This window comes from Corythoichthys intestinalis, chromosome 17 (genome assembly GCF_030265065.1).
Source record: "Corythoichthys intestinalis isolate RoL2023-P3 chromosome 17, ASM3026506v1, whole genome shotgun sequence".
Classification (NCBI taxonomy): domain Eukaryota; kingdom Metazoa; phylum Chordata; class Actinopteri; order Syngnathiformes; family Syngnathidae; genus Corythoichthys; species Corythoichthys intestinalis.
The window spans coordinates 38,311,188-38,599,545 of NC_080411.1; the positions used below are offsets into that span (position 1 = coordinate 38,311,188).

Here is a 288,358-nt window from a genome sequence, read left to right on the forward strand (position 1 = left end):
AAAACGTCCAACAAAGAGGAAAAAAACATATATAAGTCGCACAGGAGTATTAAGTCGCATTTTTGGGGGAAATTTACTTGATAAAATCCAACACATAGAACAGATATGTCATCTTGAAAGGCAATTTAAAATAAAAAAATATTCAAAATACAATAGAGAACAACATGCTGAATCAGTGTACAGTATGATAATGTTACATGATGCATGAACAACTAAATGCGAACGTGGCCGGTATGTTAACGTAAAATAGCTATTAAGAGTTATTCAGATAACTATAGCATAAAGACCAAACCATAAGTGTCACTCAAAAACACCAAAATAACACGTGAAATTATAAAATAATGTGTTAATAATTTCACAGATAATTCGCTCCCGAGTATAAGTCGCACCCCCAGCCAAACTATGAAAAAAACTGCGACTTATAGTCCGAAAAATACGGTACTCACTTTTGTGATACACTGTATATTAAAGCGATAAGGCATCTTTGATTGAACATCAAGTAAAATTTAAGTAACATGAGACCCGGCCGAGTATCCCATTTTCTAGAAATCAAAATACGGCCACCCTACTATTGACCTCTCATTTTAATAGTAAATGGGCAATAACTAATCGTAGTGTAATAAACTTGGCCCTCTTTGAACCATTTACAAAACTGAATCGGTGCTTCTTTTTCCATCCAAACGATAGCAGGTAACTTGATGAGTTTGATGCTCCTTTGTGATAGAGACTGAGACCCTCAGAAAAAATGAAATGCATCCATCCATGAAAGTGATGCACAAACAAGTTCCGCCTTTCCTCCATCTTTATTAGTCACATATTCAAAACAAGAAGTTTACCACTACACATTAATTTGATGCACATTGAATTCAAAGTGTGTAACAGAGGTCACACACATGCACTACACACACAAGATAATATCCTTACAGCACATAAACACAATATACACTTAGAAACCACTTGACAGGGTATGGTACAGTAAATGCCACCAGTATGAATCCTCACTTTACACATCTTAACTAGAGCTTATGGTGAAAAATCTGCTATACAGAGAAAGAAGTTGCTAAAATGGACTTAAAATGATTATTTTTTTAAGGGGATGAAAATTTTCCATCACAATCTAGTTGAGTGGTAAAATGATGATGTTATATCACGTTGTAACCCTGAAGCTTTCCACGACATTGCATCATACCACTTAAGCTTCTTCGGTTCACTTCCTTCACCAGAGAATGTTTTCATTTTTTTGGATGACTGATCTCGCTCACTTGTTACTTACTCTTCAGCTCTTCCTCTTTGCCTCTGTTTTCTCACCTTCTCTCCCCCTGAGAGGCTGACAAAAACAGCTTTTTTCCAAACCCTTGAGCATGCGCGAGAGAAAATCTAAGATGAAGATCTCAATGCTCTCTGGAGCTACAGCGGATATAAAAAGTTGACACACCCCTGTTCAAATGCTGTATTTTTGGGATAGCAAAAAATGAGATGAAGATGAATATTTCAGAGGTATTTGTCACATGCACATAACGGCTAGTACTGGGCAGAAAATCTGCATCCTTTGCACCCTCTCTAAACTTTTATTTTTATCACTTTTGACTGGACTGTCCTTGTCCAGTTCTGGGAATTGACATAGTTGTGAAATATTTTTTCTATTTGAAGGTGTATTAAATTGTTAATTCTTGGTACTCTGCAGTTGGCACCTATGAACAATAAGATTCTTGACATGGTTGCTGTCTATTTACATTACAAAAAAGCCTAACATTTGAACAGGAGTGCAGACATTTTATTCACCGTACTGATCTCAAGGACAGTCTGATGAGCTCCCAGATGACTTTTTTCCCTCTCCTCTAAATTGAGAAGAATCTCGTGAAAAGCTTTGACACTTGTCTTTACAGGTGTGTATCACTGTTAGAAGCTTTCTGACAGCACCAATGAAACCAGCCAAGACATCGAGGGAGGAGCCAAGGACGCAAGGGAGACTGGAAGGGTACTTAAATGAGATTGCAATTTAAAACCTATTCACAAACACTTTAGTAATATCATGGTATTCACGAATATACTCATCTTAGTGCATAAAACGGTATGAAACAAAAAATGCTGAGACAAAATTTCCGTATTATGAGGATTATTTGCAAAAAGAAAAACCACCATAGTGCTGGGTTGATCTTGTAGCCAGAAATAGCAATGAAGTCATTGCATGTGATGCGAACGTGTCACAGGATTATGGCAAGCATTAATCAAAGGCCTTTTAGCTTCTTTTATGTGCTTCCTTATGCCAGAAAAGATGGGAAGGCCTAGAGTAGGAGCAATGTGTGTGGATAGCAGTCCTTCAAATCTATGTTATTCTCACTATCGATGCGTAACTAAAATGTACTTGTAATTATGGAGAGAAGTTAGTAAATTTGTTTTAACTCAGAAACTCAACACAACTCAGTACCAGGTAGGCATTCAGGCAGTCACATGCATCACAAGAGACAAGATAGGGCAAGATATTAGCCTTACACAAATGCATTGATATAAATACTGAACATCTCAGGATTTTTTTCTACCACTCAGACTAAAAGCAAGTGGAATGAAGTGAAGTGGTAACTAGGGAAGCATGATAAAACTGAGCATCTGAACATATATTTCCATGACAGGAACTTAAGCAGACTCCACTGCTCATAATTGCGTTTAAGTGAGGGCTGTTAATTTGAAGAGTACTCAAATCTATAGGTGGGAAGGGTTATGTATTCACTGATCTGTGCGTTCATCACATACAATGACAATGTCAATTCATGCTCGCAAGGACTCGAGAGTTATATTTTGTCTATAATTGGACACTGCCATGGAGGAAAATTTAACAACTCCTTTTTACATTAATGTGCCCTAATAAGTGCCACTAAGCTTTAATATTTTTCTTAAGGATTGATGACCTTTGTGATAAGGACTGACCAAGTTGTCCCATTCAACTCCATATCAGAAGGAGCAATAGGAGCCAAAGGAATGGCAGACGGCATGGAGTAAATATGTTTGGAAGAGGATCAGGGCCACTGAAGAAAGAAAAAAAGGTGAAAATTCTGACTTTAAAGTCAGAATTCTGCAATTAAATGTTGAATTTTCAAAATTCTGACTTTAAAGTGAGAATTCTGACTTTATTCTCAGAATTCTGACTTTATTCACAGAAGTCTCACTTATTATTCTGACTTTACAGTGAGAACACAGCACTCTTACTTAGACTTCTGTGAATAGTCAGTTCTTTATTCTCATAATACTGACTTTATTCACAGAATTCTCACTTTAAAGCAGAATACTAAGTCAGAATTCTGAGAATAAAGTCAGAATACATACTTTATTCTCATAATTCTTACTTTCTTCACAGAATTCTCACTTTGAAGTCAGAATTCTAAGTGAGAATTCTGTGAAGAAAGTCAGAATTCTGAGAATAAAGTCAGAATTCTCACTTTAAAGTCAGAATCTTGACCATCTTATTTTTTTCCTTCAGTGTCCCTAATCCCTTTTCGTAAATATGGAATTAAACGACAACTTTTTAACAGCAGTCGCTAACAAGTATATTCACAGATGTCAATCGAAATGATATAGCTAGAAATAAAAAGAAAAGTATCCTAAAATTTCAACACAATGAACAAAACCTAATTTGCCGGCATAATAAAGGCTAACATATAATAAACTGCATAAATAGCAATGCATGCTGGGACCACTAATGGCACCAACTCTGACAAAGGAGGTAAACAAACAATTAGGAATGACTAGAAGTTACAAATATCAAATTAAAATGACTACGAAGGAAATTAGAATGTAAACCTTGTGTTTCAGGCAATAAATATATAATCAAGCAAGTTCCTTCATAAGTATCACTGTGGGAGATAAAATAACATTTTATACACTTAGAAACTTAAATTTAAAGTTTGTTCTGTTGTAACATCTGATCGCTTCTAAAAATGATTTGGTTGCTTATAAGTCTTTAATCTAAGCCTCATTCTACATAATTTTTGAAATAAAACTTGCCCACAGTGATTGCTTCTTAACAGTGGATCCATACTAATCAAGTAGATGGACGTTAAAGTGATCTATGCAAAAAAATATAGGGCTTGGTAGTACTGATCCCATTCAAACCATAAAGCGGTGCTCCTTGCCATCATGCGCCATTAGGATAATATTCCGGTTGGAGGTCCAGATGAGGCGCGCAAGCTTCAAGTGGTTCTGGGAGCCAGGAGATGCTGGCTGGACTGGAGGCACCTGGTAGGTCTTAATGCAACGAAGCTGTGGGGCCGAGTTCAACATCCCGATACTGCCCAGCAGACTGGTGTTCATCTAAATAGGGCAATTTCACAAGATTATCTACTAAAATCTACCATTTTTCTGTCCACCTGCCTCAATAGTTGAAGGTTTGTGTATATTTTGTGTGCATTTTTATTACACTAGTAAAAGAAAGAAAGCCTTACAAAAAAAAAAAAAAAAAAATTAAAATAATCTTTTTGTATCCAATCTTGGCTATTTTAGCTGAATTATTGTTCATTTTAATTCTTATTTTAATCTAAAGTTGGTTAAAACTATTAAACCTATAGCCAGGCTAACTATATAATGTTTAAGTTGAAAACACATTTAGTAAAATATGCTATATAATAGGGATGTCCTGATCCGATCACGTGATCGGAAATAGGGCTGATCGTGCCATGTTTTAGAAGAACGGAATAAGGTGAAAAGGATCGAGTTTCCAATTAGAAAAATATATTTATGTTTTTCTGCTTCATGCTCGTACAGCCTCTCACTCTCCCTCCTGCTGCATTAATTGGTCAGCAGTGCCCTGGAGTTGGCTATTTAAAGTTAACGATGATGGACAGGGGTGTAGCTTTGATCTTGCCAGAGAAACTTGGTACCTTTACCATCAAAGGCGACATGTGTCAATCATCATTTAACTTGTTAAATACTAGCAGTAGTGTGCTGTGGCAACACATTGTGTTATTGAGAGGCAGCATGGATTTGAGTGGTCTCAATGAAGCATTTAATAAAGACAAGCATTTTTCTACGTTATTCTTGTTTAAAAATGATTCACATTATGAAGGTGGCAGTAACGTGTTTAAGGTACTTTTTTTTTTTAAACAACACTTTTGTCAGTATGAGATCAGGACTCGGTATCGGCAGATTCTCAAAATCAGGTGACTCGGACTCAGGTGCAAAAATATGCAATCGGGACATCCCTATTATATATACTGTGGTTTGAAAAAGTATCGGAACCTTTAAGATTTCTCACATTTCTGCATAAAATCTCCATCAAATGTGATCTGATCTAAATCACACAGATGAAAAAAAATGCTTTAACTAAAACCACCTAAACATTTATAGGTTTTCATATTTTAATGAGAATGGAATGCAAAAAATGACAGAAGGGGGAAAAATAAGTAAGTGAACAATCACATTTAATATTTTGTGGCTCCCCCTTTGGCAGCAATAACTTCACCCAGACGCTTCCTGTAGCTGCAGATCAGTCGGGCACATCGATCAGGACTAATCTTGGCCCATTCTTGTCTACAAAACTGCTGTAGTTCACTTAGATTACTGGGATGTCTGGCATGCATCGTTGTCTTTAGATCATGCCACAGCATCTCAATCGGGTTCAAGTCTGGACTTTGACTTGTCCACTTCAGAGCATGTATTTTTTTCTTCTGAAACCATTCTGAAGATGATTTACTTCTGTGTTTTGGATCATTGTCATGTTGCAGCATCCATCATCTTTTTAGCTTCAACTGTCTGACAGACGACTTCAGGTTTTCCTGCGAAACATCCCGATAAACCTTTTAATTCATTCTTCCATTAATGATTGCAAGTAGTCAGGGTACTGAGGCAGCAAAACAGCTCCAAATCATGATGCTCCCTCCACAATGCTTCACGGTGGGGATGAGGTGTCAATGTTGGTGAGCTGTTCCATTTTTCCTCCACACATGATGTTGTGTGTTACTCCCAAACAATTCAACTTCTGTTTCATCAGTCCACAAAATATTTTGCCAAAACTTCTGTGGAGTGTCCTAGTGCCTTTTTGCAAACACTAAACGAAGAACAATGTTTTTTTTTTTAGACAGCAGTGGCTTCCTCCGTGGAGTCCTCCCAAGAACAGCATTCTTGGTGATAATTTTACATATAGTTGATGTGTGCAAAGACATATTGGACTGTGCCAATGATTTCTGTGAGTCTTTAGCAGACACTCTTGGCTTCTCTTTTACACCTCTGAGTATTCTGCGCTGATCTCTTGGCGTCAACTTTGGTGGACGGCCACTCCTTGGGGGAGAAGCAACAGTGCCAACCTCTCTGCATTTGTAGACAACTTCTCTGACTGTCGATTGATGCACATCCAGACTTTTAGAGATGGTTTTATATCCTTTCCCAGCTTTATAGAAATCAACAATCCATGATCGCAGGTCTTCAGACAGCTATTTTGACCGAGCCATGATGCACATCAGATAATGCTTCTCATCAAGAAGATTCTTACAAGGTGTGTGTTTATAGTGGGCAGGGCAGCTTTAAACCTTTCATCAGTGATTGGGCACACACCTGACTTAAATTGTTTGGTAAAAATTGGTTTCAATTGCTCTTTAAGTCTCCTTAGGCGGAGGGTTCACTTACTTCTGTCATTGTTTACATGCTAGCCTCATCAAAATATAAAAAACCTATAAATGTTTGGGTGGTTTTAAGTTAAAGCAGACACTGTTTTTACATCTGTGTGGTTTTGACAAAGATCAGATCACATTTGATAGTGATTTAATGCAGAAATGTGAGAAATTCCAAAAGGTTCAGATACTTTTTCATACCACTGTAGATGTCAACTATATTGGAGGCTTTTATTAGTTGACTTTTTGTCACAACATAAAACTAAATTATTTTTACAGTGAATAACAGAAATATTCCTGTTTTTTGTCATATATATAAATTTATACAATACAAAATGTTTTATAAACAGCTTTCAGAGATCTAATTTTTGGGCATTCGTTCAATTATTTGACCTTTTTCTCTGCGGGTAGAGAATTAGAAAACTATGTGTGCACACTCTTTACCTGCCAAAAGGAGATATGACTGTCAGCATTCGAATACGTTGCCAGATACCGGCCATCAGGGGCAAATGAGACTGCTGTGATTGGGCCCTTATGACCATGAATGTTCTAGATTAAAAAAAAAAAAAATAGAGAACAAGTCACGGTTAGGAATGTTATGATAAAACAGATGTGTTAACCAAATTCTATCACATTCCCAAAAATACTCTTATATTAGGGCGGGACCTATTTGTTCCATAGTTCCACTGTTCCATAGTCAAAGTGTCAAATTGCCAAATTTCTACAATACTCTGAATTGTAACAAAAAATTCTCATTAATTTCTTTGGGTTTTGGATGCTGTCACACCATGTTAAGGTCACAGTTGAATAAATTCCATTTTGTGATAATAAAGATGAAACAGTGTTGGTCCTTGTTGAAATTTCATTGAAACGAAGCAGAAAATCTCAGGCATTTCTCTTGACAGTAAGTGTTTGGTTGAAGCAAGGTAATTCCATCAGGTGAGAGCTAGCTTCAGGTCCAACAGATGCTCCCGTCGCCACCAAAATTTACAGGAAAGAATAATAGAAAAGCTGCACTGTGTGTAACCAAATAAAGTGTGCCACCAGATGAAGGGTGCATAACACAATAAAAGGCCCCGCAGAAATCTCTATCCCCACCCTGCCTGTTACTGGGATTAGAAACGCTCACCACTAGATGAGATTAAGGCATGTCGCCTCTGGCGCCCAAAACCCTGAAATTATAGCCCATCTGTGGCTATTACAGAATAGAATATAATACCATGATGAAATGAAAATCTTATATTTTTACTTGGTTCTCCCCCTCATATTAGATCCCAGTCAAGTTGGCGGCATTATTTGATTCCTACCCCCCAACCTTCCAAACCAGTTTTGTTCATACCAAACACCCTTAACCACAGCCCCCCTATCTTTTCATGTTTCAGTCCTAGATTTCACAATAATTGTTAAAATAATGGTTTGGATAAATAAATCAGACAATCAAAAGAGTAGTCCAAAAAATGTCAAGCCATTTGCAGCACTTTGTACTTCAATGCACCTGACAAATGTGTGTGTGTCTCCAACCGTAGCTAGCGAGTCACTGCATTGCCATCTGCCACCACTTTGATGAGCTTCTGTGACCAGGCTTTTGTCAGCTCCGTTACTCTGCATTTTGTGTGCATGTTTGTGTCCGGCTGCTGCTTTAAAAGATTAATCCAAGTTTATTTCCTGTGCTTTCTCTCTTTCAGCATGTTTTTGCTGGGGAAAAAAAGCCTTCCTTATAGTTAGCCCCTCTGTGAGGTGTTTCAGGATAATTGCTAAGCATTGTCATTCACACTAAAATGACACCAGGTTCAATAGACGGATCGAAGAGGAACATTAGGTCCTTCAGAACAATGTTATTTTTTTAGCCTTTTTTAGAATGACAGTTTCGCCGGAATCCTTGATCTATCATTGGATGAGAATTATTACTATTTATAGGTCTTTAATGATTATTGTCATCGTCTTCAAATAATTGTGTGATGGACAAGCTTTTTTTTTTAAATACAGTGGTAACTCTACATACCAAGTTTATTCGTTCCAGGACCTTGTTTGTAAATTGAAATGGTTCTATGTCGAGCAGGATTTTCCCATAAGAATACATTATAATTCCATTGATTTGTTCCACAGCCCGAAAACCTACACTAAATCCTTAAAATATGTTGCTGGTACTATAGCAGATAGCAATTACACAGAGCAAAACAAATAAATTATGAATACAAATTGAAGTAATAATATAATAATACTTGTAATAATGTAGGAATCGGGTTCTTATGTGGCGAATGTGTTTTGCGTAGTATACCTGAGCGTGCAGCATGGCTGACTTGGCAAAGTGGAAAAGGACATTTTACTTTCACTTTGTTCAGCTGTGGCAGACTGTAGGCATGCTGTGTTGCACAAGTTCTGAAATGCTAAAAAACCTGACGTAGCTGGCGATTTTTTTGGCGATTTCTTGCTACAATAATAATTGTCATCTAAACTTATAATGACTGGCGAACGGAGGTCAGAGGAGGACCGTCGAGATCGTGGACATTCTACGGCCGTATTGTCGAGCCAGTTCATAAAGGTAATAAAAAAAAATAAGTATTTGGTCACCTACAAACAAGCAAGATTTCTGGCTGTCAAAGAGGTCTAACTTCTTCTAACGAGGTCTAACGAGGCTCCACTCGAGTGGCCTAGCCAGTCTCAAGATCTCAACTCCATAGAAAATCTTTGGAGGGAGTTGAAAGTCTGTGTTGCCCAACGACAGCCCCAAAACATCACTGCTCTAGAGGAGATCTGCATGGAGGAATGGGCCAAAATACCAGCAACAGTGTGTGAAAAGCTTGTGAAGAGTTACAGAAAACGTTTGGCCTCCGTTATTGCCAACAAAGGCTACATAACAAAGTATTGAGATGAACTTTTGGTATTGACCAACTACTTATTTTCCACCATGATTTGCAAATAAATTCTTTAAAAATTAAAAACAATGTGATTTTCTGTTTTTTTTCTCTCCCATATTCTGTCTCTCATGGTTGAGGTTTACCCATGTTGACAATTACAGGCCTCTCTAATATTTTCAAGTGGGAGAACTTGCACAATTACTGGTTGACTAAATACTTATTTGCCCCACTGTATACAGAGGTGGGTAGAGAAGCCAAAAATTGTACTCAAGAGTGGCGTCACTTCAAAATAATATTACTCAAGTACAAGTAAAAGTAGTTAAAAAAAAAAAAAAATGCACTCATGTACAAGTAAAATTATGAATCGATGAAAAAAACAACTCAAGTACGGAATAATTCTTCTCATCTTATTTACATCTTAATTTTAAAATGATAGCACTTTTCCCCCTCAGCATCACGTCATCTCAATAAACTGTTTTTATTATTATACTATAACCTATTAGATGACCATATTAGGCCAAAAATATGCCAGAATCATCAAAGTCCGACTGAAAAAATAGAAATGAAAATCACCCATCCCAAGCGCATGACAGTCCTCTGGTGGATAAAAACATGTCTCTCCATGAAACTAAAACTCGCTGTGCTTTTCCTTGGTCCATTGGTGCCAAATAAAAACTAGGTGAGAGTTTGAAATCTGCACTTTTATTTTTGACGGCAGCAGTGTTGTTTTCGTCAAAGATGACAACAACGAAAATATTTCGTCAACAACCACTTTTTTTCATGACGATGACGAGATGATAACAAGCGAAAAACGTGTTTTGGGAGACTAAAACATAACGAGACACATGCCAATTTTCGTCTGACGAGATGAAAATAAGCAGTAGTTTCCGTCACATGTTTGACACAATGTGTGACATTTTATATGTAGTTCGCCTGCATCTTAGCAGTATCTGGTTGTGTCACTCATGATGTGCTGTGCACCGCAACCCTTTCCCGACTCACCAGTGTGTTGTCTCCAGTTTCCATGAAGGCTTGCACACACGGTAAGATTTGTTTTCTTCGCGAGACAGAATGTGCAATATGGCTTTAACCTTTAAAGGTCTGTGCTGAGTAATCATCACATACTAAATGTAACTCGTAGCGTTAGCGTAGTATTTGCATTCATAATAGACTAACGCTAAAGGCGAGCATCTTCTTAAACTGAAATATTTTTTTTTTTACATACAGTTCGCGGCATCCAGGTAGGTATAATAAATTGAAAATACTGTAATGTAGTTTTTCCAGCTGAGAATGTTGTTCTTTTAGATAGACGTTACAATATGTGCTTGTCTGTCAGTGTTCATTCAAAATAGTTGGAACAACTTATTTTTGTGGTAAATGTTTTTAATTTTACAGAAACAAACATTTTTAATGAACGTCTGCTAAAACTAGACTTAACTATTCTTGAGTTGTCGTGATCAAAAACTAGACCAAGACACATTTTGAGAAGACTAAAATATGACTAAGACTAATAAGTATTATTATCCAAGAGACAAAAAATAAAAGGGCTTCCAAAAACAACACTGGATGGCAGCGCTCTATCTGAAATACTTTAATTTTACTTTTACGTTTTAATGACGCCATTTGTTGTGATATTAAAACACCGACGTGACCATAAGACTGGACAGAAAAGCTTGTCTTGTGCGTGGTGATGTATCTGTATTGTTACGTCTAATTGGTAAAACAGTCATGTGATTATTGTTGCTGCACCTGATTGGTGAGACTGGGGGAGCCACTGTGCTGGTAAAAATAAAGAGAGAAAAAAAAGTAGCGACTCTCGTGTCGCCCTAAGTAGCGGAACAAGTGTCGCGTTTCTTCTTCACAAATCCACTCGGGTAAAAGTAAAACGTATATCATAGAAACTTACCGTAATGTTCACACTATGAGGTGCACCTGACTATATGCCGCTACTCACCAAATTTGGCACGAAAACGGCATTTGTTCATAGATAACCCGCAGCTGTCCTCACTGTATTTCGGGATATTTACAACCAAATATATTAACCGGTAACACTTTATTTGACAGCGGCATCATACTACTGTCATAAGACCAAATGAACCACCATGAAGCGTTTAACCAACGGGCTGCAAAGCTTCATTGCTTCAAGAAGCTTCATTTGGCCATCAAAGCTCCCTTGGGGGAGACAGTCAACCTCTGCTGTCAACACCACTGTTGTCCAACATGCCTCCTAGCATGCATTGCAGCGCTACAGATGTAAATAACAATCAATATTCATGTTCTGTGCTCAGTATTTCTTCAGTTACTGTTCCAGTTGTTTTATCAATTGCTAGTTATGGTATTTGGTAACACTTGATTTGACAGTGGTGCCATATATCTGTCATTAGACAATCATAGTTATTGTTAGGAATCCTGCCTCCTGAGCCCTGCTCCTCCTTGTGTGTGTGTGTGGGTGCGTGTCTTGATTGCAGTTTTGGACAGATGGGTGAGCCTGGGACCAGGTGCAGGTGATCGTCGTTAACAGCCTACTTAAACCAGTGCCTGGCCTCACCTCATCGCCAGATCAACAACTCAGCTCAAAGAGTTGGTGACTCCAGCCTCAGTCAAAAGACCTGAAAAATACTATTAAGCAAATTTTTCTTTTATTCCCTAGATCCTGTGATACTTGCCTGCCTGAACACCTGCTTGCCCGTCTGCTCATCTATCGCAAAGACTCACCTGACTATTTCAACACCTTCTGCCAAACCTGCCAATAAAGTGTTGTCACTGCCAGTTTTGCCTGTCATCTCTGCGCTTGGGTCCCCTGCTCAATCAGAACCACAACAGTTATGACATGACACTGTCACGTGCATTTATGAATGCTTATAACAGATGTAATTTAGTGCTATCAAGCAAATTATCTCACTTTTGAATGGATGTAAAAGATCCATGCTGGACATACAGTGGGGCAAATAAGTATTTAGTCAACCACCATTTGTGCACGTTCTCCTACTTGAAAAGATTAAAAAGGCCTGTAATTGTCAACATGGGTAAACCTCAACTATGAGAGAATGTGGAAAAAAACAGAAAATCACATTATTTGATTGTTAAAGAATTTATGTCAAAATCAGAGTGGAAAATAAGTATTTGGTCACCTACAAACAAGCAAGATTTCTGGCTGTCAAAGAGGTCTAACTTCTTCTAATGAGTCTAACGAGGTCTAACGAGGCTCCACTCGTTACCTGTATTAATGGCACCTGTTTTAATTCTTTATCGGTATGAAAGACACCTGTCCACAACCTCAGTCAGTCACACTACAAATTACACTGTGGCCAAGACCAAAGAGCTGTCGAAGGATACCAGAGACAAAATTGTAGACCTGCACCAGGCTGGGAAGACTGAATCTGCAATAGGTAAAACGCTTGGTGTAAAGAAATCAACTGTGGGAGCAATTATTAGAAAATGGAAGAGATACAAGACCACTGATAATCTCCCTCGATCTGGGGCTGCATGCAAGATCTCACCCAGTGGCGTCAAAATGATTATGGTCAGATAAAACCAAAATAGAACTTTTTGGTAGAAACACAGGTTCTCGTGTTTGGAAGAGAAAGAATACTGAATTGCATCCGAAGAACACCATACCCACTGTGAAGCATGGGGGTGGAAACATCATGCTTTGGGGCTGTGTTTCTGCAAAGGGACAAGGACGACTGATCTGTGTAAAGGAAAGAATGAATGGGGCCATGTATCGAGAGATTTTGAGTGAAAATCTCCTTCCATCAGCAAGGGTATTGAAGATGAGACGTGGCTGGGTCTTTCAGCATGACAATGATCCCAAACACACAGCCAGGGCAACAAAGGAGTGGCCTTGTAAGAAGCATTTCAAGGTCCTGGAGTGGCCTACCCAGTCTCCAGATCTCAACCCCATAGAAAATCTGTGGAGGGAGTTGAAAGTCTGTGTTGCCCAACGACAGCCCCAAAACATCACTGATCTAGAGGAGATCTGCATGGAGGAATGGGCCAAAATACCAGCAACAGTGTGTGAAAAGCTTGTGAAGAGTTAGAGAAAATGTTTGGCCTCCGTTATTGCCAACAAAGGGTACATAACAAAGTATTGAGATGAACTTTTGGTATTGACCAAGTACTTATTTTCCACCATGATTTGCAAATAAATTCTTTAAAAATCAAACAATGTGATTTTCTGGGTTGTTTTTCCGCACTCTGTCTCTCATGGTTGAGGTTTACCCATGTTGACAATTACAGGCCTCTCTAATATTTTCAAGTGGGAGAACTTGCACAATTAGTGGTTAACTAAATACTTATATGCTCTACTGTAAATGGAGTTAGTGACATAATTTGCCGGATGACACTCAATGACATAAGCATTCAGTTATGCCCATGATAGTGTAATGTCATAATTATAACTGTCTTATTTCAGTTATGACGCCGCTGTCTAATAAAGTGTTACCTATTAATTCAAATAAATCAACAAATAAGCCGCACTGTACTACAAGCCGCAGGATTCACAATGAAGGAAAAAAGTAGCGACTTATAGTCTAAAAATTACAGTACTCTAATCAATGTAATGGAGTAAATGTAATGTGTTACTACCCAACTCTGAAAATATGTCACCATTTTATAAAGGAACTAACGGGGTTGGAACCAAAAATTTCCACCACACCAATCCACTAGAATAGTGTCTATGTTAATCCAATGGCTGCCATTGAGGACAGTCGACTTTCAATTCATTTTGACAGAGACAAGGTCCAATGAACATGTCAGAGTCAAAATGATCTGGACGTCTATCATTGTCAATGGCAGGCAATGATTTAAGAACGATACTTATTTGTTTAAAAGAATGTTACAATAAGATAGTGTCGCTGTATATCTTTAAAGAAATGTCACAGTCTGTGACAGTGCAGAAATTAACATTGTATATTATTCCTTTTAAAAATAGCTTGTTTTTCTCTTTAATAGTTGCATCATAGAATATTGTAATTGATTTCCTGACCCATGTATTGAGAATCACTATATTGTGAGATGATCGTTATCATAAGCGTAGTTTGCGTATCGTATCAAGAGGTTCCCACGGCTCCTTTCAAATGTACCTGACATTTTGCAGTGCGAACATCGTAGAGGGCCACTGAACCTTGACGAGCTCCGACAGCAATGCGATGACTACGGTCACAGTAACCCACCATGTAGAACCTGAAGACCAATAATATTACATGAACACTCTGGAAGTGACATTAAATTTCATATGTAGGAGTTAGTTTACTCCAATACCATCTTACTTGCAAATAGCAGGAAAACACTCTTGCAGTCCTTTCTTCTTTACCAGAGAACCTTCAATACAGTACATGATGATATCCATCACCTAGTGGTGAGAATACAATGTCAGGTATAATACTTTTTTTGGATGAGCTTTGTGCTTTTCTATAATAGAATATCTATAAAATTGGATATAGTCCTTAACCTTGAACTACAATCAAGTCATTTTAAGATGAATATCAAGGTTTAAAAATTGGAAACTTAACATGACTGACTGATTACCTCGACAAGCAAATCTACAACGTCTCCAGGCATCTTCTCAATTAAAATGTCAATCACTCTCAATATTTCAGTCTTTGCTCGGGCAAGAGTGGTTGTGTGAACGTTTTGTTGTGATTGAGAGTTAGCCTGGGCAGCATTGTATCGATGGACCTGCGAAGTTAATAAAATAAAAATAAAATGTCTTTGAACAGAATAACATATTATGACATTGCAGAAAGAGAAGCGATCTCTAATCCAAGGCTAATAATAAGTACTGATAATTTATAATTCTGTTATATATTTTTTTTTCAAAAATGAACATATTTCTGTGAAAATATTCAGCTATTTTGGAAACATTTGGTCTCACCTCTCTTGCAATGGTGGTGATGAACGCAGGTGGCCGGGCAGTTGCAATAAGCGAGAGGGCGTGTCGAGCTGAGCGAGCTGAATCAGCTGGTGGGTTGAGTGGCAATCCCATAGTAATACTGCAGATGGCACGCAAGAAGAACAGAAGTTTTGTTGAAAGTATTAGTACTGTAGTATTATCAGTAGTATCAGAATTCATTTTTATCGTTGAGATTCAGCAGACGAAAGGCAAACACACTAGTGTTGCACAGATCTTTTTTTTTTTTTTTTTTTTTTAGCTCCCAATACCGATTCAGACAACCAACCATGCTGATGCTGTATTAATCTTTTTATTATTTTTTTATTTTTTATTTTTTTTAATGTACAGTCGTTCTTTTTGTTTTTATTTTTCAACTAAATTACTGCAAACTCACTTAATACAGTACAGTAATTGCTATTATGGCTTGGTCAAACACTGCTTAACTCATTGTCTGCCAATAACGGCGCAACGCGTCCAATCAATTTGAAGTGTTCGCTGCCACACTCCCACTACGAATGTATTGGACATTTACTAGTGAAAAAATCATGGAAATCCCCAGCAGAAGGATGCTCGGATGCTACACGACTGGACATCTATTATCATCTTGGGAAGGTCGACAAGTGCACCTTCTTTTAATGCAATGTTCATAACTGGTGGCCATCTTGGGTAAAGCCACCAGTGGTTGGAAACTAGATCTATAAAAGTAAATATTGCACAACATCGGCATGTTATTTCTTAGTACTTTTTTTTAGTGCAAGGTCTTAAGACCACTCAACATTGTCCGTCTGAATAACTTATCAAATATACATAATTGAGAAAACGTCTTCGTCTGGGGAAAAACAAAAATAAAAAACGGAGCCTTCCTACAGGTAAAACATTACTGTTTTTGTCCACAAGCACAGCTAAAGTCAACAAAAAAAAAAAAATTTTTACCTGGACTATTATTAATGTATGATTATCAAAAAATATCTGCATAGGCTGCAAATAAAAGTATTTTTAAATAAATAACGTAGAAATAAAATCAATACATTTTAAATAAATGCAAGTCATCAACCAATCAAACATGCATTTGACTGGAAAAATGGACAAGCACATTCAGCAACAGGAAAGACACGATGAGACGAGACTTAAAAAAAAAAAAAACGGTGTTCTGCCAAAATGTGCTACACCAGTGAAACGTGGGGCAAATTTGACACCCAAAGTACCACCGTGCGCTTGCAGCGTGTTTTGTTTAGTAGCATACAGACAGAACACACTAAAGATGCCTGAAGAAGATACTTAAACGTAGTAATATCAAGTAAGGGTGGTTTAAATATGCTACGTGACTAATGTGTTCAACAGATCACCAATCTGCTTTAAAGCTACTACAAGAAAACACAATGCTTACAAGTATGAGAGGGAAACGCATGCAAAAAGTATTTTGAGGCAATGAAAAGGTAATAAGGACTCAATAAAAACACAAATAGTTAGTAGGACGTCTTGCTGCATAGAAGGAATTGGAGTAACCCGGTAGTGTTCGTCTAGTGACAGTGACAATCTACGCTGAGCTTCTATTGCGTGCATAAAACACGGCGCCCTTCGTAGGTCAAAACATGTACTAAATTATAAGGATTTTTAAATCAATGGCAATATTTTATGTGTTTCTAATAAATCATTTTAGTAAAAAGAGAACAATTGCTGCCTATAAGAGCCTATAAGTCCCTAAGTCAGAGGTTCCCTTTAAAAGCTGGTGGGGACAATTTGAGCATCCTGAAAAGTTAGATAGTTACGTCCCTGCCGTCCTTATGCAAACCTACACCCTTGCTTTATTGCCATATATAACCCTACCCCAAAATAGAGAATAAGAAATGACAAGAGAAGCTAAAGTGAGCGAGAGAGAGAGTGCAAGAGAGAGCGAGAGACTTACAAATATATGAAGTGAAGAGATTAGTGAACAGCTTATAATGTCAAGGCTGAGTCAATGGAAGCCATTCACCAGACAACAGCATAATGGACTCCCACAATGCAACAGGAGTTAGACACACACAACACATGCGGACACTCTTACAGCTGGCCCCTCACTCCTGCAAGTGTATATGTGTGACAGAGGGAGGGCGAGCAAGGCCACCTTGTTAACAAATGAGTAAGGGAGGAGAGAACGTGCGCCAGCGAAAGAAAGAGGGAGGAGGGGGTGACTTGCATGATTCATCTCCTCTGATTACAAATCACAGCCACAGATTAACACGGGTAATATATTAGCAATAAATCAGCAATCCTGAAATGTTTCATTTCATTTATAGTGTCGGCTGTAATTGGAAACAGTCACAACGTTGATATAAGGCAGCAGTTCAAGGAGCTAATTGCACTGAAAACCAATGAGGTTAATGACCAACATTAGGTACATGTAATTGAATAATCTGAATTATTGGCATTATTGGTAATCACCTCCCACATACACATACACACACTTAATGTCGATTTCATTATGACTTTAGTCTAAGCCATTTAATTCTTTAGTAATTTTCAAATGTCAGTGTGTTTCATATTTCTGTTTAGTCTGTTTTACACCTTTACCTTACACTTTCTCGAAAGTTTTTTATAAAAAAAAAAAAAAAAATTTAACAAACACATTGGGTAAAGTGGCAGTGTGTAGACCAGTGGCCTGGTATTGAAAATGTGTAAAATGTGCAAGTCTTTGACAACGGGGGCTTTTCCCATTCTGTAAGTATTGAAAAAAGGATTATCACTCTCACTCACACACTCACACAAGATGCTCTGTAAAGAGTGTATTGATGACTAGTAGTGTGCAACAGGGACAAAGAGCCTCACTGTGATTCAGCTGCATGGAAATACAAGCTTCGGTGCGCACGTGCACTTTCTTTCAGCCAGTTGTACATTCAACTCCTGATACATTGCCTTCTCCTTTCCCCAACTTAAACTGCAGGGATGGTGACAGTAATTAAAGCGGGTACACTCGGAACAGGTGGCAAGTGCCCACATGATTAGGGATGTCCCGATCGCATGTTTTTGCACCCGAGTCAGAGTCACCTGATTTTGAGAATCTGCCGATACAGTCCCGATCCAATACCGAAAAATGTTCCAAACCTGTTACTGTCCCACTGTGCCGTCTTCATAATGTGAATTATTTTTAAAGAAGGATAACGTAGAAAAATTCTTGTCTTTATTAAATGCCTCATTGAGCGAGTCTACTTGGATACACTTATGGCTTGACGTTCATGCTGCTGAGAACAGCTGCTCACTTACACAATGAGTTGCCACAGCACAATTATGCAAGTTTAACATAACATTTAACTTTGATTGTAGAGCCACCATGCTTCTCTGGCAAGATCAAAGCTACTAACCTGTCAATCATCGTGAATTTTAAGTACCAAACGCAAGCTGGACAGTTTGGCTGCACTGCTTAGCAGGAGGGAGCGTGAAAGGCTGTCGCGCTGTACGAGCATGAACCAGAGAAAACAAATATTAGGGCTGTCTTTTACTTTTTTTAAAAAAAAACTAATCTTGCTATCAAGGCCAGATAAATAAATTAAAAAAAAAGAACGGGATTAAAGTTGTAATATTGCTATGAGAAAAAAAAAAGGTGCATTATTAAATAGGGGTAAAGTAGCTGTGAGCCGCTACGCATTTTACATACATGTACCTTCGCTGGGAGCTATGACGAAGCATTAGTACAAATTCTTCTATTGATTATAATTTGTTGCAGATGAGGCACACTATTAAGGATTGTAATCGGTTATTTGGATAACCAATTCTAAAACACAAGATGCACTCAATATTTTTGATTTTAACGGAGGCGGCAATGCGCCAAGTAAAGTACGTAGCTGCTTATTCAGCTAAATTAGCCCCTAATACGCTGTCGTACGACCCACATAAGGGCAACTTCAATAAAAAAATGTTGTTTTATGGACTTAAGATCCGCCAGCTTATTGTCTCCTGTCGTCTTCCAAAATTATACTTGGGTGACGGCGCTTCAGGTGTTCATTCACGGCCGACGTGCTGCTGTGGTATGCAAGCTTGGTGTACAGTGTACCCTCCCTTGTTTCGTTGAAATAAATCCATGCTTTGGTCACTCTTGTGCCGCTTTCCCACTTGAATCCCGAGCATCCGCCATTCCCAACTTTCCACGCATATGCAATATTTTCTTTTAACTCTTTTTTAACCATCGACAGGATGGTGTGCCCTCCAATGCATCTATGTCATCGATGACGTCCACTACATCGACTAGTCAGGACAGCTCTAATAATTATGATTTTTTTTTTAAAATTAAAAACCTGATCCTTTTAACCCGATCCAGATCCTCTGAAAAATGGCGCGATTGGCCCAATTCCGATCACGTGATCAGCTCGGGAAATCCCTACACATGATCCTGTTTAAGGGATAAATACAGCATTCCACAGTTTTTTTTATGAAACACAAATAGTGGGAAGTGGATGCATCATTTTGTTTAATTGAACAAATACTTTTGACTCATTCTTAATCCATTTCCCTGAGAATGATGGTGTAGATTTCCTCCCAGGTTCTCTACAAGTATGAGTGTAAATGGTTGTTTGTCTCTGTGATCTCGCCCTGTCATTGATTGGCAACAGTTCGGGGTAAAACAGAACTCTCATCCAATGATAAATCCAGGATTCCAGCAAAACTGTCATCCTAACAAAGCTAAAAATTTGTTAGAAAATAAGCACCACTAAATGGACAAAGAATCATCTACAAATAGTATTGCAATGGTATAATTAAAAAAATGCATACCAACACACCTGTTTATTTGTTCACATCCTGACTTTTTAAGGTGTCATCACTTTGAAATGTGATCGATAAATTGAATTGTTTCTGCACACACACACAACCCTGCACACCCACACTAGCTCACACCCAACAGGCAGCAGACATATCCATACTCATTAAACCAGACAAGTGCGTCTCGGGTTTCCAGCCCTAACAAAATCAGTTCTTGAAGAACGACGCATTTTCTGACAAACTTAGTTTTTTCATGTATGATGCATAACACATAAAAGGACATCAGCCCTGCGAACAGTTTTTCTTCCCTAACTGAAAATGTCATTCATTTCACCATTTCTTATCATTTATCCTGTTTGGGGTTGATGTGAAGTGGAGCCCAGAAGGAGAAAACCAGAATACCTGGAGAAACCTGCTTTCTTTCAACCATTAATAAATTGACACCTCAACCCTACCTGTAAAAAAGGAATAGTTAAGTAAAAGTGTGCTAGGACTCACTTGGCCAGCTGCTTCTCTGCATCAGCACAAAGCTCCAGCAGTCCCATAAGCACTGCGGACACATCCATGTAGGGCTCCCACACGGTGAAACCTCGGCCGATCAGATCGATGGCAGTGCGGCGGATTGTACTGTGTGGTGGCAGCTTTGGGCTGGGGGGCTGCAGCAGCAGGAAGGTCAGAGCCTTACCTAAGATAATGGAATAAAATGTATTTTACTGTTATTTCACCACTGAATCTTGCAATAAAGGCAGCGACTAATTATACATGACTTCTGTAAAAACACGTCCGCCTCAAAGTAAGGAGGTTCTGGTGAGATTCTTGATTCCGGCTTCCCTGCGTAGTTCATATCATCTCCCCTGCTCGTGGGTTTTCTCCTCATAGTGGTTATATGCATATTGAGCTACTTGAACACAAGTGACGTGCATTCAGGGGAGGCAGAGCCTCACCTGTCAGTCATGAAAAAATAAAAATGTAATATATAGTACATTTTTAATTTTTGTCATCTTGTATGTATTAATAAACAGTACCGTATTTTTCGGACTACAAGTCGCACCGGAGTATAAGTCGCACCAGCCATAAAATGCCCAACGAAGAGAAAAAAAAAATATATAAGTCGCACCGGAGTATAAATCACATTTTTGGGGGAAATTTACTTAAATCCAATACATAGAACAGACATGTCATTTTGAAGGGCAATTTAATATAAAAATACAATAGAGAACAACATGCTGAATAAGTGTACAGTGCACAGTGCATGAACAACGAAATCCGAATATACTGTCCTCACCAGGACACTACGGCTCGGTCCTGGCTATTCAGCGGGCTAAACTCCCAAATGACGATGCTGGACGTCCGTATAATTTGATGAATCGATTTCGTCCTCGATACCAAACAGGTTCGCATCGACGTAAATTAATGATGATTAGGTGACATGACACAAACAGTTAGCATGCGTTCACTAGCATTAGCGCATCGTTCAAACAACCACACAACTGGCTCTAAGCGTCTGATCGCGGGTGGAAAACACACAACAACAACAGAAAAGATGATACACACAGGCGTTGCCTCTGTAGAGATATTTTACAAGCATAAACAATGAACGTAGGTTCGCAGCCGTGTTTTTCTCTCGCTAACTCGCCCACTCAGTCAGAGCTACGTAGCTGTCCATCTTCTTCTGGCGTGTGAGCGCTCCTCTTCACGTAAACAAGTGCAAGTGCGCCCTCACGTGGGCGTGAAAGCGCCACAAACTAAAAGCATGCATTTCAATATAAAAAAGTCTATAGTACCATTGAACACACATTGCCAAAGGCAGAACGCGAACGTGGCCATAGCTGTTAAGTTATTCAGATAACTATAGCATAAAGAACATGCTAACAAGTTTACCAAACCTTCAGTGTCACTCCAAAACACCAAAATAACATGTGAAATTATATCATAATGTGTTAATGATTTCACACATAATAAATAATAAATAGTGTGTTCCTGTCCCTCGATATACTGGACTGTCTCAGGAAATTAGAATACACAATATTCTAATTTCCTGAGACAGTCAGGAAATTAGAATATTGTGTATTCTAATTTCCTGAGACAGTCAGGAAATTAGAATATTGTGTATTCTAATTTCCTGAGACAGTCAGGAAATTAGAATATTGTGTATTCTAATTTCCTGAGACAGTCCTGTATATATACACAGGACTGTCTCAAAAAATTAGAATATTGTGTATTCTAATTTTCTGAGACAGTCCAGTATAACAAAACACTCTGACAATAGGCCTTGTATTTCCATAATCTGGTTAATGTATGAAATGTTTTTCTGAAATGTTTTTAAATCTTGTGGATTAATTATAAAACGGCTGTAAATAATTCACTCTGTGAGGCAAAAAATACGCCTGACTCACAGCAGAGGGCGCTTTTCATGGGCGTAATATGAGCCTGTGAACTAATGCACTCTTCTTCGATCTCTAACTTGCTTGTATTATATTTACAATCGTTCAAAGAGGAAGATTATATTTCCAACTCCAATATATTTGCCAATCTGGATTTTTAATCAAAGCAAGAGGTTATTATTAAAGGAACGGCAACACCGGAGCTGCGAGGTGTACTTCTCTCGCTCTTTTCATGTGTTACACGCGAAAAAACTGTAGGTGTTCTGCGGGAAACTTTTCTGCTTCCCCTGTCTTCTGTTTTCAACGAGTGGCAGTGTCTGGACACAAAAAAATTAAAACACACCGTTGGAAGAGGTCTACTCTAGGACAGTGTTTATCCTGGGCAATGATCTTTGTTGAGACAGACTTTTAACCCACTGTGAAGTATGGGGGTGGGTCAGTGATGCTGTGGGGCTGTTTCGCTTCCAAAGGCCCAGGGAACCTGGCATCATGAATGCTTTGAAATACAAGGACATTTTAAATCAAAATCTGTTGCCCTCTGCCCGAAAGCTGAAGATGGGTCGTCACTGGGTCATTCAGCAAGACAATGACCCTAAACATATGGCCAAATCTACACAGAAATGGTTCACCAGACACAAAATCAAGCTCCTCCCATGGCCATCTTAGTCCCCAGACCTCAACCCCATTGAAAACCTGTCGTGTGAGCTGAAGAGGAGACTACAGAGGAGCGGTCCCAGGTCTCTGGATGATTTAGAGATTCTGCAAAGCGGAATGGCTGAAGATCCCTCTTTCTGTCTTTTTATCTTTATTTATTTTTTGAGTAAAAGTGTTATTTTACAGATGAAAACATCTTTAGTAAACGTTGACTAAAGACGAAATTCATCTTGAGTATTCGTCAACAAAAACTACATGAAGACAAACACATTTTGAGATGACTAATAAGTTTTATGATCCAAAAGACAAAGACGAAAATTAACAGGGCTGCCAAAAAGAAAATGAAAAAAAAAAAGGGCGGGGGCTGCAAAAAACAACACTGGCTCCAGGTTAAATTGCGATTGCAACATTTTTTTCTGAAAACTGAGGTTGTTGTACAGAAAAAAAAAAAATCATCAGTCATTTTCAAACAACCATGTAATTTACCTAAAAAAGATGTAACATGGCAATTAGCAATAAAACAACAAAATCATTTTGGATTAAAATCATTCTCATCTCTCCTTCTTCTATTAAGGGTTAGCAAATGAGAGATACACAGGATTTGCATGTCTGTTTTTCCCCTGTATTCCCTTCATAAGACAACCATTTCATTAATCAAAGCTTGGAACGCTACATATCTTTGATGGTTTGATGATGGGTCACTACAGGCAACAGTATGTACTTTACGATTACACTGAATTCTGAAATGAACACTATTCATTTATAATTGAAAATGACAAATTTCTAAAGATTGAGACATAAGCAGAAATACAATAGGCTCACAAGGAATGAAACAACTGAGTAAGATAGGGGTTATTTCATAGCTGACCTGACATTTGAGCCTGCCTCTGAGGGGACACACTGACCATTAAGGTTCCAAAAAATATCCCCCAGCCCTCAATAACGTCCCCCTTCTCCAGTCACACACAACCCATCCCCTTGGCTATCTCCCATGTGACTGACTGTCAATTTTGCCCAATGGAGCCCCGAGACTCGGCCAAGTGATATAAGAGGGAATGCAGACAAAACGAGACTGCTCAAACACCAGAACCTGGTTTTATAGTGCTGGTAAATGTTAACAGAAAGCAGGAGTAAAATACCAATATAAAAAAACCTGTCCAACTTGAGATGGCAAGATAATTCCATAGGGAGCAAATGCCAAAGTAGCTATCATCTTTAAGATAGTAATTTGACAGCTGTTGAAGCAAACCTTATAACTTTACAATACACTATAAGTGTCTGAAAAGCTCTATCATCTTAGCAGATGATATTCTGCTCTACTCAGGGGCCTTGTACAAGTGAAAATGAGTTTCAGTGTATCTGCAGTTCATTTTTATATTTTTTTTACTGTTTTGACTAGAGATGGGAATTTTGAGCTATTTCCCTGCCCACTAGTCTCAGATTTTATTTGCGACTAGTCGTCTATAAGCGAGAAAACTTTTTAACAAACAATTTAACACTCATATTGAATAAAAAGGTTAAAATGCAAAAGGTTTGTGTAATTACGAGCTATTTTAGCCCAAACATTCAGGTTTCAGTTGGATTCAAGTTGTTTCTGTACATTCTATTGATGTAACAAAAATTGAATATAGGTAAACAATTGAAAGAGAAATACATCTGACATACATTTCTCTCCCTGGCTGCTCAGCCTGTTTACAAAGAGGCAGAGGCGCGAAGACCAAAGCCCCTTTCAGACTTACTATGTCCTGCTAAATTCCCGTGTAATGTGATGCGGCGTTTACCCGTGTCATGGCTTTCTGATATGGGGAGAAACCATAAAACCCGGGTTGGACACTTTCAGACTTTTCCGGTGTCGGCGGCTTGGACCTGGACATTACGTCATTTTTAATCTGCATTGGCTGTCACATTCTGTTGGTCAGATCATGTTTTGGTTTGTTGTCGGAGCGTTCCCGACGTTGTAACTGCAGCCAATTCAAGCTCATCAAGACTGTATAGAAGTCCAGGCGATCCAAGAGAGGGGGGCTGAGATATTAACTTGCTGGGCGCCATTCCATACATTGTACCCTCAAATTTTGTGGATTTGCTACCTTGTTCATCTGCCGCCCTTGTTATGAAATCCCCTACGTTGTGCTGGTACTTGAGTGAATTTTTATTGTTGTTTCTCTGCCTACCGTTTAGTTAGTATTATTGATCAACGTTGACCTACTGTCACAGACCCACTGTGTTATTCCCCCTATTTCCGCGAACGCGTGTATTTTTGTTTGTATTTAATAAACCCTTGAACACTTCCCCCCGTTGTTTTATGCTTTGAGGTACAACCTTGTTTCCGCAGTTGCGGACCCTAACATCAGCAACAAAATTAACCACACATTTCCAAAGATGGAAGATCGACTCTTTTCCCCGGCTCTATGATGCAGTAGCAATTAAATTTTATTTTCAGTTTAATTTAGCTATTTCCAGCTTGCTATGTTGATAATTGTGATGTTTGTTTACCGCTTTTTGTCTTACTGTGAAGAAAGAGGAAGTGACGATCGGCCCGCCATGATATTAACGTCATCAACCGTTGTGCCGTGACCCAGCAATTTAACACTTGCTTTCACGCACACCGCTTCCCGGGAAAGTCTAGGAAATTATACTAAGACATGACCCGTTAAATGTCTGCGTAATCTCCGTGTCAGTTGACCAGGGAAATTGCTTTCACATACAAGGGCTGCTCGTTTAAATCCCGTGATTTGAACCAGGTTCAGGTGTATGTGAAAGGGGCATAAGAGATTGTGAAATTGGGCTTTAATAATGCGTTGAAATTTCTAGATTGCTGACCAGATAGATGCAAAAGTATTTGTACATATCAACAAACAGATATTCCCGTAATTTTCGGACTATAAGACCCCATTTTTTCCTTCATTTTGAATCCTGCGGCTTATAGTCCAGAGCGGCTTATTTGTGAATTTATTCGGCTTAATAGGTAACACTTTATTTGACAGCGGCGTCATAAGACTGTCATAAGACATTATATATATGACATGAAACTATCATGAGCATTGCTGAATGCTTATGACAGATGTCATTAACTCATTCACTCCCAGCCATTTTCACTGGAGCAACCCCCTTTGCTCCCAGCCGTTTTATTGGATTTTGACTGATTTTGCAAGGCTCATAGAAAATCCTATTCTATTGCTATATAAACATGGGACCCACCAAAAGAAAGATTAGACTCTCTTCTTTCAGCAGGAAAAAAAAAGTTCATATCTTTTTCCATTCTTTAGATATCAGCATTAGAAAATAGCTTAGTTTGAGCAATTTTCCAATTTCTGATGAAAAAACTGAGAAATTGAGCTTTTTGTAAAAGCACACATTTCAAATCATAACTTTGACTTCAACACAGTTATTTTTAGCTTTTGTAACATCCCAAACATCTGACTGATGTTTTCCTTCTACAAAATAACAAACAACAAGACAAATAGAGCTTTTAATAGCAAAGTAACAATTTATTTACACATTTGAACTGAGAGATGACGCTGTTGTGGCCGCGGCAGCCGGGGTAAACTTTTCCCTCATCACTGTTTGTCTCATCAAGATGGATTTTTTTGAGTCTTTCTTGTGTGGTAACCACTGCCTCGTGGCGGAGTTCACCTGGGGAACCTGTGTTCCTGGGGGGGGACTGGTTTGGCCGTGCGCGTTTCCGGCTGAGTCGCGGGACACTGGAGGGTGCGGGGGACAGGAGTGGCCGAGCATGGCGGCGCGGGCTCTGCTCGGCGAGCAGCACGGACTCAACGGCATCGTCCGTTGCACTGGTGGTCCCGGTCGTTCTGCTCGGTCGTCCAGCGCCTGGCATCCCGAGCGTCCTTCCGGTTGTTCTGCTCGGTTGTCCACCACCTGGCATCCTGGACGTCCATTCGGTCGTCTTCCGCTGGTGCCCCAACCATGCGGCCAGGGTGTTCTTCAGGTTGCGGGTTTTACAAAATGCGCTACTGCCCTCCAGTGGCCAGTTTTATTGCTTTAAAATGGATTTTCAGCATTGTGCTTTGGAGCTAAGTTGCATCAGAATCTAGAGATTTCTCTTGTGAAAAAAAACGTAACCCTAACCTTAAGACGTATAAATACATCTTTGGTACACTGACAGTCTTGTGCTAAAGAGAGAAGCAATCCCAATGACAAAGATTTTAACATGTATTTTACAAATGAAATGCCTCAATGAAACATTTTTTTTCTTATGAACGGTTTTCAAAAGCTTTATTGGTGGATTTTCTCAAGTTAACGCGCCACACAGAAATTAATAAATTTAATTGTGTAAGCAGGATGTGTGTATTATTCTTATTATTTAATTACAGGTGTTTTAGCTAATTTCAATGTATTTTATTTAAATGGCCTATTATTTATTTTATTATGTGTTTATATTTTACAAATGTGATGTATTATTCATTTATATTGTATATTTTATGTTGTATAACTTTAGTTCCTATGTGAATATCAGTTCCTTCTTGTTTTGTTGTGGTAGGAGGGTTTTGTATTGAACACGGGGCCGTGTTGGTTATTATTATAGCAGAGAAGACAGCAGTAAATCAACAAAGACAAGTCAACTGTGCCCCGATCTACCACTCAAGAGATCTGATGGACTCAAAAAGTAGGTTACGATTGCATATTAGTTTGAAAATCGACCGGATCCACCGTATTTTTACACGAGTGACTTCTGGCCCGATCCTAACTACCGGTAGTAGTATTGACACAGGAGGGCCGCGTCTAGCGTCAAATAATAAACTCTGCCGTTCTTTTCACATGCGTGTCGCGTTGAGGCGCTTCTGGAACGCATCTAACATGCGGCAGCACTGTGACTGGTGTGCATTGGCTGATTGACTCTAACGCCCGCGTTTCACTGCGTTCTCGCGGCGGCCACGTTGTCGCGCCGTTGATGTTTCTGGGTTATACTGTCCTACTGTGTTGGTCTTATAGTAGAGAAGACGGAGTAAATATAATCTATACAAAGAAACTGTAACCCGATCGACTCACAGCCTCGAAAAGTAAGGGTTACATTACGTCAAACTCGTTCGGTACGCGTCCGTTCCGAACCGAGCACCACGTACCGAAACGGTTCAATAAATGTACGGTTACACCCTTACCGGTTAATATCTTTTAGTGTACATATCCCATAATACAGTGAGGACAGCTGCGGCTTATAGTCCAGTGCGGCTTATCTATGAACAATTGCCGGTTTTGTGTCTAATTTGGTGGGTGGCGGCTTATGTTGTCAGGTGCGCCTTATAGTCCGAAAATTAAAGTAATAAGTAAAAGACCCTAATCTATCAATTAATTATTAAATATACGAAACTACCAAACAAAACTAATAAGCTCTATTATAAAACATGCCATTTTGTTGAATTTCTTTGTGGTGTGCGTGTAAAATATGCAAACATTCATTTGCTAACTTAATTGTCCTCCTGCTTCTGACAGTAAATCAATGTGAGCTCCAGAGAGAGATTAGTTTCACATAAACTGATAACCAGTATATGAACTGGATGGGTGACTGTGTGGGAGGCCTTGGGGGAGGGGTGTGATGTGGAGGTCATGGGGCAAAAGATCACTGCTCAAAGTCAAATCCTTTACATGAATATGTATGCAGAAACTCGGAACACCACAACATGGCACCATAAACATAAAGGAGCCAGAGGTCATTATATGTCTGATGAAGGTCTATTTTTTATCTACCTGTGTAGACTTTGTGTGTACTTAACTTGTTAAAATTGCAATCTCTGTAGCGTTATTTTTTTGCTTTGAAACACAATTAAAGAAGACCACAGACTTCAGGAAAGGCAAGGCAAGTCCTGACAATAGTGAAGAAAAAGTGGGAAGTCTACACCGAGGTCCATTTCTCTCAGCAGACATCTTTATTTAAAGGGAAGCTCTAGATTCAAATGACTCAATATCTATTGACAAAGCATCAGTCGGCCATAATGGGCTGTTCGTTAAAGCAGTAAACATGTCACATTAACACGGAGAGGATAATTAGAGCCGGAATTTGGTAGGAGAAAATGGAAAAAGAGAGTGAGGAGGGAGCAAAAGAAAGGGTGTGAAATAGCAGCAAATTCCTACTTTAATTTACAGAGCCAACTCAAATACCTACATAACAGGGGTTTTACTTACTTTGCGCCGGCTGCCACCCTTTCTTCGTCTGTTTCACTTGAATGAAGGTAAATCAATATTAAAGACTTAGTGAATAAAGGCTTGATCAGAATGAGTGAAAAGAGTGAAGGTCTTGTCTTTTTATGTATACCGCATCATCTAATATGGAATACACCTAATGATAAAGTGACGAATACTCTTTGAAAATGTCTTTTCACCATGATCAAGTTTCAAATGACCACAATAACACTACATCAGCTGAAACAGAATTTCAGTTATGTTTTACAAAATTGTAAAATGATTAAATTTACATGCAAAACTGTATTGTGCACAGTTCAATAACCAAACAAAAAACTCAAATTCCAATCAGCTCTCATGAATTTTTCAAAATGCCACCATTCATGATGAATGGACCCCTGTAGGGACTTGCAGTATTTTGACATTTACGGCCAAGATAATTGTCCAGAGAAAGAACACGATGGACAGTTTGTCTCTTTTATACCATCCAACTATTCCTTTGTCATCATCTGTCCGTCATTCCCTCTGTCCTAGGCTCAATTTCCACCTCTATTCTCTACATTTCTTCTCTCACCATATGAAAACATAAATCTATAGACTATGTTGGAGACTCCTATACTTGCCTTCTCTCTGGGTAGACAGCTCTCATTTATCTCACACACACAGTTCTGTATGCCAACAACACCAATCCATCTTTCAATTTCATGACAGAGACAGGTGAAGTAGGAGATGGGGTGGACAGAGAGAAAAACAATATACTGAATGAGAATAAACTGAAGGACAGACCGCAAGAATGAGACCTGCAGGAAAATGTAGAGCCACCATTTCATATGATTGTACAGACTTCATACTATGTTTGAGGGGAATTTACTCAGATTTGATTGAAAACAGGGACATTCATAGTAGTATGTAGTTACTCAAGGTTGTACAGACTAGTCAACTTTACAGCTCTAAAATATGGCTGCACCATAGACTTCTTATTGATATTGACGGGACATGAGCCGCGGGGCCGAGTAGTAGGGGGCCTGCATTGTTGGCGTGGCCATCAAAGCTGACCGAGTGGAATTACAAAGAGCTTTTTTAGTTGAAAATTCTTTTGAATAAATGCTTAAATCCCTGAATTCTTGATAGATATGGACAGAAAACAGTCTCGATTCTTGGTTAAAAGCCAATAAAAAAAACAACAACTTGCAGTTAGCATTTATTTTACGTAAATACTGTATATCAAAGCACGATGCTAGTCTGTCAGTCAGTGTGGCGGCCGGCATATGTAAACAGAGCTTTTCCGGTAAAAATTCATATGAATAAATGCTTAAATCCCTGAATTATTTTCTAGAAATCGAGACTGTTTTACGCCTATTCTTGGTTAAAAGCAAAAATAACCGTGCAGTTAGCATTTATTTTACGTAAATATGTCGAACTACGATGCTATTCTGTCAGTCAATTTAGCGGCCGGCATATGTAAATAGAGCTTTTCCGGTGAAAATTCTTGCGATTAAATGCATAAATCCCTGAATTCTTTATAGATATGGACGTGAAACAGTCTTGATTTTTGATTAAAAGCAAAAAAAAAAAAAAAAAAAAAAAAAACCACAAAAAAAAAACCAAACGTGCAGTTAGCATTTATTTTACGTGAATATGTCAAAGTACGATGGTAGTCTGTCAGTCGATGTCCCGGCCGCCATACATAAACAAAGCTTTTTCGTTGAAAATTCTTGTGAATGCTAAATCCCTGAATTCTTTATAGATATGGACGTAAAACAGTCTTGATTCTTGGTTAAAAGCAAAAAAACAAAAACAAAAAAAAAAACCAAAAAAAAAAAACCGTGGAGTTAGCATTTATTTTAAATATGTTGAAGTACGATGCCATTCTATTAGTCTGTGTGGCGGCCGCCTTATGTAAACAAAGCTTTTCCGGTGAAATTTCACCAGAGCAATAAATGTATTCAACAATAAATCAGAAAACCATAGAAAATAATAATAAATGGGGATCGAAGTACAAAAAAAGAACATATGGCTAACTTTCATAGCAAAAGTCCGCTAGCTAGTATGCTAACTTCATTTTTTTTTTTTTTTTTTTTTTAAACAATGCTGTTAACAAATCATCCAATCACATATTCTCACAAAAGACTGCTAAATGTACCTCTAAACTAAATTACAAATGCAGAAACAATCATATTAGCTCAAACAAAAACTTGAAACCTTATGTTGGTCTTAACAGGGAGCAGCTGGATTCAGCCATGTTAGAGGAGTTATGTCATATTCGCTGTTGCCACCAGAGGGCATTGCATCCCCAAAAATTATTCAAACTAAATGCAAACAATCTAACCAAATCCTCGAAGCAGCAAACTTTGAGTTGAAGCTTTTTTTCCAATCGTATTACTCGAATTAATCAATTAATCATTGCAGCACTACTGTAAAATGACATATAGAGCGTGACATTGACTTGACTGGTGTTAAACACATCCTATTTTGGCTTGGGAAAGGCAGCTGGCTGGCAGCCATTGATGAGTGAACCAGGTGAAATTAGTCAATCACTATCACTAGGCAAACTTTTCATTTTTGCTGTAGATTCTCTGCATTGGTTTTGGGACACTTTGAAAAATCACATGACCTTCCACTTCCAAGAGTCCAAATCACCTATCTGTGCGTGTATGATGTGCACTGCCACTCACGGAGTACCAGAATTAACAACGGAATGACAAACAGATGGTAAACGTGGCTTCCATATTCACCTTTATTGATTTTAACTGACTGTTTTGTATGTGTGGCTTTCGTGAGAACCAGAGATAGGTGTGGAGAGGGATATGTTAAACACATGAGCATATTTGATGAACAATTAAAATTTGTGAGTTAAGTGTTTCCCGCACATTCAACAGACATCATTTGACAGCTGAGGGTGTGTCATCAAAGCCTTATTTTCTATACGTATATGACAGATTTTTCATTCATTAAAATTTGGCAGGCTTATTAGCAATGTTGTTTTTGGTGGCACTTGTCATTTTTGTTTTAGTCTTAGTCTTTTGGACGAAAATACTTAGTCTTAGTAATATTTTAGTCATTTCAAAAATCTGCTCGTCTTCATCTAGTTTTAGTCGACATAGTCTCATACAAATTTCATCTAGTTTTAGTTGATAGTTACTGAAAATGTTTTCTTTTGTAAAATTCAGGTTTTAATCCAAAAATAAAAAAGGTTTCCAACAATTTCAAATGAACATAGACAGACGCACATATACATTGGTGTGAAAAAGTGTCTGAACCTTTTGGAATTTCTCACATTTCTGCATAAAATCACCATCAAATGGGACCGGAATTTTATCAAAATCACACAGATATAAAAAAAAGTGTCTGCTTTAACTAAAACCACCCAAAAATGTATTGGTTTCCATATTTTCATGAGGATAGTATGCAAACAATGACAGAACGGGGAAAAATAAGTAAGTGAACCATCACATTTAAAATTTTGTGCTCCCAACCCCGTTTTTTGGCAGCAATAACTTCAACCAGACACTTCCTGTAACTGCAGATCAGTCTGGCACATCGATCAGGACTAATCTTGGCCCTTCTTCTCTACAAAACTGCTATAGTTCAATCAGATTCCTGGGATGTCTGGCATTAATCACAGCCTTTATGTCATGCCATAGCATTTCAAAGGGGTTCAAGTCTGGACTTTGACTTAGCCGCTCCAGAACGTGTATTTTTTTCTTCTGAAACCATTCAGAAAGTGATTTACTTCTGTGTTCTGTGGCAGCTTTAAACCACTCATCAGTGATTGGGCACAAACCTGACTTAAAATGTTCGGTAAAAATTGGTTTCAATTGCTCTTTAGGTCTCCTTAGGAAGAGGGTTTACTTACTTATTTTCCCCCTTCTGTCATTGTTTGCATGCTATCACTAAAATATTAAAAAACCTATAAATGTTTGGGTAGTTTTAGTTAAAGCAGACACTGTATTTTCATCTGTGTGGTTTTGACAAAGATCAGATCACATTTGATGGCGATTTTATGCTGAAATGTGAGAAATTCCGAAAGGTTCAGATACTTTTTCATACCACTGTACTGTAGCATCTACGAAGACAACGCCAACTTGGTGATGATAATACACTTTCAGCAGGAAAAGCAGTCATTTTCAATTAAACCTACCTGGAAGCCACGAACTGTACGTTAATAAAAAATGTCTGAGCGTTTGACACTGGGAAGTCTGGGAGTTTTGTTGTTGCTTTTTTTAAGAGTCTCGGCAGAAGTTGCAAGCAATCGGTATTTCCCAGTAATTGCTCATTTACCAAACAAAACAGCTCAAGGGGGCTATTAGCTAAATGCCATTTCGCCAACTGTCTATCCTCTAGATTTACTGACCAGAAAAGCCAAGTGGCTCTGCTTTAGACTGGCCAGTGTTTTAAGAGGACGTGTGCCATTCTGAAGCTAATGCTAACACAGAGAGTTACTGTACATTTAGTGTCTGATGATCACTCAGCATAGACCTTGAAAGGTTAAAGCAGCATTGCATATTCTCTCTTGCCAAAATAAGAAAACAAATCTTACAGTGTTTCCAAACAAGTGAAATGGAGCACAGCCTAGCTTTAGACACATCCTAAATTCCGGTGAAGAAAGTGAGGGAGAGGTGCAACACATCTCACATGAGTGAGACGACCTAAACACTGCAACGATGCAAACTGACGTACTCCACATCCAATATGAAAATGTCACACATTGTGAACATGACAGAAACTATGTTGCATTTTCGTCTCGTTGTAGTCTCGTCAGATGAAAACTGACATGTCTTTTTATGTTCTAATCTCCCAACTAACCACGTTTTTAGCTCGTCATCGTGACATCATCGTCATGAAAAAATTGTTCGTCAAAGACATATTTTTGTTATTGTCATTGTTAATGAAAACAGCGCTGCTTTCTAACGAGAACAGCGCCGCTTATTAACAATACTCAGGCACATTTACAGGACAATTTTATCTTCAGTTGGAATATGGAATTACAAAAACACAAAAAATCTGAAGTAACCAATGGTAAATGATGAATACTTATGTAGCACTTTAAAAACACAATCACAGTGCTTAAAGCGCTTTACAGTGGCTAACATTCATCCAATCAGGTGCTGCTCTCATGCAAGGCACTGCCATGCCCACCAGGAGCAAATTGAGATTCAGTGTCTTGCACGGTGGACAGTTAAGTCATTCATTCTTATTTTTAATTAATGAGCTACTATCATTTAATGGTTATTCTGTATTTTCCCAACATAAATGCCAGTTGTTTCGGAAAAACTGTCTTTCAAGAACCTAACGTAATTTTCGGACGATAAGGCCCACCTCACTATAAGCCGCCACCCTCCAAAATGGACACAAAAACTGCATTTGTTCATAGGTAAATCACACTGGACTATAAGCCACATGGGATATTTACACCAAAAGATATTAACCGGTAACACTTTATTTGACAGCGGCATGATAGGACTATCATAAGACCAAATGAACCACTATGAAGCTTAGAACCAATTGGTTGCAAAGCTTCATTGCTTCAAGAAGCTTCATTTGGCCATCACTGCTCCCATAGGGGAGACAGTCAACCTCTGCTGCCACCTGCTGTCAACACTGTTGTTGTCAAACATGCCTCCTAGCATGCATTGCACCGCTAGAGATGTAAATAATTAGAATTCATGTTCTGGGCTAATTATTTTTTCAGTTACTGTTTCGGTTGTTTCATTAATTGCTAGTTATGGTATTTGGTAACACTTAATTTGACAGCGGCACCATAAGACTGTCATAAGACCATCATAATTATGACATGACACTGCCATGTGCATTAATAAATGCTTATGACAGATGTTATTAAGTGCCATCCGGCAAATTATGTCACTAACTCCATTTATGTCCAGCTCGGATCTTTTAAATGCATTCAAAATTGTGATATTTTGTCGGATGACACAAAACGACATCTGTCATAAGCATTCATTAATGCTTATGATAGTGTCATGTCATAATTATGACAGTCTTATGACACCGCTGTCAAATAAAGTGCTACCTATTAACCCAAATAAATCTACAAATAAGCCGCACTGGACTATAAGCCGCAGGTTTCCAAATGAGTGAAAAAAGTAGAGGTGTATAGTCTGAAAATGATGGTATATGGTCTGGAAGACAAGTCAACAAAAACAAAGGAACAAGAATGCAACTGACAATAGACTGAACTTGGAATACACTGAACTATACTTAATATACTGTATATCAAATACAATTTCTAGGGCTTTAGGAAAGTATTGAGTCCATTGAGGTGAGCTAAACTAACCACTGTGTCCAGACGAAATTTATCATGGATCACAGTCTATCAGTAAGTAGACAGGCTCCATCTCTGGGTTGATGCCCCCAGAGACGACCAATCAGAGCTCAGAAGTAGTAGGATGGAAGAGCAGCTCTGCTTAGTGCAGGTTTGATGCCTGCTGAGGCCCAAGCGCTGTAGACACAGTGTGGCACAGTCTCAGATCAATCAGTGTGGGTATGTGCGTGTGTAAATTTGTGTAAAGGTGTGTGTGTGGGTGTGTGTGTGTGTGTGTGTGTGTGTGCGTGCGTATGTGTAAGTGTTGAGTGCCAAGATCTTTAAAGAGTCAAGCATGGCAGATTAAAATCAATCTTTTCTCTCCCCCTCACACTTAATCCATCTGTGAGTTTGTTGCATTAGTTCTCTGGTTCAAACAAAACATTATTGTATTCTATAAAAGCAGCTGTTCAAAGTTCGACCGGCATCGCAAAACGGATTAAGGGCAAATTTTGTGGTACGGCATTAATTAATGATCTACTAAGCCCAGGAAAGAGCAGTGTTTGACATACACGTGTCCCAAATGAGTTAAAATGTGAGATGAAGATGAGGTTTGAATTTGAACTACATTAAATTTTAACTGCTGTGGAACTGAATCTTTGCTCAATTTATCAAAGGAACAAGGTCCATTTTAGCCCATAATTCATGTTTGACGCACCAAGGTCCAATGTAATATACTGGACTGTCTCAGAAAATTAGAATACACAATATTCTAATTTTTTGAGACAGTCCTGTGTATATATACAGGACTGTCTCAGGAAATTAGAATACACAATATTCTAATTTCCTGACTGTCTCAGGAAATTAGAATATTGTGTATTCTAATTTCCTGAGACAGTCCTGTATATATACACAGGACTGTCTCAAAAAATTAGAATATTGTGTATTCTAATTTTCTGAGACAGTCCAGTAAACCCCTTAAAATTGTGTCTGAAATTATAATTCATGTATTAAACAGCTTTATAAGAACAGTAACTTTCAGGTAGAGAAACAGCAACATTTCGTCATTTCGGCAACATCTCAGTTACTTACATGTGTGTCTTGCCAGGGAATAATTTGAGGAACTGCCACTTGTTGGTCCAAAGCCTTCAGGGACCTGCCCGCCAAGTCGTGTACGTGCCGCACCTTTTGGAGGTTCAATTTCGGCCCCAAACTCAGCACCGATTACACCCAGCAACACAATGGCGGTGGCTTGTTTGCGGCGCTCCTCATACGAATTGGAAATCTTCTTGGCATTTGGTGGAAGATTCGAGAGGCAGCCTTGTACAAAGAGACAAAAAGAACTCCATTGTAGTCTTTGTTAAAATTTAATAGACCTCAAACGATCTTTTAGATGCTTTGACCTCACTTGATGCAAGGGGATAGTTTTTGCATTCAAACAAAATGATAAAATAAAAAAGTACTTTTATGATCTGAATAATTTTCATGGGGGTCAAAGTGGGGTGAATTTTGAGCGGTTTAGTTTTTGACACATGCAATATCAGACACTTTTGTGTTGACCAAACAACTACCAAATAACCTTGAATAATGTGTACGGCAAATGACTGATCCTGGACAGCCCACTAAAGAAAAATGTGTGCACGGTAGAAGCACAGTGGGAGATGAACTCTCCTGACACAAGTGGTGTAAATACTCAAAAGCCAATTATGGCAATTTTGGGGGGGGGGGGGGGGGGGGGGGTGCATGTACTGCAGATAGTGCGTGTGTATGCACTTGCTCATTATCACAAACACATCTGGTTTCCATTTAGATTTGGTTTCTCTTTAGAGGTAAGGATACCATTACTAGGAATTTGTATTGCAAGGAACAAAGCGCTTGCTAACCACACCCACACTCACCAATCCCCCCTCCCACACTGTCAGCAGGGGGTTGTAAAATGAATATAGTACATACAGAGAGGCAGCCAATCAATTTGTTAATGATGCATGATTATGGCAACTATCTATTACAGCTAGGGCTGCAACTAACGATTATTTCCAATTAACTCATTCACTCCCAGCCATTTTCACCAGAGCAGGGCCCTTCGCTTCCGGCCGTTTTTCTGGATTTTGACTGATTTTGCAAGGCCCACAAAAAATTCTGTTCTATTGCTATATAAACATGGAACCCACCAAAAGAAAGATTACACGCTTCTTTCAGCAGAAAAAAAAGTGTTCATATGTTTTTCCATTCCTTAGAAATCAGCATTACAAAATAGCTTAGTTTGAGCAATTTTCCAATTTCTGATGAAAAAACTGAGAAAATTAGCTTTTTGTAAACGCATACATTTCAAACATAACTGACTTTAACAAAGCTATTTTTGCATTAGTTACCTCCCAAACATCTGAATAATGTTTTCCTTTTACAAAATACCATGAACAACCAGACAAATGGAGCTTTTGATAGCAAAGTAACAATTTATTCACACATGACTACTGAGAGATGACGGTTTGTCGCCGAGATGACGCCGTTGTCGCCACGTCAGCCGTGTTAACTTTTCCCTCATCGTTGTCTGTCCCACAGAGATGGATTATTTTTGCGTTTCTGCGGGGTCTGCTCAGCGAGCCGCTGCACTCGGGGTCCTACTCGTTTTGCTCTGTCGTCCAGCGTCTGGCCTCCCAGGCGTCCTCTCGGCTGTTTTGTTCGGTCAGCGCGCCGCCTGGCATCATGCCGCCAGCGCTCCGACCATGCTGCCTGGCCGTTCATTGCTTTTGAATCGGGTTGCCTGGTCTTAAAAAATGTGCTACTGCCCTCCAGTGGCCAGTTTTATTGTTTTAAAATGGGTTTGGAGCTTTGTTCTTTGTTTCTCAGAGCGGAAGCTATAGACCCTACCCACGTGACGTCACAACTCCGCTCTCCTGAATGGTACCGCCCACTTGTCCGTCAAAACATAGTGTTAACCTGTTACGGCTACGTACATTTCTCCTATTTACGGCGTGTTTTTCTGCTCCTTAACATTAATAATCAAAATGGTGAAGGCGTGTGTGGCTGTTGGTTGCACTAACAGAGAAGATGGAAGGAGAGACTTGAAGTTTTACCGTATTCCGAGGGATCCAAAGAGGAGAGCGAAATGGACGGTTGCAATTCGACGTGAAAACTGGGCACCAAAAAATCACCACAGACTATGTAGTAGTCATTTTATATCCGGTAAGATGCATTTAAGATATACTTAGAGGGTTTTGGGCTGACAAATAACCACAATTAAGATCATTGCGAGGCTAATCGCCGACAACATACGACGTAGTACGACATAGTTTCAAATTCAAGATGTTTGTGACTTCCCTTTCTTCCACCATCGTTATTTTTTGAATAATATTTAGCTGGTACCAAGTGAAAGAAACTGGCCTCGTCTACGGGGCTGACAAATAACCACAATTAAGATCATTGCGAGGCTAATCGCCGACAACATACGACGTAGTACGACATAGTTTCAAATTCAAGATGTTTGTGACTTCCCTTTCTTCCACCATCGTTATTTTTTGAATAATATTTAGCTGGTACCAAGTGAAAGAAACTGGCCTCGTCTACGGGGCTGACAAATAACCACAATTAAGATCATTGCTAGGCTAATCGCCGACAACATACACGTATGTATGTAGTGAGAGTGCTATCGCTAAACCATATAAACATTAAAAGCCTTAACTCCATTGACAAATGACATGAAATACATTAGACTTGACAGTGGATGTTAGCAATAACAAAAGATTTTTAATTGAAAATTTCGTAACTCACCTTTCCAAGCACAAGATTCCTGCCGAATTTTCGTGGACGAGGACCTGTTTCACCCAACCAGCAACAAAGTATTTATAAGCCTCCAAGCTCTTGAAGTTTTTCAAATTTTCGTGAGAATAGGCTGATTTTGTGTGGACAAGATAATTGTAAATATCAGCGTAGCAGATGTCAGGCAGACAGGGCGAAGACAGTGGGTCGAAAAACATCGATTTGGGCATCAAATATGGATCTGGCGACTGTATAAAACGAAGCTTTTCCACATAACGCCTTTTATGCAACACATCCAGTGAGTTTACGGCATCAGAAAGCACCGGGTCTTCCATGAAGTGCATTTTAAATTCCTCGATCAATTGAAAACAATGCTAATACAGAGACAAAATGACGGACAAGTGGGCGGATCCACACAGCGAGCACGTGGTTTTGTGACGTCGGTGGGTAGGGTATATATATGCTTCTTAGAAAAACAGAAAAAAAACGCAAAAGACGTATAAATACATTTTTGGGACAATGAAGCATTTAAAAATAGAACGTATTCATACGTTTCTGGAAGCAAATTAGTTAATCAGACCATTAATTAAACGATTAATCGGACGAATGTCACTTTTTTAAAGTACTTTTAAAATTTTAACTTGAAGCTGTTTTGTTGGCATGTTGTAGGTAACAATGAAGACAAAATTGATGACTATTTCCTTCAAGAATAATATTTTATTACAGCTTCCTGACTTAACTGTGGTCTTCAGCTGTATTGTTTTAAGTACATAACACTTCTGAGGTTCTGGGTATGAAACATAAAATAATTTCTCAGTACACACATCAGACAAAAGTTCAGTTCATTCAAATAAAAAAAAAGTGATACTGAATGATATTTATTTCTTGTGCAATGATTGTGTCAATGACTCATTTGTTTTCTTGAAACAAACTAAACAACAAAATTGAATAAGGAGGATGTAGAATAAATCAGTTTTATTGATCAAACAGTTCATAAATACAATCCAAATCCAAATTTCAAATCCACTCTGTTGTATTATATTTTACAGTTAGTGTTAGAAGGAGACTGTTATGTGCAGGTTTATGTTTGTGGTTTCTTTATAAAAAGAACTGAGACAACTTTAATATCTAACAATAACTCAAGTGCTAATATGCTTCTTCAAAACACAATAACAACGGACACTTAAGACACTGATTCGCATAATTGCTAACTAGCTTAGCACTCCGCCCTAAGTAGTAATGTCTCATCAACAAAGAATACAAACAATACAATTGGCTTCATTTACTCAACTCTGACGGAGGCACGCTGTATTTAACAACACACACGACTCAAGACAATCTAACTCTCGAGAAAATATTTTTAATTTAGCAACTAAACCAGCTGTAGCAGTGAACTCACATTACACACAAACAGGGACCCAAACGGAACTACTCATAGCTGCCGATGCTGTCGATGGCAACTAATTTATTAATAGATTTTAATCGATTTAATCAATTAGTTGTTGCAGCTTTAATTACAGCTAATATACAGTATCAAAATAACCTGATTACTGGTATTTCCTAGTTTGTTTCGTCACATTGACATATAAAAACACTTTTGTTTCCAAAAAACTTGGGTTTGTGGTCTTGACTTTGAAATTCTATTTTCCACTTTTCGTTACTGTTTTACTTTTTTATGCTTTTATATATATATATATATATATATATATATATATATATATGTCTATATTTTCCTCCTTATTTTATAGACTTAATTTGAACTGAAACACCAAGAAATGACTGAAAAATATTTTCTGCATAATGAAAATTTGACTATAGCCTTCAATTTTAGCAAAACCAAACGTTTACCTTTTTCGTGGCACTTTTGATTTAGTTTGGACACAAGCAACACAAATAAAATGATTACGAGCTAGGAATATATATTTTTCTGTAACATGTTGTTTTTTAATCATAATTATGTAAAATAAAATAAATATAAATATATAATATATATAATATAAATACATATATATATATAAATATAAAAATACAAGCAAAACAGCACAACAAATTCAACACAGTGATCCCTCGTTTTTCGCCATTAATGGGGACCAGAACCCGCCACGATACGTGAAAAACCGCGAAGTAGAGCCCCCGCCCCCCAAAATATTGTTCAATGTATTTAATTACATTTAGCATAGAAAAGATATATATATATATACATATATATATATATATACATATATATATATATATATATATATATATATATAAGATATCAAAAAATGTGTACACACACACACACATATATATATATATATATATATATATAGGGCTGTCAAAATTATTGCGTTAACGGGCGTTAATTAATTTTTTAAATTAATCACGTCAAAATATTTAACGCAATTAACGCATGCGCGGAACGACCCACTCATGCATTGCCGCGAATAGACTAGAATGGCGCCATTTAATGTGTATTGAGAGCTCAGTTGCAGAGACAAACTGGCAAAGGCATTCATTGGAGCCTCGCTATCAATTGGTATAAGCTTTGTCGCCTCTTCCACAACAATCAAGAGTATTGTGGAGAGCAATGTGGGGAAGCATGACAGGAGATGATCATTTTCTTAACACCCTGTATTGAACACAACACAGGGAAGATATACCGTTGACAGCCACCACTCAAAGTCATGGTTGCACAACTTCGCATCATGCATTTGTGCAGTTAAGAACGGTTAAGTCGCTACAGTATCATTTAGTGAAATCACAACAAAAATAATATTCCTATCTCTCATTAAAAAAAAAAAAATAATGTTCACAAAAAGAAAAGCGCTCAATGCAAAGAGAACTGGCATTACCTATCAAAATAGTTGTGCAAAATAATAATCAAGAGTCATTCAATCCAAACATTTAGTTTCGCTCAACAAATACACTAGATGGCAATATTTAGTCACAATATACTGTACAAATTATCAAAATTACTATAACTTGTACTCACATTTATCTTTTAAGAATTACAAGTCTTTCTATCTGTGGACCTCTTTCACAGAAAGAATGTTTATAATGTTAATGCCATCTTGTGGCTTTATTGTTATAATAAACAAATACAGTACTTATGTGCAGTATGTTGAATGTATACATCCGTCTTATCTTTCCATTCCAACAATAATTTACAGAAAAATATGGCATATTTTGGAGATGGTTTGAATTGCGATTAAATACGATTAATTAATTTTTAAGCTGTGATTAACTCGATTAAAAATTTTAATCATTTGACAGCACATATATATGTATTATATATATACACATATACAGTGGGGCAAATAAGTATTTAGTCAACCATTAATTGTGCAAGTTCTCCCACTTGAAAATATTAGAGAGGCCTGTAATTGTCTAAATGGGTAAACCTCAACCATGAGAGACAGAATGTGGAAAAAAAAACAACAGAAAATCACATTGTTTGATTTTTAAAGAATTTTATTTGCAAATCATGGTGGAAAATAAGTATTTGGTCAATACCAAAAGTTCATCTCAATTAGGCCTGAACGATATATCGTTTAAACATCGCCATCGCGATGTGCGCATGCGCAATAGTCCCATCGCAAGGACGTGCGATAGTTTTTTCATTTCATTTTTTTAAATCCACAAACGTTTGTTTTGAGGAAGGAGCGCGAAGGAGAGCGCACAGCCTCTCATCTCATTCCCTCCAACTCGCAGTCATCGGCTCCTCCCCCTCCCCTGCTAGAGCGGAGTGGAGGGAGGAGGGGCCGAACAGCAGAGCGGAGGGAGGAGGGGCCGTTTTCAAAGTGAAAGCAAGCAACACGTTGAATAGGGAAGACTGTCTCCAAAAGGAGTTTTGGAAGTATTTTGGCTATCGACAAGAATATAAGGAACAAAAAACAGCCCTGTTGACAGTGCCTCGCCATGGTTGCCTCAACAAGAAGTAATCCGTCGAACATGTGGGACCATTTAAAACGCAGGTATCTATGCATTCCTGCTACGAGCTTCCCATCAGAGGCTTTTTAGTACAGGTGGGAACATTGTTACGTGCCAACGTTGTTGTCTCAAGCCTGCAATGGTGGATAAACTAGTAGTCTTGGCCAAAAACCTATGAGACCCAGTTGAGAATTGCTGAGCAAGGAAGGTGGACGATATGCAGACAAATACATAACACAGCTGCAGGAATGTCTTTTCTTCTTTTTATTCATGTGACAGCTATCAGGAAGGCAGGAAATTTGGGAGTTAAAATGGTTCTGTTATTCATCAGTTATTTGCTGTTATTCAGTTCAATTATTTACAAGTTCAATTGAGTTTCTGTTTCTTTTATATTTAAATTAATTGTAAATCGTATTTTTCAAATAACTATAGTACAGCTGCACATAAAGTTTTGATACTTAATATTTTTAAAATATTTTTACAACTTTGTTGCAGTTTTGCAGTTTTATATTGTTATATTTTGTGTAAACAACTCAGGGGACTAATGCACTTGCACTTTTATTTGACAGATTTAATATTTAAGTTCAAATATGTTGACAACTTTATTGTTTTACTGAGGTTTTTATTTATTGTTATAGTTTGTGAACAACTCTTTTTTGTCATATTTAATATTTTTGTTCAACTATGTTTACAACTTTGTTGTTATTTTACAGAAGTTTTTATTTATTGTTATATTTTGTCAAAAACTTAGGGGACGAATGCACCTGCTCTTTTATTTGTCATTTAATGTATTTGCTGCTGTTGAAGTGTCAAATATTGTGTTCAATAAATTATCTATTTTGTGCAGACATTGCTTCCTGGATCCCTTCATAATAATACAGCAATCTTAATCATTCACAAATGAAACGGTATTATATGAATACACTGTGGTCACGGTGTGTCATGCAAAGTATTTCCAAACAGCTATTCAAGTCATCTAGTGAAAATTTCTTTAAAAAAAAAAAAAAAAAAAAAAAAAATATATATATATATATATATATATATATATTTTTTTTTTTTACTATCGCAATATAATATCGCAATATATTGCACACCTCAAAAAAATCGCAACAATAGTTTTTTCCAATATCGTTCAGGCCTAATCTCAATACTTTGTTATGTACCCTTTGTTGGCAATAACGGAGGCCAAACATTTTCTGTAACTCTTCACAAGCTTTTCACACACTGTTGCTGGTATTTTGGCCCATTCCTCCATGCAGATCTCCTCTACAGCAGTGATGTTTTGGGGCTGTCGTTGGGCAACACAGACTTTTAACTCCCTCCACAGATTTTCTATGGGGTAGAGATCTGGAGACTGGCTAGGCCACTCCAGGACCTTGAAATGTTTTTTACGAAGCAACTCCTTTGTTGCCCTGGCTGTGTGTTTGGGATCACTGTCATGCTGAAAGACCCAGCCACGTCTCATCTTCAATGCCCTTGCTGATGGAAGGAGATTTTCACTCAAAATCTCTCGATACATGGCCCCATTCATTCTTTCCTTTACACAGATCAGTCGCCCTGGTCCCTTTGCAGAAAAACAGCCCCAAAGCATGATGTTTCCACCCCCATGCTTCACAGTGGGTATGGTGTTTTTCGGATGCAATTCAGTATTCATTCTCCTCCAAACACGAGAACCTGTGTTTCTACCTAAAAGTTCTATTTTGGTTTCATCTGACCATAACACATTCTCAGAGTCCTCTTCTGGATCATCCAAATGCTCTCTAGAGAACAGCAGACGGGCCTGGATGTGTACTTTCTTCAGCAGGGGGACACGTCTGGCAGTGCAGGATTTAAGTCCCTGGCGGCGCATTGTGTTACGGATAGTAGCCTTTGTTACTGGGGTCCCAGCTCTCTGTAGGTCATTCACTAGGTACCCCCATGTGGTTCTGGGATTTTTGCTCACAGTTCTTGTTATCATTCTGACGCCACGAGGTGAGATCTTGCATGGAGCCCCAGATCGTGGGAGATGACCAGTGGTCTTGTATGTCTTCCATTTTCTAATAATTGCTCCCACAGTTGATTTCTTTACACCAAGCGTTTTACCTATTGCAGATTCAGTCTTCCCAGCCTGGTGCAGGTATACAATTTTGTCTCTGGTGTCCTTCAACAGCTCTTTCGTCTTGGCCAGAGTGGAGTTTGGAGTGTGACTGACTGAACTTGTGGACAGGTGTCTTTTATACCGATAATGAGTTAAAACAGGTGCCATTAATGCAGGTAACGAGTGGAGCCTCGTTAGACCTCGTGAGAAGAAGTTAGACCTCTTTGAAAGCCAGAAATCTTGCTTGTTTTTAGGTGACCAAATACCTACTTTCCACTCTAATTTGGTAATATATATATTTTTTTAAATCTAACGATTTTCTTTTTTTTTTTCTTCCACATTCTGTCTCTCATGGTTGAGGTTTACCCATGTTGACAATTACAGGCCCCTCTAATCTTTTCAAGTAGGAAAACTTGCACAATTTGTGTTTGACTAAATACTTATTTTCCCCATTGTATACACTAGTTTATGTGTATGTGTATATTTTTTGACAAAAGGTTTTTAAGCACTTCAAATGTAATAATTATGATAAGTTTTAAACATGTTACTGTCCCACCGAATTATTTTTAAACAAGAATAAAGCAGAAAAATGCTTGGCTTTATTAAATGCTTCATTGAGTGAGTCCACTCAAATCTGATCAAGCTGCTCACTTATACACAATGAATTGCCACAGCAACTGTTTAACAAGTTAAATGATGATTGACGCATGCTGCGTTTTTGAAGTTCGCTTCTCTGGCAAGATCAAACATCATTGTCTGTCAATCATTGTTAACTTTAATACGGAACTCCAGTGCACTCACTGCCTGACCAACAAAGAGCAGGGAGAGGGAAGGAGGGAAGGAGAGTTGGACTGCGCGATCTGCTCGGGACATCTCATCTGTCTTTTACTTTTTTTCTTTTTTTTTTAATTGAAAAAAAAAATCCGCGATAGGCTGAGGGTGTGAAGTAGCAAGGAATCACTGTATTCAGAATTGTACAGAGGCCTATGTCCTATTTTCCTGAGAAAAACTAAAAAATCAGTTCAAATGACAAATGATGTAGAATATTAAACCAAAGCTATTTGTGTAGGCAAACTGAAGAACATAATAAAAAATATCCCGCAGTACCTACCTACAGAAAAGTGCTGCAATTCTTCTAAATGTTTTACTGTTTTTTCAGTTGCTCAATTTTCCTTAAAAAAAACCCATCCCCCATATTTTCATACTATATCCAAGTGCTCTTTATAATGAGATTGCTAAAGGCCAGCTGTCATTTGGAAGAAGGCCCAGCGGCTGGGTCTGATAAATGGATTACAGATGGCATCCATTCCTTGGGCCAGACTGGGCCAGTAGATAACAGAATTAGAGATGGACTTCCAACCAGAATCACAAAAAAGTTATGATTTACCCAGAGGAGAAAAGTTAAGGCAACATTAGGAATTAAAATCAGACAATATTGAATTAGAAGTATGGTGATAGAACAATATATTTTATTTTATTGTATTCTAAATTAAAAAAAAAATCTTCTGAAAATATCAGGCATTAGCTTGATTAGATATACCTCAGTTGTGGTCAGCTGAAAAAAAAATATATGGTAACTTGCACAATATTATCAATGACTTGATGTGACATCCATTCCTAATATGGCGGCGCAGATGAACATGACCATGAACATGAACCAGGAGAAAAAACTTGGCAAAGACAAGACCTGACACAAATATTCTAACACCAGATATTTATCAAACTCTACAATATTGGTACGGGCACCAATCATATTTTTTCAACAGAACACAGGAGGTACACGTTAAGTCAGTTTGTAATTCAATTAATAAAATATATTCGACCAAGTTGTTCCATTATGAATTGTTTAAACTCACTCATAAAAACGTCCTGTGGCTGAACAGTTGGAAAGCTGATTTCATCAAAGTTTTCTAATGCAATCCAAATAAAATTTGTAGTTGATGCCGCTTCATTGGTAGATTGTGGTTTCTATTTTTAAAACTTCTATGAGATTGACACTTTACAACCGTGCCAAACGTTACAGTAAGTTGTAAGACATTGAAAATAAAACTTTTTTTTTTTCTTATATTGTAATTGCTTTTTAAGACAATGAACGAATGCTCTGAACATTATTTATGAAAATGCTTTTTCTGCAGACAGTCATTGGAAGAAGCACATCCCTACCTGCGGCCTTTTGGTCTGTGTGGAAGGAATGATTGATTTTTGAAGCCCATCGATCTTCTTCCTTCATGACCAAAAGATCTATTATAATAACATTGTATATAAATCCTATTTGTTGGTCAACCTGCTCCCAAACATAACCCAATAAAGTAGAGAGGGGCACGAACAAGCTTTCCTCCCCACTAGCCCTACATTTGGCTAAATTGTTGACGAGAGATGGACTGGAATTTTTAAAAAAAAGCGCTCTCTCCAAATAACATTATGCTTAAGAGAAAGAAAATGATTTAATGCAACAATATTTTTTAAAGGTCAGACAGACAGATAATTTGAGGGAGACAAAGCAAGGAATGGTTTATTTGATGGATGGATGTGAATTCAGGACAGACGGTCATGGGAGGAGCAGCAGCTAAGATGTGGGAGATATTTTGTACGGTCAGTCTCTCCAGCATCCTATTGGTTTTCCTATGGTTCCTCTCCCTGTGGGATGTGCATTCAACATCTAACAAGGGAGTTTTCCAGGAGGAAGCAAATTTTGGCCCACTGCATCCATGACCTGAATCTGACCTTTTAGAGCCAGACCGCCAGAATCACGCCAGCCGAACCGCCGGACCTGCGCTGGCGCAGCTCCAACGACCCGGGCCGGCGAGACCCAACAATCCAGCCAGAAGGCCAAACTCCGCGCGTTGACCTTAGCCTTAACCCTTTGTACTGACTCCATTTTGAAAGGTTTAAAGAAGGCTCACCGAAAACAAGTTGACAATTTATTCAGGTCGACAGCGATCAAAAGGGCAAGGCGAAATAGGAACACTCAGGCAGGGAAGCAGGATCACCCTAACACACGTCAACAAAAGGTTCCCGAAAAAAATGACAATGCTTAGTTAAACATTTAGTTTTTTGAAGGCTCTCACGGGCCGGGCCATGGGGAGGAAGAAGGGTGTGTTTGGGATTATTGTCTGTTTGTGGATTGGACAAGAGGATTCGGGAGTTACTGTTGTCAGGGCACTGAGGGTGTGGATTTTGCCACCTCAGCGTCAAAGGGGCTCTTGGAGTCTTATCAGTCGTGTTTATCCATTGGATATCGGGAGTTCTCCGGTGTTCCTTGTGTTGGGACAGGGTGTCCTGCCATTTGTTCTGGACTGTCCGGGAGAACTGATAGCGAGAGTTGGTGGTGCAGGCGTGGGCTTGTCAGCATCAATCTTGCTCATGACGCACACGTTGGGCTTCAGTGATAAGAAGGCGTCGTGTATCTTTTATGCTCTATATTCTGCTTGTTTTCCTTAAACTATGGTATAAGTGCTCTTTATTTTATATGGGGTGTGTAATACAAACAGTCGAACAGTAAATATGAGAAACGATACTATTCCCTGATTGATTATATTAAGTGTGTTAAAATAATGCAAACCGTTAGACGGTGCCTACGAGAAAAGGTACCATCTCTTTCACTCTCCACATCAGTGGTCAATTCCCATAACATACACTAATGTTGATGTACTCCTTCCCTCTTTCCTAAAACTCTGGATTGTGGACAACAATGTCCTTAAAGCCCTCCTAAAGTCATTCTCTATTGCTGCACTTAACAACTCCCACACTTTTGAGTTTTTGTCTCAGCAACCAGCGATGTTTCATTCCAAATGGCGTATGGTCTGAGCACTAACAGGCTCACTCCCCACCTCTTCAATCTCTGCAGCAATGCTGACAGCACTCCTGTAACGAGTCACATGACATTTTGGAGGGAAAATGACAAGCAGTACTCAATTTGGACATTTAGGGATGTACGTTTTTTCAAAGGGGTGTACTCACTTTTGTTGGCAGGGGTTCAGAAATTAATGGCTATATTTTAAGTTATTTTGAGGGGAAAATAAATTAACTGTATTATATAAGCTGCACAAAGACTACTTTTCATTGCGTCAAAGTGTCATTTTATCAATGTTGTCCCATGAAAAGATATACTTAAATATCTGCAGAAATGTGAGGGGTGTACTCACTGTTGTGATACACTGTATATAAGAGCGTAAAAGTATACAAACTTGAACTTTCAAATGCTGAGAGAAAAAAAGCCTTTTTCTTGTTGTACTGAACCGTGACTTGTGTGTACCATAGCACCCCTAATATATATATATATATTTCCCAATATGCAGTTGATGCTTGAATCTCTTTCCTCTTCTATCTTTGCTCTAGTTGTTTTGATTAAATCACACACGGCTTATGGATACGTCATTCAAAAAAAGTTTAAGGCAAGTGACAATTTTGGGTAACAAAAAAAACAACAACAAATTATTATATTGCAGCATCTACAAGGACAACCCCCACTTGGTGATGAAAATGCACACTGAACAGGAAAACAGTCTATTACCGTATTGGCCCGAATATAAGACGGCCCAGATTACAAGACGACCCCCTCTTTTTCAAGACTCAAGTTTGAAAAAAGACTTTTTAAACAACAAATTAATTTTTACACAGAAAGTAATTACAGTACATCTGAAACAAATAATTATAACAATATATTTGAGAGAAAAAGCATGTTATTTTGCCTCATTCAAATCTTAATATCTGAACATTTAAATATGTAGACTAAAGTGCAATCACATTCGTATATGAATGGCTTCTGGTTTTTGAAATGTATATAAACCAATCTATTGTGATAAAACAACAAAATTGCAATTACTGCATTAAAGTGCTTGTGACACGAAAAAGCATGTTTATTTCATAATACACGCAGTATTTTATGCTCCTGAATGATATGGACCACTTGGATGTGTGTGGAAGCGATCGCTATATTTATTTAGTTTTTTGAATCCCGCGCCAGGAAAATGAGTGACTTCCGGCTTCGGTCTCGCATTGAGGAGGAGGGCGCTGTGACGTGTACGGTAGAAGACGTCCTCTTCACGCTACAGTGTACTGTTGTGTATGAGGACGAAGGATTCAGCTGATTTTGCGGATTAATACTTTTATTTTTTGCATCACGCCAGCCAAACGGCTGCAGAAAAATCATTCTGTATGCGGGAGAGGCGTATGCGCCTTTTTGGAGTTTCAAAAGGTTCCCATTCACCGTGGATATTTACTGTGGGACCATTGGACTTACAAGGAAGTGAGTAAACATCTTGTTTTGTATTATGTCAAATACGAATACAGTGATTACAAAGTAAACACTATAAAATTCCTTTAAATAAAGGACTACTTAACGTTTGATCATTGATAGGCATGTAAAAAGCTATCCTCACGCTCATTAGCAGTTAGCTGTTAGCACGTTAGCTACACAACAATTCCAGCCACCCTCCTCCAGGGAACGAACTGTAAATTGCTCTCCGCCGGGCGGTTTGCCGATCCACAAAGAAACTCGACAACCGGGTCGTCATGTCAAATAATCCAGGCTAGTTATGTGTGATTTTCCACTTCGAAGACTTTGAAACATCCCTCGGTTCGGGTTAGCATGTCGGCTAGCTGTCACTCCTTCTGGTCTGTTTACATTCTCCGAAGCCGGGGAAGGGAAATGACATATGTCCGATTTAGGTGTCATAAAATATCGTTCGGCAGGTGTGACAGTAAAGGTAAAGTCGACTGTTTTGACCATTATGGAGTAATTTTGCCATGTCGTCTTGAATAAATGGATTTTTATTATTTTATATTCCATTTAGCACAAGTTATTTGTCATGACCATGCCATTTATTTAGCAATTGGGGAAAGTACTTGGGTAAAAAGAACAGTGTTGTTAATAACGGCGTTACAATATAACGGCGTTACTAACGGCGTTATTTTTTTCAGTAGTGGGTAATCTAATTAATTACTTTTCTCATCTTGGCAACGCCGTTACCGTTACTGAGGATGGAAAGGCATGCGTTACTATGCGTTACTATATTGGTCGAAAAGTCTGAGGGAGACGGACTCACCGAGACGACAGAGCAGAGCAGTAGCGGGGAGAAGGCAAGAAAGTTGTGACGCCGAGCAAACGCGATGCTAGGTAGCTCCAATAATACATGTTGTAGCCGACAGCCGGACAAACTACGCCCGCATGTTATGGTAGATATGGTAGACATAGTAGATATCACATGTACTGTATATAGATATAACTAGATGCAAAATGACAGCCGCCATCTTAAAGCAGCTTTTTAGGACGGCTCTGTTGTAGAGAACCTTCCTCGCGAACCTAAGTATCTTTTTATCTAAAATACTTCTAAATCGGCAAAATCTTGACTTGAATCTATCTTTAAATGATGAAACAGTTTTAAAACTTTCATATGTCGAAAGTAGAGAGAAGGGAACTAATGCAATAATGGGAGCAATTTTAACAACTTTTAACAGTTGATTCAGGGTAAAGAAATGGGCTCGGGCCAATTGTACCAAAAACCTCCACAAAAAACTTCACATAGTGTGGCCAATGTTTTTTTTTTTTTGTTTTTGAGGGAAAAAAAAAAAAAAAGTAATTATCACCAATTACTTTGCCAAGTAACTGATTACTCTTACATTCAGGTAATTGAGTTAGTAACGCAATTACTTTTTGGGAGAAGTAATTTGTAACTATAATTAATTACTTTTTTTCAGTAAGATTAACAACACTGAAAAAGAATATCCTGTAAAAATATTGAAGTAAAGAGACAGAAACAATGACATTTTGCCGCTCTCTTCGTCGCGTTTTCCTCATTGTGAATAGTTCCCCCTCGACGGGCTGACTCGTCCTTCTCAAGCCATTTATATAGCTATTGGGGAAAATACTTGGATAAAAAGAATATCCTGTAAAAATATTGGGAGTAGAGAGACTGAAACAATGACATTTTGCAGCTCTCTTCGTCTCGTTTTCCTCGTTCTGAACAATTCCCCCTCAATGGGCTGAATAGTAAAACTGATGAGCCTAGTCTACCGCTGACGTCATCCACCTGTTGGGGACGCTAAAGCCCTATAATTGTAGGCGTGGCTAACCGGCAGATTAAAAGACTAATTTCTCGTCATCTGCGCTTTGCTAAATTGTTGTATATGGTCGAATCGTCTCAAAATATGATTGTAATTCACATAATAATGCCATTTAAGACTTTTTTTCTGGTGTCGTATGCTCTTTAACCATCAAAATGAAGTCTAACTGTAGTCTTGAAACAAAACTGAATAAGGAAAAACATTGCAGTAAAAAACTGCAAACTGGTTAAACTTAAGAGAAGCTGAGATCTGTCATGACAGAACATCGCTTCAATGATATCTAGCGTCATGAATGGGGAGAGTAGCTGAGATGTGTCATGACCAGGGGTCGCATTAACCGAATATTTTCCGTCGTTGACCGGTTTTTTAATACGGTGACGGAAAAAACTGAAGTCCGTCCGTCTTTTTGACAGGTTGCAATTCACACCCCAGACCACAGGGTAGCGAGTGAGCATATCGAGCTATTGTCTCTCTTAATGCATGACGTCGTTGGCTATTCTGTCAGAATATTGTAGCGTCACCGGGGTATGGCGGCAGCACCGTGATTGACACATCAACGCGAGGTTCTTATTGGTGCACCCGGTGTGCCAGCGCGTCATCCAATTGGTGGACTAGATTGCCGCCTGTGTATAGACAAGTTTTCGAGGTACTTCCGGTTTACTTCCTTATGTCTTCCTTCTCCTTCCGTTTCCTTCTGTTTACCATTGAAGTCAATGGCGGTGGAATCGAAGTTGGAAGGTCTTGATACAAGATCCCGGGAATGTTATTTTGATGTAGGCGGGTGGAGAACCAAGCCAAGGCCTCCATGCTTCGTACCATGTCGATTTCCAAACCATGGGTGCTCGTACTCGTCATACAGGAGGGAGGGAAGGAGATGTACAAAACTGACAGCTCCTGCAGTCATGCCCCCGCTGTTATGGAAGGTAATGTGCTCTAAAAATACGAAACCTAAAATCTGGCGCATGAAACGACTTGTTGCCTTTGCTATTGATATTACGATGATGATTGTAATTACGAAGTTTAATCATTTTTACAACAACTAGCTTCTGCTACTGCTGCTAGCCGCCTGTTGCTAATCGTGTTTGAATGCACCGCATAAATCCAAGTGTTACAAGTTTTTATTCGTTTGTTTACAGCTGGGAAACGCTGTTATAAAAGGGAAGACAACTTGACTTGTATGTTGATGGACATATATCGAACATATATCGTTTGAGTTCCACAATGATGATGACAGCTCGACTCCCGGGAGAGGCCGAGAGAGAGGCAGGAATTGTGAGGCGGTGGTTCGCCAAGATCGCCGTGATCCAACTACGAACTTGTGAACGGCAGCATCTTTAAATATATGCTATTGGAGCTGGAATTACCGAGGACGGGAAAAAAGCACATCTAAATGCCGCCGAGGGCCTCCGTGATGTCGCTATTTGTTCACGAGGCTCCGGAGCTCTGTGGTCTGATATCACATTCTCGTATGCTATTTTTGCAATACTTTTATAAATGTGATTTATTGACCTGTTTTGGAGTGCACCAATCGTTTAAAAAAAAAAACAAGACATGGAATCATGTCTAAATGTTTTATTGCGATCAATGCCTGCAATAAAAAAAAGAATGACATACTATTTGTGTTAACATCATATGTACATAACCTTGTAGCATTTCCTTGTAACAAAACAATCCATGTCAGCCCTTCTGCAGTCGGCAAATGTAATATGACTTGTAATTTCACCACATTTTGGTCACTAATGGCCGTAGTATCAATCCATTCCTCACGTTAACACAGGCTGACCGTTGTTAATAATTTTGTCCACGAATGATCAACGAAGTGACACGAACTGCCATCCAATCTCATTTACATGTCATCTAGGTCGTGCTGAATCAATTTTTGAAGATTCCATGGGTTGCTCTGGCTTGGTTTCGTAGTTTTATCGTCGTCAATACACTGCTAATACACTGCTACTCAACCGGACCGGAAGTGCGAAGCAGACATTTTCCAAGATGGCGGCGCCCATATTTTGCTCAGGAAACTTGTCTATAGACCCCAATCACATGACGTCACAACTCCGCCCCCTGACTGGAGCAGCCATATTGTCCGTCAGCTCGTCGTGTTTACACATTACCGCTACGTACATGCTTCCTATTACGGCGTGTTTTTCTGCTCGTTAACATTAATAATCAAAATGGCGAAGGCGTGTGTGGCGGTCGGTTGCAGTAACAGAGAAGATAGACGGAGAGACTTGAAGTTCTACCGTATTCTGAGAGACCCGAAGAGGAGAGCGAGATGGACTGCTGTAATTCGACAAGAAATCTGGGTACCAAACGATCACCACAGACTATGTAGTAGTCATTTTATATCTGGTAAGATGCATTTAATATACATTTAGAAGATTTTGGGCTGACAACCACAATTAAGATCATTGTGTGACGTTGGTGATTGGGGTCTATATAGTTGCCTCTTTTTCTTTGGGAGTGGAGTTGTTTTGTTGGTGTTGTTGGCGGTAAGCAGAGTAAAAAGAGGGAGAAAAATACAACTTCCGTGTCTAATTTTTTGCCGCCAAGCAAGCGTTACAAAATTAAAAATGAATGAAAACTGAATACTATTGAATATGTCATCATTATCATTTTAAAAATTTAAGTGACTGGTAAAAATGGATTATGACCGGATTTTTTTGACCCTGTCAGTCAGAATGACAGACAACGAAAAGGTCTAGCGCAACCTCTGGTCATGACAGAACACTGCTTCAATGATATCTGGCGCCATCTAGCGTCGTGAATGGGTATAATGTGTAGACCGCTAATGTAAGATGACCCCCTCTTTTTCAGTCTTATTTCAATGCTAAAAACACCGTCTTATATTTGGGCCAATACGGTATTTTCAATTAATTGTACCTACCTAAACGCCTACAACTGTACAACTGTAAAAAGTTTCCCGAGCGTTTAACATGACACGAGCCACGCTAAAAGTTAATGCTAGCAAGAATGCAAATGCTATGCTAATGCTCCGAGCCACCAAACATCGCGTTTGCAACGGCGTCACAGCCCCCTTCCCCTCCTCGCCTCTCCCACTCTTCTCTCTCCGAGTCTCTCAGACATCTCTCGTCATTCAACCAAAATATAGAAACGCATGCCTTCACGTCCTCAGTAACGGTAACGGCTTTGCACAGATGGAAAAAATAATTAATTAGAATACTCACTGCTGGAAAAAAAAAACGCTCTTGGTCACGCCATTATACTCTCACGCCGTTTTTAACAACACTGCTCACAGGTGATTTGTCGATCAATAATCCGTTGCTGTTGTAGTGCCAGGTGACAGCGACAGAAATAGAACAAAATTCCCATGATTACCTAATTTCTAAGCTGTATACTGGTTGATGTTAAAACTGATAGAGACTGAAATATAGATATACAATTTTGTAGTTTTATGCATTTATTATGAAAGTAGTTATCGGTTAACCTTGAAAATTGTCAATTTACAGGGTGCGTCCCTGAATCTTCTGCTTGCACGCATAACATTTTAAGTTAGGGGCCACTGTGCTCCTCATAAAAAATGTTAGTCTGGAGCAATGAATTGCCTCTATCTGTCTCAAAATATCATGAGTGTCCATCCTCAGGTTAAGGTTATACCACTATAACATGCAACCAAGCAAATTACAGCCAGAGCTTTAAATTGCTTCGACAATAGAGGCAAACTGTGGGTCACCTGCCTCAGCAATTGAGACACACTCAAGCTAAATGTCTCCTGAATTCCTCACAATGAGGTCCAAATTCTTCTAGATATAACTATTAAACTTCTAATATACCTAGCCAGAACCTCAAGCACACGAGCTCAGGCTCCCACCCTTCCAGATAAGTGATATTTCACATTCCTAGCCCTTTTATAGCCAGGGGTTAGCCAACAAAGTATATAAGTTCATCCACCACCCAGTTAGACTTGCACACAGCAGTGTTGTTTTCGTCAACGATGACGATAACGAAAATATTTCGTCAACGAACACTTTTTTCATGACGATGACGAGACGATAACGAGCTAAAAACGTGTTTTGGGAGACAAAACATAACAATCTTAATAGCAATTTTCGTCTGACGAATCGAGAACGAGACGAAAACACGCTATAATTTCCGTCACATATTAACATTGTGTGCCATTTTATGGGGAGTTAGCCTACATCGTAGCACTGTCTGGTTGTGTCACTCATGTGATGTGCTGCACCCCCCCACTCACCATTTCAGTGTCCTTTCTAGTCTCATGGCTTGCACACACAGGAAGATTTGTTTTATTAACATGGCCAGAGAGATTATGCAATGTTGCTTTAGCCTTTAAATGTCTGTGCGGAGTGATCATCACACACTAAATGTAACTCATAGCATAAGCATAGCATTCGGGTTCGCATTCGTCTAATGCTAACGCGGGAATCCTTTTAAACTCTCGGACAACTGTTTTTGCATACAGTTCGTAGGGTCCAGGTGGCTATAATTAATGGAAAATAAAGTACTTTTTTCCTCCTGAGTGTGTATTATCACCAAGTTGTGTTCATCTGTCAATGTCCATTCGAAATAGGTGGAAACCTTTATTAATTAATCCATTTTTGGATGAAATTTTATTTAAATTTACATGCCAAAACATTTTTAGTAAACGCGGATTGAAACTAGACTAAATTAGTCTTAGTCTTCGTCTACAAAAACTAGACGAAGACAAACACATTTTGAGATGACTAAAATATGACTAAGACTTATAGGTATTATCGTCCAAAAGATGAAGACTAAGACAAAAATTAAAAGAGCCACAAAAATCACACTGGCACACAGGTGGCATATCTATGGGAAGAGTTTCTGAGCTGTGCCCGACTGGGCCCGTTGGAGGCAAGGCAGAACATTAGCCACTTGACAGCAAGCCCCACCTCCAAGCCTTGCGCCAGATGGGGGTGAAAACAGTCCACTTTTGGATAGTCATCAAAGTGGGTTCTGAGATGTGCTTTGTTAAGCAACTTTTGCCCAGTAACATTGGGAGGGGCAAAGCTCCCTACAAGGGTAAGGTAAAAATATCCATGTAATGTTATGTATTCTAAATCTGGGGTAGAAAACAATATAGATAAATAATAAATGGACATGTTAAAAACTAAAATATCTTCCTTTTTGGGGAACCCTGAAGGTGAACCTGTGCTAACAAGCTTCCCAAACCCCACTTCAAAAGCAGTAACCCTATCAACCTCCAATCCTACACCACGGCTTTGCAGGTATTGATTATCAATAGAAGGCTGGTAAAACTTCATCACTCGAGATTCAGGGAAAGGGATCAATATAAGCAGAAACTGATGTGAGAACGAAAGCAGATAGAAGAAGAAAGTCAGGTGCAGACAGAAAAATACGTGGAAAATATGTAAAAGAAAATACGATCAAGAAAAAGAAATCCTTTAGTACAAGTGCACTTGCGCAATGGAATAAATGGGTGGTCAAGGATACACTCTGCCCTTAGATTGAATGTCATGGGACAGTAAAGCTTGGACAATAATTGAAAACACAATTAAGATGATGAAGAAATGAGCCACGGGAAAAACAAAAGGAAATTATGAAATGGCTACTGCCCTTCGAACCTGCCTAAGTCAGTCTAAAGGTTAAATGCATTGTATTGTCTTAGGACACACAGACAAGAATTTGTGCTTACAAGAAAGAAAGTACGATGGGAAGAGATGGGGTTCAATTGTCATGTAGGTCCATGGGGGCATTGAAATATACTGAACACACCAGTAATTATCTTGTTAATAAAGGAGACATATAAACCTTTAAACCTTCTAATCTAGTGTGGCTAGAATAAGGCGTTAATATTTGTTCCAACTGTAATAATTAAAAACATTACTGCGTTATTAGTAGTATAAGTAACATAATTATTGTTAAGTACCTGGAAAAGCCCATGCGTACAATCACACGCAGAGAAGCCTCTGTTTCAACTGAAAATTATGTAAACAATTCCTGCACTCGGTCCATCGCAGATTTTTTTCAATTTAAAACAAAAACTATTTTATTACAAAAAATATGTATGTGTATATATATATATATATATATATATATATATATATATATATATATATATATATATATATATATATATATATAAGCATGTATAGATGTACAAATCATTGTTTTCCTTTAAATCATAATTACATTTGCAGTGCCTAAAAAACATTTATCAAAATACACATTGATTTTTTTTCTTTTTCTTTTGTAATTATACTTTGGGGACAAAACATGTCTTATATGTATCTCGTTCCAATGCTGTTAAATCTGAATAAATATATTTAACACACACACATTTTTTTTTTAATGGACTTTATTTTCCACACTATAAGGCACACCTAAAAGCTTTCCATTTTCTCAAAAGCCGATAGTGCGCCTTATAATCAGATGCGCCTAATATATGGATCAATATTGGTTAATCATAACATGACATAGCTTTAACGTAGCTTCGTTTAGTAGATACATAACGTTACTACAACAACAACAGGGTGACCCAATAACAACTTTTTAACAATCCAGTAAAACCAAGAGATGGCAGAAAAATATTTAATTTATAGTAATTGGAACATTAAAACATGCCATCTAAGAAACAATTATGGAATTTTCATTTAAAAATCATGTCCTTTAAATGACTCCTCCTGCATGAATGCATTCTTGAAATCTGCTGTTGACCGCTTTAAAAAAAAAAAAAAAAAAAAAAAAAAAAAAAAGGGGGGGGGGGGGCGGGATTTTTGCTTATTGGCAGACATGAGCAGGTGGAAGCACTGCAAGACAGTGACCTTGAGCAAGTAAACAATGTGCCATTCTCGTGACTATGGTGAATTCAGAATGAAATTCTCAGTATTCCAGCTCAGATAAGGAATCAATGAGGAATCTCAACAGCAGATTTCAAGAATGCATTCATACAGGAGGACGCCATTTAAATAACGTCATTTGTTAAAAAGTGAAAATTCCATCAATGTTTCTAAATTGGCATATTTTAATATTTCATTTATTATAAATGAAATATGTTTTCCTCCATCACGCTTGGTTTTATTGGATTGTTAAAAAGTTCCCTTTTTGGGGGCGGGGGTCACCCTGTATATGGACCAATATTGGTTGCTCATGGCATGACATTCCCTTTAGCGCAGCTCCATCAAGTGGATGCATCACGCAACCCCAACCACTACTACGCCTTATAATGCTGTGCGCCCTATATAAGAAAAGTTTTAAAATAGGCCATTCATTGTGAGTGAGTCTTATACTCCGATGCGCCTTATAGTGATGAAAATACGGTAAATAAGCTCCGCCTCTATATTGCGGATTTTTTTTAAATTTTCGCGGGGGTGGGTGTCCCCATTAACCGCGAAAAACGAGGGATCACTATATACCAGTTATACGTCAGAAATAATATGCAACATACTGCACACCTAAATACTTCACTTATGTTACTGCATTTTGAATGTTAGTTTAAAAAAAAGCCCTACACACTGACAAATAACTTTTTAAGAACAATAATTCCAATACAAAATATAATAAGTTCCCCATAAAGCAGAGATGTCCATGAATGTGCAAAAACTATGCAAACCAAATCACCACAAACAATAACAGGGGTATAATATCACTACTCAGAACATTTGCCTCCCATACATTCAGTCTGTGCTGAAGAGAAATGTGAGCTGACCCAAATAGCCTTCAGGCTCTGATATTAGATTAGCAGGGAAGGTTAGCATTTCGACTAACCAAATCACAACTGGGCTAATGACACAGAGGTGAGGGTCAGTCTGACCTTTCACCTCTGACCTCTATCTGTGCTGCTACAAACCCTCTCAAGGGGTGAAAGGTGCAAAAAGGGAAAATGAAAGGATGAGTTGATAAAATAATTTTAAAATTTTTCCTTCCCTTGTTTTGATGGTTATGGCTTGATGTAGAATTAATGTGTTATTACCTCAATATAATCATATATTTTTAAGTATTCGTTCATATACAGTATTTAATATTGAATGGTTCTATATGTGTTAGGTTGACCAAAATATAAAAATCTGAATTATCTAAATAACATAGGCATCATTTAAGTAGAGGAAAATGAAGGTGTGTTTTTATTTTTTCCCATGTCCTAGTGATTAAGAGAAGGGGTGATGAGGGCTTGTGTATGGTGGAGACCTTTGACCTCCCTGTGGTAACACCCATCAAAGAGAAGACAATGCCCACTTGGTTTTTGGAAGCAGTGTTTTTACTAATGGGGATGCAATTGTGCTGATAATATGAGGTTATAAATTAGGCTAAAACGTTATATAAAAGAAATCAATTAAATCAAAGATAAAAAAAAAAAAAAATAACAATAATAATAATAAATCACAAAACAGTGACGTATCCCAGCTGGAAAGGCAGCATAAAGAGGTTGGTGTTTGACAGCTTGCTTAAGGGAAACCTGACAGTTATCAGAAAGCACGGCCATTTGACCAACAGCTCGTCTAATTTGTAATATGCACATAAATTTTTAATGCATGATTATGGTATGTACCGCGAAAAAGTTGATACTTAATGGCACTAAATGCATGCATCTGAAAGCCTGCAACGATGCAATGGCATCTAATTACATCCCTTGATACTGTGGGTGACAACTACGGCGCAAAGACAAGACAGCAGTGTCGGTGTGTCTGGGGGATGGCAACGGAGACTCCTTTACCTTGGTAACAGCCCCACGCCAAGTGATTCTGTAGCTGTCAATATCATTCTTCCTTTACCCTCTTCTCTTCCTGTTTCACTTGCTGCTGCATGTGCTTTTTGCTCTCCTTGTCCTTTTAAAAAGTCCTGCCCAGCTCATCTAGTCTTATCCTTTGCATCACTGCCTTTCTCGACTTTAAAGCTTTCTTACATGTATTGTTCCATTAAAAGTAACATTAGTATTATCAAAAGTGAATAGGACAGTTTTAATTTTCATAACTGTCCCCAACAAAAGATTTGGCTATGCTGGGTGTGTGAAGAATTTCAATTCTGCACCAAAAATGAAAAATCCTATTGTCAATACAAGACAAAAAAATAGGGCCGCATGAAATGACAAATTGTGTGCTGTGTATATAATATTGATTGGTTGTGGAGAAGGATGGGGAGAAATGGAAGAAGGAAGGAACCTGGCAGAGTTAAGGTATCAAATCATTTTTTTAAATAACTTAATAAGGGTATATATGAGGTTATTATTGTTCCAGTATTGCTAGAAAACTGGAAATGTGTGGAAAGTTACAACTGTGTGTGTGTCTAAAACTTATAAGTCAATAATCAAAAAGTGATATGGTTTAGAACAGTCGACAGTACAATGCATCATGCAGTTAGCACAACTGTCTCACATTCAGTCAGAGGTTTACCATTTATATCTAGAGATGTGGAATTAGCACAGTTTTAGGCTACGTCTACACTAGGACGGATAATGGCATTAAACGTGTAATTAGTTAGACTATATGGCATGTCGGCTACACTAACGTACCTCTTATCCAGATATGTTCTTACACAGAGAAGGTAGGAGGGTAATATTACCCACCACTCTCTTCGTATAACAATAGGATAATAAAGAAATGATGTCATGGAGCGTGCCATCGCCATTTTTAGTGCGGGCTGACAGCATGTAAACAATGGAGGCAGACAATCAAGACGTGGCATTCCTGCTCCTCTTTTCTTTTCCCCCAGTCATTGTTTACAGTTTATCATCTAGAGTGTAGAACACGTGTCAGGAACCTATGTCTCGCGAGTCATTTCTGACTCTTTTGATGAGTGCATCTGCCTCTCCGCCAACCCATAATTTTAAATGTGGTACCTGCCAGCTCTCTAGACTTTAATGAGCTGATAATGCATTCACACATTTGTCTTGAACCTTCAAACGTACGTTGCAATAATTTGCCTCAATTCAGTGCTCATTTGTGGTCCTTCCATCGCTGATTACATGGAAATGAGCGTTTTATTACAGAGCATCTCCCGTGTTAAGTCTCCGATCAGCCAGCGCAGGGCTGGACCCTCCCAGTTCAATGCTGACCGATCTGGAGTATATAAAAATGCGTAGAGTAAAATTAAACCCCGAAAAGTCAACTGCGTCACAGAGGCGCTAGATCAGTTTCATTTTGATGACATTTACGCCTGTCAAAACTGTCGGCACTTTCAGGAGCGCTACTGTTATGCACAAGCACTCCTGGTTGCGGTTTCCACTTCCAGGAAATAAATGCAGAACCATATGTTTCTATTTGTTATTTTCCAAGTGGTGAGTGTGCAACTGAGCATCGATTGTAACATCCCAAGTAACGATGTGAGGCTTCCGTTGTTTTCTAAAGATTTATTTCAATCACAACTCGGTGACTGCTTGTAAAAGCTGAGTGTGCCCTCCCTTCACTCTCGCTCCCACGTGACGCGTTCACTTGTGTTCACGAAAAAAATCAGTGATCACAAAGCGGAGTTCCTGACCCCTGGTCTAGAAGGTGTAGTATTTTGAAATTTCCCGCCAGCGAGTAACGAGTTTCCGGTTCAGAGGTAAACCGCGCGGACGTTGACGTAACAGACGAGGCTGCTCCTTTCTACGCATGAGTAGTTTGCGCAAATTCGGCGTACCTCGCAGAAGCCGGGGGCCCTTAAACGTAGTGCGGACAGGTATGAAAATAGTCAACAAAATACCCCAGAGAAAATTATCTGTCCTAGTGTAGACATAGCCTTAGCAAAGATATATTGACCATATGAAAAACTACGACCACTTTACGAAATTAAACTAAAATACTCTGGAGATAAAAACATGATAAATTGATAAGCCTTATGTTTAAATTATGGCGGGCAGCCTCAACCTTATGCAACATCGTTAAAAAAAATAGAAGCATTAAAAGATATGTATGCAGCATTTTTCAGGTGTAGCGGAAAATACCATTTTCAGGGTTTCTACAGAAATTAGCGAATCTCATTTAATGCTTTTTAATGCCCCTTTTATTGCCACTTAATACTAATTTAATGTCCATGCCCAAATGCAGATAGTTTCACACACACAAACTGTAAGTAGAGTTTTCCGATAATGACTTTTTAACCGATAACTGATATTGTCCTGAATGGTCGTACACTGAACATATTATGGCTAATTGTATTGCGATGCCCCAATGGATACTTTAATAATGATAAATGTAACAACTTCAAGTTTTTCCAATAAACAATCTGTGAAAAATAAGAGAACAACTTTAACTGAAGCTATTTATTGTTGTAATCAAAATGATGCAACATCAGTTTTTGGATTGCAAGGGCAAAGTTCCAATAAGGCACTGCCTTATCACATATGGCTCACACAGTGCTTCTGGGTGAAAATAACAACAAAGGCATACAGCTTCAGTACAGTGAATGAGGTATGTAATGAGTTTATAATTCATTATTTTTCAGTCATTTATTGTTAATTTAATTTTTGCACCATGAACGCAAATGATCTGCTCACATAACAAATCCCAAGCATCTTAGTTTGGAGACATCTAATGGTCAATAAGCATAACTGCTGTGTGAAGCTGTGACCAGCCCTTGTACAAAGGCAGAAGGCTTCCACATTCACTTTTAATGCAACATGCATATTGGCCGAAAACAAATATAGATATTATCCAATATCATTTTAAAATGCTTCTTTTAGCCGATATTATTGGCTACCTGATAAATATCAGACAATTCTAATAAATTTTGTAAAAAAAAAAAAAAGTTTTGGTTTTTTTTCACCATTAACTACATAATTTTTGATGCCTTGAACATTTGGTTAAATGCTTTTTAAGGCCTGAATTTTAGAATAATCCATTTAATGACTTTTAATGCTTTTTTACGGAACGGCAAAAACCCTGATTTAAAACAAAAAAAAGTTACATTGTTTATTACCTGCATATTATATTTATACAGTATGTTTAATCTATATAATTTGACTTACTTTCTAAGAGACTGAAAAATACCCCCAAAAATCAGCTATTTCTATCCACCTGCCCATGAGACTGAATCATGTGACAAAGAGGAAATGTGTGTACATTTTTAACCTGGGCTGCAGTTGTCTGAAGAATTGCCTATCAGTCGAGAAAAGGAGCTATTCTGGTCATGTGTACCCTGATAATGAGGATTCTCCATTCAAATACAGGTGCATCTCAATAAATGTGAGTACTGTATAAAAGTTCAAAACTGTATAAAAGCTCAGTAGTCTTAAGGCTCCAAAATGCCAGCGACCCATGTGAGGATGAGCAGTACAGATAATAGTCTATTCGAGTAGATTCTGAGACTATTTTAAAGCCAAACCTTTTTTGATTCAAGATCTTCCTTTTATTTTGATACAGAGTAATAGTAATGATGTAATGTATTAAGACAGTGTATATGAAATAAATTTTCTGAGAAAATAGAAATCTGGTCACAAAGCTTGTGTATGCCTCATGTGCTGTAAATAGGATCGCAATCAAATGTGTAAAACAGACATGTCAAAAGTCCGGCCCGGGGGCCAAATGCGGCCCGTGGTCAAATTTCATCCGGCCCCCAGCCTCTGTCATAAAATCAATAATGTCTGGCCCGCACACAGACCTAATAAATTGGTTAGCAGCACATATAGCAGCATATGAAGTAGCCTACACACTAAATGCTGCTCCTCATTTACCCACTAAAAGTCAGCAGCACTTTAAGCAACATTACCCTGTGTGACCTTTCCAATTTTCTAAAATGGTGACAATCAACAAAAAAAAAATGTTGACTGTGACAGCCGACGCTTCAAGGATAGGTGGAAATTGGACTATTTCTTCACTAAAATACACAACAACTGTGTCTGCCTTATTTGCAAAGAGACAGTTGCTGTTTTTAAAGAGTTCGATGTGAGGCGATATTACCCAACAAGACACTCTGACACGTACAAGATTACAGGGAAGATACGCAGTGAGAAATTGAAGCTTGTTTAGTTTCACACCTGCAGTATTTCGCAAGAGCCTGACAGTCAAAAGAGAATGCCACAAAGGCTAGTTATGAGATTGTTGACATTCTGAATTAAAAAAAAATAATAAAGCAAATGTGACTCACAGAATGGCTTGCTAAAATTTGCTTAAATATATTGTTCTACGTAAAGGACGTCAGCCAAGGTCGGCCCCCCACATTTTTACCACACCAAATCCTTTGCAAAAAGTTTGGACACCCCTGGTGTAAAGTAAAATTTAAAAAAAAAAAAAAAAAAAAAAGCGTGTGCACCGAGTATGTTACCAATGATGTTGTCTGGTAATTTTTGTAAATGCATCATTATTAGTACCTGCAGTGATATCATCGTCAGTGACGTCCATTTCTTCCTCAGGTGCCTTGACCTCAAGTGGTTGAGCTTCAGCAGGTGGCGGGAGTGGAACTGAGGGTTCTGCGGATGTGCCAGCTGTAAGAAAGAAACACACTCAATTAAAATCTATGGGTCTGTATTGTCAAGAGTTTGTGTCGCTGTTAGTATTCTCATCACAACAGGTTTTGCATTGATTCCTATTGTCCTGGTTAAGTAGCTAATAAAGGTTTATTGGACTGCCTTGTTATCAAGAGAATTAATAGAAACACACACCAACAAAAACACACGTGCTACACTTAGTGCCTTCATTAAATCCTTATCGCTCCATTGCCAATTAACATTGCTTTTCATTAGACTGGCTACTGAATGATTATTCCCTAATGAATGGAGTGACAAAAGGTAATGGAACCGATGCTGGGCTAATCTCTGGTTAAACAGATTAATTAATGAAACCCAGGCATTCATAACCAACTACGCAAGGAAACAATCGTCATTGCTGTATGTTAATTTGAGTAAAATGAGATCAACAAAACAGATAAGTAAGAATAATTTGAAAATTCAAAACAATCCTGTTATCTCACCTAACAGAAAACAACAATTATAATTAGAATTTGAGAAAATGCCAGCAATAATATGACTACAACACATCTCATTATACACGTTAATAGAAAAAAAAAATAATTAAACTTTTTAATTACAGTGATTTATCCGAGTAATCCGAGATTCTGCTTCATGTTCCTTTTAGGCTGAATATGCACCGTTTTCATTACGAATGCAAAGCTTTAAACTAGAAACATGGACACAGATTGACGGAAAACTGATACACGACCTTTGATGCTTACATTAAAGTAATAAAAATGTAATTGGACTTAATTAAAACAATTTCTTCAGTGTGATTATATGAAGGCAGTGCAATGTATTTGCATTCAGAGGGCGGTCGCTGAACCCAATTGCAATATTTTTGGCCTACATGCTAAACTCTACCTTTTGAACCCTGGGGCTTTAAATTGAGACTGCTAATCTATGGATTTTTATGGGCTAACAAGCATCATGCTTTGTTGGCACTAGCAGTGGTTTCATTCATTTTGACTGACGGCTAGAACTGTCAATGACATCGAGAGCTTCCATAAAATGCTTGTTACAAAGCTATATTGTATCCAATAATTTGGAAAAATACTCGCAAACCTTGAACTTTCCAACAGTTTGTCGCGTTACAAACAGAGATCAGAATTCTATTTGGGGGGGGGGGAGCAATTCAAGTGTACTAATACCAAGTAGCGTATTATTGTGAAGTCTAAGGAAACTGATTTTCAAAATGTGAGGATCCATTTAAAAAATTTCAACCATACCAAGGCACAAAACCATAACGGGTGGTCCATTGAACAACTTTGTCAAACAATGTTCTAAATACACATGCAGTCATGTGCAAAAATTAGGACACCCCATTATTCAGTTCTTTATTAAGAAATTTTCACATATCAATGCCTGATGTTGTTGTTCTCTCTGGAAAAGAAAGGGATTTAATTGCAGGTAAACATAAAAAGTTAACATTATTTGGTTTAATGAGTAGAACATATTAAAGGGTATGAAAACACTAAGGGGCTGTGAGATATCAATAGAACCGTTATGTGGCAAGATAAGAAATATTAATAAAGTTAACAAAAAAATAAATCGCTTTCAAGAGCAATTATCGAAAATAGATCGAAAATTACGAACATTTCCGAAAGTATTCCGGAAACAGCCGAATGGGGCGGAGACGTCATAACAAGGAAACAAAAGGTCGAGGCAGGTGCCATCGTTTTTTATTGACGAGAGAGTTGCGTTCGTGTTTTATCAAAAAATCGCTAAAATGGTTCAAACCTGTCATGCTATGTAGTTTACAAATAGCCATTTGTCACAATGTAGTACCCATGAGTTCCCGATCGCGAGAAAAAGAGCTGGACTACGCAGACAATGAGTAAAGTTCGTCAGTGCTAAGAGGGCTAATTTTGCAGACCCATCCTCCGGCACGGTTTTGTGTAGTGCACATTTTACACCTGAAAGCTATACGAACTATGGACAAATGAAATCAGGTTTTGCTAAGAAATTGTTGCTGAAAGCAGATGCGGTGCCCACCTACACGCGCAGCCACCTAAATGTCCCGAGATAACAAGAAAGAGGACAATGACTGGCTCTGATGAGACCACCCCGCCACCCCAGGCAAAGCAAAGGAGGGAAATGGCCAGAGTGAGTACTCTTTTATAATAAAAAACATATCACGCATTGGATATAGGACTGGTCACGTGTATAAATTATCGCTCGTAAAATATATAAAACAAATTCTCTAATCCCATTCATATTTGTGTCGGTTGGCAGAGCGAAAACCGATGATAGCACATTAAATGATAATTATTCTACACATTATTTTGCGGTCACGGTGTATCAGCTTCATAAAAAGAAATGCAAAACAAACCATTCGGTGTTTCTGTTGCCGCCGGTGTTTCATCAGCATGATTGCTCCCCTCAATGATCCTTTCATTAGGTTGCATTGGCTTTCGTTTGGGCTCAAATTGATAACCCAAAACACCAAAGAAAGGTTCTTCAAAACTCAAAAAAGAATGTTCGTTACGTCGGATTCGTCGCTGCAACTAGAAACAAAATTGTACGCCATCATCGCCACCATTCAGTACAAAGCACTGAGCCGGTTGTTTCCTTATAGTAACGTCACGCACACAATATGCTAGATTTCCGGCATCTCAGGGGCGGGTCGTTTTAGTTTGACAACCGACCTAATTTCTATCATTTTCTTGGTGTTGCGATGTGTGAAAATACACAAAGTGGTATGATATGAATTCAAAAGGCATGCGTTGATGGATAAATGATGGAATATTAGCATTTCCCCAGGTGTTGTCATACCCTTTAATACAAATGCACATTCTAACTGAGGAAAAAGTTAGGACACCCAACCACCTAATAGCTAGTGTTACCCCCTTTGGCTGTAATATCTTCAGTGAGACGCTTTTTGTAACCACCTACCATTCTTTGACATCGGTCTGAAGAAAAATTGCCCCACTCCTCAACACAGAACACTTTCAGCTGTGAGATATTTGAGGATTTTCTTGCATGTACAGCCCATTTCAAGCAGCCCCACAGCATCTCGATGGAATTAAGATCTGGGCTTTGATTCGGCCATTCCAGGACTCTCCATTTCTCCATGTTGCAGGGTCCAGTTTCGCTTCAGCTTTAATTTTTTCACAAATTATCTCTCATGTTCCTCAAGCATCCTCTGATGATAGAATTCATGGTGGATTCTATGATGGTGAGATAGCCAGGTCCTGCTGTAGCAAAGCATCCCCAAACCATGACACTTCTACCTCCATGCTTCACAGGTTCTTTTCCTGGACTGCTGAATTGGGTTTACGCCAAACAACTTCTCTGTTGTGGTGTACAAATAATTCAATATTAGATTAATTTGTCCAAAGAATATTATTCCAGAAGTCATGGTCATTGCCTATATTCACTCTGGCAAACTTCAGTCTGGCCTTCATGTTCTTCTTGGAGAGCAAAGGTTTCTCCTTGCACACCTCCCATGAAGGTTAAACTTGTGAAGTCTCTTCTGATTGTAGAGCCATGAACTTTCACATCAGCAGTAGCAAGACCCTGCTGTAGATCCCGTGATGACATTTTAGGGTTTTGGGAGACTTCTTTTTGCATCTTGCGGTCTGCTCTCGGGGTGTACTTGCTTGGACGGCCAGACCTGGGCATGTTGGCAGTTGTTTTGAATGTCCTCCACTTGTAGAGTATTTTCCTGACAGTGGAATGGATGATTTCATATTCTTTGGAGACCTTTTGAAATCCCTTACCAGGCTCATAAGTAGCTCCCGATGCTCCCAAAATCGTTTGAATTTTTTTATTTCGATTCCTTGTTTCGATGCCCTGACCGCCTAGCGGAAAAAAATTGCTCGAGTTTAAAGAATGATATTTATATACAAGTTATAATTAGCTCTGTGAGAGGTTCATTTAATTAAAAAAAAAAACGTCGTCTAATATAAACGACGCAATTTTTTGGACCCTGCATTTTTTTTTTTAAGTTATTTTTTTTACCCCGCCTCTTAAAAGAATTGGAATCGGGAATCGTTCGGAACTGGAATCGAAACGTGGAATCGGAATAGGAACCGGAATCGTTCAATTTCAAACGATGCCCAACCTTACTCAGAAGCGTCTACAATCTTCTTTCTGAAGGCCTCTGACAGCTCCTTTGATCTCACGATGGTGTTCTCACTCACTTCAACAGTCAGGGGCACACCAAACCAAATGTCAGATTTAAATAAGGCAAGCCTCCTTCAAAACATGTTCTAATCATGTGCACCTGATGTGATACCCCTGTGTGTTATTTTAGCTATTTTAAGTGGGATTGAATGTGTACAGAAATTGCATTTATTAAAAATACATTTTACTAAATTATAAAAAAAAATAATAATAACAATAATCTTTTTTTCAGTTTTAATTGTTTAGTCATATTGAAAATTGATATTAAATATCCATTTGACCAAATATGTTAGAAAACACACAGGCTTCCATAGGGTGTCCTATTTTTTCACATTACTGTATATACAGTGGGGCAAATAAGTATTTAGTCAACCACCAATTGTGCAAGTTCTCCTACTTGAAAAGATTAGAGAGGCCTGTAATTGTCAATATGGGTAAACTTCAACCACAAGAGACAGAATGTGGAAAATAAAAACAGAAAATCATATTGTTTGATTTTTAAAGAATTTATTTCCAAAGTGGAAAATAAGTATTTGGTCACCTACAAACAAACAAGATTACTGGCTGTCAAAGAGGTCTAACTTCTTCTAACGAGGTCTAACGAGGCCCCACTCGTTACTTGTATTAATGGCACCTGTTTTAACTCATTATCGGTATAAAAGACATCTGTCCACAACCTCAGTCAGTCACACACCAAACTTCACTATGGCCAAGACCAAAGAGCTGTCGAAGGACACCAGCGACAAAATTGTAGACCTGCACCAGGCTGGGAAGACTGAATCTGCAATAGGTATAACGCTTGGTGTATAGAAATCAACTGTGGGTGCAATTATTAGAAAATGGAAGACATACAAGACCACTGATAATCTCCCTCGACCTGGGACTCCATGCAAGATCTCACCCCGTGGCGTCAAAATGATAACAAGAACAGTGAGCAAAAATCACAGAACCACATGAGGGGATCTAGTGAATGACCTGCAGAAAGCTGGGACCACAGTAACAAAGGCTACTATCCGTAACACAATGCGCCGCCAGGGACTCAAATCCTGCACTGCCAGACGTGTCCCCCTGCTGAAAAAAGTACACATCCAGGCCCGTCTGCGGTTCGCTAGAGAGCATTTGGATGATCCAGAAGAGGACTGGGAGAATGTGTTATGGTCAGATGAAACCAAAATAGAACTTTTTGGTAGAAACACAGGTTCTCGTGTTTGGAGGAGAAAGAATACTGAATTGCACCATACCCACTGTGAAGCATGGGGGTGGAAACATCATGCTTTGGGGCTGTTTTTCTGCAAAGGGACCAGGACGACTGATCTGTGTAAAGGAAAGAATGAATGGGGCCATGTATCGAGAGATTTTGAGTGAAAATCTCCTTCCATCAGCAAGAGCATTGAAGAGACGTGGCTGGGTCTTTCAGCATGGCAATGATCCCAAACACACAGCCAAGGCAACAAAGGAGTGGCTTCGTAAGAAGCATTTCAATGTCCTGGAGTGGCCTAGCCAGTCTCCAGTTCTCAACCCCATAGAAAATCTGTGGAGGGAGTTGAAAGTCCGTGTTGCCCACCGACAGCCGCAAAACATCACTGCTCTAAAGGAGATGTGCATGGAGGAATGGGCCAAAATACCAGCAACAGTGTGTGAAAAGCTTGTGAAGAGTTACAGAAAACGTTTGGCCTCCATTGTTGCCAACAAAGGGTACATAACAAAGTATTGAGATGAACTTTTGGTATTGACCAAATACTTATTTTCCACCATGATTTGCAAATAAATTCTTTAAAAAATAAAAAAATGTGATTTTCTGTCTTTTGTGGTTAAGGTTTACACATGTTGACAATTACAGGCCTCTCTAATATTTTCAAGTGGGAGAACTTGCAAAATTAGTGGTTGACTAAAGACTTATTTAGCCCCACTGTACATACATACAGTGGGGAGAACAAGTATTTGATACACTGCCAATGGGAAAACCCATTGGCAGCGTATCAAATACTTGTTGTCCCCACTGTATATATATAAACACACACACAGTGGTACCGCTACATACCAATTTAATTTGTTCCCGGACCTGTTTTTTTTTTTTCAATCAAAATGGTCCTTTGTCGAGCAGGATTTTCCCATAAGAACACATTATATTTCCACTAATTGGTTCCACAGCCCGAAAACCAAAACTATATCCTTACAATTACTGGTACAATTACAAATAGCAATTACGTATAGCAAAACAAATAAATGCAACAAATCCGGCTCTAATATGGCATTTGTGTTTTGCATGCTGTTCCTGAACACACCGTGTGACTGTAGAGAGAGATGCGAAAGAATGGGAAGTTTTTAATGTCTTTTTACATGTTCTGTTGTTGTTGGCGTCGGCTACCTTGGACAATAGTCGTGTTGTGTTGCACAAGTTGTGATATAAATTATTAAAAACAGGACAGGGCTTCCTCGCCGATGTTGCAATAAAATAAATTGTCAACTTAACTTACAAAGACTGGCAAACACAGGTCGGAGGGGGACCGTCGAGATCGTGGATATATTCCGGGCGTATTGTCAAGCCAGCTCACTGACGCGCACATTACGTTCATATTTTTCTATCGTTTCCATCTTAATTTCAAAGCGTCACTTGTTTCCTTTTTTACCACCTGCACAAACCTTCTTGGGACCCATGTTGATTTCTCTCACATGAAATCCGCCGTGCTGCAGTCTTGAGGGAAAATAAATTGTGACACTATCGTAAACCGTCGTATTTCGAGCATATCGTCATGTGTCGAGAAAAATGACGAGTCAAATTTTACGTCGGATGTCGAAAGGATCGTGTGTCGATGCGCTCATATGTCAAGGTACCTCCAGCTATTTAGTCTGATATAGAGAACCATTTGGGACTTACACACCATTACTTTTCACATTGTTACAAAATGCAACCAACCAGGCCTATGATCTCTAAGTCAGCTGCTGTAAAATGAAAGAGTTGCAACCCGCTGTGGGAGTAAGAGAAGAAGGGGGGCGTTTGGTAGAACCAAGGATTGAAGGTAGGAGGGGCTACATTGGATGGGAGAGGGGAGAGAGAGAAAAAGGTATTCTAGCCTGCTCCAAGGTCAAGCTTGTCATGTCAGCCATGACACATAGCTCCCAGTATGCCTTGTTAACCTTCTGGACCTTTTCCTTCTACTCTATTGTGTCTTTTGGTCTCTTCCTCTATTCGAAACACATACTTCCTTTCCTGGAAAATTATAGAGAACAAATTCCTCTTATTTTGTTAGTATAGCTAGTTAGTGCTGGTAAACACAGATTTATGTGTTCTGGCCAACCTTGTGTGTGGTAAAATAAAATAATCTACAATTAAAACCACAAGTTCTGTTCCACCAACGTTCTCAAAACAAGAGCTCAGGGACAAAAACCTCTGTGGTTTTTCATGAATCCATGATCTTACAAAAACTAAAGAACACCATTCACTGCAGCATGTATATTGTTGCTAAAGGTTCTCTAGTGTTTCCAAAAGGACACACAGTTCATAGCAGACTTTGTTCTTTCTCACAGTTTTTCTCTGATTTGCAAAATGTCATTCCATGTCACAGTTCACAGAGCCGTGACGTCGGTTTTCCCACACAACTTTGATTTTTTTGGTCGTAAATATTGAACGCCTTTATTATTTATGATGGTCGACCTCAACACCTTATCGCCTCTAATTTAGTTTTAACAAATCTCTGACCACTGGGAAATCTTATACTTGATTACTCTTATAATGTTATACTTGCTGTATTTGATCGGCAAGGGACAAAATAGGGACAAAAATCGCCTGATTATCTCAATGGGTGAAGTGGCCTCATTTAACCTCACTCACCTTATTGCTGCAATTCCTATATTTTTAACCAATAAACACAATTCCAACCACTAAAACTACTGGACTTATATGAACAAAGACAAGTTGAGCAAAGATTCAACAAAATGGGGTAAAAATAATGTGGACGATTATAATGAAAAAGCGAGGTGATTACTATTCAGTGATCAAAGAACAGCTGGTCCACACAGTTTTAAGGGATTAACTGTGTTGTGTGTGTGAGAGTGTGTAAGTGTGAATATTGCTGCTGATTTTACTTAATGAAGAGTGAGATTTTTGGTGATTACTTAAGGTTAACGCTTTCCCCTGTTCCACCTATCCAGGGCTACTATTCCCCCTCACTCAATTCCACCCCCTGCATTGCTAGAAGCTCCTTTGTTTCAGAATTTCTTGAGGTCTCAACATGATGTCTGGCTCTTTCTCACGTCACTGTATTTAAAATGATGTTAAAATGAAAAGTAGACCTCGATTGATAGATACTATAAATATTATCACTGGCCGGAAGTTTTAGGTGACGGCTAGGCACAAAGCCAAGTAGAACAGGTAAGGTACTAATTTATAGATTAAAAATGCTTCATTATTTAAAAAAAAAAGTGGAAGTTTGTGTGCCAAGGCAAAACTAGACTTCCTTACAATGACCTATGATTTCCAGGACCAGAAGATTTGAAGACTTATTTGTCTTTTTTAGTCTTGTTGTGGTGTGCATAGATCAAATTCAATGACCCCATAACCTCACTCTATCTCGCCCTCTGTGTTCCCTCCCCCATCTGTCCTCCCTCTTCCCCTGGGGTCATCTGTCCATCACTTCCCTTCCTCCCACGCCTGTGGTACTTCTGTGGTAACACAACACTGACTGGTACCCATCTCCATAGCAACTGTTCCCCTGAGTACCCCCCAGCATCCTCAGCTACTGCAAGGCAACTTCTGAAAACAGATACACATATAGACATGGGCTTATAGAGGGCTGTTTCTGGTAAAATAAAGTGAAGATTATCCTTTCTTCCCTTCATAAAGTAAGAAACACGGACAGTGAGACAAGACAGAAGGGCAATGTCAGAGGCCTTTTGCTGTAGTCATTGATCTTGATCAAACTTGATGAATACGGTCTTAGTACTAGGCACTCGAGATATTTAGAAATTTGACGTATATCAGTATCAGCATTTTTTTTTCTTTCTTTTAAATCCTACCGGCCGATATGAAAAAAATCAATTGAAAACGTGGTTATTTCGGCTCAGATGCAGCCGCGCCTCGCTCTCCTGCCTGCTGTCTCCTGCACTAGTATTCAACCCATCTTCTGATTGGTTAAATGGCCATGGTAAATGGAGTTACACTTGTATTGCGCCTTTTCCACCTTTTTGAGGCCCTCAAATAGCTTATCACCTACTTACACTATATCCTCATCTACCTAATGGTGACGCAGCATTAAGAGCAACATGGGGTTGAGTATCTTGCTCAAGGATACTTAGACGAGGTTATCAGCAGAGGTGGGTAGTAATGCGTTACACGTACTCAGTTACATTTACTTGAGTAACTTTATCAGAAAAATACTTCTAAGAGTAGTTTTACGAAGCTTTACTTTTTACTTGATTTGTGAAGAAAAAAACGCTACTCTTACTCAGCTACTTTGGGCTACACAAGAGTCGTTATATTTTCCCTCTTTATTCTACATATTAGTTTTATAATTTTTTTCCAGCGATGCCAAGAGTAGCTCTACCAATTTCACCAATGAGACGTCACAACAATATTCACAAGACTCCATTATACCAATCAGACGCAAACTTGCCGTTCTATATTCACGCCAGCCTGTTCAATCATGTGGTGTTTTTAAAGCACTGTAAAATATGAAGTATTTGACATAGAGCGCTGCCCTCAACATGATTCGAAAGTGCAGGTTTTAACCTCTTTCCCAGTTTTTATTTGGCACTGATTGACCACGGAAAACCAGAGATATGATCTAATATATGATATCAGATATAAGATATATATAAGATATGATATAATTTCATAAAAGTAATTCTGAAGGAACTAGTCACTATTCAAACTAGGAGCTTTTTTCTCCACAAGAGGGCACTAATGCTCTTTGGAAGAATAATGCTTCATTTATGTAATGGAATTCATTGTTGCTTTTTTGTATTTCTTTGGCTTAATGTTGTTATGTAATAGGTTCTTGTACAGTATAATTATAACATTTCCTATAGATAACTAAGCTCATTAAAAAAAAAAGCATTTTTTAAAACAATTTTAAAAAATCATAAATGTAAGCAGTTACAATGTTACTCATTACTTGAGTATTCTTTTCATCAAATACTTTTTTACTTGTACTTGAGTACATTTTTTGGAAGACTACTTTTACTTGAGTATTATTATTTTGAAGTAACGCTACTCTTACTTCAGCAACATTTTTGGCTACTCTACCCATCTTTGGTCATGAGGGCGGAGAATTCAGGGAGCTATTGGCTATTATAAGTTTTTATTTGACTTTACAAGAGGTGCTGGTGAGCTTGAGAACTCACTGTATTTTGTTGTATATTCTGTGGAAAAAAAATCAGAGCTTTTTATTTAACCTTTATAATTAAGTTTATGTTTCTGAGTCCAGGAAATTCAGGCACTTATGGAGCTATTTTTCCTTTTTGTGTAATTCAATAAACATGCTGCAAGCATTTCAATTAAGTTCAGTGTTTGCATTTTTTAAAATTTTTATGCCAATTTTTACACTTTTACTGCAAATGAATGTGCTCAAAAATCGGTTATCGGCCCTCTAACTAGTAATAACTGTTATGTTGAAAAATATAAAAGCAATCTCAAGAAAATTGGAAAAATTACATTGTACATATAAAACTAAATGAAAAAAATCCACACCTGTTCACGAGTGAGGGTAGAGAGCGAGAGATCGACAGGCGGATCGGTGATGCTGACTCTGCACCGGGCCGTTGTGGTGAAGACGGAACTGTGCCGAAAAGCGAAGCTCTCGATTTACCGGTCGATCTACGTTCCTACCCTCACCTATGGTCACGAGCTGTGGATCGTGACCGAAAGAACAAGATCCTGGATACAAGCGGCCGAAATGAGTTTCCTCCGCAGGGTGTCCTTAGAGATAGGGTGAGAAGCTCGGTCACCCGGGAGGGACTGTGTGGAGCCGCTCCTCCTCCACGTTGAGAGGAGCCAGTTGAGGTGGCTCGGGCATCTGGTTCGGATACCTCCTGGATGCCCCCCTGGAGAGGTGTTCCGGGCATGTAACACTGGCGGGAGGCCCCGGGGACGACCCAGCACACACTGGAGAGACCATGTCTCTCGGCTGGCCTGGGAACGCCATGGGATCCCGCCGCAGGAGCTGGTTGAAGTGGCTGGGGAGAGGGAAATCTGGGCTTTCCTGCTAAAGCTGCTGCCCCCGCGACCCGACTAAATGGAATCAACATTTAAGTGTAATTGATTAACAGTTTATAATTATGCGAATAGATGTTTCCAGAAAAAGGTAATACCAATTACAACTGTCTTTTATTAATTTTCTATCCATTAGATTGCTTTTTATTTCCTTCACATCCAAATCCTGACACAAGCGCACTAAGTTACACTGCTGAAGCAGGTGAAAAGAGTACTGAGATGGTTTGATATTTTGAGACCCTTTACCATGATGCTATCATAGTTAAAACATATATTACAGTGCATGAGTGCGCTAAAATGGTCACATATGCTAGCAATTTTTCAGTTCATGCGAGTTCAACACACCCTCGAACTCTATCTCTAAATGAGTTCAATGTCACCCTCAATTTCACTGCTATGGTCAATCTCCTCCATCTGCACGCTCTTCTGTTTTGAAGAAAAAACACCAGCCGTTTCATATTATGAATGGTCAACAACTGCATGACCAGCGCGAGGTTCCCTCGCCCCAAGAGAGCCAAAGGTGGAAGAGCAGTCGCAGCTGGGGAAACTCAATGCTTGCGTATGACAGCTCAACGTAGGCACATTCGCCTTGATAAGTTCTGCAGACTGCCCCATTCTATTGATGCTTTTTCCCTCTGGATTGAACTTCTCAAAAACTAGCCAGATCTGAACACCTTAAAATACTGCTAAAACCAAACTTTTAAAACTAATGTTTTTACATTTCTTTTTTTTTTTTTTTTTAATTCATTACACTTTAGGCAGTTACAAAACAAAACAAGACAAAAATGCCTGGAAGGGGGTGGGGCGAAGAAAACTTATTACAGTATTTTTCGGACTATAAGGCGCACCTGAGTATAAGTCGCACCAGCCATAAAATGCCCAACGAAGAGGAAAAAAACATATATAAGTCGCACCACAGTATAAGTCGCATTTTGGGGGGAATTTACTTGACAAAAATTGACACATAGAACAGATGTCATCATGAAAGGCAATTTAAATTAAATATACAATAGAGAACAATATGCTGAATAAGTGTACAGTATGATAATGTTCCATGATGCATGAACAACGAAATGCGAACGTGGCCGGTTTGTTAACGTAACATAGCTATTAAGAGTAACTATAGCATAAAGAAGATGCTAACAAGTCTACCAAACCATCAGTGTCACTCCAAAACACCAAAATAACATGTGAAATGATATAATAATGTGTTAATAATTTCACACATACAGTGGGGCAAATAAGTATTTAGTGGACCACTAATTGTGCAAGTTCTCCACTTGAAAATATTAGAGAGGCCTGTAATTGCCAACATGGGTAAACCTCAACCATGAGAGACAGAATGTGGGAAAAAAAAACGGAAAATCATATTGTTTGATTTTTAAAGAATTTATTTGCAAATGATGGTGGAAAATAAGTATTTGGTCTATACCAAAAGTTCATCTCAATACTTTGTTATGTACCCTTTGTTGGCAATAACGGAGGCCAAACGTTTTCTGTAACTCTTCACAAGCTTTTCACACACTGTTGCTGGTATTTTGGCCCATTCCTCCATGCAGATCTCCTCTAGAGCAGTGATGTTTTGGGGCTGTCGTTGGGCAACACGGACTTTCAACTCCCTCCGTAGATTTCCTATGGGGTTGAGACCTGGAGACTGGCTAGGCCACTCCAGGACCTCGACTTGACGTGGTTGACTAAATACTTATTTGCCCCACTTCAAGTCGCACCTCCATCCAAACTATGAAAAAAAACTGCAACTTATAGTCCGAAAAATACGGTAAATCTCACCCTGAATTCTCATTTAAATTGCACATAAAAAATATTTTCCTGAAACCTATTTTTGCTTTTGTTAGTTATATAGTAGACAATGGCAATTTCTTCTGTCAGCAATGAGAAAATATATATACAGGACTGTCTCAGGAAATTAGAATATTGTGATAAAGTTCTTTACTCTCTGTAATGCAATTAAAAAAACAAAAATGTCATACATTCTGGATTCATTACACATCAACTGAACTATTTCAAGCCTTTTATTATTTGAATATTGCTGATTTTGGCTTACAGCTTAAGAAACCTCAAAAATCCTATATCAAAAAATTAGAATACTTGCTCAGACCAAGTAAAAAAATTATTTTATAACAGCAAAACTAAATCAAACATTTGAAAATGTCCATTGATGCACTCAGTACTTGGTTGGGAATCCTTTTGCACGGATTACTGCATCAATCCGGCGTGGCATGGAGGCAATCAGCCTGTGGCATTGCTGAGGTGTTATTGATGCCCAGGATGCTTCGATAGCGGCCTTCAGCTCATTTGCATTTGTAGGTCTGGTGTCTTTCATCTTCTTCTTAACTATACCCCACAAATTCTCGATGGGGTTCAGGTCAGGGGAATTAGCAGGCCAATCAAGGACAGTGATGCCATGGTCAGTGCACCAGTTACTGGTGGTTTTGGCACTGTGGGCAGGTGCCAGATCATGCTGGAAAATGAAATCCTCATCTCCATAGAGCTTTTCAGCAGATGGAAGCATGTAGTGCTCTAAAATCTCTTGGTACACAGTTGCATTTACTCTGGACTTGATGAAACACAGTGGACCAACACCAGCAGCTGACATGGCTCCCCAAACCATTGCTGACTGTGGGAACTTCACACTGGATTTCAAGCAACTTGGATTTTGCTCCTCTCCAGCCTTTCTCCAGACTCTGGCGCCTTGACTTCCAAATGAAATGCAAAACTTGCTTTCGTCTGAAAAGAGGACTTTGGACCACTCTGCAACTGTCCAGTGCTTCTTCTCCATAGCCCAAGTCAGACGCTTCTTCCGTTGTCTTGAGTTCAGAAGTGGCTTGACCATGGGAATACGGCTATTGCAGCCCATTTCCCGGACACGTCTGTGAACTGTGGCTTTTGATACCTGGACTCCAGCTTCAGCCCACTGTCTTTGAAGCTCCCCCAAATTCTGGAAGCGGCTCTTCTTCACAATTTTGTTAAGGCTGCGGTCATCTCTCTTGGTTGTGCAGCGTTTCCGGCCACATTTTTCCCTTCCAACAGACTTTTTGTGGATATGCTTTGAAACTGCACTCTGTGAACAGCCTGCTCTTTGAGAAATTTCTTTTTGTGTCTTACCCTCCTGATGGAGGGTATCAATGATGGTCCTCTGGACAGCAGTCAGATCAGCAGTCTTCCCCATACTTGTGATTTAGTTTACTGAACCAAGCTGAGTGTTTTTAAGGCTCAGGAAACCCTCGCAGGTGTTTCGAGTTAATTAGATGATTCAGGTGATTAGTTGAATAGCCTACTTGTATACTTTTTCATGATATTCTAATATTTTGAGATAGGATTTTTGAGTTTTCTTAAGCTGTAAGCCAAATTCAGCAATATTAAAATAATAAAAGGCTTGAAATAGTTCAGTTGATGTGTAATGAATCCAGAATGTATGACATTTTTGTTTTTTTAATTGCATTACAGAAAGTAAAGAACTTTATCACAATATCCTAATTATCTGAGACAGTCCTGTATATATTACATATATACATACCAGCAATGGTATTAGGACTACAAACACACAGTTAACGGTAACATAGAACACTGATCTACATTTAAGACCCTCCCTGAATACATTGTGACAGTTTAAATATGTGAATATTTTTTACATTGTTTTAGTTATAAACTCTGTTTTTTTGTTATATAAATTCACGCCGCATTCACACACACAAAAGCTTGTGCGAGTTGTTCGAAATTTAGGACGTGAGAACTCCCCTTAACCTCTTAATTTATGAGCTCTTTCTCGAATGGTAAAATTTTTTTGTAAATTTGCAGGTAACATTGTTAAAAGTTTTATACAGAACTATAGAAGTGTTATAATCGACAAGGTCTTGAAGTTTAAGCAATTTAGATTGAACAAATAGTTCATTGGTGTGATCCAGAAACTCAGTCTTATGAATGATGTGAACTGCTCATTTCTGTACTATGACTAAGGGATTTGTTACTCCTCCGTGAGTCATCACCTTATCGTGGTGGAGGGGTTTGCGTGTCCCAATGATCCTAGGAGCTATGTTGTCTGGGGCTTTAAGCCCTTGGCAGGGTCACCCATGGCAAACAGGTCCTAGGTGAGGGGCCAGACAAAGCATGACTCACAAGACCCCTTATGATGAATAATATTAATGGACTCAGGTTTCCCTTGCCCGGATGCGGGTTACCGGGGCCCCCCTCTGGAGCCAGGCCTGGAGGTGGGGCTTGAAAGCAAGCGTCTGGTGGCCGGGCCTGTCCCCATGGGGCCCGGCCGGGCACAGCCCGAAAAGGCAACATGGGTTCCCCTCCCCATGGGCTCACCACCTGTGGGAGGGGCCAAAGGGGTCGGGTGCGCAGAGAGTTGGGCAGCAGCCAAAGGCGGGGGCCTTGGCGGTCCAACCCCCAGCTGCAGAAGCTAACTATTGGGACATGGAATGTCACCTCTCTGGCAGGGAAGGAGCCTGAGCTGGTGTGTGAGGCAGAGAAGTTCCGACTAGATATAGTCGGACTCTCCTCCACACACAGCTTGGGTTCTGGTACCAATCCTCTCGAGAGGGGTTGGACTCTCTTCCACTCTGGAGTTGCCCACGTTGAGAGACGCCGAGCAGGTGTGGGCATACTTATTGCCCCCCGGCTTGGTGTCTGTACGTTGGGGTTTACCCCGGTAGACGAGAGGGTAGCCTCCCTCCACCTTCGGGTGGGGGGACGGGTTCTGACTGTTGTTTGCGCTTATGCACCAAACAGCAGTTCAGAATACCCACCCTTTTTGGAGTCCTTGGAGGGTGTGCTGGAAAGCGCCCCCTCTGGGGACTCCCTCGTTCTACTGGGGGACTTCAACGCTCACGTGGGCAATGACAGTGAGACCTGGAGGGGCGTGATTGGGAGGAACGGCCCCCCCGATCAGAACCCGAGTGGTGTTCTGTTATTGGACTTCTGTGCTCGTCACGGTTTGTCCATAACGAACACCATGTTCTAACATAGGGATGTCCATATGTGCACTTGGCACCAGGACACCCTAGGCCGCAGTTCAATGATCGACTTTGTAATCGTGTCATCGGACTTGCGGCCACATGTTTTGGACACTCGGGTGAAGAGAGGGGCGGAGCTGTCAATTGATCACCACCTGGTGGTGTGTTGGCTCCGATGGCGGGGGAAGTTGCTGGCCAGACCTGGCAGGCCCAAACGTATTGTGAGGGTCTGCTGAGAACGTCTGGCAGAATCCCCTGTCAGAAAGAGTTTCAACACCCACCTCCGGCAGAACTTCTCCCTTGTCCCGGGGGAGGTGGGGGACATTGAGTCCGAGTGGGCCATGTTCCGCACCTCCATTGTTGAGGCGGCCGATCGGAGCTGTGGCCATAAGGTGGTTGGTGCCTGTCGTGGCGGCAATCCCCGAACCCGCCGGTGGACACCAGCGGTAAGGGATGCCGTCAAGCTGAAGAAGGAGGCCTATGGGCCTTTTTGGCCTGTGGGACTCCGGAGGCAGCTGACAGGTACCGGCTGGCCAAGCGGACTGCGGCTTCGGCGGTCGCCGAGGCAAAAACTCGGACATGGGAGGAGTTCGGTGAGGCCATGGAAAACGACTTCCGGACGGCTTCGAGGAAATTCTGGTCCACCATCCGGCGTCTGAGGAGAGGAAAGCAGTGCACTATTAACACTGTGTATAGTGAAGATTGTGTACTGCTGACCTCGACTCAGGACGTCGTGAGTCGGTGGAGAGGATACTTCGATGCCCTCCTCAATTCCACCGACACGCCTTCCTTTGAGGAAGCAGAGTCTGGGGACACTGAGGTGGGCTCTTCGATCTCTGGGGTTGAAGTCACTGAGGCGGTTGGTAAGCTCCTCGGTGGCAAGGCCCCGGGGGTGGATGAGATCCGCCCGGAGTTCCTAAAGGCTCTGGATGTTGTAGGGCTGTCATGGCTGACACGCCTCTACAACATCGCGTGGACATCGGGGACAGTGCCTCTTGATTGGCAGACCGGGGTGGTGGTCCCCCTTTTTAAAAAGGGGGACCGGAGGGTGTGTTCCAATTATAGAGGAATCACACTCCTCAGCCTCCCCGGTAAAGTCTGGGGTTCTGGAGAGGAGGGTCCATCGGGAAGTCGAATCTCGGATTCAGGAGGAGCAGTGTGGTTTTCGTCCTGGCCGTGGAACAGTGGACCAGCTCTACACCCTCAGCAGGTTCCTCGAGGGTGCATGGGAGTTCGCCCAACCAGTCTACATGTGTTTTGTGGATTTGGAGAAGGCGTTCGACCGTGTGCCTAGGGGAATCCTGTGGAGGGTGCTCCGGGAGTACGGGGTACCGAGCCCCTTGGTAAGGGCTGTTCGGTCCCTGTACGACCGGTGTCAGAGTCTGGTCCGCATTGCCGGCAGTAAGTCGAATTCGTTCCCAGTGAGGACTGGACTCCGCCAAGGCTGCCCTTTGTCACCGATTCTGTTCATAATTTTTATGGACAGAATTTCTAGGCGCAGCCGAAGCGTTGAGGGTTTCCAGTTTGGTGACCTCAGCATTGCATCTCTGCTTTTTGCAGATGATGTGGTGCTGTTGGCTTCATCAAGCCATGACCTCCAACTCTCACTTGGAAGGTTCGCAGCCGGGTGTGAAGCGGTTGGGATGAAGATCAGCACCTCCAAATCCGAGACCATGGTCCTCAGCCGGAAAAGGGTGGCATGCCCTCTCCGGGTCGGGGATGAGATCCTGCCCCAAGTGGAGGAGTTCAAGTATCTTGGGGTCTTGTTCACGAGTGAGGGTGGGAGGGAGCGGGAGATTGACAGGCGGATCGGTGCAGCGTCTGCAGTGATGCGGACTCTGCACCAGTCCGTTGTGGTGAAGAAGGAGCTGAGCCAAAAGGCGAAGCTCTCGATTTACCAGTCGATCTACGTTCCTACCCTCACCTATGGTCACGAGCTGTGGGTCGTGACCGAAAGAACAAGATCCCGGATACAAGCGGCCGAAATGAGTGTCCTCCGCAGGGTGTCCGGGTTCTCCCTTAGAGATAGGGTGAGAAGCTCGGTCATCCGGGAGGGGCTTGGTGTCGAGCCGCCACTCCTCCGCGTTGAGAGGAGCCAGTTGAGGTGGCTCGGGCATCTGGTTCGGATGCCTCCTGGACGCCTCCCTAGAGAGGTGTTCCGGGCATGTCCCACCGGCAGGAGGCCCCGGGGTCGACCCAGGACACGCTGGAGACACTATGTCACTCGGCTGGCCTGGGAACGCCTTGGAATCCCGCCGGAGGAGCTGGCTGAAGTGGCTGGGGAGAGGGAAGTCCGGGCTTCCCTGCTAAAGCTGCTGCCCCTGCGACCCGACCCCGGACTAAGCGGAAGATAATGGATGGACTAAGGGATTTGTTGTATTATGATAGGTATTTCCCCACACAGTATGTAAAATATGGAAGAATCAAAGTACAGTAGAGTTGAAACGATTACTCGAATAATTTGAGTAACTCGATTTTAAAAATTGATCGAGGCATTGTCTCCGCCTCGAGTAACAGCTTAATTTTGCTAGCTCAAAGCAAGACGTTTTGCCCAAACTACTTTTAATGTGGCACAACGCGCTGACGTCACGTGCGTAGAGGAAGAAGCAATAATACGCCGCTACAAACTACGCCAACGTTGCTACAAACTAAGCCCACATGATGCTACGGTGGTAGCGTCCGATGCGTCCCATAGATATCACTTGTATATACAACCAGATAAGAAATGACAGACTTGACGGCGTTAGCACATGTATACAGAAATAGATGCGAAATTACAGACTCGCTGGCGTTAGTAAACAGCCGCCATCTTAAATCCGAAGACTTCTCAGCGCTAATAAATAACATTAACGTACCACTGTACCTTGCTAACGTAACGTAACTGTCGATGCGTGGCTAATGTGTCTTACATACAGGCTTTATTTAATCTAAAAACAGCGCTATAGAGTGATGAGGGTGTAAAATAAAAACATAATAAAGCTAACTGTCAGTTTTAGCTTGGTCGTCATTGCTGGATAAAACACCAAGTAGCACTGGTGCCTAATGTGCTCCAATACAGCAGCAGCTAGAACTTAAATATAGGTTGACACAAATGTAAATTCGATTGAAACACGTAGGAAAAGCACTTAACTTTTAAGTGATGTGTGTTACCAAGCGTAACGACATTTTTAGGTAAGAAATTCGAATGTCTTTTATAAGATCTAGAAGTTTTTTTGAGTGAAAGCAGTGAATTTTTTGTTCTATTTTTCTAGTCACATCTGAGATGCAATTGTTGGCTGTTTTCAGCAATGTACAGTTGTGGTCAAAAGTTTACATACACTTGTGAAGAACATAATGTCATGGCTCTCTTGAGTTTCCAGTTATTTCTACAACTCTGATTTTTCTCTGATAGAGTGATTGGAACAGATACTTCTTTGTCACAAAAAACATTCATGAAGTTTGGTTCTTTTATGACTTTATTATGGGTGAACAGAAAAAAGTGATCAAATCTGCTGGGTCAAAAATATACATACAGCAGCGCTAATATTTGCTAACATGTCCCTTGGCCATTTTCACTTCAATTAGGCGCTTTTGGTAGCCATCCACAAGCTTCTGGCAAGCTTCTGGTTGAATCTTTGACCACTCCTCTTGACAGAATTGGTGCAGTTCAGTTAAATTTGCTGGCTTTCTGACATGGACTTGTTTCTTCAGCATTGTCCACAAGTTCTCAATGGGGTTTAAGCCAGGACTTTGGGAAGGCCATTCGAAAACCTTAATTTTAGCCTGATTTTTCCATTACCACTTTTGATGTGTGTTTGGGGTCATTGTCCTGTTGGAACACCCAACTGCGCCCAAGACCCAATCTTCGGGCTGATGACGTTAGGTTATCTTGAAGAATTTGAAGGTAATCCTCCTTCTTCATTATCCCATTTACTCCCTGTAAAGCACCAGTTCCATTGGCAGCTAAACAGCCCCACAGCATAATACTACCACCACCGTGCTTGACGGTAGGCATGGTGTACTTGGGGTTAAAGGCCTCACCTTTTCTCCTTTAAACATATTGCTGGGCATTGTGGCCAAACAGCTCGATTTTTGTTTCGTCTGACCACAGAACTTTCCTCCAAAAGGTCTTATGTTTGTCCATGTGATCAGCAGCAAACTTCAGTCGAGCCTTAAGGTGCCGCTTTTGGAGCAAGGGCTTCCTTCTTGCACGGCAGCCTCTCAGTCCATGGAGATGCAAAACACGCTTGACTGTGGACACTGACACCTGTGTTCCAGCAGCTTCTAATTCTTGGCAGATCTGCTTTTTGGTGATTCTCGGTTGAATCTTCATCCTCCTCACCAATTTTCTCTCAGCAGCAGGTGATAGCTTGCGTTTTCTTCCTGATCGTGGCAGTGACAAAACAGTGTATACTTACAAACAATTGTTTGCACTGTTACTCTTGGGACCTGCAGCTGCTTTGAAATGGCTCCAAGTGACTTTCCTGGCTTGTTCAAGTCAATGATTCACTTTTTCAGATCCATGTATGTATATTTTTGACCCAGCAGATTTGATCACTTTCTCTATTAACCCATAATAAAGTCATAAAAGAACCAAACTTCATGAATGTTTTTTGTGACAAAGAAGTATCTGTTCCAATCACTCTATCGGAGAAAAATCAGAGTTGTAGAAATAACTGGAAACTCAAGAGAGCCATGACATTATGTTCCTCACAAGTGTATGTAAACTTTTGACCACAACTGTATATCTAAATATATTGTCTAAAAATAGTTCAATATTAAGTGAATTGTCCTATTTTCTCATGTATATTTATGATTGCTCTTTACCTAAAAAAATGTTTTATCCGATTACTTGATTAATGGATGGAATTTTCAGTAGAATATTTAATTACTGAAATAATTGATAGCTGCACCCTTAGTTAGGGATGGGAATCGAAATCCAATTCCAATTCGGAACCGGTTCCGAGTGTTTCGAGGCCTCGACATCACAATGAAAAAGCCTTAACGATCCCTTTAACGATTCCTAAAGACGCGTATTGCGTCGTGACGTGTCTTGTTGTCCAGACGCATCAAACTAGCATGGCGCCAAGAACCACTCGCTCCAAAGTTTGACTACACTTCACCAGGAAAGAGTGTGAAAATGAAAGGTTACGACGGGTAAGCACGAGCATTGCAGCCATAAACATAACAATGACAGCACGTAGGTTCAAACGCTCGAAAGTGTGTCTTCACTTCATGAGGAAAAATTACAACAAAGCGACTTGCAGTCATTGCATGGTGGAGATAACTGCATCGGGAGGGAATACGACTGCGCTGTCCTCACAGAGAGGCTAAGGCTCAGTCCTGGCTATACAGCTAGCTAAACTCCCAAATGACGATGCAGAAGACGTTGGTATAATTTGCTGACTTTATTCAACCATCACTTGAAGAGTGAAACTAAGAATAGAAATGAAACAAATCAATTTCGTCCCCAATAATGAACAGGTTTGCATCAACGTAAATCAGCGATGATTAGCTGCTAATAACAGTAATAACAAATGATTAGCATTCGTTCGCTAGCATTAGCACATCGTTCAAACCACTACACAACTGGATTTAAGTGTCCGATCGCGAGTGGAAACACAACAACAACAACACAAAAGAGGATACATACAGGCGTTGCCTCTGTAGATATTAACATTAACAAAGAATGTAGGCTCGTAGAAGTGTTTCCCTCTCTCACTAACTCGCTCACTCGCTTGGATGCGGCATTTCTTCTTCGGGTGTAAGCGCGCTCTTCTTCACGTGAGCGCGTTCTTCTTCGCGTGAGGAAGCGCAAGGGTGCCCCCACCTGAGCGTGTAAGCGCCACAAAAACTAAAAGGCATGCATTTCAATGTAATGGTAAATAATACATGTTAACCCAGTGGTCCTTAAACTGCGGCCCGCGGCCCAAATACGGCCCGCCTCCACATTTGGTCCGGCCATTTTGATTTTTTTTTTCTTTTCCTCAATCGTGTTATTTATTTCCTGGCCTTTTCCTTGAAGATTTCAGAGAGGGTCATTTGGTTATTATCTAGTTAATTAATAGTGTTTTTATTATTAATTATCATTATTATTATTATATTATATTATTATTTTTATTTTATTTACTTTCATTCCGTGAAGAATCCAGAAAGGGTTATTTGAATGTGGCTTTCTGAAAAACAATAATTTTTTACATTTATGCACTTCTGCAATCGTCACACTTTTTCTGTTACAAACTGACCCCGGCCCCTCATCATAGAAGGGAAAAGTTATGTGGCCCTCACAGGAAAAGTTTGGGGACCCTTGCTTTAACACATATTGCCAAAGGCAGAACAACAACCTATCTGCCAATATATACCAATATTTTTTTATTTCTTTTAGATAAATGTTTCAGTAAAATGTTACACATTCTTGTGTATTTGCCACTTATTGCCACAGTTAACATTGAGGCTTTGGGCCTCTTTTGATCTCGTTGTGAGTTTGTAAGGTTGTGACTTCTGATTAAACAAACTCGATGCCAATCAAAACGCTTGTTCTTCTTTTTCCCCAAATTAGAATCGATAAGAGAATCGATAAAGAATCGAATCGTTAAGCAATATCGATAATGGAATCGGAATCGTAAAAATCCTATCAATTCCCATCCCTACCCTTAGTACAGAGTAAGGAGTGCATTCTGATCGAGATGTATTTTACCTTTATTCCAAATTGAAAGGCTTTTTGAATTGTTGGTTTTTATGTGTCTGACGTGGGTTTTTCAGGACACCTTGTTCGCAATTATGACCCCTAAAAATTTGGTCTTAACAACATTTTCAATTTGTACACCTTCAATATTAAATGATAATTCAGTATCAGTTTTTAAATTCCCAAAAATCATTGCTTTAGTTTTACTCGTATTGAATGTAGGGCTGTCAAACGATTAAAAGTTTATACATACAGCATACATACATTTTATACACAGCTTAAAAATTAATTAATCGTAATTAATTGCAATTCAAACAATCTCTAAATTATGCCATATCTTTCTGTAAATTATTGTAGGAATGGAAAGACACAAGACGGATATATACATTCAACATACTGTACATAAGTACTGTATTTGTTTATTATAACAATAAATCCACAAGAAGGCATTAACATTATAATATAACATATTATAATAAAAAAAATCCATGCCGTTCTTCCACAGTGTCTTTAACTACGTAGGATAGTGATTGAAATACACCGCAAGGTGTCAATGGCGAGTTTTAAATCACTTAGAAATCAAGCCAATGAGTGTGTTTCGTCCGTCGACTGACGCCTTAGTTCCCTCTTTCCATAGTACTTCACAGTCATTTGAGTGCTGGCTTCACACCGTACGAGACCTCTGATAGTTTGTATATTGTGACTAAATATTGCCATCCAGCGTATTTTATTGAGCTAAACGAAATGTTTGAATAGAGTTTGACTAAAGTCTGAGTGAGTTTTATGTGTATTTTGCATATCTATTTTGATTGGGAATGAACTTTTTTTTTTTAGAGATAGGAATATTATTTTTGTTGTGCTTTCACTGAATGATACTTATGTTTGTTGTGAAGGCGTTGCTGAAGCTTATGCCAATAAACGGTGCAGTCCGATGAATGCGAGTGTCCACTCGCCTTTCTCTGCCTCTTAGCTCTCAATGTGCAAAAAACAGCGTCATTGTGATCTGTTTGAGGCAATGCATCAGCGGGTCATTCCGCGCATGCGTTAAATACGTCAAATATTTTAACGTGATTGATTTGAAAAATTAATTACCGCCTGTTAACGCGATAAATCTGACGGCACTAATTGAATGATTATTTATATCCAACCATTCTTTAAGGAAGATTAGTTCCTTGTTCACAGTAGTTACAAGTTCAGTGTAACTGTCACTACTGTAAAAAATATTAGTGTCATCTGTGAGCAGACTGAGTTTCATTCCTTGCAATACATTAAAAACATCATTTATACATAGAGAAAAGTTTAGGCCCCAACACTGACCCCTGGTCAGTTAATTTTCTATTTTTACAATCTGTTTTGATGCAATCTATTAGAGCTCTGAAAAGCTCTATATGAATAAAATATTTTATTACTTGTAATATTTGAGTACTTACGGGAGCTGACTGTGTCCACGTATTGAGGCAGATAAGGTGCCCATAAATCAATTGTGTCCTTACGACCTGATTGGCCGATTCTTCTCAACTCTGCCAACAATAAAGCTTGTGCTGCTTCCCGCACCTATATCAAAATACAGTGATTTCAGTTAGTATGGAGAATGGTTTTATGGTTCATGCATATTATAAAGGTTTCTTGTGATAGAACTGACTGTTTTACCTCAAGACAGCGGTCCTGCCATCTCCTTGCCAGCATCTCTAATAGCGGAGGTCTAAACTTATCCAGGCCCAAAAGGTCAGGGAGCATAACACAGTGCATTGCCGCAAGCTGGCTCCAACCTGCAAATACACACAGAGTAATTTCATAGAATATTTACTTTTTAAGAAAAAAATATTACATAAAAAAATAAAAAAAAAACACACTTTCGTTCACAAAAAGACCACAGTACTTCATGCATTTTCAGTTTTTGATATTGCGCTAGTGTCAGACAAGATGGATGTTAGACCGGCTGAATCCTTGGAAACACCAAGCATAATTACATTCTGATTGAAAATGTAATTATGTCAACATTACTGGAACATCCCCACATGAATGTAAAAAAAAATTGTCTAATTTTAAAGTTCTCCCTTCGAAACAACACTTTTTTTTCAACGTGGTGGTAATACTCCAAACATCTTTTTAGATGAATATTAATATTTTACTTCTACCATCAAAATCAGGAAGAGCTGAGCAGATCGTATTTGAAAGAGCTCTAAGCAATTCTTTGTGGAATGTTTTGCTGTTTTTTTTTTTTTTTTTTTTTTTAAATGTACAGACAAGAAAAAATATATGCATCACTAACTACGACTGGAGTTTCTCAAGGACAGCGGTACCTTTACATACGAATTTAATTCGTTGCACCACCTGGTTTTTAAGTCGAGATGGTCGTATGCTGAGGAGGATTTTCCCTTAAGAATACATTATTGCTCAATTCGTTCCACAGGCCAACAACCTACGCTAAATCCTTAATAAATACTGCTGGCACAATTACAAGTAGTAATAACAATAATAATAATGTAAAAAAATCGGGCTCCAATGGGGCCGTTGTGTTTTGCATGCTGTTCCTGAACGCACGAATGACTGACGAGAGACAGAGAGAGACAGAGAGGGATGCTTTTTTTCATGTTGTTGTCAACTACAGAGGACAGAAGCCATGTTGTGTTGCACAAGTTCGTAAATAAATGATTAAAATCCTGACAAATCTGGCGGCTTCCTTGCCGTTGTTACAATAATAATAATGATAAATTGGAAACAAAAAAAACAACATTTTGATTGTCACCTTAACTCAGGGGTCTGCAAATCCGGTCCTAGATAGCTGCTATTCAGCTTGTTTTCCATGTCTCCCTCCTTTAACACACCTGAATGAAATGATCAGCTAATCAGCAAGCTCTGCAGGGGCCTGATAACGATCCTGATAATATGATTCAGGTGTGTTAAATGAGGGAGACATGGGAAAAAAAGCTGGATAGTGGCTCTCGAAGACCAGACTTGCAGACCCCTGCCTTAACTTATAGGGACTGGCAAAACTGTCAACAGTTCAGTCACACGTACACTAAGCTCATATTTTTTTTATCATTTCCTTCTTAATTTCAATCGTAAGCGTCACTTTTTTTTCACCACCTGCACTAATCATCTTTGGACCCATGTTGATTTCTCTCACAAGAAAATCCGCCGTGCGTTTGTCTTGCGGGAAAAACAATGAAATTGTGACGCTGTCGGAAATGGTTGGGTTTAAAGCCAGTCATAAATGACGACTCAAATTTTACGTCAGATGTCGAAAGGATCGTATGTCGATGCTATCGTGTGTCAAGGTACCACTGGACTTGAAAAGGGAAACCACTACAATTGAAGAAGTGGAGGTCTTAATCAAATCGGAATCCAATCTAAACCTCCAAAACTAACCATATCCTACACATTTAATAAGCCAGAACACTAAAGGAAAGGCACTGACACTGAACATAAACAAAGCACCTAGTTCATGCACATAATATTTTTCCATGTGGATTCTGGTGAAACGCTGTATACAAATATTCTTGTTTGATGTGAATGTTGAATGACTCCAACAAACGATTAGGGAGCATATACGTGAATGCAAACTTACCTCTACCACATACATAGACACATATACCGCACTAAAATGCTGGTAGAAAACTATACCTTCTGTGAGACATGGAGAATATGCAATTTGTTAAAAAAAAAAAAAAAACGTATCGATGGTTTAACAGAGTTGAATGTTTGTTTCAGGGCAAAAATGCCAATACCCACCTGTCGACAAACAATTTTGCATTAATAAATAAAATACATTCATTTAAATCAGATACATTAGCTCAAATAAAGGAATAGACCACTTTGAAGTTATTGAACAGCAATAAATTTCATTTGATCGCTTGAGGACAAAATCAGCTTTGATGGGACCAAACAATACTTGGTTGTGTAAGTAATCACAGTGAATTTGGTAGCTTGGTAGGGTAACAGTCAAGAAAAAAATGTACTCAAACCTTTGTCAGTGTAAACGTGGAATGTATGAATATTACACTTTCAGCAATGTCTATAGTTTATTGTCATTGTATGGTAACTGTGTATATGTGATGATTCACATGTGTCTGATGACTGAAATTATACACACAAATCATCATATGTGTGTCGTGTACACTGCTGGCCAAAAGTATTGGCACCCCTGCAATTCTGTCAGATAATGCTCAATTTCTCCCAGAAAATGATTGCAATTATAAATTCTTTGGTATGAATATCTTCATTGATTTTGCTTGCAATGAAAAAACACAAAAGAGAATGGGGAAAAAATGTAATCATTATCATTTTACAAAAAAAACTTTAAAAATGGGCCGGACAAAAGTATTGGCCCGCTCTGCCTAATACTTGGTCCCACAACCTTTAGACATAGTAACTGCGAACAACCGCTTGCGGTATCCATCAATGAGTTTCTTACAATGCTCTGCTAGAATTTTAGACCATTCTTCTTTGGCCAACTGCTCCAGGTCTCTGAGATTTGAAGGGTGCCATTTTCAGATCTCTCTACAGGTGTCCTATGGGATTCAGGTCTGGACTCATTTCTGGCCATTCTAGAAGTCTCCAGTGCTTTCGCTCAAACCATTTTCTAGTGCTTTTAAAAAGTGCGGTCAAGCAGTCCAGTGCCAGAGACAGCAAAGCAACCCAAAAACATCAGGGAACCTCCGCCATGTTTGACTGTGGGGACCGGGTTCTTTTCTTTGAAGGCCTCGTTTTTTTCCCTATAAGTCTATATTGATGCCTTTTCCCAAAAAGCTCTACTTTTGTCTAATCTGATCAGAGAAAATTCTTCCAAAACGTTTTTGGCTTTCTCAGGTAAGTTTTGGCGAATTCCAGCCTGGCTTTTTAATGTCTCTGGGTCAGAAGTGGGGTCTTCCTGGGTATCCTACCATAGAGTCACTTTTCATTCAGACGCCGACGGATAGTATGGGTTGACACTGTTGTACCCTCGGATTGCAGGACAGCTTAAACTTGTTTGAATGTTAGCCGAGGTTCTTTATCCACCATCCGCACAATCTTTCGTTGAAATCTCTCATTAATTTTTCTTTTCTGTCCACATCTAGGGAGGTTAGCCACAGAGCCATGGAATTTACACTTATTGATGACAATGTGCACGGTAGACACATGAACATTCAGGACTTTGGAGATGGACTTGTAGCCTTGAGATTGCCCATGCTTCCTCACAATTTTGCTTCTCAAGTCCTCGGACAGTTCTTTGTTTTGTTTTCTTTTTCATGCTCAATGTGGTGCACACAAGGACACAGGACAGAGGTTGAGTCAACTTTAATCCATTTTAGCTGTCTGCAAGTGTGAATTAGTTATTGCCACCACCTGTTATGTGCCAAGTAGCAGGTGCTGTTAATTACACAAATTAGAGAAGCATGACATGATTTTTCAAAGGTGCCAATACTTTTGTTCAGCCCATTTTGGGAGTTTTGTGTAATATGATAATGATTAAAAAAAAAAAAAAAAAACATTCTCTTTTGTGCTTTTTCATTGCAAGATATTACTACCAAAGCATTTGTAATTGCAATCATTTTCTGTGAGAAACTGAGCATTATCTGACAGAATTGTAGGGGTGCCAATAGTTTTGGCCAGCAGTGTATCTTCTGAACCAAATCGAAATTCTTTGGTGATTGGTTGTTAGAAACACTATATGTATATGTTGACTGTTGGCGTGTTAATAAAACATCTTCCGTGCAATAGAGCTATGAACACGAATAGACACAGTAGACTGGGTTAACAGCTGATTGCCTACATGTACTGAGATTTGGAAATTAGACATTACTTACATTACTTACTTAAAAACAACAACAATACTTAAATGCCAATGAAAAATGTTCATGGCGTTCATTGGTAAGATCACGGTGCATTCTGGCCAAATCGAATAACACCTATATTGGAAAATGTACGCTCAACAGCTCAAATTGCAAAGTACATCTACAATGAGTCAGTTACTTCTGCTGACACTGTCAAGTAAATTTAACATGCATGCAAACAAGCAAAAAACTGAAAACTTCCACATGCAACAGACATAGAAAACTGCTGGACTGCACATGAACAACTATAGACAAAACTACAGTCAATAGACAATGGTCAATGCACTCTCAAATGAAGCATTCTAAGACAGTTTTGATTGTTTGCAACTTCCACAATCCTGGGAATTTGAAAACAATAGCCTACACACAGTTAAATTCTTCATTATTACTTCATCTTAAACACTGACTGAGAGGACTGAAAGTGAATTGAACACATCAATGACAGACAAACACAGATAGACATAAAGTGTTGTACACCAAAAATGGACAAAGACAAGGAAAGAAAATGCATAGATGGACACTCAGGAACAGCGAAAGTAGAATGGAAGCGTTTAGACTGAGGCCTGAGGCAAGAGAAGCAAAAAGGTGAACAGCAACGGAGAGATGGACATGGATTTGGGGGATACCAATATGTAACGGGCTAAGGACATAAAAGTCTAAATCAAGTGTACTAAAATATGCCGTCAGTTTCATTTGAGGAGACTGCAACTATCATATAAGGAACAGAAGGAAGGGGATAGCATAGGACGGGAGGAAGAGGATCTCCAAAGGTTAGTGGGTGAATAAAGAACAGGGCAGTAAGATTCCTGTAAGCTGAACCCATTAGTTCAGTCAGTACCTTCATTGACTGAGGGGATGCTATGAGAAGCAGGACCAGGGCCAGGGGGCCTCTGAGGAAGTACCCCAGGGGCCCCTAGGGGCCCAGCAGTTGTAGCGGTAGCAGAAACGTTGGTGCTGGCTGTGGTGGCTACCGCAGCTTGTAAGAGGAAGAAAAGGAGAAAAATAGTGAAGAGCGAACGAAGATGTTAGAAGCTGTTAACTGTATACATACATTGACAAAACAGAAGGAGAGAAGCAGTCAAGTAGCAAGGACAAATATTTTACATTAAAAAAAAAAAAAAACTTAATGACTTAAAACATGCATTTAGAGTATAATAAATTGGAAAAAATCGTAAAAACAGTCAACAAAGCAAGGTATGGAGAAGTCAGGTTCCATGAACTGTAATGATAGTAATATAAAATATACAAAAACATCTTCTTATACAGGAATTAAACGGGTAAACATCAATATAATACAAAAAAATGTTCTAGTTTTGTATGTACATACTATACATAATACAATACTATCAAGCTAAAAAAGTTATTTTGCAAAAGAAGTTAAAATAAACTAATTAAAAAGAATCATTGTATTGCACTGTTAAATCACTGAGGAAGCAAATTCTATGGGAGCTTTTGGATTTCATGACAAACGTGTTTTCCGAAAATTTGCTGGAAATGTGACAAATTCTGTGTTTCTCACTGACATAGTCAAACTGAAAACTTGACACATTGAGTTCAAAATTTGAACGTGCATGAAACTCACTCAATTCATGAGGAAAAAAATGATTAGTATATAAATTAAAATACTACCGTATTTTTCGGACTACAAGTCGCACCTGAGTATAAGTCGTATCAGCCATAAAATGCCCAACGAAAAGAAAAAAAAAACATATATTAAGTTGCATTGGAGTAAAAGTCGCATCTTTGGGGGAAATTTATTTGATAAAATCCAACACATAGAACAGACGTGTCATCTTCAAAGGCAATTTAATATAAAATTACAATAGAGAACAACATGCTGAATAAGTGTACAGTGTACAGTGCATGAACAACGAAATGCGAATATAGGTCTACTGTCCTCACCAGGACGCTACGGCGGGCTAAACTCCCAAATGAAGATGCTGGACGTCCGTATAATTTGCTGAATCAATTTCGTCCTCGATACCAAACAAGTTCGCATCAACGTAAATAAATGATAATTAGGTGCTTTTACAGCAATGACAAAAACTGTTAGCATCCATTTGATAGCATTAGCATATCGTTCAAACAACAACACAACTGGCTCTAAGTGTCCGATCGCGGGTGGAAAACACACAACAACAACAGAAAAGATGATACACACAGGCGTTTCCTCTGTAGAGATATTTTACAAGCATAAACAATGAACGTAGCTTCGCAGCCGTGTTTCTCTCTCGCTGACTCGCCCACTCACTCACAGCTACGTAGCTGTGCGTCTTCTTCTGGCGTGTGAGCGCACTTCTTCATGTAAACAAGTGCGAGTGCGCCCCCACGTGGGCGTGAAAGCACCGCAAACTAAAAGCATGCATTTCAATATTAAAGAAGTCAATAACACAATTGAACACACATTGCCAAAGGCAGAACGCGAACGTGGCCATAGCTATTAAGACTTATTCAGATAACTATAGCATAAAGAACATGCTAACAAGTTTACCAAACCATCAGTGTCACCCCAAAACACCAAAATAACATGTGAAATGATATCATAATGTGTTAATAATTTCACACATAAGTCGCTCCTGAGTATAACCAGCCAAACTATGAAAAAAACTGCGACTTACAGTCCGAAAAATACGGTATTAGCAGTGACTGATCTTCAAAATTTGTAAAAAATAATAAAAACTATAACACAAAACCACGGGATAAAGTTTCCTATGTAAGAGCTCAGTAAAAAGTACAAGGACTGTAACATCACAGAAAACAGAAGGAAAATGACATTACTGTATACACTTAGACAACGTCTACACCAGGGGTGGGCAAACCGGTCCTCGAGGGCCGCAGTGGGTCCTGGTCTTTGTTCCAACTGATCCAGCACCGAGCTTTTAACCAATGAGGTTTCAATGGAAACAAGAAGCACCTGACTGCAATCAATTGATTGCACTTATAACACGCCAGATTGGTGAAAAGCTGTCCTCTTGATGGGTTGAAGCAAAAACCCGCACCCACAGCGGCCCTTTGTGGAATAGTTTGCCCAACCCTGGTCTACACCTAGCAGGGTGTTTTTTTTTTTTAAACGAGGATCCTAATATGTCGGGAAAAAATTACGTCCACACCAGTACGTTTGTAGGGAAAAAAGCTTCCACACCCAGCCGCGTTCATTCATTTTTAAGTACGTTCATAACAATGTGCGAAAAATTATTGTCCATAATACCCCCATCCTACGCATGTATTCTTCAATATGAAGCATTGCAAGAGTTTGTAAATAAATGGAAGCAAAAAAGCACTTGTCTAATTTACTCCAACTGTAAACATTGGACTCATGTGTGACGTAGGGACAGTTAGTTGCAGTCAATGACGTTTCCAGAGTTAAATCTTTGGTTATCAGTGTCCACATGATGGCGCCACAAACGCTGAATTCACCGATCTTCTATTTGGACGGTGGTTTTAAGAACCCTCGTTTAAATGTGTGCGTGGATGATAGGCCGAACCGTAGAAAAAGTTATTATTTTTTCCAAATGCCCTCTGACGTGTAGACATGGCCTTAGTTAAGAGATAAAAATTCATGTGTTTACTTTGGATATCAAGACTGACAAAATCAGCTCAAACCAAGGCCTGCAAATATTTAAGCGATAAGAGGACAAGAGTATCAGAATGGCACTACCACTTCCTTGTATCAAAGTGAATAAGTGAATCAAATTACATTCACACCCATAATTTGAAAAAAATATATGAAAATATATTAAATGTCGGACAACTGTTCCAGTAAAGTGCACACTTTGGGTGTTCAACCTGTCCTTGGCTGGATTCCAGAAACTTGGTAATTAATTGCATAATTCCTACATATATTCTGATAAAATTCAACATTTTAAATGAAAATTATTTTATTTTGAAGTTATTAAGTACATAGGGTAATATGTTTGGGCAATTTTGTCCAGTATATGTACACTAACTTTGCTTTAAAACAACTTAAGACGTTTGATTGTTATTAGTTGTTACATTGCTCAAGAAAAGATCTTTTATGTTCACATTTCCGAGGACCAGTTGACCTAGGTAATTTATGCAATAATTAGACATCTGTGAAGTAGGGCCCCCCATCAGACGCAAATTTATATAAAATTTATATCAATCTTGTGTTTGGTTGTGCTGTAAAAGTTTTGTTTGTACTGCTATAGTATTTAAGATACCGTACTATTTACAATTTTTTATAGGTCAATCTGAGGTAAACCTGACCCCCATTTTTTATTAAAAATGGCTAAAAATTGTGTCAATCGTTCATGCTTCGTTTGTGTTGTAAAAAGTCTCGTTTGAGTATCCTTTTTGAGATATTGAGATATTAATTTCGAGTAATGACTTTAGTACATACGCAGCATAAACAATTGACACAATTTTTAGCCATTTTTAATCAGAAGGGGGGGCTGGTTGACCTCAGAGTGAACGATTAAATAATTGTAAATATCTTAAAAACAATAGCAGCACAAACAAAACTTTTTACAGCACAAACGATTGACATCTTTTTTATATAAATTTGCCAACTTCACAGAGGTCATTTTTAGGAACAGTTGTCCAAGGACCTGCCTACAACTTTCGTAAACTCACCTATGATATCGAATGACAGTAATGTAATGTGACATTTTAATGCAGTTAGAAATAACCTACAGACAGCGTGCTTAAAACGAAAATGCAACAGGTTTTGTGAACCTCCCATCGCTACAATACACAGTAGAGGAGGCAGAAACTAAACAGAAAACAGTTACTGTAACATTCATTGTTGTTTGAGATAAAACAAGAAAACACAGAGCAAAGACTGAAAGTTGTAAGTAATAGCATTAAAAGATCAAATGAGAGTGAGTGCAGGAAATAAAACACTAGAGGCTGTAGTTCTCATGGTGCATTTTTTTCACCCTTCAGCACAAGCAGCAGGCTGAAGCCATGCAGGAGAAGGTGAAAATACAGGGGAAATTAACAAATAAACAAAGACAATGAAACAAACCAACAAATATAGTAAGGGCACCTAAAATAGGGGTCAGCAGTTTGCCAGCAAAAATTTGGGGAAAAATCTATTCATTTATTGTGAAAAAACCATAAATATAACTATATCATGTTTTTAACAGTTATAATAGAATCAACAAAAGCAACGGTTGCCTAATAATGCAGGATATTGTACTTTTTTTTTTTTCTTCAAAGAGAGACTATTAGCAGTCATTAGTACACAACACACACACCTAGTTAAAGTAGACTGAACAGAGGTCATGTCCAAGTAACCCCTCTGAATGAATGCACATGAATAGGAGTGTGGTGCGAATCAGTCCATGCGCTTGTCACGCTTCACCCCATTAGAAAATGACAATAGTACAAAACCACAATCCTTCCTCCCAAAAACACAAATGTACCATGCAAGGCTTGTGTGTGTGTGCACGTGTCTGCATGTGTGTGTATAAACAAATGTTCAGGTATTGTGCTTGACGAGTGTGCGCGTCTGTTTGCCAGATGGTGACAGATGGTTACAATGTCACCTACAGTGCATCAAAACAAGTTTCAACACTTTTGATTTAATTGTAAAATGATAACACTGACACTAATTTCTCAATTTGTGTTTATATTTGTGACAGACTTGGGTCGTTCATGATTATATGAATAATTATTTGCAGATGTAAACTTTAAAAATGAAATAATTGTCATGGCCAGTAAGAGTTTGATGAATAAAAATATTTTTTTTAAACAAAAGATTAATAAAAACATGTAGTGTTCAAGCAGATTAAGCTAATTTTTAGCAGTTTGTGATACAATTATTTTTCGAACAAAATAAAAGCTTTTGAAACTCAAAAGGCTTTGTCAGTAGTAATTAATTTTTAAGAGGGTTGAACTCCAGCTGTTAGACCTGTAATGTCAAAAATGACAAAAGAGTCCTTTTAAAAAAGCCACTGAACAAGAAAACACCAGCAGCTTCGTTCTATGAGCGTTTTTTTAAAAGTCTCTGTGGTATTTATTGCCAGTAGACTACATTCTGAGCCAATGTCCCCGCAGGGCCCCATGGGTGTGTGAAGCGTGCGCCCCCTCCTTTTGTAGTTACCTTGTTTGATCTGGGCTTGTAGCATGGGGTTGGAGTGCTGAGGGGGTGTGGCTGGCATCCTACGAGGAGTCTCCGGGGTTCCTCCTGGTCTGGGAGGCCTGCAGGAGGATCACAAAGACAAGGCATGAAATATTAAAAGAACAGGCAGGAGAAAGGTGGAAGAGCACACCAAAAAAAAAAATGGCACACATACCATCCACACAAAAGGGCATTGTGTGCGGAGGCTATTGAATTTTTAAAGGCAAAATCCTGCACCTGAACATTGCGGAGGAGACTAACTTTTAGAGACACAAATTACCAGAATGACAATCGACAAACATGATTGCACAGATACTGTATCAATGCATAGGAGATTGACGCAATTAAAATTTATTTTGGGGTGGGAACTTGGGCTGAACGATATTGGAAAAACCTTACACTGCAACTTTTTGGGGGTTTGCGATATGTATTGCAATATTAAAACTAGAAGAATTTCCACCAGATGACTTGAATAGAATCTGTTTGGGAAAATTATGGTTGGCTCTAGTGCTGCAACAATTAATTGATTAACTCGAGTATTCGATAAGAAAAAAAGATTCAAACTACATTTTGCTGCTTCGAGTATTCGTTTGATTAAAGTGGCGTCGTAATGGTTTATTTTGAAAGTGTTTGCATTCAGTTTTATTGATTTGGGTCGATACACTGCCCTCTAGTATGCCTCATTTCACATGGCTGAATCCCGCTGCTCTATGTTAAGACCAACATAAGCCAAGTTTTTGTTTGCGCTAATGTTTTTTTTTTTTTAAAATGCATTCATATTGTAGTTATAGTGGGAATGTGTCTGAACCATTTGTTTAGAGCGTTGAAAAAAAAGAAAAACATAGCGTTTTATAGCATTTAAGCTAGCGGGCTTTTGCTATGCAATTTAGCCGATTGTTTTTTTTTTTTTTTTTTAAATAAATCCTTATTTATTTATTTATTTTTATATCGTTTGAGGCTCAGCTCAGACATTTTAAATTTTTCGTGTTCTACATCCGATTACTAGATTGTTCGAAGTAACTAGTTCATCGATTAAACGACTACTAAAATAATCGATAGCTGCAGCCCTGGTTGGCTCACCATGTTTTTGTATTAGTGTATTGCATTCAGTATTTTATTACATTGTTTTTCCTGAGTTTCCCATTTGTTTTTCTCATTTTTCCTTGTATTCCTAATTTTTTTCTCTTTATTTTATATTCTTTAACAATTTATCATTTTCTTCATAATAAAAACTTTATCTTAGTTGCTGTAATTTTTTATTGCTGCATTACAGATTTAAGGTGCTTCAAATTTAATTGTATTTATTAATTAATTTATTTAAGAACTGAAAGTGCAAAAAATTGAAAAACCACGATATACGATTGTATTCATATAATACCGCTTAATCCAGGCCAAGGGGGGTTTATCTGTGAATAATGAAGATTGCTGCATATAAAAGGCATGAAGCCATGTCTCAGCACATTTGCTGCTTTTAATAAGTTGGGGGTCGGCCTCCCGTGTTTTGAGAGCCGCATGTGGCTCTTTAGGGCTGCCCTAGTGGCTCCCTGGAGCATTTTCAAAAATGTTTGAAAATGGACAAAGATGGTTGAGGGAAATTTATTTTTTGTTTTGATATGGTTTCTGTAGGAGGACAAAAATGACACAAACATTCTTAACGTTTTCCAATGCAGCAAAAATGTGTAGAATAAATGTTAAATTAGGCTAGGTTCATATCGCAGGTCTTAATGCACGAATCCGATTTTTTTGTGTTTTTCCGACTCGAGTGACAGTCGCATAGAAGTGGACCATTTCAAATCCGATCTCGGTCACTTTCGTATGTGGTTTAAATCCGATCTGGGCCACATTTTTCCAGAATGTGGTGGGCGGTCTCAACTGTCAAATCTCCCGAATTGGAATACATGCAGCAATTACGTCAGCAAAGAGCGAGAAAGACTGGGCACTACGGTAGCGGTGCAGCTGTACGTTAGCGCCTAGCTTGCCTTGAACACGGCTTTTGAGGAAGGGTCGGGCTTGGTAACAGTCATAAAAAAATTAATTAATTAAAAAAAATGGGCTCAGAATAAGCCTGAGAATGCTCGGTTTTTCTTTCTGCTTTATATGAGCAATATTTCAAGATTGCTTACACGGCTGAGAGTCGCAAACTGTCCGTATGTGTGTGTTTCATGCACGGACAGTGCGTGCATGCTATCGATCCATATAAACTTTGAATATGTGACTAAACAGGGATTATTTATGTCTGTTATTTGTGCCCTCTTATTGAAAATCAAAATATGATCACCAATGAATGATGTTGTGCCAGCAAGTGTGGTGATTTGTTTTGATGAAAATAAACATTAAATCATGAAGACTCATTATGTATTTTTAGCCGACTCAATCATTTTGATAGTAGGCTAATATATATAGACATATATATTTGGTTTTTTGGCCCAATATGGCTCTTTCAACATTTTGGGTTGCCAACCCCTGTTTTAAGTGTTCAAAAATAATAACAATCGCAGATCCTGCGGTTGGACTATTGGGCATACGCACATCGCGATGGCGATATTTAAACAATATATCGCGCAGGCCTAGTGATGGCTCTACTACACTACCACTATGGATTTAAAATGAAATGAACAAGACCTCATTGTGGCGCTGATTTTTTTTCTTTTTTAACATAACGTAAACATTTGAGGAAAAATGTACTGTTTTTTAAGTGGTTGTAACTCGTAGACATAGCTTACAGACTAGCCACTGACTGTGATTAGTCCTGTTATGGTGGGAGGGATGGGCCATAAGCCCGGATGTAAAAATGAGTAAAATCATGTCACTAAAAAAGTAATCTAAGATCACCACAAAAACTCCTCCCTGCTGAGGAGGTGCAAAGGATTTTTTGCCATAACTCAGCATTCAGCAAAAAAAAAAAAAAAAAATTCTCAATCTTTGTGCATATTTTCAGCACTTCGCAGTACATGTATTTAGAAACAAAACATCAGCATGAGGGATCATGCTAACTCAATACATTCTGTATTTGTTACCTGGCTGGTGCCTTCTTCATGTGTTCTCCAACAAAGGTGGCATTAGTCATGCCCATCAGAGTGTTGGCCAGAGAGATGACGGACAAGAGGTGCTGTGTAGTGACCGCCCTTGACACACCGTATGTCCCCTTGCCAACAATGTCTGACAATGTCAGTTTCCGTCCTGTAGCAAGGGACAACTGTCGCAGCAAAGATTCCTGAAAAACAGAGGATGATAAATAAATCATATAAAGGCAGGTGATGGTGAAAAAAAATCAAAGGTCACGTTTTTTAAGTTTTTTTAAACAAAAGTTCCAAACATATTACTGTCCTACCATGCCGCCTTCATAATTTGAATTATTTTTAAACAAGAATAACGTTAAAAAAATGCTTGTCTTTATCAAATGCTTCATTGAGTCCAATCACGCTTTGACACTCACGCTGCAGAGAACAGCCTCTCACTTACATAATGAGTTGCCACAGCACACTTATGCAAGTTTCACAATGATTGACAGATTTGTGCCTTTGAGATCCAAGCTACAAACTTGTCACTCAACGTTGACTTTAAGTACCAAACGCACTGCTTACCAGGAGCAATGGTGAGAGGCTGTGGCGCTGTACGAGCATGAAGCAGAAAAACATGAATATATTTTTTAAAATTAAAAACCCGATCTTTTTCACCCGTTTTCGATCCGATGAAAAATGGCGCGATCGGCCCGATTTCCAATCACATGATTGGATTGAGACATCCCTACTCATTATAACATAAGACTAGGGACACATCATTATGTATTATTATGATCTTTGCAATTTGAAAAGTTAACATTTTCATTCCAAGTAGGAAACATTTAAGTAAAATAAAAAATACTGGGTATAGTAGCTTGGATTATACCTCATTCAGAAAGTATGTACACATTTTTTGCAATATACTGTATATATATATATATATATATATATATATATATATATATATATATATGTATATATATATATATATATATATATATTTTTTTTTTTTTTTTAATTTACGACACAGCACTGTGGCCGAGGGGTCAGCAAATCCAGGCTATGTTCTTTTCTTGTGTAGTTAGTAGGTTATTGGAGTTTTGTCAGGGTCATGTGGCTTCCTAGAACTGTGAATAATAGTGATTTATTGAGGAATCTAAATTGTCATTAAGTGAATTTTTAATGTTTGTCTATGCGTCTTGCGATTTGATGGTGACCAATCTAGGATGCACGCCACCTCTCGTCTAAGTAACCTGGGATTGAATACAGCTCAACCATGACACTGATGAAAATACACATTATAGAATCTAGCATTGATCACTGATCTCTGTATTGATCAAGCAAGTGTTAGTAGTGCTGCAGCTATTAATTGATTAACTTGAGTAATTCGATTAGATAAAAGACTCGACTTAAATTTTGCTGCTTTGAGTATTCGTTTAATTAAAGTGGCGTTGTCATGGTTTGTTTTGAAATTGTTTGCATTTAGTTTTATTGATTTGGGTGGATACACTGCCCTCTAGTGGCAAGAGTGAATATAACTCATTTCACATGGCTTACTCCATCTGCTCCCTGTTTAGACCAACATAAACTAAGCTTTTGTTTGAGCTAATGTTTTTTTTTTTTTATGCATTCATAATTTAGTTCATAGGTATATTCAGCCATTTTTTGTGGTAACGATTTGTTAAATGCATTGTTTAAAAAAAAAAAATTAGCATTTTATAGCATTTAAGCTAGCGGACTTTTGCTATGTAAATTAGCCATTTCTTCTTTTGTTGTACTTAGAGTCTCGCATAGTTACTTTTTTATACAATTTGAGGCACAGCTCAGTTATGTTGATTTTTTATGTTCCTTATCCGATTACTCGATTATTCGAACTAACTAACAATGATTAATCGACAACTGAAATGATCGATAGCTGCAAGGATATGGCTGAAATTAAGTGATTGGTTTTGGAATAAATTTAAGCGCACTACTTGGTTGCATAAATGAGAGTCAACTATGAGAAATTCCTCAATTCTAGTAGCATTATTCTGCTCAGTATACTAGCATTTTTTATTTTTTTTTAATTACATAAAAAATTTAATTCTTTGATTGTTATATTTTCCTGTAATTGATCAAAAATATTCAGTCAATAATGTAACCAACGTAAAAGTCCACCCCAAACAAAAAATAAATAATCAAGCCAGAAAAGCAGTTCATGTAAATTTGGGTTGGCTGCAATTGTGAAATCTTGGAATAACTAACAAATCTGCCTGATTGGTCCATACCTTGAAGGTGGGTAGCATCAAGGACATGTGACCCCCTCTTGAAATCAGGCCAAACGAGATGGGGCAGTGTGGCCTGAGCATACCAAGTCTGTCCAGACAGATACCATCCAGCTGCTCGTTGAGGCCCCAAGCATGCAAGCAGGACATGAAGAGTTTCGCCGTGTCCATTGTCAGGTTATATTCCAGAAGACTCAGAGACTTTGACTTCTCCTCGCGCCTCCTCATCTCCTCTTCTTCTTCCTCATCTTCGTCCAGTAGATGCTCCTTGATGGTCTCCTTCATTGTTTCCTTAACCTAATTTGAAAAGGAGATGTTAATATAAGGGATTAAAAACAAGTCTTTAAGTAGTTTTTTTTTTATGTTCATTGGACGTGATGTGATATTTGACCTCGATCGTCATCAGATTCGGACTTTTGAATGTAAAAATACAAACATAAAATGTAATATTTAATGTTATTGGCAATTTCGGATGATTGTGTGTCTATTCCTGACCTGCTTAAAGATCTTGTTGGCCAGGAAAGAGCCTCCCTTGTCAGCCCCAGCCTGGCTTTTTTGCAGGGTCTCAGGGGACACCAACATGGGATTTGGCCTCTGAGCTTCTTCTGTCAACAACTGGATGATCACCGCTTCCACGTCAAAGAATAGGACATGCATGTCTGGGTCTGTGAGGTTGGTCTTCATTGCTTGGACCACTAGTGCGTTGTGAGAGTATTTGGGCAAGTTTCCCTATTGAGGAGAAGGAACATTTAAAAAAAAAAAAAAAAAAAAAAAAAAAAAAGTCAATAAACGTCTAGTCACGCTAAAACACACAAATATATGTCAAAGAAGAAAACTTTCTAAATCTCATTTTAAGTAGAAGCCGTTGTCTGCTATGCATAATCATTACAACAATTCATTTTAAATCAATCTCACAAAAACAGTTATTTTAAGAGGAAAAATTATAAAATTATTCTTGGCCAGGTACCAGTGTTAATGGCGCTGTGTTTTACTGGATGAACATTGCCATCTAAAGGCTAAGGGCTACATTGCACTCAAGTATGACTAATGAACATGAAACACACTGCTTAGGCTCTTGTGATTTTTTTTAAATTTATGTATACATTCATGTATTAGGGCTATAAAATTTTAGGGGAAAAAAACAAACTTTCTGTATTCATTCATCAATATTTTTCTGACAAATATTGCAATCCAATTTGCGTTTTTTATATTTCATACTTTTAAATATATCAAACCACAATTCTGAATGAAGTAATTACTTTAACAGCAGTCTTAAGTTTTTATTTATTATTATTTTATCATTTCTGATTGGCCACCAAAGTCAGCAACGTAAGGTCGACATTGATTGGCGAATAGGTTTGTCACTCCAGTCACTCAAATGCGAGATTGGTAAAATTAAAAATAAATTAATACAAACTTCGCTTCATGCGGTTAGATTAGTCACAACCTCAATGTCAATTAAATGTACGTAACTCGTTCAGCTAAAAATTGAAACAAAAACAATTGTGTACAGGCTTCTTACAATGGTATGAAAAAAGTATGTGAACCTTTTGGAATTTCTAACATTTCTGCATAAAATCACCATCAAATGTGCTCTGATTGTCAAAATAACACAGATGAAAAAACAGTATCTGCTTTAACTAAAACTACCCAAAACATTTAAAGGTTTTTTTATTTTAATGAGGATAGCCTGCAAACAATGACAAAAGGGGGAAAAAATAAGTAAGTGAACCCTCTGCCTAAGGAAAATTAAAGAGCAATCGAAACCAATTTTTACCAAACATTTTAAGTCAGGTGTGAGCCCAAACACAGAGTTGTGGTTTAAAGCTGCCCTGCCCACTATAAAACACACACCCGGTAAGAATTGTATTGATGAAAAGCATTGTCTGATTTGCATCATGGCTCAGTCAAAACAGCTGTCTGAAGACCTGTGATCAAGGATTGTTGATTTGTATAAAGCTTGGAAAGGATAGAAAACCATCTCTAAAAGTCTGGATGTTCATCAATTGACAATCAGAGAAGTTGTCTACAAATGGACTTTGGCACTGTTGGTTCTCTGCCAAGAAAAGATGACACCAAGCGTTCACGCAGAATACTCAGATAAAAAAAGAACCTTAGAGTATCTGCTAAGGGCAGAGAAATCACTGGCAGATTCAGAAATCAATGTGCACACATCAACTACCGTAATTTCCTGAATATAACGCGCACTTTTTTTCCCCAAAATCAACTTGTAAAATCATGGTGCGCATTATAAACGGGTACATGGATGGAGACAGAAATATATATATATTACATATATATATATAAACCGATTTTTTTTTTTATTGACACGGCCACATTGTGTTGAAGAAACATATGCGGTGACCCGTTGCCGACCATTACGGTACGTGACGTCACAATTTTGTTTCGGTAATGCTTCACTCTAATCAGCCGAATGATTTCGTCTGTGTTAAATTCTGCTTTTTTTTCCCACTCTTCATAAAGCACAGAATTTAGTTTCTTGAACTCATTAGAGTCGACATTTATTGCAGCTCCGCAACTCGGACCATAACAAACGTAACAACAGACTTCCTGTGTGTGTCCGTCAACTATATCTGTCCCTCGGGGAACTCAAACCCAAATAACAATAGTTCCTATTGTTACTGTCGTGTTGACAGCGATGCGCTCTCACGGATTTCCGACTTACGTTCTCACTTTCATTTTACCGTATCAATCCATGGAAGAAACATTTATTCATCATGGTGAAACGAGCAACTTATACAGCAGCCTTTAAAAGAAAAGTCACATCTGTTTTGTTTTCTCCTAGATTCTGATAAGTTGGAGAAGTTGTCAAATCATATTATTACCGTACATATTGTCAGTTTATGGTAAAGTTTTGAACTACCAATGTCCTATGCTTCTGCTGTGTTTCACCAGTCAGTAAAATGACATTTCTGTATCTGTACACGAGCTCTGTTTTCTTGTATTCTTCTATTTATTGGTGCTAAAATTAGGGTGCGCGTTATAAACGGGTACAATAATTTTCCCTAGATTTTACAAGTAAATTTGGGGTGCGCATTATACACGGCTGCGCCTTTTATTCGGGAAATTACGGTATATGTAAAACTATGGCCAAGAATGGTGCTCATGGGAGGACCCCACAGAGGAAGCAATGCTGTCTAAAAAAAAATTGTTGCTCGTGTAAATGTTTGCAAAAAGGCCCTTGGGCACTCCACAGCAGTTTTTGCAAAATATTTTTTGGACTGATTAAACCAAAGTTGAATTGTTTGAGAGTAACACACAACATCATGTGTGGAGGAAAAATGCAACAGCTCCCAAACATCTCATCATCTTATCCCCACCGTGAAGCATGGTGGAGGGAGCATCATGATTTAGGGTTTTGCTGCCTCAGGGCCTGGGCAAGGTGCAATCATTAATGGAAGAATAATTTCAAGTTTATCAGGATGTTTTGCAGGAAAACCTTATGCCGTCTGTCAGACAGTTGAAGCTAAAAAGAGGATGGACGCTGCAACAAGACAATGATCCAAAACACAGAAGTAAATCAACTTCATAATGGTTACAGAAGAACAAAATACACGTTCTGGAGTGGCCAAGTCAAGCCATTGAAATGCTGTGGCATGACGTTAAGACAGCGCTTCATGCCAGACATCCTAGGAAGTGTCTGGTTGAAGTTATTGCTGTAATAGAGGGGGGCTACACAATATTAAATGTGATGGTTCACTTAAGATATTTTCCCCCTTCTGTCATTGTTTGCATCCTATCCTCATTAAAATATTAAAACCTATAAATGTTTGGGTGGTTTTAGTTAAAGCAGACACCTTTTTCATCTGTGTGATTTTGACAAAGATCAGATCACATTTGATTGTGATTTGATGCAGAAATGTGAGAAATTCCAAAAGGTTCAGATACTTTTTCATACCACTGTATATCAACGCTATACGATAACTCTGGAGTAAATTTACTCTTTTACAATTTTAAGATTCCGCATGACTCTTCAAAGACCAACAACTGCACGTTATCAATTGGTAATCGCTTTTCCACTCTGGCCATATTATTTACCTAAGAAAACAAAAGCCCAGTTCAGCAAAATGCCAGAGGACAAATACAAAGTCACATATTGACTTTCTTACAATTGACTAAAAGCTGTAACTGTAAACACAGATGATGGCTTGTAGTTGACTGGACCTAGTATTTGTGCAGAGTGAGAGCATGACATTTCATGGTCATTATCTTTCATCACAGACGGCAGGGGAGAACGCACGGCCACTCACACGGGATGGTGAATGGTTTTGACCCATGATGTTTATAGTTATTTGAGAAAAATGACCCTGGGGTGGGTCGCAACAACAACAATAAATTTGATGTATTTTTGATATAGCAAGGTACGAAAAATGCAGCTGTTGTGTGGTGGCCTTTTCAAAAAAGAACTGTAATTATGAGGGCTTATGAGAGGAAAATCCTGGGAGACATCTCCAATAAACAAACATGGGAAAGAATACAACAAAAACTATCTCGTAAAAGTAACATAAAAGCAGGGTAATATTATAAAAATATACAGCTAATTCATGTGGCTGCTATCGGTTTTGTGATAAGCACATCTCACTCATGGATGATTGAGTCAGAATTTGCAGCTTGAAAACCTAATCTCTCAACTCTGAACATTGTGAGCAAACCCATTTTGTTCTGTTAAAGAGTAAAGATTTTCAATGTTTGGAGGTTTGCAACAAAACTAAAAGATTTGAGTCCCAGCATCTACACAATTAGATGAACGATACCAGCACCAGTCTAATCACTTTTCAGTAAAACAATTTCTATTTCCGACTCCGTTGCAGTACCTTATTGAACTTCATTGAAATAAGACTGTACCTTGTCAGCGTTGTCTGCCGCCAGCAGATTGGTGGCAAGTGTTTGCAGTTTGTGCTGAGCCATGTTCTTTAGTGCCGCCAGGCTCCGGCGAGTCATTGCTTGCTTCAGGTTCACTGCCGAATGGCTCAAGGCATCCACTGTGGCAGGAGCCAGCTCATCACAGGCATTGAGTATTTCTACAGCAGTTATACCCATTACACAACGGTCCAAGGCCCCTGCAGACATCAAGTTGGATTTAATGGCATTAAATTAAGTAAAAAAAAAAAAAAACATGAGAATTATTTGTTTTTACAGGCTCTCTGCAATGTTCAAAGACACATTTATGACTTTTAAATACTTTGAGACCATAATGAATAAAATTTAAGACCCACTTCACATTGATACCTGCAAAAATCTAGATAAGTAAAATTGTCCAAAGGCCCAGTATTACTTACAAAGTACAGTCATGTGAAAAAATATTAGAACACCCTATGGAAGTCTGTGTGTTTTCTAACATATTTGGTCATATGCATATTTAATATCATTTTTACCAATCTTGAGAGATTTAGGTAATAGAACTAAAGAATCAAAACTGAAAAAAATATTTTTTTTTTTAGAACTTTCTGTAAAATGTAATTTTAAATAAATGCAATTTCTGTTGAGAAATAAAGTAGGACACCCCCACATTCAATCCCACTCAAAATGGCTAAAATCACACAAAGCTATATCACATCAGGTGCACATGATTAGAGCATCATAACCCAGTGTTTTGAAGGAGGCTTGCCTTATTTAAACCTCACATTTTGTTTGGTGTACCCCTGACTGTTGAAGTGAGAGAAAACACCACGGTGAGATCAAAGGAGCTGTCTGAGGGCTTCAGAAAGAAGATTGTAGACGCTTATGAGTCTGGTAAGGGATTTCAGAAGATCTAATTAAATAAAATAAAATCATCCATTCCGCTGTCCGGAAAATAGTCTACAAGTGGGGGACATTCAAACCACCTGCCAACATGCCCATGTCTGGCTGTCCAAGCAAGTTCAACCCAAAAGCAGACCGCGAGACGCTAAAAGAAGTCTGCAAAAAAACTAAAATGTCATCACGGGACCTACAGCGGGCTCTTGCTACTGTTGATATGACGGCGCATGCCTCTACAATCAGAAAGAGACTTCACAAGTTGGAGGTGAGCAAGGAGGAAACCTTTGCGCTCCAAGAAGAACATGAAGACCAGACTGAAGTTTGCCAGACTAAATGTAGACAAAGACCAGTACTTCTGGAAATAATGTTCTTTGGACAGATTCATCTAAAATTGAATTATTTCCGACACTAGAACAGAGGACATGTTTGGCGTAAGCCCAATACAGCATTCCAGGAAAAGAACCTCATACCAACTGTGAAGCATGGAGGTGAAAGTGTCATGGTTTGGGGATGCTTGGCTAGAGAATGACCTGGCCAGCTCAACATCATAGAATCTACCATGAATTTTATCGTGTATCAGAGGGTGCTTGAGGAACATGTGAGATCATCTGTGAAAAACAGCAGAACTGGACGCTGCAACATGACAATGACCCAAACCATAGCAGTAAATCCACCAAGGACTGGCTGAAAAGGAAGAAATGGAGAGTCCTGGAATGGCCAAGTCAAAGCCCAGATCTTAATCCCATTGAGATGCTGTGGGGTGACTTACAACGTGCTGTACATGCAAGAAACCCCTCAACATCTCATAGCTGAAAATATTCTGTGTTTTGGAATGGGGCAAACTTTCTTCAGACCAATGTCAAAGACTGGTAGATGGCTACAAAAAGCGTCTCACTGAAGTTATTTCAGCCAAAGGGATTAACACTAGCTATTAGGTGGTATTAGGTATAATAACTTTTTCCTCAGTTAAAATATGCATTTTTGTTGATATATTTGGTTAAATGAGTAAAACAATGCTATTTTTTGTTGTTTGCTTGCAATTAAATAACTTTCTTTTCCGGAGATATAAAAATAAGATCAGACATTGATATGTGAACATTTCTTAATAAAGAACTGAATATGGGTGTCCTCATTTTTTCACATGACTAGATATGAATTTATTCCCAGCTCTTTCACACTATAATACAAAATGCTTAACCTAACCAAAAACAGTACAGCTTTCTCTCTTGTGAACCACAAATGGAGTTTGCTGCTGGCATTTTATGACTGCCTTGTGCTTTTCAGATTTGCAATGGGATTCCAATGCCTTGATACCTAAAGTTCCAATTTTTAAAATGTTCTTGCACAAAGTGGAGAGTGCTTCATATGAGTTTCCCTCCACCGGCTTCAACCATGCGCTGGACTGTACTTAAATTTGCATTTACCCATGGAATAACTGTAAATAGGTTCTGCAAAGATTTCTCCGCTATGACTAAGTTGTCAACATGCAACTGTGCGCGCACAGCAAAACCTGCTTGCGTTCGATTTTGACTGGACAGCACAGGTAGTTCTGCTTTGTAGTTCTGTTATAGCCTCCTCAAAAATTAAAATTTTAAAAATGTGACTGAATTTTATGCATGTTCTAAATTAAAGTAACGTCAATAGGATTTTTAAGACCTTTAAAATTGTTTAATTAGATTTTAGGACAGTTTTAGTCATTTTAAAGCGTTAAATTCAAATTATTGGATTTAAGACTTGCGGATACCCTGTTTTAATCCAGTTATCCAATTTTAGCCATTCAGATTGTCGTTTCTCTTGCCTCATTCCAGTCACAGAGTTGCTTGCTGCAGTTATCCATCATCCCTATTTTTCTATAAATATAAAATTTTCTTTTATCCCCTATACCTCACTGGAGCTCATCATAATGCTCACTAACATCAGTTGTCTTAAATTCGATTCAGGTCACAGTCATCTCTGGCTACAACAATCCCCTGCCCTCACAAAACAGAGGTTTAGAAGAGAACCCATTAGCTGCAGACAAACCTGATATAAGGATTGGCTCTAAGTATTGAGTAAGAAAAGAAGTGGTACCATTAAAGTGTGTTCTGTGTGTTCATGCAATAGTGCCATAGCTCACAGTCTCCGTCTATGTGTATGCCTCTCTCTAGCATGTTTTTTTTCTCACTCACTTTCTCATACACATTCTTTAATTTCACACTCAGTTACCCTGCAATCGCTCAGCACTACAGCTTATTCTGGTTCCAAATACACAAAAACAGAGACATGCAGGCACACACTCAAATGCACAGCTTTTCTCTATGATGTAATTGAATGTTATGTTTATTCTAGCATCTAGTATTTTATAACCAGTCACCTACCGTACTGCCCTACACTAACACGCATCTGTTGAATTGTGCTGACAGCAAAGTTGTATGTTGAACAAAATGTTTTCCATCAGGAAACAAATTAAATCTTAAGAATAATTCCAAATACATTTGTTTAAAGTATTTTACTACCAAAAAAAATGAGGGTTCAACCTTGTGAAATGTGACCTTCCATTTAAAGATGCACCGATACCTATCAGCAAGGGGGGGCCCATCCGACCCGAAATGGTGGTATCAGTATCGGCGAGTACCAACAAAGAGAGCGCCGATACCATTTACCGGTCCAGTATTAAAACACTTGAACGCAGCCTTTTTTTCTCCTGACCCTCACTACACTCTCTGTTGTGTGATGACACGTGATCACTTTGCATGCCAAGAAGCTATCGCTATTGGCCTGCTCCAGACCAATGACAACAGGCCAATAGCCACTCTTAACCAATCCAGGGGCAGCTTTTTCATATGTAGGAAAAACAAACTAAAAGTGGAAAATGTCAGCGGTCTGGACATATTTCAGCTTATAATCTCCGTCGAGTACAAGAACTGCTTGCAAGATTTGAGGCTTGAAAGTTTACAGAGGTGGAGTTAAATCGGCCAAATACCTCGAACCTGATAAAACATTTGAAGATGAAACGTGAACAAACACAAAGAGTTTGAGGCTACAAGAGCAGCAACTGCTACAAAGAGAAAGGTAAACTCACTTCGTTTAGTTTTATTGTATTTTACTGAAAGAAATGCCGCCGTAATTTAAGACCTGTTTCAAAAGTAGGGCTGCCACCTTTCAAAAACAGAAATAAGGGACGCCCCCTCGCGCCCAAAGCCGTACAGGTGACGAAAAAAAAGGGACATCCCCAAAACTCCCAAAATGCATAGGAATATATCTATATACACATATTCCGTATTGGCTCAATACAGAACACAACTTTTAATTCCCAAATTGGAACAATTCTTTATTTCAAAGGACGGGTTGCAAGCCTATCCAAAAGTGCTGTAGAAGTACGCAAAGTAAGCTAAGCTAAGTGGCTAAGAGTGTGTTGCTGCTAGTGCACAGAGATGGAGGCTAATAGAGAGACAGGATGCTGTGGTCAATTATTATTACTTATATAATTTCATAAAAGTTGCACTGTTTGGCCTTTGAGTGCCAAAACTCAGGATTTAAAAAAGTTTATTCGTTATTTATTCATTGTAGTTTTATTGTATTACTGTTAGGCTCGTTCTATACATGTTTTAATTTCACGAATTTTACTATTTTGGCATTTGAGAGCCAAAGGTTTATTTAACTGATGTCACCCATACCAGTTATTCAATAAAAAGTTCTGGACTCAGTTTGTGTAAATATAGATATAAATGTCAAACAAATTGGTATCGGTGCAACACTACTTCCATTATTTATTCCATTCTTATTATAACATGTCACTGAATGACATCTCTTACCTGTATCCATCTGCCAGACATAAACGGAGCCATCAGAACATCCAACAACTAGGTAGTCATCTGCCGGGCGCCACTTGATCACTTGTATTGGGAACAGGTGCCGGGATGCAAGCATGATGCACTTTCTTTCTCTAAGACTGAGCAGGCCAACCGAGTGGTCGCTGGCAACAGAGCATACGCAGTGTTGCACCCTAGTCTACAGAGAAAACATGACCGTAGTTGTTTCAAATGTTGGTAAATTGAGAAGCAAGGGCTTATCTGTTGTGTGTCAGAAAATAAACTGTAGGAGAACTCACGCTGCAGTTTTCTGGTGGGACAATGAGTTGTGTTATCTCTCCTCCATGGACACAGAAAATATGCTTCATTTCTCCGGTGAAAATGTCCCAAACAATGACAGAAAAGTCCACACCACCCGACACCAAAGAGCGCTGATCATAGCGAGGAGATATCTGGTATGGATACAGTACACATGTGACCTTATTCCTGTGACCTCGGAGTGTACGATGGGGTGGCCATCCTGCAGAGAACACAAAGGTTACAAAGGTAGTTTTGTTGCCTTTCTGGCTATAGATTTGCATGTAGCCAATTTTAATATATCAAATTCATAGAGCGCTTTTCAAACAATGTTAAAATGCTTAACAGTAGCGGTCTGCCAACACTTCAATTATTAGATTCGAGATCCGACACGTGACAATTCAAAAACGATTATTTTCCCTAATAACTTAATGACAGCTGCTGCTAGCGGAATGAAATTCTGGACACGTCTGCCGCCGGACACCATAAGGGACGCACAAGGTTAGGATGGCTGCAGTGGAAGTTACTGAGCGAGAGATTTACTCCTGTTCAAAAGATCCAAAAATAAATTTGTGTATAAGACAGGCAGGGACCCGGCGGTTGCACTTTGGGTCCTCTTCTGTGCACAAGTTATTTTTTAGAGCGAGAGGAGAAGAGAGATAGTTTGTTGCTCCTTGCCTTTCAATTGTCCAGCAGTAGGTTCAAGTTGCATTAATTGGAAAATGTCCATAGTGTGTTACTAAATTCAGTGTGTGTCTATAAGAGGTGAGTACACGAACTCTCTTGTACTGTTTAGCCTTTATTGTTGTTTTTGAGATGTTACTAGTTAGCGCCGAGTGCTATGCTAATTAGCTAATTTGCTAACGTGTATTTCCATGTCTTTGTGCGTTGTTTGGTGGTGTACAAAATTTACCCCTGATGCAGAACGTGTAAAACCAGGATTGAGTACAGCGGTAACGCTACAAACATGCGAAATAGTACAGCAATCTGTGAAAATAAAGGATATTGGTTTAAAAAAAAAGTGTTATTTCTGAAAGGCACTTTGTTTCCAGAAAATGTGGACTTCATTCCACCAGTGTTTACTTTATTGTATTGTTGAGAGAAATAAACACTGCCTTTGAAACAGCTAATATTTTTGTACCTTCTTGTAAAAGAGCAGCTTAAGGTCAGCTTTGTGTTGTATAGGCATGTTAGGCGCTTTCGCACTGTTGTAACGATACGCAGTTCCTCGACCCTTTTGGGGGTGGATGACGTCATTTTGTGTGTTCGGATATGTAGGAACCTAGGACGCGGACCTCGTCTTCTGAGCTACATTTTTGCTCCGACTCTGAAGTGAGTACTTTCCGCGGGGCCGCAGGAACGATATTACGTAGCTCTTTGGTGATTCGCTGAAATCAGCGGCAAACATGCCCCTTACTTTTCGCGCATCACGTGAACACTTACATCCTTAGTAAACACGTCAAATACATTGTTTTACACTTACCCGTAGCCTCCTTTGTCTTCTACGGTCGTCTGCTACCCTTTCGGTCTCCACGAAACAAAGAAACATTTCTTGCCTTTGGCTCTGTTGTCTTTTAATGTGCGGTACCAGTCTCGTCGTTAGACGCTGGGATTGCTCGCTGATGGAAACGATTCCCTTCAAACATGCAAGAATTGCTGCGGTGTCTTCAACGGTCTCCATTTCGTTGTCTTCCGTTTAGCTTATGCGCCGCTGCTTGGTGTGGCGACTGGCGAGTAAAAAATGCGTCACTGGCGCAGACTAAAACGTCACAGCAGGTCGTATTGGGCGTAGTACCCCATGTGCGAACACGACTGCTTCGCGAAGGATAGCTCCTCGAACTACAGGAGGGCGGGATAGTTAAAGGAGCCAAGTACTCAAATTCCTACAGTGCGAAAGCGCCCATTATAAGTACTGCCTTTGAAATGGTTAATGTTTTTGGACTTTCTCGTAAAAAAAAAAAATAAATAAAAAAAATAGCAGCTTAAGAGCAGCTTTTTGTTGTATGGGCATGTTTCCATTGTTCCTGTTGAATCATTATGATATTTTAAATAAATAATTGACATGAATTGGTTTGGCTACTTTATTAATTAATGATGTATGATGCATCGATAATTGTGATCATCGTCAATCCGTGATCATCGTTCAATGATCGAATCATAGCACCCTGAATTGTAATCGAATTGAATCACTGGGTGCCTTAGATGGCACACACCCCTACATAACAGGTTAAAATTATCTAGATTCACCACACAATACCGATCAGTCACACAGTCAGTCACTCACTAATTCATTCCAACATAAAAGCTCAACTCACTGGCAGAAATGCTTCTGAAAAAAAATCTCTTTACCTCTTCTAAGCATGTGTTCTCCTTGCAGTAATTGAACAATTGCGGTCTGAGTAGCAGGAACCAAAATAATGCTACCATCCTCTCTTCCACACACTAGTCGACCCTGGGAGGGTATGTAGACACTAGCCGTCACCTGAAAAAAGCAAGCATAATTTTCACGGATAGTAACAGATTATATAGCAGCAGACGTTCAAATTTTAAACTACTGCATAAGAAATACTGTATGTTCTCGCACTGGCTCTAACCTTAATGGGTTCATCTTTGCTAGGTAAGACACTGAGCTGGTCAATGATACCAGAAGACACAGGAATCAATTTGTCAAATGCCTCTTGCAGACTGATGGTGGATGAGACTTGGAGCTCTAGGGATTGAGAGACATACAGCATAATGAGTATAGATATATTTAAATTTGCTGATACAGTTGCATTATGCATACAGCTAATGTTATCAAACTGAGGTCCTCAGGCCATAGCTTTAGAGTCCCCAGAATAAACGTTCAATGCATTATTATTTCGCAATCATGGCCCTGGATGGACGCCTTACGAATAGCCAAATTCAAGTCAGTTTCACCTCAAAACTGAACTCTTCTAGACTTTCATTGGTGTGTGTATGTTTTACAATAGTACGGGAAGAAAAGTAATTTGTTTAAATGAAACAAAAGAGTAAGGAAAAAAAGCACACACATACGCAGTGGACACAATTCGTAGTTTGAGACCAGCAGATTAACTGGCAAATTTGTTCCATTTAATTCCTGCTAACCACCAGAGAGCAGTGATCATTCAGTGCTTTCAGCAACACGCTCTGGCAGTCATACAAGATTCATAGAACCATCGTTGCATTCGTATCATAACATTTTGTTATCAATCATTATTACATACTGTGATTGTTTTTTTAATGTATTTTTGTGTGTGTGTGTGGGGGGGTAACACATGAAAAAATACTTTTTGGTGGGTTATCTGTACATAGGGGTGTAACGGTACACAAAAATCTCGGTTCGGTACATACCTCAGTTTTGAGGTTACGGTTCGGTTCATTTTCGGTACAGTAAGAAAACAAAATGCAAAATATAAATGTTCTAGTTGTTTATTACACACCTTTGTGCTTTCAACAATAGGAACATTAGCCTATACAAAGCTAGAATTGTGCTCAAAAAGTAGCGGGTATTTTGAGATAATCCAACAACAATTTGCCTTTCAGACCCCGTGTATTGGTCAGTTTTCTTTCTGAAAGAAAGAAGAAAAAAGAAGTCCCGAATAAATTTAACTGTGTAAGCAGGATGTGTGCATTCTCATTATTTAATTACAGGTGTTTTAGCTCATTTCAATTTATTTTATTTAAATGGCCTATTATTTATTTTACTATGTGTTTATATTTTACAAATGTGATGTACTATTCATTTATATTTTATATTTTATGTTGTATAACTTTAGGTCCTATGTGAATATTAGTTCCTACTTGTTTTGTTGTGGTAGGAGGGTTTTGTATTGAACACAGGGCTGTGTTGGTTATTATGATAGCAGAGAAAACAGCAATAAATCAACAAAGACAAGTCAACTGTGCCCCGATCTACCACTCAAGAGATTTGATGGACTCAAAAAGTGGGTTACGAGTGCATATTAGTTTGAAAATCGACCGGATCCACCGTATTTTTACACGAGTGACTTCCGGTCTGCCCGATCCTAGCTACCGGTAGTAGTATTGACGCAGGAGGGCCGCGTCTCGCGTCAAATAATAAACTCTGCCGTTCTTTTCGCGTACATCGTGTTGAGCCGCTTCTGGGACGCGTCTAACACGTGGCCGCACTGTGACTGGTGTGCATTGGCTGACTGACTTTAACGCCCACGTTTCACTGCGTTCTCGTGGCAAACACGTTGTCACGCCGTTGACGTTTCTGGGTTATACTGTCCTACCGTGTTGGTCCTCATTATAGTAGAGAAGACGGAGTAAATATAATCTACACAAAGAAACTGTAACCCAATCGACTCACAGCCTCAAAAAGGGTTACATTACGTCAGAAACTCGTTCGGTACGCCTCCGTTCCGAACCGAGCACCACGTACCGAAACGGTTCAATACAAATACATGTACCGTTACTCCCTTATGACCGTACATATTCAAAAATGTTGGTGGTTTTAAAATATGTATATTTTTAATTATATATATTTTTTTAATAATTTGTGAATTTTCACTCAAAACGGTAGAATCCACTACCTATTCAAAGTAAATAGCAAGGGTCCACTGAGTTAATGCAAAAGTTCTCACTTCTAGTAATTTATGCAGATAAAAAATAAATAAATAAATGAACAAATACTAATTTGTAGTGAGCTGCACTTTTGTTTCGTTCTGACAACTAATTTATCCATACCTTTTGGAGCGGACAGTGGCCGTGGAGGCGAAGAGTCTGGGATGCTCCAAAGAGACAGCCTCCCTGCAGAGTCTCCCTGGATCAGTAGCTTGTAGAATGGCTCCCGTCGACCAAAGAAGAAGCGAGTCACAGGAGGACATATCAGGAGCTAGATATGGCAGAATGTGGCGGGACATATGATGCCATGTGTAACCTGACACGTCAAATTATGTAACATGTAAAATGTAAAACAATTGAGCCCTGAAGCAGTTGGATGATGTCCCTCGTATTCAGTTATTGAACATTTTGATACACAAGATTCAAGTCTGAGCTCTTAGGGAAAAAAAAATATCTCACGGGTTGAGAAAGGCAGTGTATTTAGCAGCCAAGCACCCTCGACATTGAATCAGACTGCCTCCTTATAATTTCTGCGGACTATCGGCATTGTAATTATAGTCGACCATCATACACCCGGTGTCACAGCAAAGATGCTTTTTATACAACGTCTATACCAGTGGTTCTTATCCTGGGTTCGATCGAACCCCAGGGGTTCGGTGAGTAAATCTAAGGGGTTCGGCGAAGGCAAAGTAGCTTTTTAGACCAGATTTTGAATTTACAGGTTTAATCCAATTCCTTTAAGTGCTGGTCCTCGATTTGAAGAGAGGAGGTTTGCTCAGTGGGAGGTTGACTCGCACTTGGTAAGAAGGAATACAACACACCAATGGGCAGGTCTTAAATTTTGACCTGGTTATAAAACATGCTTTCAAAATGAGAAGAATTTTGAACAAGAACTTGCTAAATTATTAGCTTACAAGCTTAGATATATCGATTTCTAATTAGGAAAAAAAAAACTTTATCATCTAATCCCGAAGGGTTCGGTGAATCCACATGTGAAACTAATAGGGTTCGGTACCTTTAGCAAAGTTAAGAACCACTGGTCTATACAATGGCATTGAAATCCATTATAATTTATTGTTTAATGAGTCGATGACCTTGAGCAGGTATGAAACAATCATTCAATTATATTCAATAGAAGGCCTCTCCTTCAAGCAGCTGCTGATCTTTAAAAACTAAAATACAGCTCCATGCTTCAAAGTATGTATGATTTTATTTGTGTATTTGGTTACTTTAAAGCAGGGGTGTCCAAACTTTTTGCAAAGTGGGACAGATTTGGTGTGGTAAAAATGTGGGGGGCCAATCTTGGCTGACGTCCTTTACATACAACAATATATTTAAGCAAATTTTAGCAAGCCATTCTGTGTGTCACATTTGCTTTATTATTATTATTTTTTAATTAATATTTTCAACAATCTCGCAAATAGCCTTTGTAGTGTTCTTTCGACTCTCGGGCTCTTGCGAAATACTGCTGCTGTGAAATTGAGCTAGCTTCAAGTTGCTTCAATTTCTCGCTGCGTATCTTCCCAATAATCTTGTCGTACATGTCAGCGTGTCTTGTTTGGTAATATCGCCTCACAATGAACTCGTTAAAAACATCAACTGTCTCTCTGCAAATGAGGGAGACACAGTTGTTGCGTATTTTAGTGAAGAAATAGTCAAATTTCCAAGGGTCGGACGTCGCAGTCAACGTTCTTTTTTTTTGTTGTCTGTCGCCATTTTAGAAAATTGGGAGGACAGGATCACACGGGATAATGTTGCTTAGGGTGCTGCTGCCTTTTAGTGGGTAAATGAGGAGCAACATTTAGTATGTAGGCTACTTCATATGCTGGTTGATTTTTTGACGGAGGCTGGTGGCCGGATGAAATTTGACCAAGGGCCGCATTTGGCCCCCGGGCCGGACTTTGGACATATTTGCTTTAAAGGGATCCAAGGATAGAAAGACATGTAGTTCTAAGAACATAAAAGCTAGTACGAGTTATACTAATTTCATAATAGAACCCCTCCTAATGTTTTCATTTTAATAAAATGTGTAAAATTATTTTAATTAGCAGGTCGCCATTATTGTTGTTGACGTCGCAGCGCAGTGACGTCACATGGGCTCGCTGCCGCACTTCCATAGTGTCACTCGTGAACTACATATCCTGTTGTCCGTTCTGCCCTTCCAATTTGAACCCGAAAGTAATGTTAATGAGAAGGATAGCCCTGTCGATATTTCACAAAACGAGCAGCAAAAGCAAAATGAACATCAAAAATGGGATGAGAGGAGTAGCGTACATGTGTCAAGTTCGTTAGTGACAGCTAGCACTCCTGCTCTAGTGACAGAACCAAAGAGTGATATGAAAAAAATGTTTGCAGATCTTCACGGTAAACTATTGTAGGGCTGCAGCTATCTAATATTTTAGTAATCGAGTAATCGACTGAAAATTCTATCAATTAATCGAGTAATCAGATAAAACATATATTTTTAGGTGAAGAGCAATTATGAAATATACATGAGAAAACAAGACATTTCATCTAATATTCAACCATTTTCAGTCAATCAATGTCTTTATTTTAAAACAGCCAACAATTGCATCTCAGATGTAACTAGAATTAAAAAAAGACATTCACTGCTTTCACTCAAAAAAACTTTTAGATCTTATGAAATATATATATATATTTCTTACCTAAAAATGCCATTACGCTTAATAACACACATCAGTTAAAAGTTAGATGTTTTTTCCCACGTGTTTCAATTGAATTTCTACTTTTGTCAAGCTATTTTTCTAGTTAAGTTTTAAGTTAGTCTAAACTGTAAGTCCTGATAGGATTTTGAGTTTTTGCAGTGTTCAAAATAAATGTATGATACCTGCTGTATTGGAGCACATTAGGGACCAGTGCTACTTGGTGTTTAATCCAGCAAGGACTACTGAACTAAAATTGACAGTTAGAATTATTAAGTTTTTATTTTACACCCTCATTTCTCTACAGCGCTGTTTTCACAGATTAAATATAGCCTGTATGAAAGACACGTTAGCCCCTTATCGACAGTGGTCATAATTAATAGAAACCTAGCCCTCCGCAGGGCTAACGTTACGTGAGCGAGTGACAGTAACGTTAAACTTATTTATTAGCGATTAGAAGTCTACTGCTTTAAGATGGCGGCTGTTTTTACTAATGCCGCTGACTCTGTCATTTTGCATCGAGTTCAACATACATGTGATCTCTATGAGACGCATCAGACGCTATCTGCTACCACTGTAGCATCATGCGGGCTAGTTTTTAGCAACATCGGCGTCGTGTGTAGCGGCTGTCGGCTGCAGTAAGTTTTAAAAAAAAAAAAATTTTTTTTTTTTTTATTGCTTCTTCCTCTACGCACGTGACATCAACGCATTGTCCCGCATTAAAAGGTACTCCGGGCAAAACGTGACGCTTAGAGCTGTTAAAATGAAATGATTACTCGAGGTGAATACAATTACTCGGATCAGTTTTTAAACTCGAGTTACGAGTATTCGTTTCAGTTCTAAACTATTATGTGATTCAATTTATTCCAATATTATTGTAACGTCTACAAAGTGTCACCCGCTTAGTAAAGTTTCAATTCTTTATTTTGTGAACTTATACAACACACGGCTGCTGTCTGCCGCACCTCCGTAAGTCACGCAGTGAATTAAGGAACGCAAGCAAATACCACCAATATAGTATAACCCGATTCTTTACATTATTATGGAGATAGTTAGCATCCAGAGCTGTCGTGTGGATGGCATTAGTACACACACACAGCGGTTTGATTTTTTTGCATCACCTTATTTTTGTCACCTAAATGCGCTGTCCACGTCATCGATGATCATCCTGCCTGTGTCTCAGTTTATCAAATGTTGCTCCCGAAACTCCGGAAGCTTGCTTAAAAATGAATGAATAAATGTTTTAAACTTAGTTCGATTGCTGGCTATTCGCATAATTTTCTGCCCAACAGGTTATAATGACGCCTTATTTTGCACATTGAGATCTAAGAGGACTGTCGTTTACTTAAAGCACGTGAGACACATTGTGAGCAAATGTGATTCTCTTTTCCACTCCTCACTGGCGCTGCAATAAGGGAGCGTTTAAGACCACACACTTTTGGCAACAATCATGAAACGCCACAATGGCCATGTCATTTTTTTCTTCATCGATAGTATGTGTATTGTTTATCAATCAACTGGCTACAATCAGTAACTCAAGTCCTCAAATGAAAAGCAACAAATGGTTCGCGAATGCGGAAGCGAGGCTTGACCACAAATTAAGACAACAAATGCAGAGGGGTTGCGTACAACGGTTTATTGAACACAGACAAAAAACACGCGATCACGAAACGGGAGACAACAGAAAAAAACAGAGGGAAAACAGCGGTGAGAAGCTGTAAAAGTGAGGCGGAAAAAAAATTGTGAACTCAAATAACTGCACATGGCAGAGGATTCAAATAACCAGGGAAGCAGGAATAGCAGGAATATGAAAAAAACCCAGGCAAAGTCGCTTATTACCCGGGAAGCAAGCTTCCGGACACTCGGGAGCAACATCTTATAAACAGAACAGGATGATCATCGACGACGTGGACAGCGCCTTTACGTACAAAAATAAGGTAAGGTGAAGCAAAAACATAATCAAACCGCTGTGTGGATGCCAACAATCTTCATAATAGTATTGGAATAAGTTGGACCGCACAATAGTTTACCGTGAAGATCTGCAAACATGTTTTCACATCATTTTCCTGCTCCGTCACTGGAGCAGGAGTGCTAGCTGTCACTAGCCAACTTGACACATGTAAGCTATTCTCCCATCCAATTTTTGATGTATATTTTGCTTTTGCTGCTCGTTTTGTGAAATATCGACAGGGCTATCCTTCTTATGAATATTACACTCGGGTTTAAATTGGCAGGGCAGAACCGATGACATGTTTATGTAGTTCACGAGTGACACTGTGGAAGCCCGGCAGCGAGCCCATATGACGTAACCACACTGTGACGTCAACAACAATAATGACGACCTACTGGTTAATTTTTTGGCTTAAAATTTTACAAATTTTATTAAAGCGAAAACATTACGAAGGGTTTTAATATCAAATTATTATAACTCGTACTAACATTTATCTTTTAAGAACTACATGTCCTTTTAACCAAGGTTCCCTTTAAAAAAGTAACTGACCTGTTTGTCTGTTAGGTTCTCTATGCTGTAGATCAATGGCGGTATAGAGCCTTCTTTTTTGCCCACATCACTGCGGAAATGTTCACTCGCAGGTAAACAGCTGAAAAGCAAAGATAGTTAAACACACGTTACTGAACATTGTGAGTGTAGTGTACTATGTTTCATGGTATTTTCTCAATTCCACGGATTCACTGACAACCGTCCCATTTACAATGCACATTAGGCATCTAGAATATTCAATGGCAGTGAATGTAACAGCAATGATACCTGGCCGGTAGGTTATAGATATAACTGCAGCCATCTTCAGTCCAAATGATGACTTTGTCTGCGGCAATGAACTCTCCACCAGCCCAGGTCTTGTCATTGTCACTGGGCACTGAGCAGAGCAGTGAATAGTCACCCGCATCAAAAACCTGGAAAAGATAAACATATTTGGATTTCACTGTTAAACTGTGTTACTCTCCACTAACGTGTAAGTACTGTTAACCTGTACAGCAGTACCTCGACAAATTATTGCATCGACATACGACGTAAAATTTGACTCGTCATTTGTCTCGATATATGACAAACATGCTCGAAATTCGACAATTTATGACAGCGTCGCAAGTTCACTGTTTTCCCGCAAGACGGACGCACGGTGGATTTTCTTGTGAGAGAAATCAACATGGGTTCGAAGAAAGTTAGTGAAGGTGGTGGAAAAAAAAGAAAAAAGGTGACACTTACCATTAAAATTAAAAAGGAAATGATAGAAAAATATGAGTGTGGTGTGCGTGTGAGTGAACTGGCTAGACAAAGTGGCTCACCGGTCCCTCCCTCCCACCTACCGGCTGTCTCCTCCCTCTGACCTCCGTTTGCTAGTAAGTTAAGGTGACATAAAAACGCTTTTGTTATTTCTTATTTTTTTTATAATCTATTTGTTTTACATGTCTTATTTAATGCATTTGTTAAATTAGACAGAGCACGGCTCACCATATCCTGACATGCACCCGCCGTCTCCTGACACTTCTTTCCTGGAAATTAAGCTGACAATAAAAACCCTCTTTTTAATTTTTTTTTTTAATTTTCATCATTATGATAATTAATCTGATTTGTATTTATAATTCAATTGTTTTGCGATGTTTAATTGATACTAGTAATTCTACCTGCAGTATTTATTAAGGATTTAGCATTGTTTTTGGGTTGTGGAACGAAGTAATCGAATTATAATGTATTCTTATGGGAAAATCTCGCTCGACATACGACCATTTCGACTTACAAACCAGGTCCTTGAACAAATTAAATTCGTATGTAGAGGTACCGCTGTACTTGGCTGTTGGACCATCTCTTACCCTCCAGAACTTGGAGCAGACCACCAGCAGGCTGCTCTGAGTAAAAGTACAGAAGGAAATACTCTGACAACCCTGACAATAGATGGGTTTGGACTCCTCTTCAAACACTGGGTCCAAGTCCTAAGAGAATGTGTTTTTTTCTGCATTAATATTTGTGTTGTATGTTTTTGTGTTAAAATAAGGTAAGTGAAAACAATTACCTGCATCCGGTTGACCTCTGCTGTGATGATCCAGACTTTTAAAATCCCAGTCACTGACACTGCCACGACCGTGTCCTCTGGAGAAAAAGACTCATTTATTCATATTGTAGGCTTGGATCTCTAATCATGAAAAAGCTTTGCAACAATATGAATTTAGTAGGGGAAAAAAACAAAGTAAAACTGCTTGCTAAATATAAGAATGTACAAAATTCATGCGACTAGAATATTTGCCAATTTGCACAACTCATTAAATCAGGGTCAAAAAGATCATTATAAGTAAGCAAACAATTAAACCTTGTGTGCGGTGTGATCGGATGATGCTCATGGAGCTGATCCAGTCAGGGGAAATTTTGGACACAAGCGAGTAAAGCACTTCCAGACTGGTAGCATCTACCACAATAACCTCTGGGTAATGGCCATTACAGAGCAAACGACCTTCTCGCTCAGTGCCTATAGTGAACTGGTAAAACTGGAGAATCACAAAGGAAGGTTAACAGGGAAAAGAACCCCAAATTATTATGTGATTAAATTATTCATTCCTAGATTTTCAACACTTTTGTGGTTAATATTACGTTTAGTATATGACAATCAGTATCAATAGCGTCTAATAAGCAACGTAACATTTATAGAAAGATACTTACCTGTATGCCGGTGTGAGCACAAGCCAGTTTGGTAAATTCAATACAGCGGCCATCATTTACATCCCATAAACACATCTCCCTAGAGACACGAAAACATTTTAAGCAACTGTGCGTGCACACACACACACACACACACACCCAGACACAAAATGAAGACGATCCAAATTTAGAAATTTAGTCCTTCTTTATAGCTGATTTTCCATCAATAACCTCAAGGTCCACAAATATTTTCAACTCTTTCAGCAGTGTAAGAAACTCATCAATGGATACCGGAAACGTTTGTTCGCAGTTATTTCATCCAAAGGTTGTGCTACCAAGTATTACCCTGAGGGTGGCAATACTTTTGTCCGGCACATTTTTGGAGTTTTGTGTAAAATGATAACGATTTCATTTTTTTCATTCTGTTTTGTGTTTTTTCATTGCAAGCAAAATAAATGAAGATATTACTACCAAAGTATTTGTAATTGCAATCATTTCTAGAAGAACTTAAGCATTATCTGACAGAATTGCAGGGGTGCCAGTACTTTTGGCCAGCACTGTATGTGGCTATTTCACAGCTATTCCAGATGAACATGCACACTTCACAGTGGATAAGAGGCTCAATGCAAACCCGTTTTACTGATTATTCTCTGGCAGAAAGGCCAAGATTAAACTCACTATACAAAATTATTGTATTGAAGATACAGTATAGTACACTCACCCACTCTCCGATGCACTGACAATGTACTGTTTATCACTGCAGGCGCTAGCTTTAGAAAGGCAGGTGATGGAGGCAGTGTGACCGAATAACATGGCCCTGGGACAAATCTGAGAGAATGGAAACATAAAAACAATTACAGCTGTAAGCAGCAGTGATTGGACCCTGTAACCCTTACGCTGGCAGTGCCAGCGAAGGTCTGGCTTCGTCAAAGAAGACTGCTTGCAAATCTACTCTATTTGAAGATTATTTGAACCGCGAGAGGTAAATTTCAATATTAAGAATTCCATCAAATCACTACCTCCAGCTCCGACGTCATGTCCCAAAGGCAGATCTGTCCATCATGGCAGCCAGTGATGATTGTGCTGAAGTCATCCATCACCAAGAGGCTGCTGATACAGTGGGTTGGAGCAGTGCGGCCCCATAGTACAATGGGTAGAACCAGATTGTTTCCAGACATTTTGCTGATTTGTCTGTTAGGGGTTGAGTTAAATTTAGATGGATGTAAATAATGAACTCCATCAAACATACACGTATTCAAACACTTGTTTTGGGTCAATATCCATTTTTACATTCAGACAACCTCTACTTTTAATTATAATTCACATTTAGGGTTCAGTTAAAGATTTTGCCAGAATTCAGACCAGAATTCAAAATAAAAAAGGGACCATATACACAAACGAAAGCCTGAAACAGCCACATTATTATTTATTTAGGGTTAAGAAGTACATATTCAAAAACTCTGCCAGGTAATTGTATATCTTAACGTAACCAATAGTAATAGCAACCTATTTGCTGCCAGCTATTGTATAATATGCTCACAAACGCAGTATTAATATTGCACACATGAAAATCAAAGGCCATCGATCATGTGCGAATTTGTGCAGAACAAAAGGAATTAGAATTCCCAGGGAATACAACATAACACTAGAGGATTTGTTTCAGCGTATTGGCCTACCATTAGCTAAACTTCAGCTTGCGTTCAGCAGCGTTATTAGAGGGTCTGTTTTTACAAAATGACTGAGATATTAATGTAAAATGATCCTAAGATTGAGGAATTCTGAAATGTCCGCGGTTGTTGGTTTACGTTGATCCAAATTACGTGTGATCACCGAAGTGTCATGCAGCAAAATAGCAAATGCTTGTTAATAGCCCAAATGGCTTCTTAAGTAATTTCCTAAATGTCCATAATCCCGTATGTAGGCTTATAACACAAACAAAAAATGATCGTCAACAAAAATGCTATGCTATACTAAAAACAAACAATTTTGGTGTCGGGACTTCCGGGTTGCTAAAGCAGCTCAAGGATAACAACCTAAAGCTTATGCTTGTGAATACGCACCAACAGCAAGACAACAGCTCACAGAGGCATTTCCTTCCTGTGGTGTGAAGGCAAAATGGGCTCAGCCGGTGATAAATAAAAACGAAAAATATCTGCAATGTTGCAGTTTTGTTTTGAGCTTTTATTCGGGCAAAACGCTGCGTGACTGTCACTAGTCACGAGACACAAGCGAGTCGATGGATAACATAACAGCAAAAGCATCCGGGTGTTTCTTGTCAAAATAAAAGCATACAACTTGTACCCTTTGGGTGGTAATTTGCAGAGGTGGGTAGAGAAGCCAAAAATTTAACTCAAGTAAGAGTAGGTTACTTTAAAATAATAATCAGTCATCCAAAAAATGTACTCAAGTACAAGTAAAGTATCCAGGGACAAGAATACTCAAGTAATGGATAAACTTTGGAGTATCTGCTTAATTTTGTTTGATTTTTTTTTTAAACAATGTTTTTTTGTTTGTTTGTTTGTTTGTTTGTTTTTTTTTTTTTTTTTTTTTTTTTTTTTTTTTAGCACAAAGCATCTATCTATATGAACTGTTGTTATAATGATACAGTACAATAACCCATTGCATAACCACATTAAGCCAAAGATTTTTTTTTTTTAATCATTAAAGAGAGAGAAAAAAAAAAGTGTAATGAAGCATTATTTGTCCAAACAGCATGAGTAGGCATGTGTCGGTTTGAAGGTTTACCGTGGTATGAAAACATCACGGTTACAAAACCACTAAAATTTTTCGTCATATCGTAGTACTGTATTAGATATGTTTTATGTCCCAAAAATGCAGCGAGAAATCCGTTGCTTGGAGTGGCAGCACTCACCTCTCCCCCTTCGGTTGTTGCTCTGTACTGTGTCTGTCACTATGCTGTAGATTAGACACAATGGCTGAAGATGTTGAAACTAAACCTGAAGTTTCCCCTCCTCAAAAAAGACAAAGTCGCTAGTATGGGAGTACTTCGGCTACCGAAAAGAAACAGACGGCGGAAGACAGCAGGACCTTAAACATGATTTAAATTGTGTGATTTCAAAACGTGTCCATCATCTGTCACTTTACACAAAATTTAAGGTAAGTAAACGCTGTCATGAACATTTTATATGAGACTTCACTCCAGCTGGTTTAGTGTGTCTAGTGATGGTAAAACAAATGGTATAATGTAAGCTTGTTAACGAGGCAGATAACATGGCTTGTGAGCACGCCTAACTAGTTTCCTCTCTACCATTAGCCTTTTGTAAAGTCTTACGCCATTGTAAACATCTGTTCAAAATAACATTTTCATAATTCAGCCTGAGGTGTTTCTCTCTGGCGACATTCTATGTTGAGATAGGGTGTGTATAATGTATAAATAATCGTACAAGTCATACACACACTCTGTCTCTTGCTCTCCAGATTCTATTTCAATTTTATTTAAAATATTTCAGTTATTTTGTTTATCTATTTTAACATTATATTCATGTTGATGTTCCAATTTGCAAATATGTTGTGAAAAAAAATCCTGTTCAATGGAAAAAAAGTTTTTAAAAAATTAAAAAAAAATTAAAAAACTCATACATCTCAAAATATCACATTTAAGAGCTATATTTGCAATACCGTGATACTGTGAAACCGCGGTATTTTTGGTTATCATACTGTCAAAATATCATACCAGCACATACCTAAGCATGAGTCCCCTCTAGTGGTGGAAATAGTTCATTGTTTGAGTAGTGAATACTGTAGTTCTTTCACAGTTCCTATTATTAAATTAAAAGGATCATATATCCGGTTTTCGGTGGTCATTCGGTGCCAAATAAAACCTTGGAGTTTTAAATCCACAATTTCGATTCACGTTGAGGGCAGTGCTCTATGTTAAATACTTCATTTGTTACAGCGCTTTAAAAACGCGTGATTGAACATGCTTGCGTGATCACAGAACTGCAAGTTTGCCTCTGGTGTAATGGAGTCATGAGATTATTGTTGCGACATCTCATTGGTGAAATTAGTAGCGCTACTCTTGGAAATAGCATAGCAAGCGAAAAATGTTTATCTGTACTTTGAATATAAATATGATGTGGCTCTTTTTACTTAACAAAATTTCAAAGCACATATCTGTACTTTTTACTCCACTACTTTTCATGTTGTCACCTGTGTTACGCGTTACTTGTTTTCTTTTTTTCCCATTGTGAATTGAGTTTCATTTTCATGGCTCTGGCGCAATCGATGAGCTCTGTGCAACTATACCATAATCGCGCATTAAAGGCATCATCAACACGAATACAAGCAAGATTGGGTGAGTGAAAAAGATGTTGACCAATAAAAATCAAAAGTGAGAGCAGCACGCCTTCAGATAGGTGCTGCACACTCTTGTACAGTAGGTGGCGGTATGCACCTGATAGTTGCTTGCAATCCGCCATAATGCTAAATTTTGGAGCTTTTGAGCTTGTTTACAGTGCAGACAATTTTATTGCTAGTTTTGTCCATTCTGCAATTTTAAATAAAACTGAGAAGTCAATGAATTTTCTGGTTCTTTGAATATTGACTCAGATCCTTGTACGAATGTATTCATGTATACTAAAAAATATACTGTACAAATACAGATATATGTAATACTTTTAAGTTTTAAAGCAAGTAAATGGTAAATGGTGTTATACATATATAGAATTCTGTACTTTTCCTCGAGTAATTTCTTTTTTTTTTTTTTTTTTTTGCTCCTGTATCTTTTCTAACTTTTATGTGAATTCATCCATTTGCTGTACCAAGGTTCCTTCAGCCAGGAATTGACAAAATAAAAAAAGACACACATGCCTTCGAAAAAAGGACTTTTATTTACAGGTTTTTTTTTTTTTTTTTTTTTTTTTTTTGAATTACAATACAAATGATTTATAGACCAAATGCCCCCAGAGACTGATAACTATTTAAATCACAAGTCGAGGAGTGTTTGTGCCTGTGTGTACATGTGTGTAATGTCTGCTTGAAGTGTGGCAGCTTTGGCAAAGGATAATGTCCTTCAATATAGAAGTGGGATCTTTCCCCCATCCGTCCCAACTCAATGACTCTCTCCTTTCTTTCCCACGACCTGTGTAAGCAGACCATCCATTTATTAGTACAAAAAAACATTTTACACATGTGCTGTGTTTGTTGTGACAGTTGCGTACCCTTTTGAAGTCATTCATATTGGTGGCCTGTACTGGGTTACCAATAAATGTCAGGTAGTTAATTTTTGTGGTCTCCTCATCTCCTTGGTTTGATTTGATGAACAACTATTAAATGCAGAAAAAAAAAATCCCTTTGAGTTCATTCAAATGTAGACTCAATTTGTCTCTACTTAGAGACACTATGGCAAAGAAATGCCACGAAAATTCTGATTCTTACAGTTACACTCTGCACATTCTGAAACTTGACGTAGCGCAATGGAATTATTCCATCATCTTTGTAGTCTTCTTCTGCCAGCTCCAAAGTTTGGGTGGCTTCATTTCGCTCTGCATCATCGAAACCCATAGACCTTGGGAGATTGATGAATATCTTCACCACTTTAGGTGCTTGTGCTGTAACATGAACAAGGAATGCAACATTTAGCATGGGTGAAAAGGCTAAACAGGAAAAGAATACTGCTACGAAGAATTGGATTGACTGAAGTTGAGATCAGTGCAAAAAATAAATAAACTCACCAAAGTCTGAACATTGTAGCTTCATAGAGAAGAGCTTCACAGGTTGGTTGAAGGCAATCGTTATCAGCAACTGAAAATGTGATGTAAAATTCACTTTTTAAATGAAGTAGTTTAGTACTAATTCAAAAGTAGTAATTAACTTTTTCAGAAGGGGGAATCAAACAATAAAATGTTTCGTACATTAGTGACAAAAATTGTACAAAAATCCTCTCCGGCTTAAATAAACAACTATTTTACTGTCAAGTTAACAGTTCAAAACAGTAAATAAAATACTCAAGTCCCAATTCTGCATCAGCATCTTTAAACTACATTCAATTAATTTAATGTTTTGAATCAACCGTTTAAGTTGTTAAAATTGCTCACGTTTTTCTATAATTTCCCTTCTGCTTCGACATGTGAAAGTTTTAAAACTGCTTCATCATTTAAAGATGGATTCAAGTCAAGATTTTGCCGGTGTAGGAGTATTTTAGATAAAAAGTTAATTAGGTTCACTCGGAAGGTTTGCTACAACAGCCTTTCAGAGAAGTCTACTGCTTTAAGATGGCGGCTGTTTACTAACGCCGGCAAGTCTGTCATTTCGCATCTAGTTCTCTTAACATGTGCCAACGCCGCCGAGTCCGTCATTTCACATGTAGTTCTATATATATATAAGATATCTACCGTGGCATTATGTGGACGTAGTTTGTAGCAAGGTGGGCGTTGTTTGAAGCTGCTGTCGGTCGCAGTCAGGTATTTTTGTTTTTTTTAATCTAGCGGCACAAGTTGGTCGGTCCGTTCCTCTTTACGTCTCGAAGACCGCGCTGACTGTGTTTTATTTCCACTTAATTTTGCATATTTCAATAATCGGAATTTGGATGTATGTGAATCGTTCTTGAATCTTCCACGACCGAATCGCGAATAATCTAAGAATCGGAAATTTCGCACGCCTCTTATATACTACATATATATATGCGTAGAAAGTGGAGAATGGCGGACACTCGGGATGGAAGCGGGGAAAGCGGTACAAAAGCCCAAAAAGCAGACCAGAGTGGCCACAGCATGAAAGCAGGTATAATTTTGGAAGACGACAGGAGACAACAAGCTGGCGGATCGTAAATCCATATAACGACATTTTTTAAATGAAGTTGCCTTTATGTGCGTTGTACGACAGAGTATTAGGTGGTTATATCGGGCCAATGTCGCCGAATAAGCAACTTTATACTTTATGTGCCGCGTTCCCACTGCCGTTAAAATTAACAATATTGAAAGCATCTTTTGTTTTAGAATCGGTTTTACAAATAAGGAAATCCTTATTATTTTGCTTCATTTACATCAAATTATAATCAATAGAAGCATTTATACTAATGCTTTGTCGTAGCTCCCAGCTAAGGTACATGTATGTAAAGTGCGTAGCGGCTCACAGCTACATTACCCCTAATGCGATAATAATGAAACTTTTTTTTCTAGCGGCAATAGTATGACTTTAATCTCATAGTCATTTTTTAAATGTATTTATTTGGCCCTAATACTCAGTCTTATCAACGTGTATCATTAAGTCTTTTTTAAGTACTTCACTCCAGTGATACGTGACATTTATTTATCTACTCTGCTGGTGCTCAGTCTAATGCTGAAACAATATTGACACACAACAAAAATAGAAAGTAAGAACTGTTTTGAATCCTGTTGGAAAAGTGAAGTCACAGTGTACTGAATCTGTTTACATTCCATTCTTTTGCACTAGTTAATGCCATCAGCATTTGATGTCATTGTTTGTGATTTATTATTGTTACTTATGTGTTTATTTGTACTTTAATAAAGAACTTAAGTATTCCAAAATGTTATTGTGAATTAATAATCATCAACAAGAATTTAATTGCAAGTTTAGATAAAATAAATAAATAAATAAATAAATAAAAGTTAGTTAAAAAAAATTATTAGACTGGTCGACTAATCGTTAAAAAAAGTCTGCACACTAATCGGGAGAAAAATAATCATTAGGGACGACCCCAAATAATGGTATTATTTTATCATTACCATTATTTATTAAATGCATGCTGTTGCGATGTTTTTCCTGCATTAAAAAGAGGATGTAGTTTTTGGGGATTTTTTTTCATGTTTTTTTCCCCAATTCAAAACAAAAAGTTCCAGCTTTATTGCATTTTTCTTTAGTCAAGATCTAAAAATGCCTAATTACAATACTGTTCATTTGCCAAAATCAGACGAAAGCTGCATTACTTTAACAACAAATCTCAAATGCTTAAAATGATATGTAGTCCTGATAACAGTCATAGGAACAAAACTGTTGATTGTTGATAGAAAATGTTGGTTAACATCATATTGCTTACCTGTTCATCACAGTCTGACTCCAGGTAAGAAGAGTCTTTACTTAAGCATTTGTCAAAGCCACAGTCATCACTCTCATTGAGACATTCACAGCCAGCTTTGTTGACGAAAGGCATGAGGTCCATCTGAAAACAAAAGTTTACTGTAGTCCATGATAGCTTGATTTGAAAGTCACCATAAATGCCTAAAATCTAGTTAATCCTGGAACTTTGTACCTGACCAATTTCTACAGTATGCATCACAATGATGCCAACTTACATATCCCTTTGGAATGTCAGCATCCTCGCCACTTCCTAGATCACTCTCTGTGAGTTGTTTGATCTTCTCTTCTAAACCAACAGCATCCACACCTTGATACTGCTCCAACCGCTCCCGGTTCCTGAAGAATAAGAATGTCGGTGTGGCTGATATGTTGTTGGCTGCCTTTGTCGCCTGGGGAAGAGAAAGATAGTTTAGTCAAATAGTCAGCTTGTCCGAGTCAGTCTGTTTTTTCGTGAACTTATTTGAACGCATCACACGGGAGTGAGCATGAGGTCATGCTCGGCTTTTACGAGCATTCGCGGAGTTTGTAATTTAAATAAATCTTGAGAAAACAACAAAACCCAACATCATTGCTTGGGATGTTAAAATCGTTGCTCAGTTGCACACTCACTACTTGGAAAATAACAAATGGAAACATGATGTGGCATTGCGTACATTTTCCTGGCGAGATCTGTAACAACCATCTCAGTGCAATCCGCGACAGGAGGACCACCAATGGGAACCGAATTGAAGATTATTATTGAGACATACTGTGTGTTTGAAGTATCCAAGATAAATGTGTGACCGTACCATCAGCTCATCACAGCTTGTTCATGTCAAGCAAGCCTGTCGGTTCCACATCCAAGATTACGGGTTTGCGGAGAGCCATATGCATTCATCAAAAGAGCCAGATATGGCTCATGAGACATAGGTTTCAGACCCCTGGTCTAAATGGTTGCCTTTTCCAAGCACAAACTGCATGCATATCCAGAGAGTTGCTCAAAAATGCAATATACTATTTGTTCCCAATATCGGTATGTCAGTTTGAAATCTTTGGTCCTCATTTTACAAGAGGCTATTCACATATGGTATGTGACAAACATGATATAATACAATCTCTAAATACATACAGTACCTTGACTAACTCTTGCAGATCTAAGTACACCATTCTTCCATTTACAACACTGCTTATCCTGGTTAGTACAACAGTTCAAGACAACTGACTACACCCTGAACTCATTGTAAATCAAGTGCATTGCTTTTGCCCAGCACATAGTTTGATATTATACTGACCGGACAGACATGGACATCAACTTCAAGGAAGACGGCTTGGGGATACTTGTTACTCAACATGTTGAATGCTGGTGCTATTCTGATACATGGCTGGCATCTGAGAGACAAGAAGAATGTACTAAGAAATTGCTATGGTAGCACTAAAGTGGATACAATATTAGTAAATATTGTCTTCCAAATAGAATTTTTAATATATGTCAACAATTGAATAACCTGACTGACTTTTATAGTAGTTGATTCTCAACATGGAATAGATCAGTGAATTACAGTAGATCTATAATTTGAACATCGTAGAAAAAATATTTCAAAAGTACAAATTCTGGTCAGCATAGGAAAATAAACTTTATTTTACATATATTAGATAGCACTGAAGCGATAATCGAAGACTAAATTCTCATGACTGCCGACCCACCATTGAACTGTACAAACACTGTCCCAATGCCAAGTCAGTGTAATAGTGCTTTGTCATTGTAAGCAACTCTGCTTAAAATGGTAACGCTTGCTAGCTTAACGCTAACCTACAGATACAAACTGTTATTTCATATACAGAGCAACATCGTTATTAGACTTATTTGAAGCAGTACAGGGGGACTACTTGTGACCGTATAATCCCCGTAAAGAGACATAGTTGGTTGTAAGGTGGATCTTACCCGGCCATTGTGAACTTTACCACTGTGAGCCTGGAGCCGGCGGCCGCTAGCTCCGGTAGAAATTCCGAATCACTCCTGATCACTTTAACGCCGACCATGGTAGAATTATAGACAATAGATGCCGCGTGGCCTTGCAACTCCGGATATATTCCCGAAAGAACACTATTACTTAACTACTGTAATGTATATCGTGGAGCTTTGTGTCAAAAGTAGCTAAATTGGCTTTCTATTTGCTAGCCACACGCCAAACGGCAAGTGAATCAACACGTGATATTCTGATTGACCAATAGGAACGCGAAAGGCGCGGTCTGTGTTGTTCAGCAGTCATGTACTTGAAATTTATTTTTACTGCCATCCTATGCATGGGAGTGTAAATTTATCAAGTCAGGACATCTTGGGCTGCGGACTACAGACCCAAATAAACCCCCAAGAATCTCAAAGAGCTTTATAGACACACATTTGACGGACAAATCTTAACCCCCCCCCCCCCCCCCAAAAAAAAAACACCATTAAAATTAAATTACTAATTATAATTAATATTGAAAAAATAAAAATGAATGATTGCATCCCGTACTCTAAACCCCCACAACCACAGCGGAAAAAGTGAAAAACTTCATCGGGGGAAAGGAAGAACCTTGAGCATTGACCACAAATGGCCATGATGGATTCCAACTATAAAGTGAACTTTAACCCTTTAACACCTAAGCCTATTTTGGCCGAATTTGCATGCATTTGATGTTGCCTTTATATTTCAAAGAAATAATTGTTCACAATGGCCAAGTTGGGTCCTTTTTTTAAGGACACCTTGAACTTCATGTCCAAACTGTTGTTTTCTTCACTGACCAATTATAATCCACATTTTGGACCCCAAAAGACAAAAAAATCCCTTTTTTTTTTTTTTTTTCAAAATTTGTAATGTTGATGTCCCATTGACAACCAAACATGCTCGACCAAACGTTTTGAAGCTTGATAATATTTATTCTACTTGTTAGGATAAACATTCAATCGAAAAAAATAAGATTGAATAGTTTTATGTTTGACAATTCAACACAAACAGCAAGTATGGTCATAGGCGTTTTTGGCCTTTACACATACTATGGTCAAGACGGGTTATATACAGTGCAAAATTGTGAGAAAATAAAATAAATAAATGAATTTAAAATATATATATATATATATATATATATATATATATATATATATATATATATATATATATATATATATCATCTAACACAAAAAGGGTTATCTCTTTGAGAAGTTAGGTATTATACCCATCACCTTATCTAAAGTATATACGTACACGCAACCAAGCTTCTCGAACACTCATCTTTATAAAATTTGAAAAGATTATAGTGAAGAAAATATATATATAACATTGGAAAAAAGTATTTTCAAAAATATTGACAAGTAGTTCAGTTCAATTCAAAATTTTCCCCAAGAGTCTGGCTGCAGCCCGCCTCTCTCAGGACCCTGCGCCGCTCGTCTCAGTACCCATCCCGCAGACAGGAAGTGACGCAATATCGCAGCTCTCAGACCGGAAATGACAACATGAAGCCAATAAAGGTTTTTTTTTTTTTTTTTTTTTTTTTTTTTTTTTTTTTTGCGAACTCAATAAAGCTTCTGCATGAACAAGTCACGGAGCTGCGTCACACACAACGTCACACAGCCTACTCTTTCGCCGTTTGCGCGCTGCTGTCAGCCTGTCACTTCTACTCACCGAGACGCCGACTCATCCCAGGAAAACAACGACAAATACGGCTCATCTTCTTCCTTGAGTTAATGAAATAATGCATTAGCTTGCGCTAAATTTAGTTTTAGATTCATTCTGCACGTTTCAAAGTCGCTCGCTCAAACTGGCCGTTGCTTGCTTCAGGATGCCTCTTTTTCCTTAGTTGGCGCCTCGCTCACTTTTTCAGCAACTAGACAATGTGCGTTACTATGTGTTACTACGTTGGTTGAATGACACGAGGAAAGTCAGAGACACGGAGAGAGAAGAGCTGGAGTGGGAAGGAGGAAGTCTTGTGAGGCTGTTGCAAACGCGATGCTAGGCTAGGTGGCTCCAATATTTCCTGACTGTTGCCAACAGCCTACAATCTACGCCCACTTGATGCAACACTAGATATCATATGCATATGCAAAACACTCAGGTGACTTGAAGTTCCGCTCTCAGACCCCCAATTTGGCCAAATTTCAAAATTGTCCAATATGCATGTGTGATACATCATTGGAAAGCTTAAAATCTAAATTTTCTGGTGAAAGAAAAATTTTGAATAGGAGGGCATTTAAAAAAAAAAAAAAAAAAAACATTCTTAAACAGCAAAACCCTACCTATAGTTGAGAGCACGCGAGAGCAGAATTACAGACGCCATGACTTTAACGATATATTATCGTGTACTTACCTTGTTTCGATACAAAAGCTCCATGTATCATGTATCGCTGAGTGTCAAGACACACCTGTGAATGGCCACAGCCGGATTTTTGGCGGATTTTATGGGTGACACATGGTAATATAACAAGGGTCGCGATGCAGAAATCGTAGACGTCAAGGAGTGGTTGAGATGTTTATTTTCATATATTTACTCTTTTAAACTTTTTTCTTTGGATTGATTATTTATCATCTAACATATCCGAGAAAATGCTACAGTAACAAAACAAAACAAAAATACAATTAAGCGATAGTTATGAGGTAGATATCCGTGACTTTTTTACAGACAGCATTTTTTTCATTGTGATGTAATTTGTTTTTTATGCGAGTGAATTTTTTTAAGTCGTTTTTTATTTCTAAACAAAATATTAGACATCAATTAATATTCTAAGCTAAAAACGACAGACGTTTTGAATATTAAATATAATTACTTACCTTGTTTTCATGGCTGGGTTGAAACAAAAATGGTTGTGCGACGTCCGTAAACGGGGGTTTCCAGGGTAAAATGGGCAAATTAAAAATAGTTCAGGGGCTTAATGCGCCATGAATCTGCTATGGCAGCATATAGAGGTGTTGTTCTATCAAACACAACAGTTGTTTTGGCTTAAAATACAGCAGTTTCTTTTAAAGAAGAGTGCAAGAGCAGAAACTGCTTTTTCAGTCTTGGCTGTGTTTTCCGCCATATAGAACTAGATGCGAAATGATAGACTCAGCGGCGTTAGTAAACAACCGCCATCTTAAAGCAATAGACCTCTCATAAGGCTCTGTTGTAGGGAACCTTCATAGCGAACCTTTTTATCTAAAATGCTCCTAAATCGGCAAAATCTTGACTTGAATCTATCTTCAAATAATGAAACAGTTTTAAAACTTTCATATATCGAAGTAGACAGAAGGGAACAAAGGCAAAAACGGGAGCAATTTTAACAACTTTAACGGTTGATTCACAGCATTAAATGACTTCCAAACATAGCAAAGGTTACTATGTTTTTTCTTTTTTTTTTTTTTTTTTTTTTTTTTATGAAAAAAAAACATGAAAGGTCACACCAGTTACTATGCTAAGTAACTAATTACTCTTACATTCAGGCAACTGAGTTACTAAATCAATTACTTTTTGGGAGAAGTATTTTGTAACTGCAATGAATTACTTTTTTAAAAAAAGATTAACAACACTGGTCATAAAGATGCAGTCTGCAGAATGAAAAGTGACAAAAGCGGAGATTTTATTCTGCCAATTTGTTGCCGAACACAATTTGCTCGCAACTATTGCTGATCACTTCTAAGAATTGTCAAAAGAAATGTTCCTTGACTCAAAGATTGCCTCGGCAAGTTAATTTTATCAATTGACCTTTTTAATTTATAATTGGATACATTAACAAACTACCTTCAAGTCAAATTGAATTGCGAGCTGCAGTGAAGCCATCAAAAGACATGATAGAAATTGCCAAAAGTGCTGCATACAAGTATAACAAAAGTCACTGTTAAATTTGAGTAATCATGATGTAGCTGAAGATGTTGATTGTTCTTTGATTGCACCAGGTTATATGTGAAAAATATTACCGATAAATTTATAAAAATTTTGTTTTTTTTTTGTTTTTTTCATATTGTACGCTATATAAAATGTAAGATTAGTCATCAATTTCTAAGCGCATACGTCACTACTTGTAAGATTGCCAACGGCCTCGGGTTGACAGGTATGTTATTCGCATCCCTCCTACTATAACTATATCGCCTACCTAGATTTTTATTTTCTTGTTTGTTTGAAATATTTTTCACTTTCAGGAGAAATTGGGGTTGCTTTATCATTTTGGTTCAGTAAAACTAGTACAAATATATGCTTCTTCATATTTTTCATTTATTTATTTATTTTGTATGGCTTGACTTTGGTAAATCTTTCCAAAATTAAGACATACTGTACTTAAAATGCTTGTAGTGAAATGTGTTATTGCACTACTATAGCTTCTTTTATTCTGTTCGGTTTTATAAATTCTCTAGTTTACTAGAGACATTATACAACATTGATACGCAGTTTAATTGGGTATCTTCTTTTATATAACTAAAGAGAATTTAATCTTTTTCATTGGCATAGAATAATTAACAACACTGTTTGTTGTTGTTATTGTTGGAAATAAATCATGTTTGCCCAAATAAGTGACATTGAATAAAAAAAATCTACCCATCTCCCAAGGCACACTAAGGTTCCATGTCACATTGAGCATAAGTATTAAAATGATCATGTACTGTATGCTTGAAAAACCCTTGTTATGTGTTCATGGTTCTCTCTCTCTCTCTCTCTCTCTCTCTCTCTCTCTCTCTCTCTCTCTCTCTGGCAGTCTCTCTCTTTATTTTTGTAATTGTAACTATTTTTGTTGTTGTCGTTTTCTTGTTCAAGTTCATTCGCCCCTCCCAGTCAAAATGAATTGTACATCTACGCTGTCACCGGCACCGAAAATTGAGCATTCACAGCTATTCGTCCTGGTTCAAATGAATTGGACATTTATTGTTGTCAATGGCAGGCAACCAGTTAAATATTTTGAAAAAAAACAACAACTTTATGATATTACCTGCAGCCGGAACCAGTGTGTATTTCTTTTTTCTTAATTTAATTTTATTAATTTAATTGTTATTGTTATATTCATTTTCGAAACAGTGGTGTTACCAGGATGCCTGGTGTCGGTGGGCATTAGTCTTACCTGGGGGGGCAAAAAAAAAAAAAAGCGACAATAGTCAAGTAGGTCGAAATCCAGCGTAGGGCTACTGCACCTTAAAATATGTTTTGTTTTCTCCCTGAGATAACTGTTGTTGTGATTTGGTCTAAACAAATAAAAGTTGATTTGATTTTATTTGACTTGGAACACATCCATAACTGAACAGTATGGACATGCAGGTGACAATGTTTTTTTTTAGGTAACCTATTGTGGTTCCTCCGTTTTATTATTTTTATTATAGTTATTCTTTGTTCCGCGGTCCCTTTGAGCTTAATTTGACCCCCTTAGAATGCTTCAAAATGCAACAAAATCGGCAGGCAGGTCAAGACAGGTGCAATCTTTGATACCGCGTAAAGACAAATGGCGTACTGCAAGCAGCACGTCACTTCCGTTCATTAATATTCATGACATTAGCTACTGTTGCTAAGTAGGGACAAGCCACCGTTTGTCCCTAATAGAAAATGAATGGAAATCGTGTACGAAGGAGATGTTTACAGAGCTAAACCTACCAATTCTCTCCGAAAATCATGTGCCTGGTGCCAAATTCACTGGCAAAGATGTGGAAGAACATAAAAATGCTCAGTTAAAGAGATGGCTTGAGTGTCGAAGGCTGAAAAAGACGAAAAAAACGAGCCGACCTAAGCATAGCCTTAGATTTTTTATCGACGCGAATGACAATGACATTCTCCTGTTTCAACAAGCTATCCTTTACCATTAGCCCTTCTTTCTTATATATCCTCTGGTTGTCCTACGTCTCTGACCGTTCTTGGGGGTAATTTAGTTAGCTTTGTGTAGCAATCGCAAATGCTACTCAGTGACAGCCAACGAACACTTTAAATTTTTTCATTGATAACAAATCTTAATTCTATAATTTATTTACACTTCCCCCTTACTAAAGTTGTTATACATACATATATATATATACATTCACATTTCATATGCAGTAAACATTTTGTTGGGTTGGCATGGTCTTTCAGAGGACAAAGAGGTAAGCCATTTTTATATTTTTAACTTAATTTTTTAGCGTAACGTTGTGCCGCACTGCTTCTGTCTGACATTAGCCACGTTTACATGCTGACTTTTATTCATACCGATTCAAATCATTCCTAACGGGAATTTCACATCAGCTGTTTACATGTCACTTCATCTATTCCGATCCAGCGTTTACATGTGACTGCCTTTATTCCGAAAGGACGTTTGACAACTGCCGTCTGACATGCGCAGATTAATCAAAACAAAGCGTCACGTTGCAAAACATGGAGCTCGATCGTCAGATCAGCTGCTGTTTTAACTTTTCAAGTGGAAATAAAACTTCAGAATGACACGCCGTTCATTTAAAAAGTTGTGTGGGTGCGCTGTGCGTGTGCTTGGAAGCCATGTTGCAAGTGACGTTACTTACGTCACCAAGTGACGTTACTTACGTCACCAAGTGACGTCACCACGTCAGTACGGAGCATGTGCAGAAAGAACGCAACCAGACACCATTCCGCTTCCCTGTTTACATGATATAATTTTACTTCTAATCGGTTTGGGAAAAGAAATATTCCACCCCTGTGAAACGGAATGAAATTCCATTCGGTTTGAGCCTGTTCATTCCGAATGAGGTGTTTATATGGAACACATTTATTCGGTTTGAACAAATATTCCGATTGTAATTGGAATATTTGGCTCCATGTAAACGTGGCAAATGAATGACCTGAAAAGAATTACAATGGTATCCGACTGGCACTTTGTTTTGATTAATCTGCGCATGTCAGACGGCAGTTGTCAAACGTCCTTTCGGAATAAAGGCAGACACATGTAAACGCTTGATCGGAATAGATGAAGTGACATGTAAACAGCTGATCTGAAATTGCCATTCGGAATGATTTGAATCGGTATGAATAAAAGTCAGCATGTAAACGTGGTTACTGTTTCTGTTTCACTTCCCCCTTACTAAAGTTGTAATTCTTTTCAGGTCATTCATTGTCAGACAGAAGCAGTGCGGCACAACGTTACGCTAAAAAATTAAGTTAAAAATATAAAAATGGCTTACCTCTTTGTCCTCTGAAAGACCATGCCAACCCAACAAAATGTTTACTGCAAATGAAATGTGAATGGATTCACCGAGCTGGTGTTAAAGTCCGCACAAGTTGATTCGGTCTTCACATTTTTTCCTCACGAGTTTTTGGTTTCCGGAAATGTATGAAGAAAACATCCTTCATGTCTCGTAATGTCTAGAGTATTTTCTACAAGTTCTAAAAAAGCAATGTGTGATCGGCATGCTCATTTTTGAAAGATTACCGGCGAAAAGTAGCACAAATTACTTTGGTTCTATGCGAGGGCGGGTCTATAATGTCCCACTTTGGCTTTACTTCCGCTTTACGATGCAACGTCACGGTCTAAAAATAGCATGCGTGCGGTACGCCACTCCAAATACACTATGTAGCGCCCCCTGTCAGTCATTCTTTATCCCGCGGATGCTTTGAGCCCTACTTTGACCCCCTCAGAATGCTTCAAAACTCACCAAACTCAACAGCCAGATGAACACTGGTAAAAACTTTAATAAAATGTTAAGGGAAAAAAAAAAAAAATCAAAATATGCTTAAATGTGTAGCGCCCCCTTGGAACAAAACCAACATTTCATTTTTGTTTTTTTTTTTTTTTATGGTGAAAGAGGAGGTAACAACGCAAAGGGTAAATCTTCGAACACATCAGTACTACATGAATGGGATACCATACGTGGTGCCCAGACTGCCGTTAGTACTACATCCAGTTTTCTTTTCCTAACCCCTTCCACCCCCAGTTCCCCCCCCCCCCCCCATTTTTATACACATAAAAATAGTTTAAAAACATATAATCATTGCAATTTTTTTTTTTTTTTCTTAAATGACCAAAAATAGTCCCTTGCCCTATAAAGGGTCAAAGGTCTTGAAGTATGATAAGTTAAAGGGCTGTCTTTTGACATACTTGACTCTGTTTCGTTTAGAAAATGGTCCTGCACTGTTACCCAGTCAAAATGTGAACATGATTCTCATTTTATTGAAATAAAACGTGTGTCCAAATATTTGAAAAGTTGTCCTCCACCAACAAATTACATCTCATGCCTACCACGTGACCAGGACACCTTGTCATTACCTGCTCAGTGCTCACTTCCGATCAAGTGGGCTGGTCGTGCAGTCCCTGAACGCCACGCTACTTCCACCGCAAGTGTTTAGTGTGTGGAACGTGTCAAACCGGTCGTGTGGGTTAGCAAAGGCCGGGCAGGTAAGGTTGCGGGGGGAGGAGGAAGGGCGGGGTGCCGTGAAGCGTCTGAACAAGCAGGAAGAAGAAGGAAACATGGTGCGGTGACACAGCGGCTGGACACCCACGGAGAGCTGGATTCATCAGTGTTTTAGGTTGCTTCCTTCCTTCAGCAAAGAACACGTTGTAAGTAAAGTTGGATTTTAATTGTAGACATTTTTATTTATCTGGTTTCAATTTCATGTCCAATAGTTGTTTAACCACCTCGAAGGGAGTGTCAATGCCTCACCTGCGCCTACTTTTGCTTCATCTACATTTGTCTTTCACTGTTATGTTATGTTTTTTTTTTTTTTTAATCTATGTTCAACTGAAATAAGTTTATTCTGAATTTAAACTGTGCCCTATCCGTTTTAATTGAGTTAAAAGCAAAGACAAAAACCTTAACTCCAAGTCCTTTATTACCACCAGACAACATCTCACCAACTGTTGCAAACATTACTTGTTTCCCCTCTCACAATAATTGTTGACTGTCCTTTTAGTAAAGGCACTAGAATAGGCCAAATCAAAGATCTCAATGCTCAATTTTGAAATTCATGAATTTGTTTATTATTGTTTGGGCATTTTCTTTAGTTACACAACATAAGGAAATTGTGAGAAATTCTGTAGTTGCAGTTTGACAATGTAATGTTGCACACCAATGCAGAAGATGGCCACAATAACTAATTGAACAAATATTTACAATATGAAACTGCAATATTTAAATTTGGGTGTGGGTGGGTGGTTTCTCATTGGGTAAATGTGAACTTTTTTAAGGTACACTCTTTGAGTCATTGAGTGTCATAATTATTTGTGATTTTCAGGGGTACAAATTAGACATGTGCCGATTACTGGTTTCAAGGTATATCGTGGTATGAAAACGTCAAGGTTTCAAAACCGCAAACATTTTCCATCATACCGTCCCTAAGGTATTACTGTAGCTATTTTTTATGTCCCAAAAATGCATGGAAAAAATCCCTCGCTTGCAGCTGTAAGGCTCAACTGTCATCGCCCGTTCTTGCTCAGTGTCAGTGAGTTAGCTGTGCTCCACGATGGCTGGAGAGGGTGAAACTCCTGAATTTACACCCGCCCCCTGCATCGAAGAAAACAAAATCGCTGGTATGGGAATACTTCGGCTAGATAGGTTACAGACGGCCACAGATTAGAGGAGGATGGCAAACTGACAAGTAAAACATATTTGCTGAGGGTGGCTGCCGAGGAGGCAATACCTCCAATATGATTTCGCATTTATACAAAATGAAAGATTAGTAAACACTGTCATGAACATTTCCCACCAGCTACGAGAGTTAACTCCAACGTGTTTAGTGTGTCTAGGGGTGATAAAAAATGTTTTTTTTCTGACTGGAAACTATCTCTGTTGAGAAAGACTGTGTGTGTTTCATGTAAACATGATACGAGTCATACACATGTGCTTTTTATGGAAAATAATTATTTTTGTTCTGATGTTAATAATGTTGAGCTGTGGCTGTTGATTTATCCTCACCTAAAGGACTATATTTATTTTCATTTTATTTAGAATGTTTTTTTTTTTCATTTAATTTATTTTCACTTAACATTATAGTTATGTTCCAATTTGCTAATATGTTTTGAAAAATAAAAATTCTGTTCAATGGAAAAAGTTTTTTTTTTTTTCTTTAAGTGGTTGAACTTGCAAAATCGCATGTGGTGCAAATACTTCTGCTCCTCACCGGATAGCAGGGGTGGGCAAACCGGTCCTCGAGGGCCGCAGTGGGTCCTGGTCTTTGTTCCAACTGATTCAGCACAGACAGTTTAAAAAAAAATTAAAAATTAAATAAAAACAATATTTTGATTATTACCAAATTGTGTATAATGTCCCTTAAATTGTAAAATAAGGTAAAAGTGTCAATGAACTGTAATGTAAACTTCCAGAAAGCATCTCATCAAAAACACACTGCTGCTAAAATCCTCGCTCAGGCTGAGGTAAAGGCCTTTCATTATGATATCACATTGATTCACAACTTCTGAGTAACTCTAAAAGTGACGCTACCAAATTTTAACGTAGCTAAACAGACTCTACAATCCAGCCAATCGCTTAACTGACTCCGCCTTATGTATTTGATTGACAAAAGACGATTAATTGTGCTGAAAAACGACATTATGAAATAAAAAGACTAGGTATGTTCCGATCCGATCACATTTTCTAAAATCAGCCCAGTCGCGCCATTTTTCATAGGGTCGGAATCGAGTGAAAAAGATCGGGTTTTTAATTTAAAACTTCTCAAAAAATTTGCATATTGTGATGAAGTTCATTATTTTCTGTAATGTACTGATAAACATTAGACTTTCATATGTTTTAGATTCATTACACACAACTGAAGTAGTTCAAGCCTTTTATTGTTTTAATATTGATGATTTTGGCAAAAAAGTCAAGAAAAAACAAAAATCCCTATCTCAAAAAATTCACATATTTTATACAACCAATACAAAAAAGTGTTTTTTAATACAAAATAGGTCAACCTTCAATTAATTATATCAGCTATGCACTCAATACTTGCTTGGGAATCCTTTTGCAGAAATGACTGCTTCAATGCGGCGTGGCATGGAAGCAATCAGCCTGTGGCACTGCTGAGGTGTTATGGAGGCCCAGGATGCTTCGATAGCGGCCTTAAGCTCATCCACAGTGTTGGGTCTGATGTCTCTCAACTTCCTCTTCACAATATCCCACGAATTCTCTATTGGGTTCAGGTCAGGAGAGTTTGCAGGCCAATTGAGCACAGTAATGCCACGGTCAGTAAACCATTTACCAGTGGTTTTGGCACTATGAGCAGGTGCCAGGTTGTGCTGAAAAATGAAATCTTCATCTCCATAAGGCTTTTCAGCAAATGGAAGCATGAAGTGCTCCAAAATCTCCTGATAGCTAGCTGCATTGACCCTGCCCTTGATAAAACACAGTAGACCAACACCAGCAGCTGACATGGCACCCCAGACCATCACTGACTGTGGGTACTTGACACTGGACTTCAGGCATTTTGGCATTTCCTTCTCCTCAGTCTTTCTCAGGGTGTGGTCACCTCTTCTGGTTGTGCAGCGTTTCCTGCCACACTTTTTCCTTCCCACACAGGTGCCTTGAAACACCACTCTGGGAACAGCCTATTCGCTCAGAAATTTCTTTCTGTGTCTTAGCCTTTTGCTTGAGGCTGTCAATGATGGCGTTCTGGACAGCAGTCAGGTCGGCAGTCTTGCCCATGATTGCATTTTTGAGTAATGAACCAGGCTAGGAGTTTTTAAAAGCCTCAGGAATCTTTCGCAGGGGTTTTGAGTTAATTTGTTGATTTAGATGATTAGGTTAGTTGCTTCTTTAGAGTACCTTTTCATGATATGCTATTTTTTTGTGATGGGGATTTTTGATTTTTCATGACTTTTTTGCCAAAATCATCAATATTAATATAATAAAAGGCTTGAACTACTTCAGTTGTGTGTAATGAATCTAAAATATACAGTATGAAAGTCTAATGTTTATCAGTACATTACAGAAAATAATGAACTTTATCGCAATATGCTAATTTTTTTAGAAGAACTAGTATGTTTTTCTGCTTCAAGCTTGTACAGCCTTTCAGCCTCCTTCCTCCTGCTTTTCTTGGTCAGCAGTGCCCTGGAGTTAGCTATTTAAAGTTAACGATGATTGACAAGGGTGTAGCTTTGATCTTGCCGGAGAAGCTTGGTAGCTCTACCACCAAAAGCCCCAAATGTGCAATAATTGTTAAGCTTGTTAAACACTAGCGATAGTGTGCTATGGCAACTCATTGTGCGAGAGGCTGTTCTCAGCAGCGTGAGTGGATTTGAGTGGACTCACTCAGTGATGCATTTGATAAAGACGAGCATTTTCCTACGTTATTTTATAAAAAAAATAATTGACATTACGAAGGCGGCACGGTGTGACAGTAACATGTTTCGAACTTTTTTTGAACAACATTTTTGTTCGGTATCGGTTTGGGACTCCGTAATGGCAGATTCTCAAAATCAGGTGACTCGGATGCAAAAATATGCAGTCAGGACTAGGGATGTGCGCGATTAAGTTTAATCATTTAACCGCCTATTCATAATTAAACGTTTCGTATTTTACTAGTTGATTAAAAGCAGCATCATGTATGTTGGTCATCTTTGCAAACAGGCTGTTAATGTTGTGTGGTTTTGGATCGCCCTGGTAGCGAGTTACCTTTTATTATTTGTTCTGATTTGACACATTTTTGGCCACTAAAAGTTAAGACCTATGTTTATTGAGACAAAATGCTCTCATTATCTAAATGTTGTCTGTGCGTGCATTCGCAAGTAAACACAATAATATGTGGAGTGATTGAAATATTCAAGTTGTTCATATTTTTATATATATGAGCGCCTGCAGTTATATTTGTAACTTTATGTATATCTGCGTAATTAGCCTGATTAGCATAGCACAGATGAAATAAGTACAGCGTGACTTTTTGTTTTTCTGTTTATTTGTATTTTTAGAAACCACATAGACACATATGTAAAGCAATTGTTGTGAAGAGCAAGTTTGGTCAGGTTATTTCGGGACAGGCATCACAATAGTTCTAGCCCGACTATCTGCAGTGGTTATCATTCTCCAGGTCACACCAGCCTAGCGCTATTTTACGCCGGTTGAGCAGCCAGTGGGAGAAATGCCCCCCCGACACACACACGTCGTAGGGGGCAGGGACACAAAGTTTGGGGAAGTTTTGGCGAACATTTAGGGGATATATTTTTCTTTAAATTGTTTACCTTTATTAACTCAGTTTTTGTTACATCAGTAGAATTTAAATAAACAACTTGTCCTGAATGTTTGGGATAAAATAGCTCAAAAATACACAAAACCTTTGCATTTTAAACTTTACATTTCATATGTGTATTAACTTGCAAATTTTCTTGCTTATAGACTAGTTGACTAGTCGCAAATAAAATCTGAGACTAGCCGGCAGGGAAATTAGTCGAAATTCCCATCCCTAATCGGGACATCCCTAAAAAAAGAAAAACACCTTTATCTTGTAAAATCTTTTTCATAATAGCATTACCTTATTCTACTATTTAATATTAATTCCCTATTTCAACACCAGTGACTTGCAACACACGTTCTAAAGGTCCCACAGGCAGTCTCTTAACTTTTATTTACGAACGTCTCTACATACAGAATATTCAGGTTAAGACACGCCTCAATTGGAAAATATTGCCTCTTGTTACGAAGACATTTCAGGAAACGACAGGTAAAAATACAGTATGGCTAGTACTCGCAGCTCCCGAAGTTTACTGAATGTAACATACTCTGCTCTGCCATTGGCTATTGCCTAGCATTCCTGGCATCCAACTGGCTAAGACAGACCTCTAATGAATGTGTGCGTGTGTATCCAAGCGTCCTCTTCATTCGCCCCTCGTGTTCCGATAACTTTACATGAGTGTATTATGTTTTATTCTTTACTCTATTCTTGTTTTTTACATTATGCACAACACAGATTTTATGTTTATTGTGCAATAATCTAATTGTAACATGTATTCGTTACATATTTTGATGCATTTTTATGGATTATAAAAGATTCATGTCTGAATTTTTTTAGGGCTTAGAACAGAGTATGTCATATATATGGAAAACACGTCTCTACTTAAAGAATTTTCAGGTTAAGAAACTACTTCCAGAACAAATTAATTTCGTAAGCAGAGGTACCACTCTATTTAAAAAAAAATACATAAAAAATCCTATATTATGTTTTGGTGTCGCAAAAATATTGTATTGTAACTATTAGCCTTTGATGTCTACCAATACAAACCTTACAGTATTGGATATGAATTTGGAGCAAACAAAAAAGTTTAATTGTTTTGCCAAAGTCTTAGTTAGTCACAACACGACAGGGTAATCAGCTATCATAATCTCTTAAGTCACCACACACAAGAAATGGCTTTGGAGTATCCACTTTGAAATAGTAATCTTCACTTGTTGAACCACGTTAATGCTGAAAGGTCGAGGAGTTTATTGTGTCTTAACACAATGAGAAGGATTACAAACCTGCCTCTTTATTTACCTTAAACAAGCAATGAGCCAATGTTTTGATTAGGGAAATACGTCTGTCTTCATGGAAAGTGCTGATGTTAATGTTGATGCAATGACATACTGTAAACAAGAGTTAACAATTATTTTCATGCCATTTAAAATAAAAATAAATCAATAATACTGTACAATAAATTGAAAGTTCATCAAGAGCTATTTATCATAGGTAATCAGCATTGCTTTTCACATTCAGAAAAATATTTTCTGACTAGTCCTATTTGAACCCTTATGCAAATAGTGCTACAATGTAAGTGATTGCCAATGTGACTACATGATTGATTACGTTTGAAACTGGAAATAATCGTCTCTGTGAATACAGGAGTGCCCCTTCCACAGCTGATATGAAAATGCATCATAATTTATCAGCTCCATGGAGGGGAGATCAGGCAGCATGAGGTCTCTGTGGACTGACATTAAGTGGATTTCATTACTTGAATTCCTGCTGTGAGAAGTACTAGCGAGTCTTATTTAGGACTTGGCTCAAAGTAAATAGCCTTCTTTAGACACAATAAATTGATTTAAAGCCACCTTGTGTATCGTCATACTAAATGGTGAAACTTTTTAAAACATAGGCAAGTTGGCAATACTGAACGTGATGTAACTTATTCAGTGAAACCTTATACGAATATTACATAATATATATTGTACATTCTGACTGAAATGAGAAAATCGAAATTTTCATTAGCTAAACTGCTCAATTTTTTCAGTTGTTCTGAATACTTTGGAAAGGGACTGATTCCCCCAGGATGTTTTTTATACTCTAAGATATCTTGCATGAAAAAAATATGAAGACTAAAACATCATTTTAGGTCTTAACCATTCTCCATCCGTTGCTAAATAATTATTGTTTCATTAACTCATTCATTGACAAAGACACATAGTTGAGTTAATCACCTGACACTTGTTCTGTCATGTAACTTCTATGTCTTAAATTTTAGACATGCTTATAAGTACAAAAGACAAAGTTTGAAGGTGTAAAAGAAGCGTTCCTTGTCGAGGATGAAAAACGGAGGTGGAAGCTTACACAAACGGAGTATTCGCAGTGCAATTCCATCAAAACAATTGTCCTCTGAATGCAGAACCCCCGTTAAGAGCAAAACCATTATTGATTTAGGTGGATTTACACAACAATACTCCGACTGGAACTGTCCTTTTTATATCATGACTTGAAGAAGCCTAACTGAATAGAAGGCAAAGGGTCTTCTCCTGTCAACCAGAACAGTCCAGTTGCAATCAATTCAATATGAGAAGTTGCCATCATTTTTCTTGAGTTACACAATACTAGAGGTTGACCGATATGCCAACATCTAGAAGAGAAAATTTCAGCCGATTGCCGATATTTAAAACCGATTTTTTTTTTATTTTTTGAAATGGACGTAGATTAAGAAAATTGCTTCAAAAGCTTCAAATTTACAATGATGACCTGAGACTTAAAGGATTAATTCGGTCCAGTGCTACCAAACTAACGAGCGCAGCACTTCTTTTTATGTTTATACGGACTCCGAAAGAACAGTACATTATTTACAATTAATTAAACCCACCAGGGCGTCACGACCATGTGTAAACAAGTGAGCGTTTCAGAGGATGATCACCATGCCAAAGCAAATCCTAACGCGAATGCTACGCTGATGCTACGAGTTACATTTCGAGTTTAAACATCGCTCAGTAAACACCTTAAAAGGCAACACTGTATTATCTCTCATGAAAGATAAAACTAAATCATATATATCAATATATCTTGTATATTAATATTTAGAAAAAAGGAAAGCCTAAAGCTTCCTGTAGCTGCCTGTCTTTCAGGGTCCTTCTGGGGTCCTACCATCATTCAGCGGCTGCCACAGTTGCCCACACAGATGGCTGATCAAAATCCTTTATCGGTTTACTCGTTTTGTTAATCAGCCATTTTCTGATGTTGGAAAACAAGTCTTATATCGGCCGGCTGATATATTGGTCGACCTCAACACAATACATATTCATCCCCCAGTGTCAATAGTTGTTGGACAAAATTTTTAATCTCCACTAAAGATGTCCCCGATCACGTCATTTTCAAAGTATCGGAATCGGCAAAAAAATATCGGACATGCCTTTTTTTAATATATATGTTTTTTTTTTATTAAATCGTTTTCTAATTGTATTTAACGTTACAGACAAAATGTCTTACACTCATCCAGAGTCTTTAGTTTTGGCTTAAAGTAGGGCTATCAAATTTATCGCGTTAAAATATTTACCGCAATTAACGCACGCGCTCCACGACCCACTCACGCATTGTCGCGTTCAATCTATAATGGCCGTTTTACCTACTGTATATATAGAGCTCAAAGGCAGCGAAAAATGAGTAGAGTGAATTTTAGCAGTCTTTGGAGCTTTTCTGTAATTGGCTAAAGCCTTAAAATTCCTCTCTCAACAATTAGAAATATCGTGGGAAGCAATGTGGGGAAGAAAGGTAGTAGTTGATCTTTTTCTTAACACCCTATGTTACTTCCCAACGCAGAGAAGATATATCAATTGGTGCCACTACGCACAGTCATGGTTGCACTTCCCATCATGCATTTGGGCAGAACAGTTAAATGGCTACAGTATCATTTACTAAAAGCTCAACAAATACACCAGATGGCAATATTTAGTCACAATATACAAAGTCACATTCATCCTTTAAGAATTACAAGTCTTTCAATCTGTGGATCCCTCTCACAGAAAGAATATTAATAATGTAAATGCCATCTTGAGGATTTATCGTCATAATAAACAAATACAGTACTTACTGTATGTACTGTATGTTGAATGTATATATTTGTCCGAGTTTTATTCATTTTTTTCTTAATGCATTGCCAAAATGTATATGATCGGGAAAAATTATCGGGAATGATTGGTATTGAATCGGGAGCAAAAAAAAATCAATCTGATCGGGAAATATCGGGATCGGCAGATACTCAAACTAAAACGATCGGGATCGGATCGGGAGCAAAAAAAACATGATCGGAACAACCCTAATCTCCACCATGCACTTAAATGCAAAGACGAGGTGTTGTTTAGATATGTGTTTGTCGACAGCAAAGAGAATGCAGTCTTAAATTACCGTCTCTGATGTTAATCTGAGTATTCATTTTGAGTATAACGAGTTGTGTACAAATCTAGTTATAGGGCCAATAATGTCTTAAGCAAAAGGAATTTATGTGTGTAGTATAAATTATAAGTTATTATAAGTTTTTTTTTTTTTAAATCACCCATGACAAGGGATAAGTGGTCTGTTTTGTGCTGAGTCTCAAAAGAAGTAGCTGTTGTGTCTTTTGTTTTTTCATTATTAATAACATGGCCTTCAGGTGCTGCAGACATGTTCTGTGTCACCTTAACCAACACATTAGTGTCAGTTATCTCTTCCAAGAGGTGTCAGGCAGTCACATACGCATACCATGAAGGCCTTCTAATGTGGAAATAACATAATCACATAAGAAATTGAGTAATATTGTGTCGTGTTTTAGGATTCAATTAATGTAGAATAATTAATTGGTAACATTCATTTGAAGTGCTAACTTAGGTTTGTGTCTTTTTTTTTCATAAATACTGTGTCCTATACAGCCTGTATTATACATGCAGCTGGAAAACTATTAATTTTGCTTTTATTTCTTCACCGATTGGCGTCTTTGCATGTGTGGGTGTCACGCCTTGTGTGACATTCAATTTTTCTGCTCTTCAGCTCTTACCTGTCTGAACAAGAGAAGAGACACCCCCCTCATTCTCAGGTTTCACTGTCGTCACTACGGTATGCTCTCCTCTGCCTCATATGGCAGATCACTTACCCCGCCTCCCCTTATTGTTGCCATAGTTATGTCCTGGAGCTAGATACCACAAAACCTGTTTTCTGAGTTAGGTGATGTCACTGATGAAGTTTTATTTTGCATTAGATGTTCTCTAAACTTATTTTGTAACAGTAAGCAACAGATGCAAGCAATAATTGAATTGAGTGTAATAAGAGTAATAACGAAATTAACTTTATATATTGGCCAAACGAAACCAACCTCATGTTGCTTCCTGCTTTTTTTTTCAACTGCAAGGTGTTTTTGCATTGTCACGCTGGGAAGGGCAAAGTATAATAAAGACTGTAGACAGACCAAACATAAAAACACGCAACATAAAATGAATGCCATTAAGTTTATTTGTTCTGTTTTTTTTTTTTTCTTTTTTTTTTTTTTTTATCACGTCAAGATTAAAATCTGTGGTGATAATGTTAGGGTAAAATAAAATTTAAACACTAAATTTCCAACATAAGTATGATTTTACTGATGCCTAAAATTGTACAACAGAATGAAAAGGTTCCTGAGTCCTAATATGGTATGTTGTTGAACTGGATGATGACGGGGGTTGCATTTAAAAATAACCTTTTATTTTCAGATTACAACAATGCATGCAGGTTGTTTTGCCCTGTAATGAAAACAGGTCATGCTTTTTCCCTAGTTCAATAGTCCAATTATAACACTGATGTAAATTACTGTTTGCTACGTGTTGAGCAGTGCTTATCACTAACACTAAGTCTAGTCTGTAGGAATACAGACCAAACCAACAAAATGTCAACAAAGCTATGATCTGTATTTGTAAAGTTTTCTCTTTTAAATTAATAATCAGTTAATGTTTCACAATAGTTGTACCCTTGTAATGATGAAAGCGACAGGTTATTCTTAGGTCTGTCTACGAGACATGCCCATTACCCTAGTTGAGCCGGCAACCCAAAATGTTGGAAGAGCCATATTGGACCAAAAAACAAAAAACAAATATGTCTAGACCCGCAAAAAATGAAAGCCTTATAATGAAGGCAACACATGCTGTATGTATCTACATATATTAGCTACCTGTAATGAACCAAAAATGACTACCGGTAAGTTGTCCACAAATATATTATGAGCCTTCATGATTACCGTATTTTCCGCACTATAAGGCGCACTGCATTATAAGGCGCACCTTCAATGAATGGCCTGTTTTGAAACTTTTTTCATATATAAAGCGCACTTCATTATAAGGCCCATAGAATAGACAGTACAGTAGAGGCTGGGTTTATGTTATGCATCCATGCGCTCAGAGTTGCTGTGAGACTTTTTGCGGCTCAATATTGATTCATACATAAGGCTCACCGCATTATAAGGCGCACTGTCGGCTTTTGAGAAAATGTAAGGCTTTCAGATGCGACTTAAGGTGCGGAAAATATGGTTTTATTTTCCCTGCATTGCATCCTATAAGAATGACACGCCGTGTGACAACTCTGTTGTGGGATGCCGCCCCAACTTCATTAGAATATCAATGAATTAGAATCAAGTCTAGGGCAGCGCTAAAGAGCCGTTTGTGGCTCCAGAGCCGTGGGTTGCTGACCCCTGCTCTAGTAGTCCCAACCTACTTGTTGATGGGACGTTTACCTGTTACAGCTTTGTGCTTTTTCTTGTTTGAAGAATATCAATGTTTTTTTCCCTTTCTCTCCAAGATACCTGCAGTTTCAAAATGAGTATGCGCCGTGTGGGCACCCACACATCTGAGGGGCCCAACGATGAGGTCATGCCATACAGTGATGATGAGACAGACGATGAGCTGGCTGCCAGTACAGAAGACGAAGAAGAGGTGATGCCAGGAGCCCCACAACCTCCTGTAGATATTAGACCTACTGGTGAGTAAGCGATTGTTATAATCCATTTTTCTTTTCTGCATGTCACATTACGCTTAAGAAGAAGTTGACGCCTGTTCCAGCAATTGTGAAAGCACTGGCACATTGATTGATAGAGATTCAGTAATGGCTGAAGTTATGTTTTTGTTTTACTTTTCAGAAATTGGCTGGAAAGTGAAAGCCAATGACCGAGCTTACCACAACTTGCCAGAATTTAAAAAAAAAAAATTCCTTTGCATCAAGAAGAACAGATACTCTGTAAGTAAAAGAAGCCATATATCATTAATCTGATATAGTCACACAATTTGCACTATTTGTCAAATGTCCCACATTAGTATTGGTTTATGATACCCAAACAATGTTGTCTTGTTTACTGTAAGTCATAAAAAAATGATGCTAACAATTAACAATCATTTCCTCATTCTCGCTTTGTGCTCATCATCGTTCGTCATTCTTGCAGGGGAATGCCATCAAGACGTACAAATACAATTTCTTCACATTCATTCCCCTAAACTTGATTGATCAGTTTAAGAGAGTTGCCAACATCTACTTCCTGGCCCTGCTCATCCTACAGGTACATATCCTAAGCAATCACATGAAGGGCGTAGGTGTGGTCTCAACATTGTTAGGGACGATAGAACAGAATAACCGGCATGTACACTTTTTGCTGGCAATGGAACATTATTAAGACCAAAAAGATTGGGTGAACGGGGCTCAGGGCTACATTTCTCACAAATATGAACCTAATTAATTGACAAGCTAAATCAGGGATCGGGAACCTTTTTGACCAAGAGAATCAAAACACCCAACATATTTGAAAATGGGATTCCACGAGAGCCATACTGTGTGTGTTTTGTCAGCACTGTTTTTTGTGAACGCATTTGAACGCCGCACATGCTGAGCTTTTACGAGCAGTTGTCGATTTGTGATTTGAATAAATATTGAGAGAACAACAACGAAAGCCTGTGATGTGTGACTTTATTTCACAGTTCATGTCAGTATCCACCTGAATGGACCCATTCTTGGATAGCTCCCAGTTTTTGTCTTTTTAAACCGTCATGCACATAATGCAAGCAATGATCCAAATGACGGACTGCCAGCTTCACTTTGTTTTTTGTTGTGGAGGCTGGCCTGACCGCAGTAGTTTTCCAGGTTACTGTTCACACAGTTTAATGTCATGCTAACTCTGATGCAGGTTGGACTTTCAGTAGCAAAATAAGTGGGGTTTCCCCCAACTCCACAACATTGACCTCTTTGTACATTAATTACATTAGTTGCTGCTGGCCCCAAAAAAAACTTCTAATATCCCTCGTCTTCGAAGGGGGTGGAGGACGCGGCAAGTTGTCGACATCAATCTGTCGGGGCCCTGTGAGTGTGCGTGTTTCTCTGTGTGGCGAAGGGGTGTAGGGGTTGGTGGGGAAGGGGGGTCAATAATCAGCCAGTCAAACATGCGTTTGTAAGTATGCATGCAAATAAGGTTACTTAAAAGTTTGTGGGGACAATTTGAGCATCCTGAAAAGTTGGTAGTGTTATGTCCCTACTGTCCCTATGCAAACCTACGCCCTTGAATCACATATCAGGAAAGTGTTAACAAGAAAGATAAAAAACATACATATTAGAACTGTACCGAAAATTGCAATGCATTTTTAGTTAATTTTCGGCCAATGGTTTTTGAATTTTGAATGTAATGTTAGATACATTTGTTGTTTTCCTAGCTTATTCCAGCTATTTCAACTCTGCCATGGTACACCACTCTGATTCCTCTGGTTGTGGTCCTGGGAGTAACTGCTATCAAAGACCTGGTGGACGATCTTGTAAGAAAAGCAACTTTCTGACAACAGTTCCAACTAAGAAAACTTAGAAGTCACAACCTGTCTGTGATTACATATCAAAAAAATATTGATGTACCTTGCCATTTGATATTTAGTATTCAGATTAAGTGTGAAACAGCAGCATGTGTAATTTTGGGGGGACTGAGATTAATTATGCTATATTTAGACTTATTAATACATTTTCTTAAGTTGAAAATCTAGTCATTCTGTTTAATACTGACATTCTCTTGTCATGTTTTGTCTATTAGGCTCGACATAGGATGGACAAGGCGATTAATAACAGAAAATGTGAGGTCCTTCTCGATGGCAGGTCAGAACAGAATTTGTTTACATTAACTTAACATGAACTATTTTAAGTTTTAGATGTATTCACTGTGTTTATACCACCCCCTCCCCCCAAAAAAATGCATTTGTGAAGACTACCAGTATCATTCCTCTTAAAACATGTTTGTATTCCCTGTAAAGTTGTTTATTCATATGACAAAATGCTGCAACATTCTGTTCCTTTCATATTCATTGGCTCAGGTTTCAAGAGTCAAAGTGGAGACACATCCAGGTTGGAGATGTGGTGCGTCTAAAGAAAAATGACTTCATTCCGGTACGTGTACATTGACCGTAAGCATAAATGTGTGTTTGAGACTGGCAACTGTGGCCTATACTACGAAGTTCAAGCTCCCCAGAAGTAATCCTGCTTACCAGCGGGTAACCGGAGTTGACAAAACCTGGTTTTCTAGTTTGTGGTCAGTCCCTGCTACGATGTTGATTAGTCGAACCTGTGTCAACCTAGTCAGAGTTACTGTGCGTTCACATAAAAGGGGGCAGAGACAAGAGTCAAACACTACTTTTGACAATGGCACGGGCACCTTACTTCACGGAAGAGGAATGCGCGATAATCATGCGGAGTTATGAGGAATTAAAATCCACCCTCACCGCAAAATCCAACACCGCTTCAGCGAGTAGAGCGCGACTCGTCTGTTGGCAGTGAATTACAGATCGTGTGATTTGTGAATGCGTCAATATGCCAGTTTACTCATGTCCATGAAAAGAAATGAAGCCTGCTGTCAGGACAATAAAATAAGATTTGGTACGTTAACTGTAAGAAATAATTTATCGTGCATCACCACATGAAGAAGGATGATTGTATGTTTAGTCCCATTGACTGTATGAACATGTATGTCCTTTGAACATCTTCAGAGTAGAGGTTAGATTGTGCCTAAAAAAATCCAGCCTGACAAGCCAGAGCCGATCAATTAACTTGATTTGCAGGTCCGAGCCCGAAATCCCCCCTAAATTTTATGTTATATTTGTGAGGACTCAGTTGAAGAAGGAGATGCGGGGATGCGATGCGTGGTTGCGTTTTGTGTAATTACATTTTTGACGATTCCTGTTGCATAATGTTAAAAAAAAATAAAGCCCGTTTTTTGTAACGAATTCCCACAGTTAAACAAGACTGTAAGATGCATATTCAATAAACATTTATCTTTTATATTTGTGTGTCTGTTCTATCAGTGGATTTGACATTTATTTTAATCTCTTCGAGTTGGCAGAAAAAAGTTTTCTCAATGTTTATATAGTCTACATATTTTTATGATTATTATAAATGCATTTAAACAACGAAATAACGATGGAAAAGTTTATTAAATATATTGTATGAGAGCAAAGCTCCAGATTCGTTTACATTCAGCGAAGCTGACACAGGTTTCTGTATAGCATTTTCCTCAATCAATTTGACAATTTGAAGCGTTTCCATACCCCACTCCGAATCGCACAGCATACAGTGTTCTTACTCAGATGTTCAGTATCACCGTTGAAATACATGAATTGTCCACTGGCGAAAGAGCGCAGGCACACAATCTGCGCGGTTGTGAGAGCCTGACTTCGGCGGGTTGCATTAGTGATGTCCGCATTGATCAGCTGGCACAGGTAACATATTCCCTCAGCTGAAAATCTATATCTTTCATGGAGATTATTTTATGTAATGAACTGATAAACATTAGACTTTCATATGATTCATTACACACAACTGAAATAGTTCAAGCCTTTTATTTTATTATTGATGATTTCGGCAAAAAAGTAAAAAAAAACCAAAAATATCTAAAAAAAAAAAAAATTTGCATATTTCATCTGACAATGCAAAAAAGTTTTTTTTATTTTTTTTTTATTTATTTATTTTTTTTTTAAATACAAAAAAAGTGAACCTTCAATTGATTATATCAGCTGTGCACTCAATACTTGGTCTGGAATCATTTTGCAGAAATGACTGCTTCAATGCGGCGTGGCATGGAGGCAATCAGCCTGTGGCACCGCTGAGGTGTTATGGAGGCCCAGGATGCTTTGCTTAAGCTCATCCACAGTGTTGGGACTGGTGTCTCTCAACTTCCTCTTCACAATATCCCACAGATTCTCTATGGGGTTCAGGTCCGGAGATTTGGCAGGCCAATTGAGCACAGTAATGCCATGGTCAGTAAACCATTTACCAGTGGTTTTGGCACTGTGAGCAGGTGCCAGGTCGTGCTGAAAAATGAAATCTTCATCTCCATAAAGCTTTTCAGCAGATGGAAGCAAGAAGTGCTCCAAAATCTGCTGATAGCTAGCTGCACTGACTCTGCCCTTGATAAAACACAGTAGACCAACACTAGCAGCTGACATGGCACCCCAGACCATCACTGACTGTGGGTACTTGACACTGGACTTCAGGCATTTTGGCATTTCCTTCTCCCCAGTCTTCCTCCAAACTCTGGCACATTGATTTCAGAATGACACGCAAAATTTGCTTTCATCTGAAAAAAGTATTTTGGACCACTGAGCAGCTGTCCAGTGCTGCTTCTCTTTAGCCCAAGTCAGGCGCTTCTGCTGCTGTTTCACACACGCCTGTGCACGGTGGCTCTGGATGTTTCTACTACAGACTCTGTCCACTGTTTCTGCAGGTCCCCCAAGGTCTGGAATCGGCCCTTCTCCACAATCTTTCTCAGGGTACGGTCACCTCTTCTGGTTGCACAGTGTTTCGTGCCACACTTTTTCCTTCCCACAGACTTCCCACTGAGGTGTCTTGATACACCACTCTGGGAACAGCCTATTCGCTCAGAAATTTCTTTGTTTCTTAGCCTCTTGCTTGAGGGTGTCAATGATGGCCTTCTGGACAGCAGTCAGGTAGGCAGTGCCCGTGATTGCGTTTTTGAGTAATGAACCAGGCTAGGAGTTTTTAAAAGCCTCAGGAATCTTTCGCAGGGTTTTGAGTTAATTTGTTGGTTCAGATGATTAGGTTAGTAGCTTCTTTAGAGTACCTTTTCATGATATGCTAATTTTTTTGGGGATAGGGATTTTTGGTTTTTCTTGACTTTTTTGCCAAAATCATCAGTATTAAAACAATAAAAGGCTTGAACTACTTCAGTTGTGTGTAATGTACCTAAAATATATGAAAGTCTAATGTTTATCAGTACATTACATAAAATAATGAACTTTATCACAATATGCACATTTTTTGAGAAGGACTATAGTACTGTGATATACATTACCGGATGTCCCGATCCGGTCACATGATTGGAATTTGGGCTGATTGCGCCATTTTTCAGAGGATCAGAATTGAGTGAAAAGGATCCAGTTTTTAATTAAAAAAAGTTTTGTTTTTTTCTGCTTCAAGCTCAGACAGCGCCACAGCCTCTCACCTTCCCTTCCTGCTAAACAGTGCGGCCAAACTCTCCAGCTTGGGTTTGGTGTTTAAAGTTAACGATGATTGACAGGTTTGTAGATTTCATCTTGCCATGGAAGCTTGATAGCTCTACAATCAAAGGCACAAATGTGTCAATCATCATTCAACTTGCATAAGTGTGCTGTGGCAACCTATTGTGTAAGTGAGCGGATTTGAGTGGACTCCATGAAGCATTTATTAAAGACAAGCATTTTTCCACCTTATTCTTTTTTATATAATAATTCACCTGATGAAGGCATCACGGTGGGACGGTAACATGTTTGGAACTTATGTTAAAAAAAACTACAACAACAAAAAAATTTATTTTTGGTATCTAATCGGGACGCTGTATCGGTAAATTTTCAAAATCAGGTGACCTGGACTCTGGTGCAAAAATATGCGCTCGGGACATCTCTAACTGTGACTACTACTACTGTACTGTTTTCTCATTTGTTCAAAAAATATTATGTAGCAATAGATGTTTTCTGATGTAAAGATGAGACACGATGTATGTTTTGGATTCCCTTTGACAATCGTGTTACCCTGTCTTACATTAACAGGCTTTGACAACAAGCTAATTTGTACACGTATGTTGGTTCAACTTTTCCATTGTCAAATTGGATTTTCTGGTTTTGTTTTTCAGGCTGACCTGTTGCTGTTATCTAGCTCAAACCCAAACAGCCTGTGCTATGTTGAAACAGCAGAGCTTGATGGGTAAACTGAATTTATATTTTCATATTTAAAAAAAAAATACTTTACATATTGCACTGAAAACACTTAATTTAAAATTGCAAGAACAGCTGCCACATGACATTTGATTAATGAAGCAAGTGCTTTGTTATTGCCTTTTAACTTTGCTTTGTCAGCATGCCACACCCACGACTTTTTAATGAAAAGGGAATGAGTCAAACAATTGTCGTCCATTCGATTTTATCTAATTCAAGAAGGTCTGCTGTAATTCAAAATTTCTGCTTTGGAGCAGTTTGTATTTATATTGCAAGTTTAGTAATATCCCCCCCCCCCCCCCCCCCCCCCCCCACCCAGAGAAACCAACCTGAAGTTCAAGATGGGACTGAGAATAACCGATGAAAGACTACAAGAAGAACGTCAGTTGGCACAGTTTGATGGTAACTACTGCACATTTTTACAAGGGTGTGGTTTACAAGTACTGTATCGCTGTGACACTGTTATGAATTTCATCAAGTCGAACGTCAATTAGTAATGTAAGGTGGCTGACTGCTTAGCATGTTGACCAACCTCCCTCCCCTCGATGCTTTTTGTTAAAAAGTGTCTGATTGCCCCCATTTGTTTTGAAGCGCTGATTGAATGCGAGGAACCCAACAACCGTCTGGATAAGTTCACAGGGGTGATGCATTGGAAGGGTCAGCGCTATCCCTTGGACCTGGACAACACGCTCCTCCGAGGTTGCAAGATCAAAAATACTGAAATATGTCACGGGCTCGTCATCTTTGCAGGTCTGAATGCATGTCCATGATAATTCTACTACGATTTGAACTTTTAATTCGATGAGCATTTCTGATCCTGTACAGCAGTGTTGTTTTTGGCAGCCCCTTTTATTTTTGTCTTAATCTTTTGAACAAAAATACTCATTAGTCGTTGCGTACTTTTCTTTTTAAAATGTTTGTCTTTGTATAGTTTTAGTCGACGAAATCTCATACAAATTTCGACTAGTTTTAGTCGACAGTTACTCATAATGTTTTCATCTATAAAATTCAAAGGTTTTTGTCCAAAAATAAATCAAGGTGTCCAACAATTTTGAATGAACATAGACTAACGAGCATATATTGCAGCGTCTGCAAGACACCATTTACAGAGACAATACCAACAGTGATGGTAATACAGTACACACTCAGCACGAAAAGCAGTACGTCATTTTCAGTTAAACCCACCTGGAAGCTACGAACTGAGTGTTTAACACTGGGAAGTCTGGTATTTCTTTTGTAATTCTTAGTCTAGCCAGAAGTCGCAAGCAATCAGTATTTCCCAGTAATTGCTCATTTACCAACCAAAACAGTTGAAGTGGGCTACTAGCTAAATGCCATTTCACCAAGTGGCTTTTCTCTAGACTTACTGACCAGAAAAGCCAAGTGTTTCTGCTTTAGACTGGCCAGTGTTTTAAGAGGACGCTTGCCATTTTGAAGCTAATGCTAACAGAAATGCTACGCTAACACTAGGAGTTACATTTGAGCATCTGATGATCACTCTAATATATTGACTGGACTCGGGACGCAGGGCCTATTCATAGGGGGCCCATCTACGTCAAAGCTGACCGAGTGGAAACAGAGCTTTTTACGTTGAAAATGTTTATGAATAAATGCTTAAATCCCTGAATTCTTTATAGATATGAACGTAAAACAGTCTCGATTCTTGGTTAAAAGCAAAAAAAACGGGCGATTAGCATTTATTTTACGTAAATATGTCTAATGTGGTGCTAATCTTTAATCCACTGTGGCGCAGCCTTATCACCACAAAGAGCTTTTTACGTTGAAAATTCATGTGAATAAATGCTTACATTCCCAAATTCTTTACAGATATGGACGTAAAACAGTCTCGAAACTTGGTTAAAGGCAAAAAAAACCAAAAAAAAACGGGCAATTAGCATTAGGTAAATATGTCGACTACGCCGCTAGTCTTTAATCCACTGTGGCGCCGCCTTATCACCACAAACAGCTATTTCCATTGAAAATTGGTGTGAATAAATGCTTACATTCCTGAATTGTTTATAGATATGTACGAAAAACAATCTCGATTCTTGGTTAAAAGCAAAAAAAATGGTAGTTAGCATTTATTTTACGTAAATATGGCGAATTATGATGCCAATGCCATAGCGGTTAATTTTCCCATTGATTTTCTTTTTTCACAACGTTTCAAAATGCATGCATGGTATAAAAAATATAATAATTACTGTACCTTGAATCCATGAACAAATCACTCCTGAGACAATCCTTCCTGTTTGTATGCGGTACAGCTTTCGTACTTTTTCAACCTAAATTTGGCATTGCATCTCTGCATGTGTTTGAGAATAACTGCGACCGACTTCGACTGACTGAAGCGTAGTCTGGGACAGCCCCCTACTTGAAGGCATGGCGCAGTGTCTGGGGAATGTGTCCCGTCAATATCATTATGAAGTCTATGATGCAGCACAGAAGTTTAGAGGCTAAAAACAGCATTACATATTCTCTCTTGCCAAGAAAACAAATCTTACCATGTTTCCAAACAAGCAAGAGGGAGCGAAGCCTAGCTCTAGGCACAATCCAAACTCTGGTGAGGAGAGCGAGGGAGAGGCGCAGTACATCTCAAATGAGTGACACGACCCAAACACTGCCTAGATGCAAGCTGATGTACTCCACGTACAACGTGAAAATGTCATGCATTGTGAACATATGAGAGAAACTGTCGCATTTTCGTCATGTCATCTCGTCTGACGAAAAGTGACGTTCGTCTCGTTATGTTCCAGGCTGCCAAGGCACATTTTTTTTGCTCATCATCATGAAAAAATTGTTTGTTGATGAAATATTTTTGTTATCGTCATTGTTGACGAAAACAACAATGCTGTGCAGTACACACAGCTTCAAATTCAGGTTCTGCTGAAAAGTAAACATTTTTATTACCTCTTCCTGAAGGTGCTGACACAAAAATCATGAGAAATGGTGGGAAGACAAGGTTCAAGAGGACAAAGATTGACGAACTGATGAACTATATGGTCTACACTGTGAGTTTGATATAATCATTACTATTTGAATGATTGATACGCTGTCACTTAGGCTACGTCTACACTAGGACACATAATTTTCTCTAGAGTATTTTGCCGACTATTTTTATACCTGTCCACACTTCGTTTAAGGTGCGTTTAAGGGTCTCCCCGCTTCTGCAAGGTATGCCTGCATTTGCGCAAACTACGCATGCGTAAAAAGGAGAAGCGTCATGTGTTACGTCATCGCCCGCGCGGATTACCCCTGAAACGGAAACTCATTCCTAGACAGCGGCAAATTTCGAAATTACTACACTAGGGCTGCAGCTATCGATTATTTTGGTAGTCGATTAATCGATGAACTCGTTAATTCGAATAATCGAGTAATCAGATAAGAAACATGAAAAATTAAAATACCTGAGCTGAGCCACAAATGGTATAAAACAATTTAAAAAATAAATAAATAAAATAAGGATCTATGTACAACAAAGAACAAATGGCTAACTTACAGAGCAAAAGTCAGCTAGCTTAAATGCTATAAAACGCTAACGTTTTTTTTTTTTTCAATGCTCCTAACAAATGGTTCAGACACATATTCCCACAAAAAATGGCTAAATATACCTATAAACTAAATTACGAATGCATTAAAAAACATGAGCTCAAACAAAAACTTAGCTTACGTTGGTCTGAATGGGGAGCAGTTGGATTCAGCCATGTGAAATGAGGCAGACCAGAGGGTAGTGTATCCACCCTAATCAATAAAACGAAATGCAAACACTTTCAAAATAAACCATTAGAACGTCAATTTTAATTAAACGAATACTTGAAGCAACAAAATTTAATTCGAATATTTTTTTCTAATCGAATACTCAAGTTAATCGATTAATCATTGCAGCACTATACTACACCTTCTAGACTGTCATTATTTTGTGATCACTTTTTTTTGTGATCGCAATTAAACGCATTACACAGGAGCGAGAGTGGAAGGGAGAGCACGCTCTGCTTTCACAAGCAGGCGCCATATTGTGACTCAAATAAATCTTTATAAGATAACGGAAGCCTGACGTCATTACTTGGGAAGTTACAATTGATGCTCAGTTTCACTCTCACCACTTGGAAAATAACAAATAGAAGCATATGGTGTGGCGCTGAGTATATTTCCTGGAAGCAGCAACCAGGACTGCTTGTGCATAAAAGTGGCGATCCTGGAAGTGGTAATAGTTTGGACAGGCAGAAATGTCATGGAAAAAAACTGATCGCGCACCTCTTTGACTGGGGGTACCACGCAGGTCACTTTTCGGGGTTTAATTTTCCTCCTCACATTTTTATATACAGTGCTCATGTTCGGTCGGCATTGAGTTGGGAGAGGCCAGCTCAGCAGCTGGCTGATCGGAGACTACTCGGGAGACGAGCTCTGTAAAAAACGCTAATCTCCACCTCATCCGCGATGGGAGGACCACAAATGGGCACTGAATTTAAGCATATTATTGAGACATAGTTTGCAGGTTCAAGAAAAATGTGTGGAAAAGAAAAGAGCAGGAATGCCACATCGTGATCGGCCACCTACATTGTTTACGATGCTGTCATGCCGCACTAAAAACAGTGACGGCATGACGTCCCGACAGCAGTCCATATTAGGCGGCGCATAGGCTGCGGGTATCATTACCCGCCTACTTTATCCGTCTACCAACTAATCCGGATAATTGGCATACTAGTGTAGCCGACATGCCGTTTAGTCCCACTAATTACATGTTTAAGGCCATTATCTGTCCTAGTGTAGACGTAGCCTTAAAGTGTTGTCCCGAAGCCAAAAATTGTTCCCTGTTGAGTGGTACAGGCTAATGGTCACAATTGAGTGGCATGGTAGACACTGTATGGAGATCGACAACCATTCAGGCTCAAATTCACACTATCACAGAATAAGCATGTGCAGGTATGACATTCTCACGGTAAGCCAAAATATCAGGGTTTCACGGTATTGCAATTGCATCTCTAAAAAGTGTCACTTTGAGATATCTGGGTTTAAATTGTTTTTCTCAATTCCATAGGATTTTTATTTTTTAAAACATATTAGCAAATGGAACATAAGTATCATGTTAATTTAAAATAAAAATTATATTCTAAATAAAATTAATAAATTAATAGATGCAGTCCTTTAGCGGAGCCTAAACCCACAATACAGCTCAACATTATTACATCAGAACAAAAAGATTTGAAATATTTTCCATAAAAAGCATCTGTGTATGATTTGAATCATGTTTACATTATACACACACACTCTTTCTCAACATAGTTGCCAGAGAGAAAAAACCCACACCTTTTTACCACCATTAGACACACTAAACACGCTAGACTTAACTCTCGTAGCTGTTGGGAAACACTCATGACAGTGTTAACTAACCTTTAATTTTGTATAGATGCGAAATCATATTGGCGGTATTGCGTGCTCGGCAGCCACCCTCCGCAAACATGTTTTACAGGTCAGTTTGCCGTAATCCTCTAAGCTGTGGCCGTCTGTAACTTTTGTAAGCGAAGTATTCCCATAACAGTGATTTCGTTTTATTCGCTGGGGGGGAAAAAGTTCAGGAGTTTCACCTCCTCCAGCCATCGTGTAGCACAGCACTGACACTGAGCAACATCTGGTGGAGGAGGGATTTCTCCATGCATTTTTGGGACATAAAATTAGCTTATACCTTAGGGACAGTGTGATAGAAAATATTTGCGGTTTTGAAACCTTGACGTTTTGACACCATGGTATACCTTGAGACTGGTAATCGGCACATGTCTATCACTGAATGGGGAACTATTCAAACTCAGTGACATCTAAGCATACATTCAGTTTTTGAAGGTTTCCCTGAATAAAAAGGGATATCACGCTTCATCATCAATCGATCTTTATTTAGAGTGGAAGTTAAATATGTGATGCTTTTTTTCCCCCTCTTCCTGACAACTCTGTAGATCTTTGCCCTCCTGGTCCTGGCAGCATCAGGACTTGCCATTGGTCACAGCTTTTGGTATGACGAAATCGGGTCCAACGCCTGGTACCTTGACGATGGTAGAAATGATAGTAGGTCCTACAGAGGATTCCTTGCATTCTGGGGTTACCTCATTGTTCTGAACACCATGGTGCCCATTTCCCTCTATGTCAGGTTAGTAAAAAGAAATGCTGAAATAATATAAGCTTAACACAAAATGTAAAACCACGTTTTGTTTTTGTTTGTTTTTTAGTGTGGAGGTGATTCGTCTCGGCCAGAGTAATTTCATCAACTGGGACCTGCAGATGTACTATCCAGAAAAAGATGCACCAGCAAAGGTACGCGTAATGCTGTATTAGCCATTTAAATTAACTTATCAAGAGACTGTTTTCTTACTGTACCGGTAGCCTGAAATATTAGGTTAGGACTCAAATTATGCATATTTGTCAAAGGTGTTGGTTATTTCCCCTCCTGGGCTTCATTAGTTACAATCCCCCCGTCTACTCTTATTTTTCGAAAGGCTCGAACCACCACCCTGAATGAGCAGCTTGGCCAGATTGAATACATCTTCTCAGATAAGACAGGAACACTGACACAAAACATCATGCAGTTCAAAAAGTGCACCATTGCAGGACACAGCTATGGTAACTATAAAAATTCATATATATTCCAAATAATTTGGTCATAAAAATGACATTAGATTGAGAAATTGCCTTAATCCCAACAGGTGAACCAACCACTGCTGAGGGAGTGACTTTGGATCGCGGAAAGGTAACATAATACATAGACTGCATAATATTAAAAACAATTTATAATTTTTTGCTGGTTTCATTTATTAGACACAAATATCCAGCAATAATAATAATAATAATAATTGAGGAATAAACAAAGGTTTTAAATCCCTTCTTTCCTCAAAGCCAGTGGACTGGAGCTGGAATTCAGATGCTGATAAAAAGTTTCAGTTCATGGACAATTCACTGGTTGCCTGTTTGCGATCCAAGAAAGACAAAGATGCAATGGACTTCTTCAGACTCCTCTCCCTTTGTCACACTGTCATGGTGGAGAACAAGGATGGTAAATAATACTTATTATTGATGACTTTTAATTTCAGGCAAAACACTGGAGCCATTATGTTTCTTATTAAAATATATTGTTCCATATTCAGGGGAATTGGTGTACCAAGCAGCATCTCCAGATGAGGGGGCACTTGTTACAGCAGCTCGGAACTTTGGCTTTGTGTTTGTTTCCCGAACTCAGGATACCATCACCATCCGTGAGATGGAACAAGAGAAAACCTATGAGATGTTGGCGTTGCTTGACTTCAACTCTGACCGCAAACGCATGTCAATCATTTGTATGTGTACTAATGCACACGTCATTCTGGTTACTAATATTTTTGTTTGCACACTGCCGAGCAAGATGATTTAATTGGTTCATATCTGACCCTTTCAGTGAAGTTTCCAGATGGTCGTATTCGTCTTTACTGCAAAGGAGCTGATACAGTCATTTACCAACGACTTTCACCCAATTCCAAACACAAGGAGTCCACTCAGACAGCGCTAGATGTAAGCTCATTTTGCGTAACTGTCAATTCGATTAGTGCAATGTGTCTTCTGTAATGACATTGAAACGCATGGAAGTTTTTTTGTTTTGTTTTTTACTATTATGATATTTCTCCTGCAGAAATTTGCCAGGGAGACCCTGCGAACACTGTGCTTATGCTACAAAGACATCACTAGTAGTGAGTATGAAGCCTGGTCCAGGAAACACATGGAGGCCCAGGTGACAATGGTCAACAGAGACGCCGCCCTCGATCAAGTTTATGAGCAGATTGAGAAAAACCTTATGGTGAGTGGAAAATGCTTTTTTTTTTTTTTTTAAGTGAATCCATTGTCTAAATCAGGGGTGTTCATTACGTTGATCGCAACGTGAGTGTGGGTAACATAACCTAAACTATGTACATTTAAAAAAAAAAAAAAAAAAAAAAAAAGAAATTGATTGCGGGAGGTTGTCGCCTTAAAAAGTAGCTCTTGGAGCAAAAAAGTATGAGCACCCCTGGTCTAAAATGGATTCATTGGCTATTTATCAGTAGAGCTACAATTCTATCATCAGCATTGGAGATTCATTTAAGGAAATGGTGTCATAAAAGTCAAAACTAATTTTATTTCCTACATACAGTAGTTCAGAGCTGGCAATTTACGACCGATAAGGGATTTTAAATGATGTTGATACAGATATCTAAAAAATACTATGCAGCCGATTGGTGATATCCTAAGCTGATATTTGTGGCCGATATACTTTTTTTTTTTTAAAGCACGTAGATTATAAAGGCAATTTTTAAAAAATTGCTTCAACAGATTATACTTTTTTTTTTTTAAAGCACGTAGATTATAAAGGCAATTTTTAAAAAATTGCTTCAACAGATTCAAATTTAAAATGATGACCTAAGACTTCCGACCCTAAGATTTTTTCGGTCTAGTACTTCTAAACCAACAAATGTAGCATTTTTATGATTATACACACTCGGCAAGAACAGTACATTTTTTAAAAAAATAATTAAACCCATTAGGACGTCACGACGAAATGTAAACAAGTGAGAGTTTAAGAGGATGCGCGCCATGCTAACGCTATAAGTTACATTTAGAGTAAATGGATAATTTAATAAACACCTTAAAAAGCTAATTCAACATTGCATATTCTCTCATGCAAGATAAAAAAATATCTTACAATATTTATAAAACAGGCAAACCTGAAGCTTCCTGTAGCAGCCTGCCTTCAAGCCACAGTTGCCTACACAGATGCCTGATCAAAATCCTTTTTATATTGGGTTAATATTTTGTGTGCTAATCAAAGGATATTTTTTATTAATCGGCTGATGTCCGATGTTGGAAAAAGTCTATATATCGGCTGGCCGACATATCAGGCATCCTTTTATCTACTACAGTATGTAGTGAACTAAAAAAAAAAAAAAAAAAAAAAAAAAATCAATGACTATCTTCCTGTCCAGCTAATTGGAGCGACAGCCATTGAAGACAAACTACAGGATGGAGTACCAGAAACAATCGCCCAACTAGCCAAAGCTGAAATCAAGATATGGGTCTTGACTGGAGATAAGAAAGGTTTGCCTCCCCTGCAATGAAAACTAATACACTGATTAGACTTTCAAATGTGTTTTTCATATATTTATTTATTTTATTTTTTTCTGTATAGAAACGGCAGAGAACATCGGATTTTCATGCTCTCTTTTGACAGAAGACATGCAAATTCACTATGGAGAAGATGTTAAGTGAGTTGACTATAAATGAAATCATCTAGATGCATTTCTCAAGCTTTGCCTGTTAAATACAAAATTTGGAAATGGTATGAATTAATATAGTGTGTAAATACATAATTTGTATACCAACGTATCAATGATGTCAAGACAGCATCTCAGACTAATCACTGTTCTGGATTTTTTTTATTTTAATCTTCAGTGAGAAGCTGAGCCTCCGTCAAGCTAAGAGGAGACATGAGCCTATTACTGACAGTCGCGGAAGAAAGAAACCTTCAGAGCCATTTTTCCCTGAACCGGGCAAAAATGCACTCATTATCACTGGTGGATGGCTGGTGATTATTTGTTATATTACTATTGTGTTAATTTGGTTTTTATACATTGTCTGTTCTTTGTGAATGTAAATATTCCTGACAGTTTTTCCCCCTCTCCTGAGGGTTTAGAGGTTGGGTTAATTTGCAGCAGTGTTGTTTTTGGCAGCCCTAATCATTTTCGTCTTAGACTTGTGACAAAAATACTTATTAGTCTTAGTCATTTTAGTCATTTGAAAATGTGTTTGTGTTCGTCTAGTTTTAGTCAACAAAAAAAACTTTCTCATTTTAGTCAACAATTTCTCAAAATGTTTGTTTATTAACTTCAAAAGTTTTAGTCCATGAATAAATAAAAGATTTACAACAATTTCGAATGAGCATTGGCAGACGAGCACATAATTGTAGAGTGTACAAGGACACCACCATCTTTGTGATGATAATACACACTCAGCAGGAAAACGGTACATTATTTTCAGTTAATTAAACTCGCCTGGACGCCACGAACTGAATGTAAAAAGTTTTCCCAAGAGTTTAAGACAACTATCACCACGCTAAATGCTAACGCAAATGCTATGCTAACGCTACAAGTTACTTTTAGTGTGTGATGATCACGCAGCAGATTTTTAAAAGCTAAAACAACATGGCATATCTAGCCAAGATAATAAAACAAAACTTACCAAGCAACACCTGACATGTGGTTCACAAAAATCTGGAGCCTGGAGAGGACTTACGCTTATTCACCAGCTGGTTAGTAAGCTGTGTGTGGGGTGGCGCAGCAAGTCACATTAGTGACACGACCAAACACTGCGTGCTAACTACACATACGATAAGAAATTTGAACTTATGTCAACTTATGACAGAAACTTTGGCCAATTTTTATCTCGTTCTCGTCAGACGAAAACTGGCATCTATTTCATTATGCTTTAGTCTACCAAGACACGTTTTTAGCTCGTCGTCATGAAAAAAAAATTGTTCGTTGACGAAATATTTTCGTTAATCATCGTTGACGAAAACAACACTTGTTTACAGTAAGGCCATGGGAAGTGTTCAAGAAACTAAAGATATACAGAGGATTATCTTTTTGTAAATTAGCTGAATTATTATTTTTATATACAGTTGGGCAAATAAGTATTTAGTCAACCACCAATTGTGCAAGTTCTCCTACTTGAAAAGATTAGAGAGGCCTGTAATTGTCAACATGGATAAACCTCAACCATAAGAGACAGAATATGGGGGAAAAAAAAAGAAAATCAAATTGTTTGATTTTTAAAGAATTTATTGGCAAATCTGGGGCTCCATGCAAGATCTCACCCCATGGCGTCAAAATGATAACAAGAACGGTGAGCAAAAATCCCAGAACCACACGGGGGCACCTAGTGAATGACCTACAGAGAGCTGCGACCACAGCAACAAAGGCTACTATCAGTAAGACAATGCGCCGCCAGGGACTCAAATCCTGCACTGCCAGACGTGTCCCCCTGCTGAAGCCAGTACACATCCAGGCCCGTCTGCGGTTCACTAAATAGCATTTGGATGATCCAGAAGAGGACTGGGAGAATGTGTTAAGGTCAGATGAAACCAAAATAGAACTATTTGGTAGAAACACAGGTTCTCGTGTTTGGGGGAGAAAGAATACTGAATTGCATCCGAAGAACACCATATCCACTGTGAAGCATGGGGGTGGAAACATCATGCTTTGGGGCTGTTTTTCTGCAAAGGGACCAAGACGACTGATCTGTGTAAAGGAAAGAATGAATGGGGCCATGTAGCAAGAGATTTTGAGTGAAAATCTCCTTCCATCAGCAAGGGCATTGAAGATGAGACGTGGCTGGGTCTTTCAGCATGACATTGATCCCAAACACACAGCCAGGGCAACGGAGGAGTGGCTTCGTAAGAAGCATTTCAAAGTCCTGGAGTGGCCTAGCCAGTCTCCAGATCTCAAGCCCATTGAAAATCTGTGGAGGGAGTTGAAAGTCCGTGTTGCCCAACGACAGCCCCAAAACATCACTGCTTTAGAGGAGATCTGCATGGAGGAATGGGCCAAAATACCAGCAACAGTGGGTGAAAAGCTTGTGAAGAGGTACAGAAAACGTTTTGCCTACGTTATTGCCAACAAAGGGTACATAACAAAGTACTGAGATGAACTTTTGGTACTGACCAAATACTTATTTTCCACCATGATTTGCAAGTAAATTCTTTAAAAAATCAAACAATGTAATGTGACTTTCTGGGTTTTTTCCACATTCTGTCTCTCATGGTTGAGGTTTACCCATGTTGACAATTACAGGCTTCTCTAATATTTTCAAGTGGGAGAATTTGCACAATTAGTGGCTGACTAAATACTTATTTGGCCCACTGTATTGTAATTGTACCTGAAGGGACATTGAGTAGTAAGACACCCTGATCACAATACGGCTGAAGAAAGTGTTCTCAACGAAAGTACGGAAAATGTTAGCTGAAAAACGTATTTCATATCACTTTTTGTTTTTCTCAGAATGAAATTTTGTATGAGAAGAAGAAGAAACGCCGCCGTTTACGTCTTCGTCGTCTGGGAAAGCGACCGCCTCCTAGCCCTCAGGAAGGACAGCCAATGAACGAGTGGGAGAAGGAGATGAGACAGGTTTTAAAAAAAGAAAAAGAATAGCAGACAGTTAGGTTTTGAAGGAATGGCATTGCATAACAAACTTCTCTGTTTCCAGATTGATTTCGTGAACATGGCCTGCGAGTGTGAATCTGTGATTTGCTGTCGTGTCACACCAAAACAGAAAGCTAACGTGGTCACTTTGGTGAAGAAGTATAAGAAGGCAGTGACATTGTCCATTGGAGACGGGGCCAATGATGTAAACATGATCAAGAGTATGTATGCTCATATCTACTACAGTGGGCTCTTGTTGTTGAAGGTTCGTAGCAACAGACTATGACTGCTCATAGCAAATTTGTGCGTGTAATTGACACTTCCTTAAGTGATTATAATTGACTAAATAAAAATACAGGTAGTCCCCGGTTTACGACGTACCCCACTTACGCGATTTCAACTTCACAACGCCGGAGTCTCGTCTGCCATTTTGTCTCCAGTTTTTTGTTTTGTTTTTTTTTTAAGTCTCGTAAACAGTACCTAATTGTACCTTACAGTATCCCATTTTTTACTCTATTAATATGACTGTTTTGCCCTTTGGTGAAGTATGTATTTGATTATAATGTTGACTTTTGTTTTCTGATGCATTTTGGCGGAGGAAGCGTAGAACTTCCACGCACGAGGAAGAGTCCGTTTTTTCCCCACGAAGCAGTCGCGCAGCCAAGGGAGAGGGGAAAGATTACAGCTTAGCTGGTTGTCTAGCTAGGACTTAGCTCCAATGTCTTGGCGAGGACAGTACAAGGATATATGATGCATGTTATTGGATAATTATTTTGAGATTTAGGTGGTATTTATGGGTACTTAAAGGATTAATTCCAACCTACGTGGATATTTGGGATATGTCGCCAGCGTAGGAACTGAACACATTCGTAAGCCGGGGACTACCTTTAGTCTTAACCAAAACTATTCAATAAAGACTTATCCAAAAGCACTTCAATAACATTTCAAAGGCGTACAAATGTCCAAAAACTATTTAACACTTAAATAAAAACAATAAGCATTTTACTTTAAGGCTTTAAATCTTGTCTGGCTGCATTTTTGAGATGTGGGACCAAGAACAACTTGTACTTGTTTTTCCTGCTATAATATTTATATAGTGCAATTTTTGCAATCTTTTGAATTGTGTATAAAGGTATTCACACAGAAGGCAAGACCATAGACTTCATAATGTACGGTATTGACGGGACACTTGGCGTGGGGCCGATTCATAGGGGGCCTATCTCCTTTAAAGCATTTATTCACAATTTTCAACGGAAAAAGCTCTTTGTGTTTCCACTCGGTCAGCTTTGATCTCTGAATTCTTTATAGATATGGACGTAAAACAGTCTTGATTCTTGGTTAAAAGCAAAAAAAAAAAAAAAAAAACGTGCAGTTAGCATTTATTTTACATAAATATTACTAACTATGATGCTATTCAGTAGGCAAACTAACGGCCGCCATATCACAAAGAGCTTTTTCCATTGAAAATTCTTGTGAATAAATGCTTAAATCCATGAATTTTTTATACATATGGACTTAAAACAGTCTCAATTCTTGGTTAAAAGCACACCAAAAAAAAAAACATTGTTAGCATTTATTTTATGTAAATATTGCGAACTATGATGCTAGTCAGTAAGCAAATTAGCGGCCGCCATATCACAAACAGCTTTTTCCATTGAAAATTCTTGTGAATAAATGCTTAAGTCCCTGAATCCTTTATGGATATTGATGTAAAACAGTCTCGATTCTTGGCTAAAAGCAAAAAAAAACGTGCAGTTAGCATTTATTTTACGTAAATATTGCGAACTATAATGCTAGTCTGTATGCAAATTAGTGGCCGCCATCTGTAAACAAAGAGCTTTTCCATTGAATTCTTGTGAACAAATGCTTAGATCCCTGAATTCTTTATAAATATGGACGTAAAACAGTGTTGATTTTTGGTTAAAAGCAAAGAAACCGGGCAGTTAGCAGTTATTTTACGTAAATATTGCAAAGTATAATGCCAATTCTGTAACTAATTTCTCCCATTGATTTTTTTTCGTTTGAAAATGGACACATGGTACAAAAATATATAATAATTACCTTGAATCCTCGAACAAATCACTCCTGAGACAATCCTTCCTGTTTTTATGCAGTACAGCTTTCATACTTTTTCAACCTAAATTCGGCGTTAGATCGCTGCACGTGACCGACAGCTAATAAAGGAAGTGGAGTGTGGGACGGCCCCTTTCGTGATGGCGTGACGCAGTGAATGGAGAATGTGTCCTGTCAAATACATTATGAAGTCTATGGCAAGACATATTCCACAATACAAGCTTTTATTTAAGGCAACAATGTACCTTTAGCTCGACTTTAACATCCTCAGGGCAAAACCTGGGGAGTGATGAATTGCAGATTTGAAGGGGTCCACTGTACAAACATTTAATAATACGGTTTCCCCTTGTATCTTCTCACGTTTCCCCTTTTGCTGACCCTCCAGCCGCAGATATTGGTGTTGGCATCAGTGGTCAAGAGGGGATGCAGGCAGTAATGTCCAGTGACTTCTCTTTCGCTCAGTTCCGTTACTTGCAACGACTTCTTCTAGTGCATGGACGTTGGTCCTACATTAGAATGTGCAAGTTCCTTCGGTTCTTCTTCTTCAAGAACTTTGCCTTCACGTTGGTTCATTTTTGGTACTCTTTCTTCAGCGGATACTCGTCACAGGTAAGCAGCTTGTCTCCCTGAAGTCAAAATTTTAATGTTCTGATACACACTGAAATATTTTTGTTTTTTTAGGTTGCCTATGAGGACTGGTTCATCACGCTCTACAATCTTTTCTACAGCAGCTTACCAGTTCTTCTAGTTGGACTCCTCGACCAGGTGAAAACAGCCTTTTTATTTTGCTTTTAGGTATAAATATACACAAGGTCAGCTCGGCACAGTGATACAGTGATCTGAAGGTTCAGCTATTTAATTCTACTTAGTTCTACCACCAAGTGCAAGAGTACACTCTGGAACAATAAACTAATTTACAATTTGGGGTGTGTCACCAAAGTAAATGGTGTGACGAGTACCATGTCACAATAAGATGACTCAGTGAAACGCATCAATGGATTTAAGGTGTGCTATTTGTTTTTTCCACACAATTCCTATTGACGCACAAAAGAAGAAAAAAACCTTTGGTCTACAACAGTAAATCATTGTCTGTGTCTAACCTTTATGTCAGACAAGGGCGTAGGTTTGCATAGGGACGGTAGGGACATAACACTACCAATTTTTCAGTTTGCTCAAATTGTCCCCACCAACTTTTAAGCAACCTTATTTGCAGTATATAATGACTTCAGTTATATATGTGCAGTAATTTAGATTGTCTTCCCATGTACTGTAAGGATAGAATTGACCCTACCATTGTTAAATGAATTATTTTCATGATGTTTAGACTTAATTGTACCCTTTTCACTTGCTGAATGTGCCAGTCCATTTTTTTTCCTCAAACGCACGTTTGATTGGCTGATGAATTGACACACACGCACTCACAGCCCCGACAGAAAAACAACATGCCGCTTCCACCGCCCTCTTCGAAGAGGAGGGATATTAGTTGTTTTTTTTTTTGTTTGTTTGCCAGCAGCAGCCACTGTAGGTAATGTAAAAAGATGTCAGTGTTGTGGAGGTAGGGTACACGCCACTAATTTTGCTACTGAAAGTCCAACCTGCATCAGAGTTAGCATAAAATTAAATTTGCTAACCTGTAAAACTAAAAAAGGAAGCTGCTTTGAGAGAAGTGTCCTCCTGTAAGTCTTTTCTACTGTTAACATTAACTGAGAAATGTAGTGAACCGAGGTTTACCTCCTTCTCCACAATATTCATTTTTATTTTATTTATGTAGTCTTAAAGCAGCCCAAAGGAGCTTTCTTTTTTTGTTGTTGTTGAGTTTGGCTGTCTTGTGAACAAAAGCTGTAATGTTTTACCTGAAGGAAACCTCCATTTATTTATTTGTTATTCCCTCCCTATGAAGTTTTTTCTGTTATAATAATTTTCTTTATTCAGACAGATAATGTCAAGTGGTCATAAGACAAATGTTTGTTTTTAGCACTCCTGGATGGCTAAGAGATTCTTATCAAGTTGTATTTATTGTGTGTGTTAATATAATTTTTTTAAGTTATGTTAAATATTGGAATTTAAATTTGTTGATAGATTCCAGACATTTATTCTGGAGGTTTTCAAAACGTTTCTTTAGTCGATTTTGAAAACAAAGGTTTGAATCTAACCAAACCAATCTAAACCAATACATATGAAAGTTAGTATAAGTCAATACAAAATTTATTAAGCATTGATCATTTAGCCTATCAATTAACTAGGTTCATATTCGTGAGAAATGTAGCCCTGACCCAATCTGTTTGGTTTTATTAATGTCACGTCCCCAGCAAAAAGTGTGAATGCAGGTTATGCTGTTATATCGCCCCTACCAATGTTGAGACCAAACCTACGCCCTAGAGGTCAGAGGTATTCCATTTAAATTTAAAGAGGACCAGTCAAAGAGGAAGATATTTAAAAGTTGATTTCCAGAACACAGCAGATTACTTAAAATCAATCGTCAATATGTTGTCATCAGTTGTTCACCATACATAATAAAACATGCCTTTTCTTTAGTAGGTTTATTGACTAATATTCACAGAGAACTTTAAGCGTGATACCATCTTTAAAAGCCATCACCTGTCATTGTAATTTTCTGCAGGACGTCAATGACAGACTGAGTCTCAAATTTCCCAAGTTATACCTGCCCGGCCAGAAGGGCTTGTTGTTCAACTACAAGAAGTTCTTCATCAGTTTGTTCCATGGAATCTTCGCATCTCTCATCATCTTCTTCATTCCTTACGGAGCATTCCTGCAAACCATGGGGCAAGATGGAGAAGCCCCCTCAGATTACCAGTCTTTCGCTGTTGTCACTGCCTCATCACTGGTTTTTACTGTCAATTTACAGGTTAGTCATTTAAAAAATGGTCGTGTTGTTTAAGACTGAAAAATTTACGTTAAGATGACTATGACTAAATTAATTGGTTCATGAAGTAGTTTTGTAACCTGAAAATTCGGTATATAGGTTACCTTAAAAATATATGCTTCCCATCCTCATTATGCAAAAAGCTTAAGATTTTTATTAAACACTTTAAGCCAAAACTCGGAGAGATATTACTCTTACTCTATGCTTTTATTGATTCATGAATGAAGTAAATTGACCAAGAAATGCTGATGCAGTTTTTGAGTTGATATTTTATTACTGTATATTTTGTTGTTAATAAAAGCCAAGGGTGTATGTATTAATCTCAGCACTTTTACTGTGCAAAATGTATAGATTTATATTGCATTTCATTCATCATCTGGACCATAACACATCCTCACGAGGGCCACCGTGGTGTCGAAGCATAACCCAGCCGACGATGGGCAAAGCTGGGGTACACCCTGAACTGATTTTAAATATAATAAACACATGCAGTTGTGCCTCTACTTACGAAATTAATTGGTTCTGGAAGTAGTTTCGTGACTTGGAAAGCAAGTAGAGACGCGTTTTCCATGTAAATGCCCTAATCCGTTCCAAACTTCCAAAAATTCAGACATAAATCTTATACAATGCATAAAAATGCATCAAAACATTTGACAAATACATGTTACAATTCGATTATTATCAGGGGTGCACATAATTTTTTTGCCGGGGTTCTCAGAGGAGGACCTGGAGATGTGACTTGGTCCTCATTGAGCTTTAGAGCCGACCCGCCTGATGCGATAAATTTATGACAAGCTTTACTTAGAGCCAATTAACTTTGATTTATTATATTAACAATTAATGCTTGATTAACATCAACTGGCACAACAAAATTGCCATTACTTTGAAGTGAAATGTAAAGAAATAAAAAGCACCAATTCAAAATAAAGGGCATTATGCGGCTCCCACATTAACTCCAAGCCTTTTTAAAAGTGGGATGTCCTCCTCATAAGACCTCAATGAACGTGCATGTTTAGCTTTGTAAAATGCGAGCAAAAACACGTTTGTCAGTGCATGTCGCTGTTCATTACCTTTATTCCGCCCTATTCCGCCACTTGTCCATCGGGCGAGTGGGGTCCTGTTTGACATCGATAGTTTGCTTAATTGCCACGTGCTCTGTTTTTTTCGTGCTTTTCAAAGTTTGGATGGCTGAAATTCTTTGACCCTACATAAAATGCGCTGCTCTTATCGGCGACATTGGGATTCTCACGGCACATTTTGTACCGCATTTCCGTGCGAGCATCATTTGCTTCTAGCCATGGTATCTCCTGTAGCCACTTTTCAGCAAAAGTCCTTTTTTTTCGGTAGCTCCGGTGACGTCTGTCGTCTGTCTGTCTTTTGACGGGGGTGGGGGAACACGGAAGTAATTACTCAGTGTGGCCTGCCTCTTTGACATTTTGAGAAGTTATTTTCTCGTGTCCGCCGCAAATACAGTGGTCAGCCATCGGTACGCAAAAGCGTATGGAAGCCGTTGAGGGCCAGCGCGTTTGTCTACGTCCAGTACGCATGCGTGCATGCGGACCACTTATGTGCACCCCTGATTATTATACAATAAATATGAAATCAGAGTTGTGCGTAATGTAAAAAAATAAAAAATAAATGAAAGCAAAACTAGAGTAAAGAATAAAATTCAATACACTCATGTAAAGCTATCTGAACATGAGTGGCAAATGAAGAGGAAGCTGAGATACACATACAGTAGAGGTCACTCTTAGTCAATTGGATGCCAAGAATGCTAGGCTATAGTCAGTGGCAGAGCAGCTATAATAACTATGTTACGTTCGGTAAACTCTGGCCTGTACTAGCAACTCCCATACTGTATTTTTTCCTTTCGTATCCTGAAATTCCTTTCGTAACGAGGCAATATTTTTCCACTGAGGCGTGTCTTAACCTGAAAATTCGATACGTAAAAGTACCACTGTATAGATCCTGACGATTGGTTGAAATTTCAACTGAGTAAAAATTTTAAAAATTACTTTAAAAAATTAAAAATTATAAGCTGCACCTGACTATAAGCTGCACCCCACAAATTTGACACAAAAACGGCATTTGTTTCTAAGATAAGCCACACCGAACTATAAACTCCACCTACCAAATTTGAAAAGAAAACTATGTCCATGTATAAGCCGCACATGTATAAGCCACAGGGGTATTCACACCTAAAGACTACTGTTTTCGCAATACTATGATATTTTCAACTTGATATCTATACTCAAAAAAATAGTATTTTTAGGAACTCATCTAGTGCCATTGGACGATGTTAGCCGTCCAGTCTTGTGGCTCATGAAAAATGAAAACTCTTTAAAAGAGTTTATGATTACTAGATGTCCAATCCATTTGAAGTGGTAGGGTTGCTAGATTGGACGTGAAGCGCAAAAATATCCTCCATTACTATCAAGAGTCGTGCAGAATCAAATTTTCCCCATGACAACAAAATTCTCTTGACCCGTGATAGCTCAAAAACTGATAATTGAGTAATCAAATATCGGATCCCGATACAACATTTTAGTATCAATACAATCCAAACTTTTAACAGCCATACTAACGACGTACACATTATCGGCCAGCAAAATCCATATATAGGACGCACTGGACTATAATCCGCAGGGTTCAAAGCGGGGGGGGAATGTAGCGGCTTATAGTCCGAAAATTACGGTGCAACCCTTTTATGAACTACCCACTGAGATGACAAGAGCCGAAAAAGCTCTTTACTAGAATAATTACTATATTGCAGGGGTCCCCAAACAACGGCCCGCCTCCACATTTGGTCCGGCCCACTGAACAAATTTTTTTTTTCCCCCAATAGTGTTAATTATTTCCTGGCTTTTTTCTGTGAAGAACCCAGACAGGGTTATTTGGTTATTATCTATTTAATTAATAGTGTTATTATTATTTATTATTATATGATATTATATTACTGTATGTTGTTATTATTTTTATTTTATTTACTTTTGTGCCGTGAAGAATCCAGAAAGGGTTATTCAGTTGTGGCTTTCTGAAAAACAATAATTTTTTACATTTAGGCACTGCTGCAATCGTCACACTTTTTCTGTTACAAACTGACTGGGCCCCTCATCAGAGAAGGGAAAAGTCATGTGGCCCTCACAGGAAAAAGTTTTGGGACCCCTGTTATAGTGGAATCATTTATGTTTTGAAGGAAGCATAGTATTTTGTCAGTGAGTGTAACAGCATAACATGTTATCATTTTTGCCACTTTTAGATATCCCTGGATACCTCCTACTGGACCTTTGTCAACTGTTTTGCCGTTTTAGGAAGCATAGCCATCTACTTTGGGATCATGTTTGATTTGCACAGTGCGGGAATTCACGTCCTCTTCCCCCGAGAATTCACCTTCACTGGTCAGTGGGTCATTTTTGTACTTCAAAGAAGCTTAAACCCTGCTGTCTTGGCACTTACCTTGGTAATCAATGCCACATTTCTTGTAGGTGCTGCATCCAATGCTCTCCGTCAGCCTTATTTGTGGTTAACCATAATCCTCACAGTAGGCATCAGCCTGTTGCCGGTCATTTGTATCCAATTTCTCCATAAAATCATCTGGCCTTCTGTGGGTGATAAGGTAAGATCAGACCTGTGACCCCTACCCATCAAAGGCCTCTATATATTTGAAAACTTGAAAATCTGAATGTGGTACCCATATGATGTGTTGCTCTACATGATTTTCTTATTTCCTTTGACTCTTACCTTTAGAAAAAAAAATATATATATATATTGATTCAGCCTATAATCATGCGCAGGGTATGCTTTACTTCATACAGTGTATCACAAAAGAGAATACATTTCTGCAGATATTTATTAGGGCTGTCAAATTTATCGCGTTAACGGGCGGTAATTAATTTTCTAAATTAATCACGTTAAAATATTTGATGCAATTAACGCACATGCCCCGCTCAGATTAAAATGACAGCAGTGTAATGTCCGCTTACTTGTTTTTTGTTGTTTGGCGCCCTCTGCTGGTGCTTGGGTCCAAATGATTTTATGGGTTTGGGGAGTGAGCATGGTGTAATTATTGACATCAACAATGGCGGGCGAGCTAGTTTATTTTTTGATTGAAAATTTTACAAATTTTAATAAAACGAAAACATTAAGAGGGATTTTGATAGAAATTTTCTATAACTTGTACTAACATTTATCTTTTAAGAACTACAAGTTTTTCTATCCATGGATCGCTTTAAGAGAATGTTAATAATGTTAATGCCATCTTATTGATTTATTGTTATAATAAACAAATACAGTACTTATGTACCGTATGTTGAATGTATATATCAGTCTTGTGTCTTATCTTTTCATTCCAACAATAATTAACAGGAAAATATGGCATATTTTATAGATGGTTTGAATTGCGATTAATTACGATTAATTAACATTTAAGCTGTAATTAACTCGATTAAAAATTTTAATCGTTTGACAGCCCTAATATTTGTATCTTTTCATGGGACAACACTGACAAAATGACACTTTGACACAATGAAAAGTAGTCTGTGTGCAGCTTATATAATACAGTTAATTTATTTTCCCCTCAAAATAACTCAAAATATAGCCATTAATATCCAAACCCCTGGCAACACAAGTGAGTACACTCCTTAAAAACAACATACATCCCTAAATGTCCAAATTGAGTACTGCTTGTCATTTTCCCTCCAAAATGTCATGTGACTCGTTACAGGAGTGCTGTCAGCATTACTGCAGAGATTTAAGAGGTGGGGGATCAGCCTGTTAGTGCTCAGACCATACGCCGCACTCTACATCAAATTGGTGTGGATGGCTGTCACCCCAGGAGGACGCGTCTTCTTAAGACGGTACACAAGAAAGCCCGCAAACAGTTTGCGGAGACATGTCAACAAAGCACATGGATTACTGGAACCATGCCCTATGGTCTGATGAGATGGGCGTGCTTTCTTGTGTACCGTCTTCAGAAGAGGCTTTAGGGATGTACGTAGTTTCTAAGGCGTGTACTAAGCCTGAACAATATATCGTTTAAACATCGCCATCACGATGTGTGCGTGCGCGATAGTCCCACCACAAGGACGTGCGATAGTTTTTATTTTTTTTAATCCACATACGCCCTGCTTTCTGCTCTGCACAGAGCCTCAAGGCCCAAGTACACTGCATGCGTGATCGTTGCGGTTCCGGTCCGGTTCAGTGTTGCCTGCGTGCCACGCAGTCCGTCAAAAACAGGCAAATCATACCGGCTGCTGCACGGCTGCGGTCCGCCAACTCCGTCCCCTCGTGAGCTCTCGCGTGATCGCGCGCGATCATGTGCCATTTAAATCAACGACAAACACACAGAGTCTGTAGTATGTACTCATCAGAGAAGCAGAGAGAGAGCACATTTTTTTTCTTGCATATTGATAATGTAACGTTTGCTAAGCGGAAGTTTGGCCGCGAAAACAACACACGAGCTTCAACGCCTTTTTCCTCTTTTTCTTTATTAACTTCCCGCCACCTCACCAATGCAAAAACAACAACTACAGTGGGGAGAACAAGTATTTGATACACTGCCAATGGGTTTTCCCATTGTCAGTGTATCAAATACTTGTTCTCCCCACTGTATTTACACTGACGCTATCTAGTCCACCAATCGGAGCGTCGCGCTGGTGCACCAGCACACCAATGACAGCCCCGCGTTGGTGCATAAATTAACCCACCGATGACAGCCCCGGCGACACTACAATATTTTATTTGTGTCTGTCTCTTAATTCCAGATTGACTGCATCATGTTGAGATCAGGGCTCCGTGTGTGGAGGGAAGGGGGGCTATTATGCCCTTGGTTGTGTCGGTGCGTTTATATCTTTGTGCACATTTAAAATTTATGGCACATAACATCTCATAGAGCTGTTATAAACAACTGATAAATAATCTGTCATATTTATAAAATGGATAGCGAATTATATTCGACATGAACTAAAAAAACAGCGTACTTGGAATTGGTGTCTCAACACTGCAGATTCATGTGGCCAGCGCAAACTGTTGTTTTTTCTATGAAGAGTCAAGTGAAATGTAGGAAAGAAAGAGAAACGTCTTGAATAGACCACCAGGTCGAAACTTGTGGGTGTCTCTTTTTTCTCTTTCGTCTCTTTTTTCTCTTTCGTACTTTCCCCCCTCGACTCTGTATACAAACCGAGATTGTTTGTACGCGGGGCACGAGAATTTCTGCAGTGGAACCACTTCCAGATACGCTGTCTTTTTTTTTTTTTTTTTTTGCTTAGCACGTCGTGTTTGATATCATTGCCAGAAAAACACACATAATAGGACACTTTGCAGTTTCGCTTTTAATGGTGTCCTTATAGTAATATCTGCTGCATGTATATCACTTTGTGGCTTTCCACCTCCATGATGAAGCGCTCATCATCCATTTTCGCTCGTGTTTAAACCGTGATTAGGCACCTGGGCTTTTGACGTCAGGCCCAGCTCCGCCCATTTTGCCGGATGCGTGTCCGGCAAAAATAGAAAATAGCCTATACCATCCGGCGGGCATGCGGCACGCCGGAGGTGGTTCGCAGTCAAGCCGGAGCACTGACGCGGCCGGTATACGTTGAACAATAGGATATAATGAGAACGGATTGGCTCCGGCGCTATTTTTTACCGGAGTCGGACTGGAAACGCAACGATCACGCATGCGGTGTACTTGGGCCCTCACACCCTTCCTCTCCCAGCTCTTTGAACCTCAGTCACTGCAGCACTTGCTTATTAAAGTTAACGATGCTGGTATCTTTGATCTTGCCAAAGAAGCGGACATCATAGCGCAGCAGCTGTCAATCATCGTTTAACTTGTTAAACAGTTTCTGCAAGGAAGCCGCTTTGGAATGAATGTGTGTTTGTGTGTGTGTGTGTGTGTGTGTGTGTGTGTGTGTGTGTGTGTGTGTGTGTGTGTGTGTGTGTGTGTGTGTGTGTGTGTGTGTGTGTGTGTGTGTGTGTGTGTGGAGACGTTTGAGACATATACATTAAATGCCAGAAGTGATCATGAGGAGTTTGTAATTTCTACATGTCCACCAAGAGTCACAGCTAAGGTAGATAAACAGAAGTATTTAATAAAGCCAAGCATTTTTCTGCTACAGTACTTTATTCTTGTTCAAAAATGATTTGGTTGGACAGTTATGTTTAAAACTGATCATAATTATTACATTTGAAGTGCTTAAAACCATTTAATAATATGTATATATAAATATATATATATATATATATATATATATATATATATTTTTTTTTTTTAATCATACTTTGGGGAAAAAGTGAGGGGAAAAAACATGCCCTATATGTATCTCTTCCCAATGCTAAATCTGAATAAATACATTGAGCACACACACAAAAAAAAAAAAAATTGGGGGGGGGCGGGGGGCCAAACTTCGCGGTTTTTCACTTATCGCGCGGGTTCTGGTCCCCATTAACCGCGAAAAACGAGGGATCACTGTACACTGGTGAGTCATCCAAAGTCTTTCCAAACAGCTAGCTATTCAAGCCATCTAGTGAAAATTTCTTTTAAAAAAAAAAAAAATATATATATATATATATATATATGTTTTTTTTTTTTTTAATATCGCAATATAATATCGCAAACCCCCAAAAAATCGCAGCAATAGTTTTTTCCAATATCATTCAGGCCTAGCGTGTACTCACTTTTGTTGCCAGGGGTTTAGTTATTAATGGATATATTCTGAGTTATTTTGGGGGGGGGAATAAATTAACTGTATTATGTAAGCTGCACACAGACTACTTTTCATTATGTCAAAGTGTCATTTTGTCAGTGTTGTCCCATGAAAAGATATGCTTAAATATCTGCAGAAATGCAAGGGCTGTACTCACTTTTGTGATACACTGTACATAACAGGGATCGACAATATAAATTGCCAGCTGGCCCGGACGCGCTTTAAAACCATCAGGGCCACCAGAATGCTCCAACCACTGGCCCGGTGGGGCCAGTAAAAATGTGCTTTGATAACGTTAAGCTATCCCGATCAAACACAACCTTACAGTCTATGAAGCCAGCCATTGCTCTTCTTGTGGCATAAAAACACCTTGTTCGCTTGCTCACTCCCGCGTGAACACACACAACCTGATTGCTGCTGCTGATTGATTGTCAGTATCTCAGTACTTACCTAACATTATACTACAAGACCTGTTACCGAAACCCCCAGCACCCGGCCAAGCACCATGGGGGAGAGACCACTCATGAAAGAGAAAGTCACCGGAGGAGTTGAAGTAAAGCGAAATCCAATATGAAAGGAAAACTGGGAGAAAGTTTCAGCCTGAGTGGCAAGACAGCTGGAATTGGCTCTGCTACGATGAGATAAAAGAACAAGGTTTACTGTGAGTTGTGCAGATCAATGCCCAACTTAGAGAAAAGTTAACGGGGATGAAACTTATGGTATGAACGTGATAATAATAGAAAAATAATATCCTCATAACGACGGTCTACCTTGAAAATAGTGAGCCATAATTGCCTTAGTCATCTCTTTGACTTCTAAATTGTTGCAATGACAACCGAGCCGGGGGAAGACTTCCAGAGGGCGGTAAGGTGAAGACGGGAAAGCTTCACCCCGGCACGGGGCTCTCCCACTCGCCCGCCTCCCCCTGGAGCTACCAAGAAAAAATGTTTTTGTCTGTGTGTCTCGAAAACATTGAAATATGTGTAAGTGGTCAGTGGAGTCTATTTAGGTTTAGTCATGTATACTGGAGTGATTATGGAACTGGAATAGGATTATTTGTACAAGATTAATGAAAAGTGCAGCAAAACGGTGTAAAAACATGAAAGGGATCCACAGATAGAAAGACTTGTAGTTCTTAAAAGAAAAACCAAAATGATTTGATATTGAAACCCTCCTTTTCGTTTTTCTACAATATCTAAAATTAGTTTAAGTAGTAGGTCACCATTGTTGTTGACGTCGCAGGGCGTTGACGTCACATGGTTACGCTGGCGAGCTTCCAGAGTATGACTCTAGAGACATAAGCATGTCATCTGTTCAACCCTTTCAATTTGAACCTGAAAGGAACATTAATTAGCATAACAGCACTGTCGATATTTCACAAAACAAGCAGCAAAAGCAAAATGAACAGGAAAGACTGGCTGAGACGAGTCAAAAGTAGGGTGGGGGGGAGTGCCAAAATGTGCTACACTTGACACCAAAAGTACGTCCGTGCGCTTTCAGCTTGTTTTGTTTTAGATGCATTCAGACAGAACATACTAAAGATGCCTTAAGAAAATATTGAAACGTAACAATATCAAATAAGGGTGGTTTAAATATGCTACGTTGCTAATGCGGTCAAAACATCAAGAATCTGCTTTAAATCTACCACAAGAAAACACAATGCTTAAAAGTATGCGATTGAAACACATGTTAAAAGTCTTTTCAGGGCATGAAAAGATAGTAAAAGACTCAATAAAAACACAAATAGTAAGTATTCGCCGCTTTTAACTGATGAGCTCATGTGTTGGATGTGTCGCCGCTTAGAAGGAATTGCAGTTACTCGGTCGTATTTGTCGAGTGACAGTGACAATCTACGTCATCACCCCAAGCGTCCATTGCGTGTGCCTAAAACATGGCGCCCTCCGTAGGTCAAAACATCTACTAAATATTAGTTTTGCACCGATACCATTTTTTGGCCCTGATACCGATACCACCCCGTTATATATATATATATAAAAAAAAAAATTCCCCCAAAGAGCTACATAATTGGATGTGAAATCATTGCTATCAAGGCTTTGTCAGGCGGTTGCTTACCTTTGCAAAATAGGAAAAAGACGAGTACAAAGTATAATACTAGCCCAACAGTAATAAAGTAAAAATAAATTCATAATAATAAACTCTGAATGAACTGAGTAAACTTTTTTAAACCTCTCAAAGGCCAAACAGTGCAACCTTCATGAAATTATTGTCACATTCTGCTGCTGGTTAGATTGTGTTTTGTTGTTGGGCTGTTAGTGGGGGCGTTCCTGACGTCGCACCTGAATCCAATGCAGGCTCATCAACGCAGCATTTAAGCATGGGTGATCTCAGAGAAGGCTGCCGAGATATTTGCCTTGCTGATCGCCATTTGACATCTCGCACTATAGTCTCGCTACATTTGCTTGTTACGCCCCTGCATTGGGTTTTTTCTGTTAGTGTGCTGCACTCGTTTGTAACCTCTACCCTGTGCAGGTATTTGAGTGTTTTTATTATGGCTTTTTGGCTTGCTGCCTATCGTCTTAGTTAACCTTCGAGTTTGTAGTATTGAGCTCCGTCGACCTGCTGTCACGGACTCCTTTTGTTATTTCTACTATCCCGCGATCGCGTGTTATTTTTTGTTTGCAATCATTAACCCTTTAAGGTCTGGGCCTATTTTGTCTGATTTTGCATGCCTTTGAAGTTGCCTTTATATTTCAAAGAAAGAATTGTTTACGATGGCCTGGTTTGGTCCCTTTTTTTGTGACACCTTGAACTTCATGTCCATACTGTTATTTCCTTCACTGACCAATTATAAATCATCATTTTGGGCCCAAAAAGACCAAAAATTCCAAAATCGTTCTGTCAAAATTTTTAATATTGATGTCGAATTGACAACCAAACATGCGTAACGAACCGTTTTGAAACTTTGTAATATTTATTCAACATGTTAGGATGAACATTCAACCAAAAAAATTTAGAATAAATAGTCTTATATTTGATAATTCAACATAAACAACAGGTATAGCCATAGGCGTTTTTTGCCTTTATACATGCTCTAGTCAAAACAGGTTATATACAGCAGACCAAACAGTGAAGAACAGTGAAAAAATATATACCATCTAACACAAAAAGTGTTTAGAGGCCATCTCTTTTTGAGTTTAGGTATTGCGGCCCATCACCTGATGAAAACTATGTACACACAATCAAGCTTCTTGAACACACATTTATATACACAAATTGAGAAGACTGATTGTGGGGAAAAAAAAAAAAAAAATATATATATATATATATATATATATAACATTGGGGAAAAAAGTATTTTTAAAAATATTTACAATAAACAAGTTAAATTTTTTTCAGGCATGCCACTCCGAAAAGCAGTTTCGTCCTGGAATTAGACACAAGGCTACATCACACAGGCCAAACTTCCATGGGGTGTCGGTCCTCTTTTCACACTTCCACCCTTCCATTTTCATTTCACTTTACTTTCATTGTCACTATAAATGTAAATGAAAAAAAGTCAGTATTTATGAAAATAATAAAGTATAAAATAAAAATATATACAGCAATAAATAATAATGGAAATCTATATGTATGACAATAGAAAGAATACCATAGCTGAATATGCTACATCCCTAATCTTCATATAGAAAGAAGAACACCACAAATTATAAATTCCTGCCTGGGATACACATAGTGCACGTACGACTGATATGCACATTTTATTATTATATACATGAACACACACTTATATTGCATCAAAATTAACTTTGTCTTGCAATATCAAAAGAAACTTTTTCAGCATTAAAAAAAAAAAAAAGTGAGTTGGCTTACCTCTGCTTGTCGATGGCGTCACCCACGTGTTCAAATCCGTCACTATCTTCACTCGAGGACTCTTCCGAAGAAGACGATGATGACGAATTTGGACCGTCCTCTTCTTCAAGTTGATCAAAAAGCACAATTGCTTGCGCTAAATTTAGTTTTCCGTTGATTCTCAAAGTCACACAAAGTCGCTGATCGATCCAAACGGCCGTTGCTCGCCACCTCGCTGCTTCAGAACACTCCTCCCTCTCGTTCGGTGGAACCTCGCACGGCAGTTATATTTATTAAAAAAAACGCATTTTGTGCTTCCACTGTGACTTTGAAAGGGTTCGTTTGATTTGTGTTTTTTTCATGGCGCTTCCATTCTGAAAAAGGACAAGAAATGATGGAAATATAGACATAAATAAATGATCCATGCAGCGTTTTAATGTTTTTTTGAGAGGACAATAAAACTATAAAACTTAAATGACAATATCTCACGTTTTAGTTGGTCGATTGACTTCAAATAATAACGAGAGTAAACCGCAACTTCCGCACTTTAAAACGAGACCAACCAACGGCATGTGGGTGACGTAATTAAAACGTGAGGGCGCTTCAAAGACGACGTGCGCTGAGGATGCGCCGGCGCGTCCTTTGACTCTCAAGGTTTAAACCCTTGTACGTATCCCCCGCTTGTTGTCCGCATCGAGGTCCAACCTTTTTTCCGCATTTGCGGACGCTAACAATTATAAGTAATAATAATTGACCACAGCATCCCGTCTCTCTATTAGAGTCCCTTATTTCTATTTCTGAAAGGTGGCAACCCTACTTTGGAAACAGTTCCCAAATTACTGCGGCATTTCTTTCAGTAAAACACAAAAATAAAGTAGACGTAGTGAACTGACCAGAGATTGTTGCTCCGGTCCAGCGCCCTTCCTCTGCATAGCAGTCCTGCTCTTGCAGGCTCAAACTCGTTGTGTTCATTCACGTTTCGTCTTCAAATGTTTTATCAGGTTCGAGGTATTGAAACTGGCCGATTTAACTCCACATCTCGAAACTTTCAGGCCGCAAATCTTGCATGGAGCCATTGATTCTAATCGACGGGATTTCTATTTTGAAATATTTCCTGACCGCCGCCATTTCTCCTGGTTTATTTTTCTTTCATATGAAAAAGCGGCCTTGTCATTGGTTAGGAGTGACTATTGGCCCGTTCTCATTGGTCTGGAGCAGGCCAATAGCGATAGCTGCTTGGTGTTCACGTGTCATCACACAACACAGAGACAGTGTAGTGAGCGCCAGGAGATAAAAAAGGCTGTGGTCAAATGTTATAATAATGGACCGGTAAATGGTATCGGCGCCGTCTTTGTTGGTACTCACCGATACCACCATTTCGGATCGGCGCCCCCTGCCGATACTAGTATCGGTATCGGTGCATCTTTACTAAATATTATCGATTTTTAAATCAATGGCTGTATTTTATGTGTTATAACATTTGAGTAAAAAAGAACAATTGTGACTTATTAGCAGTGTTGTTAAAAACGGCGTTACAATATAACGGCGTTACTAACGGCGTTATTTTTTTCAGTAGTGAGTAATTTAATTAATTTTCTCATCTTGGCAACGCCGTTACCGTTACTGAGGCGGGAAAGGCGTGCGTTACTTTGTGTTACTAAGTTGGTTGAATAAAAAAAGTTAGAGAGATGGACTCACGGAGACGAGAGAGCACAGCAGGAGTGGGGAAGACGCCGTTGCAAGGTGGCTCCAATAATACCTGACTGTAGCCTACAAACTACGCCCACATGATACGGTAGATATCACATATTATAGAACTAGATGCAAATGATAGACACGTCTGCATTGGCAACATGTTTTAAGGACTACATGCGTTAGTAAACAGCGGCCATCTTAAAGCAGTAGACCTCTCAGGAAGGTTCTGTTGTAGAGATCCTTCCTAGCGAACCTACTTTTTTATTATTTTTTTTTTTAATCTAAAATGGTCCTAAATCGGCAAAATCTTGACTTAAATCTATCTTTAAATTATGAAACAGTTGTAAAACTTACACATGTTGAAAGTAGACAGAAGGGAACTAATGCAATAGCGGGAGCAATTTTAACAACTTTAACGGTTGATTCACAACTTTAAAAGACTTCCACACACATAGCAAAATTTACTATCTAGTTATCGCAATACTCTTGTGCCTAGTTAAGTGGAGGGTAAAGAATTGGGCTAAGGCCAATTGTCCCAAAAACCCTTTAAACTTCACATTGTGTGACCTTTTATTTATTTTTATTTTTTTTTGAGAAAAAAAAATAAAACATGAAAATTATCACGAGTTACTTTGCCAAGTAACTAATTACTCTTAAATTCAGGTAACTGAGTTACTAACGCAATTACTTTTTGGGAGAAGTAATTTGTAACTGTAATTAATTACTTTTTTAAAGTAAAATTAACAACACTGCTTATTAGAGCCTACAAGTCGTTAAGTCTAAGGTTCCCTTCAAGTTTACCTGAAAAAAATAAACGTTATTTAGCCTATTCAAGCAAATTGTTCGTTTTGTGATAATTGGCGTCAGTAACTGACGCACTGACCTGGGCCAGTGGTTTTGATGGTGGGGCCAGTGAACTTCTAACTAATTGTCTACCCCTGCATAGGAATATTCTAGTCTAGTCTTGAGCTTCTTCTGAGTTCAAATAGTACATGTCATCTATTAATCAGTATTTTATATTTAAATGTAATGACAGCATTTTTAAAGTGCATTCATTAACTTTAGTTTTTTTTTTTTTTTTTAACCTTCCCCTTAAGGTCCAGAGAAACAGAAAGAGGTATGAGTTGGAAATGCAACAGGAGGCAAAAAAGAAAACACCAGGCTTCCAACGTGGTGGGCTTTCCCGCCGCTCCGGCTATGCCTTCTCTCACTCTCGAGGCTATGCAGACCTCATCGCGTCTGGACGGAGCATTCGGAGGCGCCCTACGTCCCGTGTTGGGCCTCAGAGCAGCATCAGGGAGGTCCCCGAAAGAGCTGAGAACATCTGACGCTTGCAGAACCTAGAGACCAATGGAAACTGACACTGTGCCGGGATTCCCTTGGCTGGAATCACCATTTAAGATTCAGTCACAACACTGTTGAGATGGTCAAGGTTTTTCGTTAACTCAGGATGAGAAATGACATTATCAAAGTTGAGAAGATATTTTTGGATGAGAAAGTGCTGTTGAAAGTGACACAGGAACTGAGGCACCTATTCGTCCTCTATGCACAGACTCTATTATGCAAAACCAAAAAGAAACTGATATTTTTGTTCATGCACTGACAGTGTGACTGTATTTAACTCAGGATTTTAAAACAAAAAGCTTTATTCTTAAAAGGTTTGTTGACCCCACTAAGCACACCTTTCCCACTAGTCATCACTACTCAACTACTAACAGGTACAATATGTCTATTGAGCACTTGAAATTAGTATTTTGTCTTGAATTTTATATCATGATAAAATTCATCTATTTTGTCTGTTGAAATTCAGAAAGGCCCTCATGTTTTTACACTTTTAATATTTTATCATGAATAAAGGAGGCATGTTACGATTTCAGGGTATGCTAGGGAATTCACCGTTTGTCTCAATTTAATTTGTGATGGGAACAACGTTTTTCCTCAACTGAATCAAATGGCTGTAATTGCTCTTGCTCTCATTTTTTTTCCTCATTTATTTAATCCAAAATCTTTTAAATTCAGTTTAATCCAGTCTTTTAAATCCATTTTTCAACATAAATAGGTTACCTTAATAATATCCGCTCCCCATTGTCGTGATGCAAAAAACATTTTATTATTGTATTTTTTTTTTTTTTTTTTTTTTGCATTTGTGGGCATATAAATATACACATGTTGGTTTACATTAAAATGTTAATTTCCATAGTACTGCAGTTTATTTAAGGTTTCCATTACACACTTTAAGCCAAAATGAAATGGAGACAGGTGTTTTCTGTTACTCTATGCTTTTATTGATTAATGAATGGAGTAAATTGACCTGGAAAAGCTGATGCAGTAGTTGAGCTAATATTTTATGACTGTACATTTTGTTGTTAATAAAAGCCATGGGTATATGTATTAATCTCAGCACTTTTAATATGCAAAATATATAGATTTGTATTACATTTCCTTTCATTCATCATCTGCACCCTAACACATATCCTCAAGACTATGGGCAAGAGCAGAGGTACACTCTGAACTGAAAGCTAGCCAAGCACAGGCCACAAACGACTATTTCTTACAATCACACCCACGGACGATTTAGAAGTAATTTTAGTCAAATACAACAAAATAGCTATGTCAAAACATTTTCATCAGGAATCCAACAAAAATTCTCTCCTCAGCGATTGTTTATAGCAAGTGTATCCGTGAATACAGCAGCTCTCAAATATGAGTATTCAAAGCCAATCCTCCCAGTTTTTTTTAACTGGACTTCTATTTAGTTAATGGCAGGCAGTGAGTTACATTGTCCCAAGAATTTTGGAATATATGATGTTGCTGAATTAATTTACAGAAATGTTGCACTGAGTATGTGAACGATTGTCCATGATTCCAAAAGAATTAATTGTTCCATTTTGAAATAGCTTTATTCTGAAAATTATATCCTAGAATCAATGGCGTAGGTTTGGTCTCAAGTTGGATAGGGACAATATAACAGCATAAACCTGCATATACACTTTTTGCTGGGGACGGGACATTAGTACGACCAGATTATTGAACGGTGGTTAGGGCCGAATATGTACCTAATTAATTGATGGGCGAAATGATCAAAGCAAAATAAATCTCTATTATACTTTTATGTGTATTGGTTCATGTAATATGACGTTAGATTAAAACCTTTGTTTTCAACAACTATTAAACATTTTCAAGTCCCTTTATTTAAAAAAAAAAACAAAAAAACTGGGAGCTATCCAAGAATGAGTCCACTTCTGAGGGGACACTGGAGCACCCTATTACTCAAAGTATTGTAATATAAAAGTGATTTGGGGAAAAAAAAAAAAAAAAATTCTGAGCTATCCGAGGACCGAATCACATCAGAGGCAAAGAAAAATGTAGCCCTGACCCCCGTTCACCCAATCTGTTTGGTTTTATTAATGTCCCGTCCCCAGGAAAAAGTATACATGCAGTTTATGCTGTTACATCATCCCTACCAATGTTCCGGGGCAAGACATTCTAGCAACCTTCACCCCTGATGGTGTGCCAGTCACATAACTAAAATATCGCTACCTTTTATCACCATTCTTCTCATGCTCCACTCTACGAAAGTAATAATACCACCTGTCAAGTTGTACGGTTTTGGCATAATTTGTACAACTGAGCACTGATTTTTAAATGTGTACGCCGTACGTTCAAAATCTGTACATTTTTCGTGCATTACGTTTTTTTTTCTCCGTTCGGATTTTGTCACCGTTTTGGCAACGAGAAAATATGCGTTACTATGCGTTACTACGTTGGTTGAATGACGTGAGAAAAGCCAGAGACACAGCAAAAGAAGAGTGGGAGTGGGAATGAGGGAGTTGTGGCGCCATTGCAAACGCGATGCTAGGTTAGGTGGCTCCAATAATACCTGACTGTAGCTGACAGCCTACAAACTACGCCCATATGATGCTACTCTACATGCAAACTGATACACTTGCTGGCGTTGGTAAACAGCCCCCATCTTAAAGCAGTAGACTTCTCAGAAAGGCTCTGTTGTAGTCAGGCCCAGGCCATTTGGGGGCCCTAAGCAAAATAATGCAAAGGGGCCCATATTTTTGGCCCACCATTTCGTCACGGTGTACTGTGATACCCATACATGCAATCCAACCCATATGTCCATATTTTGTATATTAATCAGATTTTGTTGCACTGCAGACTTCAAACTTCTCACCCAAATGATTGTCAGTACTTACAGTAGATAGCGCCAAACCTTTTTCTAAAACAGGAAAGAAAAATGTTAAGGAAGAACTTTTATTTTTTTAAGCTTGTTATCAAGTATCAAAACTCACAAAAGTCAAATAAAGCAAACTAGTAAACAAAATAGAATATAAATTAAACAATTGCCAGATTGGGGGGGCCCCTAGTGGTCAGGGGCCCTAAGCAGCTGCATAGTCTGCGTATAGGCTGGTTGTAGTGAACCTTCCTAGTGAACCTAAGTAACCTTTTATCTGAAATACTCCTAAATCGGCAAAATCTTGACTTGAATCGATCTTTAACTGATAAAACGGTTTTAAAACTTTCACGTCGAAAATAGACAGAAGGGAACAATGAAAAAACGGGAGCAATTTTATCAACTTTGACGGTTGATTGACAACATTAAATGACTTCCAAACATAGCAAAGGTTAGTTGTTTTTTTTAAATTAAAAAAAAAAAAAAAAAAAAAAAGAAAAAAAAAAAAAACCCAAACCAAAATAAAAAAAAACATGAAAGGTAACACCAGTTACTTTGCCGAAGTAATTTGTAACTGTAATTAATTACTTTTTTAAAGTAAGACGAACAACACTGGTCATAAAGATGCAGTCTTCAAAATGAAAAGTGACGAAAGTGGAGATTTTATTCTGCCAATTTGTTGCCGAACACAATTTCCCTGCAACTATTGCTGATCACTTCTCAGAATTAGCAAAAGAAATGTTCCCTGACTCAAAGATTGCATCGGTAAGTTAATTTTATCAATTGACCTTTTGTAATTTATAACTGGACACACAAACGAACTACCTTCAAGTCAAACTGAACTGCGAGCTGAAGTCCCTGTTAAATTTTAGTAATCATGATGTAGCTGAAGATATTGATTGTTCTTTGATTGCACCAGGTTATATGTGGCAATATTACCAATAAATTCATATTATTTTAAAATTTGAGTTTTACTTTTCTTTCATATTGCACGCTATATAAAACGTTGTAAGATTAGTCACCAATTTGTAAGGGCATACGCCACTATTTGTAAGATTGCCAATGGCCTTGGGTTGACAGTTATGATGAATAATTCTGCACCTCTAACATCTTCACACCGTTGTCGATCGTTTTATTTTAGGTTTGCAGTACTAGTTGCAGCCTCTAGATGTCACTGCAAGACAATGCCAGCCTGTCAAAACAGTTCGCGCATGGCTGAGTGTATTGGTGTGCGTACACTCACTGTACACGTATTGACAAATATAAACGATGATTATTTATTCACAGTTCTCAAAAATCGAATGGAGCCCCAAGAGGAAAGTATTTACTTACTCATGGAGCCTCGCCACACATCATATCTTTCAACAGTAGTCCTGAAGTAATGAGGCATTTCAGGTGTAATTAGGTAGGTCTAGATCATTCTTCATACGCATCTTAGTTTCATGATTTTATGCTCATGTTTTTTCTTTAATCTGACTTTCAGAGGGGTTCCACGTTCTCGGACTGGAGACACGCGATAGCTGCATGCATGAAGATAAGTGGATTTTAAGGGGGGGCTGGGGGCAGGCCCCTCCTGGTGGCCGAAAAGTGTAATTGCATGAAATTGACTTTCCTACTTATATAAAACTTGTAAAGCAATAAAACTGCAACAAAAATGAATGAAATGAAAAAAAAAAAAAAATTATTGGGTCAAAATTACTTTTCGAACAGATCACGTGACTACCACCTTAGGCGGTCATTTGCTTTGCATAAAATTAAAAAAAAAATAATAATAATAATAATTTTAGAGGAGGGCAATTTTATTTTTCAAGTGAATTTTTTCTTTGATTGAAAATACTTTTTTTGTTGTTGATTGAAGCAACTTTTTTTGGGATTGAATGACTTTGACACAATTGTCTGACCCATAAATGGCCCAAACACAAAAGGCTTCAATCAAAGAAAACTTTTTCAATGAAAAATTAAGTGTTCAAATGCAAAATTTTCTATCTCAAATATTTTTTCGCATTCAAAAATGTTTTCTATGATTGAAATTTTTAGTTTTTTTATTGAAGTGATTTTTGTTTTGTTTTGAAAATATATATTTTTGAAGCAACTTATTTTTTGATTGAATCATAAAGACAAAAACGTCCCAGCCAAAACGCATATCACCATTACTTCAATCAAAAAAGTTGCTTCAATCAAAAAAAAAAAACTTGACTCCAAACAAAAAAAAAATTAAATCAAGGAAAAATAGCTTTCACATGCATTTTTTTTTAAGTTTCAAATTTATTTTTGCATTCAAACACATTTTTATTTTGATTGAAGCGACTTGTTTTTAATTGAAAATATATATTTTGATTGAAGCAACTTTTTTTTTTGACTGAATAATAAAGACACAAATCTATCTCCATATGGTTCCGCCCAGCGGATACAATTTTTGACAGGGGTAACTACATTGGCACGACACCGGCGGGTGTATATTCAATGTATGACGATCTTGGCAAAAGAATTGCCTAAGCAGTCTGATTTAGAATTCCCCTCAAGAATGATGGGAAACAAAAAACGCTCAATGTCAACTTATTATTATAAATATTCTTGTAAGTTAATTTTATTGCTGACAGTGCGTTTCGGGGTCATCAACATGTTGTGCCCCCCTTCCCCAAAAGACAAACTCCGCCTATGTGTTGAAGTGATACGTCAAAACGTGATTAAATCGAATGGGTTTTGTTATTTGTTATTGAAATGACTGCCTGCTCCTGTTCTTCTTCTGTTTCAGTTCTTATGTGAGCCAAGAAACTCAGTATCTAACCGAATTTTAACCAAACGAGCAAGGTTTTCTTGATTGGTTCATGCGGTGTATTTATTAAATTACTTTTCACACCTCCGGGGGGAGCTAAAGCACAATTTAATAGTACGACCACACTGACTGTTATCCATTAATTCATTCTCTCCATGGCTTATCCACACTATTATTTTCTTTATTCTGAGTAAGAATTAGGTGTACTTTGACAACCAACAAAGTCGTGATGGTAAATCATTTATATATTTTTGGAAAACATGATTAAGATAATTTAAGTAAATTAAACGTGTACATAAACACAAGTGTTTGAGGTGAGCAGCCACTTTCATTGGCGCTTAAACCTGAATTTAAGAATTTACTCAAAAATATTTGCACTTTCTTGTATAGTATTACAATTAAACAATGAGCAAATTGTCAACTTTGTTTGAAAACACTGATGTATTTGCCTTATAAACAAATTGATGAACCTTTGTGTATGCCTCTTGAAATACCTTTATAAGTTTTCTGCGTATATAACACTTCTCACTATAAAATGACAGCTGAAGTAATTTTTGTTTTACCCCATTAAATTATTACCTGACTCTAAATCTGTTTTAAGTTTCAAATGTATTTCATCATCCAACAATATTACTGCTATAATATGGTTAAAAGCGTGTTAATTTTTTTTTTTTTTTCTCCTTGGCTGCTATCTTTCAACCACTCTGTCAAATCTGCATCAGTACCACATCAGAGGCCTCTAGGCCTACGTACTGTAGATAATGCTCTCCATATTTACAGTTTGGTAGGATTAAGGGGTTTTGACTAGATCCCATTTGTGTGAACCTATTAGTGCCGAACGCTGTGGGCTCCCTCTGATTCGCTTCTGAGATTGGTTAACGGTATTATAGTAAGAGGATCGTCTCGCCTGGAGGTGAGAGTCTCATCTATACAGAACAGGAAAAAAGAGGAACACACACAAAGACTGAACTACTCTCACAGATTGGTGACTTCAATATGAGTAAGTCAAGTCAAGTTAAATTTATTTATATACCTTATAATCATTAAGAAAGAATGACAGATATCACAAAGGGCTTCACTAATAAATACCTACAGTATTAGCAAACAGTTAAAAATATTAAGGAAATAAACAGTAACACAATTAGATATTAGAGACAAATTCATGCAATGAATTATGACTTCTCCTAGTCTAAACCCTCCCAACGACTAAAGAAAATTGATTAAAAGAAAGAAAAAAAAACGCCATGAGAAGGGACCACAGAAGGAAGGGAATCACCCTTCAAGGATTGACCACGCCGCGATTGATTCCAACCATACTACAAATCTAAATAACATGATGACCAATGTAAAGGTCCATCCAACAAGATTCATTACGAACAAAAATACAGTGGTACCTCTACATACGAATTTAATTCGTTCCAGGACCTTGTTTGTAAGTCGAAATGGTCGTATGTAGAGCAGGATTTTCCCATAGGAATACATTATAATTCCATTAATTCGTTCCAAAGCCTAAAAACATACACTAAATTCTTAATAAATACTGCTGGCACTGTTACAAATGGCAATTAAACATAGAAAAACAAATAAGTTATAAATAAATAATTCAGAATAATATAATAATAAGAAGAATAATTAATAATTATTCCTGTAAATAATGTAACGAATCGGATTCTAATATGGCGGACACTTTTTACTGTCCCTGAACGCACCGCGAAGGTGACGTCTCAGTGAGATAGGTCGGTGCGGTAGAGATAATACTTTCGTTTTCTTGAGAGCGGTCAACTGCTTAAGACAATGGGCGTTTTGTGTTGGATAAGTTCTTAAATAAATGATAAAAACGTGACGAAGCTGGCAATTTCCTTGGCAATGTTACCACAATAATAATTGTCACCTTAACTTAGAAATAGTGGCGAACGGTGGTCGGAAGAGGACCATGGAGCTGTATTGTTGAGCCAGTTCAGGGACGCGCACCCCAAGCTCATATTTTTCTATAACTTGCATCTTCATTTCAAAGGTAAGCATCACTTTTTTCCTTGTTTCTCCAACTGTATCAAATTTTTTTTAAAACTGTGTTGATTTCTCACACAAGAAAATCCACCGTGCGTTCGTTTGCAGTGCTGTCATGTCGTCGTATTTCGAGCAACTCGTCGGATGTAGAAACAAATGGCGGCTCAAATTTTACGTCGGATGTCGAAAAGATCGTGTGTCGAAGTGATCGTATGTAGAGGTACCACTGTACTTTTGAAATGACGAATCTTGACATGAAAAGATAACTGTGAGTTTCTGTTTGTTAAACTTAAGTCGTATATAATGTTGTCATTAGGGTTAAAGAAAATCCTCTATTCATATTCAATAATGTTTTAAAAGGATACATGACGGGCCAAAAGTAGGGTTGGAGTTAGTATAGAGGAAATCTATATACAAATATAATATCTATGGCGGAAAACATAGTATCTCATTAAAATCATGACGTCTTTAATTATGCTCTCTTATGCTCTCACCTACAGTTAGGGTTTTGCTGTTTGAAAAAAAAAGTTTTTTTCAAAATGCCCTCCTGTTCAAATTTTTTCTTCCCCCAGAAATGGAGATTTCAAACTTTCCAATGATATAGTACACGTGCATATCGGACAATTTTGAAATGTGGCCAAATTGGGGGTCTCAGAGTGGAGCTTCAAGTCACCTGAGTGTTTTCCGCCATATATATGGCGGAAAACACTGGCATGGCTGAAAAAGCAGTTTCTTCTCTTGCACCCCACTTTAAAATAAACTGCTGTATTTTAAGCCAAAAGAACTGTTGTGCTTGATAAAACAATATGTTTATATGCTGCCATAGCAATTTAAAGGCGCATTACGCCCCTGAACTATTTTTAATTTGTCCATTTTACCCAGGAGACCCCCATTTACACACACCGCGCAACCGCTTTTGTTTCAACCCAGGCATAAAAAGAAGGTAAGTAATTATATTTATTATTCAAAATGTCTATCATTTTTATCTTAGAATCTTTTTTTTTTTTTTAACCTGTCCTGTTCAGCTGTTTGACACGGAGAATAGAAGTCTGAGTACCGGGTTGGTCTGAACAGTTATAATGTCTCACTTTGAGAGTATGACATACTCCCATTGTGATCATTCACATACCTCGTTTATTATGACAAAACAGCGAACAGGAAGGGGTTATGGGGAACAGAAGAAAAGAAACACAAGAGAAGAAAGAAAAGAAACACAAACAACAACAAGAAATACATTGAATTCTATAGTTCTTAGCTTAGAATCATTAATTGATGTCTAATGTTTAGATAAAAAAAAAAAAAAAAAAAAAAAAAAAAAAAAAGACTTAAAAAAATTATTGACTTGCACATTTTAAATTTTTTAAACAAATTAGATCACAATGAAAAAAATAGTGTCTGTGAATAGGTCATGGATATCTACCTCATAAGTATCGCTTAATTGTATTTATTTTGTTATTCTCGCATTTTCACCGATATTTTAGATGATAAATGATCGATCCAAACAAAGAAAAATGAAAAAAAGGTTTAAAAGGGTAAATATTTGAAAAAGAAAATCTCGACCACTCCTTGATGTGAGATTTCTGCATTCCTTGTTATATATCAGTGTTTCACCCATAAAATCCCCCCAAAGTCTGTCTGTGGCCATTCACAGCTGTGTCTTGACACTCGGTGAGACCTGCTACATGGAGTTTTTGGATCGAAACAAGGTAATTACGTTATAATATCTTGATAAAATCCTCGTGTCTTTAATTATGCTCTCTCATGCTTTCACCTCGAGTTAGGGTTTAGGTGTTCTTCCCCCAGAAAATTGAGATTTTAAGCTTTCTGATGATGTATCACACATGCATATAGGACAATTTTGAAATTTGGCCAAATTGGGGGTCTTAGAGCGGCACTTGAAGTCACCTCAGTGTTTTTCGCCATATGAATCTGTTATGTAAAACTAGATCTGATTTCAGTTGGTTCGATTTGCAAGCTTAAATTTGTGTGGCGGAAGTCTTCAAAACGCGCCTGTTCCTGCCCCAAGTCACTTTTTGCGACCTACAACCTTCACACCTGTAGTGCACCCTATTTTCATCAGTTGGATATTTTCTTTTTTATGAGATGATTGAGCATTCTGCAGTGACTTGAAGTTAGCAGAAAATTCCATTTAACATGTTAAGTCTCTCATCACTGTGAAATGAGCACAAAAGTCATTGCATGCACCCCTCCTCCAACAGAAGGAAGATGAGTGCCATGTCATAATTTATGACTTAAAAAGCATACATTTTTCAACACACAGTGGCAGAGATGGCACTTCATGTTTATGACAATCATTTCCTTAGTGAATGATTCATGTAGATGTGGCACTTATGAATCTTTCAAGGAACAAACAGAAACACTGATGCTCAGAGCTTTGAATGCCTTGGCTGCGGCAAATGTTACTGTGACAGAACTGAGAAGGCCAAAGACAGTTTGCGGATAACTGTCAAATATACTGTGCGCGCTGTCCACCAACTCTTGATTCAAATAAAAAAAATCTAGTTTTTTTGTCATATATTGTCATGTCAATCAGCTGCTAATGTGAACTTTTTTTTCTCCTCCATTTTATATTACTGCGCTATATTCTCCATGACATGATCAGCTTGAAGGCAGTGGAGCATGGACGTACACATGGCTGACAAAGAACCATGGTAATATTTGTTCATGTCAGAATACTGGAGAGACTACTCACAGTCGCTGTCGCTCCTCTACATGGAGAAACCATGCCCTCCTTTAAAAATCACATTTATCTGTTGCCGGGAAGCTGCAGTCGCCTGGTAGAGATCTTTCATCTTCCCTGTGTAGTGCCCTTCAGAGGCCCTACTGGCTGTTTGGATTTTAGCCAAGGTTACTATAGAAACACAGAGGGAGAAGTGCTGAGGGTTGGCTCAGGGTAGTGAAAATGGGCCTTTGAAGGCCTACCAAACCTCCACAAAATGACAGTTTAAAGCGTACAGCGGTAATACAAATATTGCTATTTTCAAGGGACTCCTTAAAGAGTAATTTATTTATATTTATAAGTCATACGATTTCATAACTCAATTCATTTGATAATTAAAAAGGACCAATTTTGAGTACATTAACAAAAATGTCTATTTTTCTTTTATTTCTGTTTGTCTCCCAAAAAGTTGATGACATACAGGTATGTGACAGATGTGGCCATACGATTTGGATCAATCCCAGGTTGACAGCACAGCTTTTCTAAATGTGCATGTTTGTGTGTGAATGCCACAGGAGGTGCATTATTCTCTTTGAGGTGAATTTGATATTCATGAAAGACACCTGCACAGATCAGCACTGAAAAATGTAAATTGCTTTGACTGTGAGAGTATGGAAGTAATACACGGTGGTATGAACGTACAGATGAATGTGAAGTGGTGATCAAATGCATTAAATGAGTTTATGTTCAACTGAAGTCAACTACATCCTGTATGCATGTTAAAAACATTCACTGAACACTACAAAAAGCCATGGGTGAAAGTGGGTTGCATGAATATATTTAGATTTTTTGGGGGTATAATTTATTTACATTATTTTGTACATAACCAACACTCTGTTTGGCGGACATGAATTTCATTAGAAGGCGGAGCTCGGTTAGCTTCACTTAGAGCTTTAAATCTAAACGCAAACATGCCCCCGACAATGACAATATACATTGGGTTTTTCCTCATGGAAAAAGATTTTTACCAAATAACACTAGTACTGTGTGAACAAGTCATCTCACGAAAATTCCTCCACCATTACAATTATGACAACTTGACCATACTATCATCAAGACCAGTGAAGCATGAAGTGGGGTGTTGTTGGTGCTGCAGCACCCCCTGGTACGGGGGAGAAAAAAAGTATTCTGGGCAGTGGCGCCTCCAGAAATTTTTCATAGAGGTGGCCAGATGGGGCCACTTAAAATCTTGGGGTGGCACACCAAAACTAAAAGCCCAAATTTCAAGTTTTCATTATATTATTGCAGTAAAAATGGTCAGGGGAAAACTATCAGAAAGACTTAAGGACACGGCTGCTGATATACTTTGGTGTATAGTGTAATATTTGATGTTACTAATGATTTAATGTGCATAGTCCATAACTGTCCAGTCAACATTTTGAGTTCCACAACAATCCTGTTTTATTGTGTTATGTATATATTAGGCATTAGGTGTTTAGCAAAAAACAAAATAATTTCTGGGGGAAAAGCAGGTGCTGGCAGATACAAATAAAAGCAAGTACAGAGGCAATCATATCTTAACTGGATATTTCCCATCACAATGTTAATATGACACAACAGGGATACGATATACTGGCAAGCGGGGTGGCCAACAAATTTGTAGGGGGGGCCGTGGCCACCCCTGGCCAGCCCCTGGTGGCGCCACTGGTGGCGCCACTGGTTTTGGGAGATTTTTTATTTTTAAAAATGTTTTTTTATAAATTGAAGGAATACAACCCTAGCAAAAAGTATGGAATCACCAGTCTCGGACGAGCACTCACTCAGACATTTCATCATGTAGAATAAACTCAGATTAGTTCAGAAGTGCAACTCCTTAGCATTCGGAAACACTAAAAGAGATAAATAAAAAACAATGTGGTGGTCAGTAAATGTTAATCTTATGGAGCAAGTGCAGGGAAATATATATGAAATCAGTCCATTCTGAGGAAAAAAAAAATGGAATCATGAGAAACAAACAACAAACCTTGTCAAGAGTCAACAATCTGCATTGGACAAGGTTTCAAAAGTCAAGAATCTGCATTGGACAAGGTGATGATGCTGGAAATTTTGTTTGGTACTGTTCCAGTGAGATTTACAAAGATGACTGCCTGCAGAAGACAACAAAATTCCCTCAGTCCTTGATGATATGGGGCTGCATGTCAGGCAAAGGCACTGGGGAAATGTCTGTGGTTAAATCTTCAATAAATTCACAAGTTTACATTGAAATTTTAGACAGCTTTTTTATCATTTTCCAAGATGACAAAGCATCATGCCAAAGAGCTAAAACTGTTAAAGCATTGCTTGGAGAAAGACATCCAATCAATGGCATGGCCTGCAAATAGCCCAGATCTCAACCCTATTGATAACCTGTGGTGGAAACTGAACAAAATGGTCCACAGCAAGGCTCCTACCTGCAAGGATGATCTGGCAACTGCAATCAAAGAGTTGGCACCAAATTGATGAAGAATACTCATCAAGTCCATGCCTCAGAGACTGAAAGCTGTAATAAAAGCCAGAGGTAGTGTTACTAAATACTAGAGATGCATTTTGATTGTTATTTCTTTGTTTGTTTCTCATGGTTCCATATTTTTTCCCCAGAATGGAGTGAATCCATATACTAGTATATTTCCCTGCAGTTGCTCTATAAAATTAAGATTTACTGACCACCGCAATGTTTTTTATTCATTTCTTTTAGTGTCCTGAATGCTAAATAGTTGCACTTTTGGACTAATTCATTATTTTTTTCAAGCTTTTTATCTGAGTTTGTTCTACATGATAAAATGTCTGAGTGAGTCCTCGTCTGAGACTGGTGATTCCATACTTTTTGCTAGGTGTTGTAGTATCTTTTCTCGTGTTTACTGCTTGACTGTTTGTATTACTCTAATGTACCCAAATATAAAATAAATAGCATTTATATCATAGTTTAAGGAAAACAAGGAGAATATATTTGACATCGGGCATAAGAGATACATGACGCCTTCTGACCATGGAAGCCCAACACGTGCGTCATGCAGCTGACTGAGCAAGATTGACTCTGACTACCAGGTGATAGGCAAGACATCCACTATCCCACAGTTGCAACACCAAATCCAGCAATCAGCTCTTCAGGACGGTCCAGAACAAATGCCGGGACATCCTGTACTACCACAACACCCGATAACAAAAAGAACTCTAAGTTTGATAGCTCAGAGCCTCTCAGACGCAGAGGCGGGCCGAAGCTCCTTCCTCACTTTCATCATTAACCATGACCCAGCAACAGTGACACACGAACTTGACCGCCAAAATCTGGAACAGAAGACTAACCTAAGTAACACCCAGCCACACCCTTCGTTCGGCCCACCGCACCGAAGCCTTCAAAAAGACTGTTTAACTAATCGTTGTCATTTTTCTCTGGAAGCTTTTGTTGATTTCTGATATGGCGACTCTGGAACCAGTCTGCCTCCTCGCCTGGATCTGTTGCTGTTTTGTCGACCTGAATAAATTGTCAACTTGTGTTTGAAAGACTTTTTTCAGGTTTCAAAATGGCGACAGTACAAGGGTTTATGACTAAAGTGAACGTACGGAGTTTGGCCTTTTAGCCGAGTTATATAGTTCCGCTAGCCCGGGTCATTGGAGCTGCACCAGTATGGGTCCGGCGGTTTGGCTGGTGTGATTCCAGCAATCTGGCCAAAAGGTCAGATTCCTTCAAAATCAATAAATAAAACATAATGATACAATAGCGTATTCTGATGGGATCATATATCTATGTTGAAAAAGCTTATTTTGTTAATAACACGGTCACCACCTGATACCTTGCTTGCAACTAGGTGACGTTGGATAAGGCGCTATTGGAACGGAAAAGTTAACTGTTGATGGAGGAGGTGTTAACATGCCGCATAAACAAATTACACATTTACAAAAGCAGCAAAAATTTCAAAAATTCAGTTCGAAGTTGAAAATGAAGATGATTATGATACTTTATAATATTGCCCACTGAGGAAAAGTTACCTGCAGATTTAGACCGTGGAGAACTTCAAATAGCTTGACTTGTAACCATATTACTGTTTGTTGTTGCTGTTATGCTGCCGCCGTGCAGAGAGCTGTTGGATATTTGTGTGCAATTTATTTGAGTGTTGTGAAAAGTGGGTGTTAAACTGAGGCTTAATGGACCTTTTAGTTTTCAAATGTGTTTGTTCGTCATTGCGCCGTCTCTCTGCGGGGATGTGTGTTATAATACATGGGCGCTTTTATTTCCAGAACAAAAACGCCAACACACACTGTAGGTGAAATAGAACGCTGTTTTCATAGTAGCCTAGTAGTAGTATTTCAACTATCCAGAATGTGTGTGTGTGTACTGCCATTGTGCATGTTTTATGTGGAAAAAAGGCACGAGCATGACAAATTTGAAAGGAAATGGCTGTTTTTAGATGTGAAAAACAAAATAAGATCCTCAGCACCCCTTGCTGTGTGTGACTTTATACGTCCTTGATCAAGACTTGTGATATGTTCATCCAATAAAGCTCAGCAGAGGTGTGTTGACATTTTTACTTTGATAAAGTATCACATATTAATCCAGACTGAAAAAATATAGTGCATGTGCGTAGCCACAACTAGCCAATTTGACCAATGGTTTTTCGCTTATTCCGATTTTCTGTGATTCTTTGTCCGGACATGGCAAGTAAAAGACTAGTAATCTATGGAACCCCCAAATGGGTCAAAATCAAATAAATAAAAACAACATTTTGAAATAAATGCCATTTTGATAAATAACAGACAAATTGTGTAATATGGCCTTTAAATTGTAAAATATCGTCATATTATTATGAAAAACATTTTACAAGATCTTTCTCACAAAGTATTTTTTTTGTTTCATAATGCCTTTTTCCACAATAGCCTTTTTATTTCAACATGTCGTTTTTCAGCACACTGAGATTGTACAAGATAAAAAGTGTTTTTCACAAAGTAATGTTTTTCATAATGTCTTTTTCCACAATCACCTTTTCATTTCATAATGTCAATTTCTGACACAATGAAGCGTGTGCTGTCAATCAAATACATAAGGCGGAGTCAGTTAAGGGATTGGCTAGATCGTGGATTCTTGCTAGTCTGACACTAGTCTGGTAGCGTCACTTTTAAAGTTACTCAGATAGGTTTGCTAACCAGTTGGATAGTAACGAAAAGCCTTTACATCAGCTTGAGTGAGGATTTCACCAGCAGTGTGTTTTTGATTATATGCTTTCTGAAGGTTTACCTAACAGTTCATTGACACTACCAAATGCTAACGACCAGACAGTACTAAATGCTAATGACCATACTCCACGATCCAGCTTATCACTTAACTGACTCCGTCTTATGTGTTTGATTGACAAAAGGCAATTCATTTTGCTGAAAAACGCCATTATGAAATTAAAAGGCCATTGTGCAAAAAGACATTATGAAAAAAAATTTCTTTGTGAAATTGAGATTTTGTAAAATCTCATTGTGCTGAAAAACGACATAATGAAATAAAAATGCTACTGTGGAAAAAGGCATTATGAAATTTTAAAAAATACTTTGTGGACAACTTTTTATCTTGTAAAATGTTCTTCATAGTATTACCTTATTGTACAATTTAAGGGCCATATTACCATAATATTTGGACTATAAGCTGCTACTTTTTTCCTTCATTTTGAATACTGTGGCTCATAGTCCGATGTGGCTTATTTGTTGATTTATTTGTGTTAATAGGTAAGACTTTATTTGACAGCGCCGTTATAAGACTCTCATAATTATGACACGACACTATCACATTTCTGAATGCTTATTACAGATGTCATTAAGTGTTATCTGTCAAATTATTTCACTAACTCCAGCTATGTCCAGTTTAGATCTTTGACATCCATTCAGTAGTGAAATCATTTGTCGGATGACATCTGTTATAAGCATTCATTAATGCTCATGACAGTTTTATGTTGTAATTATGATTCTAATGACAATCTTATGGCGCCACTGTCAAATAAGGTGTTACCAAATACCATAACTAGCAGTTAATGAAACAACTGGAACAGTAACAGAAAAAATAGCATAGAAAATTAATTTTTATTGTTATTTACATCTGTAATGATGCAATGCATGCTAGGAGGCATGATGGACAATGACAGTGTTGACAGCTGGTGGCAGCAGAGGTTGACTGTCTCCCTCAAGGGAGCAGTGATGGCCCAACGAAGCTTTTTGAAGCAATGAATCTTTGCAGCCAATTGGTTCAAAGCTTCATGGTGGTTCATTTGGTCTTAAAGTGTTACCGGTTGATATCGTTTGGTGTAAATATCCCATAATACAGTGAGGACAGCTGCGGCTTATAGTCCAGTGCAGCTTATCGATGAGCAAATGCTGTTTTCGTGCCAAATTTGGTGGGTGGGGACTTATGGTCAGGTTCGCCTTAGAGTACGAAAATTACGGTACACAATTTGTCTGTTATTTATCAAAATTCTTTAAAAAAATTTTTAAAAATTGTTTTTATTTGTTTAATATCGAGCTTTTTGGGGTTCCATAATTATCTCTCTTGTACCTTTATTTTCTTTTAACGAGTGATACTAAAATGCAGTATTTTCAACCTTTCATTTATTAGATGTAGTCATGCATTAATTTCTAAAGAACTGAAAAACGTGATGAAAATTAATCATAGCACAGCCCAACACAGCCAATTACATTATAATGATACTTAAGGCTTAATGTTTATGCAGTAATAACTATAAATGTCTTGGATAAAGCCTCTATTTGACGATAATAAATACCTGGGCTTGTTTGTTCCCTTGAGGTTGGTCCTTTTTCCTTTTGAAGTGCTTCTTCATACAGTATAATGCACACTTGTATTTACATACCTTCTTAATTATGATTAAACATCAGTTACATTTTGTTCCATTTACCTAGCCACAGATAGCGCTCAATTTAGCAAGTGTGGCCCCATTGGGAGTTCAACCCCTACCCAAGCAGTACTAGTGCCTTGCATTTTTGATTCTAGACACTCTTAAAGAGAAAAACAAAATGACAAAAAAAAAAAAACTTCCGCAAAATTTTACAATAAATAAAGAAGAGGTTAGACTCGAATGGATAAATCAAATTGACACTGGATCATTATGTAAATTTTAACCTCAGAGGGCCACTTTCAGTTAGAGTAATTTTGCGCACGCACACACTGGATGAGGACTATTTAACAAGACACAGCTCTCTGACAAGAGTTGTCATTTTGATGCCGCAGAAAATTTGAAAGCATTAATAAAGTAACCATGCAGTACCAAAAGAACGATAAATAAATAAATACATATATATATATATATATATATATATATATATATATATATATATATATAACTAAACAATTATAACAGCAATTTTTTTTTTTTTTTTAACTTTTGGCAAATGTCATTTTGAATATTAAATGCAATTTCTGTTGAGAATAAATTCATACACCCCCACATTCAATCCCACTTAAAATGGCTAAAATCACACACATCATCACATCAGGTGCACAATATTAGAACATCATAACCCAGTGTTTTGAAGGAGGGTTGTCTTATTTAAACCTCATTTACTTTGGTGAGCCCCTGACTGTTGAAGTGAGAGATAACACCATTGTAAGATCAAAGGAGCAGTCTGAGGCCTTCAGAAAGAAGATTGTAGACGCTTATGAGTCTGGTAAGGGATATCAAAAGATCTCAAAAGAATATAAAATCAGTATTCCACTGTCCAGAAAATAGTCTACAAGTGGAAGACATACAAAACAACTGCCAACATGCCCAGGTCTGGCCGTTGGAGCAAGTTCACCCTCAGAGCAGACCGTAATATGCTAAAAGAACTCTCAAAAAACCCTAAAATGTCATCACGGGACCTACAGCAGGTTCTTGCTACTGTTGATGTGAAAGAGCATACCTCTACAATCATAAAGAGACTTCACAAGTTTAACCTTCATGGGAGGTGTGCAAGGAGGAAACCTTTGCTCTCCAAGAACATGAAGGCCAAACTGAAGTTTGCCAGAGTGAATGCAGACAAAGACCAGGACTTCTGGAATAATGTTCTTTGGACAGATGAATCTAAAATTGAATTATTAGGACATCAGAACAGAGGACATGTTTGGCGTAAACCCAATACAGCATTCCAGGAAAACAACCTCATACCAACTGTGAAACATGAAAGTGGAAGTGTCATGGTTTGGGGATGCTTTGCTGCAGCAGGACCTGGCCATCTCAACATCATAGACTCCACCATGAATTCTATCGTGTATCAGAGGGTGCTTGAGGAACATGTGAGATCATTTGTGAAAAAAATTAAAGCTGAAGCGAATCCACCAAGGACTAGCTGAAAAGGAAAAAATGGAGAGTCCTGAAATGGCCGAGTCAAAGACCAGATCTTAATCCCATTGAGATGCTGTGGGGTGATTTGAAACGGGCTGTACATGCATGAAACTTCTCAAACATCTCCCATCTGAAAGTATTCTGCGTTGAGGAGTGGGGCAAACTTTCTTCAGACCGATGCCAAAGACTGGTAGATGGCTACAAAAAGTGTCTCACTTGAGTTATTTCAGCCAAAGGGGATAACACTAACTATTAGGTGGTAGGGTGTCCTAACTTTTTCCTCAGTTAGAATATGCATTTTTGTTGATATCTTTTGTTTAATGAGCAAAACAATGTTAACTTTTGTTGTATACCTGCAAGGTGCAAAGAAAGCCCGCAGACAGTTTGCTGAAGTCATGTCAACAAAGCACATGGATTACTGGAACAATCTCCTATGGTCTGATGAGACGGGCGGGCTTTCCTGTGTACGGTCTTCAGAAGAGGCTTCCTCCTGGGGTGACAGCCATGCACACCAATTTGATGGACAGTGCGGCATATTTTCGGAGCAGGCTGACAGGCTGACCCTCCAACTCTTCAATCTCTGCAGCTTTGCCGACAGCACTCCTGTAACAAGTCACATGACATTTTATAGGGAAAATGACAAGCAGTACTCAATTTGGACATTTAGGGATGGTACTCACTTTTGTTTCCAGGGGTTTGGATGTTAATGGTTATATTTTGAGTTATTTTGAAGGGAAAATAAATTGACTCTATTATATAAGATGCACACAGACTACTTTTCATTGTGTCAAAGTATCATTTTGTCATTATTGTCCCATTAAAAGATATACTTAAATATCTGCACAAATGCAAGGGGTGTACTCACTTTTTTATTACTAGTATATTTATATTTTTACGTAATCACAATTTTTTCTTTTACACACACACCCACACACAAACACACAAACACGCAATCACACATACACACACACGCACCCATGTTCAGTGAAGGATGCAGAAACATGAAGCTTCTCTCTTTCCCTCTTCAGCATGTCAGAAGCATTTTGTCGGGTGATTAAACACTGCGGTGAGCGTTCAAGCCCCGTGGTTGGCCTGGGGGCTTCGCCACAATCCTTGCACCTGCCACTCTGATCCACTGACCGTCCTCTCTCCTGCCCCCCTGTGCACACACATATAAAGTACAAACACATTCAGGCGCAAACCAAAAGCTCGAGAGTTGATAATGCGGATGCTAAATAAGAATAACCCTCATCATTGCCAATTAAGCCACCAGTATTTTTACACTCACTTCAAAATTAAGAGATTTCATTATATTATATATATATATATATATATATATATATTATGATTATTGGTAAATGTACAAACTTTATTATATGTGAGGTTATTGATGGTTATTTCACATGAAAATGATCAACAATAATTAAACTATTTCCATACTGTATTGTAAACATCAATATGCAACACTTTATTTCTAAAATTCTTTGCAAGGTTAAGGATTTTCTAATGGAAATCAAATGTCCAATCACCGGTGGCTTATTTTTAAAATGGCCAGCGGGCTACTTATGTGGCCCTTGGGGGCTTCGTGTTGCCAGCAGGCAACATGTGAAGCTGGTCAATTGGAGCATTTCATGTAGTCCACACCATTCAAAAATAGCATGATTTGTATTATTTTGATTTCAAATTGAAAATAATAATTACAATAGACAGCATTCATTATCAGCATCCTTAGATCTCTTTGTTATTAATAAAGTTAAAAAAGGAAACTACAGGTAGTCACCGGGTTACAAATTAGTTCCATTCCCACGCTGGCAACATAACCCGAATTACCACGTAAATTGGAATTAACCCTTTAAGTACCCCTAGATACGCCCAAAATCTCAAAATAACGATCCAAAAACATCTATCGAACGTCATTCTACTGTCCTCGCCAAGATATTGGAGCTAAGTCCAAGCTAGTCAGCGAGTTAAGCTCCGATATGACGACGTCCGTGAGTTTTGCTGACTTTTTCAGCTGCTCGTGATATCAACACTTGCAGAATGAAATAAAAATAAAAATTAAATTAAATCCGTTTCATCTTCAATAACAGCAATTCATTCATTTATAACTAGCTGCTGATTGAAGGGAATAGTATCTTTTCTCGTAATTTCCGGTTTGACTGTTTGTATTACTCTAACACACTTAATATAATCAATCAGGAAATAGTATTTTTCTTGTATGTACTGTTTGTATTACTCTCACACCACCCAATATAAAATAAATAGCATTTATATAATAGTTTATGAAAAACAAGCATAACATATATTTGATATTATGAACAGTTGGACTTGGAACGATTCGAACTTGCAGTGCCAAGACAACAGGCAGATAAGGACAGAAAGATACAGGCCGCCTTCTGACCACGAAAGCCCAACGTACGCGTCATGCAGCTGACTGAGCAAGATTGACGCTGACAACCAGGTGATGGGCAAGACATCTACAAGCCCATGTCTGCACCACTAAATCCCGCAATCAGCTCTTCCGGACAGTCCAGAACAAATGGCGGGACATCTTGTCTTGCCACAAGGAACATCTGATACGGAGGAACCCGTGACCGAAAAGTGAACACTCAGCACACATGTGGCGCTGAGGATGGCAAAATCATTAACGCTCGTTGGTCTGACAACAGTAACGCCTGAATCCTCTTGTCCAATCCACAAACAGACAATATTATTCAACAACGTTCAAACACATCCTTCTTCCGGACCACAGCCCACTACACCAGCGCCTTTAAAAGACTGAATGTTTAACTAATCATTGTCATTTTTCTCGGGAATCTTTTTTTGACTTGTGACAAGGTGACCCCGGTTCCAGTTTGCCTTCCTCGCCTGGGCCTCTCTGTGCTGTATAATTGCTGTCTGCTTGGAATAAATTGTAAACTTGTGTTTCAAAGCCTTTTTCCAGCTTTTAAAATTCAGTCAGTACAAGGGGTTAAGACTAAGGTGAACGAGCGGAATTTGGCCTTTTGGCCGGATTGTCCGTTTTCCGCCGGCCCGGGTCACTGGAATTGCGCTAGCACGGTTCCGGTGGTTTGGCTGGCGGGATTCCGTCAATCTGGCTAAAAGGTCAGATTCCTTCATGATACAGCAATAACAATCCACACAAAAAAATAGCATGTATAAATTAGTATCTGCACATCAACAAAAACAACTACATCAACTCACCCCAAGTATTCAACCACAATTGAAAACGCACAATAAACAGTACAAGAGGTGTTACATGCAGATGTTGCCTCTGTGAATACTTCACAATGAAGGAATTCGACCCCCCGGCCAAGCCGCCGGAACAGCGACAACAGAACCAAATGTGGTCCCGCCGGCGCCGCATCAGCAGGTCGGCCGGGAGGGACAATACCACGTGTCCACTCCGGTGTTAACCCTTTGTACTGACTCCATTTTGAACGGTTTAAAGAAGGCTCACCGAAAACAGGTTGACAATTTATTCGTCGACAATGAAAAAAAAAACAAGGCAAAAACAGACGACAGAGAGGCAATGTTAAATCCAAGGTCCGCAAAACAACGACTGTTGTTAGCTAAATGTTCATTCTTTTGAAAGTTTCAGTGAGTGGGCCTGGCCGGAGGTATGCCTGGGTGTTGTCTTGGGATCCTCCTTCTGTGGCAGGTTTGGGTGGTCAAGTTCGTGCGTCATCTTTCATGGCTGGGACGTGGTTGCCACGGCAACTGAGGCATGTCTTGACGTCCAAGGTGCCGCACTATCAATTTTTTTGCCTCGGTAGGGCAAGAGTGCCCTGACCCACCGAAGAGCTGTTGATGTCCTTTCCTTTGTTTTATCAGGCGAGGGCTGATAAGGTGATTCACTTTACTGTGTCAAAGGGCATGGAGTGAAGTCTGCCTAAACTATGGTTAAATGCTTTACTATAATGAATGTGTTAGACTAATGCAAACAATTATATGGTGTGTTCGAGTAAGGGAACTATTCCCTTCAACAAGCAACAAATGTGCGCGCAGGCTTGCAGCTGTAAACTATCCTCTCTCATTCAGCTGCGCGACTTCTTGTGGGAGCAAAGGTGCTCTTCCTCGTGTGTGCATGTGTTCTCTTTTTCGTGTGCGCAAATACGTTCTTTTTCATCTGTACATCCGCTCATGTGCCATTAGTACTACCTGCACTACGATTCCTGCGCCAAATTAAAAGCATGCATCACAAAACAAAAGTCAACATTATCAAAAGGAAAAAAAAAAAAAAAAAAAAAAAAAAAGGAAGTCGTGTACGTCGTAACTCGGGAACTACCTGAATAAGAATTCCACACACTGGTACCCGGAACAGCTCGTTCAGCCAAAATTTTACCTTTACGTTTGGTACATGTTTCTGTAACTTTTAGTTTTGAGACCTAATTTGTAACACCACTCCTGGATATATATATATATATATATATAAATTTTTTAAATCAAACGTTAGTCAAATAAGGATTCACTGAAGGAAGAAAAAGTTTCCTTTTTTCACATCTTTTTTGGGTTGATTATTTAATTACATTGTGTCCGAAACATTCTATTGATTTAAACAGACCCTCCTATTCTATACACCTAATGCAGTCCATTGAAAGCAAGTTGAATGTGAGAATGGTAAACAATGTAGTAGTCAAATGTTTCGTGGCCGAAGGGTAGGAAAGTTTCAGTTGGCCTCTAGCACACTTGGAGAATAAAAATTAGTAGAAACAGGTCAAAGCTCTGCTTAACACTCAAAAGGCAAACCGTAATTATCTTCATAAATAATACCCTTGTGTATGGGTTCACTAATGGATGAGTTTCTGTGCTTTCTTCAGGAGTGACATCCTTTGCTCTCTCACTACCTGAGCTGGAGGAGGGCGAGCATGTGTCTTAGGCCCACACTACATCTGTCATACATTCTGTGTGTGTGTGTGTGGCACCACGAAAGCATGTGATTACGCGTTTGTATATACTCTTGGTGGTGGTAGGGAGGTGGTATGTGCAGGAAGCAGATGCCATTTGTTCTGAAGTCAGCAGCTGGATCCAAAGTTCCCAGTGGGACCTGTGTTTTGTCTACACCACGCACACGTACACACACGCAGGCTTGCGCATGTGTCTAGTAGACATGGACATGGCACCTGCAGGTAAAGTGTTGGTGAGTTCGTGTTTGTTTGGATATTAGGTTTCTATGGATATTAGACAGGGCTGAACTGCAGACCAGTAACATATGGAGAAGATCACCTGCATATATTAACCAAAGATTCCATACACATGCATGCACACAAACATTGCCAAACATTTAAGAAAAGTTGCGAAAAGCTCAGATGGCTGCATTGTTTTTTTTTTTTTGACCAGTGTTGTTTTCGTCAACAACGACGATAACGAAAATATTTAGTTGACGAACAATTTTTTTCATGACGATGACATTATGATGACTTGTTAAAAAAAGTGGCTCAGGAGACTAGAACATAACGAGATGAATGCCAGTTTTCGTCTGATGAGACGACAACGAGACGAAAATGCAACATCGTTTCTCTTAAATGTTCACAATGTTAATTATATTTTCATATTGTACATGAAGTACGTCAGCTTGCTTCATTTCAGTGTTTGGGTTGTGTCACTCATGTGAGATGTGCTGCGTTCTCCCTGACTCTCCTCACTGGAGTTTACGATGTATCTCAAGTTAGCTTGCTTGTTTGGAAACACGGTAAGTTTTCTTATCTTTGCAAAAAAGAATATGCAATGTTGCTTTAGCCTTTAAAGCTCTGTGCTGATTGGTCATCAGACGCTAAATGTAACTTCTAGCGTTAGCGTAGCATTTGTGTTAGCATTTACTACAGAATGGCGAACGTCCTCTTAAAACACTGACCAATCTAAAGCAGAGCCATTTGGCTTTTCTTGTCAATAAATCTAGAGGATGTTATATGCTGAGACATTTTTTTTACATACAGTACAGCTCGTTCTGCTTTTCCTGCTGAGTGTATTATCGTCACAAAGTTGCCATTGTCCTTGTTGGTGCTACAATACGATAGTACATTACAATTGTGTTCATTCTAAATTGCTGGAAACATTTGTTTTTGGACTAAAACTTTTCAATTTTACTTTTGAATTTTTAAAATTTGTATTACATTTCATCAAATAAAACTAGACGAAGACGAAAACATTTTGAAATGACTAAAATATGAATAAGACTAATAAGTATTTTTGTCCGAAACAACCAAGACTAAGACGAAAATTAAAAGGGCTGCCAAAAAACCAGAGGACAACAAGATTGATTAAAACTGCTATCGTTGCATATGTCAAGCAGTTATAATAAAAACATTTGTTAAATATGCAGAACATTTTTGATGACACAAAACAGGAATAAAAACATCCTCAATCAATTTAAAGATGAAAATTAACAGCACACACCCACATCCAGTTCAGACTATAAGCCACACTGGACTATAAGATGCAGCTGTCCTCACCGTAATTATTTCGATAACCGGAAACACTTTATCTAACAGTGGCATCATAAGACTGTAATATGACCAAGTGAACCACCAGTGCTTCACGAAGCTTCATGACTGCTCCCTTGGAGGAGACATTCAACCTCTATTGCCCGTAACTATAAACACTGTTGTCGTCCAACATGCCTCCTATCATGCATTGCAGCGATACACATGTAAATAATAATTAAGATTAATGTTCTGTGCTAATTATTTCTTTAGTTACTGTTCCAGTTGTTTCATTAATTGCTAGTTATGGTATTTGGTAACACTTTATTTGACAGTGGCGCCATAAGGCTGTTAAAGACCATCATAATTATGACATGGCACTGCCATGAGCATTAATGAATGCTTATGGCAGATGTCATTTTGTATCATCCAGCAAATTATCAGAATTTCGAATGGATGTAAAAGATCAAAGCTGGACATAAATGGAGTTAGAGACACATTTTGCCGGATGACACCTAGTGACATTGGTCACAAGCATTCATTAATGACCATGATAGTGTCATGTCATAATTATGACGGTCTTATAGCAGTCTTATGACGGCGCTGTCGAATGAAGTGTTACCTATTAACCCAATAAATCAACAAAAAAGCCACACTGGACTATAAGCCTCAGGCATAGACATCATCACTATTGACATGTCACTTCGTCATTCTTTGCGCGACGCTTTATCAGAGGGGGCCGATCTTCATTTAGTAGTAGCCGAAGACGGCACACGCTCATGTCGGGTGACTTACTTATGATTCGATTTAACTACGAAAGTTGTACCGCATACAAACAGGAAGGATTGTTTCAGGAGTGATTTTTTCGAGGATTCAAGGTAAATATTATATTTTTCTTACCATGAATGCGTGATTGAAACATTTATTCGCCATGATTTTCTTTTTTGATTACACATGGAGGTGGCTAATTTTCGTAACTGCCTCATAGTTTACTTTTCAGAAAGAATCGAGACTGTTTTACGTCCATATCTATAAAGAATTCAGGGATTTAAGCATTTATTCACAAGAATTTTCACCACAAAAGCTCTGTTTATGCCAGGCGGCCGCTAGCCTCGTTCGCTAACATAGTAGCATTGTACTTTGTCAATATACGTAAAATAGACGCTAACTGCACGGTTTCTTTGCTTTGAACCAAGAATCGACACTGTTTTACGTCCATATCTATGAAGAATTAGGGGATTTAAGCATTTATTCACAAGAATTTTAGCCAGGAAAGCTCCTTTTATGCCAGGCGGCCGCTAGCCTCATTCGCTAACAGTATATAGTGTATAATGATAATAAAGGGCTATTCTATTGTATAATAAGTTGTGATTGTATATAGAATGTATTAATAATCTATTTATATATTATTTATAATTGATTCTGCATGTTTTCCTCAAGTATTAAGTTTCTGATGTTAAATTGAGTAATTTATTAGCTGTTGAAAACTTGCAGTAAATAAAAGGAAAAAAAAGTTGCTATTTTGGTCAAAAACTTATATGATATGTTTAATATTGCTATTGATCCTGAAAATATAGGTGATTATCGCTGCATTTGGTGATTTTTTTGCATATTTATACTTAAAATAATTTATCGGGATTTTATAAGGGAACGACTTTGAATTTTTTTGATGCCGCTGCTCATGGAGACTCATATATGGCTAAGGTAGGTGCCTGTTTTGGTTTTAGGTCAGTAGCAGCTTTGGTTTCGTAAATATTTGAAATGGAAGTTTTTGAAAATAGGCCCCCTACGAATCAGCCGCGTTTCCCGTGTCATGTCGATAGGTTATTAAGTTTATGCCTCATCATTCAAAATTAGGAAAAAATTGCGATGGTGTCTTAAATGATTTTTTTTCACGCATGTTTTTTTTTTTTTTTTCAAGCAAGGGACAAATACACAACTTTCACTCAGGAAGTTTTAAACCCCCAAAAGAACTGTGAAGCGTCTGTGCTAATCATAACAATCTGTCACATGTTGATAAATAAATACTTGTAATTTAAAATCCTGATTGGAAAAAGCAATGACCAATTATTACTTTTGACTGTCTGCGTTCAAATATGCACGACTTTGCTGTCGAATATATGTATAATTAGCAGACCTGAGCGAGTCTGCCGTGCCGAGTCATAATTTGTGATGGAGAAAACAGTCCACAACAGAGATAACAAACTCTTTGGATTGAAGTAACCTTAAAATGCCGTAGGAGTTTAGCCTGGTAGCCAGGCACCATATGGCTGTCTCATACAGGATCTACCCTCGTCCTGACAATTAAGACCACGGGCTAAAGCCCTGCTGGATCTGGAGCGTAGCCAAATGAGAGGAGAAAATGAAAGGGAGAAACTAACGGGCAGAAAAGGAGACAGACGCATTTCAAATCAGTGTGTTAGAGAGATAGCTAAAGTTGACTCCAAAAAGTAATGGGGAAAAAAAGTTCTTTTTAGTGCATGATGGAGTTGAGAGGAGCTGGATGAGTGTTGTAGAAATAATTATAATATAAAAAGAATAAGAAGAGATGAGGAGGAATGACGAAGAAAACTAAACATTGTTCAGCCAATTAAGCGTTGCAAAGGAATCGATGTGTACAATGAGCCAGCCATGACTGAACGCAGAGAGGCAGAGCTGCCTAATTACAGCCTGAAGGGACAGTCTCCATCCCAGTGGAAACTGAGGAAGCGAGAAACGAGCTAGGAAGGACTGAAGGAAAGAAGGAGACGAGTTGTTACATAAAATTTAATATTTTGCAGCACCATTTTCATTCGACTAACATTAGTGAGGGACATAGTGGATATCCTGTTCCTAAGTGAAGTGATTAAGTTATAGACAAAGTCATTACAAACGCAGCAGACTCCCAATGTAAAAAAAAACATGTTTTTGTGTAGAGATAGTCCTCGGGTTTCGACGTACCTGACTTATGTGATTTGGACTTTACTTTCTCGTCCTCCATTTTGTCTCCAGGCGTTTTTTGTTTTGTTTTGTTTTTTTAAGTTGCATAACAGTAGCCTGTTTCAAACTGTCATATCTGTATGCCTTCTCAGTTGTTTTTTCTTTCCAGCATCTGATTCAGCTGGATGGGCGGGGCTGTGGCCGCACACCTGTGGCGCATTAGGAGCGCTCACTATTTAAGGACTCCTGTCACCGTCTGCGAGTGTCGGACTATTGCATATGCTTGTTCCTGCCTTGCTTACCGCTGTGTGCTCATCGTCATCCTCGGTGCCTTCCGACGTTCTTCGGTCGTGTTCTGGTTTGATCTTATTTACTTTTGTGCTCTTCTGGATTTTGTAGTTAGGATTTTGTACTCTGTTATATTCACGCCATCTTGGGTGCTCTTTTAGTTATACTTGTTATATCCGCGTTTTCTAGCGTGCGTCCTAAGTTGTACTTGTTATATCCGCGTTTTCTAGCGTGCGTCCTAAATTGTACTTGTTATATCCGCGTTTTCTAGCGTGCGTCCTAAGTTGTACTTGTTATATCCGCGTTTTCTAGCGTGCGTCCTAAGTTGTACTTGTTATATCCGCGCTTTCTAGCGTGCGCCCTTTGTTATACTAATTAAACACAAACATTTGCTCTATTGATCTCCTGGTCTGTGTTTTTGGATCCACAATAACGGCTTGCCGTCATAACAGAATAGTCCGACCATGGATCCCACAGACTCGGAGGGTATTCGCCACGCGCTTGCCGGTCATGGTCATATGATCAGCAAGCATGAACAATCGTTAAATGAACTAGTGAACGTGATCACCGCGCTAACCACTAGAATTGAAAATATGGCCCCACCTGCACAGTCCGGTGGCGTAGGTAACGCTGCCGCGGCGCCCGATCACTCCGCCCCGTCTCCGGTTGTTCCACCGGCTGCTTTCCGGGAGCCAGTGTTGCCACACCCCCATCGTTACGAGGGAGAACCCGGTGCTTGTCGACAATTTCTGCACCAGTGCTCCCTTGTATTTGACCAGCAGCCATATACGTTCGCGAGTGACAGGTCCCGTGTAGCGTATACCATGAGTCTCCTCGCCGGTAAAGCGGCCACTTGGGCAATGGCGGTAAGCAACGCTAATCCCGCAATCCGTCAGTCATTCGAGACTTTTAAAACAGAGTTTGTGAGAGTGTTTGATCACCCGGTTAGAGGCAAGGAGGCAGGCAGCCGCCTGCTGGATTTTTTTCAAGGCGAGCTTAGCGTGGCGGACTACTCCATCCAATTCCGCATTTTGGCCGCGGAGTGCGGTTACGACGAGGCGGCGCTGTGTGGAATTTTTCGGAGGGGGCTGTCGTCTGCGGTGAAGGACGAGTTGGCGGCCCGGGAGGATTCTTCGGGCCTGGAAGACCTTATCTCCTTGTCCGTGAAGTTGGACAATCGATTGAAGGAGCGCGAGAGGGAACGAGCCTTGGAGCAGCGGGGCCGTCGTGGGTCGTCATCGCGGTACGGTCCGGCAACGTTACGTGCAGACGGCTTCGTCGAATCACCACCAACCTCTACGCCGACGCGGAGTCCGGTCCTGGCGGGGGAGGAGCCAATGCAACTCGGCAGCGGTCGTCTTTCTACGGAGGAGCGGCGGAGACGGATGAGGGCGGGCCTATGTCTTTACTGTGGCTTGCCGGGGCACCACGTTGCCGCCTGTGACGCGATCTCTTCACGTCGTCCTGGATCTTCGGCCCCTGGGGTTCCTCTCGCCAGAGGGGGGACCAGGTTCGTACATTATGGCAATCAGTCAAATGATTTGCCTCGCAACGAGTCGATTGAACTAAAACAAACTCAAGGTGAAATGAGACTGCAATTGCCGGGAGAGGTTTCGCATGGGGGGGTTAATTTTAGGTTCACTGCTTTAATAGATTCAGGGGCAGATGAATGTTTTATAGACCAGAGTGTTGTTGATGCTCTTAAATGCCCATTAATAAGACTCTCTACTCCTAAAAAGGTTCTAGATCTCGATGGGCGACCCCTGGCGGACCACCTGGTTTCGAGGGATGAAGGGAGTGGAAATCCCGCAAAAGCGATGGATCGAGGATCCAGGAGCGGGGGACCCATTGGCGCTCCTCAGGGCCATAACCTTCCCAGTCGACCAGGTACTGCACCCCCCTTCCCCGCTCGGACATTTTGAATACCTAGTCATGCCTTTTGGTCTGACTAATGCACCCGCTGTTTTCCAGAGCCTCATAAATGATGTGCTTCGTGACATGCTAAATGTTTTCTGTTTTGTTTATTTAGATGACATCTTAATATTTTCTAGAAACTTGCAGGAACACCGCCAACATGTCCGCATGGTCCTCCAAAGGCTTCTGGAAAATAGGCTGTTTGTCAAGGCCGAGAAGTGCGAGTTCCACCGCGGGTCAATGCAATTTCTTGGTTTCATCGTCGAAAAAGGGCAATTACGGCCTGACCCAGCCAAAATTCAGGCAGTTGCAGATTGGCCAACCCCCACTTCACGTAAGCAGTTACAAAGGTTCCTCGGGTTTGCCAATTTTTATAGGCGTTTTATCCGGAACTATAGTATGAGGGCCGAGCCCCTTACCAGGTTGACCTCTAATAAACGCCCGTTTGTGTGGTCCTCTGTGGCGGAAGCCGCTTTTGTAGGTCTTAAAAGGGCATTCACTAGCTCACCTGTCCTTGTTCACCCTGACTCAGATCTTCCTTTTGTGGTCGAGGTTGATGCGTCGAGTTCCGGAGTGGGGGCCATCCTATCCCAGAGGTCTGCAGTCGACCAGAGACTACACCCCTGCGCATTCTACTCCCGCCGCCTCACCCCCGCGGAGGCAAATTATGACGTCGGCAACAGGGAGCTGCTCGCTATAGTTCAGGCTTTACAGGAATGGAGGCACTGGTTGGAGGGGACGGAGGTGCCGTTCCAAATACTCACCGACCATAAGAATTTGGAGTACCTCCGGGCTGCCAAGCGCCTCAACACACGCCAGGCCCGTTGGGCGCTGTTCCTGACACGTTTCAACTATGTGATTACTTACCGTCCGGGATCACGCAACGGGAAGCCCGATGCCTTGTCAAGAATTCATGAACCGGTGGAGGAAATGTCTTCAGAGGAGCCTGTTGTTCCAGAGAACCTGATCATCGGCGCACTCCGATGGGAGGTTGAGCGGCTAGTGGAAGACTCTCTACGGGGTGTTAGGGTGCCCGGAGGCTGCCCTGCTGGCAAACTTTTTGTTCCGGACGCTCAGCGTGCAGGAGTGCTAAAGTGGGGGCACACCTCGAAGTTCGCCTGCCACCCGGGTGTGTCCCGCACGTTCTTCCTCATTTCCCAGAGGTTTTGGTGGCCGGGTATGCGAAAGGACGTCATGGACTACATTTCTGCGTGTTCCATCTGCGCTCGGGGCAAATCGGCCCATCAAGCTCCAGCAGGACTTCTGCGTCCGTTGCCTGTTCCATCTCGTCCTTGGTCCCATGTTGCACTCGATTTTATTACTGGCCTTCCACGCTCAAGGGGATATTCCGTCATCTTGACAGTGATTGACCGATTCTCCAAGATGGCGCACTTCGTCGCTCTCCCCAAGTTGCCTTCAGCTCTGGAGACCGCTGACCTGCTGGTAACACACGTTTTTCGAACCCATGGCATTCCGTTTGACCTAGTTTCTGACAGGGGACCCCAGTTTGTGTCTCGGTTTTGGAGAGCATTCTGCAAAGCTCTGGGGGCCACGTCAAGTATGTCTTCCGGCTACCACCCACAGTCCAACGGACAGACAGAACGGGTCAACCAGGAGCTGGAGGCTGCCCTCCGTTGCGTTTGCCAACTGCATCCGGCCTCCTGGGCCTCACACCTGCCTTGGGTGGAATATGCCCACAACACCCTCATTAGCTCAGCCACTGGGAGGTCGCCTTTTATGTCGGCATACGGGTTCCAACCACCACTGTTCCCTTCTCAGGAAGCCGAGGTCGTCGTGCCGTCCGTCCAAGTGCACCTGCGGAGGGCCCATAGAGTCTGGAGGGACGCTAGGGCTGCACTAGTCCGCACTGCAGCCCGCAACCGCCTGATTGCTGACCGCCACAGAAGACCCGCTCCGGTCTATCGTCCGGGCCAGATGGTCTGGTTATCAACGCGGGATTTGAACCTTGCTGGGACTTCCAAGAAGTTGGGCCCTAGGTTCGTGGGCCCTTTTGCTGTGGACTCTGTGGTGAACCCCGTCGCGGTCAGGCTACAGCTTCCCGGTTCAATGAAGATCCACCCAGTCTTCCACGTGTCTCTGCTCAAGCCGGTCTCCACTAGCCCCCTGAACCCTCCACCAGTGCCTCCTCCTGCCCCTCGCGTGGTTGACGGTGGGCCGGTATATACGGTGCGTACTATTCTCGATTCTAGGAGGCGGGGAAGGGGGGTGCAGTACCTGGTCGACTGGGAAGGTTATGGCCCTGAGGAGCGCCAATGGGTCCCCCGCTCCTGGATCCTCGATCCATCGCTTTTGCGGGATTTCCACTCCCTTCATCCCTCGAAACCAGGTGGTCCGCCAGGGGGCGTCCGTTGAGGGGGGGGTTCTGTCATATCTGTATGCCTTCTCAGTTGTTTTTTCTTTCCAGCATCTGATTCAGCTGGATGGGCGGGGCTGTGGCCGCACACCTGTGGCGCATTAGGAGCGCTCACTATTTAAGGACTCCTGTCACCGTCTGCGAGTGTCGGACTATTGCATATGCTTGTTCCTGCCTTGCTTACCGCTGTGTGCTCATCGTCATCCTCGGTGCCTTCCGACGTTCTTCGGTCGTGTTCTGGTTTGATCTTATTTACTTTTGTGCTCTTCTGGATTTTGTAGTTAGGATTTTGTACTCTGTTATATTCACGCCATCTTGGGTGCTCTTTTAGTTATACTTGTTATATCCGCGTTTTCTAGCGTGCGTCCTAAGTTGTACTTGTTATATCCGCGTTTTCTAGCGTGCGTCCTAAATTGTACTTGTTATATCCGCGTTTTCTAGCGTGCGTCCTAAGTTGTACTTGTTATATCCGCGTTTTCTAGCGTGCGTCCTAAGTTGTACTTGTTATATCCGCGCTTTCTAGCGTGCGCCCTTTGTTATACTAATTAAACACAAACATTTGCTCTATTGATCTCCTGGTCTGTGTTTTTGGATCCACAATAACGGCTTGCCGTCATAACACAAACTTGATATAGAAAAGTTTCCTGAGTAAAACATGGGCTGCGCCATCTTTGACTAATTCTGCTCCGAACCTTTAGACAGAACAACAGGAACTGCGGTAGACGTAAGCAGTGTGTTGACAAAGTTAAAACTGCAAAATCAAAGCAGAGGAACCAATTTAATTTTCCAAAATGGATTCAGCACAACGTAGATGAGACTTTCTGTGCTGTGCCTGAACTCCTGGAAGCGCCTATATATATGGATGGAAATAGAATGTTTTGATCATCAACCAGCGAGTAGCTACAATGCGCCTAACATTTACCATTCCTCCTGAAAGAGTTACCCAAGCTGGAGCTTCTTGATGGTATTCTGTACAGGAAGAGAAAGGAAAAGATCACCCATTTTTTCAGTTGTTTCTGCCAGAAGAACTTCGACCTACTGTTCTCCAGAGTCTGCATGACGATATGGGTCATATAGGGATCGAGCAAACCAGTGACCTCGCATGTTCAAGGTTTTATTGGCCCCGAATGGCTGCTGATGTGGAGCACAAGATCAAAACTTGGCCGCTGTGTCAGACGTAAAGCATTGCCCGAGAAGGCTTCACCTCTAGTCAACATCCGAACTTCTCGACTATTAGAGCTCCTCTGCATGGATTTCCTCTCCTTGGAGCCTGACACCAGCAACGCTAAGGACTTTCTAGTATTGACTGATCAACTTTACCAAGTTCGCCATGGCCATACCAACGCCAAATCAGAAAGCACGAACCGTGGCAAGAAGTCTATTGGACAATTTCATTGTGTATTATGGGATCCACAAGAGTTTACATACCGACCAAGGCCAGGATTTCGACTCCAAACTGATCTGTGAACTGTGTACAGTGGCTGGCATACAAAAATGCCATACAACACCTTGCCATCCTCGAGGAAATCCAGTTGAGCGATTTAATAGGACTTTACTCAACATGCTGGGAACATTGGAGACAAAACAAAAGTCCAGCTGGAAAGAGTACGTCAAGCCGTTGGTGCATGCATACAATTGTACCAAAAACGAAGTAATTGGATTTAAGCCTTATGAGTTAATGTTTAGGCAATCTCCTCTTACCTGTTACCTGTGGATCTGGCTTTTGGTTTGCCATTGCTTGATGCGAAGCCTCAACCTCACTCTCAGTATGTCCATAATCTAAAGCGAGGGCTGGAAGAAAGTTACAGAATCGCTTCAAGGCATGCTGCTAAAAATGTGGAAAGGAACAATGTTTGGTTCGTTCAACGCATTACACCATCCAATCTCGATGTTGGGGATTGTATTCTAGTGAGAAATGTGCGAATCAGAGGCAAGCATAAGCTCGCTGACAAGTGGGAACAAGACATCTTTGAGGTGGTGAAGCAACCTGAAGACCTTCCAGTGTATATCGTCAAACCTGTGAACAAAGATGGCCCCATTCACACTTTAGATCGGGATCTTCTCCTTCCTTGTGGGTTTCTCCCTGTGACAGTCCCATCGGAGGAGGTAGTTCCTGTGCCGGAACCACGAATGATTCGTCAAAGATCAAGAGCGCAACCTCAGTCCGACGACGTCTCTGTGGTTGAAGAGGAAGTGGTGGTGGACCTGCCGACCAATTATTGTCTGGATCCTATTGCATTTTCAGTGGAGAGAGTTCGTACTCCAACGGAGTTGCCATGCAGCAGCCGTCTGTGCCAGAGACCATGCATGCCACTGAACAAACTCCCTTACCTGATCCTGTGGGTGAAGTCTTACCTGGTCCTGGTTGTCCACTGCTCCTTGATGTCCCTTTCGACGATAATGTTCCTGAAGAAGAGGATGAACATCCAGGATTGAATATGCCTGAGCCGCAAAATCTGGGAGTGCATCTGACTTACCTGACACTGAGCCCGTTCTTAGACGCTCAAGTTATCATATTTCACCTCCTAAGAGGTTGGCATATGCTTCTATGAGAAATCCTTTAATTTCCGTCGTTCAGTCTTCGTTGGGTGCTTTAACCGACACTAGTGCTTCCATTGTCCAGGTCTTTTAAGTGCCTCTTGCAATAGGACTTGCAAGGTTTAGTGGGGGGGAGGGTGTGTGTAACATGGGTTAAGAGTCCCTATTTTTAACCAGCACTAGTTTTTCCAACACTCCCTGAATGGACCACATCACATGAAAGGTCACATTGTACCAATCATCCAATCACTGATCACCTAGGCACTATGTAAGCTTCATTGACTCCTCTCCCTTCAGTTGTGTGGGAGAGAAGCCAAGGATCAACAGCTGCAGGTCAGTCTCAAACACTTTTTGATGCATCCAACCAATTGCATTTTTCAACTTATTTAAAGGCTGTTTTATAACTTCTAGAACCAGACCTTTTTATCTGTGTTGGCGACCTGTTAGTGTGTGTGCTCAACTGTATCTAAGTGAACTGGTGAGTCTGAATTTTTCCATCTATTGTTAGCGGATTAGCCACCATGCTAACTTAAGCTACCTTATGTGTTCATGTGATTTTCTGTGTCTATTGGTTCTTTATTATTGTATTTTGTTATGTTAGCATGCTAATGCTAACATGTGTATATTATTGCATTTTTGTAACTGGGTTGGTTCATGCAGGCCAGGTGGTCCTTCACTGCCTTGGGACCATTCCAACGAAAGGATGGTGAGCTAGAACTCAAGCCAGGAGCCTGACGGTCCTTTTTCCTTGTCTTCAACACAAGTAAGGGTCTGGTAGGAGGCTCTGCAGCCTGTTTTTCTCTCCCCACTACTTGGGTCAAGCTCTTCAAATACCCATTCAACTTGTGACTGTTCAAGCAGCACTAATGGACACTCAACTTGTACCTCCATAAAACTGAAGGCACTCATTCATGCGCTTGACTGTTTGTTACTTACGAACGTTGGGGTTGGGGAAAGTGAACTGTTTTTTTTTTTTCCCCTGTTGATCAACTGTAACTTGTGTACACACTGATATTTTGTAAATATTCGTTGCTTCTGTATCACATTTCTTAAATATACTTTTCATTCAATCAAACGCAGTTGTCAGTATTTATTGCTGCTGCCCTCTAGTAGCTAAACCAGATCTTCCTGATTTGCCCACTAATTGTACACCTCAGTGGTGCTGTTAACATCGCGGCTCACACTTGTTACATGGAGCTACCTCGCCATACGCCTTAAATCGAAACTAGCATCAGACAATAAGTTAAGGATGTGCTTTAAACGTAGGATCCTCCTGAAAGATTGTATGTTTGTTCTTATGACTTCGTTGATCATTTGTGAACGAAATGATAACAACCTGTGTTAACGTGAGGTGTACATTGACATGCCTGCCACTTGAGTGACAAAATAATTACAAATAATGTTACAGTTGCCGAATGCAGAAGGGCTGACACGGATTTTGTTGTTACAAGGAAATACTACAAGGTATATACATATAAACACAAATGGTATGTCATTCTTTTTTTTTAATGCGGATATTGTTTGCAATAAAACCTTTGGACAACATGATTCCATTCCTTGTTTTATTTAAAACGATTGGTGCATATGCAAAACCGGTCAATAAATCACAATTTATAAAATTATTAGAAAAATATTAACGAAGGTGGAGCATAAGTCCAGCCTTCCATCGTCGAAGTAGAACGCACGTAGTCTTTTGTCCATCAACGTACAGTAAGTGTTGTTGTGATACACATCAAGTTGTTTTTCCTTCCCTAACAGCGTTTTCCACCTGTAAACAAACAAACAAACAAAAACCTTGTAACACTTGCATTTATGCTTTTACATAATTGTGCCATCCTACACGTACTGATTAACAACAGGCTAGCAGCAGATAGCATGTGTTGCAGCCACAGCGGTACAGTAGTTGTAGTAAATAATATTAAACATCATCATAATTACAATCATCATCGTAATAACAATATCAAAGACAGCAAGTCGTTTCATGCGCAAGATTTTAGCTTTAGTATTTTTTGAGCACCGGACACATGACAATACTGGGATAGGAATAACATACTTTCTATAACACCAGCAGCAACATGGCTACATACATAAACACCCAGTCTTTGTGGTGGCGTGGGCTTGGTTCCACATTTGCCTTCATGAACATGTTGTCCTCCAATGTCGTGATGATGGCAGATAAATGCGGTATTTCCAAATTTTTTGAGGGATTTTGATGAGTAATGCCACTCCAGCGCTACTGTTGTTTTGGTTAGACAAAGTGTAAAATGGGAGTCGCGAGCAGAAATGTGAAAGTAAAGCGGAAGTACCTTGGAAACCAGTTTGTAGGATGTTTTTAACTGAAGCCACTCGTGGCCAATCACAGACCAGTTGTGACAACCGTGGGGCTGAGTTGCGTCACATAAACTGAACTGTGGTCCATTTTCTTTAAAAGCCGGACATATAGCGTTCGGCTCATGGGTTGTGTGGGACACCGGACACATAACTGAAAAGGCTGAGAGTCCGTCCTAAAATCGGACATGTGGTCACCCTAGTTGTAGCCCGTGTGTGTTCATTAATTATTTTTTGTCACTGTCCTCCTGTTTATTGTCATGCAGTTGTCCACTGGCCAGTAGGCGGCGCTACAAAAATGACTTGTATTTTGTGCTATGTTGCTTTGCACACATGTTTACCCTGGGGTGATAGAAAGCAGGAAGTATTTCTAAAAACAGGGCAATTCTAGAAAAATCCCTGGCAGGGAAAATCCCCCCCTTGAATGTCTTTGGCTGGGTCATTGCATAATTTAGTAATCAACTAAATTAAGGTATGGAAAGATGAACTTTCAGCTTGTGAGCATTTATGTCAAGTCCTTTGCAGGAAACCGAGGGAGCCACTGCACTTTAATGAATCTCAAACTGCCTTCTATTTTCATCAACGGTGACGAGGAGGGAGTTAGCTAAAGTTCGTACACACACGCAAACACACACACACAGGAAACAGGCACCATTTGGTGTTTATGCAAATGTGCAAAAACAAAATGGCTGACTGCCAAATCCTGTCAGTAAACAAAGCTTGTGTGAGTGCCAAGGCAGTGTGTTGTTAAGGTGGACCACTCAGGATAATATTTGAGTGGTGGGTGGCCCAGTGAAGCTAAAAGACCTTAAAGTAGGCCAGCGGTTACCATGTGAAGCAGTCGTTTACTTGAGTTCTGTTTAGTGTTGCAGCGATACCATTTTTTCTGTCTCCCGATACCAATACCAGCTGTGTGATATGGTCGATACTGTACCAATACTATGCTTCTCTGAAAATATATACACTACAACATATATCATAGACTTCATAATGTATTGACGGGGCGCAGGGACCGATTCATTGGGGCGGCTATCTCCGTCAAAGATATCTGAGTGGAAACACAAACAGCTTTTTCCGTTGAAAATTCTTGTGAATAAATGCTTAAATCCCTGAATACTTTATAGATTTGGACGTAAAAGTCTCGATTCTTGGTTTAAAGCAAACAAAAAAACAAAAACAAAAAAAAACGTGCAGGTAGCATTTATTTTACGTAAATATTGCGAAGTATGAGGCTAGTTAGTAAGGAAATTAGCGGCTGCCATATGTAAACAAAGAGCTTTTTCCGTTGAAAATTCTTGTGAATAAATACGTAAATCCCTGAATTCTTTATTGATATGGACGTAAAACAGTCCGATTCTTGGTTAAAAGCAAAAAAACCCACCGTGCAGGTAGCATTTATTTTATGTAAATATTGCGACCTATGAGGCTAGTCAGTAAGGAAATTAGCGGCCGCCATATGTAAACAAAGAGTTTTTTCCGTTGAAAATTCTTGTGAATAAATTTTATGTAAATATTGCGAAGTATAATGCCAATGCTGTCGCGGCTCAAAATTCATGCATGGTACACATATAGTCAGGGGTGCACATATTTTTTTTTGCCCAGGTTCTCAGAGGAGGACCTGGAGATGTGACTTGGTCCTCATTGAGCTTGAGAGCCGACCCACCTGATGCGATAAAATTATGACAAGCTTTACGTAGAGCCAATTACCTTTAATTAATTATATTAACAATTAATGCTTGATTATCAACTGGCACAACAAAATTGCCATTACTTTGAAGTGAAATGTAAAGAAATAAACATAAAAGCACTAATTAAAATAAAGGGCATTATGCGGCTCCCACATTAACTCCAAGCCTTTGTAAAAGTGGGATGTCCTCCTCATAAGAGCTCATTGAACGTGCATGATTAGCTTTGTGAAATGCTAGCAAAAACACGTTTGTCAGTGCATGGCGCTGTTCTTCATTAACTTTATTCTGCCACTTGTTCATAGGGCGAGTAGGGTCCTGTCTTACATCGATAGTTTGCTTAATTGCCACATGCTCTGTTTTTTTCGTGCTTTTCAAAGTTTGGATGGCTGAAATTCTTTGACCCTACATAAAATGCGCTGCTCTTATCAGCGACATTGGGATTCGACGCCGGTAACACACCAGCAACGTGAACGTCGCGTCAACGATCTCGCCGCGATTACGCTTTGGAACGCGGCCGTTAAAGTCAATCAGCCAATGCACACCAGTCGCAGTGCCTCTGCGTGTTAGACGCGTCCCAGAAGCACTAAACGCGACGCACGCGAAAAGAACAGCAGAGTTTGTTTTTTGACGCGAGACGCGGCCCCCCTGCGTCAATACTACTAGGTAGGATTGGGCAGGCCAGAAGTCACTCGTGTAAAAATACGGTGGATCCGGTCGATTTTCAAAATAATATGCAATCGAAACTTACAATATAAATAAAATAAATTGAAACTAGCTAAAACACCTGTAATTAATACGAATAATACACAAATCGTGCTACACAATTACATTTATTAATTTCTGCGTGGTGCTTTAACTTGAGAAAAAACATCAATAAAGCTTAGAAAAATGTTCATAAGAAAAAAAAATGATTGAGGCATTTAATTTGTAAAATACATGTTAAAATCTTTGTCATTGGGATTGCTTTTTGCTTTAGCACATGACTTCTTTTTTCTTCTTTCTTTCAAAGAGAAAGCTGGCTAATACGCGGGGTCTGAAAGGCAAAGTGTTGTTGTTTTATTACCTTTAAATACCCGCAATTCTCGCGCAATCTTGCAATCCTCGCGTGAACCGATCGAGCCGCTCCACAGATGCGCTGCTCGTGAAACGCGTCCTATGGAAATTGACGCCGAGCGTCACTGGTGCGTTATCGCGGCGGGATCGTTGACGTGACGTTGACGTTGCTGGTGTGTTACCGGCTTCACACGGCAAATTTTGGACCACATTTCCGCGCGAGCACCATTTGCTTCTAGCCATGGTACCTACTGCAGCCACTTTTCAGCAAAAATCCTTTTTTTCGGTAGCTCTGGTGACGTCTCTGCCGTCTGTCTGTCTTTTGACGGGGGTGGGGGAACACGGAAGTAATTACTCAGTGGGGCCTGCCTCTTTGACATTTTGAGAAGTGATTTTCTCGTGTCCGCCGCAAATACAGTGGTCAGCCATCGGTACGCAAAAGCGTATGGAGGCCGTTGAGGGCCAGCGCGTTTGTCTACGTCCGGTACGCATGCGGACCACTTATGTGCACCCCTGCATATAGTACAAGTATAATTACCTTGAATCCTTGAACAAATCACTCCTGAGACAATCCTTCCTGTTTGTATGCGGTACAGTTTTCGTACTTTTTCAACCTAAATCTGGCTCTGGATCCCTGCATGTGTTGACTAAGTGCGATCGACTGCAAATAAATGAAGTGGACTGTAGGACAGCCCCCTACTTGAAGGCGTTGCTCAGTGGCTGATGGATGTGACCCGTCAATACAATTGTGAATCTATGCATATATATTTATTTTATTTAAATACAAAATTTCTGCATACTCACTTGAATGTTAAGTTATTCTATTATGGTTTGGTTAGATGGTCAGACACAGCTTAACTATTGACGGTGCTAGGCATCCAATCCATTTGAAGTGGGAGGGCTGAAAGCAAATTAATGAACTCTCCGTCAGCCCTCCCACGTTAAATGGATTGGACATCTACAAGTGATAGCTCATTAATACTCACAGCAGAAGAACGTTTGCACGCCACTTGATTGGACGTCTTGGAAAGGGTGGCAAGCGTTGCTTTATTTACGGTGGCGTGCGTAGCTGGCGGCCATTTTTAGTTGGAAACAAGATCTTGAAGCGTACATATTGTTATTTCTTAGTACTCCCTAATACCGATTATGCCATTTTAGTGCCGTATTGCTAAAGACAATATGTTGCCTTAACTCCTCCAAAGCTTAATCATGTGTTTATTTTACAGAATGCTTGCGCTGAGGTACCAGTTTCTCATGCTTACTGGTAATATGTCTTGTATGCGTTTATTGTGCGGGAGAATGGGCCCCATCTGAGCTGAGCTATAATGCCTCCCTCCCAGATGTGACACCAATATTACTGTGTTTACAAACATACTGCAAATTGAAAATTCTCTATCCATAATCCATCCAAAATTGAATGGGTTATTTCTTCTTCAATGGCCAAATTCTCCAAAACGTCCAGCATTTATGACCCAGACAAAAGGAAAATTAATAAAACAGTAGAATAAAGACATAAAAATGTTGCGTCACCAGCAGTCGGATGTGAATCTAATACTTTTTCATCACAGCACGATTTTTCCAGATGGGGAAATCCAAATGTCAGGTTGTTGGGACAGGAACAATGCCAGTCGTCATGACAACCAGTAAATATTTAATGGATTACAAGGAGTGCCGACCTAATGTTTTAGATTTCCCTGTCACCATTGTGACCTGTCTGTCTGAGTCTTACATTCTTTCAATCTGTCTGCGTCCTGAGTCACTTCTCTAGTCATCACCCAAACACTTACACTATAGTAAGTCAGGCAAAACTGTTGATTTTATAGCAAAATTAGACTGACTTATATAGAAATACACATATTTTAGCCAACATAGTATTCATGTTATTATGTTTTAAATCTTATTTAGTTACATTGGTTTACTGATTATATCTTTTAGTAATAATTTTCAGTGATTACTCAGAGGGAACCTTATGCACTTCCGAGATGTGGTGGGCTTTTGCACCCTCCTAAATGAGAGGTGGGACAGGCTGACTTTATTGTTATATACAGTGGTACCTCTACTTACGAAATTAATTGGTTCTGGAAGTAGTTTTTCAACATGAAAATTTTGTAAGTAGAGACATATTTTCCATGTACGGTAATTTTCGGACTATAAGATGCTACTTTTTCCCCCTCACTCTAAATCCTGTGGTTTATAGTCCAGTGCAGATTATTTGTTGATTTATTTGGGTTAACAGGTAACACTTTATTTGACAGCAGCATCCTAAGACTGCCTTAAAACCATCAAAATTATGACATGATAATGGGCAATAATGAATACTTGATGTCATTACGTTTCATCAGGCAAACTATGTCACTAACTCCATTTATGTCCAGCTCGGATTTTTTACATCCATTCAAAAGTGAGATCATTTTCCGGATGACAGAAAATGACATCTATCATAAGCATTCCTGAATGCTCATGGCAGTGTCATTTCATAATTATGATAGTATTATTTTGGCACTATTGTCAAATAAAAAGTTACCAAATAACATAACTAGCGATTAATGAAACAACTGGAACAGTAACTGAAGAAATAATTAGCACAGATCATGGATCTTGATTGTTTTTACTCCTGCAGTGCTACAATGCATACTAGGAGGCATGTTGGATGACAACAGTGGTGGCAGCAGAGGTCCAAGGGAGCAGTGATGGCCAAATGAAGCTTCTTGAAGCAATGAAGCTTTGCATCCAATTGGTTCAAAGCTTGATGGTGATTTATTTGGCCTTATGACAGTCTTATGATGCCACAGTAATGGTAAATGGTAAATGGAGAGTACCTATATAGCGCCAGTGTGGCTTATCTGTGAACAAATGCCGTTTCCGTGTCAAATTTGGTAGAAGGCGGCTTAACGTCAAGTGCGCGAAAATTACGGTAAATGCCCTAAACTGTCCCAAGCCCCCCAAAATTCAGACATAAATCTTTTATAAGGCATAAAAATGCAACAAAACATGTAACAAATACATTTTACAATTAGACATAAACATAAAATCAGAGCTGTGCAAAATGTAAAAAAAAAACAAGAAAAAAAGAATAAAAGACACTCATGTAAAGCTGTTGGAACATGAGGGGCGGATGAAGAGGACGCCTGGGATCCACACATACACATACAGTAGAGGTCCTTCTGTATGTAGAGACGTTCTTAAGTAGAGGTACCACTGTACTTTGTGTTGCCTTCACTGTATAAAATGTGTTGTACAAATACAGTTTGATTAATTAATTGATTGACTTGGCTGATTAAAACATCCAATTAAACTCAAATTCACATCGGCCTATTTTAGCAAAAAAAAAAAAAAAAACGTGAAAAAAAATGGAAGGAATGGGGAGAACCTGCAAACTCTAGGCAGGAATGAGCAAGAATAAAAGTCCAAATGGATGAAAAATGAATCACAGGAGAGATGAAGTTATGAGGTTATGTATGAGCAAGGGGAGAGGAGCAAAACCACAAGGAGGGGGGTGTTCACCACAAACATCTGGCCAGACTGCTGTGAAAAGACTCCCTACCACAATCACACACGTGTATATACAAGCCCATACACACACGCACACCCCCCCCCCACACACACATATGCAAAATGATTTTAATAGTTAAAAAAAAGAATTATTACTTTATGAAATGAATTTTCTGATTAATTGTCAAAGAAAAATAATAAAGCATATTATTGCTTCATTTTGCCGCGGGCGGACTGCTGTCAATTTCTAGAAGGCTAACCAATCACAGATGACCAGTCAGATATGGAAACTAATCCCAAACCATTACCATCACACACAGATTTGCATACAGAAGCACATATTGTATGAGCAATATAAAATGAATGCAGAAAAATCCATCGCCCATAACAACCAACCTGAGATGCATGGAAAATGTTAGTACTAGGGTTACCACCTCACAGAAAAAAAAAAGAGACACCCCATTGGCAGACCTAGCTAGCCCGTTAACTTTAATTGACTTCATTTTTTTAATGTGAAAAGTTTTTTTTTTTTTTTTTTTTTTTAAATTATAATTACCATAATAGGTAACACTTTACAATAAGGGTCCCTTAATTAACATTAGTTAAAGCATTTTTAGACAATAACTAATGTTTAAGTAACATCACAATAATGAATATAATTGCTTATCTAACATTTATTAGTATATTAATTAACAAAAGTTAAAGCATTAGCTAATGCGTTAGTTAATCAATAACCAGACAGTAAGTAATGGTTTGGTAAAATTAAAAACATTTATAGGCCTATATAGGGTTAGAGTTTGTAAGCATTTATAATTTCTTAGTTAAGGGAAACGTGCTACATTTTACAATAAGGGTCCAAAAAGCATTAATTAATGGTTAATAAAGGTTAAGGGGGGAGGGGGGGGACTTAACCATTTGTAATTTCTTAGTAAAGGGACACAAGTGCTACACTTTACAATATATAATGCCATAATAATGCAATAATAATACCATACTTAAGGTTAGGTTATAAAACATAATATATATTATACATTACTTAACCTACATGTGTGGCGGCTACCAGGTGAGGAGTGTCATGCCTACAGTCAAGCATGGTGGTAGGAATGACCCCCCCACCTCTTCAATCTCTGCATCAATGCTGACAGCACTCCTCTAACGAGTCACATAACATTTTAGAGGGAAAATGACAAGCAGTAGTCAATTTGGACATTTCGGGATGTACCTTTTTTCAAAGGGGTGTAGTCACTTTTGTTGCCAGGGGTTTAGATATTAATGGCTATATTTTGAGTTATTTTGAGGGGAAAATAAATTAACTCTATTATATAAGCTGCACACAGACTACTTTTCATTGTGTCAAAGTGTCATTTTGTCAGTGTTGTCCCATGAAAGATACTGTATACTTAAATATCTGCAGAAATGCGAGGGGTGTACTCACTTTTGTGATACACTGTAAGCCTGAGAATGCTCAGTTTTCTCTCTGCTCCATATGAGCAATATTTCAAGATTGCTTACACAGCTGAGTCGGGGCAAACTTTCTGTATGTGTGTGTGTCATGCACAGACAGTGCGTGCATGCTATCAATCCATAAAAACTTTGACTATAAGACTAAACAAGGATTATTTATGTCTGTTATTTGTGTCTTCTTTTTGGAACTGAAAATATGATCACCTTTGAATGACGTAGAGCCAGCATGTGTGGTCATTTGTTTTGATGCCCGTGCACATGCGGGTCGATTTCCTCAGCGCATTTCTGACTGCTAATTAGTGCGCATGCGTGATACTTGAACGGGCTCAGTGGACAAAGGCAGTCTGAACGGGCACGCCAAAAAAACAGATATGACAAAAAATCTGAATTGTGCATTAAGACCTGCGGTATGAACCGAGCTTTAGTGACGCTACAATAGAATATTCTTGAATATTTTTATTTGGGACAAAAGTATGAAGTTATATTTTACTTAATACATATGTGCCAAATAAAAATATTAATTTATAGCAGCAGCTACATTCGCGTCTTTGGAAATGCTCATTTTGAAATTCCACACCAGAAGCGGAGTAACTTCCTATTTCAGCATTACATACCCTCTCGGGTGGATTCGTCCAATCAGCGATGAGTTTTTTACAGGTACCTACCTCTTCTGGTTCCTTATGTAATTTAGTTTTTTGATTTGTCGTCGTGTTTTTTTATTTTTTTGTTTTTTTGTCATGTGATTTGCCATTGTTTTTTTGTCGTTTTCCGAATTTTTTTTTTTTTTTATGTGATTTGTCGTTGTGTTTTAAAATTTGTTTTTTTGTTGTTGTTGTTGTGTGATTTGTCACTGTGTATTTTTAAATTATTTTTTTTTGTGTTATGTGATTTGCCGTTTTGTTTTTGTTTTTTTCGCTATGTGATTTGCCGTTGTGTTTTTGAATTTGCCATTGTGTTTTTTGATTTGCCGTTGTGTTTTGCACTTCAAGCCAATGTACATTAGAGTAGTATCTGACAAGATTTTAGGTCATTAAAAAAAAAAAAAAAAAATGAAATTGCCATGTAGTGACATAATGGATGGACGGACAGAAAGACAATCAGAGAGATGGACGGAGACAAACAGGCAGATAGATACAAACTCAAATTGAAGGATCACTTTTGTCACACATCGTGAATGTCCTCTTATCTGATAGACTAATTATTGTCATTGTTTTAAGGCTCATGGTGCTAGCTGCCAAATGGAGTTAAAATACAATTATTGGTAACTGAAGAGCGTCTGAAGCTGTGTTTGTAAGTATGTCTGTGCGCGCGCACATGCACACGCGCTAGTGTGCGTATGTGTTAACTTCTGGATTCAAGCCTAGACCAGAGTCATCCATCTGCCATCAAAATGCCATGACAACCACTCATGTATAGAGTCACATCCTGTGCATTCAACACACACATCTGCACTGTAATTTCGAACTGGAAGGAGCATGTGTTTCCTTTTATTTATCCATATGCAATATGCGCCATACATGCATGTGTGCATGGTATTTACATATGTTCCCATATGACATCTTTCATATTTTTGTCAAATTTACAGACTCACAGGTGCACAGGTGTTAGATATATTTTAACGTTGCATTAATGATGGGCTCAATATTTTTAGAAATGGTCTTTGAGTGATACACTTTTTGTAGTTTTTTTTTTGACTAAGCTAAATATATCTTTCAAGGATGACAATTGCCTTTTACTTGTTGATATGTGCAGTATAATGAAAGCATGTACAATTGGTGATCATTCACACTGGCAAATTAAAGAATTAATTTACCATGTTTCAGTCTGCAGCATATGTTTACTGTAATGTATGTCTGTGTGCATTTGTGATTGGGTAGCAGTAGGGAGAAGTAGATTCTTAATAAAAGAGCTGTTTATTTATTTATTTATTTTTAGAAATGTGTATTTAATTACAACTGCAAGGGAGAACCCGTTATCTGTGTAGCAAGAGGCCAACGGCAAACACTTTGAAATATGGTTCTTCTTCAGAGTGTCGACGCCAAATTAGTTCTAATAGCTACTGATAAACAACACGAATGTCATTGCATCTATTTGCATTTTTAAATAATGCATCTGAAAATGATGCATTATGAGTTTCCTGTCATAAGTGGCTACAACATGCCTTCTTGCAAGATTTTTCATGTGCGTAATCATTTAAATTCTAGGAATCATTTTATTAATTAATGAGCTGATATCCCATGGTTTATGTTAAATTTTTTTGTTTGATCCAACCATCTTCTTTAGCATTTGTGAACGGGAGTGTGTCAGAGCTGACACTGGCTGAGAGACAGGTCACCTGTCAATTGCAGTGCAAACAACCAATTATGTTATACAATGGCAATTTAGACTCTTCAATGACACATGCGTGTTTTTCAAGTCAACAGATAATTTGACTCTTAGCCCTCTTGCAAAAACAACACTTTATGATCGTTAGGTGACTACAAAGCAAGCACATATTCTTTTTAGTGTCCACATATACAAGGGCCGTTCCTGACCAATTTGGTGCCCTGGGCAACATATTTATTGGCGCCCCCCGCTCCTATTTTCACCACATATATTTAAACAGTCACACTGAAAAAGCATGTTTTCTCTTTGTAGTTTGTTATATAAAAAAAAGACAACGAACAAGTGCAGAAATTAAAAGAAAAATGCTGTAATAACTATTCAAAAGCACCAATAAAAACACTTAAAAAACAAATGCATTAAATAAATTACAATTGTTATTACAATATGTTAACACCCACCCACACAAACCTATAGAAAGACACACAGAACACTGTAAAATGCAACTTTTTTTTTTCACCTTGACTTACAACCTTACTCACCTTGTCTTCACTGATGCAAAAGCTTCTATTGCACTTTCATATGACAGTTGTTTTGGAAGTGCACTTCTTTCCTGGACTTGGTGGGCTTGGACTTGGTGCTGATTAGGGGTGCAACGGTTCAGTTAGCCCACGGTTCGGTTTGAACCTCGGTTTTGGGATCACGGTTTTGGTTCGGTTTCGGTTTGTGTTTTGCTTTTTTTTTTTTTTTTTTAACTGCCTTTATTTTGCTTTTAAAAAAATGAAATAAACACTTAAAATGTAAACATTTTCGACTGTTAAAATGCCTCTTAGCTCTTTGGCAAGTGTAGTGACTGACTACTGAAATACACACACAGTAGTAAAAAAGTTACTTGGCAAAGTAAATGGTGATACCTTTCATGTTTTTTTTTTCATTAAAAAAAAAAAAAACAAACAAACCCAAAAACAGTAACCTTTGCTATGTTTGGAGGTCATTTAATGTTGTGAATTAACCGTTAAAGTTGATAAAATTGCTCCCGTTTTTGCCTTAGTTCCCTTCTGTCTACTTTCGACATGTGAAAATTTCAAAACTGTTTCATCCTTTAAAGATAGACTCAAGTCAAGATTTTGCAGATTTAGGAGTATTTTAGATAAAAAAGTTGTTTAGGTTCGCTCAGAAGGTTTACTACAACAGAGCCTTTCTGAGAAGTTTACTGCTCTAAAATGGCGGCTGTTTACTAACACTACCGTATGTCATTTCGCATGTAGTTCTATATGCATGAGATATCTAGGCGTAGATTGTATGATGTCGGCCACAGTCAGGAAATATTGGAGCCGCCTAGCATCGCGTTTGCTACAAACCAAATGTGTGACCAAATCCAAACGGATGAAAAACAAAACAAAAATGCAATGCACGAAAAACGTGCAGATTTTGAACGTAACGTAAGCCGTACACATTTAAAAATCAGTGCTCACTTGTACAAATAACGCCGAGACCGTACAACTTGACAGGTATGAATTATAGTGGACCGTCACAGTTAGGTAGTAGCACTCTGTAGCACGGGACGTCCAACTATCAGCGGTCAGGGCGAAACTATGTGCTTTCGGGAAATCATCTTCGATGGCTTTGCGTGCCATTTCATAAATGTCGGGGATTGTGTTGTTGGCGAAATATATCCGCGAGGGAACAATATAACGCGGGTCAAGCGTTACAATTAAATTAACTAAGCCCGCATCTTCAACCACGGAATATGGTTGCATGTCTTTTGCAATGCACATCCCCACTGCGTGGGTTATTTTCTTGTGTTTTTCTGACCTGATATTGTAAGGCTTTTGGAACACCTCTTCTATAGACCCGTGTGTTTTCACTGGTGTCATCTTCGGGGTTGTCCTGCTCTGAGAAAGCGATGTCTGTGGGTGATGCCGGCTGAGGTGCCCAAGTCATGTTAGAAGTGTTGCCGTTAGCATCGGGAACAAGCGCTAAGCAATGCTTGCAAATTGTTTTTTTTTTTCAATATTTTCTCTCCGTCTGCATTGTAGTCCACGGGGAAACTGAAATGTTGCCACACCGCAGATTTGAAAGAAGCCGGTGCCTCCTCAAAAATCGGTCTGTCGACTCCTCCGCTCACCATAACTGTTTTTGTTTTCTTTCTTGTTTCACTTTCACCTCGCTCGTAAGCGAGAGAGGGCGTTACTCGGTTCCTATTACACAGGTGCTTGACAGCGATTGGACATTTACTCGCGGGGCGGGAATTTCTCCACAGCTGCGCTTCACGTCACACACAGGCACACAGAGTTTGACCAAGTCATTCCACAAGCGTTCGGAATAAATTACTGTAATTGCAAAACCAAAAAGGCGCGGTTCATAAAGGTGTTTTGAACCGCAAACCGTTGCACTGCTAGTGCTGATGTGGATAAGTTCGCTGTAAAAGATGGCCCAGGATGTACAGAGGTTGAAAGAAAATATTTCAGAAGAGCATCTACAAAGACAAGAAAGTGGAATGTTACATTATATTAGTCAAATAGCTGTTGAATGTGAAACCAGCATGACATAACCATAATAGCGCCTAAATTCTTGCAGGCTACTGTACCTGTCTATTGGATCCGGCCACTATCTTTGATGGGCGTAGTTAAAAGAAAATACATTCTTGAAGCACAGCAACTACACAGGACTGTCTAATAATAATGAATCAAATAATATATGATAGCAAAAAAATTAATAAATTGAATATGTTTTTACATGAATGTGATCGCCATTTTAATGAATTAATGACACATTTAATAACAAATGTTTGCATTTATATCCGAGGCACTTCTAGTCCCCAAAACCAAATAACTTTGAAATTATTAATTCCATATTTAATGGTGTATTTATTTAATTAACCTTGGGTAAGGCAAATTTGTTTGAAAAGCACAATTTAACACAAGGTAAAAGTGGTTAACGTCACCTAAAAATAAGCAAGACAATTTTAGTCTCCCATACACTATTTAAATTTCTCTAAAATTGGAAGGGGAGTAAATTTAACTGAAACTAATCCACAGCTGGCTGAATACTGAAAATATTTCTAAACAACAGCCTGGCTAATGATATAGTATAATTTTGCTTTAGCGCTAAGTCATATAAGCTCTATGTAAATAACCGCTAGCTTGAAGTTGTGCTAAGTCTACGTGCTTATGCTGTTGAAAAAAATCATCACAACAAACCTCTGTTTTTCTTCACGTCTTTGCGGTCTTCTTTCTTTTTCTTGTGACCCGAAGGGCTTTTGTCTTTTCATGAAGTTGACTTGTCACCGTAACGTCGCTCAGTTGTGGAGGCTAAAAAGAGCACCTTCAGTTAGCTCGCTGTTCTGCTGGCTGGTGAGACTAGGGTCTGTGGTGAAATTATTGTATCACAGGAAAAAGTGAAACGGGCAGAAGGCACACTAGAAAAATGATTTCATTATTATTTAAAGACTTATTATGAACGGTTTTGTTGTCCTTTTGTTTTATTGTTTTGTATAATTTTTTTGAATACTGCTTTACTCAAATATTATTTGAATATTTTTCTTGACGCCTTTTTGAACACTGGTGCGCCCTTAGGTGGTTGCTTAAATTGCCTTATGGGCGGCACGGGTCTGACATATACTGTAACAACATTTAAAAAATGAGTATCGAAGACTCCAAAAAATTCCAATAAGGTACAGTGCTCTTGTTCTAGTTATTGTGTTAATGAATATACGGGAGACCAGCGTTGTTAATAACGGCGTTAGAGTATAACAGCGTTATTTTTTTTTCAGTAGTGAGTAATTTAATTAATTACTTTCCCCATCTATGCAACGCTGTTACCGTTACTGAGGATGTGAAGGGGCGCGCTACTACAATTTGGTTAAATGACGTGCGATTTTGTCACAGCTGGGAGAGAACAGAGCGGGAGGGGGGAGGAAGGAAATGGGTGGTGACATCGTTGCAACCGCGATGATAATTGGCTAGGTGGCCGGAACGTTAGCATAGAATTCACTTTCTCATTAGCATTATCATTTAGCGTGGCGAGCGTCATCTTAAATCAGTGCTTCTCAATCATTTACTGTTACACCCCCCCAGGAAGAAGTAAATGTGTCGTGCCCCCCCAACTTTCTGCCACCACTTTAAATAGTTTCATTTGTCTATAAAATTATGATAAGCACACACATAACACTGTTTCATTTTTAACATTATAGAAAAAATATAGAGCAAATTACAATAAAGGATAACTTTATTAACATTATTTTTGTTTGTGACGGAAACAATTTTTAAAGCGCATCAGTTTGCCTGAAAAAAACACACTCAAGGCACATTTTTTTGACTATTTGATACTGAAAAATAAACCTTATAAAATCAATAAATGATAATAAATGCAGATTGATTAGCGACATTAACTCAGAATATGCCAAACAAAAATGAATACAACAAAAACGAGTGTCATTGGACAGCGGGAAACTTTTTATTTTTGCAGCACTTTAGCCCATGTCTAATGCTGCAGACAGTATCAGCTCCTCTGCTATAGTATGTTTTTTCCCCCTTGTCTCCCACTGTATTAACTCATTCACTCCCAGCCATTTTCATCGGAGCAAGGCCCTTTGCTCCCGGCCGTTTTACTGGATTTTGACTGATTTTGCAAGGCCCACAGAAAATTCTGTTCTATTGCTATATAAACATGGAACCCTCCAAAAGAAAGATTAGACCCCCTCTTCTTTCAGCAGAAAAAAAAGTTAGTTAATATCTTTTTCCATTATTTAGAAATCAGCATTAGAAAATAGCTTAGTTTGAGCAATTTTCCCATTTCTGATGAAAAAACAGGAATTGAGCTTTTGTAAAAGCATACATTTCAAACATAACTTTGACTTTAACACAGCTATTTTTCGCTTTTGTGACATCCCAAACATCTGAATAATGTTTTCGTTCTGCAAAATAACATGAACAACAAGACAAATAGAGCTTTTGATCGCAAAGTAACAATTTATTTACACATAACTAAACTATTGAACTGTTGAACTATTTGCGCACATAACAACGGGAAGGCTCTCGGCTGCTCCCGGTTGAATGAGGTGACTCCCAGTAATCTGATGAGTCCGGATCAAGATCGGTCTCACTTTTTTCATCATTTTCATCTTTGGTTTCAACCTCAGGAGTAACGCAACGTGAGCTCTGCAGAACGCGTGTGGAAACTGACGCCGTTGTGGCCGTCACCGTCTGTCTCATCAAGATAGATTTTTTTTTAATCCTTCTTTGACGATGGTTTCGTTTTCTTTTCAAAACACTCCTCCTTTTCCGATCATTCTCCACATCTTTCTCAAATTCTCACGAGTCTTCACAAGATCCCTCCAACTTCCGTTTCCTGACTATTTTTCTTCACTTCCTTTCTTGGCCCGAGATGAGTTCTTACAAAATGCGCTACTGCCCCCCAGTGGCCAGTTTTATTGCTTTAAAATGAGTTTTTAGCATTGTGCATTGCAGTTTAGGTGCAACAGAACCTATAGATGCCTCTTGTAAAAAAAAAAAAAAACGTAAAAGATGTATAAATACGTTTTTGGGACACTGAAACAATTAAAAATATAACTTATTTATACGTTTTTTGGGGAAAATGAGTTAAAAGTTTAGCCAAACCCTACGTACGCTTTGTCATATTTCTTCGTCTTAGCTTTCGGAAGAATTCATATATCCTGCTCTTTACTGTGTGGTCTTGTTTAATGCAAAAATTCTGCCCACACTCTGAAAATGAGAGCGCCACTGCCAGCCGCTGAGTGGATGTGCAATTACACGTTATTCTAGTACGGCTAAAAGTATGTTCCGCGAGGCCACATGCACCCCAATACATATAGTACTTGTCGTCCAGCTGGGTACAATTAACTGAAAATAATGTACTGTTTTCCTGCTGCGTGTGCTTTATCATCACCAAGTTGATGTTGTCTTTGTACACAATATAATAACCATATTTTATTATTATTACCAAATATACTTTCTTGTCCTAATTTTTTTTTTTGAATAACGTATCCATGAACCTTGTGTGATGTTTTTTGATCAAAACAACTACAGCAAAGACAGGAGAAGCAGGAGATTCAGAGCCTCACCTGAATATTGAAAAATATATCTATATGTATTCGGAGTGTGACAATCCACACAAGTCATGGTTCAGTACCTACCTCGGTACGGGGGTCACGAGAGACAGCGAGAACTAAAAAGTGGTTTTTGTGGCTTTTTTTTGGCATATGGCCTTTTTGCAGGCCATGCACGTCCATGCCATTGATGGCTATGCACGTCCTAATTTTGCATTCATTTTGAATGGCAGAAAAACATGTACGGTTGTGATTTTTGACCATACACTTTAGATTACATTGCATTGACATTCCACTAGCACCCAAGTATGACCATGCCATTGAGGGCTATGCACGTCCATGCCATGGACACCAATCCAATTATTATGATTACTCCGACAGTCAAGTGAAGTGGGTATGGGACCATGTTGTTATCAAAAGGTGAGGAAGCTCTGGTCCCGAGGATCCACACATGTGCTTAAAGATACCAAATGATATTTTTTGGTATGTGGCAAATTCAATTTTGCCACATACCAAAAAAAAAAATGCCATATGGCAAAAATCAGTTTTGCCACATACCAAATACCACTTTTCGCTCTCGGCTCTGCTGCAATTCGGTGTAAGTTTAGTGCAAAAGGAAAAACAAAAAGGCTTTTTTTTTTCTCACACCATTTGAAGGTTGAAGTTTGTATACTGTTACACTGTTATATACAGGTAGATGAAATTAATAAAAAAAAAAAATTAAAAAGTGTGACCTAAGGTTTTTTTTTTTTTCTTTTGAATGAAAAAAATCAGTTGAATTCAATCAGTTAATATAAACACCTTTGATTTAAAAGATGGTAAAGAATGTATAATGTAATAACGTGTATAACTATTAGTTTGTGTCGTGTATAATGTATAGATAGGGATGGGAATTGATAGGATTTTTACGATTCCGATTCCATTATCGATGTTGCTTAACGATTCGATTCTTTATCGATTCTCTTATCGATTCTAATTTGGGGAAAAAGAAGAACAAACGTTTTGATTGGCATCGAGTTTGTTTAATCAGAAGTCACAACCTTACAAACTCACAACGAGATCAAAAGAGGCCCAAAGCCTCAATGTTAACTGTGGCAATAAGTGGCAAATACACAAGAATGTGTAACATTTTACTGAAACATTTATCTAATAGAAATAAAAAATATTATATATGTATAATATATATACAATATATGCAAATATGTACATTGGCATATAGGTTGTTGTTCTGCCTTTGGCAATATGTGATAAAGCAGGGGTCCCCAAACTTTTTCCTGTGAGGGCCACATAACTTTTCCCTTCTCTGATGAGGGGCCGGGGTCAGTTTGTAACAGAAAAAGTGTGAGGATTGCAGAAGTGCATAAATGTAAAAAATTATTGTTTTTCAGAAAGCCACAATCAAATAACCCTTTCTGGATTCTTTATAATAATAATAATAATAATAATAAATAATATTAAAAACACTATTAATTAAATAGATAATAACCAAATAACCCTCTCTGAATTCTTCAAGGAAAAGGCCAGGAAATAAATAACACGATTGAGAAAAAAAAAAAATGGCCGGACCAAATGTGGAGGCGGGCCGTATTTGGGCCACGGGCCGCAGTTTGGGGACTGCTGGGTTAACGTGTATTATTTTACCATTACATTGAATTGCATGCCTTTTAGTTTTTGTGGCGCTTACACGCTCAAGTGGGGGCGCCCTTGCGCTTCCTCACGCGAAGAACGCGCTCACGTGAAGAAGAGCGCGCTTACACCCAAAGAAGAAATGCCGCTGTAGGCGCACTATCCTATTCCCCTCACTATCCACTCGCGGGGGCCTGCGCTTGTCAGTGACGTTCCTTATTCTCGCTATATGATTATACAACTTTAGCATTTGTTAACAATACGCTCTGTGTGTAGTATCATCCATCGATTTTCCTTTTTAAATGAGCACTTTTAAGCGAACGCAAGAAGTAACAACGGGAACATTTTTAAACAGGCATTTCACGGGAGAGCATTTCGACTCTTCGGCCAATCATATAGCGAGACCGAGTGGATAGTGAGGGGAAGAGGATAGTGAACCTACACCGCATCCAAGTGAGTGAGCGAGTTAGTGAGAGAGGGAAACACTTCTACCAGCCTACATTCTTTGTTAATGTTAATATCTACAGAGGCAACGCCTGTATGTATCATCTTTTGTGTTGTTGTTGTTGTGTTTCCACTCGCGATCGGACACTTAAATCCAGTTGTGTAGTGGTTTGAACGATGTGCCAATGGTAGCGAACGAATGCTAACCATTTGTTATTACTGTTATTAGCAGCTAATCATTGCTGATTTACGTTGATGCAAACCTGTTTGTTATTGGGGACGAAATTGATGTGTTTAATTTCTATTCTTAGTTTCACTCTTCAAGTGATGGTTGAATAAAGTCAGCAAATTATACCAACGTCTTCTGCATCGTCATTTGGGAGTTTAGCTAGCTGTATAGCCAGGACTGAGCCTTAGCCTCTCTGTGAGGACAGCGCAGTCGTATTCCCTCCCGATGCAGTTATCTCCACCTTGCAATGACTGCAAGTCGCTTTGTTGTAATTTTTCCTCGTGAAATGAAGACACACTTTCGAGCGTTTGAACCTACGTGCTGTCATTGTTATGTTTATGGCTGCAATGCTCGTGCTTACCCGTCGTAACCTTTCATTTTCACACTCTTTCCTGGTGAAGTGTAGTCAAACTTTGGAGCGAGTGGTTCTTGGCGCCATGCTAGTTTGATGCGTCTGGACAACAACACACGTCACGACGCAATACGCGTCTTTAGGAATCGTTAAAGGGATCGTTAAGGCTTTTTCATTGTGATGTCGAGGCCTCGAAACACTCGGAACCGGTTCAGAATTGGAATCGGATTTCGATTCCCATCCCTATGTATAAATGTATAAGTGTATAAAAATTAGTTTTGCGAAGTAGCTAATTACTCTTACAATAAGGTAACAGAGTTAGTAACTCAATTACTTTTTGGGAGAAGTAATTTGTAATTGTAACTAATTACTTTTTCAAGCAAGGTAGGAGACTGAAGGAGACACAATTAAAGTTGCTAAAACGAAATTGTGTATACTGCTGGAGTCCCTACTTTTTTGCTAGTTAGTGAATTTCATTTTTATATGAATCAGGGATTTATCTATACAACAAAATAAGCTTTAAAAGTAGTCAAAAACTATAGGCTACCCACTGCAAGGCAGTGGAAGGAATCTGGCTTCTTCTGCTCAGGGCTTATAAGTATGCTGTTGTTATCAAATTAGGGACAAAAAAGGGACACTAAAATTTTACTAACACACCGCTTGTTTATGTGATTGTGATTTATACATACTAGCAGAAGCAGCAGCTTTTATTATTAGCATGTAAGAAAACAAGCACGAATGCAGAGTAGCATCATATATCAAAATTATATCTCTGTTTTTATTACAAAGTTTTATATTAATCTAATCTATTTTGTTATTTTTCTGTCTCGCATCTGCTCATATCACATTTGTGTCACTCCTTGCTGTCTTTTCTCTCTGATTCTGTTCTACAGTACATCCAGTTTGCTCACATTTATTTTGAATATTTTTGTTCTTTCTTGTCAGACTGATTACAACAATTTCCCCAAATATTTATTTTGGAAACTGTGTTTCTCATTATATCTCTTTTCCTGCTCTTATGACAGGGATGGCGGCTTGTGCTTGGTGTAATTAATACCACAGCTTTTTCCCACTAAGGCCCCCCACCCCCTCCGGCTTTGGACATTAATCAGAGGTATTTTCGGGGGAACCAAGGCGACACAGGTGTGGATCGTCAGGGGCAGAGAGGGAGAGAGATGATGTATAGAAATACACGGAAGACCCTGATCCGGCCAGCCAATCATCATCCATCACCTGCTAGTCGCCAGGCGGAACAGGCTATTCTGACCAATGAAAAGAAGGCAACAGACAATTACCTTCTATGTTACCAGGACAAACAAGTTGGACGATTTGTTGAAATTGGTTGACAAAAAAAACACTTAAGCTTCCTTCAGACACACCAAAAATGTTTAATGGTATATCAGCGACCACTAAATTCATTTGTTAGTTGCCATTATAATTACAACGAAAGACAGTAAGTGACTCAACAGAGATAAAATCGTTCTCAGGAGGGGCTTAGGTGACATATTAGGACTAGTTAGTACAATATCAAAGAGAGCGAGGGAGAAAGAGAGAAAATTAATTGCTGATATGACCAATCAGCATATAAATGATAACGATGATTACAGAGCAATGAAATGAAAACAAACACAAGCCGCAGATAACTCTAATGCTAATTGAAACAGCAATATCGCCGCTCTTATCTGATTAATTATGTTAAAGTTGTTAAGCCATGCCAACACAACAGTTTATAAATCGTTTTGATAGTTAGCTCCATTGTACTTCTCATAGATGTGCGCGTTAGTGAAGTTTGTGTTCGCGTTTGTGTGTGTATGTGTGACAAAGCAAGATCTATTAATTTTGCCCTTGTGAAAATTGGCACACTAAAGAATAGGGAAAGTACAGTGGTACCTTGACATACGATCGCTTCAACACGATCTTTTTGCCATCCGACGTAAAATTTGACTTGCCATTTGTTTCTACATCCGACGACATGCTCGAAATACGACGATTTATGACAGAACTGCAGTTTCTTTGTTTCGCCGGAAGATGGACGCACGGCGGATTTTCTTGTGAGGGAAAACACGGGTTCCAAGGTTAGCGCAGGTGGTGGAAATAGGAAAAAGGTGACACTTACCATTGAAATGAAGATGGAAATGATAGAAAAATATGAGCGTGGTGTGCGCATCCGTGAACTGGCTCGACAATACTGCTGTGGAATGTCTACTCTTGACAGTCCTCCTCCGACCTCCGTTTAGCAGTCTTTACAAGTTAAGGTGACAAGTATTATGGTGGTAACATCGCCAAAGAAATCGCCAGCTTCGTCAGGTTTCTAATCATTTATTCCATCAACTTGTGCAACACAACACGCCTACTGTCCGCTGCAGGTGACAACAGCAACAAAACATTAAAAGAGAAAGTCTACCGCACTCTATATCTCACTGTCACGTCAGCCATGCAGTGTGTTCACGTACAGCACGCAAAAAACGTCTGCCACATTAAAACCCAATTCGTTATACTATTACAGGAATTATTTTTATTATACTATTATTCTGATTTGTATTTATAATTTATTTGTTTTTTGTTATTTGTTTTTGCCATTTGTAATAGTACCAGCAGTATTTATTAAGGATGTAGTGTAGGTTTTCGGCTGTGGAACGAATTAATGGAATTATAATGTATTTTTATGGGTAAAACCTGCTTGACAAGCGACCATTTCGACTTACAAACAAGATGCTGAAACCAATTAACTTCATATGTAGCGGCACCACTGTACTTTCATTTACCAAAGGTTCATTTAGTCATTTAAAAAAAAAAAAAAAAATCATGGTTTCCATTTAAACACTTTCCTTTCACTTGCACATCAGCAAACTTTGTTCCCCTATGCACACATGAAAATCAAGTGTTTCCCTTTGCTTCTTCTAAAATGAAACAAGAGCATAGGTTAGCATAACACTACCAACTTTCCAACTTTTCAGGATGCACAAGTTGTCCCCACCAACTTTTAAGCAACCTTATTTACCTTATATAATGGCTTCAGTTATATAGGTAATTTAGATAACCCTAACCCTGTCTTCCCATTGTTGTAAGGGTAGAATTTACCCAACCATTATTAAGTTAATTATTATCATTACGTTCAGACTGACATCTACCCCTTTTTACTGGCTGAATGTGCCAGTCCATTAACCCTCCCCCACCCTCAAAAGCACGTTTGACCCCCCACAGACACACTCACAGCCCCGACAGAAATACGACATGTCGACAACATTCCCCTCCCCCGCCCCCTTTCAGCCAGCAACAGCAGCAGCAGCAGCCACTGTAAGTAATTTATAAAGACTACAGTGTTGTGGAGGTAGGGAACACACCACTAATTTTCCTACTGAAAGTCCGACCTGCATCAGAATTAGCATAACATCAAACTGTGTGAATTTGCTAGCCTGCAAGACTCCAGTTAGAAGATGCTTAGAGAGGTGTCCTCCTGTACTGTATGTGTTATCTACTGTTAACGTTAATTAAACAGTGAGAAATGTAGTGAACCAGTGTTGTTTTTATCAAAGATAATAATAACGAAAATATTTCGTCAACGAACAATTTTTTTTCATGACGTTGACGCGTTGAAAACGTGTCTTGGGAGACTAAAACAACGAGATGGATGCCAGTTGTCATCTGACAACACGAGAACGAGACGAAAATTTGCCATAGTTTCCATCATAAATTCACAATGTGTGATATTTTCTTATTGTATGTGTGGTTAGAACGAATTTGGCAATGTTTGGTCGTCTCACTCATGTGACGTGCTGCGCCCCACCGCCCTTGCTCCACACTCAGGCTTAAGCGTATGCCAATTCCATGCCCTTTTTGTGAAACGTGTCAGGTGCTGCTTGGTAAGTTTTGTTTTCTTATCTCTGCTATTAAATGCTGTTTTACCTTTTAGTGGTCTGACCTGAGGGCTCATCACACACTAAACTAACTTGTAGCGTTAGCATCGCATTTAAATTAGCATTAGCATTTAGCGTGGTGATTCGGTGTCTTCTTAAACTCTTGGAAAACATTTTACATACAGTTCATGGCGTCCAGGTGAGTTTAATTAATTGAAATGTGCTGTTTTACTGCTGACTGTGTATTGTCATCATGAAAATGGCGATGTCCTTGTAGACTCTACAGTTATGTATGTGCTCGTCGGTCATGTTCATTCTAAATTGTTGGAAACCTTTTATTTATACATGGACTAAAACTTTTAAAGTTTACAGACGAAAGTATTTTGAGAATTTTTGACTAAAACTAAACGAAGACAAACATGTTTTGAAATGACTAAAATATGACTAGGACTAATAAGTATTTTTGTCCAAAAGGCTAAGACGAAAATTAAAATGGCTGCAAGAACAACACTGTTGTCAACCGAGGTTTAGCCCCTTCTCCCCAATTTTCATTTTTATTTTATTTATGTGGTCTTAAAGAAGCCCAAATGAGCTTTCATTTTTCATGAGTTTGGCTGTGCTTGAGGACAAAAGCAGTAGTGTTTTACCTGAAGGAATGCGTCATTTTTATTTATTTTTGTTATTTCATGACTTAGAAGTTTTTTTTCAGTTATATTTCATTTCTTTATTTAGACAGACAATGTCGAGGTTAGGGTTCGGGAGAAATATAGCCCTGACCCCTGTTCACACAATCTGTTTGGTCTTATTAATGTCCTGTCCCGAGCAAAAAGTGTACACGCAGGTTATGCTGTTATATGACTCCTACCAATGTTGAGACCAAACTTACGCTGTTGGCTTGAAACAATAGGTTTTCATCTCATGTGATCATGTAACATTATTCCAATTGGTCTGTGGTTCCTTTTTAACATCCCGAAGTAAGTAAAAGGGCATCATACTCCAGGCTGGTTACTTTGTGAAGGAATAAGTGTATCTTCAATTTTAATTCCAGTATAATTTTGACACTAGTCTCAGGAATTTTGTGTCATTCTAATTGATTTGACTTCAGTGATTTAAAATTTTAAAAATCACTCTGACAAGAAACTGAAAAAACTTTCAATTTTAATGACTTTTAATCTAGGGTTGGCTATACAGTAACAATCATTTAATGCACCCAGTAAAATGTTTTCTTTTTTCAATCCATAGGGATGTGTTTTGTAAATGTTCACTCTGAATGTGTTAGAGAGTCACCTAATGTCATGTGCCTTTCACTAATTATGAGGGAGGCTACCTCATTAGGTTTTTTTCATCAGGGCCACCATTCTGGCTCTCAATTTAATTGAATTACACTTAGTGGCATTAATATTTCATTAAAGTATTAGACCAAAGAATGTATTTGCTACTGCAGTGGCGCTATGTTAGACAGAGCTGAGCTTTGTCCCTCTCATGCCATCAGCTGCTGGCTGCTCTTCCATTTACTCTCGAGACTTTCTCTTGCTTTCATCCTATCCAGTGACAGAAGCTGCAATACACATACACGATCATTTAATTCACATCAATGCATGTAAATGAGAAGTTTTCCGTGCAACAATTCCAATGAAAACACAAACGCACACATACAGAGCTTGTGCTCTCCACAGGCCGTAGCAGATGTCTCTTGTCAATGTGTGCAAACGTCAAACGAACATCCCCGTCATATTTTCATATTTAGTTATTCATTTCATTGTAATTTATGGAGTCAATAAGTGAACACTCTGCGAGATATAGCAGTAACATTAAAACCTTGAAGAGTGGCTGAAGAATTGTTATGATGACCTTCGACTCGGCACTTACTTTGTACTTGAGTGCAAGTTACGTAGTCATTCTCTTAACCTTAAATAACGTAGTAAATATTCATTCAGTCATTTTCCGAGCCGCTTATCCTGACGAGGGTCACGGGAGTGCTGGGGCGAATCCCAGCTAAGTATGGACGGGTGCACCTTGGATCGGTTGCCAGCCAATTTCAGGGCACGAGGAGACTAAAAACTATTTGTGCACACTCTCATACGTACCTAGGGACAATTTAAGCCCCTTTTACATACACCTAAATCCGTCTAAATCCCAGGAATTAAACAGGCAGCCCTTGTATGTGAAAGCAAATTCCAGGGACGAATGACACGGAGATTACGCGGATATTTAACAGGTCGCGTCCTAGTGTAATGTTCGGGACTTTCCCGGGACAGGGTGTATGTGAAAGCAAGCGTTAAATTCCCGGGTCACAGCACGATGGCTGATGACATAAATATCATGGCATCGTCACTTCCTCTTTCTTCACAGTAAGACCAAAAGTGGTAAACAAACATCGCGATTATCAACCTAGCAAGCTGGAAATAGCTAAATTAAACTGAAAACATAACGAAATTAAATTGCTACTGGATCTTAAAGCCGAGGGAGAGAGTCCATCGTCCATCTTTGGAAATGTGTGGTTTATTTTGTTGCCGATGTTAGAGTCCGCAACTGCGGAAACAAGGTTGTACTTCAAAGCAGAAAACAACGGAGGGAACCGTTCAAGGGTTTATCAAATAGAAACAAAAATACACGCGATCACGGAAAAGTGGAATAATACGATGGGTCCGTGACGGTAGGTCGACGGGGATCAATAATACTAACCTAAGCTCTAGGCAGAGAGCCGATAAGACAACAAAGCAAATACACTCAAATCCCAGCACAATGTAGGGGATTTCAAAACAAGGGCAGCAGACGAACAAGCTAGCAAATGCACGAAATTCGAGAGTACAAAGTGTTGAATGGCACCCAGCAAGTTAATATCTTGACACCCTTATCTTGCAACGCCTGGGCTTAATTACAGTCTTGATGAGCTTGAATTGGCTGCAGTTACGATGTCGGGAACACTCCCACAACCGGCTCTGTAACAAAACACGATTTGACCAACATTGTTACTGCCGATGCTGACCAAAAATGACGTAATGCCCGGGTTATAAAATCACGCCAGCAGCAGTGGGCGACAGGGGACAAGTCTGTGAAAGTGTCCAACCCTCGTCATTCCCGGGATATCTCTACATGCATGAAAGCAATGACGTGAGTAAATTCCGCGTCAACTTACATGGGAATTTACCAGGATATGTTTGTGAAAGGGGCTTTAGAGTGTTCAATCAGCAATCAATGTTTTTGGGATGTGGGGGAACCCGGAGTACCCGGAGAAAACCCACACTGGTATGGGGAGAACATGTAAACTCCACACAGGAAGGTCGGAGCCCGGGATTCACCCCTTGATCTCAGAACTATGAGGCATACATGCTAACCACTCTGCCACCATGCCACCACGTGGTTTATATGTACCGTAAAACTGGACTGGATTAGCAATGGTTCCATTGCATAAAAGACTATTTGAATATGTGGTAATACTATTACGCATACGATCCTTTCGATATCTGATGTAAAATTTGACTTGTCATTTGTCTCGACATATGACGACATGCTCGAAATACGGCGATTTATGACAGCGTCACAACTTCATTGTTTTCTCGCGAGTCAGACGCACCGCGCATTATCTTGTGAGAGAAATCAACATGGGTCGGAAGAATAGTGCAGGTGGTGAAAAAAAAGGAAAAAGGTGAAGCTTACCATTGAAATCTAGATGGAAATGATGCCAAAATATGAGCCTGGTGTACGCATCAGTAAACTGGCTCAACAATACGGCCTGAATACGTCTATGATCTCGACGGTCCTCCTACCTCGGTTCGCCAGTCTTTCTAAGTTAAGGTGACAGTTACTGTTATTGTAACATCGGCAAAGAAATAACCAGCTTCGTCAGGTTTTTATTTCAGAACTTGTGCAACACAACACGGCTACTGTCCGCCATAGCCGACGGCAACAACAACATGAAAAGAGAAAGTAAAAACTCTCCTTTCTCACTGTCATCAGTCGCACGATGCATTCAGAACCAGCATGCAAAACACAACGGCCACATTAGAACTTTATTCATTACATCGTCGTCATCTCCCACTTATCCGAATCCGCGTCGCGGGGGCAGCAGCCTCAGCAAAGAGGTCCTGACAGCCCTCTCCCCAGCAACTTCCACCAGCATGTCTGGGAGAATCCCAAGGCGTTCCCAGGCCAGCCGTGAGATATAATCTCTCCAGCGTGTCATGGGTCAGTCCCGGTGTCTTCTCCCCGTTTGACATGCCTGAAACACCTCCCGAAGGAGACGTCCAGGAGGCATCCTAACCAGATGTCCAAACCACCTCAACTGGCTCCTCTCGACATGAAGGGGGAGCGGCTCTACTCAGAGTCCCTCCCGGATGACCGAGCTCCTCACCCTGTCTCGAAGGCTGAGCCCAGCCACTCTGCGAAGGAAACTCATTTCAGCCGCTTGTATCCACGATCTTGTTCTTTTGGTCATTACCCAAAGTTCATGGCCATAGCTGAGGGTAGGAACGTACACTGACAGGTAAATCTTCACCACGACAGACTGGATGCCGCCCCAATCCGCCTGTCAATCTCACGCTCTGGCCTACCCTCACTCTTGAACAACATCCTGAGATATTTAAACTCCTCCACCTGCGGCAGGAACTCACCCCTGACCTGGAGCGAGCAGTCCACCCTTTTCCGGCTGAGAACCATGGCCTCAGACTTGGAGGTGTTGATTCTCATCCCTGCCGCTTCACACTCGGCTGTGAACTGTCCCAGTGAGAGCTGGGGGTCCCTGTGCGATGGAGCCAGAAGGACCACATCATCTGCAAAAAGCAGAGATTAGATCCTCCCACCAGAGAACTTGACCCCCGGCACCACTCGGCTGCGCCTAGAAATTTTGTCCGTGAAAGTCACGGACAGAACCGGTGACAAAGGGCAGTCCTGGCAGAGTCCAACCCTCACTGGGAACAGGTCCGACTTATTGCTCATGGTCCTATGGTAGACGGACTGGATGGCCCCTGATTCATTACATTATTGTTATTATTATTTAGATGAATATAATTCCGATTTGTATTGATAATTTATTTGTTTTGTTATGTGTAACTGCTACTTGTAATTGTTCCAGCAGCTTTTATTAAGGATTTAATGTAGGTTTTTGGCCTGTGGAACGGATTAATCAAATTATAATGTATTCTTATGGGAAAATCCCACTCGACATATGACCATCTCGACTTACTAACCAGGTCCTGCAACGAATTAAAATCATATGTAGAGGTACCACTGTATTCTGTATATGTTCATTGTTTTCTTTTCAGTTAAAACGTGAAATAATTTTACTAACCTATTCAATAACAGTGGTCATTACAGTGGACAGCAATTCCAATAAAAGTCAGAAGTTCAAAACCTTTGACCCTTTATAGGGCAAGTGACTATTTTTAGTCATTAAAAAAACTTAAATAAGACTAATTATTATTACATTATTTTGTTTGCATTACTGATAATTATAGTATTTGAATAGTATTTTTCAAAATTCTAATTATATAATTAATAAATATATTTATACGTAAATACAATTTAATAAAAGCTACATTAATAAAATTAAAATCAGTAAAAACAAAAATACACTTTGTTTACCTCCACACCCTAAAGTAGATTTAACCCCACCCCCCACCCCCCATTGATTTAAACCTGGAAGACTAACTAACTGACTGCTATATTTTATTGCCACTGATGGCGCTAGACGTCCAATTCATTTTGACTCGGAGGGCCGACAGCGTCCGTTCACTGTAAATCACAAATTAACCTTTCAATAATAGTCAAATTAAAACACACAACCCACCAGTAATACCACATACTGTTTTAAAAGCAGACTGGATAATTGGCTTCTTGGCAGAAAAATGCTTACTTTAAATGTGTTTGTATGTGCATACGTGTAAAAAAGTAATAAAGAAGGCGGGGGGGGGGGGGGGGGGGCAGAAAAACAGAGCATAGTTTATGTTTATGGTGGTGGGTGTAAAAATGTGATGAAATCCAGATCCATATGAGATGTTTCTGTTTAAATGTGTTCAGCAATGTGAGAAGAAAAAACTGTAAATAGTGTTTAAAAGAGTGTTAATTTGAGAGTGTGAGTGTGTATGTGTGAGAGCCAAAAGCTCAACTTTGTTGTCTCTGTCAGTAATTTTACAAACAGCGCTGGAAATGTCTGCAACACCCATTTGAACATTCCTTGATGAAAGATGCTCCAATTCAGATTTTCTTATTGTTATTGTGTACGATATGTTCCATCGTGTATGTTGAACCTTGTGGCCATATTTTCATATGTCGTCTACATCTAGAAGGGAAGGGGGGAGTTTTAACAGGTTTTGGTAGTGGCGGCCCTTTGGCCAAATATTAAGGCGACTGCCCAATATACACGACCATTGAGGCTCAATGTCATCAGCTTGCTTTGACAAAACAGTTAGGTCAACTAATACTGTTAATTGCATATTATGTTTAAACTTCTGCTAGTTTTTAACCATACAGTTGATCACTGTTAATTGGTGCACATCTATTGATAAATGACAGGAATCAAATGTAAAATGAATAAAAAGGTAAAACAATAAATCAATAAATACATAAAAACAACAACTGTGAAATTCACAGCTTAAAGAGTACCATGGATAGAAAGACATATAATTCTTAAACGATAAATGTTAGTATGAGTTATAATAATTTGATATTAAAACCCCTCTTAATGTTTTCGTTTTAATAAAATATGTAAAATTTGTTTAACTAGTAGGCCGCCATTGATGTTGACGACTCAATCCACTATGGGCGGTGACGTCACTGGATGGCACTGCCAGGCTACTACAGTGTAAATAAAAACAAACAAAAAAACCCAGTGTCACTCTTTAGCTACATAAACATGTCGTTGGTTCTGCCATGTGCGGATATTAAGGGGGGGGGGCACAGCCCCCCCAGTGGCCGAAATTGTCATTGCATGTAATTGACTTTCCAATACATGAATTTAAAATTAAAACTTTGACAGGAAAATGTTGTCTATAAAAGTTGTAAAACAATAATACAACAAAAAAGCGACATTTTTTTTAATAATGGATCAAAAATATTTTCATACAGATCATGTACAGTGAGGGAACTAAGTATTTAGTCAACCACTAATTGTGCAAGTTCTCCCACTTGAAAATATTAGAGAGGCCTGTAATTGTCAACATGGGTAAACCTCAACCATGAGAAACAGAATGTGGAAAAAAAAAAAACAGAAAATCACATTGCTTGATATTTAAAGAATTTATTTGGAAATCATGGTGGAAAATAAGTATTTGGTCAATACCAAAAGTTCATCTCAATACTTTGTTATGTACCCTTGGTTGGCAATAACGGAGGCCAAACGCTTTTTGTAACTCTTCACAAGCTTTTCACACTGCACACGCTGGTATTTTGGCCCATTCCTCCATGCAGATCTTCTCTAGAGTAGTGATGTTTTATGGCTGTCGTTCAACACGGACTTTCAACTCCCTCCTAACCCTGTGGCGTCAAAATGATAACAAGAAAGGGAGCAAAAATCCCAGAACCACACGGGGGATCTAGTGAATGACCTACAGAGAGCTGGGACCACAGTAACAAAGGCTACTAACAGTAACACAAAGCGCAACAAGGGACTCAAATCCTGCACTGCCAAACGTGCTGAAGAAAGTACACCTCCAGGCCCGTCTGCGGTTCGCTAGAGAGCATTTGGATGATCCAGAAGAGGACTGGAAGAATGTGTTATGGTCAGATGAAACCAAAATAGAACTATTTGGTAGAAACACAGGTTCTCTTGTTTGGAGGAAAAAGAATACTGATTTGCACCATCCCACTGTGAAGCATGGGGGGTGGAAACATCATGCTTTGGGGCTGTTTTTCTGCAAAGGGACCAAGACGACTGATCTCTGTAAAGGAAAGAATGAATGGGGCCATGTATCGAGAGATTTTGTGTGAAAATCTCCTTCCATCAGCAAGGGCATTGAAGATGAGACGTGGCTGGGTCTTTCAACATGACAATGATCCCAAATACACAGCCAGAGCAACAAAGGAGGGGCTTTGTAAGAAGCATTTCAAGGTCCTGGAGTGGCCTAGCCAGTCTCCAGGTCTCAACCCCATAGAAAATCTGCAGAGGGAGTTGAAAGTCCGTGTTGCCCAATGACAGCCCCAAAACATCACTGCTCTAGAGGAGATCTGCATGGAGGAATGGGCCAAAATACCAGCAACAGTGTGTGAAAAGCTTGTGAAGAGTTACAGAAAATGTTTGGCCTCCGTTATTGCCAACAAAGGGTACATGACAAAGTATTGAGATGAACTTTTGGTACCGACCAAATACTTATTTTCCACCATGGTTTGCAAATTAATTATTTAAAAATCAAACAATGTGATTTCTGTTTTTTTCTCTCATGGTTGAGGTTTAATCATGTTGACAATTACAGGCCTCTCTAATATTTTCAAGTGGGAGAACTTGCACAATTAGTGGTTGACTAAATACTTATTTGCCCGACTGTATGTACATAAAATAAATGCCATCATGGTTTCTTTTGCTTTTAACTAAGTATTGAGACTGTTTTACGTCCATATGTATAAAGAATTCAGGGATTTAATCATTTATTCACTTGAATTTCAACTTAAAAAGCTCTTTGTAGTGGTAAGGTGGCACCACAGTGAACTTAAAGACGAGCCGCACATTCAACATATTTACATAAAATAAATGCTACCGGCACTTTTTTTTTGTTTTTGCTTTTAACCAAGAATCAAGACTGTTTTATGTCCATATCTATAAAGAATTAAGTGATTTAAGCATTTATTCACAAGAATTTTCAACGAAAAAAGCTCTGTCTGTGATTCCTCTCGGTCAGCTTTGAGGGCCTCGCCAACAATGCAGGCCCCCTATTCATCAGCCCCGCGCCCCGTCATCCGTCAATTACATTATGAAGTCTATGAACGAAGAATATACAAACTGTCAAATGGCTGCAAGTCAATTCTCGGCAAGCTGCCTCGGATCGGTTTGAAGACACTGCTCATGAGCTGATACCGCGTGCATTGCGCGCGTAAAATATGGCGCCCTCCGTAGGTCAAAACATGTACTAAATATTATAAAATTTAAAATCAATAGCAATAATAATAATTTTTCTAATAATATACTTTAGTAAAAGAAAACAATTGTGGCTTATTAGAGCCTACAAGTCATTAAGTCCAAGGTTCCCCTTAAGGATGGAAACTGGTAAAATGTGTTTCTCATGGCAAAAACCTTATTTTTAAAAATAATAGGGTGATTAGTTAATTCCTTGTCGCTTATAATGGTTTGCGTTGCTGTGATGCCAATTCTAATGTCATAGTTCACGCAATGTATTGTTCTTGACATTGAGGAACACTTCTAGTTTGATATGTATGATGTGTAGCAGTGGATTATAGTGGATTATTGTTGGATAGGATATATGTGTTTTATGTGTCTGACAGAAGGTGGCAGGCTATAAAGCACCAGTAAACACAATCTTGAAGACACTATGGGGGCATATTGCTGCGACAGAGGGGCAATGTGAAGTAACAAATCAGATCTGTTATTTTTAGTGTTCCACCAATACGGTATCGGTACCGATATGGCACTAAACTGACGTCATCGGATTGGGGAGAACTAAGAAATAACATGCCTATGCTGTGCAATATGTACTTTTTGAGATTTAATTTAAATGCTAGTCGCCCAACCCAAGATGGCCACCAGCTATGCACACAGTTTTAAAAAGAAGAGCATTTGTCATCCTTCCCAAGATGATGATAGACACTTTCAAAAGTGTGGCGTCCAATAATTTTTCTGCTGTAAATCTCAATGAGTTTATCACTAGTAAATTTGAAGTGAGAGGTCGGCAGCGAATAAATGTTCGGTCATTTGCTGCCAGGCCTCCAACAATTGGATGTCTAATGCTGTCGATGGCTGACCAAGTATTCATATTTTTATAAATAGTTTTTAAGCGCTGTAAATGTAATAGTTAAGATACAGTGACTTGCAAAAGTATTCTGCCCCCTTGAATCTTGCAACCTTTCGCCACATTTCAGGCTTCAAACATAAAGATATGAAATTTAATTTTTTTTGTCAAGAATCAACAACAAGTGGGACACAATCGTGAAGTGGAACAACATTTATTGGATAATTTAAACTTTTTTAACAAATAAAAAACTGAAAAGTGGGGCGTGCAATATTATTCGGCCCCTTTACTTTCAGTGCAGCAAACTCACTCCAGAAGTTCAGTGAGGATCTCTGAATGATCCAATGTTGTCCTAAATGACCAATGATGATGAATAGAATCCACCTGTGTGTAATCAAGTCTCCGTATAAATGCACCTGCTCTGTGATAGTCTCAGGGTTCTGTTTAAAGTGCAGAGAGCATTATGAAAACCAAGGAACACACCAGGCAGGTCCGAGATACTGTTGTGGAGAAGTTTAAAGCCGGATTTGGATACAAAATGATTTCCCAAGCTTTAAACATCTCAAGGAGCACTGTGCAAGCCATCATATTGAAATGGAAGGAGCATCAGTCCACTGCAAATCTACCAAGACCCGGCCGTCCTTCCAAACTTTCTTCTCAAACAAGGAGAAAACTGATCAGAGATGCAGCCAAGAGGCCCATGATCACTCTGAATGAACTGCAGAGATCTACAGCTGAGGTGGGAGAGTCTGTCCATTGGACAACAATCAGTCGTACACTGCACAAATCTGGCCTTTATGGAAGAGTGGCAAGAAGAAAGCCATTTCTCAAAGATATCCATAAAAAGTCTCCTTTAAAGTTTGCCACAAGCCACCAAACATGCGGAAGAAGGTGCTCTGGTCAGATGAAACCAAAATTGAACTTTTTGGCCACAATGCAAAACGATATGTTTGGCGTAAAAGCAACACAGCTCATCACCCTGAATACACCATCCCCACTGTCAAACATGGTGGTGGCAGCATCATGGTTTGGGCCTGCTTTTCTTCAGCAGGGACAGGGAAGAGGGTTAAAATTGACGGGAAGATGGATGCAGCCAAATACAGGAACATTCTGGAAGAAAACCTGTAGGTATCTGCACAAGGCCTGAGACTGGGACGGAGATTTATCTTCCAACAGGACAATGATCCAAAACATAAAGCCAAATCTACAATGGAATGGTTCAAAAATAAACGTATCCAGGTGTTAGAATAGCCAAGTCAAAGTCCAGACCTGAATCCAATCGAGAATCTGTGGAAAGAGCTGAAGACTGCTGTTCACAAACACTCTCCATCCAACCTCACTGAGCTCGAGCTGTTTTGCAAGGAAGAATGGGCAAGAATGTCAGTCTCTCGATGTGCAAAACTGATAGAAACATACCCCAAGCGACTTGCAGCTGTAATTGGAGCAAAAGGTGGCACTACAAAGTATTAACGCAAGGGGGCCGAATAATATTGCACGCCCCACTTTTCAGTTTTTTATTTGTTAAAAAAGTTTAAATTATCCAATAAATGTTGTTCCACTTCACGATTGTGTCCCACTTGTTGTTGATTCTTGACAAAAAAATTAAATTTCATATCTTTATGTTTGAAGCCTGAAATGTGGCGAAAGGCTGCAAGATTCAAGGGGGCCGAATACTTTTGCAAGGCACTGTATATAAAAGAAAACAATGATTTTTACTTGTATACATGCAAACGTCTTAACATGTTTAATTAAATACTGTATTTTTCCTTTTTTTTTTAAATCGAAAAAACTCTGCGGTGGACTAAAGGCGCTTTATGCCTATCTTTCTCTCATCTCCATTAAAGTTGGTGAAGCAACACAACTGGACTTTACAAGGGAATAAACTGATTTGATCGTCCAGGAGGTTGAAGCGCAGAAAGTACGTTTTTACGAAACTATAAAGTCAGCTGGGATGGATACCAGCTCACATCTTACCCTGAAAGAGCTAAGGCGCTCCACAAAAGGGATGGATGGACAAATGTCTATTGATGGGGTCACTGAGATGAGGATGAAGGAGTAGACACAAATGTTTTTTTTATCAATTACGGAGAGCAATACGGTGACCCTTCTCTACTTTGCGGCTCAACTTTGATGTCTTCGGCGCATCGCAGATTTTTAAAATCTTTTTAAAAGCATCTTGTTATATGAATAAAAGAATTCTAAAAAATATTTATGTACACTTTTTTTTAATCCATGTATGTAAACTTACTCAAATGAGTGTATCATTTAAGTGAGTGAATGAATTTATAGTATGTATTATTTATATTGTTTTATGTACACAATGTTATTTTATTTACACGTTTTAGACTATTATTTAATGTTCTAATGATAACATGCATTTATGGAGTTTTATATCCCCTTATTGATATGATATATACGCAGAAAAATATATACTATGGTACCTTGGCATACGATCGCTTCAACACACGATCTTTTCGATATCCAACGTAAAATTTGTTTGTTTCTACATCCGACGACAAGCTCGAAATACGACGATTTATGACAGCGCCACAGTTTCTTTGTTTTGCCACAAGACGGACGCACGGCAGATTTTCTTGTGAGAGAAATCAACACAGGTTTCAAAAGGTTAGTGCTGGTGGTCAAAAATGAAAAAAGTGATGCTTACCATTGAAATGAAGATGGAAATGATAGAAAAATATGAGCGTGGTGAGCGCACCCGTGAATGGGCTCGACAATACGGCCGTAGAACGTCTACAGTCTCGACGGTCTTCCCTAGACCTCCGTTCACCAGTCTTTATATGTTAAAGTGCCTATGACAGCAAAAAGTATGTTTATTTCATATTTCACGCTGTATTTTATGCTCCTGAATTAAATGGACCGCTTGGCTGTGTGTGGAAGCGATCGATATATTTATTCCATTTTTTTAATACTACGCCATGAAAATGAGTGACTTCCTGGATTGACGAAGAATGTGAAAGTGACGTCAGCGGGATAAACATCTTCAGTTTACAGTCAATACTACAGTATGCAGAACGACTGCGGATTCAGTTGATTTTGCGGATTATTTTGTTTATTTTTCACATCACGCCAGCCCGTTGTGCTCCAGGCTTTTGTTGCTGCACCAAAGACAGGTGTGTGAGCCTTTTTGGGTTTCAAAAAGATTCTGTTCACCACGGATAACGGCCAAAACAAGTCTGACAACTGTGGGACCATTGAGTGGTGAGTAAGCTACGTGTTTTATATTATGTCAAATACTGGGATTATGGCACATGTTTTAAAAAGGAGATGGCTTGCATTTTTTGATTGAAAATACACCCTGCCCACCGGGAATGCCGCATGGCCTACGACTGGCGGCGTGTTCCCATACCATGGTCACCGGCCAATAAAGGTGTGCCCGCCAAGAATGCGCCTTTCTCGGCTTGGCCACGAGCAGCACCATGCTCTGACTTCGGCCAGTTTGTCCACCGAGAATGGGCTATTCGTTCCCGGTGACGAGCACTGCCGTGGCTGCAGCAAAACAACACTCTTTCCTCCGTCTCCGAAGCCGGGGCAGGGAAATGACAAAAGTCGGACGAACTCCGGCGGCATAAAATATCGTTCAGGAGAGGAAGAAGTTGCAGTTTTGATTATGGACTAATTTTGATCTGTCCTACAGAATAAATGCATTTTTAATATTTCATATTCCATTTAGCACAAGACTTACTTGTCATGACCATACAATTTATTTAGCAATTGGGGAAAAACACTTAGATTAATAGAATATCCTGTAAAAATATTGGAGAGATTGAAACAATCATGAAATTTTTCGCCTCTTCGTCGTGTTTTCCTCGTTCTGAATCTTCTCCCCTCAATGGGCTGAATTCCAAATCTGATGAAATCGTGACACTGCTGACGTCATCATCCAGCTGGGGACGATCGAGCGCTATAATGACAGGTGGGTCTTAACGGCAGATTAAAAGAGTAACATCTCGTCATCTGCGCTTTGCCAAATTGTTTTATATAGTGAAATCGTCTCAAAGTATGATTCTAATTCACATAAACAATGCTATTTAAGATTTTTTTTATGCTGTCACAGGCACTTTAAAGTGACACTTACTGTATTATTGTGGTAACATCACCAAAGAAATTGCCAGCTTCGTCAATTCAATTCAGTTCAATTTTATTTGTATAGCCCTGGATAACAACAACGTTGTCTCAAAGGGCTTTGAAGAGGCAATATGATACACAATCAGAAACAGCAAATGAAGCAACAAAGATGAATAAATAAATTCAAGTCCTGGGTATCCCCCATCCTTAGACCCTCCATGTCGGCAAGGAAAAACTCCAAAAACTCCAGAGTCTTTGGGAGAAAATGAGAAACCTTGGGGAGTACCACAGTCAGGAGAGATCCACTCCCAGGACGGATAGACAGGAAGCCCCAGGACAGCTAATGGGAATTAGCAGGCGAAGTTATAGCCCGTAAAGATGCAGTGGAGTAAAGGAACAGGAAGAGGTCCATCTAGCCAGATGAGACGGGGGTAGCAACGAGGACGTCCATCCAGCCAGGGATCCGGACAGTCAGGAGGCTGCAGCTGAAACGCATTAATGGTCTTAAATGTAAGAAGGAGGATTTTAAATTTAATTCTAAACTGGACTGGAAGCCAGACAAGGGCCTGGAGCACAGGGGTGATGTGCTCTCTTCTATTGGTTCCTGTTAAAAGTCTTGCTGCTGCGTTTTGGACAAGCTGAAGACCTTTTAGAGAAGTTTTAGGACAAGCTGCAAGTAGGGAGTTACTGTAATCCAATCTCGATGTAACGAGCGCATGAATTAATTTTTCTGCATCGCTTTTAGATAAAATATTTCTAATTTTGGCTATGTTGCGCAGGCGAAAGAATGCCGTTCTGCAGGTTTGTTTAATGTGAGCTTTAAACGATAAGTCAGGGTCGAATAAAACTCCTAGGTTTTTAACTGTGGTGCTGGAGGCTACACTCGTCAGGTTTTTAATCTTTTATTTCAGAAATTATGCCTACTGTCCGCCACAGTTGACGCCAACAACAAAACATTAAAATAGAAAATTAATTAATCTTAATTAATCGCAATTAATCGCAATTCAAACCATCTATAAAATATGCCATATTTTTCTGTAAATTATATATATATTCTGTAAAATAAATTGTTGGAATGGAAAGATAAGACACAAGATGGATATATACATTCAACATACGGTACATAAGGACTGTAGTGGGCATTTCACTCTACTGTCATTTAAATCTGTCTATGCTGTCCTCACTCCGAAGCGTCTACTTTTCAAAAGCTAGTCAGCTAGTGAACGACGCCTTAATAACCAGACTTCTTCCTTTTTCATCTTATTTATTAATAAAATGGCATCAAACCATTGTCCTCTTTAGACCGTCGTAAAACTACAAAAAAAAGTACACAAGCATTGCATTAGCAACAACATTAGCTTAGCACGCTATACAGGTTCACTAAACATAAACAAAAAGCGTCTCATACAAAAAATATAACATTTTGCTTACTAACATAATATGTACATTCTTTAAAACAACCATACTTACGGACAAATCTTGTCCAAGGATGATATAAGCACAACATTACAACGTAGGCATCAGCCCGAGACGTCGTGCAGCCATATTGAACTGGCAAGAAAACAATAAACCATGTCGCAAAGCGACCACAAGAGTTCGCTGTTAGACAGCACAAAAAGCCTTGCTGTAAAACTTACCAAAAGGCAGAATATTGTCTGAGCGGGACATGTGCGTTAATTGCGTCAAATATTTTAACGTGATTAATTAAAAAAATTAATTACCGCGCATTAATGCGATAATTTTGACAGCCCTAATAATAACAATAAATAATAATAACACTATTGTGTCAATCAGCTGAATAGGACAGGTAAAAGAAAAAAAAAAAATAGAAATAAAGCTTTCATCAGCAGGTCCTGTTTTTATTGTTTTTTAACCATTAAAAGCTGTCAACATTTAATTTGGACTATCAAACACAGAGTGGATTCAAGTGAAATAATCCATTGTCGCAAAACACATACGTATGCAGTATCTTTTTATGAAAATATTTTTTAGGTAGTTATTTAGTAGTTTAGGCTAGTTGAGTACTTCCACTACAGTAAATCGGAACTATTTCAATTTAACAGTCAGACATTGAGATGTGCACAAATGTCTACATGTGCGAGGGATTTCAGTCACTAAACTAAAGTCAGACACACAAATGCACACAGTCACACCTTTTACAGTCGAAACCTGGCAGAGATCGGATGTGCCTATGCGTCTTTGGCAAAACTGTAGAATTTCTCATCTCTCGCTGCCAAAAGACTTTGTTAGTATGCCAGAGGTTTAGCACATCTTAAATCTCTCTGCCTGTCCTGCTCTGACAGCGTGTACTGTGATGTTTAATTAGGAATAATAGTTTCTAATATTCCTTCAATTAGGGCGGCCTCCTGCTTGTCAGGGGATTTGAATTAAGTGAAAGAAATGCAGGATAAAAGGAAGGAAACTGGAATAAAATGACGGCAGTAGTTTTGCCAAGTCAGTGCACCCATAGGGTTATCCATTTTAGCAGATAAACTGGCAATGCTTATGGGTTTCTGACTAGTTTATTTAATCATTTCTCCTGGGAGCTCAGAAATTAAAGCAAGCCTGAAAGTCCACAATTAAAAAATATGTGTCCAATGAGGAAATGTACAAAGGGAATTGGAGAAAAAAAAAAACATCTGCGAATAATATTGTTCCTTTTGATGCATCAATCCCTGCAGAGCTTGTTGGTGAACTTCATTGTTCAAAAATTTGCAAAAGCAGAAACGTGTTGTAAAAATTCCCTAAACATGTGCCCATACGTTGTCAACATTTTTGCCGCAAAACCATGCAAAATCCTTCTAGTGGTTATCCGTGGTCTATTTCCATATGTTTCACAAAAGAATATGTTGTTTTATTAGCTTACTGTGAAGTAATGGATGTACCATTTACCGTAATTTTTGGACTATAAGGTGCACCAGACTATAAGCCGGCACCCACCAAATTTGACACGAAAACAGCATTTGTTCATAGATAAGCTACACTGGACTATAACCCGTAGCTGTCTTCATTGTATTATGGGATATTTAGACCAAAAGTTATAACCCGGTAACATTTTATTAGACAGCAGCATCAGACTGACATAAGAACAAATGAACCACAATGAAGATTCATTTGGCCATCACTGCTCCCTTGGGGAACACAGTCAACCTTTGCTGCCACCTGCTGTCAACACTGTTGTCGTCCAACATGCCTCCTAGCATGCATTGCAGCACTACAAATGTAAATCAAAATCAAAATTAATGTTCTGTGCTTATTTTTTCAATTATTGTTCCAGTTGTTTCATTAATTGCTAGTTATGGTATATTGGTAGCACATTTGACAGTGGCGCCATTAGACTGTCATAAGACTATCTTAATTACAAAAAAATACAACATGCCACTGCAATGAGCATTGAAAAATGCTTATGACAGATGTCATTTTGTGTCATCTGGCAAATTACAGTGGGGAGAACAAGTATTTGATACACTACCGATTTTGCTGGTTTTCCCACTTGCAAGCCATGTAGAGGTCTGTAATTTGTATCATAAGTTCTCTTCAACTTTGAGGGACGGAATCTAATACAAAAATCCAGAAAATCACATTGTATAATTTTTAAATAATAACTTTGTATTTAACTGCATGAAATAAGTATTTGATACATTATCAACTAGTAATTATTTCGGCTCTTAGTTCTTTTTTAAGAACCCCTCCTGTTCTCCACTCATTACCGGAAGTAACTGCGCCTGTTTGAACTTGTTACCTGTATAAAAGACACCTGTTCACATGCTCAAACAAACAAACTCCAACCTCTCCACAATGGCCAAGACCAAAGAGTTGTGTAAGGACATCAGGGACTAAAATAATAGACCTGCACAAGGCTGGGATGGGCTACAGGAAAATAATCAAGCAGCTTGGTGAGAAGGTAACAACTGTTGGAGCGATTATTAGAAAATGGAAGAAGTTCAAGTTGACGTCAATCGGCCTTGTTCTGGGGCTCCATGCGAGATCTCACCTCGTGGGGCATCACTGATCATGAGGAAGGTGAGGGATCAGCCCAGAACTACACGGCAGGACCTGGTCAATGACCCGAAGAGAGCTGGAACCACAGTCTCGAAGAAAACCATCGGAAACACATTACGCCGTCATGGATTAAAATCCTCCAGCTCACGCAAGGTCCCGCTGCTGAAGCCAGTGCATGTCCAGACACGTCTGAAGTTTGCCACTGACCATCTGGATGATCCAGAGGAGCAATGGGAGAAGGTCATGTGGTCGGATGAGACCAAAATTGAACTTTTTGGTCTAAACTCGGCTCGTCGTGTTTGGGGGAAAAAGAAGGATGAGTACAACCCCAAGAACACCATCCCAACCGTGAAACATGGAGGAGGAAACATCATTTTTTTGGGGCTGCTTCTCTGCCAAGGGTACAGGACGACTGCACTGTATTGAGGGGAGGATGGATGGGGCTGTGTATCGCCAGATCTTGGCTGACAACCTCCTTCCTTCAGTGAGAGCCCTGAAGATGGGTCGTGGCTGGGTCTTCCAGCATGACAACGACCCAAAGCACACAGCCAAGGCAACTAAAGAGTGGCTCCGTAAGAAGCATCTTAAGGTCCTGGAGTGGCCTAGCCAGTCACCAGATCTGAACCCGATAGAAAATCTATGGTGGGAGCTGAAAGTCCGTGTTGCCTGGCAGCAGCACTGAAACCTGAAGGCTCTGGAGAAGATCTGCATGGAGGAGTGGGCCAAAATCCCTGCTGCAGTGTGTACAAACCTTGTCAAGGACTACAGGAAACGTTTGGTATCTGTAATAGCAAACAAAGGTTTCTATACCAAATATTAAGTTCGATTTTTGTGATGTATCAAATACTTATTTCATGTAATTAAATGCAAATTTATTATTTAAAAATCTTACAACGTGATTTTCTGTTTTTTTGTATTCGATTCCGTCCCTCACAGTTGAAGAGAACTTGAGATACAAATTATAGACTTCTACATGCTTTGCAAGTGGGAAAACCAGCAAAATCGGCAGTGTATCAAAATACTTGTTCTCCCCACTGTATGTCACTTTTGAATGGATGTAAAAGATCTAAGCCGGACATAAATGGAGTTAGTGACATAATTTCCCGGATCACACTTAAAGACATCTTGTCAGGGACGCGGGCAGGCAGGCAGGTTGTGTGGACCCAATTGCAGGGAAACAAAAGCGGCAAGGCAGGTGAACTCAAAAAACGTTTAATGATATCTAACAAAAACACAAAGTACAACTGAAAGCACTGAGGATCAAAAGGGCAAGATTCAAACAAAACTTACTTAAATCGGAGGGACTGGTACACGAGGGCTTGGACCGGACTTGAAATTGACGTAGACATATACATCGACAATGACGCAACAAGGAGTGAACAGAAAATGGGAGCTTATATACACACACGCAGACAATGGGTGACGAAACAACAAGGAACAGGTGAGCACAGGAGGATAGACTAGGAGAAGGCACATCAGGTGAAATCAATGGGCAATCACAGGGACAAGTCACACTAGGAGAAAACAAACACAAAACCTAACACATCTGCCATGAGCATTCATTAATGCCCATGATGGTGTCATGTCATAATTATGACGGTCTTATAGCAGTCTTATGATGTCGCTGTCAAATATAGTGTTACCTGTTACCCAAAATAGATCAACAAATAAGCCGTACTAGAATATAAGCCGCAGGATTCAAAATGAGGGGAAAAAAATAGCGGCTTATAGTCCAAAAATTACGGTACAAGAGTTGTCCGATAATGACTTTTTTATCGATAACCGATATCCAGATATTGTCAAACTCCAAAAATTCTATACCAATATCAAACTGATACCAATATACAGTATGCGGTCATATATGATTTAATAATGATAAATTTAACCTCCTAACCTAACCTCTATATTCAATTTGAAGGCATCATGTAAATTGCTCCAAAAGCCGATAATGAAAAACTGATGTCGGTATTATTCAGTATCATTTTAAAATGTTTTCATCAGCCGATATGATTGGCAACCAGATAATATCATACAACTCTGCTACTTACCTTTTACAAATAATTTGTACAATATTATGGTACAACAGTTTCTATTGGTTGGGAAAATCCAAATGTGCTGATAAAAGTGGCAGAACTGCTATCAATGCAACGCTCTAATTTCCGTATCTTTATTGGGTCACTGAGGGCTTTGTCCCTGTAAATAGGACTGCACACACATGTATACACACCCTGTCCGCTAATGTCTTCAGCAACAACTGAGGAACAAACAAATGAAAGAAAGATCCCCCCCGAACAGATTTATCAACCCACTGAGAGAGAGAAAGGACAGTGCGATTGTGTAATTATGTTTGAGTGTGACCTACTTTAAAGGAAGTCCCAATGCATAACAGAGCCCAAACTGAGCCAGATACATAATAGCACGACAACATTTATTCATTCATTCATCTCCTGTTACGCTCATCCTAGCACAACAACATACAATTTTTTAGTTCTTGAACACTTTTTATTGAAATGTGAAAAGTGAAACATCACATAAAATGATTTCTGCTTTCTCAATATAGTAAACTCTCATGTCACAAACCAAGTGATTTTTGCCATTTAGATGGGTGGAATTATAAGACCTATTTTCTCGTCCAGAAATAAGTGAGTCAACCTTAGTTTTTTGCTTTGTTTGGTTTAGTTTGGTTTGGTTATTAATATGTAGAGGACGACCATAAATAGACCCCCCCCCCCAAAAAAAGAACCCATAAAAAGGATTTTTGATCAGGCATCTGAGTGGGCAACTGTAGGAACCCGGAAGGACTCTGCTGCAGTTTGAAGGCAGGCTGTTACAAGAAGCGTCAGGCTTGCCTGTTTTGTAAAAATTGTCAGATTTTTAAAAATCTTGCATGAGAGAATATAATTCTTTTGCCGTTTTAAGGTGTTTACAGAGTGATTCGTACACTCTAGATGTAACTCGTAGCATAGCATTTGTGTTAGCATTAGCGTTAGCTTTAGCATGGCGAGCATTCTCCTGCACTCACTCTCACTTGTTTACATTTTGTCATGATGTCCTGATGGATTGAATTATTTGAAAATAATGTACTGTTCATGCTGAGTGTGTATAATCATAAAAGGAAGCAAGGGCGTGGGTTTGGTCTCGATATTGGTAGGGACGATGTAACAGCATATCCTGCATGTACACTTTTTGCTGAGGACGGGAAATTACTAAAACCAAACAGATTGGGTGAACGGGGGTCATTTCTCACGAATATAAATCTGATTAATTGATAGGCAAAATGATCAATGCAAAATAAATCTGTATTGATTCATACCAACTTTCAAAATTCAAATTTATAACGTCTTAATCTGATCATTTTTCTTAAATGTAGTGGAATAATTTTCACCATCTTGTTTTGAGTGCTAAAGACTAGTTAACAGATTATTACGTCAGAGTATTCCACTTAAAGTAAGTAAATATTACTATTTGTTCTTATTAAGCCCATAAAAAAGTTGTTCATTTTTCACCTAAATCCAGAAAAATTTGCTTTCAAATAATGTTTTGAGCAATATCTATTCTTGAAATAAGAACATGTCTGACAAACAAGCTGTTATTGTAAAGATTGAACATACTAACCTTTTGCTTAAAATAAGTCTGTTAAGCTTATTTTCAGATAGCTTTTTTTTTTTTTTCTTATTTCAAGAAATCTGAGTAAAATTTACTTGAAGCACTGGCAGATCATTTAACTTCATTCTAATAGATTTACACTAAAACAAGGGAATTTAACTTATTTTAAGGACGTGTGTTTTTGCAGTGCATATGTGTTGGTTCAGCTTATACATAGTTTGATTCAAACCTTTGTTTTCAAAACTACTAAAGAAACATTTTGAAACAATATAAATGTCTGGATTTTATTAGCTAATTTAAATAGCAATATTTGAACATAAATTTAATAAAAACGAAAATTGGGGAGAAGGGGTAAACCTCGGTTCACTACATTTCTCACAGTTTAATTAACGCTAACAGTAGACAACATACAGGAGGATATTTCTCACAAAGCAGCTTCCTACTCGAGTTCGGGAAATTCACACAGATTATTGTTATGGTAACTCTGAAGCAGGTCGAACTTTCAGTAGCAAAATAAGTGGTTACTTACAGTGGCTGCTTCTAGTGGAAAAAAAAAAACTAATATTCCTCCTCTTCGAAGGTGGCGGAGGCGGAATGTTGTATTTGTGTTGGGACTCCGGCTGTGATTGTGTGTGTGAGTGTGGGGAGAGGGTCAAGTCATCAGCCAATCAAATGTGTGTTTGAGGGGAAAAAATGGACCGGCACATTCAGCAAGTCAATGTAAGTCTGAACATAATGAAAGTACTTCGCGTAATAATGGTAGGGTCAATTCTATCCTTACGACATATGGGAAGAAAATCTAAACGACCTATATAACTGAAGTCCTTATATAATGCAAGTAAGGTTGCTTAAAAGTGGTGGGGACAATTTGACCATCCTGGAAAGTTGGTGGTGTTATGTCCGTACCGTTCCTGTGCAAACCTACGCCCTTGAAAACAAGTGCTGCGTTCTTTGGTTTGGTAGCGCAAGATCCAATTAATCGTTTAAGTCTCAGTTCATCATTATAAATTTGAAGCTGTTGAAGCTATTTTTTTATTTGCCTTTCATAATCTACTGTATGTGCTTTTTTAACAAAGTACATCGGCCTTAAATATTGGCTTACAAAATATGCTTTATGTTTCGACTATCGGCTAAGAAAATTTTTAGATATCGGTATCGGCATTTGAAAATCCTATATTAGTCGACCTTTATTTATACGTACTATCCTAACCTGTCAGGTTCAAATAATGTTTAATGAACTTCCAAAATAATGTTTTGCAATCCAGAGTTGCTTATTCACCAATATTTACTTGATGTATGCCTTGATATTGTATGGCAGTCTGAACAAATTGGATTTAGCAACTCACCTAGAGTTAGCAGTGATCCATTCACCACTACACACGATCGGCAGTAGAAAATGGTTGGATGAATGGCGCTAATTTAACATCATCATCATTTCAGAAAATGTCCAAAGGCATTGTAAATTTAGACAGAAAAATTAATTCTCCCTACCCATCTGTCCATTGAACTTCCAATCACCCATCCATCCATTCATACACTATTTCAAGCCATTAACCCATTCATGAATTTATTATTCACCATCAATCAATGAATTTTCCCATCACTTCCATGTTTGTGTACACCGTCTTCTTTTGATCATCCATATTTTTTCAAATTCAACCGTTTTTCAACCTTGTCTTTGTTGGCTCAAGTCATTTTTCTGTTTTCCATTTTTGTAGGAAGCAGTACGATAAGAGTGGAAGCCTCTAAACCCAAGTCAGATGGGATCTCTTGATGTTATACAACATGGATTGATGTCCATATGTGGACTGATATTAGTTAAGCTATTTTTGTTCTCCTTTTGCTCTTCTACGACCATCCCCAATACTTTCAGACTGTACTCCATTCAGTGCCATCCATGTTCAAACAATCTTCCCATAAAGTCATTTTGTCTTGTCCTTCAGTTTTCCCCAATTTTTCCTGTTACTCTACCTCCTGCCAACTGTTTCTGCTCCCTCCTTTGTCTCTTCCCCATTATACATATTCATAAATTTACAACATTCCCATCGAACAGCATTTAATCTGTCTGCATTAGTTTGTGTGTTTTCATTCCTTAACTTGACACACACACACATGCACGCTTTTCACGCATGCACACACTCTTCCTTACAAACATCTAGCAACTGACAGATGGGGCCCGCAGCCAAAAAAGCAGCAGCAACACAACAAAAATAAAAATGTACATGCATGCCAGTGGAATATATTTAAAGGCAAGAGGAGGTGGAGGAGTAAGGATTAGTGGAGGGGAGTCACTCCTCCTTAACTGCACCTTCTCTTTCGCCCCTTTTGATGCCTTTCTTAGTTACTGCCCAAAATCTGGTTGTAATTGTCCTTGTTCCTCATGTAACTTGTCAAAACAATTATCATCATTTATACAGAGTAGGTTTAACCCTGTAAATTCAGTGGGTAACAGTCAGGCCCTGAAATTTATTTAAATTCTTAAGACTGTACTTTGACTTCAAAATGATATTGACAGGACATGGGGCGCGGGCCGATTAATAGGGGGCCTGCATTGTTGGCGTGGCCATCAAAGCTGACCGAGTGGAATCACAGACAAACAAATTCTGGTTGAAAATTCTTATGAATAAATGCTTAAATCCCTGAATTCTTTATTATTTATAGATATGGACATAAAAGTCATATGGTCTAAATAAAAAAAATAAAAAAATAAAAAAAAACCTGCGGTTAGCATTTATTTTACGTAAATACGTCGAAGTACGATGCTAGTCTGTTAGTCAATGTGGCGGCTGCCTCATCCAAACAGAGCTTTTCCGGTGAAAATTCTTGTGAATAAATGCTTAAATCCCTGAATACTTTATAGATATGGACGTAAAACAGTCTCGATTCTTAGTTAAAAGCAAAAAAAAAAAACGTGAAGTTAGCATTTATTGTACGTAAATATATCGAAGTACGAAGCTAGTCTGTCCGTCTATGTGGCGGCCGCCATACGAAAGCGGAGCTTTTCCGGTGAAAATTCTTGTGAATAAATGTTTCAATCCCTGAATTCTTTATAAATATGGACGTAAAACAGTTTCGATTCTTGGTTAAAAGCAAAAAAAAAACATGCAGTTAGCATTTATTTTCAAAATATGTCAAAGTACGATGGTAGTCTGTTAGTCAATTTGTATGTAAACAGAGCTTTACCTGGCGGCTGCCTTATCTAAATAGCTTATCCGGTGAAAATTCTTGTGAATAAATGCATAAATCCCCGAATTCTTTATAAATATGAACAATAAACAGTCTTGATTCTTGGTTAAAAGCAAATTAAAAAAACGTGCAGTTAGCATCAATTTTACATAAATATGTCAAAGTACGATGCTAGTCTGTCAGTCAATTTGGCGGCCGCCATTTGTAAACAGCTTTACCTGTGAAAATTCTTGTTAATAAATGCTTAAATCCCTGAATACCTTATAGATATGGATGTAAAAAGGTCTCTATTCTTGGTTAAAAAAAAAAAAAAAAAGTGCAGTTAGCATTTATTTTACGTAAATTAGTCGATGTACGATGCTAGTCTGTCAGTCAATGTGGCGGCTGCCATATGTAAACAGAGCTTTACTGGTTAAAATTCTTGTTAATAAATGCTTAAATCCCTGAATTCTTATAGATATAGTTGTAAAAAAGTCTCGCTTCTGGGTTAAAAGCAAAAAAAAAAAAAAACGTGCAGTTAGCATTTATTTTATGTAAATATGTTGAAGTACGATGCTAGTCTGTCAGTCAATGTGGCGGCCGCCATATGAAAACAGAGCTTTTCCGGTCAAAATTCTTGTGAATAAATGCTTAAATCCCCAAATTCTTTATAAGTATGGACGTAAAACAGTTTCGATTCTTGGTTAAAAGCAAAAAAAAAACAAAACAAAAAACAAAAAAAGGAACGTGCTGTTAGCATTTATTTTACGTAAATATGTCAAAGTACGATGCTAGTCTGTCAGTCAATGTGGCGGCCGCATTATCTAAACAGCTTGTCCGGTGAAAATTATTGTGAATAAATGCATAAATCCCCAAATTCTTTATAAATATGAGCATAAAACAGTCTTGATTCTTGGTTAAAAGCAAATAAAAAATAAACGTGCAGTTAGCATCAATTTTACATATATACTGTATGTCAAAGTACGATACTAGTCTGTCAGTCAATTTGGCGGCCGCCATATGTAAATAGAGCTTTAACTGTGAAAATTCTTGTTAATAAATGCTTAAATCCCTGAATACTTTTTACTAGATATGGACGTAAAACAGTCTCGATTCTTGGTTAAAAGCAAAAAAAAAAAAAAAAAAAAAGAAAAAAAGAAGTGCTGTTAGCATTTATTTTACGTAAATATGTCAAAGTACGACGCTAGTCTGTCAGTCAATTTGGCGGCCGCCATATGTAAACAGAGCTTTTCCGGCAAAAATTCTTGTGAATAAATGCTTAAATCCCTGAATACTTTATAGATATGGACGTAAAACAGTCTCGATTCTTGGTTAAAAGCAAAAAAACATGCAGTTAGCATTAATTTTACGTAAATATGTCAAAGTATGATGCTAGTCTGTCAGTCAATTTGGCGGGCCCAATATGTAAACAGAGCTTTACCGGTGAAAATTATTGTTAATAAATGCTTAAATCCCTGAATTCTTCATAGATATGGATGCAAAAAAGTATCGATTCTTGGTTAAAAAAAAAAAAAAAAAAAACGTGCAGTAAGCATTTATTTCACATAAATTTGTCAATGTACGATGCTAGTCTGTCAGTCAATGTGGCAGCCGCCATATGAAAACAGAGCTTTTCCGGTGAAAATTCTTGTGAATAAATGCTTAAATCCCCGAATTCTCTATCAATATGGGCGTAAAACAGTCTTGATTCTTGGTTAAAAGCAAAAAAAAAACAAACAAAAAAAAACCGTGCAGTTAGCATCTATTTTACATAAATATGTCAAAGTACGATATCTGGTCTGTCAGTCGATGTGGCGGTCGCCTTACAACAAACAGCTTTTGCGAAAAAAAAAAAAAAAAAAAAAAAACTTGAATCCTCGTGCTTTTTCAACATAAATCCAGCATTGGACCGCTGCATGCGTTGCTGCGACCAACTGCGAATAGCGAAAGCGGATTGTGGGATGGCCCCCTCCTTGAAGGCGTGGCGCAGTGAAGATCGAATCTGGTCTATGGACTGTACAAGACATACATTCATACTGAATACTGCTTATTATCACCAGGGTAGTGGTGGGTTTACTGTTGACTTTGGGAAAGAGGTAGGGTACACCCTGGATTGGTCGCAATAGAGCACACATACTGTAGACAAACAACCTTTTACTTAGAGTAATGAATTAACCTAACATGCCATTTTTTGGATTGCACTTAAATATCATTTACTATCTAAAATTTAAAATGTGTCAAAATCATTGTTTGTATTAAAATGTTTCATAATAACAGTGAGAATATAAGAGAATATCTGAATCATCATAATTTTTTCAATAATTAGTCTCATAAGATTCTTATTTGTTGTGAAATACAGTGAGGTTTTGTGTATGCAGAAAAGGAAAGAACAAATAATGTAATTAAAAGTCTTCCTTAGCCTTGCTGGAAGGAGGGAGGAGCATGATAAGCAAGAGAGCGAGAGAATGAAAAGGAGGGAACGTGGAGGGAAGACAAATCCAGCACAGCAGACCAGAAGTAGGCTGATCCCAAGGGGGCACTGTTTGTCCTTGCAAAACTACATGGACACGTAGCCATGTGTCTGCCAATTCAGAAGACATGAGATTTTAAAGTAAACACTTACTTTATTTTAATGCAGGCATTTCATCTAAAAACAATAAGAGAAATACCATAACTCATTATAGGACGGTTGCAGAAAAAAATTAATTCTCAAAAGCAAAACAACAGAACCCGAAGAAGAAACGCAAAGAAAATCATTATGGGTTTTGGGTATGTTTGGAAAATGTTTGTTTCCAATTCCAAACTATAATGGTGTTAGATCAGTAGACACCTCTAGTAGAGGTGAGAAACCCTTGGTTGGTTTGCCATACATAATTATTATTTATTTTGTTTCATTATTATTCATCAATGATAAAGTAATTTTCCAATATTTTACACAGCTTTATGCATAAACTGCGGAAAGAGAGTATGTTACATACAGTGTTGTCACTAATGCGGTATTAAGTAACGCGTTATTGTAATTTGATTACTTTCTTTCAGTAACGAGCAATCTAACACGTTCATTTTTCCAAACCAGTAATCTGATTAAAGTTTCCTGAGTGTCTGCGTGATACTATTTTGTTATTGCCTCATAATGTATGGAGAAAGAAGAATTTCGTGGTCATGTACAAAGAGCATTTTGAATGGAAAATGTTAGAAAGGTTCCCACTACGCATTTTTTTCCCATGGTAACCGCTCATAGTTACTTCCGACGCAAGATGCCGCCAGATATCATTGAAGCGATGTTCTGTCATGACAGATCTCAGCTACTCTCAAGTTTAACCAGGGGTGAAAGTGGGCCAGAACGGTCAGGAACGCAGTTCCGGTATAAGATTCAGGCCCAGAACGCAGTTCCGGTATAAGATTCAGAGCCGGAATGCAGTTCCGGTAAACGGTGCTTTGATTCCGAAAATATGACAGCAACTGTCAAAATGCTATGTAAAAAAAAATGCCAAGCTTCCACACATGCATTTCAGCTCCAAGAAGAAAACAATCTAACAACATCAGATTTATAAACACAAGTGTAAACAGCAAACATAATAAAGTGCTTGCGTAGCGTAATCCGTTTCCACCAATATTCATTATTGATTTTATTCCACGGACGGCATGGAGGTTTCCCCATCTGCTGCAGTTATCTGAGTCTGACGATGATGAGCCACGTCAATGTGCTAATGCACGCAGCAAAGCAAAACGGTTGGATTCATTTATCCGTTCATTTGGCTGACATACTGACATGTGAACAGCAGAGATGATTAGCTCTGATTGGTTCAAATGTGCAAAAAAAAAAAAAAAAAAGCTTGTTGAATTGATGCGACAAAAAAGGGCAATGCAACATAAAATGGATCAAATCTTTAAGAGCAACGAAAGAGATGAGGAGGCTTATTCATCATATTCAGTTTTATTTACTCTGTTGGGGAGGTTCAGAACATCTTAGCTGTCAATGTGCACTTTGGACTTATATTTGTTTATTTATGTTAGGCTACTTATTCATTTCCTTAAGATTTAAAAAGAGTCAATGTTTGCGCAATCTTCAAAATATATTCTTTTTCACTCTGCATAATATAAGTCATTTGTACTTATTTTTCTGAATGTATGTTACTTATATCTTTATCATTTAAAAAAAGTAAAGGTTTACATTAACCTCCATTTTAATATATATCCTATGTTCTTAAGTAGTTAAAATTGAGATTCTGCATTTAGCATGTGTGGAAATGAGGGAAAATAAAAGTTAGGAGAGTGTTAACTTTTATTTTGCAAACCATTAAAAAAATACAATTTTTAATGAAAATCAGGTTTTGTATGTGTTATAAAAATAACTGTGCTAAAACAGTTTTCTTTGCATTTCTGTAGTTAAAGAGGTTTGACCCCCCCAAAAAAAAATACAAATAAAAAATAAAAAAAAATTCTGGCTCCGTGGCGACCTTCACGTTGGGGAGTTCCGGCAAGAAATCCTAGCCACTTTCACCCCTGAGTTTAACCAGTTTGCGTTATTTAATTGGTATGTTTTTCCTTATTCAGATTTGTTTCAAGATTACAGTTACAGTTAGACCTCACTTTGATGGTTAATGCAGTTATTGCAATTTTCTTGTACTATCACAAGATCCGTTTATTTACATTTCAAAAACGAGAAGCCATTCATTTATGAATGTGATTGCACTTTAGTTTACATATTTAAATGTTCAGATTTTAAGATTTGAATGAGGCAAAATAACATGCTTTTTCTTTCAAATATATTGTTATAATCATGTTTCAGATGTACTGTAATTATTTTCTGTATAAAAATTAATTTGGTGTTCAAAAAGTCTTTTTTCAAACTTGAGTCTTGAAAAAGAGGGGGTTGTCTTATAATCAGGGCAGTCTTATATTCGGGCCAATACGGTATTGCACTGTGAAATTCATTTGTGTGTTGTTGAATATTGTGCAGTCAATTTGCATGGTTTTACATTGGCACTGATATGCTGTTAAACTGACTCCTAAACCTTGCCCGAAGTTGGTGGTTGAAATCAACTCCATCAACTAATCAACTAATTAAACTGCGCTAACTCGAAGATTAAGCCTTATGTGAAATCTTCCCCTTTAAATTCAATTATCGAAAGTCAGTTACATGCAATAACATTTTTGTTTTCATTCTCATGTTGAGGCAGCAGAGAGAGAAAAAATAGTAAAAAGTAACTGATGAATTACTTTTAAAGTTACTGAGTTACTTTGATAGGTAATTAGTAAAGTAACTAGATTACTTTTTTGAGGCGTAATCAGCAATTAGTAATCAAAATGACTTTTTCAAGTAATTTGTGACAACACTGGTTATATATGTAGTTTTTTATTTGATTGCAATTGCAACTGCTAGTTAAATCGTTCTTAAAATGGTATGTTTTGACATTGGTCACAGTGTGACCTCACACTGTGCCTTATTATGCAAGTACAGTACATACTCTGTTGATTATTCCACTATGCACTAATATAGGGGACGCTGAACAGTCAGAAAAGCTGTCTGGAGGTTACCACTTCTTTGTGCTAAAATGTACCGCATTAAGCATGCAGTATTTAAATAAAGCATTGCTTAAAGTCATACATGTGCTGGTGTTTAGTACAATTCTTTTTTTTTTTTGCACGACCAGTTTCTGTTATTATCACTTTTTACCCCTAAACCAGTCCTTCTCAATTATTTTCTATGCCCCACCTTTGCCTGAATTAAAAAAAAAGTCACATCCAAACTGTAGAAATACACCGTTACCTTTTTTGATACTGAAAAATAAAATGCAATAAAACCAATCAATAATAATACATTCAAAAATTAATTAGCAGCATTAACTTATAAAGAAAACATGCCACACAATTTGACCGAAAAAACAAAAATGGAACAAAAACGACAGGGTCATTGGACAGAGGGAGAGTTTTTATTTTTATTTTTGCTACAGGCAGTATCAGCTCCTTTGCGTGGGGTTGTTTTACACCGATAATTCTAACAGCGCTCCCGCTAGTTTACTAATGTAAAACTGACAAAGAGGGATGATTGTTGGCTATATTCAGCACGTTTTCGCCGAAAAACAATCAAGCGACTTATCAATGTGATCGGGGTCTAATGTCTTTAAGTGATGTCTTAATTGATTTAGCTTCCTGCCGTCTACTGCAAACAGTTTTGGACACAGTAAACAGACTTGTCTTTCCGTGCCTCCTACTGTATTAAAAGTCAAAGCAAAATGCCAAACACTACATTCGCTTTGTCACATATCCGTCTAGCTCTTCATATCTCCAGTGCTTTTTGATGTGTGCTCCTGTTTGGTTAAAAAATACTGCGCACACTCTAAAAATGAGAGTGCGTCCTCCTCGCCTGGTCTTAGAGTGACATCACCGAAATACCTAGGAATTTTTTAACCAGAAAGTCTCAACAAAATCTTCCTCCTGACTGAAACACACATCTCTTCTGCTAACATGCATGGAACTCTGCTGAAGCAGGAATGTAAAGTGAGTGAAAATTGTAAATTTGTATAATTGTTAAAGAGCGTACACAAGAAAGCCCGCCCGTCTCATCAGACCATACAACATGGTTCCAGTAATCCATGTGCTTTTTTGACATGTCTTCAGCAAACTGTTTGCAGGCTTTCTTGTGTACCGTCTTCAGAAGAGGCTTCCTCCTGGGGTGACAGCCATGCACAGCAATTTGATGTAGAGTGCGGCGTATGGTCTGAGCACTAACAGGCTGACCCCCCACCACTTCAATCTCTGCAGCAGTGCTGACAGCACTCCTGTAACGAGTCACATGACATTTTGGAGGGAAAATGACAAGCAGTACTCAATTTGGACATTTAGGGATGTACGTTTTTTCATAGGGGTGTACTCACTTTTGTTACCATGGGTTTAGATATTAATGGCTATATTTTGAGTTGTTTTGAGGGGAAAATAAATGAACTCTATTACATAAACTGCACACAGACTACTTTTCATTGTGTCAAAGTGTCATTTTGTCAGTGTTATCCCATGAAAAAATATACTTAAAAAACTGCAGAAACGCCAGGGGTGTACTCACTTTTGTGAAACACTGTAGGTGTCATTGAAGAGCGATTGTAGTCTGCATCTCTGCGATGTGTCAAAGTCACCACATGCATTCCCAATGCCCAGAAGCTGCCCACCCAAACGCCCACTCCACCGACAACCAATCAGAGCAGAATGTATTCAAATTAGAGCCAGTCAGCTGCATATTAATGAGAAACTAATCGTCTGTAGAAGAGCCCCAAAAGAACCAACTACAGCTAAAAGTGTCCCACTTTTTTTGGGAATGAACACTATCAAAGACGCAAGACCGCCACTTAACGTGACAATATTCTTTTTCTTTGTTACATTGTACAAATAGTAATCCCACATGGGTAAATTCATCTCACACAATGGTCAATATTTGTTTTTGGTACACAGAGAACCAGATCATACATGCAGGCACGCAAGTAAAGATACTGTATTAGAGTGCTAGGGAGCGCAAACAATGCTGCACCTCATAAGCAAGGTGTGTGCTTTGCTCAGTAGTTTGGAAAGCACATCAGGATCTTTCCAACAACTAATTGCCATTTTGCAACCGTGACCTTCTGGTTTTAAAGCCTAAACTCTTACAGATGAGCTACTGCCATCCCAAAATCCAAATCCAGTGATATCAGCTGTGTTTATTTTGGAAAGCCTTTTATCCATTTCCCCTGCTGCCCACCTGCGTACCTGACATCACCTCCTCACATATTTAAAAAAAAAAAAAAAAAAAAAAAAAAAAGAAACACACACATACAAACAAACTCACAGAGCTGCATCATTATACAGTATGTACCATCGTCATTACTTGTCTTTATCGCATTTGAATTATTTTCAAAGCATCCATTCTTTCAAAAAGACCCGGCAACAGAACCCCCCCAACACACACACAC

The 288,358-nt window shown here is 38.8% G+C and overlaps 3 protein-coding genes and 1 long non-coding RNA gene across 7 annotated transcripts; 2 read left to right on the forward strand and 2 right to left on the reverse strand.

Moving 5' to 3' along the window:
• Positions 1 to 784: 784 nt before the first annotated feature.
• Positions 785 to 129,846, reverse strand: LOC130905186 (WD repeat-containing protein 7). 2 transcript variants are annotated; one of them, XM_057818319.1, is made up of 31 exons: positions 129,668 to 129,846; positions 128,627 to 128,798; positions 128,329 to 128,435; positions 127,629 to 127,707; positions 127,282 to 127,456; positions 126,988 to 127,064; positions 126,788 to 126,907; positions 125,727 to 125,872; positions 125,460 to 125,559; positions 120,420 to 120,567; positions 118,301 to 118,416; positions 118,056 to 118,188; positions 115,709 to 115,929; positions 115,413 to 115,608; positions 110,725 to 110,939; positions 106,354 to 106,587; positions 105,862 to 106,155; positions 103,610 to 103,806; positions 100,575 to 100,672; positions 95,346 to 95,483; positions 90,342 to 90,460; positions 90,122 to 90,245; positions 65,576 to 65,689; positions 36,609 to 36,836; positions 20,580 to 20,766; positions 15,330 to 15,447; positions 14,984 to 15,133; positions 14,725 to 14,807; positions 14,539 to 14,638; positions 7,041 to 7,145; positions 785 to 4,305 (listed from the first exon to the last, which is right to left on the reverse strand). In XM_057818319.1, exons 2-31 carry the CDS (start codon positions 128,783 to 128,785, stop codon positions 4,102 to 4,104), a joined length of 4,485 nt encoding a protein of 1,494 aa, XP_057674302.1. In that variant the 5' UTR covers positions 128,786 to 128,798; positions 129,668 to 129,846; the 3' UTR covers positions 785 to 4,101. The 2 variants fall into 2 exon arrangements, with proteins under 2 accessions (XP_057674302.1, XP_057674303.1); XM_057818320.1 differs by lacking the exon at positions 95,346 to 95,483.
• A 2,640-nt stretch (positions 129,847 to 132,486) lies between these two features.
• txnl1 (thioredoxin-like 1) lies at positions 132,487 to 145,893 on the reverse strand. 2 transcript variants are annotated; one of them, XM_057818998.1, is made up of 8 exons: positions 145,837 to 145,893; positions 136,937 to 137,033; positions 135,881 to 136,054; positions 135,625 to 135,747; positions 133,301 to 133,370; positions 133,005 to 133,177; positions 132,788 to 132,892; positions 132,487 to 132,708 (listed from the first exon to the last, which is right to left on the reverse strand). In XM_057818998.1, the coding sequence occupies exons 2-8, from the start codon at positions 136,994 to 136,996 to the stop codon at positions 132,679 to 132,681; spliced, it is 735 nt and encodes a 244-aa protein (XP_057674981.1). In that variant the 5' UTR covers positions 136,997 to 137,033; positions 145,837 to 145,893; the 3' UTR covers positions 132,487 to 132,678. The 2 variants fall into 2 exon arrangements, with proteins under 2 accessions (XP_057674981.1, XP_057674980.1); XM_057818997.1 differs by lacking the exon at positions 145,837 to 145,893 and adding an exon at positions 137,587 to 137,869 and having other exon boundaries at positions 132,490 to 132,708.
• On the forward strand, positions 145,859 to 198,935 carry atp8b1 (ATPase phospholipid transporting 8B1). 2 transcript variants are annotated; one of them, XM_057818996.1, is made up of 31 exons: positions 145,859 to 146,127; positions 155,748 to 155,813; positions 157,521 to 157,700; positions 157,858 to 157,955; positions 158,158 to 158,271; positions 159,413 to 159,511; positions 159,778 to 159,839; positions 160,055 to 160,127; positions 163,861 to 163,931; positions 164,262 to 164,344; positions 164,534 to 164,692; positions 166,862 to 166,950; positions 169,888 to 170,078; positions 170,158 to 170,242; positions 170,425 to 170,548; positions 170,632 to 170,675; positions 170,822 to 170,978; positions 171,070 to 171,258; positions 171,357 to 171,469; positions 171,588 to 171,752; positions 172,912 to 173,023; positions 173,115 to 173,190; positions 173,378 to 173,510; positions 175,981 to 176,106; positions 176,186 to 176,342; positions 178,580 to 178,803; positions 178,876 to 178,959; positions 180,815 to 181,060; positions 184,338 to 184,476; positions 184,564 to 184,694; positions 195,384 to 198,935. In XM_057818996.1, exons 3-31 carry the CDS (start codon positions 157,538 to 157,540, stop codon positions 195,612 to 195,614), a joined length of 3,738 nt encoding a protein of 1,245 aa, XP_057674979.1. In that variant the 5' UTR covers positions 145,859 to 146,127; positions 155,748 to 155,813; positions 157,521 to 157,537; the 3' UTR covers positions 195,615 to 198,935. The 2 variants fall into 2 exon arrangements, with proteins under 2 accessions (XP_057674979.1, XP_057674978.1); XM_057818995.1 differs by lacking the exon at positions 155,748 to 155,813 and having other exon boundaries at positions 195,384 to 198,933.
• Positions 198,936 to 231,047: 32,112 nt separating this feature from the next.
• Positions 231,048 to 231,535, forward strand: LOC130905303 (uncharacterized). The gene is made up of 3 exons (XR_009061082.1): positions 231,048 to 231,068; positions 231,147 to 231,213; positions 231,396 to 231,535. It is a non-coding gene; the product is annotated as an uncharacterized LOC130905303 (long non-coding RNA).
• The last annotated feature ends 56,823 nt before the right edge of the window (positions 231,536 to 288,358 follow it).

Bases quoted from the DNA above. Each gene is read 5' to 3' on its own strand.
- LOC130905186 (XM_057818319.1), bottom strand. From the start codon at position 128,785: ATGTCTGGAAACAATCTGGTTCTACCCATTGTACTATGGGGCCGCACT. The intron at 127,708-128,328 runs GTGAGTGTACTA...TCGTGTCTCTAG, and splicing joins GTCAGTGCATCGGAGAGTGG to GGAGATGTGTTTATGGGATG. The intron at 15,134-15,329 runs GTGAGACCAAAT...TTAACTTCGCAG, and splicing joins TCACCACCATTGCAAGAGAG to GTCCATCGATACAATGCTGC.
- txnl1 (XM_057818997.1), bottom strand. From the start codon at position 137,684: ATGGTCGGCGTTAAAGTGATCAGGAGTGATTCGGAATTTCTACCGGAG. The intron at 133,371-135,624 runs GTAAGCAATATG...TCACATTTTCAG, and splicing joins AGTCAGACTGTGATGAACAG to TTGCTGATAACGATTGCCTT. The intron at 132,893-133,004 runs GTAAGAATCAGA...TGCATTTAATAG, and splicing joins AGAATGTGCAGAGTGTAACT to TTGTTCATCAAATCAAACCA.
- atp8b1 (XM_057818996.1), top strand. From the start codon at position 157,538: ATGAGTATGCGCCGTGTGGGCACCCACACATCTGAGGGGCCCAACGAT. The intron at 157,701-157,857 runs GTGAGTAAGCGA...TTTACTTTTCAG, and splicing joins TGTAGATATTAGACCTACTG to AAATTGGCTGGAAAGTGAAA. The intron at 170,549-170,631 runs GTAACTATAAAA...TAATCCCAACAG, and splicing joins CATTGCAGGACACAGCTATG to GTGAACCAACCACTGCTGAG.